Source organism: Hippopotamus amphibius, chromosome 10, assembly GCF_030028045.1.
Source record: "Hippopotamus amphibius kiboko isolate mHipAmp2 chromosome 10, mHipAmp2.hap2, whole genome shotgun sequence".
NCBI classification, from domain to species: Eukaryota; Metazoa; Chordata; class Mammalia; order Artiodactyla; family Hippopotamidae; genus Hippopotamus; species Hippopotamus amphibius.
In genome coordinates this window covers 16,926,319-17,163,013 of record NC_080195.1, presented here as the reverse complement: position 1 = coordinate 17,163,013, position 236,695 = coordinate 16,926,319, and the positions used below count along the sequence as shown (strand labels likewise).

The 236,695-nt window shown below is 39.8% G+C and overlaps 2 protein-coding genes, 1 long non-coding RNA gene and 1 pseudogene across 6 annotated transcripts; 2 read left to right on the top strand and 2 right to left on the bottom strand.

Moving 5' to 3' along the window:
- Window positions 1–1,942: 1,942 nt before the first annotated feature.
- On the bottom strand, window positions 1,943–159,049 carry MTUS1 (microtubule associated scaffold protein 1). The gene is given in 16 exon segments (XM_057696751.1): window positions 1,943–2,381; window positions 2,383–2,586; window positions 3,137–3,234; window positions 5,759–5,875; window positions 8,481–8,576; window positions 8,737–8,810; window positions 9,870–9,975; window positions 11,356–11,570; window positions 25,686–25,752; window positions 33,734–33,948; window positions 62,493–62,531; window positions 64,870–65,004; window positions 73,368–73,529; window positions 93,599–93,794; window positions 98,655–100,881; window positions 158,654–159,049. Coding segments are annotated over 15 exon segments (3,888 nt in total). The 5' UTR covers window positions 100,728–100,881; window positions 158,654–159,049; the 3' UTR covers window positions 1,943–2,290.
- Window positions 12,301–69,481, top strand: LOC130829985 (uncharacterized). Of its 4 annotated transcripts, XR_009047691.1 has the most exons (4): window positions 12,301–12,407; window positions 13,006–13,121; window positions 65,525–65,707; window positions 68,598–69,481. It is a non-coding gene; the product is annotated as an uncharacterized LOC130829985 (long non-coding RNA). The 4 variants fall into 4 exon arrangements; XR_009047689.1 differs by lacking the exon at window positions 68,598–69,481 and having other exon boundaries at window positions 65,525–65,860; XR_009047692.1 differs by lacking the exons at window positions 65,525–65,707; window positions 68,598–69,481 and adding an exon at window positions 49,532–50,563.
- Window positions 41,450–41,568, top strand: LOC130830668 (U6atac minor spliceosomal RNA; annotated as a pseudogene).
- A 39,052-nt stretch (window positions 159,050–198,101) lies between the features above and the next one.
- On the bottom strand, window positions 198,102–235,916 carry FGL1 (fibrinogen like 1). The gene is made up of 8 exons (XM_057697933.1): window positions 235,814–235,916; window positions 223,936–224,014; window positions 221,614–221,794; window positions 206,039–206,198; window positions 205,708–205,805; window positions 202,560–202,648; window positions 202,202–202,389; window positions 198,102–198,457 (listed from the first exon to the last, which is right to left on the bottom strand). Exons 2-8 carry the CDS (start codon window positions 223,996–223,998, stop codon window positions 198,298–198,300), a joined length of 939 nt encoding a protein of 312 aa, XP_057553916.1. The 5' UTR covers window positions 223,999–224,014; window positions 235,814–235,916; the 3' UTR covers window positions 198,102–198,297.
- Window positions 235,917–236,695: the final 779 nt, after the last annotated feature.

Genomic DNA, 236,695 nt, shown 5'->3' with positions numbered 1-236,695 from the left:
TTTTTAACCATCTTCAAAAATATTTAGACAGTAGCTATTCCAATTTTCTTACCTTATACAGCAGACATTATTAAAACCAGTAAGAATTTATTTTTCAAATACACATAGCTTTGAATTTAGGAAAGCTCTAAGTCTAGCTCTGTGAGCCAAATTTCCGCCCATGACCAATTTTGTGGTTACATTAGAAATTCCCGGGAAAGAGGTGAAGTGGAGACACACTGGCAGTTCCTGTGCTGTTATAAACCGGATGATACTTTGGAGAGTAAAGTATGTCAGAGGATGCAATTCTTACATTGAATATTCCAGCATTATTTATTTGATCAAACTAAAATACACTTTCCATCGCTATAAACTGAGCACAACTACAGTTGTTTACACATCTGTATGTTTATGACGTGCCAACATTTTGCATCCTAAGTGATGACAATTTGGTTTGAAGATAATTTTAAAGTTCTGTGTTTTGTTTCCTATCATATCTCCTGTTGTCTCCCATTCTCTGAAGACACTGTACATTAACTGTGTAAGGATGATTTCCCCAGACACCTAAATGGCATGGAGGACAGCGGGGACCAGCACAAGATTTACCATGCTCAGGGGATGGTTGGCAAACCCAGCTTTGGCTAAGGACATTGAGAACAACCTGGGAAGGTGAGCAGAGAGATTCCAGGAGGTGGCAGTGAACCTACATTCCCATTTATCAGAAACAAACAGGGAAGGTTACATACATAATCAACTGTTGGAGGTTAAAGACTTCAGACACAATCACTAGTAAAACAAACATACGTCGTGAGTATCCATCTGCTTTGTAGTGTACGTGTAAATGACAACTCAAAGATCCACCTCTAGTAGCCTGAACCTGTTCTTACTATAGGGCTTATCTGTACAGCCATCGAACATCAGCAACGCCGATTAGAAATACTGACAGCACAAGCTTGATACATGCAGGGAGAGAGAGAAAAAAGCCACAGTCCTTCCCTCTACCTCCCCCAAAGTATTAGAATTGGGGGAGGTAATAAGTGAAGCTTTGAAAAGAAGTTGAAGTGCAAATTGGAGAAGAGCTGTACAAGCCACATTTTCCTCTCATCGGCTGGCCATTCTGCTACCTTCCCAAGGACAGAAGGATTCCTCCAAGGTACATGGAAATTTAGCATTCTCTCCCCAGACTGCTTTGTTCTATTATCAAGGTGCTTCTATTCATCCATGAGCACTGAATCCTATCTGTCTTAGTTCTGCTAGCCAGTGACTCTTTTTCCTTCTTTAATCTCTCTAGGATTTCCCAAAATGTATACTATCAGATCCAGGCCTTGGTTTATTTGGAAAGTGGTTCAGCACCTTGAAGATGAGCTGGCTCTGGAAAAGCATGTTCCTTATCCCAGAGAAAAGTAGGAAGGAGGTAGAAGGTTTGCTTTTGTGGCTCTGGATGGGGGGGGGGGGGAAGGAGAGAGAGGACATGGGGATAGTGGGAGAGAAGCAGCCAGTTGAAATCACTGAGGATAGCTCAGATCAAGATAAAAATAAGGCAGAAAGCAATCCATTGGTACTGCCCTTTCTTTATACAGATTCTTTTTTTAAGCAAAATTAGGGTTTTACATTTGCTCATAGCCTGAGAAATGGATTGTAGTATTTTACGTCCACATGGGTAAGTTAAAAAAAGTCTAGCTAGTTTCAACTCACGTGGCTGAACACTGCAAGGCTGCCAACAAGTTACTCCAAAAGGATGCAGAGAATGTACAGACCTGGGCAAGGCTAGAGCTTCTTCTGTTGCCCCTCTCTTCCCCCAGGGCAAAGATGACTAATTCCAGCAACTACTGCTCTTTCTTCTATGGCTTTTGCAGAGATGCATACACTGACTATTATTTGATTAGCACATCCTCCAGAGATACTCAGCTCTTGACTTCCAATACACAGCAAAGGAGGCAGCATCAGATACGTGACACTCAGTTACATCCACTTCATTCACACATCCCCAGTCAGACCAAAATAAAAATCACAAGAAGGTGTCTGTGGTAAAGAACATTACAAAGGTTATATAAATCTTTATCTAACAGCCCCTGAGAGTTTTCCCCTTTACGCGTAGGTGAAAAAGGCAATGAACAAGATCTTCTCGTTCCGTAAGTGCTTTGTGCAACAGCGTCCGTGTAGATCCATTCTGATGAGCATCTTTTGGGGAGGCGTCTCCTGGACTGAGCCGGAAGCCTTCCTCCAGGGTGCCGGTCTCCTCTGGAAGGAGCCGGTTTCAGGCCGTGACTTTCCAGTTCTAGGGCGGGGGGCGGGGGAGGGGGGGTGCGTGTCAGTGAAGGTGGCTCTGGGCCCCTGCGGTGGGGGTCCGTCCTGCAGAAACGCAGTCAGTCTGTCTCTGGCTCCCAGGAAGGTCATCTGGGCGAGATGCTGGGGCTGGGGAAGGAGCCGGAGTTCCGTGGCGACTGGAAGGGGACGGCGGGCGACGTCGGGGACCTCTTGGGGCTGCACAGGTCCCCGTTATGCAGCTTCCACAGCAGCTCCTCATTCTCCATGGAGAGGCGCTTGTTGACTTTGGACTCCTTCTCCAGAGACTCCTGCAGGACGGCCTGCTCTGTGGAAAGTTGCCTGGAAGACAAAAAAAGAGTCAGAAATCATGTGAGTCTGAACAGGCTGAAAACATTCTTACTATTTTGAGAGCCCCCCAAACGATCTCTTTGGAATAAAAGGAGCTACTATGTACAGGTACTGGGCTGGCACAGAAACCTGGGAAGTGTGAGCTGGAGCCAAAGGAAAATCTACACTTTGGGGCAATTTCATAGTAGGCCAAGTAATGCTCCCTCAGACACGCTGCATGTCTTAGGACCCTCGTAGGGATGGGGCTGTTTCCTGTGTGGTCTCATGATGCTCTTTCTCTGAAAGCATTTTCCGCCATCCATCAGCCAAGGGCCCTGGGAAGGAAAGGCTTGCCAGCCGAGGACTCAGGTTTTGGTCCAGGACCCTGTAGTGAAGGCACCAAGTGCTAAAATCATATTTTCTGGATAGAAATCAGAGCCTCTTTAACCACCTGCTTCAGTCGCATGTCCAGGACGGACATGGATGGAGTGTGGTGAGAAGGTAACACTTGATGTTCGAGGAAGGGAGGAGCTCGGTGAAAACAGGACACTTTTATTTTTACCTTGAAATTGCCATGTGCTTATCCATCCGAGCTTTTAGTTCTTCATTCTCCTGCTGGAATCGCTTCAGCTTGTCCACCAGCACTGTGTTGTTGTCCACCTGGGTGTAAGTAAGAGTGCCGACATTTATACATTAAAAATTGCACAAAGCCCCTTATTTCCTAAGGCGCCTTTCTGACACCAGCGCACCCTGGAGAGACTCAGGGAAGCGTAGCAGTATGTTGACTGGCTCGCCCCTGACGCACTGCAGAATCTACTGCTGCAAAATAGAGCCCGTGGATATTATTTTTTAAATGTATGCCAGGCCACTTGAAAACAGACACACCCAGGGGGTTGCTGATTCATTCAAGGTCACGTTGTTTTAGAATTCCAAAGAATTGGTGCCCTGCCCTTGGCAACCCTGGGGACTGTGCCTCTTTCAGTTTCAAGGTGATAAAGAAAACGGCCGCTAGGCAGCCTCAGTTTATCTGAGGCTCTACAGCTTCTTATGGTAAATTTTGAAATAAAAAAAAAAAAATCCCACATTTGATGAAAATTCAGTTCATGGCCATGTTTAATATGACCTTCATCATGGTTTCCTGGTTACTCTTCAGCATTTACCTTCGAGTTGGCCACACAAAGCTCCACAGAGCCTCAAAATAAAGAAGTGATACTACAGAAAGCATCTCTCCTTAGCTGAACTAAAGATACGTCTGTTTGCCTGCTGGACTGCCCAGGCTAAGCTTTCAAGGAAAACAAACTGATCAGTTGAGAGATTGAAGGATAAAAGCCCAGAAGACACTGAATCAGCTAACGTGATGAAGAGCCGATTACATCTCTGCTCACTTTCTAAAGGTAAGATTTTATTACTTGCTCAGAGGCAGCATCACAGCTCTGTCAGAATTCATTTGAAGTCCCCGTCACTGCTGCCAGTGACTCAGCTACTGTCACTCCGGCTCTTAGTTTGCAGTCCTACTGTTCTTAACAGCTTATTGTCCACCAAAAGCTTAGGGCAAGCCAACCAAGTGAAATATCCAGAAAATGTGACTAGCATGTAAGAAAAAGGGGGCCTTGGAATTTCCGGGAAGTGTAAAGGAATTCAAGATAAAAAACATGACATGGGAAAATCTGCAATGAAAGACTGGGTAGGAATTGCCCTTAAAAGATTATCTCGTTCAATTCCTCGTTTTACTGGAGAGGAAATTCGCTCTTCGAGCATTTAATTATCAGCAGAGCTAGTTTTTATCCTGAGAATGTCTCCTTGCTTTCTAAATGTCTTAGTTTTGACAAAGGCCTGGAGCTTACAAATAAACAAGCTCATAGTGGGTTTACCTGTCGTCACATTCACCCCTTCTTCTGCATATACATCATGCCGTGCTGACTAGGTCGTGATACCTCTTGGGCTTGGCGAGGGACAGAAATACTTGTGGATCAACAAAAATTAAGATGCATGAGTGATTTTACAGCAGAGTCTGTTCTTATTGCGCATGATGGTTTGAAAAGTTTTTATGTGTGAATGACATATGGGGCAACCAATTACTAACAGGATTCTCTGAGTCACTGCTGATGGCCAGACTGGCAGTGATGAGACCTGATATAACAGGATGACCTTTGGCAGGAACTAGTATATATGTAGTAGGTTGGGTCCATTAACAGACCATGAGCTCTTTCCTTCCTTTACAAAAGCAAAACTTCCTGGTCATTCCAAGTGCCCATCTATCCACATGCGGGCTTAGCTCTTACCTCCCTCAGTAGATAACAGTCTGTAGAAGAAAACCAAACCAACACCCAAACAAAACAACTAATAGCGAGTGACTTCCATGCTCCCTACTGTCCAGGGCTGGTCTGGGTTGGAATGAGGTGCTTACTCAACACTGAGTCACCCATACTTAGGGGGGAGAAGGGACAAGCAGTGCAAGGGCCCTGGCACAGTCAAGAGTGGTGCCCGAAGTACAGCCCTGGCTGGGATCACCTACGCTGTGATCCTGGCAAACCCTGCAAGCTTGGCTAGACTCCTGGCTCTTAGCACCCGTGTTCCGGGGCTGGACGGAGGCGCACGCTAAACACAGGGCTTGCCCTCGCCAACCAGTCCCGGACGGACTCGTCACACGCTGACATCTATTCTCTCTCCTAGAGGCCACATATTTTGCATAGCGCTGGCTACTTGTCCAACTGGATCAATTTTATAAAAGTGCAATTCTTTTATCACAGTTTCATTCACATGAAGCAAGGTGAAGAAATTTAGATAGCAAGGCTGAATTGCTCCGATGGGATTAATTTGTGTACCCAACTCTTTTGAGCGTAAGGAACCCACCCAGAGGTGGTGGTATATTAAAGGAGCACTTTTACATTATTTAAAAATTCTGATGCAGGTGGATATTCCCAGACCACTGATGTGGCAGACATTTGGGGTCGTTTTTCCAAACACCAAATGCTATCTTACCTGTTTCTTGAAAAAAATGTTCTAGAAGGCAGCAATGAATAAGCCTTAAGCTAACAGAAAAGAAAATGTAACCTCTTTTACATTTCCTATGTTTCCAAACATCTTTAAATAGCAATTAAGGTAACTCCACAGGTCTAGTTCAGAGGCCTATTCCTGTGCCTCAGATTTTACCCCGTTTGGTAAGGCTCTGAGCCAAACGAACCAGTTTCTCCATTTTCATTAGCTTGATGTCCTGTTGGTGCAGTTTCTCATTCTTGATCTCTAACACGGCTTTCAGGCTTTCTAACTCTTGCTCCAGATACATGATCTGAGGGTTTTTCTGGAAAAGACACCGCAGGATATGGCTCTGACGAATCATTTAACATATGATTCACATCCTTAATATAAAGACATCTTTGATTAGATTTAGAAATTAGACAAATAGCAAGCGACATTGACCTTCTTACAGCAGTTTCAAAGAAAGAGATGCAAAGAAGAGCTAAGATATCTTTCATCTTTAAGTCTTTGGTCTTAAGAATGAAATAAAACATTTCACACTAACTTATCAGTAACTTAATATAGAAAAAACATTGGTAGCACCAAATATTTTATGGAAGTAAGAGAAGAACCATAGCTTACGAAATAGAACAGAACTCTGGCTACAGAGTATGCATTTCCAAGTCCTTGTTGGGTGTTTGGAGGGAGAAAAGGAAACAATAGTTTTCTCTAACCAAAGTCAGTAACTGATCAGGAGTGAACAGGCAGCGTGTTTATAGGGCTCTCTGGAAAACAACAGAAACGGCATTGGTGACCTGAGTCTTTTGGACTGTTGCTGTGATGTGCACCTGTTGGTCTGGCTGTACGTCTAGGGCAGCAATAACCCATCCTTTTATCAACTCGACACCTACATGGCATAGAGCACGTGCACTACAAAACTTCTACCAAGATAAACACTGAGTAAGGGGAGCTCATGCTCTGAGAGCACAACGCCAGGGTGGATTCCCCAACTCCTTGCTTTTATTACGGAAATTCAAGTGAAACCTTCCAACGTACATGATACATGTTAAAGGCACACAAATCTTTTGATCTGATGTTCAATGAGGGAATTTCTCAGACAAGAGTCAGTGGTGTTGGTCATCAAAACTACTCTCCTAGACAAGTGGTTAATGCTCTGGAGCAAATCTTAGGGGGGCATCGGGAAAGGTGCCCTTAGGGATCACTTAATCAAACCCCTCACTTTGCAGAAGGAGACAGAAATCCACAGCTCAAGCCACCTGCTCAGGGCTAGGAAGTGCTGGGGCAGAGATCAACCCCCGACCCTCAACTCCAGAGCTCTTCCAAACACTTCATACATTTCACATACTGTTACTCTTTTACATATGATTTTTTTTAACCATAAAGAGAGTGAATCCCACCTGGCTGGTTTTTAAGTTCAGAGCGAAGCAGCCTTGCTCTCACTGTGCCTTTTCCTACTTCTCTGCCCACCTGGCCCTTTCTCCCTCACTCTCATATGCGCTCTTTTCCCACAGCCTGGGCAAGCTTAGATAGTTCCACTCGCCTCGACCTGTTTCCCGTCTGAAGCTTTTCAGGAGCTGCTGCAGGATCAGGACGCTCTTTTAAAAGCTTTCCCTGAACCATTCATAAGATTTACACCCTGCATGTGACGTCTATAGATTTCTTTTGCAATCGTTGACTTGTAAGAATCTTCCAGAATAAACAGCTTTGAAATTTCATTGAATAGGGGCCTCATCTAATTGCATTCAAACACCTAGAGGGTCTCTCAGTGACAAACGAGCTCACTGAGGGACCCATGTACTTCGAGAGTTGCAACAGGTCTTAAATGACATAAAAACTTTGCTTCTGCAGCCCTGGCCACAAATACATGGAATGAAAGGACAGAAGCAGCCCCACCCCCCAAAAAAGTTGGGGGGACATGCAGAGGAATAAGGATACAAGTTGCAAGAGAAAGCTGAGTTTACTGGAGAAATTCATACTTTTCAAGCGAGGATTATCCACAGAAGGAAATATTGTTCAGCCATAAAAAGGGATGAAATGTCTGTACCCGCCATGATATGCACCTTGAGAACGTAAGCTGAGGGAAAGCTCTTTGTTGGAATATAATTGCTTTACACTCTTGTACCAGCTTTTGAGGTACACCAAAGTGAATCAGCTGTATTTATACATATATCCCCATATCCCCTCCCTCCCGCAACTCCCCCCCACCCTCCCTGTCCTGGCCCTCTAAGGCCTCACCCATCATCGAGTTGATCTCTCTTTGTTATACATCAACTTCCCACTGCCTATCTCTTTTACAGTTTGTAGTGTATATATGTCTATGCTACTCTCTCACTTCATCCCAGTTTCCCCTTCACCCCCCCTCCCAAGCCCTGTGTCCTCCAGTCCATTCTCTGCAATCTGCATCCTTATTCTTGCCCTGTCACTGGGTTCATCAGTACCATTTTTTTTTTTTTTAGATTCCATATATATGTGTTAGCATACAGTATTTTTCTCTTTCTGTCTTACTTCACTCTGTATGACAGATTCTAGGTCCATCCACCTCATTACCTATAGTTTAATTTCATTCTTTTTTTATGGCTGATTAATATTCCATTGTAGATATGTACCACATCTTCTTTATCCATTTAGCAAGTTAATTTTTTTAAAAAAGTCACATAAAACCCTGACCCTAATGGATAGTTTTCCTGGAGGTATTAGCTTAGGTCACTCACAATATATTGGATTTCATCTGTTATGTTAGTGTTTACAATTAAAAAATGTAACCAGTAAGCAAAGCAGCCACTTTATACAGTTTAAATATCATACTGCAAGACATAGAGGACTCCAAACCCATACTCTTTCTCTAGCTGCTGGACACTTAATTGACTCTAAAAGACACCTGAGCAGAAGAAAAATTCAGTCGTGACGGGGGAGCATACACAACTTACTAAGTTTGCTTTCTCTCTTGATATTCTTTTTTGTTCTTCTGATTTCAGCTTTTCATTTAAAGCATCATTTTCATTCTTCAGATCATTGATTTGCTTCTAAGCACAAACACAAAATGAAAGGTGGAACGTAGGTAAACAAGCAGGCACCAGAAACACTGCAGACGTGCCCGGAAACACACCAAAACCACACAAGCCTCAAGAGTGATGATGGGGGGTCGGGGGGCAGGAGCGGTGGTGGTGACTGAGATTTACCTACCTCTAGCGATTCCTGCTTCTCGCAGAGCAAATCCTCGAGTGATTTCTTTTCCGTGTCATGGCTTTTCTTGATTTCTGGAAGTGATTTTTTTGAGTCAATAACATCCTACAAGATCACTGTATTCTACAATCGTTAAGCACATGGATGCAAGAGTTGATTATGAGGCACTGTGCCTATGTTACTTTCTATTTGCATGGCACTTGTTTATGAGTTAAACTACTTGTTCTCAAATTAGCCCATGAGGTGAGTAGGGTAGATAATTCCCATTTTAAGAATGAGAACACAGAGGCCCAGAGAGGCCAGAAGACCTCAGGGAACACAGAGCATGCCTCCTAGTGGGAGAGGGGATGGCCCTCAAACACTGGCCTTCAGACTTCTGGTGTGGAGCCCCTGTGCTCTATTCCAGTTGCCCTTCACGAACCAAACAGAAGTCTCAAACTAAACCCATCTCCAGCAGGAAGGAAGAAAAAGTGTTTACCCAGCGTCTACCCTGGGCCAGTCACTCGTACCTGTTCTCATCTCTGACCTCACATAACAAGTCTGTTTTTTTGATGAGAAGGTCCTTGACAAAGCTCACAGGATCAGTTCTCACCCCGTGTCCATATGTTTCTCTGTAGATGCAGTGGTTCAGTGGAACAACTTCAGCTACATAGGTACTTACGTTCTGCAAAAAATGGCTTCTTACTCTTTTCCTTTCACTTCACCCTTCCAATCATGATGAAATAATAAAAAAGATCTCTCTACTCAACCAGTGCCATCTACATGTCACAGCAGTGCTGGTGTGCAGAAGCGCCTGGAGTGGATCCTTCACCGTGGGCAGGATGTAAACTGACACTTTCAACATCCCAGGATCTGAAGTGGTCAAGCACGACTACGACCCAAAAGGCCTTAAAGCTCCTTAAAAGTTCATTCTATTTCCTAAAAGGCTGGCATTTACAACACACTACTGTTTGCATCCTTAGGGGAAAGTGCCCCTGCTGACAACAATGCAGAAAGAAACCAGAAAACACTCCGAACTGAACAGCACAGGGTATTCTCTGGAGGGGACAGTTATGAATCATTTCCATTTTAAAACATATCACGCTGTTCCATTAGCTCTTATTCTATTTCAATAGAAGAAAAAGCATTCTTGCCTGAAAGGGAGGTTTCATAGGCCTTCTTTAGCAATTCTATTTTCTCTGAGTGGCTTGCTTCAATTTCCAACTTAGAGGTTTCATGGGCAGCATTTAAGTTGTCAAACTGTAAGGAAAAAAAAACCCAACAAAACAATAGTTTACCAATAAAATAAAAAATGTTAAGGTGAATAATTAGCAGCAGCATTAGATGTGACACATGACCTTGCTTTCAAGTCTAAGGCTACCAGACGCGTGTAAAGAACCACCAACTAGGGTTTGCCAGCCCCACGCTCCACTCCGCCCCCTCAGGAACACAACATGCAAGTTCTGCAGGGTTCACGATGGAAACGGCCGCGTCCACCACACGGAACGAGGGTACGTTCCACGGTGACGGGACCACGTAAGCGCCACACCTGTGGCGTTGGCCTCCATATTCTCAGTCCCTAACATGTGCCAGGCATAGTCGGTGCTGCGTAAATATCAGCTAAAGGCAAAGCTGAGTTTATAAGGGAGCAAGGAAATTAAAGAGAGGTTTAGGATACACTATTAAGTGAAAAATATGAGTTACTAAACACTTGCCATTTTAAAAAAGAAGAAAGGCAAACCAATGTTTTAGCAGCACCAGAATGCTTGCAAAGGGATTATTTCTATGTAGGAGGATAAAGGGATGTTTTATTTTGTTTTAAAATATATCTGAAAAACAAAACCAAAAAACACTAACTCAAAAAGATACATGCACCCCAATGTTCACAGCAGCATTATTTATAATTCCCAAGATCTGGGAGCAACCTAAATGTCCATCAGCAGATGAATGGAAAAAGATGATGTGGTACTATATATATAATGGAATACTACTCAGCCATAAAAAAGAATGACATTTTCCATTTGCAGCAACATGGATAGACTTGGAGAGCCATATGCTAAATAAACTAAGACAGAGAAAGACAAATACTGTATGATATTACTTATATGTGGAATCTAAAATGCAACAAACTAGTGAACATAACAAAAAAGAACACTCCCAGATATAGAGAACTAGTGGTTCCCAGTGGGGAGAGGGAAGGAGGGAGGGGTAACACAGAGGAAGAGGAGGAAGAGGTCCAAACTATTAGGTATAAAATAAGCTACAATGTTATTGTACAACATGGGGAATACAGCCAATATTTTATAATATCTATAAATGCAGTTATAATCTTTAAAAATTGTGCATCACTATATCATACACTCTAGCTGTACACAGCTATACTTCAGTTAAAAAAAATTTTAAGGGTTGTTTTAAATTTAGCTTTTCTTTTTTTCCTCTGGTCTTTTGTTCAATGTATGTACATTGCGTTGATCATAAAGTTAATTTAAAAAACTTTTCATTTATTTACATTTTAAAGAAGTTCAGCAAGGGATGTCCAACAAAGAGGAGGTCATCAAAAGAAGACCACCATCAGACAACAGTTAGAATTCAAATTAACAGCTGTGGCCAAGCACACGCTCAGGTTCTTAAAGCACAGACCTGCTCCTGCAACTGAGTTTTGTACTTCTCTGCCTCTTCGATGTAGATATTCTGAAGCTTTTCACACTCCCCGGTGTAAAATTCTTTAAGTCGATTCTCCAGCTCTGTCAGGTCAGTCTGGTGCTGCTGGTTTAGCTTCTGGACAAATCCTTCATAAGCTATCTGCAACTCATTCCTGGCTTTTTCTAACTTCTCACAGGTGGTTGAAGCAGTGACTGAAAAGAGATGGAAAAAGAAAAGGGAAAATGCACTGAACCTGCTAAATGTCCTAAATTCATAACATTCACACACAGCTGTGATGACTCTGGAAGCATAAACACAGGGCTCTCAGAGTACTCAATTCTGGACCAGATTTTCAAACATAATAGTACAGAAGTGAACAATAAAAGGGAAGGTGAGGAAAAGGTCTCTGGTAGCAAAAAGCCAGCTGTCTATCAAGCAGTAAGAGAAGTCCTTGGGCAGAGCCAGGTTCCCAAGTGAAGAGCATCGTTTCACATGGTCACCAATCAGTGCAGGGGCAGTAAGGAGAAGAGGCTCTGATTGGCCAAGGTGGCTCTAAAACGGGCCAGCCACTAGGGGAGGAAGCTGAGATACAGGAGAAACAGGTAAGACCAGAAAGAAGAAGTAAATAGACTTTAAGCTTGTACGTAATCAGAGCGAATTTAAACTCGTTACTTCAAAAATACAGTAATAAAAACAAAAAAAAAAAATAGAATATATTGAACACAAATCAACAGAACGTAAAAATTAGGAAAAACACATTGAGAAGCTTAACATTTTGAAGAGGCAAAGTAATTTGATAAACATAAAATCAGAGCACCCTAATTCTTCACTACCACTACCAGAAACAGAAGTACTAACACTAATTTGCTGAACTTGCACGTACATACATGCCCACACACGCTGTAAAAAATCTTGAAAGAGCTCTGTCATTTCTCAGGAAGCCTGACTTTGGGCTTTTCCAGCCTCCCTGGAGTGCTACTGTATCTGTGAGGATAATGCATGTTCTCAACATCCCAGAGAGCCCATGGACTCATACAAAATGGGTACTGGTAAGTCTGTTATAAAGTAATCCTTAACTCTCTTTTGGTAAGGAATATATATTACTGGAGTAGTAGAAGGAAAAAGATTGTATTAGGGCAGAGAAAAAGAGTTCAGATAAATGACTATTCTACCTAAGTAATGGGAAATTTGCTGGCGCCTAGGATGTATTTCAGGCAATGGTGTAGACTTGTTTTTCTTGGGAATATGCCACATGGTAGTAGAAATACCAGCCACTTGTCCCATATCAGTATCTCTTCAGAGGTAAAATAAGCCTTACTGAGATAGTGACAAGCATAGTATCTGCTAAAGAGAACCCTTAAAATTCAAATAAGCCCACAAATATTTACTGAAGGGGGAAGGAACTAATAGTAAAAGCAAAAACAAAGAACAAACTACTCCTCTGGTATCAAGGGTGAAAACTATACTTCACCATAAGCCATGGTGGGAGACTGCACAGTGCATCTTGGGAACTAGAACGTCCCTAAGGCAGAGAAGTTGGAGAGAAGACTCAAAAACGTAGATGGAGGCCAGATCATAGAGACTATCAGCATCACTGACAACTCAGGCCTTTGGGACTAAATTTGGGAAGTTATGTTTTTCTTTAAGAGAATGTAGCAGAAGATGACAGCCATGCTGATTGCTACTGAAGACCCTCCCCACATCACTCATCATTTATCGAAGGAGGAAAAAGTGATTCAAGAAGGCAGATGTCAGCCAAAAAAGTAAGTGTATTCACTTCTGCTGCCTTTCCAAAATAACACAAATAAAATGATGGGGCCATAAGCCTCCTTGTGTGAATTCCATGTTAGAGCTCTATACGAAAGTAGTAGACAGAGGGACTTCCTAGGTGGTACAGTGGTTAAGAATCTGCCTTCCAATGCAGGGGAGACGCATTCCATCCCTCCTCCAGGAAGATCCCACATGCCGTGTAGCAACTAAGCCCATGTGCCACAACTATTGAGCCCATGTGCTGCAACTACTGAAGCCCATGCGCCTAGAGCCTGTGCTCTGCAACCAGAGAAGCCACAGCAATGAGGAGCCTACGCACCACAATGAAGAGTAGCCCCCACTCGCAACAACTAGACAAAGCCCATGTGCAGCAATGAACACTCAATACAGCCAATAAATAAATAAGTAAATTTATATATAAAAAAGTAGTAGACAGAAAACTATATTGCAAATGGTCAATAAAGGCATCAAAATAACTGTTCTAGTCAGAGAAACCTTGACTTCACACAGCCTTTGACTTAATTCCCTCGGGATTTCAGATACCAGCAAAGTAGAAAACAAAACAAAAAATTCTAGCTCATCTAAATGCTCTTATCTGAGATAAAACGTCTAAGTGAACCAAAAACTAGAAGAGCTTCTGTGTGGAAGTTAACAGTATGCCACACCTGCTGGGTCTCAACACATCTGCTTGTAATCAAAGACTGTCAGTTTGAATGTGTAACTGTGTAACTTTAAACACTGTGCCACCAGGGAAGCCCCTGTGTAACTTTAAAATCAAAAAAGTGTGGAAATCCTCACACTGGCAGCTGGACAGTTTGTTTCCTTTTTTTTTTTTTTTTTTTAAGAAGCTTAAATAGTGTTTAATTTTGTTGGCCACTGGGCCAGAGGTGCAGGGAGGACAGAAGGGAAGGAAGGGGAAAGTGGAAAAATAAAACAAACCGGCCGGACAGGGAAGCGATGGTTACTGCGGTTAGGACAACAGTCCCAAGGCAGGACCGGCCCCAGGTGGTGACATCAGCCTGCAGCTGTGGGGGAACAGCTGGGCTGAAGTGATCCCTCACACAAATGGCTCTACTTTGACTTCATTGGCCTGGGCTCCTGGGGAAGCATTTATCTGGCATAAAGACTCATGAGATGCATTTCTAAAGGACACACATATCAACGCTTTATCAAGGGTTCTCAGTACCCGTCGCTGGACACATTCGTGGGGAGAGTTGGGGATGCCAGCCCTGGGGCTTCAGTCCTGGACTTTCTTTGTACTTATTTCAGTTTAGAAGCAATTTCTATGCCACCTGGGCTCTCTTACTTCTGTTCTCAGTCTTGTCTTTTCCTTGCTTATTCTCCATAATTCCACTCTCAATTGATCAGATGCCTGACACAGCCAAAATCAAACATAAATCTTTCAGAATTTGGACTAAGCAAGGAGTTTTCACACAGTGTTAGACGATATTGTTTTCATGAAGTTAGTGCATGGGTGCAAAATCCACACAGTACAAAGTAGTCCTTTTGTCCTTGCTGTTTTAATCCTTCTATTAGGCGTTTTTTAAAAGCACATCTATGATTAAAGGCACCAAAGAGACCACTGCCTGTAGAAAAATTGATGGATTATTTTTGTGCACATATTGGTAAAATGCAGAAGCCCTTTCCAGCAATCTATTAATTAAAACGAGAAACAGAGTTTTCAGAATTAAGAAACAGAGAAAGAAACCAACTCATTTACAAGATCAGCCCTAAAACATAAGGCCACATTTCAAGCTGGAAGTTGACATTTTCAACCTCAGGTGAACCAGGCCTGAGAAGCATTCAAGGCCAACGACAGAACAGGAAACACAGAGGGACACTCCCCTGACAGTTTAAAACATGGATAACTGAGCAAGGAAAAACATATTCCAGAAATTTTTCCTTTTTGATTATCTGGATGACGTCTAGAGAGGCCCAATGCCAGGATCAAATATAACCTTGAAATCAGAACTGGCTTCTAGCAGTTTTCCCCGAGGAGTGAAGTACAGCTATTTCCTAATTGGTCCTGGTGGCCTTTACTAAGAGGAAGAGGTCAGATTTTTATTATTTCCATCTCATAGAGACCAATTTCCCTTGGTGACTGATAAATGTACTGTTTACAGAGAAAAACATTACACAACCATGTCCCTAAATTGTTAGTAGTCTTTTGAAATGATACAGGGCTTTCTTAATTTTTATATCCGAGCAGCAGGCTTCATCATGGGACAAATGGAAATGCTTTAATTCTCAGGAATATAAATTAATGTCTTAGAAGAGAGCTAAATACTTAGGTTCAAATCTCAGCCACACCACTTACCTGCTCTGTGGTTTGAGCAAATTACTTAAGCTTTCTAAGCCTGAACTTCCTTATTTTTAAGATGGAGATCATATTAGTACCTTCCCTGCAGGATTAAATAAAATACATGTGAAGTGCTTGGCTGGGTGCCTGACCAGAGTAAGTATAACCAATGTTACTATTACTAGGTTTGCAAAAGTCCACCAATTCAAATGTGTCTGAAGACTCTTCAAAGACATGCTTGGGGGTGGGGGTCCTATGACAGAATGTGGCAGTTACAAAGATGCACTGCTTGTCTAGCATTCAAGGAAGATCAACACACACACACACGCACACACACACACACACACACACACACACACACACAGATAGGATACATACCCACCTCAAAACTTCACTAATACTATTGTTCTTGACATTATATGCAATAGAATTTCCCCAAGTTTTAAATAATTTTATCTAAACTGGACATAAAATATGAAAGAGAAAAAAGAAAAAACTAGGGTGGTAAGGTCACTGTGAAGATTGTGCAAAGTTTCATGATGCCGTATGAGACATCGTGACAGAAAGAAAAGACAAACAGGAAAGTAAGATGACTTCACTCTCCAGCTGTACACCCACACTCTTCCTAGATGCTTCCAGCAGGACTGCTATGGGTGCCAACCCTTCCTTGAGCAGAGTTCCCTTCCCCATCCCATCCAGGAGGGAAATGAGATGTCTGGTCCAGCCTTTCCTGACTCCTCTGGGTCTCTCTCAGTCTCTCTCAGGCCACGTCACCTGCTTTTATTTCTGGGCACCTTCCACTCCTTTCTTTGACAGCACACACTTCTCAGGACAGACATGCTTTTTAAATAACAACTTGTAACTGTGGAATAATTTTAGATTGATAGACAAGGTACAAAGAGATAGAACCAGGAGCTCCTGTATACCCTTCACCTAGCTTCCCCAGATGTTACCATCTTTCGTAACCACGGGACATTCATCAAAGCTAAGATTTTAACACTGAAGCAATACTAGAAACTCTACTACAGACTTTATTCCAATTTCACCAGTTCGTCCACTAATGCCCCCCCCCCCTTTTTAAATAAACTTCTTTAGAATAATTTTAGATTTTCAGAAAACTTGCAAGGATAGAATAGTTCCCGGATACCTCTCACCCAGTTTTTGCTGATGATTATATATTATGACAGGACATTTGTCAAAACTAAGAAACCAACATTGGCACGTTGTTAGTAACGAAACTCCGAACTCTGTCCTTTCTTTCTGTTCCAGGCTCCGACCCAAGTTAGCACCCTGCATTTAGTCATCACATCTCCTTCGTCTTCCCTAATCTGTGAATCTTTCCTTGCTTTTCATCATCTTGACAATTTTGAAGAGTCATCCGGCATTTTACAGAATGTCCCTCAATTTGGGCTTGTCTGACGTTTTCTCTACATATTCCTCTGACCCAGAAATTCCACTAATAAGAATTTATCTTACAGACATACTCCCACACATATAAAATGAGGGACATATGAGGCTGTTCTCTAGAGCTTTTTTTTTTTTTCTTTGGGGGCGGGGAGCTGCATGGCTTGCAGGATCTTAGTTCCCCAATCAGGGATCAAACCCACGCCCCTTGCAGTGGAAGTCTTAACTGCTGGACCACCAGGGAAGTCCCATGCTAGAGCATTTTTTGTAAGAGCAAAACATTACAAATAACTGAATGTCCACCATGAAGAAACTGGTTAAATTAATTATGGTATATCTATATAATGGAACACTTTCCGAAAAAATAATTTTACAGCTGTTTAAAAAAAATACTGAAGAAGTTCTTTGTGTATTCATCTGTAAGAAATGCTAAGCGGAAAACAAGGTGCAGAACAGCATGTATAATATGCTGCCACCTGTGTATAAAAGGAAGGGGAAACAAACATTTATCTTACCTTACTTCTCCTGTACCCCAGCCCCAGAACCAGGAATGGGGACACAACCTTCTATCATGGTAGCACGATTATTTCATAGTATTATTCTTTGAAGAGAAATCTACTCATGACACACTTCCAGGGCAAGTGACCATGTTGGTTACTCTCTTAAACAGGGGTCTAATCTGCTTAAAATTGGAGATAATAAGATACCTGAACAAAGTAACCAAGAAGCCCTTTTTAAAAAGTAAAATGCTACTTTGTGGCGAGGCGGGTGCCCACAGAACAACAGAAGAGTAGAGACCTAGACTATCAACAACAAGCATTTCCAGCTCCTGCAGATCAATACTACCTGCTCTGCTAACCTTACAGCTGGGTGAGGATAAAGTGAAAGTGTTCTATTTTGGACAGCAAATCTTCACAGACTGTTTGTGGAACGACTGTCTACTCATAAAAGCCCCAGGTTTTGCTCCCCAAAGGTACTGCAATTTCTTGCACAAGACAAGAAATTTGGCAGACATGTGAGAGAGACAAAGGTCTCTTTCTAAACTTCAAAATCAGCTACAAATAACTTTTAGATTGCTCTTGGGAATTATATGAATTGACAAGAACTGATTTCAAAAGCCTTCTACTAATTGCAACTTACTAGGAATTTACTTCCACAAATCGCCTGCACCATCAAGTCCATTCTCCCATTAATACCACCTTCCTTTTAAAACTCAATTCATACTTTACAAAATGCTTTCCCACTTATTTCATGTAGTGTAATATAATCTTGTCTAGAGTTAATAACACAGGCATCATCTTAAATCTCACTCTACTAGAGTGGGAATGGACGTGGCAGAACTGGGTCTAGAACTCAACCCACTCAGCCCTTTTCAATGCAGATTCTACAGCACGGAACACGGAACCTGATCTGAGTGGCTGTTTTCTCAACTTGAGATGCACTAAGAGAGAAGTTCATTCATTCACAAAATGGACACCTCAGAGTAACAGGGCTTAATTCTCTTGTGGAAGCTACAGAGATTGCAATGTAAGGCAGGTAAAAAAAAAGAACAAACAATCTTCTTTTCCCCCTACACCGACTAGTCCTGATGAAATCATGTTCACATGCAAGATGACGGTCTGGCCCAGGCACAGATCTTAGTACAGAGGTGCCAGCTGGGCCTTCACGGAGCCTTGGGTTCTCCCTGCCAATAACAGTCTGAAAAGGCTTTGCTGTTTTTCAGCTTACTCACTGGCCAACAACATGCTGCAAAACAGATGCTTTCATAATCACAATAGCAAGCGTCCCATGCACCAAGCAAAACATGCAGGCTTGAAAGTGGACCCAAGTCAAAAGTCTGGCTGAATAACTAGCATAAATGTTCTAAGCTTCAGGCCTGAGGACAGTGAGTTAAGACTTTAAGGAAATCGCATTTCAATCAAAAGAATACATTTCATGTTAATAAAAAGGTGAGTCCAATACTATTATGCGTTTCCTCCCTGAGGACTCATTTTTAGGGGGCAAGGTTCAAAAGGGCAGGTCAAAGTTACTGGCATGCATACGATTTGGAAGCCGACGTACAAGAATGGACTCAGTTCAGCTGGAGCTATTTGGTCTTATTCTCTACTGTGCTCACTTAAGTCTTACATATATACATTTTTTTACATTAAATAAACAACATTCTGGACAGCTAGTGTGCTGTCAAAGTGCGGTCCAGAGAGCACCTGGATGATCATTACAAGTGGACTCCTCCATCCCAAGCCACCTGAGTCGGAACCGGGAGTCTGCATTTTAACCTGGCCTACTGTATTACACAGTGAAGTCTGAGAACCACCATTCTAGACAAACAACATTAAATCAGGAAAAACCAAACATATCAAACTGGACGAGGACAAGTGAAGAAAAAGATCAGGACAAGGAAGAAGACTCAATAGGCTTTCAGAACAGACACCCTTGGTAACACTGTGCATCTGTACAGGTGAAAGAACACAACCCTTCACTTACAGAGACAGCCAGCCAAAGTCTACATTTAGGACAGACAGTCATGGATAGAAAAAGAAAAAGCCAAGTGTGAGACGCAATCAACTCCATCTTCAATTAGCTCAGTGAGATAAAAAATTCTGTTTTGGCATACAGTTGGTTTTCATTATATATTAATAGATTTTTCACGAAAGCTCACTTCAAAAATCACTTCTGGAATTCTGCAACTCAAAAGTGACTTAACTGTAAAGAGTTTTAAAATTACTCTAAATATACAACCTTGTTAAACCACAACTGTATACAAAACGAGTGAAAGAATTAACACATTCCACAAAGGTGCAGGGGGACTCAAGTTCACAGACAGTCCAAGTGTTGATTAGACAATGTGTACACTGCTTTAGGCAGAGCCAAGTCACTTTTTTCTAGTAGATAATGAGATATCTTAATCTAATAATACTTCTTGAATATCGATGCAAATGAGTTTATATCAAATGATTCCCCACTCTTTCAAATAGTTTCATTATGGTTTCTTTTTTGTGATTAACAGGAATTTGGTGGTCCAGCCATCCTAGGTTTTTATCCAGGCGTTTTGCTTTTCAAGCTTACTGACCTTAAGAAAGTTATATAACTTTTATGCCTCAATTCCTCCCTCCCTCCCCCCTCCCTCCCTATGCAATGCAAACCAGTAGACTCAGAGATGAACACCAAAGTCAGGAAAGAGCAGGCACTCAACAAATGCTGGTGCCACACCCAGCATCTTTACCCACAGGGCAAAATCAACTAGTCCTTTACATCATTATTATGGGAATTCCAGGAATATTTAGTGAATTAAGGGTGAAAATCTCATTTGTATTAGGACATAGAAACAATAGGGACAAATGTATAAAAAGATGTGAGCTGGCTATGCATTCTGACGGTTACAAACTACCTTTTTCTTCATTAATTTAGATGAAAAAAATGTGATTCCGATGACTAAGATTAATTTAAATACAGTAGGAACCCCAAAAGATCATCATCACGGCTCTCCATTACATCAACATGACCCTAAGAAAGAATCTCGATGACACATTTATTCCGTGTCTCAGAGGACAAATGTTTGCTGTGGACTGTGTAGACCATTAAACTCAACTGCAATTTATTTCAAGGGCTGACAGTTTCAAAATGACCTGATTAACTGGGATTGTCAGGCATAATGTAAAATGTTTCCAAGAGAATTACAGCTCATCTTACTTTATTGCTTTTTTTTTTAAACAGTTTTTAGGAAAATATCTGTGTACAGAAACCATCAAGTATTAGCATATATAAAGATAAAATCTACCTTCCCTAGCTACCGTCCTCAGCTGTGAAATCATTCACTCATTCTCTGAAGTACTAAGCATCAGGGGTACTAATTGCCAGGCAGAAGGTACTAGCTGGTAGAGCTACAAAGATGACGGTCATACTGGTCTTGCCCTTGAAGTGCTCACAGCTCTGCACTGGGAGAAGTGGTCTATAAGCAAATACCTATAAGAGCAAGGGTACAACAGAAGGTGCAGTTCACTTGCCTGAAAGATTGGGGTGAAATTCAGTTGAAGACAAGATATTTTAGCTAAGACTTTAAAAATGAGTAATGAGAAGAAGGCGTCTGGGGGCAAAAACCAGAAAGATGGTGGGAAGAAGAGAGCCTTTCAAACAGAATAACACATGCCAAAGAGGCACAAACAAGGCGTGAGTGAGCCTGGGGCTGGGACCTGGGGAGGGAAAAGGAGGTGTGTAGCGAGGGGGAACGAGGGTCCGACACCGTGAAGCCGCACTGGAAGGGTGCGGTCACATCACACACAGTGACCTTCGTATGTTTGGACTTCTTCCCAAAGCCAAATGGAGTCACTTCTGTTTGTTACAAATGTCCAGTAGAGGACACATATGAGATGTGCTCCAAGTATAGTCCTGGTAGCACTTAGGAGAGAAGCAGGCCTGGAGGCAAGGTGACCTGTTGGGTGACCACCGGGATATACTGCAGGTGAGAAATTAAAGGACTTAAGTTAGGACAGCAGCAACCAGAATGCTGAGGAGGGACGGGTCTGGGCGACGGTGGCAACACAGTCTGTATCATGTGGAGGCTGCAGGAAGGGGATCATGACCTTCCTTGCTAGCTTGGGTGGTAAGGGAATAATAATCCCCCGCAGAAGGTGAGGAACAGGCTTTGGGGGACAGGTCTGACTGAGGAGACCCTGCAGAGTGTGCAGGAAGCCAGGGGCTGGGGCGTCCGGGAGGTCTGATTACACTGGATTGGCTTGTCTAGAGGCAGCCCTTCCCTGGGAAAAATGTCTCTGCAGCTTGGGAAGGAGAGGACTAGAAAAATAAACCTGAGTCATCACCCTATAGGTTGTTTATGAAATCACGGGAGTGGGTAGGAGACCAGCTGACAATGAAAGCCTCACAATGACATTATTTAAGGAGTGAGTGGAACTATACATCCACTCAACAGACGCTCCCGTAGTCATTACACACGAGCATATGAAGACCATGGGAAAGTGCCTGACGTAAGTTTGAAAGTCAGAGTGTATACAATAACATGGAGCGATCTCAAAAACATTATGTGTGAAAGAAGCCAGACAAAAATAATTTGTTGTTGTGTTTCCATTTACATCGAATTCTAGAATGGACAAAACTAACCTACAGTGGTAAAAAAAAAAAAAAAAAAAAAAAAAAAGTAGGTCAGTGCTTGCTTCTAGGGGAAGAGGGTCTACTGGAAACGTCACCTAAAGGTGTAGGTTACATGAGTGTGTGTTTGTCAAAACTGATGGAACAATAAGCATCTCACTGCATGTAAATTATACCCTAGTGTTTAAAAAAAAAAAAAAAAGGACAAAATTATATATATTCATATAAACAAGGAATATGCCAAAGTAAAAGTTATGTCAGGGTAATGGAGCTATGGGCTAATTTCCCCTCACTAAAAAATTTTCATTAATTTTCACACAGTCTTAAATAAAAAGAAACTTTAGGGAATTTCCTGGTGGTCCAGTGGTTAGGACCCTGTGCTTTCACTGCGGGGGGGCCCTGGTTCCATCCCTGGTTGGGAAACTAAGGTCCCGCAAACCACGTGGTGCAGACTGGAAAAAGAAAAGAAACTTTAAAACCTAAAATGCCCATAAATATTTATCAATTACCCATGAAAGTGGAAAGCATGTATATTTTTTTCCATAGGAAGCAGGAATGGATCTCTGCAATTAAAGAGTTTACTGTCTGAAGACAATAGGAAAACAAAAGATATAGTATATACACAAATGCAAAATATTAAGGGCTCACTGGAGCAAAGGGGGCCTCATGGTTTTGTCCTGAGGAGACCGAGAGGGGGTTTTTAAAGAGTTTTTTGCAGAAGCAGATGGTAGGTCCTTCCACGAAGCAGGCATGGCTCAGACTCAGACACATACAGGAGGTGCTGGAGGTTATAAGCTGGGTTAACCTGGGAGCAGAGGGCACGTGTCAGGACACAAGTGAGACCACAGGGGGAAAGGCAGGCAGTGGAGGGCACCGCTGCAGGCAGTCAGGTGAAGACTGAAAGTGCAAGTGCAGACTTTACTTGGGTTTCAGTGCCTCTGAGTCTGAGTTGCCCTCTATTCTTTGCAATTCTTAGTAGTTTGGGAACCTTGCCTCAATTTTCATAGAGAAGGTAAAGAAAAATTAATGTGAAAGTGACAGCAATGATGATGACCTGTTGTGTCAGAGGGGAAAGGTGGGCACTTTGATGGCACTGATGCTGGCAGTGCTCTGCTCTTGCATTGCCTGTGAGGGACCAGGCACTATGCCTGTTGCTTCACATGTATTAGCATCTTATTCAAACACCACAACAATCCAGCACAACATATATGAACTTCCTCTCACTGGTGAGGAAACTGTGCTCAAAGAAGTCAGGTAACTTCCAACCAGGAGTGAATGGACAAAAACGCAGACTGGGGACTCTGCACCCCAAGCGCTTCTACCATATCAGGAAGGGGTCCAGCACATCTCACTTTTCCATTCGAACGTGAAGAGAAAAAACAGCCTGTCCTAAGGGATTTCTAATAATATTTAGTCGAGTTACTATTCCTCTCTGCAGGAGAGTCTCTGCCCTCACAAAATAGCAAATGCATTTACTGCACAGCTGTCAACAGCAGACAACTTAATACCTGCTATTTAATAGCAGTTGGTGGTAGATGCTTTGCAACAAGTTGCCTCATGTAATCCTCGTGGCCATCCTTGAGGCAGACACTGCCACCAAGCTGAGACAGAAGGCCTGTGCTCTGTCTTGCCCGCCCAAGATCACCCAGCTACCAAAGATCTGAATCTGGACAGAATGACCACACAGTCTAACCGCATCTAACCGCTCTGTACCACGGCCTGACATTTTAAACCTGAGCTGTAAACTTTGCTATGTAAACTTATTTCCAATGCAGCTCGTGCTACAATCAATCAAACGAGCAGCTTTGAGAACATTCTTCCCAGACTGTTTCATCAGGAGAACAATTTAAAGGCGTCTCTCCCCCTCCCTCAGGGAACCAAAACCCTTCCCCCAAATGCCCTGCGCTGTTGTCACCTGAGCAATTCGATCTGATTCACCAGCAGTAATGCCACACTTCCTGAAAGTCTAGCCTTGGGTGACCGGATGATACGGATGGACCACCCACCACACCCTGACACTCCGACAGCAGCAGTAAAGCCACACCGGGGCACTGGCCCCTTATCACAGAGGGGAAGGTGACAGTGGGTGCAAACAGCTACAGCTATTTCCTATTGGGCTAAGTGACTATAACTGGAGGTGCTGACTGCCTGGGTCCCACTGAGATCACTGAATCACACTATCCACTGAAAGGTGAAAAGAGGATTCCCCCATTCAAACCGACTGAATGAGAACAGTGTTCCTTGGCGTGTCTGCCTCGTCCTGGGTGGGGGGAGGCTGAAACGTGAATCCCCAGGGAAGCATGTCTCCACCTCTACTTGGTTAGAGTAAACCCTGAAACACACAAAAAAAAGTCCTCCTTCCTGATCTGCTAACCTTATATCCATTACATTATTTAAGGCACAGTCTAAAAGCAAGCTAAGCTGGTCATCTGGGTAATCAAAAGGGCACCAGTCACATTCAGTAACCTGGCAGAGAGCCTCAAACGTCTCTGGCAGCCGGGCTGTTTCTTATCTGTGGTTTCCTTGAATTGTTTTCCTAGAACTCTCAAGTCTTTGGGGTCCTGAAGTTCCATCTGTCTTACAATTACTTTTCCATAACGAGTTCTTTCTAAGGTCAGGAGAAAATGATGCCCCGGGGTAGGTGTTAGGGTGAGCCAAGCGTCTGGCGTTGCCCTGCATCAGGAGGTGAGAAGAGAAGAGGAACACAGAGGGAAGTCTCATCCCACGTTCAGGCTACTTGATCTCTGCCTGGGCGTGGGGGACGGCACGGGGTGGGAGTGGGCGGGTGGAATTTAAGAGTGTTCAAGTCCAGCAAATTATATTGACAGTGTTTAAACTCTGGTGTTGTCCAAAGTAAAAGGAGCAGTTTCTCCTGGAACTAGTCGGACATAATTTTCATCTCTGGCTGTTGCCTTTGCATTATTTATACAGTACCTACACACACTTTCAGCACACAAAGAAAACCGCAAAGGGCAAGGAAGGCAGCCTTTCAACGAACTGCTCCAGACCTGGCTGAAGCTACAGCGGGATTGTCTAGGGCTGTGGTGCCTACAGCCGATGGGGTTCCCAACGCAGTCAGCTCACTCCAACACGCAGGCTGAGGTAGGAAAGGCAGCATTGCCTCTGTTGCATGAACCCAGGACTCTTCCAGGATAGACAAGAACTAAAAGGGAGTTCGGCCTGGGAATAGCAGCGCTGAGGGGTTAGTGCCACAGACCTGAGAAGAACCTGGCTTCCTGTGGAGCTGGGTCCTTACTCACCACCAGACCAAGTGGAAGCTTAGCACAGAGCGTGCCTTCTAACGCTATACTCACTACTCACAGACCACCCCAAGGAAGTGTAATATAATTACTGCCATCGGAGAGGGAATTTTCTCACCACTCTTTAATATGAAAAATGGTTCCAGAAAAAACAAAACAAAACAAAAAACTCTGACGGAATTACTTAACAGGAATCCACACAATTACAGAAACCGTTCTGCCCCTCCCTTCAGGAAGAGAAATGGTTTGGTCATCAGAAGCTCTGCTAGGCTTAGATCAGTGCCCGGAATTCTGTGAACTTGAGGTCAAGCTGCCAAGATGCAACAGAAACGTCGATGGTTAAGTGTTTGCACAGATACTGGAGTGAGCGGCTAGCACTGCCAGCGTGCAGCTCCAGCCGCCACGCAGGGAGGAAAACCAACCTTGACAATTTTCCCCTCCACCCTGTAAAACTTGGAAGGGGAAAAAATAAAAAATAAAAAAGCTCTTACCTAGATCTCCCCGGAGGTTAACAAGTTCTTGAGATAGGGTTTTGTGTTGTTTCAGTGCTTCCTCCCGCTGTGGAAAACACACATCAAGTTACTAAATGTTTTCAAGAGGGTCCCTTTGAGTAAAGTACACATTCCTTATCACCAGGAAAACGAGACTCAGAATTGAGAAGCCGAGATATGAATCATTTAGGCTAACGTTTGTGTTGTTAAAAAACACAGATGTCCCTTAGTTGTTAAGGAAATTCACATTTCAAAAATCTGTATTTTCTCAGGTCCTCCTGAAACATTCATTTGAGGCACTGAATGGCCCATTTAAAAATATTTACTTTGAGCCATGCTTCATCGCTGATCTCAGAACCTTTCAGCTAATGCACGCCGTACTTAGGGCGTAATGCATTCTCCTCCTCCAAGGGCAATAAAGGCCTAACCAGTTTAAGATAAATATTTAATGTTCTAAACGTATGCACTTATATGCACTTTGTCCTATATTTGCAAATACAAAAGTTTCCTTAGGAGGTCAATCTTTTACTTCTAAAAGGAAGATGCAAAGTCTCTTACAAAGCTGTGGCGAAAAATATAACCCTTTAAAGACAAAATGAAATTAATTTTACTCAGCTACACGTTATTTTCTAAGGATGATAATATGCTGGATCAGGTATAATGCTAAGGAGATGTCAGAGAAACGAATCAAAGAAAACCAGGCAGCTGTTTCAGAATAAAAAAAAACCATGATCAATCTTTGCAAAAGAGAACATTTTCCAAGTTACCAGCAACTCATAAGCAAGCACACAGACACACACACTTGTACAAATACAGCAATTAGATACAGTTTCTTACGAGGCAGGTTCCCTCCCACCAGCGTGTAAGGAAGGAAAAGGCAAGAATCCAAAGCCCTCTGGACATGCGGCCACGGGGATCGCCCAGGACGCAGCTCCCACCGCAGAGCGTTGCGGACGGAGATCACGAGACCCACCGGCCTTTGCAGGCGAGAGTCCCTTGTCATTCAAAGCATTTCCTCCTCATGCCAGACAAGCTCTGCCTTCATCCCTGACGTCCTTCCAGAAAAGCGCTATAAACAAATACTAATTACCCTTGTTGCTGCACATGGAGAATAGAGGCACATTTTGCTGCCGGAGCAGCCCATTTTCCAGCTTCTGTCTCCAACTTCCCCCCACCCCCCTGCACCGTCCAAGAAGCGCACAGGTGGCCACGCCACCCACCAGTCCGGTCCGTCTGCATTCAAAGCTGCACCAGGAGGAGCGCCATTGGTCCTCGGTTGGCCTTACTTCACGTCCTGCAGGGTAGCGTGCGCCTTGGACGCCTCTGCTCCCAGGAGCTGATGCTGCAGCTTCTGCCTTTGGCACAGGCAGCCTGCGATTACTTAAAGCCACAGCCCTTCATTTATGAAAAACGAGAGCCAGACCTTAGATGGATCGATTGCCACTTACTTAAACATCAGCTGGTACAGTGGAAAGAAAAACCGATCTCCTCCGCGTGGATAATGGAGTTATTTTTAGATTTGTGAGCCTTTTTATTCCCCTCTCTGATTGAGGTCATTAGATTATCATACTTGCTAATTGAAAAGGGAAATTTGTTCTCCAAAACCCATATGCTATGTGAGTTATGAACGAGATGAGAGCGGTGAAAGTGTGTGTTGTACTTCGACTTTAATGTGACATTACAAAATGGATGATGTTTCCTGGAAAAATGAATTTGAATGCTCACAATGTGGTTCACTGGCATTTTAAGAAGTGTGACCTGATGATTTGAGAGTTGGAGACCAGATATATTTTATGATTTTTACTTTTTGTAGCAGTTTCTCACTGTCGCGGACGCTTAACGGCGACTGGAATTTAAGAAACTTTCTCCATGAGTACATTCTGGCCTTAGTGATATTCTAATGCTTGATTTTTAAAATGCAGTATTAGGTTGGTCTGAAATCACAAATCAGTAAGTCCAGGTTTTTTAAGTGAACAAGTAATGAGGTTTCTAATGTAGAAATTAAAGTTTGAGGAAAATCAACCTGGATAAAATTGGAAGAAAATCGAATAAAATATATATATATACACACACACACACTATATACTTCTCAATCTCAAATTTAATTCTAATTTTGTCTCCTTCATAATCTAGTTCAAGTATCAGCAAGTTTTGTCACTTGAGTGACAGGAAACCAGAAGACGGTTTTGCTAGATAGCCACAAGCAATCCTGTGACACATTCGGTGACCTTGCTTAAAATCCACTCTTTTCCAAAAGTAGCTAAATCATTAGTAGAAGGAAAAGCTGGCAAGAAGTTAAATCACTTTTCAAATTTATGGAAATTCTTAAATATGGAAAATTGAAAAACTAAGTTGGTATAAAATTTCCAGGAGTAATTTTGTAAACTTTTACATCCTATCATAAGTATCTACAAGGCAATCTTTTTGTATATTAAAGGGACTTTGGGGACAAGAAATTTCAGTACAGTTGAAATCCAAGGTTGGTTGAATCCCTGATACGGAACCTGTGGGTACAAGGACCAACTGTACTACCTTATTTTATATGAGGGACTGTAGCATCCCACAGATTCTGGTATCTGTTGCATGCAGGGGGTGGGGTCCTGGAATCAGTCCCCGCAGATACCAAGGGCCAGCTGTATCCATGTGGACTTTCCCCCAACTCTACTGCACTCAACCTTCCTCAATATCCAGAAGCCATGGATATCTTCTAGCCTCTGTCAATCCCAGTGATGGTAACAGGAAAACCATGGGGTCATTTTTCACTCTTCTTTGTCTAACAGTTATGCCAAAGTCAGTCAGCTCTTCCTTCCTAATGTGTCTTGAATCCACTGCACTTTTTCTATTAGTGCTGCCTCCAAACTTGTCCTGATCCTTGCCACCCCCATTCCTGAACTATGCAAAGCCTCCTTCCACACTATTTTGCAAAGGATTGCTAGATTTTATCCCATATTCTTGGTACATATAAATGCCCTTGCTCAACAAGAGTCTTCCATTGAGTGAATAAAAAATAAACTTTCATGAACCTCAATCACTCAGCCCCTATTTAGATACCCTACTCCTAAGTCACGCTCACCACGCATGTCCCACCTCCACAAGCTGGAATGCTTGGACTTCTGTACCTGATGCATTTTGTAAGCCTTTAGGGAATACTAACTGTCAATCACAGATACCCCACCCCCTTCCCCCACATGCCTAGACAGGACATTTATCCTTCTGAATTGGTTGGCAAGTGATTACTCAGTACAAATTAACCAAGTACCATTCCAGATACTGAGGGAAATATGGAAAAAATTTAAGACATGGTTTCTGCTTCATCAAGAAGCTTGGGACCTAGGTAGAACTAAAACATCCAGGCCCAATACTTTGAGGCAGATGACCTCATCTGAGGGGAAGCAGTACAGGATGATGGAAAAACCAAGGGCTTTAAATATAATCCTATGTGAAATGCCATCCACAGTGCCCACATCATAACAGGCACAGACTCAGTGTTAGTTTCCACCTGACTCACCTGGTAGCTTGCCCTTTAAAGACATTTACCCTTTGTCTGTAGATGACAAAATGCGTTTTGTCACTTAGATATTGATTGCCTGTTTCTTTTTATTTACCTGCTCCTATATCAGTGTTTCTGTCTTAGATGATAAACTCCTTATGGTCCAGATAACAAGTTTATTTAATTCTCTTTGTACTGTAACATTCAGAGTTCCACACAATGTGAAAAAGAAGAGGGAGGTGGGAATCTGGTTGGAAGAAATGTTTTTAAACTCTTGCATTAAATATATGAAGGGCTCCAAGAAAAAAATGGATTCACCATAATTTAATTAGGAGTCCCTGGGACACAGGCACTTAGTCTCTGGCTGTCGTCCCACTGGTGAGCCTCAATTTGCTAGCTTGAGAGCGTGTCAACAGCACAGGGGATCTTGCAGGAAAGAGCCTCGTTGGATGTATGCTCTCTCTGACCTGCTCCATCCCCACTATCACACAATGAATCATGGCCACTTTTTTTGGTCTCAGACATTTTTATGTATAGACTGCTAGTGTCATTCAAAATTCATCTTTGTTTAGGTGCTACTTTAGTTGTTAGAGTCCACTTTTAAAAATAGAATTGGAGGCACACTGAATACTTGCTCAGAGCTTTGGGGGGGGGGGGGTGTACCTAGAAACGTTTATGAAGAAATTGGGATTACTATCATCAATACTGCCCTTCACTCCGTCTGTCTGCACAGAACACTGTACAACTATGCAAGGATAAACCAATAATTAGAAAAAACTAAAACTAACAAGTGTGGCCTTTGAGAAATAGAAAATGTGGTAATGGTTTCCAGATTCATGAGACATGCATTAGAACTTCTGCTCTGTAATGAAAGATGTCTGCCACCAAAGTGGTCACGCTGTAGTTATTAAATAGACTTGCAACAAAAGGATAAGACAGTTCCAGGATTCCCTATATTCAACTATTTTTACCTACAATTTAATACTCTGAAACCATTTAGAAAAAGTTAGCAATAGCAAGATATCTATGTATATATAGATCAATAAATATCTACAATCTATCTACATATCTATATATCAATCACTTCATTGATGGGCATGAGAGAACCAAAGACTTAAGTAAAAATTTTGAAAAAATTGCTTAACTTTTCCCTTGGTTATATTTTTCCTTTCCGACTGTGTTTTAACAGTGCCTTGTACACATTAGGCAATCAGTAAATATTTGCTGATTGATCATAAAGAACTAGAAAAGAGCAAAGATCTTTTACATAAAGACTTTATATGTTCATCTTACAACTGGGATTCCATCCTCTTTTACTGATCTATTTGTTCATTCAGAGACACACAGCATGTCTATTGTGTCTAAGGCACTGTCATAGCAGCTGGGGTGGTTTCCTAAGAAAGCACCAGACACAGATCCTGCTCTCAGTGAGCTTCCTGTCTCAAAAACAGCTTCGAAATGGATACCTGTAAGGTAGAGAGTGACAGAGAAATGTAGGTGCTCTTAGAATCCACAGCGTAGATAAAACACAGAGCTAGGAGAGCCAGGAAAGTCTTGATAAAAGAGGGCATTTTTTAGCTGAGTTTTAAGAAGTTCAATGGAGTCACAATCACATGGGCATTAGGATCTAAGCTGGGTTTAAGATGAAATTCACATACAAGAAACTCATTCAGAGTCTGCCCTGCTGTGGACTGAAGCATCTCTCAGTGTGCCCAGCTCAGTGAAAGGTTTTCTCTAGTGCTGGACCTAGTCTTTCTCCAACTGAGCACCCGATAAAACGTTTGTGTGTTCAGGGGCCAAGTCGTATGGAAGGTAAGTATCTTTAAACACTAGGACCACATGGGAAGGACTGAGGATACAGCTGAAGGAAGACTCCTGTTGCCTGCCGCACGTCCGCTCCTGGGCCTTTGCTCACTGGTAGACACAGAGGGTAGGACAGCCTCATCTATTTAATTTGCATTTTTAACTTTGGTGGTTTGCATAATGAATCCATGTAAAGTAGATCCAGGTATAGTAAAGCTAATATAAGACAGATCTGAACAGGTAGATATTAGGGAGAAGGGTGGTAACCCAATAACGGAATTGAACAAAGGATAAAAAAGGTACAGGAAGTTTGTAGGGGATTTTGAGTTCATAGTGTCCTAGACCTGGGTTCAAGTCCTGGTCCTCCTCCTCTTATCAGCTGTCTGATGATAGTCAAGTTACTTAACAGCTCTATGTCTCAATTTTCTTATTTGTAAACTCCAACTTGTGTTTTTGGAGAGGATTTTATTAAGTAAGAATGCCTGGTACTTAGCAAATATTCAACAAATGTTAAACCCCTCTTGTTTCTCCTTTACCTCCCTGATTATACAGGTGAAGCATACAGGCAGTGAGGGGAAGGTTAAAAGGGTCTTATATTCCAAGTTACATACCAGAGTCACCCAAGAGAAATATAATGTGAGCCATGTATGTAATTTTAATTTCCTAGTGGCCACTTTCTTTAAAGATTAAATTAATTTGACAATATATTTTATTTAACCCAGTATATCCAAATTATCGTGTCAACATACAGTCAACAGAAAAGTTGCTAATGAGATATTTCACATTCTTTTATTTTCATACTGTCTTCGAAACCCATGTGTATTTTACACTTACTGCGTATCTCAATTCAGCCTGGCTGCACTTCAAGTGCTCAATAGCTTCATAAGGCTAGTGGCTACCATACAGGGCAGATCAGCTGTAGACAATGGAGCGCCACAGAAGGTAATCAGTGGAGTGGATGCAGTGCTGGGGATGGATACAGAGGAGAGAGTGCAAGCCTCCAGACTGGTTTAAGAAGTTATTATCAGAATCTAGGAGACAGTTATCCAGGGCGTGAACAAGGCTGGCATCAGTAGACATGGAAAAGAGGAGACGAAGGAAGGGGAGAAACACTGTGGGATAAGAACTCGTCAGACTTGCTTGCTTTCATGTGGGAAACAAAGCAAACTGAGTTGAACACAAGGTTATTGGGCTAGATATAGTAAAATAACTGGCTTGTCGCTAAGCAGACGAATGGTTCCCTGCATTTGACATTATGTAGTTTCCAATTTAGCTTACTTGATTACATTATAATAAAAACAAAAATACTGTATGCTACTGTCATTTAAAAGCTAGGTATATGTCTCCATCTCCCTCTCAAAAAAATATATTTGAACAAAGCTGTAAGATGTTCATGATATGCTGATTTAAACTGCCTACTAGCTTGGTTCCTCATCAAGGCACAGACCAAGTCTCATACACCTTTCTCCCCTGCCCCAGACAGGCAAGCACATCAGAGTAGCTTCTGTGAGAAATGAGTATCAGTTTGTTGGACTGAACTGAACTATGGAACAAGCAAATGGAACAGTTTTCTTTGTGAGATGTCATGTATCCTCATCTTTAAAACAGTGATTTAAAAATATCTAGAGAGCGCAAGCTGCCTTCTCATCTCAGTATTTCCCCTTAAATAATTATACTTTTTGTTGCTATGCCAGTAGCATATGTCATAGACACGTGGTTTTCTCAATGAATTTTAACTACTTCCTGAATTAACATCCTTGCAGAATATCAGGGAAGAGTAAGTAAGCAAAGAAAATCTGCTTCATGTTTGTTGTACCACAAACTATTTTAGGAATGGATGGAAATTCTGAAAGGATCCCCAGACCCATACCAGGAGTTATCTCAAAGGTGTTCTTTGACCCATAGATATAATCAACCTCATTTTTCAAAGAATTAAGCTCCGTGTGATCTGGAAAGCTACACATAGTTAGACAAAAAAAAAAAGTGAAAAAAGTTAATGCTGTGAAATAAAATTCACATTGTATGGCAAGACGAGAAAAATTTAAACATAAAAAATGTTCTCTGCCCTTTGGCCTCCTCCCTTCTACTGTGCATTGTGTGTCTGTATTTTGCATCGACCAGAGTGCCCCCCAACCCCACCTCCACCGCCAATACCTGCTCAACCATGAAAAGCCACATTCTCGTAGCACCAAGCCAACTCCTTAAAGATAACATTCCCTCTAGAGCTTGTAAGGGGTCACATGACTGACCGCTTTGTACTTGCAGACGTGGATGGCGTACACTGTCAATAATGTGTTGCCCTCTGCCTCAAACAACATATAAATAACGGTGCCTTGACTTCTAAGGGGTGGAACAGTTCTCAGAGCTTTCCGAGATGCTGTTCCCAGGTTAAAATCCTCAGTTTGGCTCAAACAAAATTTTCTATTTCTTTCTTAGTTCAACTGATTAATTTTTCTTATTGGCAATGCTAATATAGTCTAGAAGGGTATAGACGTTTAACAGGCAATTCAGTTTTCACTGTTGTCGGTCTGAGAGACTCCAGAGGAGAAAGGGAAGTCCTAAGAAATGTTTCAATCCCAGATTTCTAGAGTGACTCAGGGATCAAGTGAGTTGACAAAAGCATCACTGGGTGAATTACATGTGATCTTACCAATCGTTAACTTAGAGATATTCACCAGACGGGCAGGAGCACTGCCCATCCCCTGCCCCGCCCCCACCTCAGTGAGAGGGCTGCTTAGAGGATACACATCCTTACCTCAGACAGTAGGTGCTGAATCACAACTGTCAATGCTTCAAACTTGGTATTACCACGGGAGAGAAGCTGCTTGAGCTGCAGGATAAATCCACTTTGGTTTTCACATTTTGTTTTATACTGAGCCAACTCAAGTGTTTTTTCAGAGGACAGCACATCTGGAGACGTCTGGGTCTGGATGCATAAACTTCTGGGGTTCTTTTGTCTGCCCTTTTCAACTGCAAAAGGAATGAATATAGGCAGGAAAATATGTGACTTTAATTTTTATAACCATGACCATCTGGCTTCACAAACAACTAGAGAAGCCACAGAAATGCACTTAAGTTATGTTTATGTAAGGAAAGTATATGGATGAGGACAGGGATTAACCAAATATCCAGATGTCTGGAACTCAGATACACAGACGATGGCTTCAGTTCTGACTTAAAAAGATATATATGGGGCAGAGAGTTAGGGGCATGAAACAAACAGGCGTACCAACCCAGAAACATGAACATGGTGTGCAAAATAATGTGGATTTCATAGTTCCTAATTTTCCAGGTAAATTGGTACAGAAACCTGACTGCGATGGGTACCCCGACCACATTCTGATCACACAGGTTGAAAAAACACACACAAATGACTGTACTTTAAATGCCTTTCCCGCTTCCTATATGTTTCCTACCAACTTCCCGTCCTTGCCCTGCCGATGGCCTGGTCCTTACCAAGATTTATACTATAAACTAGTCATTTCCTAATCCCTGATGAACTGCCACATATACCTTGAAAATCTACTCACTTTTAACCCCTGATCTTTAAACTCACTGATAAGAGTATTATACTCTTTTTTTATTTATTTATTTATATTTTTTTGGGTATACTCTTTTTAAAAAATTTTTCATTTTATATTGAACTATAGTTGATTTACAGTGTTGTGTTAGTCTTGTAGTTGCTGTAGTTTGTATAGCAAAGGGATTCAGTAAAGAGTACTATCCTCTTCACTATTCTGTTTTCTATCAAATACAAGCTTTGTTGTTTCTTTTCCCCCTTCAAGCTTAAAAAACATTTTTTTAAAGCACATGCTACTACTCCAAATCCATCTAAGATGCCAGGCTAAGTGACTGCTCACTTTCTGTCATGGTGCCCTGGGAATTACTCTATTTTACAAGAAAAAACTGTTCCAGTTTGGAACCACTCCAAATGTCTCAGTCACTTTAAACATCAAGCAGAATAGGAAAAACAGGAAACAAGCTGCTTAGCTTCTTAAAATAAGTGGGCTAATAACCAAAACAAATCTAAATATGAAGAAAAAAAAAAAGACAACTAAAAACATAAATGTTTCTTTATTCTCACAGGCATTCCCTATGGCATCCACATTCTATGGTGACAGACAAACCTAAGACAATTTTATAAACAGTAACTATTTTCTCTAATTTTTTAGAGGGAAGGGAACAGTGATTTCTTGAAGGAAAATAAAGAAACCTTAGTATTCATGTTCCAAGAACCAATGGCAAAACACACTCAATATATTCTTTAAGTTAAAAAAGAAAAACAGGAAAAGGGCTCTCATTTTCTGTGGTAACGTTCCATGGTTAAACAACTCATGTTTGCATTAATACTTGATAATTCTCAGTTCTAAAATGACTAAAATATTTATTGTTTTAAAAATACGTAAAGAGAGGGGAAAGGATCCTTAGCCTTTGTTAGTCACCATTATTCACTGCTTAGCAATAATTGCCACTTCCAAAGCAGACAGAGACAGCAACCAATTTCACAGTCATAATATTAAAGTCCTGAAAGAACTTTATAGAGTCACACATTAATGAAAAATAATCTAAATATTTTACAATTCATTCAAATAGATGAGATTAGTATTCCTTTATGTCATTTTCTAAAATTTAAAATGTTCCCAAGGAATTCCCTGGTGGTCCAGTGGTCAAGACTCCATGCTGCCAGTGTAGAGGGTGTGGGTTAGATCCCTGGTCAGGGAATTGAGATTCCACACGCCGTGCAGTGTGGCCAAATAATAAAAATAAATAAATAATATGTTCCCAGGAATTATATGTCATATAACATATAATACTTATATAGTGTTCTTACTGTTTGTAGTGTTTTCTGACTTTGCCTTTCTGTGATCCTCCCAGGAACCCTCCCTAGGGAGGGTGCAGCTCAAGGATGTGGAGGGCCTACCTCCAGCAAAGAGAGCTTGTAAGGGACAGACTCCAAGTCAGAACCTAGGCTTCAGTTCCCACCCACCCTGGAAAGTAGAGATGGGGTGGGGATGTAATATATTACATAACTAAAAATAAATATTTACTCAATAATCTTAACAAAATGTTATTTTAATTCATCTAAGCCCATTATCTGCTAACTCTTCATTTCAATAAATCTACTTACAGATAAATACCTACCTTTTATATAGTGTTTCATAGAATTTTATACAAACAAACAGAAGAGCAAAAAACATCTTTTAACTCTTTGACCATCTAGAATTTACTGCAATATATGTGGATACAGGTTCACTTTCCTGACTGATATCATTGCTATATGTCCTACCAGTACTTATTGAAATAAGCATTTATTGTTCATTGCTTTGAAGTTACCATTTCTTGAATCCTCAACAACATTCCATTCTCCTCCTAGAATTTCTATGCTAATCAGTTTTACTATTTAACACAATACCAGTTTTTAAACGGTTAGGTTATAATTATTTACAAAATCTGAGAATGAATCTTTTATGTTAACATTTTTGGAGAAAACGTTCTTTAAGTTTCTTGCCTATTTAGACTCTCAGATGAATTTTAGTATTAACCAGTCGTGTTCTACCAAGTTATTTCCAAGGAAATAAATTAAGCGTAAATTAATTTATTAAGCCTTGTTTTTTTACACTCAGGTTCAGAAAATAGGTACTCTTTTCATAACACTAAAATTTTTTTCTTCAAATTCTCTCATGCTAAAGTTGGGTAGCAGCTAATTATTTATGTTTGGCTCCTTTATAAACTAAAATTTTTTCACTGGATTATCAAGACTTTTTGAATTTACAAGTCCACGGAAATTATTTGCTTAATAATATTGTTTGGCTAAACTCCTTGACTGTATGTATGTAATATACCTTCCTTTATATTTATCTGTTTTTCTTATTCAATGGTTAATTCCATTTCTAACTGTTCTTTTAAATATAGGGAGATAGACATCTTTTCTTGGTTTAAAGAGATTAACTCTAGTGTTTCTCAATGGACATAAAGTAGATTTTAAAATAATATATTTACAGAATGTTAAGAATCTGTCAATACTTTTTGAAAAAGTGTGTAAAAAATAAGAGTTGAATTATGCCTCTGAAACCATTATGATGGTTTTCATTTTAATTCATTAAGTTTTGTTAAAGGCTCTTATGCCTTTGTGGCTTCAAATTCCTGAGTAACTTTTTTTTTTACCATCTGAAACCTAAGTAGACTTTTTTTTAAATTGCAGTATAACTGACATATAACATTATATTAGTTTCAGGTGTGCAACACGATTCATTGTTTGTATACATTGCAAAATGAGCACCACAATAAGTCTAGTTAACATCTGTCACCATACATAGTTACAAAATTTTTTTCTTGTGATGAGAAATTTTAAGATATACTCTCTTAGCAACTTTCAAATATGCAATACAGAATTATCAACTTGAGTTGCCATGCTGTTACATGACATCCCCATGACTTATTTATTTTATAACTGGAAGTTTGTACCTTTTGACCCCCTCCCCTCATTTCATGCCTTGTCCCCCAGGCCCAACCCACAATTAGTTTTTTCAAATCTGTCAGTGCAACAGTATAAACTACTCCCTGGTTTACCGAGGGAGCTGGTATCTCTCTATGTCCTTTATTATATTTTGGTTGCTTTAGCTTTTGGTAGCAAAATGGCATTTGTGCTTATAAAAGTCCTATTCTCCACATTTTGGAACTGTTAACTGTCAAGGCCTATCTATTTTTTGAAAGTTTAGAAAATTCTCTAAGCACCTAATACTATACTAGGAACGCTGCTAAGATCACTCTAGAACGAACTTAGGTAGTTTTTTGCTCAGGTGCACCCTGGAAAGCATCCCCTGTCCAGGTCTGATTGCATTCCAGTCCTGCACGTCCCGTGGTTCTCAGCTGCTTTCTCCTTAGTGCTTTGCCTGGTTACTGTTTCAACGACATCGGCAGTTAAGCAGTAGGGTGCCAACTCCACCTAACTAAAGAGGTAGGAGAGAAGCAGCTACTGCTTCAGGAAAACTCAAGCTGTCTGGATCCTTCTTCTCTCAGGCTTTCTTAACAGCTGGAGAACTGGAATTTCAAGAGTGGGGAACCTCACTTATCGACATCAGTTCCTAAGTGTCCAGCCATAAAACCCCCAAACACCACACCTAGAACTCAAACACCGCTCTGCCTCAGGAAGTCATAGAAATCATCAGAAATCATCACGTGTGTCATGACGCAGCTCTCAGTGCTACCCACGGAGAAGCTCAAACATTTAAAACCATCCTGATGATGTCGGTCTGCACAGTGTCATATACCCAAATTGATGTTTAAGGACATAAAACTTGGTGATAAGCCTTCTCTAACACACCCTGGCACAAACTGAGTCAGCTGGTAAGCAAGAATTCATTTTATCATGAATCCTACATGGGAGTAAAATGACACCTACAGAAGGGGTTTCGTTGCAAACTTGTTTGCAAAGAAAAGACCAAAAAAACAACTCAAATGTTCATAAGTAGAGGTCTGGTTAAATAAATGTATGGTACATGTATATAGTGAAATGTCGCAGCTGTAACAGAACTAGGAAAGTCTCTTTAAATTTAAAACAACATAGTGAAGAACAATGTAGAACTACCCTATAACAAAACTATCATATAACACATATGAAAATACTAACAATGTTTACTTTTTCAGAGAAGGGAATAAGAACCAGATAGATATAAAGTGTTCTAATGCATTTTTAAATACTTTTTAACCACAGGGTAAATACATTACCTATTCAAAATTACAACGTAATATTTTTAAAGGTGGTTAAAATGAATTCTGAGCTTCAATCTTTTAACTCTTAACCATCAAGCAAGCAAAGTCAATCCATGTTTCTTGCATGGGGAATCTGGACAAATCTAAATAACGCAGCTTCTGTTGCATGCGAATTCTCAGACTAGATTTACATGTCTTCAAATTTTAACCTAAGAGCAAATATGCAAACAGACTGCACTCTACCTAGAGCTGAAAAAGCACACTGTGACCTCAATGTTCCGCTCCATATACTGTGCTCGCTGAGGACAGAGTTGTACTGCATGGTAGCTGATGACCCAACTTGAGCACCCTTTCCTTCCTCCTCACTCCTGGCCCAAGAGAAGATCAGAGATGACGTGCAAAGCCCTGACGCTCATATATAGAGTAACTCCTAATGCCGAAAAGCAATGGTTTCCCTTAAATTCCACACAATTCATTACTTACAGGAAATTAGCTTAAAATAAACCAAACTGTGCCCTTGTGTTCCATTTATTAAGATGTTACTGTTTTGATAATGCAGCTGTATTTAAAACCATAAAATATTTTATTATACCTATTAACAAGCTACCTGATTTCAAAGAATCAACTTACTCAGAAACCTTAAAATTAAATGTTAACTTCTGTTAGACTCAGATGCGTGTCGACAAGATAATTCCCACTGTCACATCTGATCTGACCTTCCTGGGATTCATTCAAATGAAACTGAAACCTCCATCAGGAAAACAAAAGTCCTGAATCCAAGACATTTGCTCACTTGAAAAATAGCTGCTGAATACTGTTTACTGTCTTTGTTCTTTCTACTCAGAAACCTCAATTTAATACAATTTAAAACTAGCCTAATGAAGTTATTTATCATCCTCTTAAAGAGGATAGTTGGGGAAAGAACAACAGGCCCATGTTTCAGACTCAAGTCACTCAGGCATACAGACAGACCCCCACCTCAAGGCTAAACATAATTCTTGAGAGAGAGAGACTTAACCATTCAGACAGGGACTAATTTATTAGCTGCTGAAGACACATCCATCCTAAGGCAAAACAAGCCACTTACAGAATCTGCTGGCTTTCCAAATATTAAACTCAAGTAAGAGACAAGACCTACTAGGAGAGCTTGCCTTGACTTGAGTGAAACACAAAACTATACATAGCATTTAGTCACTAATGTTTGCCTGGTGTTTCATATATCTATTGACATCATTCATTCACTCACCAAATATTTATCAAAATCGACCATTTGGCTTTGCTGTGGGACAGGTGAACCTGCCTGGTATCTTGAGGACAGTGGAGGCAGGTAGAAGAGGGTGGTGTTCTACAAAGGTGCAAGAAGACACCTTGTTTCTATGGTATTAATCTCTTCCTGACTCTCACATTCTCGCCGATCTGTGAAGGTGACAGTCATTGGCTGGTCTGTACTTTCTACTACACACTGCATTGAAAACTAATGCTTGTGGGTTAACAAAACATGAGTAATGCACTAAAGGGCTCTACCAGCAGCCTGGACAGACAGCTGATTCCCGTCTTTCTGCCTTAAGCTGAACCTACATATTTAAAACCCTTCCTGGGGGCAACCACCTCTACTGCAAGTTCTTTCCTTCAGTGTTTCCTTAGTATTGGACGGGTTTTGTGGGTGTTTACCCTGGGAGATTCCATGACAAGAAAGCCTTCAGTGTGAACTACCAGGAAACATGTGCTCTGATTAGAGGGAGTATCCAGTTATAAAACAGTCACCCGCATGACCACTGTGTATTCAGTAAACATCTGTTGGATGTGCTTCTAATAACATTGGTTCTTAATCTGAAGCAACTTTTTTTTTTTGATGCAGTAGAGACAGAAACAGGCCATCCCCAATGGCCATGTGATGTGATAATTATGTAAGAGAATTCTGTACACAGTGCGGTGAGCGTACAGGTGGAGAAACACCTAGATCTGGGGCCATCAAGACAGGGTTCTAGAGGGAGAGTTTGGATGGACATTTACATGTTTGGCAGACAGATAAACAGAAGAGGCCAGAAAACACCAAGGCACAGAGGTATGGGAGGCCCTGGAGGTCCTGGTATTCAGTGCTGACAGCAAAGCTCTCCTGCAATTAAAGATGACATGGCTGGAAGCATACATGGGGCAAGACATGTGCACCATACAAGGTTTTCTCTCGTAGGAGACCCAGCAGGGGTCTGGAGATGCAGTGAAAGATGATCTGAGGGTGAGCAGAGTGGTCCAGAGGGAGGCCTGGGGCGGGGGGGGGGGGGGGGGGGGGCACTCGCGATCGGGGCGTGAGAACAGGCAGGAAATGATGAATGCATTTATGAGGCGGGACAGGAAGCCTTTAGGACCAGTTGGCTCAAGAGGAATTCAGGGTAATGACAGTTTCCAGCTTGCAAACAGCACAGAGAGGAGCAGATCAGCCTGTGAGAAGCAGAGGGCAGAGGGAGGGGGCGTGTGGCGTGGGGCCCGGGAAGGAAGTGTCCTGACGTTCTCTCACACTCCTCTCCTTATGCTCCAAAAAGACTCGACTCTAGCCTCACCTGCTCCATAATGCTTTCCAAATTGAACTGTCTGCCGGGACATTTTCCCGGGAAGCAAACCAGTTCTTTATTTCCCATTGTCCTGAATACAGTGGGTAACACAAGCCTGTTAACACACACTTTTTCAGCTTGATCAACTGAATAGCACACCATGGAAATCCAGACAATCTTACCAAGATTTTTTTTAAAATTATTATTCAGTGTTGTACGAAAGGAGAAAGCATTCCCCCTGACAAGGATGGACGAGGCCCTCGGGCCTGACGACACGCATATAGTTAAGGCACTGACACTAATTCACGGTATCTAACCATCGCTTAAACAAACAAATTCATGTTATCATTAGCTTAAATTTCTATAAACCTTTTCAGCGTTCCTTTCATTACGTGTTTGCTCTAGAAGAGTTCACAGTTATCATAATTTAGGAGTCACATACAATATTTTTTTTTTCTAGGTAGGTTTGACATTTGCTAACTGTGGAACATTTCAAGCTCAGCAAAGCACAGTGTTTAGACTTAAAATTTCCCAAGCTAATTCTTTTGGAGGTGGCTGGGGAGGGGTACCTTAAGACACCTATTAAAATTTTACAGTATTGCATGTTTGGAATTGCTGCAATGGCTTGTATTATATGTAAAACGTTTTTTCTTTCTTAATTTCAGAAGCAGATTACAGAATAGAAGGCTATTCATATTAAATACACCTATTTCAGGATGATTATTGCTTAGACAATTTTCCCTGCAAAACAATCCAAACTTGACCTTGAACAGGGAATAAAACAGATCTCTTACGTTCTTAAAATGAACTACTAACTATAAGGAGAAGTTAATAGAAATTCATCACATTCAGAAATACTTTTAAGAAGGTATCACCCCCGTCAATTTGTTGGCTTTCTAAACAATCTAAAAGTCCACCTTAATATGTTAAAAGTTTATGGATTTGTTTCAGGACTAAAAGAACATACTATAAAAATTTGTACATAATGCAATTGCATACCCGTATCATAAAAATTCTGCAGATGCCAAATGGAAATATTTTTATTTTAATCATCTAACAAGCAAAACTTTCATTATTTTAGTAGAGAAAAAGAACCTGAATTTTTATTTCAACTTAAAATAGGGAAAAGTAGCTTTGTTATACTTGTTCACACTGTAGATAAATTGGACAGGTCTTTTCTCAGAGTATAAGGAAAGGGATAAAATACATATCCATCAAGTTCCCAATGATGTAACCAGGGTGCTGTTTCACAAGACAGCAGCCCTGGGACCGGCTTTTTCCCCTTTGTTGTTAAGCAAGTTACCTAAAATATTAAATGCTAGCCTTCCCATGGACTTCCATATTTTTGTTTTTGTCTTATCATTTCAAATTAACCAATTTATTAGGTGCCTAAAAAGATGCCTGGTATCACAAAGCCAAGCAATGTTTTTGATTTCAGTGATGACAACACGCACCAAGATGTCCCTTTTAATTTGCCACATGGAAGAACACAATACCAAGAATAACATTCTGTCACCACTAGGAACCGATTCCAAAACAAGAACAAAAAGTCCACAGGGCCCTCCTTGCAGTATCTACTTCAAGCACATGTACCATTTTAGAATTTTAAAAGCTGTCTCTTCTGGACTTTTCCACCATGAGCTAGCCAGCTCAAGTGAGGTCAGCACTGTGCCAGGGAGGCCAGGCCCTGAGGATCCGTGCTCCACAGCCACAGGTGGTGTCCCTAACCATCACAGTCACACGTTCTTCGTCAGGCAGGGCCCCCAGCAAAGCAGCATGGCTGAAACAAGGCGCATAAAGACAGAAGACCTGAGTGGGGGTGGGGGAATCCGTAAGATGCACCAAAGCGGGTCAAAAAGCTCCTCACTGCAAATTTAGGACAACAGGCTAACTTTAATAGACCGTAGAAACAAAAATTAGAATAGCCAATTAAAACACTCAACACTAGGAATTTCTATATCACAAACAATAAATAAAAAGAGAACGTCGTTCTCAAAATATTAACCCGTTGAGGAAAGGCAATGTGAGTGACAGATACCTAAAAGTCAGGCCACCAAGGAACAACAGGAAAAAGCCTAGTCTCTCACCCAAAAGAAAGCTCTATTAGTCTTAGTTTTCACCAGCGCTATATAATTGATGCCTTTTATAAAGGACCCCCATGTACTAAAACAATCCAAAGTATCACCTCAGCCAAATACAGAAAAATGATGTTTAATTTTATATACATTTAAAACCACACCTGTTGTCTTTTTGCCTAAGAAAACAGTAATAGGCATACGATATTAATAAAGTACTATTTTTAGCTCTAAAACACGCTTTAGAGCTAATAGAATATCATAATCTATATTATTTCATAGATAGGGTGATTCTCTACTATCCAAAACTCAACCTGAATATTTCAATGGTTCTAATTAAATAAGCATTCACTGTATATACTTTACTTGCCATATTCCTCCATTTCCTCCTGATGAAAAACACTGCTATACTTCCCATCCTGAATCCAACTCCGCACTATAATGTATGTTTTTACACAAACATGGAAAATAAACCAGATACCACATTAAAACACACATTAGCACATTAAGACTAGCTATCTGAAACTTGTGAGATTAAGATACACTTTCTCTTTCAACATCTAACTTTTAAAGGCTTATCAAAAATATTATCCATTATGAGTGAAAATCCATTGAACACATCACTGCTCTCTTAAACAGACTGCTATAACTATGAAAGGGCACATTGTAATGTCATAGCAAAGCTGAAGCTGTAAGACTGTGTTAGCTACACAAGCCCAGCAGTAACTACACAAGCTGAGTATCAACATTTTTAGCATATATGAATGCCATTCACAGCACCAGTTCTTAGCAAATGCTCACCAATGTGGCAAGAGGCCAGGGAAACCTTCAAGATTGCTTTCAAGGAAGCTGAAAAGAAGAATGTGTATTCACAGTGAGATAACACAGAGGTGACAGAAAGCCACATCTCTCATCTGTTGTTCTTGAATTTGGTCCTTTTGATGTCTTTTGCATTCTACAAATGACTGAATACTTTTAAACGGTTTACTAAAAAATTCTAACGTAGTTTTTTATGAAAGCTTTCTAAAACGCTTTCACTGGCTTCTACATTTTGCAATGTGAGAGACAAACATAAGAGAAATTAAGGTTTATTTAGCCTCACCGCAATGCATGACTAGGACGCCCACCGCAAACGCACCACTAATAAATATTTATCTTTTGTGAGCACACTGTAAATACACAAAAACCACCTTTAAGGTTGAGGACATTCTTTCTTGGTGTAAGTATTATTTTATAACTGAAAGTTAATTCACTTAAGAGATCAAAATCAAAGATTAACCTCTGTGTCCAAACAACAAAATGACTTGAAAGTGTTTCATTGACGTATTTACAAACTAGGTGATCATTCCCTAGAAAAAAACATTCATATCATAAAAGAGAAGAAACAACGAGGTCTGTTGCAAGGTTCAACTCGTTAAATGATATACTTTTCTTATTTATAAGCTGCCAGTACGAGCTTCTGAGAAATAACCGTTTTTGCCTTCTCTGCGGCAGCTGCTGTAACGGGGCTCTAAGCCCTTTCATTACCTGTATGTGCTACAGAGATGGCAGAAGTCACACACTCAATTTCCCAGCTTCCCTTGCAGGGAGAAACAGCCATGTGACTGAGATTTGGCCAATGAGGTGTAAGCATCAGTGATTTGGCACCACCCCTTCCCTGGGTCTTGTTTTTCCTGCCCGCAGCAGCCATTGTGAGATCATGAGGCAGCAGTCATGGGGAAAAGGCCAAGAACACAGCACAGGTGTTGATCCTGACATAGCTGAGCCCCTGAATGACCTCGGAGCTGCTGCTGCTTTCTAGGTGAGACACAGAAGCTCCCCCTTAGTGAAGCAGTCTTAACAAACTGCAGATAAAAGCAGTCCTGACTTCACAGTCTGAAAAATGGATACCAAACATAAGAACGTAACTTGATGGCTTTCATTCTATCTAAACAAACTTACTTGCATTCTGCTTCCCTCTTACCAAATATCTAGGCAAAATGGTGCTCTTTAGCACAACTCCAAGTAAATGAAAATATTTGGTTCTGTTAATACTTCTCCTGCCTTTCCTTGAAATACGTGTGCATACGCTCCTCTCCTTTGCTGGAGTAATTACTTTTAACCTTATTAGCTCAGCAAAAAGAATTCTCTCTTAGTGCAGTGAATTGCCTTCACTTGAATCAATGAGAATATTAACTCTGAGGTTCAAAAAGGCACTTTTCATAATAATTAATACAAGTATCTCACCTCCAGCTTTATAGAAGACTTGAATTCCAATAAACCTGGAGGCAAGAAATATTTCTTAGAAGGTTCTTTTCCCTCCACTGACTCATAAAATTGAAACTGATATGTTCAAAATATGAGGCAAAATTCTGAACTAGACGGAACTGAAAATTTTGGCAAGTCAGTGAGATTACTTCTGGACTTCTTAGAAGATGTTAGCACTCCTCTGATGCTGCAATCTTCATCCACACCTGACATCCTGCTACGTCACCCAAAACTCTGACAAATTCACTCTCTTTCCTTGCCCCTGTTTACAGAGGAAATTACATCCTGGACTGGACAACACACTTTGTCAATACACTACAGCACACACTGTCCTGTGGAAGGGCTGGTGAAAAGGCCCATTCTGGCCCTCCCTGGTGGTGCAGTGGTTAAGAATCCAGCTGCCAATGCTGGGGACACGGGTTCCATCCCTGGTCTGGGAAGATCCCACATGCCTCAGAGCAACTAAGCCCGTGCACCACAACTACTGAGCCTGCGCTCTAGAGCCCACCAGCCACAACTATTGAGCCTGCGAGCCACAACTACTGAAGCCCGCATGCCCAGAACCCATGCTCCGCAACAAGAGAAGCCACCGCAATGAGAAGCCTGCGCACCGCAATGAAGAGTGGCCCCCACTCTTCGCAACTAGAGAAAGCCTGCACGCAGCAACGAAGACCCCACGCAGCCAATAAATACATAAATTAAAAAAAAAAACAACTCCAAGATAAAAAAAAAAAGAAAAAAAAAAAGAGGGCCCGTTCTGTCTGGGTCCCCATAACCACCATCCTATTGCTGGAACCGCTCTCTCTACATCCTATGCTCGGACATGCTACAATTCGTTTCCTTGAAGAAGCCAACCTCTCCCCCAGCTCCAGGCTTTCACGTGCTATCTTCTCTGCCTGGAACACTTTCCGTTTCTTGGCTACCCTCCTGTCCCCGGGTCCCAGCTTGAGCGGCACGTCCTCTGGAGGACCTAGATAAAGTCAGCCTCCCCTGCTGGGAGCTGCTTGTGTGCCTAGTCCAGGCCCTACCGTGACTGCCAGCTGTTCTGTGCCTGTCTCCCTGGTCAACTGTGGGCTGTGTTGGGGAGCTCCCTGGTGGTCTAGTGGTTAGGATTCAGTGCTTTCACTGCTGTGGTCCAGGTTCAATTCCTGGTCAGGGAACTGAGACCCCATCCGCTGCGTGGTGCGGCCAAAATTTAAAACGTGTGGGCTGTATGAAGGCAGGGGGCCATGTGTGACAGGCCTGGCTACATTTTCAGCCTCTAGCACTGCACCTACCACATAGTACATGTCTAATAAGTATTTATTTATGAGACAAATGACTTAATCCTGCCATATGGAAGATAGTTCGGAAGCAGGGGAAAGACTGGTTGGTGGCAAAGACCAAAAATATAAAATCCTTCAAAAAGCCCCAAAGTATTAGATTGGGTGATATGAACCTGTCAATATTTGACCACTTTTTTTTTTTCCACATCTAAGAAGAGCAATTTCAAATGCTTCAACCTAATGATAAAGCCTGAACTAGAGTAGGCAGAGGGTAAAAACAATAGCAATTTCAAAGGAGAAAGTCTTAGGTTCTTGCAACCAATTAATTGTGGATAAATGAGAAAGAACAATGGTTCAAAGGTGACCAAGGTTTGAAGACAGAATAAGGGGCAAACAATGGTGTTGTGAAGTGAAAGAAATCAGTAGTATTCACTGAGTTTGGGAGATAAGGAGAGGATTAGGTAAGAATTTTCAGGTGTCAGTAACACATCAGGGGTTTTTTAATCTGTAGCCAGAAAATTCACAGAATTTGAGGTTGAAGAGACCCCAGAAATCATCTCATCTGATCCTTTATTTTGTAGCCTTGTTTGCTTAAGTGATTAAGGTCGTTGACTTGGTTACTAGCAGAGCCAAGGCTACAACCCTGGGCTCTTGGAATCCAAGCCAACTCTGCTGCCACTGCAGCAACCAACACCAACACCACTTCTTTTAATAAGAATCACACACACACACACACACACACAAAGAATCAGACACAAACTACTGCTCACAGCCCATGTGGATAAGAAGACATACGATGACTTCAGTATCTATTTTATTGGAAGATTTCTCAGACCCTCAAGTTATATAATATGGATAAGCTCACAAAAGATTCTTACTGGGGTAAGTAGAATTATATTCTTTATATAATTAAATTTAAAAAGCTTCCCACATACGAAACTTTTTTCTATCACTACTATTCACTAGATCCAACAGAATTACAACAAAATTCACAGCTGGAAAAATCTAAAAAGAAAACAAAAATTCTTAAGAGAGGTCCCAGGTTTTTGTCTCATCTCTGCCACTGACTGTGTGACCTTGGGCAAGTTAATTCACTTCTCTGGGCCTCCGACTTCCTAGTGTAAAAATCAGGTAAACTAGATCACCTTTAAGTACACTCCAGCTCTAAAAATTATAACTGCAATCAAATGAAAGTTTCAAAATATTTTTATGTAAATTCAAAAAATAAAGTGTACCCAAAATATCACTATTAGTCAAACTCTGGTAATAAAAGCCTTGTGCCTTTTGCTTTAAGTTGCCTTGGAAAGCTAACTGCTTCACAAAAATAGTACAAACAACCTAAATTGTTCACTAATGGAAGACTGGTTAAATAAATCATGGCTCACCCAACAACAGGATGTTACAAGACTACTAAGAAGAATGCGGTATATAAGTGTGTTAACATAAAAATTGAAGATATATTCATGTTTAAAAGTAAGCTATAGAAGAGTGTGTATACATATGGTACGCCTCCATTTCTGTGAAACAAAAAGGGATATTAAAAAACCTACACAGGCTTACATATGACTAGAAAATTACCAGAAAGATATACAAGCACCCATGAGAGTGGCTGCCTCTGTGGAAGGGAACACGGCCTGGGTAAGAAAGAGGCTCACTTGCAATTGTACAATCTTCTGTACTATTTGATTTCCTTTTTAACTTGGAGTGTGGGTTGATTTTTTTTTTTTAAGTTAAAATTAAAAGCCATTTGGAGCTACTGTTATTTTAGATTACACAAATTACTGCAAATATAAGGCACCCTTTTATTTTTACTTTTCACCTTTTTATTCTTTAAGGTTAAAAAAGTGACAGTGGCATTTAGGCTGGGAGAGACAGAACCACTGTTTCCCTCTTGACTTACTCCATTTACCTTCAGCTGTCAGCTCCGACCGAGAGGGAGAAGCTGGCAGACTCCCGGTGACAGGTCAAGGGGAGTTACGAAACACGAGGAAGAGGTGCTAGAAGAGATGTGAATTATCCCACAGAGCAGGGAGATGCCCCTGGGAAAACTAAAAGCAGTCAGCTGAAAAAAATCCCTGGGGACAGAGATGGAAAACAAGACCCAGGAGGGCCAGCATGCACGGGAACCAAAAAAATCACCTATTTACACCCTCAAACGATCCTAGCTCAGCTGCCACTAACCAGCCCAAATCCAATATAACAACACTCCAGTTTTTAGAGCATAAAATCAACTTAATTTACCACCGTTGCAATTATATCTAAACAAGAGGTAGCGACCGGAGGCAAATGAATCCTCTGAAAGTGGGCACGCAGGTTTATATGTGCCTAAAATATAGCCTGCGTTTATTTTCATCTCAGGCACAGAAAGTAAAAAGCAGATACAAGCATTAAGATCAGAGGCAGTCTTTTGTGACTGCAAACTTTTCCAGCATGAAGCTTGGAAAACTGATTTTGTGGTTCATTTCCAACCTCTCCACAACCATTACGATGTTTTATTTCAGAAATGTTTAGAACATGGAAATCTTTAGTATATCAAACCAACCTATCCCAATCTCAGCAAGAAACTACATAATGGAAAACCACAGAAACCCTCTCATTTCATCTCCTTCTTTAAGAAAAAGAGAACTATGTCTCAATTTACCTGTGTCCTATTTCCAAAATCATGGGAAGTAAAATGTAATTGAACAAGTGTTGATTTTTCCAGGTTCAGCTGGTGTCAGAGCAAAGAGCTGGGAGCACCCAGGCAACAGTTCTGCTTTCAACAAACAAGCCAAGCACACACCAGCTTGCAGACAGTAAAAGTACTATACACATGTTGAAACATAAGAACATACTACTTATTTTTACAAATTACACGCAGTTCTCTCGTTAGAGCTTGCTTTCGCCAATTATCTATTCCCTTAGAAAATTTCTGATAAACACCTGCAAGTTAATCAAGATGCCCCCCCGTGTAACAGTAAAGAGAGATCTGTGCGAGACAAACCTGTGTGGAAAATGACAGTGCTTTTCCTAAACCCTGAAGGGAGTCGGAGATTTCGAAGCAATCCTTTGGCAGTCAGTCGAACGTGAATGGTGGACAAGGAGAATTTGGGAGACAACAACATGTCTTCAGAGCAAGTGGAAAGATTTCACAGAAGAACCAGCTTCCGTGGACTCTCACATACTGCCTTTTCAAACTCAGCACTCTTTTTCGAGGCCAAGAAATGCAGCGAAAGAAAACATGCCTACATGCCAGACGTCACTCCACCGCACACACACACACAAGAAAACTCCCAGGGCTCTCCAAGTGCTTCTGGCTCCCGTTTCCACTCCCAGATGCTGCCAAAACAATGCTCTTCCTCTGAATACAACCTCCTCCTAGCAGACCCAGCAGTCAGCAGCCTCTGAATGACATCACAGCCAACATGCTTATGGCGTTGTTAGGGTTTTCATCAGAGATGGTGGTGGGGAGGAGAAAGTGGGTGGTCTTAGGCGCTTTATGTAACAACCAATAATGTCACAGGTTCTGCAATGACTTGGAGGATCCTTAAGGGGAAATAACTACTTTGAGGAGTGCCTAATATTTAACTAGTAATTATAAAACATTTAGACTTCGTTAGAGTAACAGGAACGTACTGCATAGCACAGGGAACTATATTCAATATTCTGTGACAAACCATAATGGAAAAGAAAATGAAGAAGAATACATATATGTATGTCATTTTACTATACGGAAGAAATTAATACAACATTGTAAATCAACTATACGTCAATAAAATTTTTTGAAAAGGAAAAAAAGACTTCATTAATCTGTTCTGACTTTTTAAAATTGTAATTATATTCACACTAATAACACTGGGCATTTTTTCAGCTATTTCACATGTAAACCTATGTATAAACCTGATACCTTGGACAAAAAAATTTTAATGGCTTCAAGCAATAAATGTTCCCAATTACAATTTTAAATAAAATTCCTACTATAACACCTGAACTAACACAGTGCTGCAGTTCAGCTATATTCCAAAAAATCTTTTTACTATATTAATGACGTATTGATAAAAGGTTAAAATTCAGCTTTAACACATATTCTGAGGACCTCACTAACAGCCAACAATAAAGGGTTAATGCAATTTCTTTACCAGATGTAATACAGTAGTTCCAGAGGAATAAAAATTAGTATTCTGACTCGAGGCGGGGGAGTCAAGGAAGGGAGGGAATACGGGGATATGTGTATAAAAACAGTTGATTGAACTTGGTGTACCCCCAAAAAATAATAAATAAATAAATAAAATTTAAAAAAAGATTAGTATTCTAAGGACTCCACTTACTGCTTGACTAATTGCATGTATAGAAAATCAGGTGCTTCTCAAGATAGCAATGTTTTGAGACTAGGAACCTCAGGAAGGTGGGATTGTTTATGAGTAAGAACTGAGATCTAGTAAATATCTGAGTAGAGTCCTTTATAAAAGCACATTAAAATATGATGGCAAAAACCAAAAGAGGCTGAAGGGTAAAGGCACGGACATAAGAAAATTGCACCTGCAAAATGCTCACTTCAGTAAACCTAATATTATTAAACCAGGAATAGCCCAACTCGACATTTAATTTTAAAAAGTACAGGAAAACAATATGTGAAAAACGATCTCTGTGTCCAAGATTTCCAAGACTCAGTAACAGAAATGAGTAACATAAATAACTATTAAATGCTATGAGAATGTACAGGAAGCAGTTACTCTTCCAGAAATTCTATGGAGCATTTAGGGTGTGAAGAGGGAAGGAGATGGGCGGGAAAGGAAAATTTGAGTAATCCCTTCTCCCTCTCCCTGCCCCCCGGCCCCCCCCCCCAGCCTGCCACTGTAGAGGTTGTGAGCGAGAGACCCAACCCAGTAACCTGTCAGGGATTAGCTGTGGGAAAACTACAGCCTGTTCACACACAGATGAGGGCTCTTGTAAACACTGCACCCACAGCAACGGAAGCACAAATAACCAAGGAATTAAAGTCTAGAAAAGCTACATTTAGGTGTCGCCTTTTCACTCCATCACAGTTTGTTATTATGAAAAAGCAGCCTTTATAAAAACTAAGATTAAAAATCAGCATTAAAATTATAAACAGAACACTAAATACTGATATTATTAAAGCTAGATACCACCCCCTATGCGATGTTTTTTGTTTTGTTTAGTCTTGTTAGTTAAGGAATAGTAAACTCTAAATTATCCTGGTTAAAAGGAAAATCCCTTAGCCTAGGCTACCCAACAGAAGAAATTAGCAACATGCCACCAATTCATCACACACATTAAAAAGTCTACTGGAACCACCCTAAGCTACACCACATATATTAAAAGTAATGGTGCTAATGACCTTTTTAAACAGCAGAGCAAGGCTCTCCGCCTCTCCCTGTGAGTTGCCCCGCCCCCCCGCCGTGGCCCTGTGTGGCCTGCAGTGCCTCCCCATCCTCTGGGGAACTCTTCCTTCAAAGGCTGAAGACAAAAACCAAAAGAGAGCGGAGCAAGGACCTACAAGAATAAAGAGACGCAGTGCCAGTCAGAAGGAAACGTCGAAAGTCAGAAGCAGTAGTTCTTGTCTGTGCAGCAAAGTGTCCACACGCGCGCTCACAGGCGGGGAGAAGGGGGTACGTGTGAGATGAAAGACGAGGAACAGCGCAAGCTGGGTTTCCACGCTTTCCCAAGCACAGGCTGCCCCCTGGTGGCACGTGCGCACAAGTGCACCGAAGCAAAAGCAGCCTTGACAACCCATGAACAGCCAACGCGCACAGCACGCTACGCGCCAGGCACACTTCTAAACACTTTACATGTATGTACGCCCTCTTTTAAATAATCGAGCAAGCAATTACTGTAGAGTCACAACTGCTTTTACAACCTATCTACTGCAGGGGGTTGGGAAAGCACAGAGTTTAAAACTGGCTCAAAAAGTTTCTTTGATGACTTATTTGATCAGCTGTTATCGCTTGTGCACTCTGTAGTTTCGCTACTTTTACTAAATATAAATGTACCTAAATATAAGAAAAGTGTTCATCTTTGTTATTATACAAAGTCTTAATCTGAACTAAGAAAACATAAGGGTCACCAAGGACAGTAAGGGAAAAGCTTAAGGAACTTTTGGTACCGAAGACAGAAAAATGTAACTACAGTCACGAAAATTAGGAATAAGATGAATTTTTATGAAGCACAGCAGAGTCTGTGTTAGGATGTCAAGTGGGAAAACAAAGCCATGATTTAAATTTGTATGTATAGTAGCATGTCAATGTTAAAAAAAAAAAAAAGAGTAACAAATGCTGGAACAAATATACCAAAATGCCAGCAATGCTCTGGGAGTCAGGGTAGGCTTATTTCTTTGCTTTATGTTTCCCTATTTTCCCATTTTTTTAAGCAGAGATCACAGAGTCAAAAAAATAAAGTTTTTTTTTTAAAGTTTAAGTGACAGAACAGCTTTCTGAAAAGCCCATGGTGTGGGCCACGTTTCTATTAATGACACAAAGAAAGAAAAACAATGAATAAATAATTGTACAAGGTCTTTAGTAAGGCTTAAAAAATAGAGAAGGTATGTCATGGATGACAGAAGTGTTTGGCAGGTCAATGTGTTACAATATCACAGTAGACTCAAATAAGAATCACAGATTCTACTGCAATCTGTGTAGAAGTGTGTGCGTTTCATTAGTGACTTGACTTTAGAAAACAACGTTGTATGCGGTGCAGGGTTGCTTAGATGCTAGGAAATACATCCAACTAGGACAGGTTTTATCTGTTCTCGTTAATGATCATCAGGAATCTGGAGATGGAGAAGACTGATATTTAAACCAGGGATTCAAGCATCTCTATCCAACCACTCTGCCCCTAGAACTCCGACACGAGCACCCGTCCTAATGTATCTCTCCTCCTCTGCAGAACACTAATGGCCACATTTTCTTCATTTTTATGCATCATAATTTTTACTTTCTTTTAAGTTCAAATCTCTATCCCAGCTGTAGAAAGTTCAACTCAGAGTCCAACTTTTCCATAATGCCCTCTTCCTTAGTAGGAGAAAGAATGTCTGTAAGATACATTGTGAATAACTGTCAAAAAAAATTCACATAAAACTAGAAAAAAATTCAATCTCCACCCATCCTTAAGGTTATAAATTCTTCAAGATCAGTGGCATTGCCTTTTATTTCTTTGGTCTCCCAAAACAAAAATAATAATGTTTTATCCATGTACAATGTTTGTTTTTAAAAACTAAGGAAAAAAAACATGTTCAATGTATAATTTTTTAAAAAATAAAAGTTAAATTACCTGTACATCATAGTGCTCTGTAACCAGTTTTCTTGAACTTAAAACATTTATCTTTACATGGCATTAAAAGCTCTCTATGTTGTTATTTTAATGGCTTCAAAAATTTCATTAAAATGTCAGTGAACATAACACCTGTTTAAATCATTCAGATTGTTTCCAATTTTCCCCTCTTCTAAACAATTCTGAAAAGCAATAAATAAGTCAATCAATGATTTTCCTAGAATCAATTCTGATAAATGGAATTCCAGGGTAGAAGGCTTTTGTTTTATGTCAAAGTGTCTCCATCCAGAAAGGCTGTAGTAATTTATACCCCCTCAGTGGCAGGGGTATAAACCTGGTCCTCACGCATTCACCAACATTGTGTATTACTCATAAAAATAGACAAGAACTGACAGCACATTATTTTAATTAACATTCATAAACTTTTTTTCATGTTTCTTAGCCCCTCATATTTCTTCTTTTATGTCTAATTTTCTCTTTTCCCATCTTTTAATGAAGTATAGTTGATTTGCAAAGTTATGTTAGTTTCAAGTGACAAAATAGTGATTTCACATTTTTATAAACTCCATTTTAAATTACTATAAAACATTGACTATATTCTCTGTGCTGTACATGACATCCTTGTATCTTATTTTATACCTGATAGTTTGTACATCTTCATCTCCTTCCCTGATGTTGTCCCTCTTACCTATCCTCTCCCCACTGGTACCCATTATTTGTTCTCTGTGAGTCTGTTTCTGTTTTGTTATATTCATTCAGTTTTTTAGATTCCACAGTATTTGTCTTTCTTTGTCTGACTTACTTCACTAAGCATAAAACCCTCCTGGGTCCATATATGACGTTGCAAGTGGCAAGATTTCATTTTTTATGGCTAAGTAATATTCCGTTGTGTGTATATACACATATATATATATATGCCACATCTTCTTTATCCATTCATCAGTTGATGGACACTTAGGTTGCTTCCATATCTTGGGAACTATAAATGCTACTCCTATGAACACTGGGGTGCATGTATCTTTTTGAACGACTGCTTTCATTATCTTCGGATAAATACCCAGGCGCGGAATTGGTGGATCATACAGTAGTTCTATTTTAAATTTTTTGAGGATCCTCCATACTGTTCTCTGTAGTGGCTGCACCAACGTACGTTCCCATCGACAGTGCCCCAGGGTTCCCTTTTCTTCCCGTCCTCGCCAACATTTGTTGTCTTTTTGACGACAGCCTTTCTAGCAGGTGTGGGTGATAGCTCTCCGAGGCTTCCATTTTCATCTCCCTTGAGGATCTGTTTACGTTTCTGTTGTGCAGTTGTTTTTATCCTGCTGATGTGAAACAGCCTTAAATGGAGTAAACAGGTTGCAGACGTTGTCCCAATTCGTTGCTTGATTAACACTGTTTACAATGTTTTTCAGCTGAGATGTAACTGAGATACGTCATTAGTTTCAGGTGTACAACGTAATGATTCAATACAAGCATAACATGGTTTTATTGCACTTCACAGATATTGTATTTTTACACATTGAAGGTCTGTGATTTTTGAGCAAGTCTATTGGCACCATGTTTCCAACAGCATTTGCTCACTTCCTGTGTCTATGTCACATATATTTGTTATGGTGATCTGTGATCTTTGATGTCACTATCATAACTGGGTTTTGTTTTGTATTTTTAAATTAAGATATGTAACTTTTTTTAGACATAATGCTATTATTGCACAGTTAACAGACTACAGAATAGTGTAAACATAAATTTTATATGTACTGAGAAACCAAAAAATTCATGTGACTCGCTTTACTGTGGTGGTCTGGAACTGAATCCAGCGTATCTCGGACATATGTCTGTGTTTGTCTATATCGTGAAATGATCACCACAAAGTCTAGTTATAGTTAACATCCATCACCATGCTTAGAATGTTTTTGACAAAAGGGAGATCTAAAATTTTTGTTGTCATCATTAGTAATCCTTTCTTTCACAGTGACATTCCTGGAAAGGCCTTTTCTATATCAGTCTATACTCTTAGCGCTCTCAATAGTTCTAATTTTTGTTTAAAACTTCAATCTGGAATATATTTGTATGTAGTGTGGGAAGTAGGAATCTAGCTCCTGATAAAAAAGATAGTCCTTGTCACGACAAGGTTTAATAAACAACCCATATTTTCCCTGATGTGAACACCAAATTTAACACATGCCGAAACAGCATCTGCTTTTTAAGTGTGAGAGGAAAGTTAGAATCATAAACCAACACAGAAAGACAGCCTCATGCCTACTCCCAGCAGAGGAAACGCTGGCCACACCGGTATTACCTCATCAGAGCAGGTGTGCAACTCTCAACCGTTTCCCAACGCTTGGAAGAGGGGGTACGGAAAGCAACCCTATCCTCCGGTGCTAGATTTAATGGTGGGGCTGGAAGGAGCATCTTCCACTTTCCCCGGCAGACACCACGGCACCTGTGACTGGTGATCTTGCGTAAAATAATCAGGGGGCAGGAATACAACTCTGGTGCTCTGGTATCCCTAACAGCTTTCATGTGCGGCGGAACCACAGTAATAATAGTACGTGGTATGTGTGGCATCCTCCTTATAAACAGTAAACCAAGTTTTATTTAGGGTTCATGTTGGCTAGAATCTTATAGCATCACAATCTTTAAATAAACGACACCAGCTAGACTCCAGGAGGGTGGTTCTTGACTTTCAGTGGTTTTTCCTGCTTGAAGGATTTAAAATAAGTCAACCTCCCAGAAAAGAGCTCTAAGAAGTAAGCCACTAGGATCATGAGACAATGAAAAGGATTATCCTCTTCACTGCCTCTAGCAGCAGAAGCAGCTACCATTTGAGAGCTTGTTATATGACAACCATATGACGTCAAAATTTACTTCTATACTGGGAATTTTTCCCAAAACATTCTCATGTTCCCAAATGAGAAATTTGAGACTTTGGAGAGGCTTAGCAACTAGCCCAAGATCAGGACACAAGTGGAATGGGGCAATCCCAAGATTTCAACGCATAGTCAATGCCTAAAAAAATTCATTCTTTCTGCTCCTCTTCATTGTCTCATAGAACTGTCATTGAGAGAGAGTAGCACAGACATATATATAGTACCAACTGTTAAATAGATAGCCAGTGGGAAGTTGTTGTATAACAAAGGGAGATCAACTCGAGGATGGAAGACGCCTTAGAGGACGGGGAAGGTGGGGTGGGGGGGGAGTTGAGGAAGGGAGGGAATACGGGGATATGTGTATAAAAACAGATGATTGAACTTGGTGTACCCCCAAAAAAATTAAAAAAAAAACCTGTCATTGAAATAACTGATTAAAGATTAAAACTAAAACAATGGTACAGAATTTTCAACTATTAAACTAGTCAAGTTAAAAAAATAATTATACCCAGTGCTGACCAGAGCATGGTGAAGCCAGCACTCTTTTATGTTGTCAATCATGGTATAAATGGATATGAAGTTTTTGGAAAGCAATGTGGCTGAGTGAAGTGACTATAAATACACATGTGTTTTGATTTGTTTATGCTACTTTTAGTAATCTACCACAAAAAAACTTCCCCAAACTTTGAACATGGTAACTGTAAAGATGTTCATCATAGAATGATTTGTGAATGTGATACAGAAGCGCCCCAAATATTCAAGAGGAGCAGTTAAATGCTGCAGCGTATGCTAAATGTAACAGTCGTTAAAAATGATTACTTATGGGACTTCCTAGGTGGTGCAGTGGTTAGGAATCTGCCTGCCAATTCAGGGGACATGTGTTCGATCCCTGCCCCAGGAAGATTCCACATGCCACGGAGCAACTAAGCCCGTGTGCCACAACTACTGAGTCTGCGCTCTAGAGCCCGTGAGCCACAACTATTGAGCCCATGTGCCACAACTACTGAAGCCCATGTGCCTAAAGCCCATGCTCTACAGCAAGAGAAGCCACCACAATGAGGAGCCCACACACCACAATGAAGAGTAGCCCCTGCTCACCGCAACCGCAGAAAGCCTGTGTGCAGCAATGAAGACCCAATGCAGCCAATAAAAATAAATTTTTTTTAAAAGTAATTACCTTATAGGGATATGTGTATAAAAACAGATGATTGAACTTGGTGTACCCCCAAAAAAATAATAAGAAAAAAAATGAAAATAAAAAAAAATAAAAACAAAGTAATTACTTATATTAAGAGACAACAGGATATCAAGTCATCTGAATTTTATTTAAAATCACAAATTAAAAAACCTAAAGTGTGATTTCTAAACCTTTACATGTTAAACTTTATAGAACTTAGCAAATTGCTATAATTAAAATTAAGTGATTACTGTACTAAAATGAAAAGATACGAAGTTGGTCAACTTTAATCTTCACCACAATCTGTTGCTTTAAAAAAAAAATATCTGAAAGCCAGTAAATTTAATACTCAGAGGAACATGTTTGTATGTAGGGGCAATGTCTTCTGTACCATCTAAAAGATGCCCATTGCAAGCAAAATATAAAGAAAGACAAGGTGCTTTGCAGTCACAGGCTATCAGAGCAGGAAGAAACCTTAGTGATCATTTCAATTACACAGAAAAGAAAATTAATATTAAGAGGTTACATGATCCACCCAAAGTCATTGGCTGTTTGGACACCACTTCTGAGCATCCAAGCTGTTCCTCCAAGAGCCAACACACTGTGACTTTTCCTCTGCAGACTCACCATAATACTAGGTTAGTTTTTAGTATGATAATAACTAGTCATTAGCTAAAAAAGCCTGGAAAAGTCAAGTTTATGATTTTTGGAAAATACACGTTCATACCCCATAATCTAGATTAAATCACAATGCTGACCCCTTAAAATACATCTTTTCCCACTGCAATTATTAAAGCATTGATTACTCAGGGTTAATTGAAAGCAGGCATTCTCAAGCTCCGTCATATGCCCCATTTCTACTCCATGGTTAGAGGCTTTACCAAGCAAAACCACAACGTGATTCGTACTGTCCATTTCTTTTCTCAATCAGTTGCTAATTTGTCATCCTGATAACCTTACCAATCAAGGCTCACTGATACGCTAAGGGTCAGTGACAGGCTTTGGAAACAAGACATCATGTCAGTCCCACAATGTGACAAGGGAAAATGCTTAATGCTAATAGTTTTTCAGTTTTTCTGTGTGTACAAAGGAGATATATATTGCAGATGATTTTTTACCATGCCTGTGAAAACAAATATCCTTTACAATACTTCATATAATCATAGATTTTGGACATGAATTAAGACTGCCTTTCCAAGTTGCGTAAAGCAGACACATCAGACTTATTTAACCAGCTCCTTTACTGTGACCAATATCAATGGCCGCTTCCAAAGCTCTACAGAAATGGCACACACACAAATACTTCCCCAAAGAATTGTGAAACTTAATTTTGAAAACTACACAAAATTGCTGAAAGAAATTAAAGGAGACCTAACTAAAAGGGAAGCCATCCCCTATTCATGAATCAATATACTGAATATTGTAAAGATGCCAATACTCTGGAAACTATCTATAGATTCAATGCAATCTCTATCAAAATCCTAGCTGAAAAAAAAAAAATCCTAGCTGAACTGTTTACAATAGCCAGGACATAGAAGCAACCTAAATGCCCATCAACAGATGAATGGCACATATATACAATGGAATATTACTCAGCCATAAAAAGGAATGAAATCAAGTTATCTGTAGTGAGGTGGATGGACCTAGAGTCTGTCACACAGGGAGAAGTAAGTCAGAAAAACAAATACCGTATGCTAACTCATATATGTGGAATCTAAAAAAATGGTACTAATGAACCCAGTGACAGGGCAAGAATAAAGATGCAAATGTAGAGAACAGACTAGAGGTTACGGGGTGGGGGGCTGAGGGGAAGCTGGGACGACGTGAAAGAGTAGCTCTGACATATATACACTACCAAATGTAAAACAGATAGCTAATGGGAAGCTGCTGCATAACACAGGGAGATCAGCTCAGACTGGTGATGACGTGGGAAGGATAAGGAGGGTGGGAAGGAGTCACAGAAGGGAGGGGATATGGGGACATATGAATAAATATAGCTGATTCACTTTGTTGTACAGCAGAAACTGGCACAACAGTGTAAAGCAATTATACTCCAATAAAAAGCATTAAAAAAAAAATCCTTCTCTATAGAAATTGACAAACTAACCCTAAAGTTCCTATGGAAATCCAAGGGACTCAGAATAGCCAAAATGATCTTGAAAAAGAACCAGTTAGAGGACTCACGCTTCCTGATAGCAGAACTTACTAAACCACAGCAATCAAGACAAAGTGGTATGAGCAAGGATAGACACATAGATCCATGGAAGAGATTACAGAGACCAGAAACGAATCCTCACATTTACAGCCAACTGTTTTTAACAAAGGTGCCAAGACATTCCAACGCAAGGAAGAACAGTGCTTTCAACAAATGGTGCTGGGATGGCTAGAAACCTGAATGCAAAAGAAATAAGTTGGATCCCCTACTTCACATCATGCATAAAAATTAACTCGAAAATGGATCAAAGACCCAAGTGTAAGAGCTAAAACTCTCAGAAGAAAACACAGGCATACGTCTTTATGACCTTGTTTCTAGCGATGGCTCCTTAGATATAATGCCAAATGGACGTGCAACATAAGAAACAGATAAACTGGATCTCATGAAAATTAAAAATGTGCCTCAGAGGGTCTTACCAAGAAAGTGAAAAGACTGCCTATGGAATGAGAAAAATTTTGCAATTCATCTCTCTGATAAAGGCCTAATATTCAGAATATACAAAGAACTCCTACAATTCAACAGATACAAATAATTTTAAAATAGGCTAAGAATTTGAATAAATGTTTCCCCCAAAGAAGATATACAAATGGCCAATAAGCTTCTGAAAGACGCTCAACATCTGATTAGCCATCAGGGAAATGCAAACTAAAACCACAATGAGACACCACTTCACACCCACTAGAGTGGCTATAATAAAAAAGGCAGACAAAAGCAAGCGTTGACAAGACTATGGAGAAACTAGACCCCTCATGTATTGCTGGTGGAAATGTAAAATGGTGCAGCCACTTTAAAACACGCTGGAAGTTTCTCAGTTAGACACAGAATTATCATATCATCTAGCTTTCAGATAAAGTTATTCAATTTTCTAACATATAGTCATTCTATAGCATATTAGCTATCTTTTTCTCCTAAATATTAGGATGTGCTGGAAATTAAAGAAGAAAATGAAAATCTCAAATGCAGAATAGTTTGATAAACATATATGTTCAGACTCAGGCTCTTGGAAAGCTTTAGAATTTAAATCACTCTGCATGGCTGGGTCCTCTCCAGCTTTAAGAGCCTGTAATAGGTCACATTTCCCTGCCTTATGAAGCTGAGGAAACCAAACATATCTTGGGAGCATCAGGGATATTAGTTATTCCATATGTAAGGTTACCTACCCTATTTTCTTTAACTACTGTCTATATACCAGGCAGGGGCAGGTATCACAAATGTACCTCCCCGTCCAGACTTCCCTCACTATATCATAGCCTTTAACCAGGCCTCTCATAGGAGCAAGTAACCCTCCTTCCTAAAACTTACTGAATTTGTGATTTTATGTTTGTGCGGTCCTTTGACTGTCCTGTAAGCTTCCTGAAGACAAGGCCCTTGCTCTTCACGTCCTCAGCACCCAGCACGGTCTCGATGCACGATAATCTATAGTCGGTGTGTTATAATAATACCCTTCTCCCCTTTGATTTGCTGTTCTAATCCTCAATGGACTTAGAAGCTATATAACGGTCTTATAGCCGCGTATTAAAGAAGAGAATTTAAGCAGTGTATGGGGACCTAATCGGCTATAGATAAAACTGCAGTGAATACAGTTTGTGAAATCTTCTATGGTTTCTCAAGAGACAAAGTTTTTTGATTTCCAGTTGACGTTCAAAGGTTCAGTGGGTGAGGCTGCAGGCTGCCTTAGAGATAGATGTGATTTTGTTTAAAATAAATGTTGAGAAAAGAAAAATGTTAAGTGACAGCTATTAAAGCTGTTAAAACCTGATCTTGAGATTATTTAGCAATTAAAGACTATCCAATTTTAAAATAGAATATTTCTTGTAATAAGTATATTCTCTACATCTCCACATCTTAAATATTAAATACGCTCCACATTTGAAAAAAATCATTACTTAAAAAACAAATTATCTGTGATTAATAAAATGTCCTTCTGCATCAGATGGCTTGGCAATCCTGCTCACCAAGTTTTAACCCTATTCTCGCCAAGGGTCTGTCATAAGCAGTTATGTTTATGCCACAAACCTGAAATTGTATTTATAAGCATACTAGTGAAAAATCACTGCAAATACACTTGAATACTTGTAATGATAACATAACTTTACAAAAAGATTTTTCTCCATCTATATTTAAAGTGGTCACTCACCTGCATTCAAAGCTGTATACAGACTTTTTCTTGAAGGACCTAAAATAGAAAGAGAACTATTTGTAAAATACACATATATTTTATAGAAAACATCACACAAAAATAAACCACTTTAAAAAATAAGGTTTTTTGTTTGTTTTTTCCCCAAATAATCCACTAACACCTATATTTTAGGTTCCAGATGGGAAATTCCACTGAGATTTAATCAACTTTACTGAGTTCATACTTAGAATATCCAAATATAAAATATTCCAAATAACATCAAAATAGTAGTTTAAGGGGGTTCCTATTCATTGTCACAAATTAAATATGCTAGGACAAACGACAGCATTTTTCAGTTCAAGAACTGCTGAAATTCAAATTTAACAATACTGAATTTACACGTGTGTTACACGCTTTATACTATTTCACTGCTGACAGAGGAAATATGAAAAACAGTTACTAGGGTGTGATTTCTAAAACTGCCAAGTATTAAATCCAGTACTTTTGCTATTCAGCTCTGAAGGAAAACATACTTAAGCTTTTCCCCCAAACAACATAAAAATACAACCAAGGGAATTCTTTCACAATGTACATGTGTATTAAATCATGAAATATAATTTTAATTGTCAATTATACCTCAATAAAGCTGAAAAATAAATTCAACCAGCAGTGGTAACAGGTATGGAACTACAAAGATAAGTCATGAGAAGACTACAAGCACGTCTCCTAGATGTGACAGAGTCACTTCTAGGGCAAACCACCTGCAGATTATTTAGTCAGAACAGCTGCCGCATTCTGTGGAATTTCTCAGAGACGATAATCTCTTAAAATATGTGGCTGTTATAAATGGAAGGCATTGATTCCCACGCAAGTAAAACCTCTGTGATACAAAAGCTTACAAATTCAATAGCAAAACGTTTTAGAATACTGGGGTTCTCTGTTCTGTAAATGTATCAGAGAAATCACACTGTTCTAACTCTCTGAAAGTTATCTTAGTATCAAAGTTCGACATTTCTTTCCAATTACTGCTGGTATGTGCAAATTACAGGCCTTTATCATCACCAATAAAAAGCAAAGATTCATATACTGACAGCATCCCAACAAGGGCTCATTGGATGCATCAGAAATCTACTTAAGACCCTGGAAGACGAAAACCTGCTGACACCCAGAAGACTCTTCTTGCCAATATCTATGCCTATTCTCTCTTGAATTCCGTAGAAAAGAAAAAGTGTTGATAAACATTCGGTAGGTAATTAACCTCAAGGTGCCACACGATCCTTTACATACATAACACACACGTTAGAAGGACACAGAGCAACTGACACACTGCTTTGAGAGACGAACACATTTCTGGAAAGTTATTTAGTAACATACGAAAAAGATTCATGCACTTTAACCCAGGGGTCCCTCTTTTAGGGATACCCCATGGAAGTAACTAGAGTCTGAAGCAGTGAACAATGTTCACATTCAAAGATGTCCATGTCAGTACCACGTGCCACCGTGAGAGTCAGAAACTGTCCAGGAACCAGGGAACTGGAAAACAGGAGACTATTGCGTAGCCATTTAAAATGAAGACGCCCTCATGATACACTGCTAAATTAATAAAAAAGCAAGACACAAGAGTGTACATACTATGCCCTGAATTTTCTTGAAACAAAAGTTCAACTATTGTACATGCAGAGAGAGGGAAAGAAAAGGAGGAAAGGCAACAGTTATTCATGGCTGACGGGATGAAGGAGGACTTTGTACCGTTTCTGCGCTTTTCAAACACTCTCATGTAAATATGTATCAAGCTCAAGCTTCTCATTCACAACTATTCTTTCAGTTAAGCAATCTTTCAATTCACTAAGCAGCAACTGCTAATGTGCTTCAGCTCCACTGTGATAAAGCTGCAGGAAAACATTCCGTATAAAGTAAATATCACCTATGTTGTAAACCTGAAAGTTAACCTTCATAGCTGCCGCAATCACAGAGTGAGTGGTACAGAGAAGAGATAAAGAACGGGGGGAGGGGTGGGGAGAGAACATGGTTGGATCAAAAGTGTGATGTAAACCATGCACTTCTATCTCATTATTCTAGATCACCACCTTTGCATAATTTACCTCTACAAGTTTGACTTCTTTTCACCTCAGACCTTTGCCCTATCTGATTTTTTTTTAAGCTCTTTACTGGAACCTATCTGATTTACATGTATGAAGTTTTAGCTATAGAACCTACAGACTCTCAGAACAAGAATAGTTCCCTCAATGTAAAAATGTATTATGTCTTTATTCACCAGACTTTCTGTAAATAAATATTCAATATACCATGAACCTAATTGCCAAAATTTAACTTCCTATAAGCCAAGGACTTGAAAAGTTTTGTCTTCGTCTTCTCTCTACAGTGAGCTCCGTACCTTTCGGAGGAGTTTTTAGCAAGTGTGCGTGAGCTCTGGGTACCAAAGGCTTCAAATATAAGGATCCCGAAGAACCATTTTGAAATGCTGGTTTTGGAGGTTTTTCCTCATATTTGATGACAGCGGCATTACCAGCTGGAATAAAACAGAAAAGTAAACATGTCATTTTACAGATAAACACAGTATGAGTCTTCCATGACCCATCTTTCCTCCTTGAAGCAACAAGTGCTCACCTACCACACACCAGTCGGTTACTGTATGCTGGGAATACAAAGACAGTTAATAGGTAGTTCCTGTTCTCAGGGATGCAGGGTAAACCGTAACCAGGGTGACCATACATCCTGGCACAGCCCAAGTTTATGTCTCTTTTCCAGGGCAGCTTTCATCCCAGATAAAAGTTGAGAGATATTTTGGTATCCGAGGGGGTCCTGGAACCAAACCCCCATGGGTACCAAGGGACGAATATTATGTACAAGCTCCTTGGTAGCTGCAAAGATGAGGTCCGGTTCTGATCCTTCTCTGCCACAGCAAGAAGCTGAGACTCCAACATCTGCCCTAGAACAAAGGTACCTAAGCCCCAAAGCTAAGGGGAATTCCACCTAAATAACAAAAACCATCTTTTATATCTCATGCAAACCTTTCCTCTCTCACACAGGAATCATCTCTGGGGGAAGAAAAAGTTTCCAGGCACTGAAAGAATTGAGAAAGCACTTTTGCAGAAAGTCTGAGGCTAGCCAACTGGTCCTTAGGCTGTGGTATAATTCTAACAGTTAACTAGGCAAGGGGGCTCCTGCAGAAGCAGACCTACACTATTTCCTCGGAAAAGGTCAGAGTGAAGGTGAGCAAATACTATACTTCAGCTATATTACGTCAATGGGTCCTGGAAAGATCATCTGCTATTTTGCTAGTTTCTGATTTTGCTTCTCTTTCACTGGGACTCTAAAGACGATATTAGCATATCAAAAGACAGTGACATTTTGAAATAAAGAACACAGCTTTAAAAAAAAGTGATAATTTGTAACTTGTTGATTTTCTACCAGAATGAAAATTTGAAACCACGGAGAAACATTTAGACAAAGTCTTAAATAGATGCCGTGCTTACTCGTATTTCTTCTTTGGCCCAATAATGACTGAAGCCCTTGGCCTAAGTATCTTTCAGTTGTATAAGACAACTGTGTAGACTGTATGTTTACATAGGTTCTCCCTCACCTGTGAATTTCCTCTTCACATTTACAGCTTCTCATTGGATTAAAAAAATAACCTAAATCTTCTATCCTATCCTTAAGATGTGTAAGGAGCAGGGGGAAAGGCAGAGTGAAAAGAAAGAGCAGGGCCTGTTTCCTGAGCTCTGAATTCAAAATGGAATGCATTTTCATGTTACATTTTTGCTCAAGGGGTCTGTAACAAGGTCCTGGGAAATGGTGTTCCCGGCTCTGTGGCAACTTTAGGAACACGACAAGCATCGCACTGTTTTTGGCTGGGGATATCTACATTTCAAAAACCTTAAAGGAAAGGCTTGGAAAAAAAATAGCACCAGCATGGAAAGATAATAAAATTCGAAGTAGCTTTTTATGTTAAGTGGTAACAAAAAAGGAGGGTTAGAAGAGCAGCAGAAGTGACCTAATTAAAGGGGGGAAAAATCAGTATTTCCTTATCATTCTAAACTTTTCCTTTTAGTTCTCCACAATTGAATTATCTTTGAAAAAGTACACTGTCCAGAAGCATAGCTCCTGCAAGGAATTTTAACAGCACTGCTTGGCTCTTCCTAAGAAATTATCATGTTTTACACAATACTCAAGAGTGTAAACACAGAACTTTGCCCTTTTCTCTCCATATCTCAGGGGGAAAAAATCCAAATAAAAATACTTTGACAGTTTTATGGTTCTCTATTGCCATAAAAGTTAACCTTTTCATCTATCTCCCCTTGCTAACCATACAAACTACCAGCATGTTTATGTCACCATACACTTACGGAGCCAGAGGGAAAGCTGGAGCTTCATTCATTCACTACCGGGTTTCCAGGCTTAATTTCCCCTCTGCCAACCCAGACTGGATTTTTTTTATCATTTGTTTCTAAATAATCTTCAACAGCCAATCCTAAACATCCAATCCCATTCTAATTGTTAGCACTTATGATCACCAATTTCTTTATTACCAACCTTGATCCCTTTCTTCACCTCACACTTCTAGAAAGGGGTGCAATGTCAACCTTATTTACAAATATTTATAAATTTGAAGACAGCTAGAAATTTTTCACTAGGCTAAACTGTCCCAACTTCTACGACAGTGCTTACAGATGTCACATTTAAACCTTGTAAAGACATGCGTTCATTCTGCCCTGATCTACATTAAGTCCCCTGGCAAGGGGCCATCTGTTTCTTCTTCCTGTGCCCAGGAAACACTTCCAATACCAGGCCAAGTCAACACAGAGCCTTCCCTGCTACTAACAAGTTTCTGTCAATTTCCTATCCTTCTTTCCAATTCCCTCTTTCCCCAGAACCTGGAGACTTGGTTTTTCCGAAGTTGACAGGGAGCTAGTGTAAATGATAAATACTAAAGATGCTACTACTATAAAATTCAACATAACTTTTTGAGGATGGATGGCGAATGACTTCATAATCTTAAAGAAACAGAACCAAAATGTCATAGAGCATGTTTTTTAGATTTTCGTATAAAATGGACAGTGGGTTTCAATCAACATTTCAACTTATGCTAAATCAAAATCCAAGAAAGGAAGTAAATGTTGTTATTAGTCTTACCCATGTATTATAACAATCTGGATTTGAGTCTTACTTTTCTTAACACATTAAAAAAAAAAGATATTCAGCAGCGAATAAGGCACCTATTTGGATTTTCAAAAACAGAACTGAGTTTAATTTACAGACCTGTTATAAATTCGTATGATCTTCAATCCATGCTTTTCATCTCTAAGCTTTTTTTTTTTTTTTTTTTTTTGGTGGGATCTTCCTGGAGCAGGGATCAAACCCATGTCCCCTGCATTGGCAGGTGGATTCTTAACCACTGCGCCACCTAGGAAGCCCCCATCTCTAAGCTTTAAACACAAAGACCTTCGGTTTCCAAAGGACCCAGTAAAAGGATTTCACACTAAAGCAGAAGACACTTCCCATGAGGCACGATATTCCTGCCTTGTTGGCTCTGTCACACACAGAACAGGAGGTGTTGTCCTGGAAACAAACCATCTCACTGCTGTCCTTCAGGCTCAGGTTGTAGCACCTGATCTCCCATCAATCTGTTACACTTGAGGGTCAAAATCCGTATTTCCAAGGATAAAATGAGTTTGACCCGGGATATAAACACACACACACACACTCACACACACGTGTGCATTTACATTTATGTGACATATTTATACACACACAAATACATACACACATATACACACACTCACATAAACCCACACACACACTCTCTCTCTCTGATCATCTACTACACACACTCCCCACTTCATCCTTCCCCACTTTATTGAAGGTGGAGACAAAATGTGCCGAGCAGCACATACTTTTACAACCAACACTTGCATATCCTTCAGTTCTCTAAAGGCTCTCCTCTAGGCTGGCCCGAGGCTTCCCGGTAAATCCCAACCTGGAGGATGTACTTTACTACGAGGCGTGATGCCCTTAACATATTTCTCCTGCCCTTTATTTCTGTTCCTAACAGGACAGCTGGTTGGGTATCCTGACAATATCTAAATTTTCTCTCGTCTATAGAGTTATTATATCCAAATGATCAACTCTTCAATGACACAAGTTCTAATATAATAAGAGAAGCACATTAGTTTCAAGGAATGGAATGGAATCTATAACATCTGAGTTCTGGTCCTGACTGGGTCACTGCCTCGCTGTGCTGAATCACTTCACCACCCTGTGTATCAGAGGGTTTGAACACCAAGTGTGGAAACAGACAGTGTATACGGTGTCACGGCGCCCCATGCACTGACTGTGGTGCTCGGTCCCACTGCAGCTGCACACACGCTCAGAATGCTCCTAACTGCAGCGCTCCAGGAGGCACAGCCTCCCCGACGGCTGGTTCGTAGAGTCAATATGTGAGATCCCACAGGTGGTCACCCATGTCTCAGCCAGTTCTCACACATGGTTTAAAAACTGCCCCCGTGCTGTCGTCATCCTTGGTCCTAGCTGCCTCTATTATGCCAGAATAACAGGTGCTCTGGAATCCTTCTGTTTCACCTCCCCATGCTCAGAACGTGGTTCAAGTGACATAAGAGAGAGATGACTGAGTCGACAGAGAAAATGAAGAGAGATTCTCAGAGCAGTCCCGGCAGAAGAGAAGATTTTCCTGTTAGAGAAAGGCTTCTCATCGTTCCAGACTTTTATTTGCAAACTAGCATTTCACACTACACTCTGGCACCCAGCTAACATTAGTTTTTGTTTTGTTTAATAAATGTGTATCCACCCACACACAGAGCCAACATTCTGCTCATTTCCTGAACTTGCTGTGAATCAGCTTAACGCTCCCCACTGTGCCAGCTCATCTGCCCACCTGGCTTGCAACCAAATCACTACTTAGTTCTAAGCTTGCAAATTCCAAAAGCAAAATTACTCAACCTTGTAATAACAAGAATGTTTCATATATACCCTGGAAAAACATTAAAGGAATGAAAACAAAATTAATACCAGTCTGGATAAGAGTATTTTCTTATTAAGGAGTCCCTTCAAACGTGCATAAGAATTGACCATGTTTTGTGTTACGGGGCCAGAGTATGTACCGCCTGCCTTTCACCCCTTCCTCGCCCCCGGCAGGCGTCACTAGTCAAGCAAACATTTTTGCTCTAAACCTGGAAGCAGCCAGAAAAACTTTCAACACTGTTCTCCAGGTGATTCTCACCAACTGACCAGTGTTGGCAGGCGACACAATGCCCACTTGCCCTCCTACAATGAGGCCGGGACTGAAGGTGAATAACCCTAATCCTTCTATCACCTTGATCCCTTCAACTCAAAACACCCTCCTTCCAAACGGTTAGGCACCATCTTACTGTCGTGGAGAAAAAAGACGTGGTCAGAAATCTTTGCTGCTGCAAGGATTCTGAAGATGATCTAGGCCTCCCGGCCCATTCATCAGGTGAGAACGCTGAAGCGAAGCGAGTGTAAGACTGTCCAACTTCAGTGACTTAGTAAGACTGACTGGGACTGAGTCCAAGTTGGATGCCCTTTTTCTTTTTCTTTTTTAATTGTATCACACCATGTGCGCCAGAGCTGTCCGTGAAGGTGAGGGAAGAGAAAGCTCTGTTTCTTTAGTTAACCTCCGCCTGTTCTACCTCCAAGACAGTGCAAAGAGCTTTGGTGTGCACCCACCCTTTCATTTCCCCTCACCATCTGTCTCTCAAAAATAAAGGTGCTTAACATGCTTTTGTGGCCAAACTGGTAGGAATAAGAAGCATTTGGACTTCATATTTGCCAATATGGCAAAATTACAAGCTCTTCTGAGACCTCCTTCTACACTCACACAAAGGCCCTCAAACCTTCAGCTCTTTTCAAGACCTACCCTGTATAACTTATTTTAATCCAATGATCTTAAAAACTGAGTCTGCAAGAGCTTAGAACATTTAACCTCTAAAAATAAGCATATCTGATACAGAAACTATTGTGCAATGTTTCGTGTTAATATTTAAAAAAAAATACTGTAACTTTCAAATTTTGTATGCTGAAAAGAACACACAGAGAGAACCTGCTGAAACCCCCAAAGAAGAAAGATTTATTGTCTTATATATCTTGATTCGGTCACTTGGTAATGTTATTTCTAAGCACGGAGAACCAGATGCTCGTTTTATAGCAGCACTCGGCAATCTCAGAAGTAACTGCACTGACAGTATCACATCACAAAGAAAGGAATGGACAAAGCAAGAAAACATTCTTTAAAAGCATTCAAAGGCTTAATCCGATATGAATTTAAAACACGGATCAAAAGATTGTTACTCCCAACATAAGCCATCATCAGAAATAGGAAAAATGCCACTCAAAATGATTTTTTCATGTTTTAAGATAATCTTTTAAAAGTGCACGTTTTACATATTTTTAGATATGAGTAAAATAATTAAAATGTGATGTTTTCATTTTAATCCTAGGAAAGTATTTTCCTATGCTCGTACAATGATTAGGTATGCACACAAAAACTACCAGTTATTTAATAAAGAATGAGACCATTAACTAGTGTTTTATAAAATAATTAAGTGCAAAGAATATAGACAAACGCTGCTCAATTATATTTAGTCCGAGTCTCAAAACACATAAAATACACAATGAAACTGGTATACAGAATCATTCACAACTTAAACATAAACATGCCTGAGAAATACTACAATTAACAAATTACAGGTTATAAAGATAGCAATCAAGAGATGCTAAATAAATTTACTGAATAAAATTCAAGCATGCTTACAAAGAAAGAATCAAACCAGAAATTGTCGACCTACTTCTTTTCCCAGTAAACGTGGCTAACAAAGGAACTATACAAAGGCTGTAGGATCCCAGAACCAGCAGTGTCAGTAAGGTAGCATCATAGTGCCTCTCTGAGCCAGCCGGTGGGGTGAGAGTAGAATTGATAAATATTTTCGAAGCAGCATCCGTTTCTGTACAACTGCGAAATCCTCCTGGTATAGTCATTTAAAAGGATCAAAGCAAGCTTAAGCAGGAAAAACTGCAGCCATGTTCAGTCTCCCATCCCTCATGCCTGCTCTTAGTGAATTAGAATGGAGGGGAAAAAAAAAAATCTGTAAGCTCCAAGGCACTACACAGAACAGATTAAACCGGCTAGCAAATCAAACTAAGAAAGAGACCCCTTGATGTGAATGCTTCATCTGCGACAGGGACACAGCCACTAGACAGGCTCTGTGGGTACACGGGAAGCCTCTTTGTTAAAAGACAAAAAGCAATGGACAAAAGCATTTGACACCCTCCTCAGGAGTGTCAGCCGCGGTCCTGAACGGGGCCACGGCAACATGGCCGTCGGCGGGGACACTGGGCAGTGGCTGCACGGCGTGTGCCTCCTGCCAGTGTCACACGTGCCAGCGCTGTACAGCCCTCCGGCCCGCCGAGAGCACCTCGGTGCGTCCGTCTTGCCAGGTTGTTTTTAAAATTTCCTATTACAGACAGGGAACGCTGCAAGGGAAACGACCTTACAAGAATACACGTGTGAATTACCTTTCCAAATCATCAAGAATCAACGGACACATGCAAATCTCTCTGACCTTTTGCCACAACCTCGAAATTCAAGTAGTAAGCAGATAATAGTCCCGTGTAATTTCAAGTAACGTATTTCAGTGTTCCTCAAGCTCCGGTAGACGGCTACTCACGCTGATGGGAGACCAGCTCCTGCTGCTAAGTGCCCTCTCGGAAATGTGCTCATTGATTCAGCCATTAATTCAATGCCTCACCCTCCACAGACACATTCTCAGTGCTGTCACATGCTGGCTGAGTGCCCTTGGACCAGAGACAACCTCTCTGAGTCGCAATTACCTCGCATAGAAAATCAGGGTAACAGAAGTTACTTGAGAGGAAAAGAAAGAATGTAGGGTAACCCTACACAGTGCTCCACACCCAGAAGGTTCAATAACCATGACTCCACGGTGTCCCTGTCCCCTCACCAGAAAGAAGAAACTAATCCCCCTTAAAGCAGAGAGAACTCCCCTCCTCTCCAACACTCCCTTATACCTTGTTTTATCTGATCTCCTAATTATCCACTTAAATATCCTTTCTCCTCAACTATAATGCCTTTTAGAATGAGGACCATTTCTTTGAGATCTCACATCCCTCACACCATCTACAGTGGTGCCTGTACAGTAGGCACTCCACAATTGTTCAATTTAGGTAATCCAAGAATTATTTTGTGAAAGAAATTAAAAAGGAAATGAGCAAATAAACACTAAGGCCAAACTCATCTTCTGAATGAAAGAGATAACTCAATTAACTTACTCATTTTATACACAGAAAACAGAAATCACACTAACTGAAAACCCCCAGAATGTTCCCAGTGTAAATTACTTAAAACTAGGCTTGAAGTTATAATATACTATTCCTAATACACTGAATCTAGTATCCAAAGTTTAAAATTAGAAAACACATCTAAAAAACATAGCCATTTACAAAATAAATGAAACTGAAGTTATCTTTTTGTTCTGATTTCCAGTTGGGTTCCAACAGCCCCTAGATTCTCTTTCCTTAAACAAACAGAAAAAAACCCACCATCTTCAAATGGTATGCTGTAGAATCCTGCATGCAAAAAAAATGCCAGATGCCTTCAACAGATAAATATTTCAGTGTTTCATAGCACATTCATCAAAAGAGAATATCATTGAAAGAATTTGTTTTTCCTGCCAAACTTTTATAGCAATTCCAAGGGAGAAGCAGGATGCATATTTTCCCCTAAAACACAGAATCAAAAATTCTGATAATTTGTAGCACATTAGCTTTCTCTTAGAACTACAGTTTTAACACCCTCCAAAGTCTGACATAAGACTGACTTACAGTTATTGCTGTAAGTGCTCAGATCACTGTGAGTGCTGGCAATAGAGGAGGTGCTTCCTGTCCTCCCCAGCGCAGAACTTTTCAGAGACGCTTTGGATTTAGGAAGTGGTCTAGGCAAATTCACCCAAGACGGCAGCACAGTTTTCAAGGATGCAGGTTTTCCTTGGGGGTTAAAAAAAAAAAAAAAAAGTTTCCACTGCTATTCACTCCAAAAGCTTTAAGCTTGTAAACCTGAACGCCTACATGAACAAGCGAGTCAAAATGTAAAATGAATATTCAGAATCCCACAGGAGGGGGTTCCTGTAATCCTGTAACCTGACACGAGACCAGAAAAGCCATTTGAGACATAAGCTTTTAGCAAATTTGAAATCAAGGAATAAACAAACTGATATGCCTTCCCCCCATATTATGGATTAAGAAGTAAACACATTCATGCGTTCACACACTAGGCTACCATACAAAAAAGAGGTGAAAATTAAAAAAAAAACCCAAACAGGAAGAAAAAATCAACTTGAGATAATTTAAAAATGCCTAGTGCCTAACAGCAGGTGGTGCTATATTATTAGCATTCTTTTTTCATCTTACCTTTTCATCTTTACTCTTTATTTGCCAAACTTAAATGGTCCTCAAACTCCTAACTCTTCCAGCAAAAGTGTTTCCACCTATCAGCCAAATATGTACGGATGCTTCCCGTTCTCTGGCGTCTTTGAACCCACAGCATCCTGATTGAAGTTCACGCCTGCACACGGGCATTTCCCAAGTCCCTGCCTTTGCTCCAACTTTCTTCATATCCATCTTTCCAGGAGAGTCTATTTTATCTACTTTACTCTAACCATTGCCCTATATGGATAAATCCCAAATTCTCATCTGCAGCTCTGTGCTCCTGAATCTCAATGCCACTCACGTTTTCAATTTCTTGTTGAACATTTCAACTTAGACAATTAGACAACCTCCTACCTACTTAGGCTAACCATAACTAATTTTTCCTTCTACCCAGCCCGAAAACACTGGAATCATCTCTTCCCCCGATCAGATTCTCATATAATCTAACACTAAATCTCTCAATTCGACTAGGATCATATAACTGAAGAATATCAAGAGATGAAAAAGACCTTAGCTGAAAATGATAGTATCACATTTACTAATGGCACCAGAAGGTAGTCAAGTAGCTTTTCCAATGCTCACTGGGTCCCAGTTATCTCACTTACAAAAATCTCACCTTAATACAGAAAAGAGCTGAAGCACCTTAGGCCTGGCATCTAAAGTTCTCCTGCCTGCAGCCTCACCCCTGTACTGCTCTTGTACATCGGCGAGTCTTGCTCCAATCACCCCGGTCACTCTCTCTGACATCAGGATGTGCTGTTCCAATTCACCAGGCACATCATTTCTTTTCCAAGAGGTCTTCCTCCCTCTCAATCCAGATGCTGTAAATCCTTATTCACTCCCTTAAATACTGCCTAAATTACTGTATTAAAGTTCTGTCCTTCCATCCTTTCCAGTTCCATCGCATTGACTCCTGAACATGAAAACTAAGGTCATCATCCAATCTAAAATCTGTGATTCCCCATTATCTGCAGGATGACAGTATTTTTAGTCTTCTTAATTAATATTTAAGGATATAAAGGGCAGTCCTAGGGTTGATTTCTACCCACTTCTTCCCCCTTATGCTTCGCCGTGCCCCTACCTCTCTCTACACACACACACACACACACACACACACACACCCCGACTTTTTATTTTTCCTGGACGTTTTACTCTATTCTTCTGCTCTGCCCATTCCTGTGACTGCAATGGCCTTCTTTCCCTCCAGTCCTCAAACTCCACCCAGTGAATACAAAGTGAGTTGATGATTCTCTTTTAAATCATTGCTGCCCCACCCCAGGTCTACTGACTCACAGTCTCCCTTTTTAACAAGGTCCCCAGGTAATTTAAATACACATTAAGTTTGAGAAGCACAGTTGAGAATCACAACCTCTCTGTAAAGCCCTTCCTTCCAGGACATGCCCTGCCGAGCACCATGGACCACACCTTCCTTTGCGCTCAGACCCATACTTCCTTCTGTCATAGCATCTGCTTCAATATGCATCTCAGACTAGTCTCTACGGACCCTGAGAATGGGAAGAAAACCTGATTCAGTTCCATCCCTGAGGACATGGCAAAGTGTCCAGTGTGGAGTAAGACTAAATAAATGTTGGCTGAATGACTTAATTTTTCTTTTGAGGCTCAGAGTAGGGTGCCGGAAATAAAGAGAGGTTGCAAAAGGGTACAGACTGTCAGCTCTCCCATATTTAAGGTCTGAGGATAATGTAAGACATGGGAACTAGAGCTGATACACAGCATTATCACTATATTGAAATTTGCTATGAGAGTAGAACTTAAATGTTCTCACACACGATAAATATGTGAGGTGATGATGTGTTAATCAACTAGATGGTGGAAATCCTTTCACAATGTATATGTAAATAAATCAAATATCTTACAATTGTCAATTACGCCTCTGTGAAGCCAAATACTCATACAATTATAATGATAACAGCAACAGCAATTTAAAAAATTTTAAAGGCCAAGAGCGATGGACAAATTTTGATGAATGTCTTCTTTCATCTCCATCGAAGCATTCAACACAACAAACTTCTACAAGTGTATTTGTCCTTTGTTAACAGACTCTTCAAACAGTCTGTCAATTAAAGGGAGACATTTTTCTCTACATTCCTTATAATAATGAACAAATAACCACTATTTCAAAAAAGCCATTTGATTTTTTAATTTACATTTGGCCACTGGTTTTACCTGCTCTGGGAGGGATAGACAGATTTTTTTAGAATGTAAATTTACCAAATTGTTGCTCCTTTGGCAAAAACATTCTGATCAGTCGTCAACGCTGGAAACAATGAGCAAGGCTGGGCAAGGGACAGAGGAACATTTCTGGGCCACAACGCAGTCGAGGCGTCGCACGTTTGGAGAACGAACTTTTTTTTCAGAAAGGGATGGCTCACGGCTTTGTTTCTGAAAGCATCGCAGGTTTACAGACATTTCTCGGTGTGCCTCATGTCAGTACCTTCTCTGATTCCAACACACAGCCTGGCACCAGAAGCAGGTTCAGCGCCCACCCTCCCCCCACCCCCGCCCAATTATCATTCCCCTGGCGGGCCCCTCCCACCTCCACAAGTCTCACTGTCACCCCCATCCAGCCCCACCCCTTCCATCTGACGGCAATTTGTGTCCCCAGGCGAAGTCTTCCCTCTACTACCACCACTCTTGACTAGCGGGCGCTGAGGACACAGCACGATGCCTACTTCACCAAAAGATTGCTCCTTTGACATGGAGAAGAATCCTAACAGTGCATCACTACCACCGTCCGCAGTCTAGAGGTGAGCAACCCACCTACACAGTTAAACGGCTTACTTGGGTCACACACCTATAACTGGCGACAGAAAGGCCTAGAATGCAGGCAACTGACCACCCGCCCGCTGTTCCCTCTACTGTGCTGTGGACAGAAATGCCAGGGTTGGGGGGCCAGCCCGAGCCCCTCCTCTTGCTAGGAAGGTGCTCCTGTAGTGAATGCTAGAAGCAGTGGGGCCACAACAAAGGTATTTAACTGCTTCACCAACAGTCCTAAGGTTGAACATAATAGCAAAATTGACCTAAAGTACCCGTAACTGGGCTTTTATAAAGAAGCAGTAAAAGATACACATCATAAGCAATATTAAAAGACGTGGCAGGGACTTCCTGGTGGTGCAGTGGTTAAGAATCCGCCTGCCAGTGCAGGGGACACAGCTCTGAGCCTTGGTTCTGGAAGACCCCATGTGCTGAGAAGCAACTAAGCCTGTGCAGCACAACTCCTGAGCCTGCGCTCTAGAACCCATGAGCCACAACTACTGAGCCCATGCACTGCAACTACTGAAGCCCGAGAACCTAAAGCCCGTGCTCTGCAACAAGAAAAGCCACTGCACTGAGAAGCCCATGCACTGCAACTAACAGTAGCCACCGCTTGCTGCAACTAGTGAAAGCCTGCGTGCAGCAACAAAGACCCAAAGCAGCCAACAATAAAATTAATTAATTAAAAAAAAACCAAAAACATGTCAGGGAATTCCCTGGCGGTCCAGTAGTTAGGGCTCAGAGCTTTCACTGCCAAGGGCACAGGTTCAGTCCCTGGTCAGGGAACTCAGATCCCACAAACCTCGCAGTGTGGCCAAAGAGAAAACAAAAAACAAAGACACGGCAACACTGGGCTGACCATCTCTGAGAAATCTAGACACCAAATTCTTCAACAGTGAAATCAATGCAGGACTGTTCTGACTTACAGTTCTGAAAAGGTGACATTTACCAGTTTACTTCACAGCATGAAACTTATCCCAGCTGTGAACCATAAAGGTTTAAGATCTAACTGTAGAGAGATTATTGACCTTAGTGGTTTATTTTAAGCTCATGCTGTTAGCATCAACCTACATATAGACAGCAGATCTGTCCTGATTCTATAATTATAACCATCTTTTGTCTAGGGAAAAATCTGGAAAGAATAACATCTTCACTTTGCCTTATATAGGAACACAGAGATTCTACTGGATTCGAAGCATACCTTCATCAAACAATTTACTTGGAAAACCACCTTGGAAAATCTGATTAAATGTACTGTAATTCAACAACAAAAAATCATTAAGGAATGCCTTACGAAACTGAAAATCCATAAGAAAGACTTAAGTGAAAAAAAAAAAAGAACAGTGTTAATATCACCCTATTTCTTTAAGTTTATACTTAACCTATATATTGAAAAATTCCAGAACGATAGAGCAAATTTTTATGAGCCTCTTATGGGATAGAGCACAGTGGAACATGGGGGAAAAGAGAACAGGCAGAAAGGGGGAATTTTCCCTTCACACTTTATATACTTACATACCACTCCATGTGAATTTTTTAAATAATAAGCCTATTTTTATAACAAAAACTAAAAAATATTAAAGTCAGTGGGGTCAAACATTTAATCAGATAAAAGATACTCAAGACAAAGATTAAAGAATTAAAAATATAAATTGGGTCATAAAGTAAGCAGGTTCTAATAATCTTTCTTATTCCTATGCATCTGTAAGCATTAGGTACTCTTTAATTCTTTTAATTTTACTAAGAAAAAGGGAAAAAATGTCAGTGCCTTAACTGATACTTTTACATGGCCATGATGAAAAGTCACTTTACTACTGGAAGTTTCTTCATGATACCATAATGGTATGTTTCCTTGGATTGGAAATTAAAGCCAAAGAATGATCTCCTGAATGGCACTCCTTTGTTCTGATTACCGATATTAAATGACACATTCTCCAGGAAAATGCTCCCACAGCCTTCACAGGAATGGAGTGTAATCTCAGCTCCAATTTGGCCCCCCCTATTCTTTAAAGAAAGGCCTGGGAAAGAAGGTGGGTCCCACACTGATCACAAAACACCTTCAAGGTAATGAGAGCAGTTTCCAAAGCCACAGAAACATCTACCAGCCCAAGCAAGTTCTCATCTCTGAACTCTCAACGAGACAGAATGAATTCAGCGTTAATATACTTTTCAGCATTGAGAAAATGACTTGCTGTACTTTACATCTGGTGAAATTTATGGGTTCTGAAGATGTTTCAATTAGTTGACCAAAAAAGAAAAAAAAAAATGACTCCTATATTCCCTATATTAGAAGACACAGATCATCTTAACAAAAATCTAGACAATGGAATCATATGAGGGGCTGCTGCGTTACACAAGTATTTAGTACTTGTTTACACAACGTAAGGTAATTGCAAATGTAGAGGGTGCTGGAAACAGCTGACGTTTTTCTAGAGCAATCACTACCAAATGTTCTCAGCAAAATTAACTACTAGAGAATACACTGCATCTCATCATATTAAAATATTTTCTTCTGTCATTTGCACTGCTTAGAGGAGCACAGGTGTCATGCGTAAGAAAAAGAAAATGAGGCTGGAGAGATGGGCAGTTTACCGTTGGCATTTAATAGCTTACAGTTAAAGATGGCCTTAAATCCAGGCTACTTTAGCCTTTGATTGTTGGGGGTGGGGCGTGGTGGGAGGATGGAGAGGGAGGGGCACTGCAGCTTTCTGAGCACTTGCATCAGAACTTGATCCTGTGGCAGCGGTGTGAAGAGCTGAACGAAGGGAAGGGTTTAAAATCAGGGGAACACTTCGGAGCCTAGTGCACCTGCCAGGGCTAGAGGTGATGGGGGTTTTCACCAGACGATGAAAAGATTACTGAGGTCAGTCTGAATATATAAGCTACACACTAATATATGCAATTTAAAATATAAATTAGACTATTATATAAAGTATAGTAAGTAGTATTAAGGGACGCAAGGGCCATTAACTACTAGAGTCAGGAAGAGAAAATGCCAAATAAACATAGATAGTTAAAATACAAAAAATGAGAAGATGTTTAAAGTTATGATTATAACTTGGGTTCTCTAAATACAACTATATAGAGGAAGTGACTTTTGGAGTAAGGACCTATGGTAACTAGGAATTATTATTATGAAACTAAAGTAAGGCTACCCAAAGGGATAAAAAAAGAATCAACAGAAATAAATCATACAAATGTGAGACTGTGGCCCCAGATTCACTCTCAACCTGGAAGCACCAAATTCTCTTGTTGACACGAATGCAGATGTTTAAAAATTTTGCTTCAAAGGTAGAGTATTGCTGTCTAAAAATTTTTTAAATAGACCTGATAAGCTGCATAAAAAATAAATACTGTACAACAAACAGCTTTCTGACACAACAGGAAAAAAAAAGGAAAAAGGCCCTTTGCTTAAGCAACAAAAATAGTTGCACACACAGACGTGGACATGCACGCACACTATTTCCATGAATGAATGTATCAAATAGTGCTAGTAAGATGAAAAATTACAAAAATGAGGAGCATAAGAGATTTGAATAAGTGGGACATACATGTTCATTCTTCCCTGAATTAACATATTAATTAATTACTATTCCTATCTAAGTCATATGTGATTATTTTTAAAGGGGAAATTGGGAAAGGTTTTTTAAACAATTTAAACTACTCTACAATCAGTAAGAATAGTTTAAAAATTTTAGACATAAAAATGAGGATTATAACTCAACACCAATGGCAACAACAAAGAAAACTGATTTAAAAATGGGCAAAGGACTTGACTAGACTTTTCTCCTAAGAAGATATACAATGGCCAAGAGGTACATGAAAAATTGCTCCACATCATTAGTCATTAGGGAAATGCACATCAAAATCACAATAAGATACCACTTCACACCTATTAGGATGCCTATTATAAAAACAAGACAGAAAATAACTGTCAGCAAGAACGTGAAGATATTAGAGTCCCGTGCATCGGTGCTAGAATACTAAAATGGTACAGCTGCTGTGGAACACGATATGTCGGGTTCCTCAAAAATTAAACACAGAACCACCTTATGATCCAGCAATTCAACTCGCGGGTATTCACCCAAAAGAACTGAAAGCAGGATCCTCAAGAGATATCTGTACACCAGGTTCATAGCAACATTATTCATAATAGCCAAAGGGTAGAAGCAATCCAAGTATCCATCAGTAAATGCCTGGATAAACAAAATGTGGCATATACAGACCATGAAATGTTTATTCGGCCTTAAAAAAGAAGGAAATTCTGACCTAGGCTACAACGTGGATGGACCTAGAGACATTATGCTAAGTAAAATAAGTCGGTCACAAAAGGACAAATAGTGTACAGTTCCTCTTATATAAGTTACCCAGAGTAGTCAGATTCATAGAGGCAGAAAAACAGAATGGTGGTTACCAGGAGTTGCGGGAAGGAGAGAATAATAAGGGGTCAGTGTTCAATGGATAGTTTCAGGTGGAGATGATGACAAGTTCTGGAGATGGGATGGTGTTGGGGGTTGTACAACAATGGGAATGGACTTAATACCACTGAATTGTACACTTAAGTTGTTAAAAGGGGAAATTTTATGTCATATATATTTTACTACAATGTTTTAAGGTTTAAAAAAATAGAGGGAATTTGTGCTACTAGTTATTATAGTCTATTATAAAACACAAAGTCTATTAGTGGCAAAAATTATATTGACAGGTTAATAAACGGCTGTATCAACCTCAGAAATATAAAAATTCAGAATAAGATAGTGGAGATATTTCAAATCAGTAAAGACATTTATTTGTGATATTAAGATATTTGAATTTTTTAAAAATTAAAATGTGAGAAGCAGCATGGTGTAGTGGTTAAAAGTCGATAATCTAGAGCCAGACCACCTAGGTTTAAACCCAGCTCCACCATACCCGGCCAAGGGCAACCTGCTTAATCTCTCTGAGCTGTGTCCTCATATGTAAGAGTGGGGGTGATTATAGTGGTACTTAGTTCATAGGTGTGTGTGACAGTTAAAAGCGTATATGTTTAAATGCTTACAACAGCACCTGGCACATAGTAAGTGACATATAAATATTAGCTACTAGTTCTCATCATACACAAAGAAGATATTAAAACTGGATTAAAAAGGAAACCAACACCGTACAAATTAACCATAATAATTATAGATCAATCTTCTCTTTCAGTAGAGAAGGTCTTGTGAAGCATAAAAACACAGGAAAAGCTAAAAGATGTATATGACTATAAAAATGGAATAATTTTAAAATCACTGTATACAAAATAAAAAGTCATACATTAAAACACAGGACAAAGGACAACAGATAATATCAAATCAATAACAAAGAATCATATACCCCAAACAGTATAAGTAAAAGCAAAAGCTCTAAACAAGAGTAAATTAAAATAGTCAACCCAACTTTTTTTTCTTTTCAATTTAACCTTATCATGTCGAACATCTTTCACGTCATGGCTCCCCAGCTGTCATTCCTGATCCCCACTTCCGTTGCTCACATCCTGTAGAAGGGTTTAAAAAGCCAAAGAATTGCGGTCCTAACCTTTCTTCACATTCGGGGTGACCATGTGATCCGGTGTGTGCCAACAAGACTTAAAGGTAAGGGTGCCGGGGGGGGAGGTGTTGAGTAAGACCGTCTCTCCCTGATAAAGGCAGGCAGGCACGTCAGGAGAAAGGGCTACTGTCCGTCCTTCTCTCCCAGCCTTTGTGCACTGCGGCAGGACTTCGCGCTTGGAACTCTTAGCGACCATACTTTAACTGAAAAGTCACAGACAGCGGCAACGTGCTGAGGCAGGGCGAGTGGAAGGACAGAAAGATGACAGTACTGAATCACCAACCCAGAAACTGCCTACCTCTGGCTTCCTGTTAAGTAAACGCACAGCCTTCGGTTTAAAACAATCTGTGTCTTTGACTACCACGTGCTCCTGTCAACAGCATTTGGTGCAGCTGACTCCTCCTCTCTCCTTGAAATCCTGTCTTTACTTGGCCCCCAGAATACCACCCTCCACTGACTTCCCTCCTACCTTCCTGGATGTTCCTTCTTGGTCTCCTTTGTGACTCCTTCTCCTCCTTCTAGCCCTTTAAAGCTTAAGAGGACCCCAGAGGTACTTCGGAGACACCACGGAATTCCCCAAAGGTGCCCCTGACCTGTTCTCTTTCTACGCTTCCTCTCGGGGTAATCTCATCCAGTCTAGTGGCTTTAAATACCATCTAACTGTTGATGAATCCCAAACTGATCTCCCTCAACCAGACTTCTCCTATGCACCCCAGACGTGTACACCCAACTTTCTACTCTACACCTTCACATATGCACCAATTACTCATCTCAACAGGATGCCTGTACAGCTGAGATCCTGATACCCACCTCCCAACATCTGTGTCTCCATCATCCTTCCCCACCTCAGCTCACGGCAGCAGCCCTGCCACCGCTCACACCAAAACGCCGACAGTCATCTCTGACTCCTCTCTTACTCTCAACTCTCATTCCAACAGCAAATCCTGTTGGCTTTATTTTCAACACATGTATCTAGAACCTGGCCCCCCTCTAACCCCTCAGCCAGCCCCTCCACAACCCTGTGGAAGCCACAATCTCCTGCCATGATTACAGTGATACTTTCTCATTGATCTTTCTGATGAGTCCCTCACTCCCATTCAGCGTATTCTCTACACGGCTGTCACAACGGTTCTGTTAAAAATAAAGTCATTTTGGTTAAAAGCCATATACCCAGAGAAAACCATAATTTGAAAGGAAACATGCACCCCAATGTTCACTGCAGCATTATTTACAATAGCCAGGACATGGAAGCAACCTAAATGTCCATCAACGGAGGAATGGATAAAGAAGATGCGGTACATATATACAATGGAATATTATTCAACCATAAAAAAAGAACAAAATAATGTCATTTGCAGCAACATGGATGGACCTAGAGATTGTCATACTGAGTGAAGTAAGCCAGACTGAGAAAGACAAATATCAAATGATATCCTTGTAGGTGGAATCTTAAAAAATGGTACAAATGAACCTATTTACAAAACAGAAATTGAGTCACGGATGTAGAAAACAAACTTATGGTTACCAAGGGGTAAAGGGCGGGGGGGAGGGATAAATTGGGAGATTGGGACTGACGTATACACACCACTATATATAACATAGAGAACTAATAAAGAACTACTGTGTAGCACAGGGAACTCCACTCAATACTCTGTAATGACCTATACGGGAACAGAATCTACAAAAGAGGAGGTAAATGTACATGTAACACTGACTCCCTTTGCTGTACAGCAGACACTAGCACAATATAGTAAATCAATTATATACCAATAAAAATTAATAATAATAATAATAATAATAATAAAGAAACAAAAGTCCTTATGATTCTCAAGATCTGTACGTGATCTGGCTCTCCACTACCTGCCAAACCTCATCTCCTATTTCACTTTTCCTTCCTTCATTCGTTGCTACTCCTAGAGCTGTTAGTTAAGCTTCACCTCGGTTTTTCCACTTGCTGTTTGTCCTGACTGGTGCGATCTTCTTCCGGATATTCACACGGCTGTCTCCCCCAAGCCTTTACTCAGAAGCCACCCCTTCTCTCTTTCCACCACTTTCTCTCTCCCTCACTCTCTCCCTCTCCCATGTCCATACAGCCCCACATTTCATACCCCCCTCTTCTGGGTTAGTATTTTTCCTCTCTTTAGTACTATACGCTGTCAAACATCCTCTATACTTTGTATACTTACGAACAACCTGTCTCTCCCACCAGAATGTAACTTCACAGAGGGCACGTCTTGATCTTGTATTCACTTCTGTACCTCAGGCACTTTGACCCTTATATCGACATTTATCCAACAAATATCTGAGTGCCAAGCATATGCCAATTAAAATAAGATACCATTATGCACTTTCCTAAACAGTGACTATTTGGCAAGAGCGTTAGACACGTCTATGCAGGGAACATAGCCAATATTTTATAAAAACTATAAATGGAGTATAAGCTCTGAAAATCGTGAATCATTATATTACACACCTGTAACTCGCATAATATTGTACAGCAACTACACTCCAATAAAGAAACTGAAAGATACGTATTGGCTAGGGTGTTGGGGAACACGCTTCCATGCTCGGAGTAGGAGCACAGACTTGCACGCTATTTCTGGAGGGCAACTTGGCAACGTGTATCCAAAGCCTTAAAAAGGCCCACACCCTCTGATTCCACCTCAAGGAATGTATCTCAGTAATTTCTCCGACCCGCTTAAGTACTAACAGGCAAAGTTCTTCAGTGCAGAGTGGTTTAACATACTGAAAAAAACACGGCAAACAGCCTCATGTACAAAGTCTGAAGAAATAAACCACAGCACGTTCAGATGGTAACGAAGTTATTTGAAACCATATTTTTAAAGAATATCTAAAAACTTAAGGATCTAAGAAAATAGGCACCACACCTTTTAAAATGAAAAAGAATATTCCATCAACTTAAGTAAGTGCCTACCGACTGTCAGGCATGGGGTGTTTAAAACAGTAGGAACTGTTTGTTCCCATTAGAAATATGTAAGCGTATGTGCATGGAAATATGCACAAAGACAAGGCACTGAAGAGCTAAAAATTATGAAGGTCAAGATTATCTGGCACTGATGAGGTTAAGGGTGTTCCCCCCCCACCCCGCTTCCCACTTCTCAAGGGCTATACTTTTTAAACAGCCTCCCGGGAAGGGGACATCGGAAACCTGATGTGACATTCAAATGAGCTGGTTAAATTCAAGATAGGAGAGGGGCAGATGCCTTGCTTGGGACAATGCCCCCCACGTACCTTTCCTGACGTGGACAGACCTGGGCGCTGTCCGCACCTCTTCTCTGTGCTGACTGCCTGAACACCAGTGCATCGCATCCTAATTGCCCACCCGCCCTCCTCCAAATGTCCATACACTCTGCACTGACTGTACTTCACATTCCATACTCTGAATCTCAACTGTGCCTTCATTTCTACTTCCTAGGGCACCAGCCAAGTCCTGAAAACACCCCCATCCGTATGTATCCTTCTTATTTTAAATTCTGGGGTCTCAGTGGCAAAAATTAAAACAGCAGAGAACATCAATACTAAACCAAGATTGGTCCTTCTGTAATATAAAGATGTACCTCTATTATATTAGAGAATTACCTATATTATTATTCCAAGGAAGTTGTTCAACAAACTTGATATGTATAATCTTACCCTCTTCTGAAATCCTACAGCTTTTTTTTTTTTAATAGTCCTATAAGGACAGATGTGATGAGGAATGAACGTGCCACTGTCCCATCTTGGCTGATACCTTGAGGCCACGAATCATGTCTTACTCATCCCATGAGTCCTCAGGCTCTGGAGTATGACTTGCACAGTTTTACATTTTCAAACTGTCCGCTACAAGAATAAATTACCTTCCAAAATGCAGAATTTCAGCAGTATTCTACATTTATATATTACAAAATGTGACTTCAGTATTCCACATTCTTGAGTTAGCTAAGGCAATATTATATTAGTAGGGAACAAGAAACCATCACCATTTGCTTAGATTCAAGACTAAACTCAAAAGACAAAGTCACAGCAGTACAGGTGAGTCACCAGAAAAACAAAGCAAGTTTTAGGAGGGCAGCCATTTGACAGAGAAAAAAGAACATCCCACAGAACAAGGTTCTCGTGATGACTCGAATTACACAGAAGCACACTGATACTGTTAGTACCTGTTTCTGCAAGTATGTTCACAAGATGTCTGCTGCTTCAGGTGGAGATTAAACAAAAGTAACTTCCTGAGTCACGGGCCTGGGAACATGTGCCTCGCAACTAAGGGTGTAGTCAGTCAAAGGCTTAGAGAGGTTGCATCCTTTCCCAGGTACCACAAAGATGAACAAAGCTCTTCACATGTTCATCAGCAAATGTACTGACTTGGTGGTGAGTGAGCTCACCTGGCAGTCACCCTGAGAACTCCTATTAAGAAGCGAGGCAGGCACACGGGGAGCCTCCTAGCTCATTAGAAGCCAAGGTTCACGAGCAGAGCTGCTTTGAACAATGAGATCATTGAGACTCAAAACTGAACACTGTCTTCCATTAATTTCCCTTTCTAAGACTACAAAAATAAATCAATAAAATCTGCACACACCCACCTGAAAGAAATCACCTAACCTCACAAAAATAAGCCAGAAAATCTAAAAGGGGAAGCTGTCCATTCTCCACAGCTGCTACTCTGAATTTTCACTCCTAACCCCCCACTATTTAATCCTCCGAGTGGACCTATATCTACACACTCTGCACCCCCGTCTCTATTTCAAAGACCAACTTGTCTGTGGCCTGGACACACTCGGATGCTTCCATCGCCTGGCTGTCACTCATCCTCGTCCTTCATCTCTCCACCAGCTCCTTTCCCACAGGATTCCTCACTCGCCACCCATTTCTACTGTCTTAAACCTCAAACATGCACACACCCCTTTGAGGTGCTTTCTCAGTCTTTAGTCTCTTCAAGTTCAACATGCCCCAAACTGACCCACCATTCTCTTCCTGACAGCCTCTTCCTGCTGCTCTAGTCCCTATTTCATCCCATGACCACCCAGACAAGAAAGTTTGAGTAGACACTTGGGACTATTCACCACCAATGGAGCTGACCAGACCCTCTTCCTGCAAAACACTTTTAATATTTTCACTCTGCTTTCTACTCCCAATTACTGGTGTGACTTTTACTTGTGCCTAAGTAAGTCTGTGCCTAAACTATTAGAACCGATCTGTCTCGACCTTTCTTGGGGCTCACCCATCACTTACGCCAACACACAGCCTGCTGCAGGCAAGCTGAACCAGCCCGCCATGTTCCCCAGACACCCCAGGCTGCGTTTGCACCCCCAGGAATGCCGGCAACCTTCCATGCCTGACAAACCCCTACGGGCACATTCCAAGGCCAGTTCAATGTCACCACCCTTCTCCAGTCTTGCCTCGGGCTGAGCTAGTAGTGTTTCCTTTACTGCGGACACACAGTACTTCATACAAGTTTCCACTCAAATCAAGCCAGACAACATTTGAACACCTGTTGTGTAATAGGTGCACTGTGCTGAGTGCTGGAAAATATAAAAATAAGACCTGGACTCTATCCTTATGGATGGCACAGACGTGGAAGAAAATAACTCCAACACAGCACAATAAACGCAAAGTGTCCCAGAGAACAGGACAGTTCAGGTGGGGGTTGAAGAATGAAGAGGCTGCACTCAAATGATTTTCCGAAACACCCCTTTTCACCTCACCCTCCAACTAGTGAGCTCATTAAGAGGGCATACAACTCATGTTCATATTCTCAGAATCTAGCAGACAGCCCAGGACACAGCAGGGACTCAGAACATTTCTTGAATGGACGAATAAGACAGACTGCACACTTTATGAGTCATTCCACAAAGCAATCTGTTCCAGGATGACTTGCCAGGTGAGCAGAAGTGTGTGGAATGCCTGCAAAATGACCAAGAACTCACAGTGACGAGGTTAGTAAGGCAGAAGAGAGAAGATGCTTGTCTCCCAGGTGCTCCAAGGCCCTCCTTGGTTGGCCTCATTCCGGGTGCCTGGCCCCGCCACACACACACACACACACACACACACACACACACACACACACACACACACTCACTCACTCACTCACTCACTCACTCACTCACACACACACCAGCAGCTCGCTGATCCTCAGGCTTCATCCCCACTGCCTCACCTTGATCTTCGCACTTGCTGTTTACTCTGCCTGGAAGGTTCTCCCCTCTGATGGCCAAATATTACCCCCCACCCCTTCTCCTATTTAAAGATCTATCTCCCGTCCCTGCTTTTTCTCCTTGGCACTTATCACCTTACACGCTAAACATTTTATCCATGTATTTGATTTTCCGACTATAATTTAAGCTCCACAGGGACAAGAATTACTCTTTTGTGCACCGCTACACGCCCAGCACTTAGAAGAGTTCCCAGCACAAGCTGGCACTCAACAGACCCTTGTTAAATGACTCAGTGAGTGTGTCAGAACTACTGCGTGTCCGCAGTGGACGGCAGGGGGAAGAGCACAGACCCCAGGACTAGACTTCAGAGCCTGTTCTCTGTCTCCACCAAATATTAACTTTGTAACTTTGGGCAAGTTGCTTAAACTTTCAAAACCTCAAAACCCTCATTTGTAAATGGAAATAATCATAGTATGTACACTTTATGAGTTATGAGAATTAAATGAAATTATACATTAGAACAGCTTTCATTAGCACTGAAAAACCTTACTTTTTTATGGCAAGAAACACTGAGATACATTCTTTAAAACGTGGTTTCATTACATATAAATACAGAAACATCTGTAAGCAACACATTAAAATTGGCTTTTAGAATAGTTATTAGATGATCATTTCTGGCTTTTAATAACTATCTTCTGCAAGCGTGAGTACACCTCTCGTGATTTTGCTTGCTCTCTCAAACTCTTGCCTAGAAAAGGCCCAAATGATACAAAAGGAAATTGAAACGATTTTTAAATCGCTCTAACACTAAACAAACAAGAAATCAGTTTACAAAAACAACTGAGCAGGAAGGAAGAGAAAGCTTTAAGGGTAGGCAACTCATTACAGGTTTGGGATTACTCCTGGTTTGAGAGGCATTTATTTTACTAACCCACAATAAAATGAATTAACACAAGGGTTTACCCTTTTGAATTGGTCTTACAGTTTTCTTCTAGAGAAACATGTCTTTCATGAGGCCTTTCTTCAGGCTCTGGTATGATCAGATGGGCCCCTGAACATTCTTCTTTCCCTCCAAATCCTAAAGCACTTAAGGACCTTTTCCACACGCCTTACAGACCCCTTTGTGCTGCTCTGTGTCGCTGCAGACACAGGGATGCGCCCTCTCCGGGTAGCGTGCAGGAGCCCCAGGGCAGGGGCACATTCTGCTCTGTTCTCGTAATCCTACCTGGCCCAGGCTGGTCACTGGCAGGGCAATTACATGTGTGTATGAAGGAACACACACATTTATCCTCTAAAACCTGGTAAGAACTGGTATTACCTCTGCTAGAGGGTGGCAGGCAGTCTCTGAAGGTGCCCGACTCGATCTCGAGATATTTCCTAAGCAGCATTAAGCTGCAATGACCACGTAAAGGCATTTCCATCATGGTAAACTGATACAGAATGTTCAGCCACAGTTTCTAAAGTATTCACAAGAGCATAAGAATTTTAATTTTTCCAAACCTCATGGTCAGACTGAAAGGGTTTGTTTAGACTAATAACGGGAAGGTTAAGAGCATGGACTCCACAGCCCTATTACCTGGTCTGAATCTGCGACCTCTGCCACTTTCTAGCTGCGTAACCTTGACCAATTATTTAACCTCACTGTGATGGTTTCCTCTTCTGTAAAATGCAGATAAGCCTCACAGAACTATTACGAGGATTAAATGAATTTATGGGTGAAATGATAAAGACAAAGTCCGGAACCTGGTAAGCATTTAATAACTGTAAGCTTCTATCACTGGCATTGCAATTATTATTAGAAATAGTTTTCCTTGGACTTCCTAGGTGGCGCAGTGGTTAAGAATCCGCCTGCCAATGCAGGGGACACGGGTTCGAGCCCTGCTCTGGGAAGATTCCACGTGCCACGGGGCAACTAAGCCTGTGCGCCACAACTATTGAGCCTGTGCTCTAGAGCCCGTAAGCCACAATTATTGAGCCCATGTGCCGCAACTATTGAAGCCCATGTGCCTAGGGACTGTGCTCCACAACAAGAGAAGCCACTACAATGAGGAGCCTGTGCATCACGATGAAGAGTAGCCCCCACTTGCAGCAACTAGAGAAAGCCCGTGTGCAGCAACGAAGACCCAATACAGCCAATAAATAAATGTATTTTAAAAAAAAAGAAATAGTTTTCCTTGCTTATCTCATCTTATTTAATTGGATAGTTACAACACATACAAAGAAACAAAGATACTTTGGATCGGGTTTGTTATAATCACTTCTAATCTGGTTGCAGATGAACTTCTAGATTTTTTAAGTTACTTTTTTATTTCCAGTTTTAATGAGATATGATTGACATACATCACTGTATAAGTTTAAGGTGTACAGCATAATAATTTGACTTACGTGTATTGTGAAGTGGATTGCCCCAATAAGTTTCGTTAAAATCCATCCTCACACAGATACGATTAAAAAACTTTTTTTTCCCTCGTAATGAGATATGCTCTCAGCATTTACTCTCTTAACTTTCCTATATCATACAGCAGTTAACTACAGTCATCAGGCTGTACATTATAAGTGCCAGATTTTCACAAGTGAAATGGAAAAGTTCCACTGAGTTTAATTACAATTCGTTCTCATACTCATTTCAAAGCTTCAAGAAAATAGCAATTTCAACTCCAAGTCTGGTTTTCCACTTAGTTCTCTGAAAGGATTTATTGAAAACCCCAAGTCGGCTGGAACATTCCTGCTGGTTACCTTTCAGGAGAGTAACTTTGTATGGGCACAGAGGATATCCATTTGGTTTCAATTTTCTGAAACACAAACACTTCATTGTACAGTGAATGGCAACATGCTCTCTACCATCCAAAGGCACATTGTTTTTGCTTCTTGATTTTCTGTTCTACTTTCAACTCTGTGATGATTAAGTTTCCTGTTCTCCACAATAAAAACCTCTCAATTTATCGTGAGCATCCAAACAAGTTAGTTGCTACTAATTTTTAAAAACATAACAGCATAATCAAGTTAGTCTTCCAACCATTAACGTAAGAAAACTCAAATGCAAATCCACAAAATTTTTGGTTACACTGATTTTTTTTTCCATTTATATATAGAAAATCACCAGGTAAGAGATAATTTAATTTTTAATCTTGGATTGAAAACTCTGAAAGCATAACTTAGTTATTAAGCTTATTTACACAGGTTAATAAAAGCTCAATAAATTTCTTGTTCTTTCAGATGAAGCAGACCCACTTTTCTCTCTTTAAGGCATGGCATTATGTAGCATACAGTAAAGGGACTTCAAAAATGTGTCACTCCTAGGTGGGATCACCTGCATACAAAAATCCCATCTTTTACAATATATTCTGGGTACTGGCCTAATTTCTTAAAAGTCTGTGTGTTTCAGGTTTTCTGGGATTTGAGTACCATGGTCCAGGGAATCACACGAGTAGCAGCCACTACTCAGAAAATTAGGTGAGCTCCAAATTGCCCCTAGAAAGATGAGGACTGCAGAAGCTGATAGGGCCTGACTTTTTCGAACCCTCCCACTTCACAGAAGCCTGGGGAAGGTATATAAATGACCAGCGCAGGCAGCTCCCTGGGGCCACGGTGGTGCTAGACCACAGTGCTCCCCACAACAGGCCAGGCTGCCAGCGGCCACGGCCGCCAAACCACAGGGGCCACTGACGCCGAAGTAGGAAGCGGGCTCCCCACCATCTGGAAAATCCATAAACCTTGTATGGCAGCAACAGCAAGCACCAAAGCTTTGATCTCACTTATGCCCCAACTCCCCCAAACCATGACAACATCCAAAATAAGGACTGCTGCTTCTCCCGATGTCTTTAGCACCCCTTCTGTTTCTCTCTCAAAGGATGAACACTTCAAGCTGAGCAATTCCTCCTTCCCACTCAGCTCCTCTGGGGATAGAAATGGAAACACGTGCCAATCCCACCTTCTCTAGTCATCCCTCTTCCTCGGTTTCTTCCCCAGGACCCTCAAGACCTTGATGCACAAGGCCTGATTTATTTAGGCCTGAACCTAAGCAAATCACCCTTAAAACACGTCTGCGCGTTATAAGCGTCTCACATGACAGCTTCATAATAGGATTGGAAAATAAATCCTAAAAATACTAAGGTGTAGACAGGTAAAGAGATCCTCTGGGGATTTAGTTGGGTTTGTTAGTTTCTGCAAAATGTTCTCACATGTGTGAACACATAAATCTTCACACACTTTTTTTCCCAGACCATTCAATAGCAGTCACTATTTTTAAAAGGGAGCTTACTTCTAAATCTATCTGACATGCCTTTCATTTGCTCAAGGTTGTACCTGCTACAATGACGGGTGTTCCCTGTAGAGTGTTCTAGGTCAACTGTTACGGCCAGCAGGCTTTTCATCTTAGTCCCATGAAAGGGGCTGCCTTTCCCATTTCCTGTTCTGATTTGTAACAGAGAGAAATGCAAACCACTGCCAAATTTAGGAAGACACTTAATAGCTACTTTGGAACCTCTCAAATTTTGTAAATCTAATATGACGTTACACATGTAATATACAAGCCAACATGAATAAAAGTTGGTATTAGAGAAGTTTAACTTTTTAGTCACCCTCACATTCCTGAAGATTTTATATCTTTCAGTAAAATTCCAGAAAAATCCTAGTCTCTTCATACATGATGAGGGTGCAGTATGAAACTAGTAGTGTATCACTCAAGTACGAGGGTGGGTCAAAAATCACCTGCTCTCTGGCTGCAGAATTTACAGAAATTTTAATATAACCAGAGTGCAGATAATTTTTGACTCACCCTCGTATTAGTATGCACGTAACCATTTTGTAAAACATCTGAAAGTGAAACGACTTGTATATAACCAGTGCCCAACTGTGGGTGTATATATAGATGCTTCTGAACAGCTTTTCCATTGCTTTAGGCACATCTGTCTCTCCCCAACCAGCCTTTGTGATGCTCAAGCATCAGGGCTGTGTCTTGGACTTCCTTCCGTCTTCCCTATGCAAGATGCTGGTCCACAAAAGGTCAAATGCTTTAGTGACACAATGCGTTAGAGTTCCATAACCAAAACCTGTCTTGCTGCTTCCCGATAGAACTAATTTTACATTCAAATAATTCATAAGCTGCTATAAACAACTGAATTATTTTATTCTTACCAGAACTGGACACACGCCTTATCCTCTGGGGAGATACGGCTCGATCAGAGCTGAGATTCCTACTGTCACTATTCCGCCTCAAGCAGGAAACAGAAGGCCCCGCGTTGGCTTTCGGACCAGGTGTTTTCCTCAAAACGGAGGAGTTGGGCTTGGCTAGACTCCTACCTGAGATGGTTGCAGTTTTTGAAGCACAACCCTGTGGAAAAAATAGTGAAGATTTCAGTCCAGGTCATACCTTCCCCACACCACTTCCTGTGGTGTTAGGTATGCAAAAAAACCATAATTTCTTTCTAAACAGATAGGCTAGGTGGAGATTTAATTTTCATTTTTACTATATAGACATTTATACTCCTCATAGTTCACTCTTTGATTCATCATGAGCTGCTTTTTGTCCCCATCAGGGAAACTGTTCTCAAGGTGACTGGTGCCACAAGTTAAATTCAAGCTACAGCTTTCAGTCCTTTTCCTGGAGGCCCTCTCTATAGCCTCCAATGCCCATGACGCTGTCATTTTCTTTGGTTTCTCCCACAGACCTCTTACCTGGTTTCCCTTCTATCTGTCTGCTCATCATTCCTTCTCTGGGTCCTGTCCTTCTACATCTTTAAATGCTGGTCATCACAAGGGTCCTGAACTTGGCCCTGGAACCCTTCTCACCATATACTCTCCCCAGATGATGTGTCCACTCTTTCAACCACCACCTAAACACCATCATATCCAACTCCTCATGTCCAAGCCAGCACTCTCTCCCAAGTTCCCCATATAATTAGTTTATTTTTTCATCTGCCTCTCTTAGCATCCTCCAGGCACCTCAACCTAACGATGTTGACGATAATGTTGTTCTTTTTACTGGTCATCATATAGCCCTTACAGAATGAAAAACAAGTTCGAAATACACGTATCGATTCATTTAATCCTAATAACCCTACGGGTTGATACTTTCATCATACTCTACTTCACAGTAGAAGAAAATGTAGCAGTTTCTAAAAATCAGATAAATTTTATCTGTCCCTCTCAAAACTTAGCTCTTCTCATATTCACCACCATGTGCCCAGTAATCCAACTTACACAGTGAAAGCTATTTCTAGGGGCTTCCCTTCTTACCTCCTAAGCCCCTCTTGATGGCATTCTCCCCCTTCTCCATCTGCCTTAGTACAGGCTGCATCTTAGTAAGGGATGCCTGGCACCATGTCCTGGTCTCCCCAGCCTCCAATTCACCTCCCAGTCCACTGCTAAGGTGATCTCTCTCAAGTCCAAACTGGGCTAGGAGGCTTCCCTCCATCTCCCAGATAAAGTTAACTCTTCTGAATAAGGCCTTTTGGATGTGACTGCCCTGCCACCCTCTTCAGCCTGCTTCTTACTGTTCACGGTTCTGCACTCCCAGCTTCTGTCATACTCACTGCCTGGAGTCCCGTAAATAAGAATGTTTCTTCATCTTTGCACATGTTATTCCTCCCACCCAGGATATCCTTCCAATTCATCCGTGATCTTTAAGCTTCAGCTATCGACTAACATGGTTTCTCCCCTAGAAGCCTTCCCTTGACAGCTCTCCCCATCGTCACCACCTCCTCTACCGCCAGCAGCACAGCAGTCTATACACACCCCCAACTGAGGGCGTAACGGTCCCTTTTTGTTTACCTTCTAATACTACCCACTGCACTAGACACTAGGTTTGGCCATGGGCTGTGTCTCCTTCTGTCCTCAAAATCACCATCATCTACAGCACAGAGCAGACACCCAATAAATGTTCTCATCCTACATATAGGAAATGAGAGCCTGAGATTTACTCAAAGAACAAATTTCAACACTGTAAGCTATAATTTGTATTCTCCCGTTAAAGAAAACTTGAGCCTCACAGAGACTTGCCTGAGGTCACTTTGCCAATGAATGGATGGAGCTACCATGTGAAACTCCAAAATCAATGCTGTTAACCTCTATGCTGCCTATCCCTCACCAGGATCCTTCTTTCTTTGCTCAGTAAGTCATAAGTGGATAATTTCCCACAGAGATATGTACAGCCCCATACTAACTTGGGGACTTCCCTGGTGACACAGTGGTTAAGAATCCACCTGCCAATGCAGGGGACACAGGTTCGAGCCTTGATCTGGGAAGATCCCACATGCCGCGGAGTAACTAAGCCCGTGAGCCACAACTACTGAGCCCAATCGCCACAACTACTGAAGCCTGCGCACCTAGAGCCTGTGCTCTGCAACAAAAGAGGCCACCACAATGAGAAGCCCGCACACCACAACGAATATTAGCCCCCACTAGCCACAACTAGGGAAAGCCCACACACAGTGACAAAGACCCAATGTAACAAAAATAAATAAATAAAAAACAAAAACTAACTTAAATAAGGCAATATCCTAAGAGAACACTGGAAAGCAACATAAAATCAGCCAAGAAAAGCAGGCAATGGACACAAAGGTCTTCTCCCTCTACTGTAAACATGGCTAAAAGAAAACCTTTCGAAAAGTAAACCAAACTTTCAGCCAACTTACAAAGGGAATCTTTAACAAATCAGATTTGCTCTGCCTTTCAAAGCCAACATTCCATGACATTTTGAAACCCTGCAGTATGCGGAGCAGAAAGGGCCAGGGTTCAAATCAGGGGACCCGAGTTTGAATCTGTTTTACAACTTACCAGCTGCGTGTGTGTTTTAAGTAACCTCTATGAAGCTTTAAACTGTAGCTAACAACATCCCTGTTGTTACTGCAAAGAGTAAATAACAATGTATGAAGCACCTGAACATTTCTGATACAATTAAATGAGATAATATACATAGGGCACCTGAGGAGAGTATTTGGCCCAGAGCAGTCATCAAAAAAATATCAATCTCTTTCTGTTTAGATAATTCACCATTTCCTTTATCTAATACACGATCACCAATACATAATCTCTGTAATGGGTAGATACCCTCAACCTGCATCAAATTAAAGTCAGATTCCTTCTCCCACAGAAGAACCTTTCTGAACCCTCACCCCCTGTGGTGGGAGGTTGTAGGCAGCCTAAGGATTCTGTAAACTCAAGGCCTAATTTAGCTCAAGTCCACCAGAGCACATAGAAAATGCATATTTCTCCAGCACTGTCTCAACACAGATTCAGGGCAGGTTCAGAACCTTTGGGTGCTGCTGAAGTGACTAAGAATTAACATAGGGGTTTGCATACAACATGACTCAAAAGCTCACTCATTCACCTCTCTACAATAAGCACAAAGCCTGTGGCCACTAACGGTTTGCTCTGCCCCTTCCCTGCTATACACAGAACTGTGTAAGAGGTGAATAGCGATATTAAAGGGAATTGCACAGAAAACATTATCATGGGCAAAAAATGAGTTTTTAATACCAGTCAGTAAGTAAAAGTGTCAGGGCTGAAAATACGGAAATCCTAACTGCAAGATTCCTAAGGTGAAAAGTGCTTCTTCTCCAAGATGAACTGGGATCCATTTTAACCTGATGCTTCTATCACCTTACTTCCATATCACACCATCAGCCTGAAAAACAGGCTTCCATTCCGCACATGGGAAATAGAAAGTGAAGACTTACTCAATATCAGAAGAGCTTTTAATTTCAAAATTACACAACCAATTTATATTCAAGGCAAATGTTACTTAAAGAAACGTTACGCTAGGTTTTCTGGCAGTTGGAGATCAATGCACAATAAAAGTCTCCATGAATCAAGGAGGAATAAATGTACTGTTTTCACGTATTTGTATCTAAAAAAACCAACTAAGAATGTTGCTTAGAATTATCAGAGGTTGTCATGTACTTTAGAAAAGTATCAAATTAAAAATTGTATAAAATGAGTTTCCTAAGTCTGACTTAAGAACTTGAAAATAAAAACCTGAGTTTTGAAATAAAGGACAATCTCAGTAGTTTAGAGGTCACTGTGGTGTACCATTCTTTCCAAAAAGATTTTATAATAAATCTTTTTGGCTTTTATAATAAAAGATTTATTATAAGATCTCTAAACTTACCTAGCTCAAGAATATCTCCTAAAAGGACCTAATAATTCCCTATGCACCCTCAAAACACTTAAAACTGCCCTTTAACCCTTCACCAAACTACACATAATTCATTCCTCTCAGACGTGAGCCCTCCACACAGATGACTCACATCTGCCTTCCTACCCTGGCACCGACCTCCACTCCTGGCCCAGAGGACAGACACCCAAGAAAAGCCCAAGTGGGGCTGAAAATGCATGTAAGTCCCCACCGCCAAAAAGAGGACTCAGGATGAACATGCGAAGTCCAAGAGTAGCCTCCCAAATGTTTCCAAAACTCAGAAAGCTAATGTCTTCATGCTAGAGTCCAAAATACATACACGTTTAAAGAAAAATAATCTTTGAACTGCATGTGAATTCTTGTTTAAATAGAAGCCTCAAATATCTGCCAGGTACTGTATAAAACATACTGCCTTTTCACTATACATGAATCAAATGGGTTTTATTTTAGTACCGGGAATCAGTACATTAGGACGACAACAGACCTCAGACGTCTACTAGCCCAATCCTTTCACCTCTGCGTCTCAAAAGACTACTTGCCCAAAGTCACATTAGCTGATGAGAGGCAGAACTCAGAATCCTATTCACAGGAGAGGGCTTCACGGCCCAGAACAGCTTCCTCAACAGGAGACCAGCAGTTATTTTTATGTTGATACTGTTTTCCATCACTCCCTAGCCATTTCTCCAATGTGGTCCAGCACATTTGAAAGTTCATAAACAAAACATTTATTTTTTCATAAATATAAAATGCAACCAGATATTTAACTTCAAACAACTAATTACACCAAAATATAAAACTATTTCAGCTTATTAAAAGGAATGCTGATACTCAACACAAAATACTGAACTTGAGATTTTTTTTTCCATATGCAGGTAATCAATTAACACTCTAAAATGTACTGACAAGACAAGGAAATACTGAATAACACAGCAATACCTGAAAGCAAATCTGCACACCGAGCTCAGCAATATTATTGACTATTAGTGGATAACCAATTGCTAACACAGCTCTCTGTTTCTACCACCATTTCCTGAAGCAGGCAAAAATTGCACTTACCAAAAACAGAGAACCATAGTCAAAGGTCTCATTCATAATTTCCTTTTTTAGCTCTTGTTTTGCCATCGGTGTCCCATTTTCTTTTTCACCCTTATTTTCAGGGCTAATCCTATCGATGTTGGAAGTACAGGGCATTTCCAAACATCCTGTGCTTTCCGTTTTAACAGGGAGTTCACCTTTGATCTTCTGAAAAACTGCAGCCACGGACCCAGTCTCACAAGCTGAATTGGAAGAACTTGCTTTGTCAACATCTTCCTGATTTGATTTCACAGCAGATGTTGTTCTTGGAACCTTGTGTGAAGTGTTTTTAGAATAAGTTGTAACATGCACAGCCTGGCTCGTAATGAGTTTATTAAATTGCTGCTTATGGGTCTTGTTAATTAGGATTTCTGCTTTTGTGTCTGCATTCAATTCAGATGTTGGTGTTTTGCTCAAAGCTGTCGACTGTCTTGAGGAAGACACTGACGAGGGAGATGAGGCCCCGGTTAACTGAGGTCTGGGTGTGGCCTTTGATAGAGCAGGGTCCTTAGACTGCAGCACTGATCTGGATACAACTTTTGCTTTGACATTCTTGAAGTTTGGCCTTGGGTAACTTATAATTTCAGTTTTTCTAACTTTGCTGCCTAGGGGGCTATTCGTTTTGGTGGCTGATTTTCCTAGATTGGGTTTAGGCATGTTCATCGGTGCCCCCTTCAAGTTTGGTAAACGTCTATGCTCTCGATTACTCTTCTGCACTTTATTACATTTCTCTGTCCCTTCAATAGGTGAGATAGAAAAGGTTGCATTTGTGGGTTCTAGGACTGGCGTGGACATGCAAACTACATTATTTGTACTAATGACCATATCATCTGCATCCCAAGTCAGTTCAAATGATGAAGCCACCTTCTGTCCTGGTGGGCTGTTTGGTATCAATTCTATGGTATGATTTCGGGTTCCCAGATTCTTTTCATGGGAGGCAGCTGGTGTGTCTTTAGCCACAGTGACTTGATGCTCTGGGTCCAGCACTTGGGTCTTGCTTTTATCAAAAGCTGGCACCAGTAAAGGGCATTCATCATCTATAAGACAATTGGACACTGTTTCTCTTACATTTTGGCCCATTTCCTTTTGCCCATATGAGCTCTGTGAATGTGTCTCACTATTTCGTTCATCTTTAGACGAACAAAAGAACTCTTGTAATACAGGCCCACTGGGAACATCCATGCCATCAGAAACTGGTGTTAGAGCTTGTGTCTCCTTTTCTCTGCCTCGTCTTTGCTGTGCCCCATCTGGGTACTCACTGGTGCCCTTTCCCGAAGAACAGTGACACGGATTTCCAATATCTGGAACAACAACATCAGTTTGCATCACCATGTCAGAAAATGCTGTGTAAGTTGTGTCTTGGGCCTGTGATGCTGTAGCTTGAGGGTTTTCATAGCTGTCTCTATCATGACTCGTTTCTCTCACACGTATCGTATCAGAATGGGAAGATGAAGGGATGGAACAGGATAAAGATGTATTTCTGCTTGCAATGGTAGGCAAAGACTGACTCTTTCCGGTGGTGTCATGTGTTATGAAGGTACAGTTAACGTTATCCACTTTGGTGTCAAACGTCTGATTTAGGGCCAAGGCAGTGGGGTTGTCTGTACAGTTCAAATCATCATCGTTAGGTTTCCACACAAAAGACAGAGATGTCTCAGCACTCTGGTCCTGAAGTGATTCTAGGGAATGACAACTGTTATGCAAATATTTGGGTTCCTCTGTATTTACAACATGTGTGAAAGACTGACACGTGGAATCCTTATGCATACCTAACACATCCTTACTAACAAAATCACTTGAAGTCTTCCGGTGATCAAGTACTTCAACACACTGAGGGTTTAAAGAAATACTTTCACCAACGTCCACAGCAGAGTTGGTTTCATAATCAACCACCATGTCATCCGGGTTGGCGGAATTCCAACTCACACCATTGGCTGAAGAGTTTTGGGGAGGTGGTGGTTTTTGGTTACATGCGTATGTGTTTCCATTTGTATCCCTGATAAATAAGGACCGCAGTTCATCTTCTGTCTTCTCATCTGAATTACCATCATTCATCCTGAATATTAACTTTAAACCTCTGCCATTTTAATTCTTCTTTAAATCCTTTCAAATGAGAGGGAAGGAAAATTTGTCTGTCCCCTCAGTTTTTCAGCACAGTTCAAAGTTTCTTAGTCTAAGATGCTTTGAGGTGGAAATGATTTGTTGTTGCCTGGAAGAAATAAAAGGTTTCACTTAAGTAAATACTAGAGAAATTAACAAGTCATCACTTGATTAATTTCAACGGCGTTATTTTTACATTTAGAATCCACAACTGAGGACATGGGTAATTAAGATATTAGCTAAAGACTCACCCTCTTTTCAAACGTAGTTTTTCCTTTGAGGGAAGGAGCAGAATAAAAGACACAGACGCTGCTAAACTGCCCCCTCCCATCTGAGATGGGACGCCTCCTCCCTTATTCACCATAATAGAGAAGGATGCTAAGAGACAATAGCCTTTCCTTCTTTTTCGGTTGACAGAGTGACCATTGGTCCTAATTTGCCTAGGATAGTTCCAATTTATGCCTGTTGTCCCAATATAATTAGAAATAATGCCCCTTTCATTTTCAAAATGGTCCCCTATTGTTTCCATGGACAGTGATTACCAGACAGACTAAGCAGACAAAGCAAATAAGCTAAAAAAAATCAATGAAGATTTAGGGCACTAGCATTTCTCTTTCCCCTGTTTTCATTGCCTATCTCAAACATACTCCATTTCAAAGTAGAAAAAAAGAAAAGCCGTTGATTCTTCATAGTTAAAAGTGGTATTCTATGGGAAGCAGCGAAAAATGTTAAACAGAGTTACTTAAGAGTAGAATTGCTGTGTCGTACAGTATCTACTAAAAAGAAAAACATATATCCAAAAACTTGTACACAAATGCACATGATTTGTAATAGAAGCATTATTCATAACAGTCCAAAAGTGGAAGCAAACCAAATGTCCACTAACTGGTAGACAAATAACAAAATGCTGTATTAGACATACAACAGAATACATTTTTCAGCAAGAGAAAGGAACTGGAGTACTGATACATGCTACAACATGGATATAATGTTACAACTTAAAGTATTATAAATAAAAGAATATCATAAGCAAAAGTAAAAAATATATATATAAGTAAAAGAAGCCAGTTACAAAAGACTACATATGTGATATTATTTATATAAAATGTCCAGAATATGCAAATCTATAGAAAGTAGATGGGTGGTTCTCTAGGGCTGAGAAGGGGCAGGAGGGCAGGGAACGAGGAGTGTCTGCTAACTGGAATGAGTTTGTTTTGAGGGTAATGAAGATGCTCTAGGAATTATGTTTATGGTGATGGTTGTAAAGGGCTGTAAATATATTAAAATGATTCAACGTACACTTTAAAAAATCATTAAGAAACAGCCCATGAAAGCTTTCAAATTCAAGGATTTTTACAAATAACTAAAATTTTATAATGCTTTTGGTTAAACTGAAGTACTTAAGAAAGGCCTAAATATTCAAGCTGAGACTGCAAATACGTCACATTCGCTTGAACTGCATTTCTAATCCTGGCATTTGATGTCAACCAGGTATCATAGTTCTGTTCTGAAGAAATAAAATATCCATGAGGAAAAAAATGACATGCTGTAAACTAGGAATTGGTGAATTAAGAGTAGATCTCATTTTTCTGTTGTGCAATCTTTTCTCTGTATTCACACGTACTTCAGTGACCTAAATACAACCACAAGAATAGGAAGGATGAAGGACTGAAAGGACCAGTATCTTCACCAACAGTGCTCTGTGTTTCCAGCCGTGCATCCTGAAACCAGCCTTCACTGGGGGCAAGAGGAAAGGCTGCAAGGTTTATCTCAACGGCACGCATGCACATGCATACAAGAGATTCTGATCTCAAAACAAGCACTATATGATTTACGTACTTGTAAAAATGTAAATTAGCATCTTTTCCCCCACCATAGCTCTTTAGTTAATAAAGAAACCACTGAAATAATAGATTTTGGCTAGCACCTAAAAGTTTTTATGAAACACAAATATTTAAATCAGAAAGTCTATTTATTCATTTTTTTGGAGTTATGTATGTGGGGTATAATTTCAAAAAGCACTAAATATGCTACACCTTTATGTTTCCAATGAAGGCCAATACTCATTTAAGAGATCCCAGTACAGGCAGATAGGAGCACTACAGAGGCATTTAACATAAATCATAGAAGTTATCTGTCTGTATAAAGAGAGTCATTAAATTCAATTGATGAAGCTTTTACTTCCTGAGCTCCCTCTTCCAAAGTACATAAAACATGATGTTTTAAACTGAAAAAAATTAAACGGTTCATATGTCAAAGCATTAAGCTATTTTTTAAACACATGAAGCTAATTTTTAAATCATAGGATAATTTATATCACCAGTTCCATGCCTTCTATGTTTAGGTTGTTTGTGGATTATTAAATATTATCTATTTAATAGCACTGCACTAAACATCTTTGTAATCTTTGGCTACCTCTCATTATTTCCTTTAGAAAAACTTCCTGGAAATAGAAGCATTACTGAGTCAAAGGATACAATTTTTTAAGGCTCTTGGTATAGTTTGTCAACTCATTAATAGGAAAAAAGGCAGGATTATTAATAATGTATATATTAATATATGCGTATAACCTGCGTTTGCTTTTAAAGCTTGTGCATTTTGTTCAGTGTTGTCCCCCAAGACTTCTTCCCCAGTGCTGTAATACAAAAACACTTCAAACAATTGTAAAATTCCACTAGAGTTAAGGTTAAATGTTTTAGATTCACATATCAGTAGATTACAAAGAGTAATAGGAAAATAAAGAACCCATCAACCTTCACATGACTGTTTAGCACACTTGGGTTTATGATTGTTTTTTGTTTGTTTGTTTGTTTGTTTTTTAATTGTGGCGCTCGGGCTTAGTTGCTCCACGGCATGTGGGATCTTCCTGGAGCAGGGATCGAACCCGTGTCCCCTGCATTGGCAGGTGGATTCTTAATCACTGCGCCACCTAGGAAGCCCTATGATTTTTTTTTTAATTCACACATACCAAAAAAAAAAAAAGAAAAATCCCAAACTCAGTGAGCAAAGCTATCAAAATAAATAAATAAATAAATAAAACCACACACACACACAAAAACAAAGAGTTTCCTGGTGGTCCTGTGGTTAGGACTTGGCACTTTCACTGCCATGGCCCCGGGTTCAATCCCTGGTCAGGGTACTAAGATCCTGCAAGCCAGGCAGCCAAAACACCACCACCACCACCCAAAATAACAACAAAAAGCAAAAACAAAACCACCAAAACAACAACAACAACCCCACAAAAAACGTGTTCCTAAGAAATACTTAAGGAGAATTTTGGTATGAAACAAATTTACTGAAGTCTTTTCTACTTTTGTAGATAACAGTAAAGAATTAGAGGTACAGAGATTTGGATACCAAACAAATTCCGAAGTTAAGCTTATCAGTATCAGGATTAGTTGGAAGATCAACCTCAACATTCACTAAAGAAAAAAATAGCTTCAAGTCTATCTCATCACTATGGAGATAGAGCCATGGGCAGAAAGGGTTGACCAGCCTTCTGTCAAGAATTCTGTCAAAAAAATTAAAAGTTAGCCTTGTTGTCTTATGGCCAATCTCATTCCTTTCCTGCTTCAAGAATAGTACCTAAATTTCTACCACGTGCTGGACTCATTCCTCATCTCACCTGACCCAAGAAGCAATGTCTTTATATTTCTATGATTGCGATGTAATTCATAAAGCCTTCAAAGTTACTACCTTGGGAATGTTTTTTACTAAATCAAAATCAAAGATGTTTAAAAAAGAAAAAAAAGAGAAAAGTTTGAACTAAATCCTTCTCACCCAAAGGGTTAATTTCTCAAGCTGTCTTTCAGTAGCATTATCTATCAGAACAAAGTAGAATGATTAAATTTCCTTTTTAAGTGAGCCAGTTGGGAAAATAAAGAGATCTTTTTCAGAGAACAATTTGGACAAGAGAAAACAATTTCCCTACTTATTAAGATTTGGGAGTATGATAGGATAGCTCCTCTTGAATAAAAAGATTAGCAAAATATGTATTTCTATAATGACTTGTAAATTTAAAAATTGATAGATATGTACTAAAAGAAAGGGTCAATGAAAAGCACTACTAGTACAAGATGTGAGCTATTTCAATACTTTTTGGGAAAAAATAAGGTTACTTTCTAAATCGTAGCTTAAAAAGAATGATTGATTGTTCCCCAAAGATAAAAATCCATTATCATATAACTGAATTCATTAACACTGTCATTAATACTGGAAGACATTTTAGAGATCCAATTCAAATTTCCTCATTTTGCAAATGAGGAAACAACTTCTAAGAAATAAATTCCATGGCTTGACCGATTAGTTGCTAATAGCAGCTTACGGTTAGATTATACAATAGTTTTGTGCCTTATTTGTCAACTGAACTATAAACCCAGTAGAAGCTTACACATCAGTAGGTATTTTCTACATCTTCCTATTACCTGCAATGTCTAACCCAATAATTTGAACTTAATACAGCTAAACTTGCTATCCATATGATAGTTATGAAATAATTTCTTTTCACAAGCTGCATTACTCTGTAGCCATAAAGAACTGTAATTTTACTTATTTATGTCAATACACGGCATACCAGCTATTTAATACAAATACAGTTATCACTTACAGCTTTAAATCATAAAATCATGTCAGTCATCTTAAGAACTCACCAATGAGAACCGTGGTTCAGCTCTCAAGGCTTTAACACCCAAAATATTACCTAATCTTCAATTTACTGTAAAACAAAAAGACACATGCACAATATCTAAACTACAGATTTTATTCTAAAGTCAAAAACAAAGCAATAGAACAAAAAAAAATCACCAGCATGTGTTATTGATATATTCATAAAGCTTTACCTCCTGTTAAAACCATTCAAAGTGGCTAATAATCTTACCCCTAGCTTCATCATATTACTCTTTCCACAATTCAGGGTTAAATTCTTCAGTTAGCTCCTGCAACCTACCTTTTGACAAACTCAACTTCCTCAAGCACTGAGCTTAGTAAAATCCACCTTCCACCTAGGAACCAAGTACAAGCATACCTAGTCATCGGTTTCTAAAAAGCATAACAATTTCCAGTGAAGCCATTTAAGTAGGGGGAAATCTAGAGTTGCTTTCATGAATTTAAGAATGAAAAGCTATGGAAGTTCCACAACAAAGTTGAACTTTAATTTAGAAAACAAGTACAAATCAACTGGGCCACTTGTGGAAAAACACAGATTGAGTCAGTAGGTCATGGATGAGGCCCGAGATTCTGCATTTCTATCCATTTCCCTGGTGATGCTGAAGCTTTTGGTCCATGGACCACCCTTAGAGTAGTGAGGATATAGCAGAAAGCTCTGAGAAAAGACTGCCCACCTAGCCAACCAGATCAACACAGTAAGTTGGACTATCAGAGACAATTACCCTCACATCCAACTTTATACTTTGTTCTCTAACTGGAAGCAGACGTCCCTTACTTCTGAACCCGCCATTTATGCTTTTGCACTTGCAGGTAGCTAATGCTCCCTCTATGGAAAAAAACTGGAACTTTTTTATAGTCATGGAGAATGTTGCTTCTAAATCCTACTTGAGTTTATTCCTTCCATGTGGAGGGAGTTCAGTTACATTCCTGCCTTTTTTTCTGTACTTTTACTCCTTCCAGAAACAAGAAAGTGACTTAAATGGATTTTGTAAATTTAGAAAAAACTAGCTGGTCAAGGACTAGGATGAGGTGACGGTGACATTGGCCTCAGGCACTAAATCTAAGGCGGGCTCAGTAACGGTCCCCACTGAGCCCCACTGGAGCCTAAGGCAAGGGAACAGTCAGTAACACAAACCCTGTCGTTCTTTAAAATTTGAGATTTTATTCACTGTGGATTTTTTTTACATTAACTCTGATTTTTAAAAAATTGTGCCGTAAATTTATCTTGCTCACTGAGGGTTTTTCTGGCCTCAGTCTCTTCACCCTAGTCCCAGCGTTGCTGCCCACAGAGAACTCAAGCTCTGCTCTGTTCACCCCAGGAACAGGCAGGGCAAACGGAGTGGAAAGGGGCCGGGGGAGGGTGGGAGGTGAGAAGTGGGGGGTGGCGAGGGGGAGGGCTGCCCTGCTTCTGCACCACAGCAACCCTGGGTAAGTGTGTCTCAAATGCAGTTCTGTCCCTCAAACTCACTTTCATCTATAACAGCTATAATTACAGATGAAATTCTACAATTCTAGAGTCTATAATTGTAATTCATCTGTAATCATCTATCCACCTTACTCTGTTTCTCTTTTCTCAAACGGTTCATAACCAGACGGAGCAAGAAGGCAAGAAGAACACCCAACAGTCAACAGCCAGCCCTGACCGTGTGTTGGCCATGCTCTGGAACAAGGTCCAGGAGGCCAGGCCCCTGAGAACCAGACATTTACCTTCAGCTGGTGCATGCGGGGATGGGGGGGACCACAGAATCCCCCAGGCTGGGCTGCAATGGCCGCGGCCACCCAAGGAAGCTCGTGCGGCTTCGGGCTGTGGCGGACGAACCACTGCAGGAGAACGTCTACATACAGCCCCCAGCTCTGCCACTCTGAGCAGCAGTCTTCTTGACTGGGGCTTCTCAAAACTGTAAATATGTTACACGAGGCAACAGATCATGAGAAATAAACCAGGGTAACGTGTGCAGGAACAAAGCACATGTGGGGTCACTGGGGCTGCTGCCACGGCCAAGGTCAACGGTGCTTAGGCTCAAGGCATCGCCCAGAGGTTGGATCACACTGTTGGTTTGCAGCCTGAATCCTGTAATCCAGCTCACTTTTTCAGCTGGGATGTTGGTTTCAAATAACACAGATTGGGCGAGAGGCTTTAAGCTTAAGACCATACGTTCTCTTGGCCTGAGTGAGAAACTCCAGCTCAGAGCAGCTGAGTCCTTGGGTGAGTGGCTGTGGCCATGCATGGAGGCTGCACACGTCTGCAGCTTGTGGAAAGGGGCCGGGGGAGAGTGGGAAGGGTGAGGAGTGGGGGGTGCCGTGAAGAAAACAAGGCCTGGGATGCACATCGGAAACAAAGCCATGTGGGTCTTGGCACGAGGGCAGACTTAGCGGGCCACCTCCCTGTGCAGGGCACACAGCTGGACCACGAACCACCCCTGGCAGGTGTGTGCAGAAAGCAGAGGCTTCAGCAGATGCTAGCAGGATGGCAGAGATCTGGTGGGCAGCTCAGGTGAGGCTCAACTGCAACTGTAGGGAAGAGGGTCGTGACGGGCCCTTGCAGACGCTGGTGGTCTGCAGAATACATTCATCGCCTTCGAATGGCAGAGCAGAAGGTTCCCGTGAGCCCCACAGAAAAGTGGAATGTTTCCAGCTTTCACCTGTTAAAAACAGATCTGGTAGGTAATGCTAGACAAGTTGCCCCAAATTCCACTCTGTAGTCAAAGACCAGGGGGGAAAGTGGGGAGGGTGAGCTGGAATCCATGTGGCTTTTCCAAAGTCTCAAGAGTCACAACACACCCCCGCCCCCAAACACACACCCACCCAAACAAAGTGTTTTCAATTAGCACTTGATTGGATAATTAAATACTAGGGGTAAAAAAAAAAAAAAAAAATCTTCCCTAGGACTCAGGCATCTTAGATTTAAGTGAAGCAGCAGTAGAACTAGCTCTGGCACAAAGGTGAAAATGCCTGCTTGTAAGAGAGGGAAATGTGTGTCCTAGGCGGGGTGTTCCTGGTGCAGCACAATGACCTTTGAAAACACTAAAAACTGTTCTAGAAACTATTGCTCAGACATAACTTTCCCTGCGTTACTATTTCAGGGTTAGGGGATTGGGTTGTTTTCAAAATGTGGTAGCTCGAGAAGAGCGGAAAAGAAAGGGAAGGAGACGGCTCTGTGATCACCCATGTGTTCCCCCAACACTGGCTGCAGAACTAACACAACTTCGCAGTGACGGCACCCCTTCCTGTGAAGCGGCCCAGACGTGGCTGCCCAAAGAACATGAACTCCACCTAGATCTCAAAGACTATTTTAGCCTGACAGGACCTGAGTAAGATACCGGTAAGGATGCTTATTGAAATTTAATTCTGGTCTTTTAACTCAAAGTCTCCAGAAAGTGAGCTCTGGAAGGGCAGGATTTCTTTTTCCTTTAGTCTAGTTTATTCACCAAAATATCCCCAACTCCTGGAAGAGTACACAGAGTGGGTTTTCAATAAACAATTGTTGAATGAACGAGTATGTAAAAGGGCCAAGAGAATTTGATTTTGGACTTTAACTTCTTTAACATATTTGGACTTTAACTTGCAAGGTTAGGCAATCCTACAATTTTCCCCTGGGAAGAGGACAGTGGTTTATATTCAAATTTGGGCAGCACTGTGTTATTGGCAACTTAACTTTGTCACTGGATCTCTGTACTTTGTGAGACAACATGGCTGTGTATTATCTGAGATTACAAAGAGAAAAGTAAAATTAAGCCCTGGGCACAGGATGGCCAGAGTCAGATGTAATGAATGCACCCATCAGAGCCTTCAAACTCTCAACTGCCCAGAGGTGCTAGAGAAGTACCCAAAGGGAAGTGGTTTCACTGGGGAGCAGCCCCATGAAGGCACGAGCAAGGCACTGGTTAATCGTGGGCTAAATTCTAAGTTCACTGTGCTAAGAGAGCCAGAAGCAGGGATGCTAGGGGGGAAGCTGAGGGCTTTGCCTGGTGTCTCCTTTCATGTGGGAGCTCAGTCAGTCTATCCTTCTTGGCCTCTGACCCTTCACTTTCAGCCTGCCCCAAGGACGTACAGCGCCATACCAGACAGGGCAGGTGTGGCTGAGCTCTGCCCACAGTCTTCCGGGAGTGAGTCAACCTGTGGGGAGCACAGCCCTGCGGTGCCTGGGAGAACTGAATTCTGGGGCGGGCTGTTAGGAGCCCTCTTTGTCTCTCATGCTGGAACTCGGCCTCCCGATGGCCATTAACAGGGATGATTTGACAGCTCAAAGGCCGGTTACTTTACTCTGTCATACTTCCCCATTGGTCCAGAACCCAGATCAAGAAAAGGGGTGTTACTAATTGGACACTTCAGTGATTGTTACATAGTGTTTTGTTTTTTTTTTTAATTCCTAGCTTAAATCTGTGAGTTCTACAAAGTCCACTTTTTAACACTGTGATAAAATACACATAAGATTTATCATTCTTAACTGTACAGTTATATAGTATTAAGTATACTCACAATACCGTGCAACTATCACCACCAGCCACTCCAGAATATTTTCAGCTTTCCCAACTGAAACTCTGTACCCGTTAAACACTAACTTCTTTATAGAGAAATGTCTATTCAAGTCCTCTCCCACCCTGCCCCACAACCTACCCCTGGCAACCACCATTCTACTTTCTGTCTCTATGAATCTGACTACTCTAGGTACCTCATATAAGAGGAATCATACAATATTTGTCCATTTGTGACTTGCCTATTTCACTTAGCACAGTGTCTTCAAGATGCATCCCTGTATAGCATGTGTCAAAATTCCCTTCCTTTTTAAGGCTGAATAATATTCCATTGCACTTACATGCCACTTTATCCAGGCATCCACTGATGGACGCTTGGGTTGCTTCCATTTGGCGACTGCGGACAATGTTGCTATGAACATGGTATACAGAGCTCTCTTCTTTAAGACCCTGCTTTGCAAGTCTGTTGGGTACACATGAAGTAGAACTGCTGGATCACACAGTTTAAATTAATTTAATTAATTAAACCCTGTTTAATTTCTCGAGGAATCATAAAACTGTTTTGCACATCTGTACCATTTTGCATTCTCACCGGCAATGCACAAACTTCCAATCTACATCTTCACCAACACTTGTTCCTTGTATTCTTTTTTTTTTTTTTTAAATATATTAGCCACTCTATTGGGTGTGAAATGATATCTCATCATGGCTTTGAATTGCACTGCATTTGCCTAATGACTCAATTCTGAGCACCTTTTCACAAGCATATTGGTCATTTGTATATCTTCTTTAGAGAAATGTCTATTCAAGTCCTTTGCCCATTTTTTAATTGGTCTTTTTGATATTGCTGTTGTTGAGCTAGTCCACTTTTTAAAATCACATGATTTAGGAGAATGTTTTCCTCTTCTCTGGGAAGCATAACTGGCTTAGTATGCTGAAGCGGGCACATTTTTAAACTCCTGTTACACATTGCACCGTGTGTCTCAAAAAGATATTCTGAAGTCCTATGAATGGACTTTATTTGGAAATAGGGTCTTCACAAATGTAATCAAGGTAAGATTAAAGTCATTAGGGTGGACAGAGAATCAATATGGCAGAGTAGGAGGACGTGTGCTCACTCCCTCTTGCAAGAGCACCAGAATTACAACTAACTGCTGAACAGCCATCAACAGAAAGACACTGGAATTCACCAAAAAAAAACCACCCCACATCCAAGAGAAGCCGCAATGAGACGGTAGGAGGGGTGCAATCGCGTTAAAATCAAATCCCACAAATGCTGGGTGGGTGACTCAGAAGCTGGAGAACAGTTATACCGCAGAAGTCCTGAGGGTTCTGAGCCCCACGTCAGGTTTCCTAACTTGGGGGTCCAGCAACGGGAGGAGGAATCCCCAGAGAATCAGACTCTGAAAGCCAGCGGGATTTGACTGCAGGACCTCCACAGGACTGGGGTAAACTGAGATTCCACTCTTGGAGGGCACACAAAAAAGTGTGCTCACCAGGACCCAGGGGGGAGGAGCAGTGACCCCATAGGAGACTGAACCAGACCTACCTGCTGGTGTTGGAGGGTTGCCTGCAGAGGTGGGGGGCAGCTGTGGCTCACAGAGGAGACAGGGGCACTGGCAGCAGGGGTTCTGAGAAGGGCTCATTGGAATGAGCCCTCCCAGAGTCGACCATTAGCTCCACCAAAGAGCCTGTAAGCTCCTCAGGCCAAACGACCACCAGGGTGGGAACACAGCCCCACCCACTGGCAGACAAGCAGATTAAAGTGTCACTGAGCTCCACCCACCAAATCGGATTAAAGTTTTACTGAGCTCCACCCACCCAGCCCAACCTACCATCAGTCCATCCCATCAGGAAGCACCCACAAGCCTCCTAGACAGCTTTCTCCACAAGAGGGCAGACAGCAGAATCAAGCAGTATCAGCAGTATTTCATCTTGTGGAACTGAAAACCACAGCCACAGAAAGACAGAGAAAATGAAAAGGCAAAAGGTACCAGATGAAGGGACAAGATAAAACACCAGAAAAACAACTAAATGAAGAGGAGGTAGGCCCTCTGCCGGAAAAAGAATTCAGAATAATGATGGTGAAGATGATCCAGGACTTTGAAAAAAGACTGGATGCAAAGATTAAAAAGTTGCAAGAAAAGTTTACCAAAGACCTAGAAGAATTAAAGAACAAACAGAGATATGCAACACAATAACTGAAATGAAAAATACACTGGAAGGAACCAATAGCAGATTAACTGAGGCAGAAGAGTGAATAAGTGACCTGGAAGACAGAATGGTAATAATCACTGATGCAGAAAAGAATAAAGAAAATAGAATGAAAAGAACTGCAGACAGCCTAAGAGACCTCTGGGACAACATTAAATGCACCAACATTTGCATTACAGGGGTCCCAGAAGGAGAAGAGAGAAAGGACCTGACAAAATATTGGAAGAGATTATAGTTGAAAACGTCCCTAACATGGGAAAGGAAATAGCTACCCAAGTGCAGGAAGCACAGAGAGTCCCAGGCAGGATAAACCCAAGGAGAAACACGCCAAGACATATACTGGTCAAACTGACAAAAGTGAAAGACAGAGAAAAGTTATTAAAAGCAACAAGGGAAAAATGACAAATAACATACAAGGGACCTCCCATAAGGCTAACAGCTGACTTCTCAGCAGAAACTCTGCAAGCCAGAAGGGAGTGGTATGATATATTTAAAGTGATGACAGGGAAGAACCTACAACCAAGAATACTCTACCCAGCAAGGATCTCATTCAGATTTGATGGAGAAATCCAAAGCTTTACAGACAAGCAACAGCTAAGAGAATTCAGCACCACCAAACCAGCCCTACAACAAATGCTAAAGGAACTTCTCTAAGTGGGAAACACAAAAGAAAAGGACCTACAGAAACAAAAACAAAACAATTAAGAAAATGGTAATAGGAACATACATATCAATAATTACCTTGAATGTAAATGGACTAAACACACCAACCAAGAGACACAGACTGGCTGAATGGATACAAAAACAAGACCCATATATATGCTGTCTACAAGAGACCCATTTCAGACCTAGGGACACATACAGATTGAAAGTGAGGGGATGGAAAAAGATATTCCATGCAAATGGAAATCAAAAGAAAGCTGGAGTAGTGATACTCATATCAGATAAAATAGACTTTAAAATAAAAAATGTTACAAGAGACAAGAAAGGACACTACATAAAGATCGAGGGATCCATCCAAGAAGAAGAGATAACAATTATAAATATATATGCACCCAATGTAGGAGCACCTCAATACATAAGGCAAATGCTAACAACTATGAAAGAGGAAATTGACAGGAACACAATCATAGCGGGGGACTTTAACACCCCACTTACACCAATGGACAGATCATCCACACAGAAAACTAATAAGGAAACACAAGCTTTAAATGACACAATAAATCAGCTTGGTTTAATAGATATCTATAAGACATTACATTCAAAAACAGCAGATTACATGTTCTTCTCAAGTGCACATGGAACATTCTCCACAATAGATCACATTTTGGGTCATAAATCAAGCCTTGGTAAATTCAAGAAAATTGAAATCATATCAAGCATCTTTTCTGACCACAACACTATGAGATTAGAAATCAATTACAGGAAAAAAACTGTAAAAAACACAAACACATGGAGGCTAAACAATACACTACTAAATAACCAACAGATCACTGAAGAAATCAAAGAGGAAATCAAAAAATACCTAGAGACAAATGACAATGAAAACACAACAATCCAAAACCTATGGGATGCAGCAAAGGCAGTTCTAAGAGGGAAGTTTATAGCAACACAATCCTACCTCAAGAAACAAGAAAAATCCCAAATAATCTAACCTTACACCTAAAGAAACTAGAAAAAGAAGAGCAAACAAAACCTGAAGTTAGTAGACGGAGAGAGATCATAAAGATCAGAGCAGAAATAAATGAAATAGAGACAAAGAAAACAATAGAAAAAATCAATAAATCTAAAAGCTGGTTCTTTGAGAAGATAAATAAAATTGATAAACCTCTAGCAAGGCTCATCAAGAAAAAGAGGGAGAGGACTCAAATCAATAAAATTAGAAAGGAAACAGGAGAAGTTACAACGGACACCGCAGAAATAAAAAGCACCATAAGAGATTACTACAAGCAACTATATGCCAATAAAATGGACAACCTGGATGAAATGGACAGATTCTTAGAAAGGTATAAGCTTCCAAGAATGAATCAGGAAGACACAGAAACTATGAACAGACCAATCACAAGGAATGAAATTGAAACTGTGATTAAAAATCTCCCAACAAACAAAAGTCCAGGACCAGATGGATTCACAGGTGAATTTTATCAAACATTTATAGAAGCGCTAACACCCATCCTTCTCAAGCTCTTCCAAAACACTGCAGAGGAAGGAACACTCCCAAACTCATTTTATGAGGCCACCATCACCCTGATACCAAAACCAGACAAAGATACTACAAAAAAAGAAAACTACAGACCAACATCACTGAAGAATTTAGGTGCAAAAATCCTCAACAAAATACTAGCCAACAGAATCCAACAACACATTAAAAGGATCATACACCATGATCAAGTGGGGTTTATCCCTGGAATGCAAGGATTCTTCAATATACGCAAATCAATCAATGTGATACACCATATCAACAAATTGAAGGAAAAAACCACATGATCATCTCAATAGATGCAGAAAAAGCTTTTGACAAAATTCAACACCCATTTTTGATAAAAACTCCCCAGAAGGTGGGCATAGAGGGAATCTACCTCAACATAATAAAGGCCATATATGACAAACCCACAGCAAACATCATTCTCAATGGGGAAAAACTGGAAGCATTCCCTCTAAGATCAGGAGCAAGACAAGGATGTCCACTCTCGCCACTACTATTCAACATAGTTTTGGAAGTCCTTGCCACAGCAATCAGAGAAGAAAAAGAAATCAAAGAAATCCAAATTGGAAAAGAAGAAGCAAAACTGTCACTGTTCACAGATGACATGATACTATACATAGAAAATCCTAAAGATGCCACCAGAAAACTACTTGAGCTAATCAATGAATCTGGTAAAGTTGCAGGATACAAAATTAACACAGAAATCTCTTGCATTTCTATACACCAACAATGAAAGATCAGAAAGAGAAATTAAGGAAACAATCCCATTCACCACTGCAACAAAAAGAATAAAATACCTAGGAATAAACCTAACCAAGGAGGTAAAAGACCTATACTCAGAAAATTATAAGACACTAATGAAAGAAATCAAAGAAGACACAAACAGATGAAGGGACATACCATGTTCTTGGACTGGAAGAATCAACATTGTGAAAATGACTATATTACCAAAAGCAATTTACAGATTCAATGCAATCCCCATGAAATTACCAATGGCATTTTTCACAGAACTAGAACAAGAAATTTTATGATTTGTATGGAAATGTAAAAGACCCTGAATAGCCAAAGCAATTTTGAGACGGAAAGACGGAGTTGGTGGAACCAGGCTTCCTGACTTCAGGCTATACTACAAGGCTACAGCGATCAAGACAGTATGGGACTGGCACAAAAACAGAAATATAGATCAATGGAACAGGATAGAAAGCCCAGAGATAAACTACGGTCAACTAATCTATGACAAAGGAGCCAAGGATATACAATGGAGAAAAGGCAGCCTCTTCAATAAGTGGTGCTGGGAAAACTGGACAGCTACATGTAAAAGAATGAAATTAGAACATTTCCTAACACCATACACAAAAATAAACTCAAAATGGATAAAAGACTTAAATGTAAGGCCAGACACTATAAAACTCCTAGAGGAAAACATAGCAAGAACACTCTTTGACGTAAATAACAGCAAGATCTTTTTTGATCCACCCCCTAGAATAATGGAAATAAAAACAAAAATAAATAAGTGGGACCTAATGAAACTTCAAAGCTTCTGCACAGCAAAGGAAACTATAAGCAAGACGAAAAGACAACCCTCAGAATGGGAGAAAATATTTGCAAACGAATCAACAAAGGATTAATCTCCAAAATTAATCTCCAAAATATATAAACAGCTCATGCAGCTTAATATCAAAAAAAACAAACAACCCAATCAAAAATGGGCAGAAGACCTAAATAGGCATTTCTCCAAAGAAGACATGCAGATGGCCAAGAGGCACATGAAAAGCTGCTCAACATCACTAATTATTAGAGAAATGCAAATCAAAACTACAATGAGGTGTCACCTCACACCAGTCAGAATGGGCATCATCAGAAAATCTACAAACAGTAAATGCTGGAGAGGGTGTGGAGAAAAGGGAACGCTCTTGCACTGTTGGTGGGAATGTAAACTGATACAGCCACTATGGAGAACAGTATGGAGGTTCCTTGCAAAACTAAAAAGTTACCATATGACCCAGCAATCCCACTAATGGGCATATACCCAGAGAACACCATAATTCAAAAAGACACATGCACCCCAATGTTCACTGCAGCACTATTTACAATAGCCAGGACATGGAAGCAACCTAAATGTCCATCAACAGATGAATGGATAAAGAAGATGTGGTACATATATACAATGGAATATTATTCAGCTGTGAAAAGCAATGAAACTGGGACATTTTTAGAGACATAGATGGACCTAGAGACTGTCATACAGAGTGAAGTGAGTCACAAAGAGAAAAACAAATATTGTATATTAACACATATATGTGGACTATAGAAAAATGGTAGAAATCAACCTGTTTGCAAGGCAGAAATAGAGACACAGATGTAGAGAACAAACATATGGACACCAAGTGGGGAAAGTGGGGAGGGCTGGGGGCGGAATGAATTGGGAGGTTGGGGTACCAAATTGTACACTCTAAATATATGCAGTTTACTCTAAAAAAAAAAAAAGCTAAGAAAAATGAAAATATAATTTTAAGACTAATAAACCTTTCACAAGGAGATGGAAAAAACAAAAAAATAAAAATAAAGTCATTAGGGTGGGCGTTAATTCAACATGACTGTGTCCTTATAAGAAGAGAAGGAACACGCAGAGAGAGAACAACGTTATGTAAAGACACCAAGACACAGGGAGAAGACGGCCATCTGAGTGGCTGTGTGAAGACAGAGGCCGAGACTGGAGTTATGTGCTAAAAGCCAGTGAGCGAGCAGGGCTACCCAGAGCTAGGACAAGGCAAGGAAACATCCTTCCCCAAGAGCTTCAGAGCCAGCACAGCCCTGCTGACACCTTGATTTCGGATTTCCAGCCTTCAGAACCATGAGAATGAACTTCTGTTGTTTTAAGCCAACCAGTTTGTGTGTCTTTGTTAAAACTAGTACAACTCCCTTCTAGAAAATCAGTGCATCGTTCAAGTCCTTTTACAGATTGTTTGTTTGGAATTCAGAACACAAGTTTCCATTATTAAAAAAACACACATAAACAGTGATTAGGTTCCCAGGCAGCCTACTGATGACATTTTAACGCATAATGGAGCATAAGCATCGCCCAGTAGGACTGCTGTTTCCCCCAGGATTATGGAAAAGCAGCGAGCATTGCACACGGGGCCCTAAAAGTCAGTAATACATACCTTTTGCCACAGCCACAGCCTCCAGATAAGCATGCCTTTTCTCTTCTCTCTAATGAGAAGAGAACCATTCTCTCACTAATGCCTCCTCACCCATCCAAAGAAAGTGGTCTCGTGCTCTCTCTTGCCCAGATGGTGTCAGGTCTCTATCCTGGCGGCCCTCCCCCACGCCTGCACCCCAGGTACACAGGCAGTGACAAGAAAGATTAGATTCCCTCCAGATGTTTCTCTCCCTATTTGTAAAGACAGCAAAAGCTTAAACTCACTTCAAGGATGAGTAGCAGTGGGGAAAAAAATATTACTTGAGGTAAAGCTCTTGATTTTCATCCAAAAGTATCTTTACCTTGGGGGAAGCCTACCCAGGTAAGTTTAGCACTATTAGAAACAGTGGAAAGAGGAAGTTCTCTGGTGGTCCAGTGGATAGGCCTCTGAGCTTCCACTGCAGGGGGCATGGGTTCAAACCCTGATCAGGGAACTAAGATCCTGCAAAAGCAAACAAACAAAAAACAACAGTGGAAAGAGATTTATCTTTTTATTATAAATATAATGGTAGCTTGAAACCTTAAAAGCTACAGGGGTAAAGACCTTGGAGCATAAGGACCTGCTCTGTACCCCTCAGGACAGCATCAGTTTTGCTACAAAAATAAACAACCCCAAATGCCAGTCAATGGTTTAACACAAATGTCCAGGGTGCCGGAAGGGAGCTCTGCGCACATCCACGGTCAGCCAGGGATCCAGGCTGACTGAGGCTTCACCTCAGGAAAACTTCCACAATCACCAGACACTGGGATAGGACCACAGCAAAGTGGCTACTCACGTAAAGCTCCGGCCTTCACTTCCACTCACGTTTCACCAAAGCAGACCACAGGAAAACCCTCGATCTCTGGGAAGCTGGCAAGTACAACCTTACCATTTGCCCAGGAGTAGGAGAACTGGAAACACTTGTGCAAAGCATTAAGGGAGGACCTGCAGTAAAGTCTGCCATGAGTTCCTCTACCCAATTATTCCATTTCAGCCAAGATCAGTGATTCACAGCTCTCAGGGAAGAAAAAGAAAAGATGAGAAATAAGTGAGGGCATCTGTCTGTTACTAATATCTGATGGTTCTCAAACATAAAGTGGTTTTAATGACCAGCAACTGGCAGAGACAGGCTGGTCATGAAACCCATTTCCTTTTTTCTGACACACAGACAGTATTTCCCTACCTCTCTTGCAGGGAAATGCCATGTGTTCTAGCCAACAAAATGTGAGCAGACACTATATGGACCACTTTGAAGCCTAGGCCATAAAACACCTATGTAACTCTTCATGCTCTCTTCCTTACACAGCCTGTGCAGATGAACAAAGGAAGCCACATGCTGAAATGTGTTAGGATGGTAGGACCATAGGATGAAAGAAGCCTGCATCCCTGAATCACTGCTGGGAGGATTACTGCCCACCAATCAAATACCCATTCTGGACTTGAAGTGAGCAAGAATTAACTTAGTATTATATTTGAACGTGAATATTTTTAAGGGTTTATTGGGGGTGGGTGGGTAGCAAATTACATTCTTAAATAATACTGTAACTACTTCGAAAGAAGGGAGTAATTGTGAAGAACTATATCATTTTAGTCATCTTTTGTTTCATCAAAACAAAAAATTTTATAATCAGCACTTGCTGAATATGAAAAGACCATATGATCTACAAATTGTTGGGGATACAAATACGGTAGCTGATTTCATTCGCCCTGTCTTCTCACCCACTAATAATGTTCAGACGTCTAAGCTAATAGCATCTAAAAATGGCCAGGAAAAGAAGGTAATTTCTGTGTACTTGCATTTGATGGAAGAAAATTATACCCATCAAACAATAGTTTATAATAATTCACGTCCCTGTTCTATTTTCTCCTTTAAATCCTACTACGTTTGCTTCTTCGAAGAAGTCTTCAGATGATAATCTAGTCCGAGGGTTTGCAAACTATTTTTGTCAAGGACCCATGGTGTTTTAGGGATTACAGTCCATACAATCTCTGGTGCATTTATTCAACTCAGCAGTTGTAGAACAAAAACAGCACAGACTATATATAAGTAAATACGTGTGGCCACGTCCCCATAAAAGCACTCACAAAAGCAGGCAGAGATCAGATCTGGCCCTCAAGCCTCACTGTGCTGACCCGGAACTGGTCCATTCTCAAATGCTCAGCACTAGCAGTCCTTTGCCATATTTTGTCCGTTTAAAACTCTATTTCTTTTTATTTCATTTTTATTTCTTCACTCAGTGAGGTTAACTACTACAAGGACAGTATAGTCTTAACTCTCTGGGTACAGTCAGTTAATATTTATCTTGATAAAAAATTCACAAAATCAGGTACCGCAGGGCTCCTAAATTACCTAATGACGAACGTAAGAAAATGTCACCAAAAACTGCCTCCTGGTTTCCACAAATCCTATCAATTTTCATGTAAATGATCATATAATAAAGTTATCCTATAGTATAAGAGATCTTCGTGCTAGCATTAGTTTACTTTTGTGAGAAAAATTAAAAACCTAATTAATTGTGACTTTAGAGACATTTTAAGCATAGTTGACACTGGGTGCCCATTTAGTGAATTTTTGTCAACAAGTTCAAGTTTGGCATAGCTGTGAAAGACAATAAATCTGAAAACACATTCTATTAGCCAAAACAAGTTATCACTACCAATGCAATTTTAAGAAAAAGATCAGAATTTGGTAATTAAATGTGCACAGAGTACCACATGCAAGTACACCTAGTACACAATCATCATCCCTGATTAGACCCTGAAGAAATGGGAAACTGTATCAATCCCACCCGTCCTAAAGGCCACATACTAGTCCCATCCCTTCACTGAGTCTCGTCCTGCTGCTCTAGCCTTTCCTGGCCTCCGGTGCCTGCAAATTGCAGTACCTTCTATAGTTATAGTAGGTGCTTACCCACTATTCATCCTGCCCTTCCTCCCCCCCAGCAGAACCCTCAGTTTGTACAGGTGTCCACCTTGTCCCATGTAACTTAGTAAAAGATGCCATCCCAGCTCAGGGGTAAATTCTCACTGGTCCAAGCCAGTCGTGGAGGTCCTGATTTTCCATGGAGTCTAAGAAAATCAATAGGTTACCTGGGTCCTTAAAATTTATTGTGTTTGCGTGGTAACTAGACTTACCATGGTGATCACTTTGAAATGTAGAGAAAAACTGAATCTCTATATTGTGTAACAGGAACTAACATAGTCATAGAAAAAAACAGAACAAAAAAATTCACTATGTGACACTTTAATCACAAACATCAGTATCTGAAGGCAGAAATGACTTACTAGTGCAGAGAGGCCAAACAAGGTTGTAGAGAACATACTGCAGGGTGCAGGGCAGTACAGCTGCAGAAGCCCAGAGTGACCCAGGAGACAGACACGCAAACAACAGAAAGTGGTGGGGGGTTCGTAATTCTCTATAAGGATCCACTCAACACCTCCTTCCCCCAGGTACCTACCTGTACCCTGTACATTTAGACAACTATCCCAACTCTGGAAACAGCCATATAATCTTAGAAGGAACTGGTGGGACACTCCAGATGGAGAGCTACCAGACCCAGAAGAGGCTGAGGGTAAGGCATGGGGGTGCACACAGGGAAATGTAGCGAAATCCTTCCTATTGAAGGGTGGGACTACCAGCCCACTACCTGTGCTCAGCTCCATAAGAAGCTTATAACCCCCAGGTTTATAGGCCCCAGGCAAATGATGAAAGGATCTTTCTTTGCAGAAACTAAGTCCAGAGGAAAGACCTACAGATATTGACATGAGTGCCCACTGGGTGGTAAACCCTGCCCCCAACACAGAGTTTTCTTAGCTTTTTAGATGCTCAACCTTAAAAAGGAAGCCAAGCATCAACCCATTACTTGAGGACATTCTCTGATATAAAAGAAAAACACGTAAGAAAAAAAAAATTCTCAGAGGAAATTGAGGCAATGCAGGCAAAAGAAGAAAAATTAGAAAATCAGTAATTAATAGCCTGAAATATATATCATATTCATGCAAAAGAAAGATATTTTTAAAAATATAAGCAGGATATAAGAATGCTCAGAAATTAGGCAAAAGACATACTCAAAAAAGTGAAGAGGATTTTTTTTTAATTAAGGATTCATCCAGGCGTTTCAGCATTCAATTCATAGTGTTATCAGAAAGAGGGAAAAGAAAAAATGTTGTAGTAAAATATAATCAAAGAAATAATACAAATTCTTCCTAGATCTGACGGACTAAAGCCTCTAGACTGAAGAGGTGCATTGTTTGTTCTACACAATAAATGAGTAAGATTTGACCACTGTATGTCACTGTGACGTTTCAGAAAAGCTAGATTATAGCAGCGAATAGCAGCCAACATACAAGTGCTACACACAGAGCTGATGTGTTTTACCGTGACTTCTCGTATAATCCACAAACAAGAGTTCAGAGGCGTGAAGTACTATTATCCCCATTACATACATGAGGAAACTGAGGCACGCAGAGTTAAATAACTTGTCACAGTCGCGTAGTTAGAAGGCAGCAATGCTAAGCAGTCTGGTGTCCTCATCTTTTCACGCCTACACTAAAAAAAGGACTTACAAAAGACCAGGTATCGGAATGACAGACTTTACTATACTAATACTTAGAGCTAGAAGACAAATGAAGCGATATCTTCAAATTTCTGAGAGAAATTTTCAAACTGGAATTCCAATCCTGCCAAACCATGAATCAAACATGAGTGTGGATAAAGGGGTTCTTAGGCACGGAGAGCCTCACACTTACCCCTCCTACATGCTTTCTGGGGAATCTACAAGAAGATGAACGCTGCCAATGTGAGGAGTTCAAGGAGGAGCATCATATAGGAAAACAGAGAATCCAAGAGGAAAAAGAGGAAGGAATCCCCAGAAACACCTGGGTGACAGCTGTGACCTACACCTGCATAGCAGCAGGAAGTCAGAGGTCCAACAAGGATGCCTCCAGGAAAAAATAGAGCTAATCCACATTGGGAAGTTTTAACCAAGTGAAAAACTGAACTGAGAGAAATTTGAGAGTGCTTTTGAAGGATGTGAGCTGTTTCTGCCAGATACTAAAAAAAAAAAAAAAGGAAACAGAAAAAAATAGTTATACAAGAAAGAAACATCATCATATACACCACTTGGATCACAGAGATATTATTCATAGTCCTATTTTGATTTAAAATATGGAAGTAAAAGAAATAGTGAAGAGAGAAAGAACATGATTGCCTCTGAGAACAGTCTGGGCTGTTCTTTTATGGAATCCTTTTAGCACTACTTATCTTCTTCAACTCTGAACATATGATAAAAATTAAGGAATTATGTAAAAGGATTATTTTGAACCTTTTTCTATTTATCTTGTTTTCTCCTTCCATTAAGAAGCCTCTTACCAAATGAGGTTGCTGTTCCTTTTAAAACCCTCAGCAGGGACTTCCTAGGTGGCGCAGTGGTTAAGAATCCACCTGCCAATGCAGGGGACACGGGTTCCATCCCTGCTCCAGGAAGATCCCACAAAAAAGAAAAATAAAATAAAATAAAACCCTCAGCAGCATAGCTCTTCTGGGGCTGAGCCCCGGGAGAAGCCAGTGAGACTACAGACAAGCTTCTCTGAAGAAACATAAACTTGAGCTGCAAGGGGCCTTTTCCTGAACCTAAAACTGGTGACTTACTCAGCTGCTGGTAGTGACCTGCTCACTTTAAGCCAGTATTCATGCTTCAACATTTTCCTGCTAACTCTAGCCACTGCGAAGGATACCTATGGACCATCAAGGTCAAACATCAAATTCTGCTCTAATTACTTGTCAAAGCTAAGAGGCTGTCTTGTAAAACATATGCTTGTATCAGAAACATTAAAATGGGAAAACGAAAAATGATGAAATACCATAATTTATTAAAGGAAAGCTCAACACTTCAAACTCACTAACGCTCAGGATTAGAAGAGACCTTAAAAGTGATCTGTGGAATCTTAAACACTAATCTGGCATTTAAATCCTCTTAGACTGTAATCAACCAAATCCCTGCCCCTCCAGAGAAACGCAGTGGTTCTTGGCAGTGCCTACCTCCCCCATCTAAACACTCCCTGTCCAGGGTCAAAGTATACGATAACATTTGGGATTCAAAGTCTGGCCACAGAAGACAGAAAATTTCAAATAAGTGGCAAAAGACAAGTTTATTTCTGTCTCATGCAGAAGTCTGCAAAAGTTGTGCAGGATTAAGACATCCAGCTGTCAGAGACCCAGGATGCAGCTTTCTCATTCCTTTGCTGCGCACTACCTCAACCTACGGCCTCAAATGGCTTTATGTGTGTTTCCTTGACCAGAGTAGAAGGGTCAAGAGGCAACAAAGATGGAAGCTACCTCCATATAACGCACCACACTGATGCCTGATCACACGGCCACACCTGACTACAAGGAGGCTGGGACATGGCCACCAAGACAGGCTACCTACACCTGGCTAAAAATCCTATAAACATACAATAGGGGAGAAGTGGAGAGTCACGGACAAATAGCCATCTCTGCCACACTTAACCACAACCCAACGCTCTACTCCACAGAGTACTGTTCCTCACTAACAAGACAACAGGTTTGTACTTAGGCCTCCATGTTTTCTAGAAGCCAGGAGGCCTTAAACTCAGATCCTTTCTGAAAGTACCTTGCTTGACTCCCGGGAGAAGATCTTGGAGAAAGTGTCCCTTCTTCATTATAACACAGATGTGACAGTTCTCACAGCTATGGAGATGGGCTTATAAACCTGAAGGAAAGTCTGTGGATCACTCTGAAGTATTCTGATGTAACTGAAAATTTTAGTTTCTTTTCATAAAGATAACTCTATCAAGCTTACTTTCAGTCTGGTTTTGGTTTTCAGTGACTCAAACTCTTTGCATGATCCTCTTTTTAAGTGTGATTCATGGCAGTTGTACTTCTGGATCTTGGATTACAATTTTGTATTCAATCAAAAGCTGTAGACTACCAAAGTCACAAAATGAATACACCTAGGGACACTATTTGAAATACGCATTTCCTGTCTACCATGTGCTGAGCACAGTTAGGTTCCAGGGTGCTGTAGACTGGATCAGGGGCGCTTGAGTGGGACGTGAGACATAACAATGAGATAAGTGCCTTCCTAGAGAAAAGATCAACACACAACAGGAGTAATGAACAGACCCCAGCTTAGAGATTTGTTTGCCTAGTGAAGTCGGGGGGAAATATCAAGTAGAAATGGAAAGCCAGGCAATGCAGCCAGAAGGAATCCCACTGGCTCTGAAGCGTGAAGGGACTGGAATGACTGGGAACAGAAAGAAGCTCACAGCACCAAGGCCGGGGTCAAGGGCAGCTGCCAGGGGCGCCCCAGCGTTTGGATTCTATTCCGGGAACGGTGAAAGTATGCCAAAGCTGTTCAGAGGACACTAACACTCTGGTTTGGCTGGCGTGTGGAAGATGTCCCAGAGTAAGGAAAGACCGACAGCAGGAAATTATCCAGACGGATCTGAACTAACACAGAGGTGTTGAGATGGAAAGGAGACGAAAAGCCAGATGAAGCTTAAAAAGGTTCATCTCTGCGTTGTTTTGCAACGGGTAGCAGAGAGCTTGGCACACAGTAAGTGCCCGATACATGACTCTAGAAATAAATGTTATTTTAAAAGACTACTTCATTTATATTAATATTTTAAGATGGAAGCTACAGCAAATAGTATAGAAAAACTGCACAAATAATCGCATACTGTGTAGCTACAAAAAAGATCTAAGCTTCTAGTATAAATTATAAGTGTTTTATAATATTCTTTCTCTTTGTTCTTTAAATAAACTAATATATGAGTTTAGGATGCAAATTTTGGGTGCACTACATACTAAAAGGCTTAACCATTCCAAGTAACAAATAAAGGAGAGATTCAAAGAATGAATAAAAGATCTAAGTTAAAATTAATAATGTATTAAGCACAGAGACATACTGCTTAATCACCTAAGGAAAGGAAAAGTAATTCACTTCTTTCTAAAACGCCCCAACTTTAGAGTTTTTAAATGAAAATACTACTCAACAATAAACGCTATCAGAGAAACTTTGTTTATATCATGATAAAACAAAACAATCTCAACAAAAATATATCACCTCCATTCCCCACCCATGCCCAAAACCACATGACGTTTGTACTTAACATATCTTTAAGACCCTATATTTCACTGCTTAGATATGTTTATAGGAATAATCTAGTATTCCCAAGCATCCTAAAAGTAGACCCCCTCAAATAACCTCAATTACAAAGGCTATCAGCAGATAATAGAACAGTGGTGGACATACGGCATCCCAAAACTGACATAAAACACACCTGAAAACTAAAAGAAGCATCCCAAGGAAAAAACCATATTTTTACAGTATTAAACATTAAACAATTGATATTCTGTTTGAGTTTCGTGGTTAAGTAATTTTAAACCTATGGTCACATCTTAATGAGAACTGACATTTGAAAACTGACTTATTCTATACTTATTACTATACAGTACAATCGGCCCTCCATATCTGGGTTCTAAATCAATGGATTCAATCAACAGCAGATAAAAAAACTGGAAAAAATTCCAGAAAGTTTCAAAAAAAGGCAAAATTCAAATGTGCCACACACCAGCAATTTTTTCCATGGCAGTAATATTCTATTTACAACTCTTTACATAGCATTTACATTGTATTAGGTATTATAAGTAACCTAGAGATGATCTGAAGTATATGGGAGGATGTGCATAGGATATATGCAAATACTATACCATTTTATACGAGAGACTTAAGCATTCACAGATTTTTATATCCACAGGAGTCCTGAAACCAATCTCCCGCGAATATGGAGGGACCGTGGCATAGTCAGTCTTTCTTAGATAAATTCACACTTGCAATTAAAAGCCTTTAAGGGGGGCAGAGAGAGTGAATTCCTGGCTGATTAAGGTAAGGACACCACCAGTGAAGAAGAATCTGCTAAAAGATTTGACACAAAGCCCATTAACAACCTTCTGAGCTTTAAGAATTTGGACCCCTGGACTTTATTCCAAAAAATATACTTTTATTCCAAGACTTTCTAGCTTAAGAAATTCCTAAAAACCTCAAAACCAGCACGTAGAAGACCCCACACACACTCACAAACTCTTAAAACCGCATTCCTGAAAGCTTAGTCAGACATTCTACTAAGTAAAATGTTTTACCATTTTCCTTTTACAAATAACTGTTTCAGGACATCTTATATTCTTTAAATGTATCGTAAAACAGCATAAACAACAAAGTTGTGTTCCCACGATTCTTGTCGCTAAGGTAGTGTGAAAGTCAAATTGCCAGGTTAAACATGCTCTGAGCGTTTTAAATCATAAATATTCCAGTACTTCTTGCTTTCTTCCAACCCTCTCTCCCTCCCTCCCACTCCTCTTTGTTTAAAGACACACACAGGGGCTCAGAGCTATAACCAGAATCACCATGCAAAGTTGACAAAATAACCAAGGATCTAGGCACTTCAGATGACAGAGTAACTACAGTATATATGGAATCATTTCCTACCATACTCTATGCTATTGTAGGTATAGAAAAACCATAAAATGACCATGTTGTGACAACACAGAAAATTTACAATATATAAAATTCTATATATTATATTAAAAAGAAACTGACTAGACAACACGTGAAATTTTTATTAACAACTTAAATGCAAAACACACCACACTGAACTCTTTCCCTTTCTGAAAAGTGGTCAGAGTATATTCACATTTGTTCATAATCTTTCCATTTTCACATATTCTAGACTTTATCCTGACACAGGGATATTGTAATACGATAAATATCACAAATATAAGGAGATGAAAAGTGTATACGACTTAAAAAGCAACCTTTTTTTAAAGTACCATTTCTAAAACATAATTAACTCTAGCATTTTTACTTAAATGTCCCAACTCAATTCTGTCAAGGTAACTTACCTACATTTCTCAGAAATCAAAATCGACAGCTATCAATATAAGCAAGTGATGTCTTATTCAAATCATTTGTCAAAAACAAACAAAAAAACATACTTAGTTGCACCTTAGAGACTGTAGTCTTCATATAGCAATGCATAAACTACAACCAGACTAAAAGAAATCCAAACACCAGACCGTACAACGAATCCTCTCAAGAGACCACGGCTATTCAAAGACCAGCTTAGCCTTGCAGCAGTAATACGCCGAGTGTAATGACTTTGTTTTTCTAAAGTAAAGAATTTCCCTTGGACTCTGTTAACAAAACATCATGGATTTTTCTAAGTCTTGCAGACAGAAAACTTGTATGTGTCTTGACTATACTGTACATCACTAACAGTAAAACTCAAAACAAAAACCAAATGTTCCATAAAGTAAGCAACTTCCTGGTCTATCCAGACCATCTCTGAAATCAGGAGTTACTTTCAGTTGTCAGATTAAATCAGCATTCACTGTTGCTGGGTGACTGCTTCTGGATTAAAGAAACCAGAATATTCCAGTGACTTGGATAACAAAAAAAAAATTTTGAAGGAAAGATGGTAAGCAAGCATCTATATCACAATAGGAAAAGTCAGGTTTAAGATATAATCTTTATTACTCTATCTACAATTTTACTTTTCATTTCCTAGACTAATAAATTCTTAGGTATTTCATATCCTATAAACTTAAAGTGAATCCTCATAAATTCTCAACTTACTAATATTTGTGTAGGAGGAAGTTCTAGAAGGATAAGTACCATGGACTTCTCTGGTGGTGCAGTGGTCAAGAATCCACCTGTCAATGCAGGCGACACGGATTTGATCCCTGGGCCGGGAAGATCCCACATGCCTTGGAGCAACTAAGCCCATGCACCACAACTCCTGAGCCCATGTGCTGCAACTACTGAAGCTTGCACACCTAGAGCCTGTGCTCCACAACTAGAGAAAGCCCTCGTGCAGCAACAAAGACCCAATGCAGCCAAAAATAAATAAAAATTAAAAAAAATAAAAAAGATCAGTACCATACTATTACTAAAGTTTATCACCATTCCCTTAGGTCGGGGGCAGGGGGTGTAGAAGAGATCTCGACATGATACACTGGCGTTATACATTTCTTTTATTATTTAAATATTTATAATTACTTTTGAAATCTTATTTAAACACCAAAATATTGAAGATACATTTATGCTCCAGTGGAATAAAACACATTCTCTATAGACTGTACTTTTTTGATCAACATTTTTTTCAGAGAAACTGAAATGAAAAGATTTGGAGGTCATTTATTCAGAATCTTGGGCCAGCATATCTGCTCTTTGCAATATGCATAACTAGTGTCATCAAAGCGGTTATAGATCTTCCTTGTGATGGAGTTACATCTGAATAGACCCACTGTAAGTTAAAAACAGCGTAAGTTGAAAATACATTTAATGCACCCAACCTACCACACATCAGAGTTTACCTAGCCAACCTTAAACTGCTCAGAACATTTTCATTAGCCTACAGTTGGGCAAAATCATCTAACACAAAACCTATCTTATAATAAAGTCATATCTCATGTAAATGACTGAATACTGTACTGAAGGTGAAAAACAGAACGGCTGTCTGGGTACAGAATGGTTGTGAGCATGAGCGTATCGGTTGTTTACCGTCATGATCGAGTGGCTGATGGGAGCTGTGGCTGTCAGTGCCCAGCATCACAAGAGAGGACTGTACCTCAAGAAAAGCTCAAAATTCAAAACATGGTTCCTACTGAAAGCATAACACTTTTTTGTGCCATCAAGGCGAACCACTGTAAGTCAAGGAACATCCGTAAAACAGTCAATGCAGCCCCTAAATAAATGTCTTTCAAATTCCAACAACAGACTATCCACTTCAGACACCTGAAACACGTTCCAAGAAGCCTTGCAGCAGGCAGTCTACACATGAAGTCCAACACTACAATAGATGAGCTTCTCTTCAAACAAAACTCTACTCATTAGCAAAGAAAATTTTACTATTCTCCTGTAAATAGGGCCCATTCACATAAGAGGGGTTGACCAACACTAATGATTGGCTCAAGTATCTGAGTTCACGGAATCCAATCTACTTATTCTATATGTAAGAAAACTGTGGTCTAGAGAGAATAAGTTACGGCTTCTAGTGGTGGCTCTACTGGATAACTTAAGGAGTCACCATTCACACCATATTCTGTGGAAAAGAAACCCTAGGGGTAGAGTTACACTAAAGATGGTGGTAATGGCACCACGAGAATCGAATCGTGCAAGGTAGCAGCCCTGATGACTTCCAAGTTCATACTACTATCTAGAGACAAAACCAAGATTGGATACTCTTATCTCCAGCCCCTTTGGCTCCCCACCATCCTGCCTCATAAAAGTAAGGGTTGGGGGTGGGGGGGGGTGGAATTTAATGGCACATTTAGGATAAAACCTTATCATAAATTTTTATCCTGCTTAACACTAGGCATTTAAATGCATTTAACCACCTTAGGTGAAATGGCAGGAGTACCACAAACTCATCCTGAACTGAGAACAAACAGACTTCAAAGAAGGAAAAAAAAAAGCCTGCAGAAACTAGACACCAACCTAAAGAATAAAAAAATTTTTAAAAAATACTAAAGATGGTCCAGACCAATGTAACGTATAAAACAGTCTGCATCCCAAGGCTACAGGTGAAAGCAAGAGTAAATATTTCACTTGTATTATCCAAACCTGAGCCCCTATTGTTCTCAATCGCCCACTGACTACACCAAAGAGGAGATAAATAAAGAGACTCTTAATTACGATGTCATGAACATCTGCTAAAACAAAATGATCTGGTCCTGCTTCCAAGTACAAAAGGCCAGCTTCATCTGTATTGATGTCATACCAAGGAAGTACTTTTGGCTACAATTGCTGATGCCAATTAAGATAAGAAAACCAGTACATTCAGTACTGGTCTCAAAACAGATTAAATTTTTCTACAAAGAGAAATCAGGCCAAAAACTAAACACCATATGTTCAACCTTTTTTGTAATCCAGTATCACTCAATGATGCAGAAGATCTAGGCACTAAGTAAAAACATTTCGGATCATGATTTACTGAATAACCAGAGTAGTTTCTGAAATAACCAGGTTCTGAAGCTGCACAACTACCTGTGATCCATCACAAAGAAACAGAGGGGTAAGAGGTAAGGAGAAATGAAATGGACACAAGTCTATGAATAAGTAGTGGCTTAGGAACTTCATGAAGATTATATAACAAGACTATTTAATCCATATAAGGCAATCAATCAAAGAGATTACACTTCCAAAGATATGTTCCTAAGAAAGAGAAATTACCTACTAGAAACTAAATCATCCTGTCAGTTTCCAAGCATGTGCAACAAACATGCACACATGATTTTCCCTCCTTTCCTCTATTTGATTTGAAAAGTTAACTTAGGCTGAGAACTATTTCTCTTTATTCCCTGAGACACCAGTAAGGCTCCAAGAGGAATAAGGTACACAGTTGTAGGGGAACAAAATTTGCCACACCAAAATCTCTCTTTGGCATGCAGATTATTTCAAGCTGAAAACAACCAAAGCCCAAAAATCTCAGGAAGAAACTTTGACCTTCCCCCCAACTGTCTAAAGAATGTAGACAGAGGACCTGTTCCAGGAAGGGAGCATCACCATAGATAACCTAGGATGAACCAGGTGAGCAGACAGGGAGGAACCCAGCAAAGTTGCTTGTTAAAATTCCTCGGTGTCCCCTTGTCTCTGCAGGGCCCAGCAAACATTTATTTACCGAACATTCGCTTTTCCATCTTCATGTCAACTGCCTTCCTCCCTTTTAAGGTCCCAAACCACCACTCCCAACACCCTCTTTGTCTTTAGCTAAAGATGGTGTTTAAGGCGAGAATTTCGGCTATTTTGGTGAATTACTCAGGTTCCCTGGGTCCCTCCCATGTACACATATTATTAAATGTCTGTGTGATTTTCTCCTGTTAATGTCTCACCTCAACTTAATTCTTAGAGCAGCCAGAACTTAGAAGGGTAGAAGAAAATTTATTCCTCCTTGTAAATTACACAGAAAGACTAAAAATCAGATCTCAAGGAAAAAATAATGAATTAAACATCACTGGAAATTAATGTTTCTGAGTCAAACTTTTAAAACATTTTGTGATGCCGCATACCACTAACCTCAAGTGCAGCGGTGAGGGAAGGAAGAGTCTACAAGAGCCATGCTAGCACACGGTCGGAGGAGACGGCAATGCTCTGGGGTTGCGGAAGCCACTCACAAAGTCCAGGGTGGCCTCTGTGCACAAAGGAGACTTAGGGTAAGATGCCGCACTCTGATGCAGCATCAAACCCCAGCAGGTTCAGCAACGGTGAGGCTGGGGGGAGATGCCAGCCAGGAGAAAGACGTCCGATCTCACTGTTCTCCCAGTACTTTGACCCTCACCCAAAGCCTCTCAATAAAGTAGCTTGACTCTCCACCTCCCCCCCCCCCAGAAAATACTCATGTCTCTCATTTCTTTATTTGTCAACTGGCATACAGACGTTACACCTATGCACACGTGTATCAACAGCAGGCATTTCCGAGGTAGAAACACACAGTAAGTAAGTGGGACGCAGAGGCACACGTGCTCATTCCAAAGCCGGTGCTGTTCCTCTCTCTGCAGCCCCTGTACACACACTTCCTCCTTCAGCGCCACTCACCTCATCACACAACCTTTAGCTGTTCTGCTGCTACAGGAAGTCCCCAATTTACAAGCAGGTTATCTTCCACAGTTCATCTGAAAATTTATTTTAACTCAAAACTAATTTTCCTAGAGTGATGCTATTCATGATAATTAGGATCCCAGGCTGGCCCCCCCCCAAACTGAAACCCTTTTAATTTATAATTTAAGTACTATTAGGTCAGAAAGACCTAGCCCTTAACACAGGTGTGAAGACCAAGATGCTGAACACAAGTTAGGGTGTTGTTTCAGTGGGGAAAAAAATGCATTCCAGGTCAAAAAAGAGACTCAAAGAAGTTACTTCTCCTACTTAACCCTGGCTACAACCATCTCCAGGCTCAGGAGTCTGAAGATGGTAGGGGCAGGGAAACAAAAATGGGAGAAAGTGTTCTAAAACAGCAAGAAACAAAAGGGGAGGGAATCTCACTTTCCATCCCGCCTCCTCTTCCTCCACTTTGGGACTTAAGGCCTCAGGCCTTCCCCACTCCAATCAGCCAGGTGGGTGGCCTACCTGCGCTGTGTGTGTGGGAGCACCCAGCCTACCTGAAGAGCCCAAGAGCAAATTTCTACTCCAAAAGGTAAACCTGTAACATTTCAACATCTTCCACTAAAACACAGAAAACCCTCCTCCCCACTTTCAACCAACCTTCTTAAGAATACATACACAGGACTTCCTAGATGGCGCAGTGGTAAAGAATCCGCCTGCCAATGCAGGGGACACAGGTTCGAGCCCTGCCCTGGGAAGATGCCACATGCCACGGAGCAACTAAGCCAGTGCGCCACAACTATTGAGCCTGTGCTCTAGAGCCCGTGAGCCACAACTACTGAGCCCATGTGCCACAACTATTGAAGCCCACGCACCACAACAACAGAAGCCACTACAATGAGGAGCCTGCGCACCACGATGAAGAGCAGCCCCCACTTGCAGCAACTAGAGAAAGCCCGTGTGCAGCAACAAAGACCCAGCACAGCCAATAAATAAATAAAATAAATAAATTTATAAAAAAAATACATACACACACACATGCAAGAGAGCTAGAATACAGGACTATGAAATGAAGCTAAGGAGCAGAAGATTTAATTTAAAGGGTAATGCCATGTGAGCAAAGGACTTGGAAAAGGCATTTCTCCAAAGACATGCAAATGACCAATGAAAAGATGCTAAACATTATTAGTCTTTTGGAAAATGAAAATCAAAACCACGAGATATCACATCATACCCACTGGCATGGCCATTATCAAAATGTTGGCAAGGATGTGAAGAAACTGGAACCCTCTTACACTGCTGGGGGGTATGTAAAATGCTGCAGCAGCTGCGGAAAACAGTTTGGTGGTTCTTCAAAAAGTTAAACACAGGACTACCACATAATCTTGCGTTCCACTCCTAGGCATCTACCCAAAAGGACCAAAAGCAGGGACTTGAGCAGACATTTGTACACCCACGTTCACATCAGCATCATTCATAGTAACCAAAAGGTGGAAGCAATCCAAGGACCCATCGATGGACGGGTGGATGGATGGATAGATACATAAACTAAATGTGGTGATAAATACATACAATGGAATAGTATTTGGCCATAAAAAGAAATTTTAATAATGCTTCAAATAGATGGACCTTGAAAATATGCTAAATGAAAAAAGCAGACACAAAAGGACAAATATGGTATGATTCCTCTTACATGAGGTACCTGAATAGGCAAATTCATAGAGAGAGAAGGTAGAATAGAGGTTACCAGGGGCTGGTGAGAAAACTGAACTGGAAATTATTCCTTAATGATTACAAAGTTTCTGTTTGGGATGATGAAAAATTTTGGAACTAGACAGTGGTGGTGGTTACAAAATATTGTGAATGTACTTAATGCCACTGAATCGTAAACTTAAGAATGGTTAAATGGTGAATTGTTATGTATATTTTACCACAATTAAAAAAAAAAAAAAGACAACACCACAAACTAGAAGAACCAGAGCTAACAGCTTAATTTCACTGCTATCTCAACTTCCCCAATCTGCAAATGAGGAGAATACTACACCGTGTATCTTAGAACTCTGGGCTGCCTCATGAATATTTGAGATTTTAAATGTTGAATCCACAATGGAAAGGGTCTACACTACAGCACCGTACTGAACACTGCGGCACCACACAGCTGCCAGGTAGATGCTCTTCTGAGGTAGACAGTCACATAGCAAAGAGTCTGTTTGTACACATGAACAGAATACTCAGAAGTGTGCAAGTTTCGCTGTTAAGATCTTCATTTAAATTCTCATTCTATCAACATAAGAGTCATAAAAGAGATACATGATTTCAGAGAACAGTAAAATTATGATAGTAGCGAGGGCACATTTGCTGGCAAAGATTTTTAGACGAGGTGGTTTGAAATTAAGGAGAAGGCTCTAGGATGAGCACCTAGACCCATGACCAGAAGACAGGGCAGGTCCCTGCAGAGCTCTGTAGGGACCCCAGGAGAAGCAGCCCAGCCAGCCTAGGAGACTCCAGCCAGGGCCTAAGTTCAAAGTGAGCACAAGACACACAACCCAACACTGGTCACACAGCTTGGAGACAGACGTCTAGGCAGGCATTTCAGAGGTGCTGAGCTTAGTTTTTTGGTTTTGGGGCCACATGGTGGCTTGTGGGATCTTAGCTCCCCGACCAGGGTTCAAACCCAGGCCCACAGCAGAGAAAGCACGGATTCTTAACCACTAGACTACCAGGGAATTCCGAGCACCACTGTTGAGATTATTTCCAGACCAAGGCTGACACAGCTACCTCTATGTGGAACACTTCCATTCTAGGCCCACTCAGTAAAAACAACTCCTTCTCCAGGGTTAAACAAACCTCAACTTGATTGCATGATTTGGAGAATAAGCACTTCCGATAAATTACTCGTATTTTACAGAAGTGACAGACACAACACTTACGTAAAGTAAGCATTCAATAAATGTCGACTGTAAATCAGGTTGTCTTAACTACCCATTACACATCACTCACAGGTCAAAACTAAGGCGGTAAACAACTGTTTTTAATATATAAACACAAATACAAAAAATAGATACATATAACCCCCTACCAACCTCCTCCTCTTTTAAGACCTAATGTCTTTTGAAAGCAACTTCAACAGTCATAAAAATGGCTTTTATGTAACCTTATTTGAAATGGAAAACTTTGAGGGTGGGCTCAGGTCACAGCCACCCCCTTTCTCTGACAATAGTCCACTTTACTTCCTGAGGGGCTCCAGTATATGAACTAGCCCTGGTGTAGACACCTACATCAAATAGGGTCAGATCGTATTTGCAAACAGCACTTGCATTTGACAGAGACAGTCAGGCGGAGTGTATCCATGGAATTCCCTAGAACAGAAAAGTGCATCAATCCAAGCCCTGTAGAGGCAGCCCCCCTCCTCCATGCACCCAAAAGTGGAGGAAGCAAGCATCTCCAGAGAGAAGCAGGTACCACTGTCCCAAGAGAAGCAGAAGGGAAAACAATGAGGGGAATTGACTGACCTGACGTGCTTCCTAACAACGTCCTTGACACCTGAGTTCTGAGCAATTTTCCAAACCTTTGCCATGCCCATCTGGTTTTTCCCCAGTTCATTTGGATTGATTTCTATTACTACTAATTAAGAGTCTTCAGTAAACAGCTGCCAAGAATTTGTCATAGGAGAGAATCGAGGATTTTTGGCATATTTTCTACAACCGACTTAGAAACAATCTAAATGTGAACCAGGGACTGATGAGCAAATTACAGTAGAGTAACTCAATGAAATACCACCGTTTAAAACTCTGCAGTGTTCAAAACAACCAGGAAAAATGTGTGTTTTACCATTACTATCATGAGCAGTGTATAGTAAAAGAGCCCAAGGAAACGAATACAGTAGTTGTGAATGGCGGTACAGGGCTGTGGGCTATTGATGCTGTTTTAATACCCTGTATGTGTTATTAATTAAAACCAGGAAGGAAAATCTAATAATTTCCCAAAACTAGAAGTAAATGCAAATATCCATCACTAGTGAATGAATAAAAAAAAAATCTACAGTACATCTATATAATGAAATACACTCAGCAATAAAAAGGTAAACCACTGATTCAAACAACAGAGAGTGTATCTCAAACGCATATGCTAAGTGAAAAGATGCCAGACTCAAAAGGTATACAAATCCATGTATATATTATCTGGAAGGCAAAACCATGAAGACAGGACTGAGGTTGGTGTTTGCCTGAGAGGAAGGGGAAAGCACTGAAAAAGGGTATAAGGAAACCTTGGGGGATGATGGAAATTTCTCTTTTTTTGATTGTGGTTGGTGGTTATACAACTTTACGTTTATCCCAATTCAATGAACTATCCACTAAAAAAGGTAAAGTATGCTGTATATAAATTATACCTCAGTAAGTTTAACTTTAAAATAAAGAAGACACTGAGCTTGGAAACCAAAGCTAAGGAGGCACCTGTAAGAGATGTGTTTTCTAGACGACACCCACTCGTCCAATCTGTCAGGTGCCTGTCGTACACCAAACATGCCTCTAGGTGTTACTATAGGGCGAACAAAATAGCCAAAAAAAAAAAAAAGAATAAATAACACAACTGTTCAAACAGAAATGGTAGTCAATGAAGAAAAGCATGGGCACTCCGGTTGCTCTTACAGGAGTGGGGGGTCTCTGATCAAGTCACATGGGCAGCTGAGACTTGAAACGTATTTTAAGTAGCAGGTAAGGAGGCAAAGAATGGAAAGGTTTTAAATGTCGTGTTTTATCAGCAGTCAACAGGAAGGCAACTGTTCAAATACATCAAGCGTGGTTATATTTTAATGTGATGTGGAATGGGGCCTCTGAAGTAAGAGCCCAGGCAAACCAAGGGCAGTGGCCAGATATAAAAACGTGTTTTGGGACTTTAGGGGCCCTCCAGGAACATTACGTTCCTTCACCCATTGTCAATATTTCAAAAATGATTAACACAATGTATACATTTCTCTGAAATGAGGTTGCCTAAGGGTAACTAAATCTCACATTCTGCTATTTTAAAAAAAATTTGTTGCACTTGTTTTTTACTTTTGGCTGAGTTTTATCATGGTTTCCTCAAGCTTATCAAAGATTCCAAATGACAATTACACACACACACACACACACACACACTTACCAAAAAGTGAACAAGTGTTCTGTCTGGTAAACAAAACGCTTCACACCCCTACAGGGTGCACATCCAAGACACCTCCTTCACGTGGCTCCAGAGGCGCTTCTCTGTCTTTACCCTCTGAAACTCACAGGCTGCTTCTTGGCAAATACCTCTGCTGGATTCTTCTCTGACCAACCTCCCAGTGTTAGGAGTAAGGCGGGGCTCGGTCCCTTAACCCCATCTCTTCCTAACCGTGGTCTTATTACAAAGACATTCTGTTGGATAACAACTCCCATAAGGTTATCTCTAGCCCTGATCTTTCCCTAAATCTCCAAATGTTAATACCCAACTATCAATTCAACCACCTACATTTGCTTATCTGCTAGGTATCTCACACTTCCTCCATCTAGAAGAGAAATCTGGGCTTGCAGACCGCCATCAGCTTCCCTCCTGCCCCGGTGTGCCTTCTTCTCCACGAAAGACACCACCAGGCACCCAAGCTGATGACGCCGAAAACCCAGCTGTCAGCCTGCAATCCTCTCTCTACCTCTCACCCCAGTAGCCTCTCCTAAATAGGGGCTACTTTCAAAATACATCCCACATGCAGCCGTTTCTCATCTCCACTGTTACCGCAGGTCCAAGCCACTACTCTGTCTCTCCTGAAGAACTAACAGAGCAAATCATTAGCCTCCTGCCTCCTCACAATACGTTCTCCACACAGCGACCAGAATGATCCTTCTGAATGTGTCAGCTCACACAAATCCCCTCCCAAAGCCCTCTCTGTTCTCTCAACACTTTTATGAGAAAAAACACACCCACCGATCTAGAACAATTAGCAACAGATTAGCCTTTGTGCTAAAGGTGACAAGAAATATCTTCAAAGGCAAGAAGTCCTCGCTGTGGCCCCCATATCAGATGATATTACTTAAACTTGACAGTCAACTCTGGGATGCAGTGGAAGAATCCTTGAAAATAAACAACCATCCATTCCTAAATCAACAGGGGGAATTCCCTGGTGGTCCAGTTGTTAGGACTTGGGCCCGGGTTCAATCCCTGGTCGGGGAACTAGGATCCCACAAGCCGTGCGGCATGGCCAAAAGATAAATAAATGGGTATGTGTTCAAACAAAATACTCTTCACCTCTTCACCACTCAGACCTCCACATTTACCTGAAGGCTGGGAGGGAAAAAGGTGCTCTTGGCCTTTTGACCACTGACTGTTTGTTTCTAAAGTGATCTGGTTTCACCTTAAATAAAAAGTCTCTAAAATAAATATGAAGTTTTGAATATGTTATACCCAAAGGAAAAAAGATACCTTTCTGAAAAGACTCTTTTGTGTCTCACTTTGAGACTGAAGTTTCTTCTAGTCCACATGACTTCAACATAAAATGTGCACCGTATGTATCCAAGGATTTATGAGTACGCGTGTTAAATAATCCTCCCAGAAACTTCAATTTAAAATGTGCAGGTCTTTGTTAAATGACCTGCTGTCTGCAAGTTTTCCAACAGTGCTTCGCCTTGTGTTCCCAGGCAGTATAGGAAACAAGGCACATTACTGTCTCCATGCCTCAAACATACTGTGACTAACATTAAATACAAAATATTTTCTTGCAAATTCGAAACATCTAGAAATGTATCTCACCAAGCCCAGCCTCATAAAAAGAATAACCTCCAATATTTACTTTTACTTTCTCTAGGGTTTTTAAAAAGTCAATCACTAAAACTGGTACCTCCCCCGACACAAGCCAGGAAGAAAACATCTCCCCTATGCTTTCCACACCTGTCTTCAGACACACGCCCTCCCCATCTGGCTGCCTCCTTTCGGATCATCTTCTGGCAGCAGGAAGGCAGCAGTGGCTCTGTGCCACTGAGGCCCTCCTCCTAAACTCTATTTTTAGGCCAGTGGCCCCTCTCCGTTTCTGAACTTGGCCCCAGATCATCATGAGACAGTCCTTAGACAGAAACGCTTCAGAAGCAAGGCAAGTCTCAGTAGGATTAGCGACACTCCTCTGCTAACACAGCAAGAATCTCTTAAGGGCTGCAAAGGCGAACGTCCTCCAAGGATAGTGGGGTCATGAACTTTATCACCCACCCTACCCCCCACTGCCCTCCGTTGGCCTAACCAAGGCTGCGCTCCCATTTCAAACATGCAACCCGTAGTGCCCGTGATTTCATCAGGTTTAAAAAAAATAAAAATAAAAAATGGTTGAAAGAGTTCCTACTCTTACGAGAATTTTAACCCATGTGCCAGGAAATTGGAAACAACTCAGTGGTGAGATTTTTTTTTTCCTGAAATATCACGTCCAGCAGCAACTTTGAGATTTCAGATTTGTGTAACAGCCTTGGGAAGAGGTCGGTACTGATAAAAAGATTCAAAGAAAACTTTACTCACCTTTCAAAAAAAGAATAACACACCAAGACGGTAAAGTTAAATATCCCCTTGCGTTATTTATCAAAATAACCATATACTTTAATTTCCGTAATTGGAACAGGCCTACCAGAAACACTAAATATAGCTGATGTTAAAAGTCTGCACCATCTACTGCTACACCTCTATAAAAGACAGCTATCGTAACATGAAAGGCAGGTTAAATGTTCGATTGGTTTTTCCATCTCACGGTTAAAATGAAGCACAAGAATCTCAAATGGTTTGAATGATTTAATGATTGAAATTTCAAGGGAGAACATACAAAAAATATAAGGAAAAATACATTTCTGTATTTCATCTTGTACTGCTCCTTTCAGGACATGGTGCCATATCAAAATGGATCTCCTTTCATTCATCCCCAACTTGGATGTCGTAAAGAACATGTTGTCTGAACCCACAAATTTACCGGGTCAAATATTTGCTCTCCAGGTTTATCCCAACAACATTAAATGAAGACCTCATGAAAACGTTAAGAACATGCAGGCTCCAGTGTTTGAGAAGAAGACAGGCACGCTTGACCCAGAGCTGCAGATTCAAGGAATAAAGAAGATTCACTCACTGGTCCTGGCTGTGGCACCTAGCATCTTATTGGGGGTCTCCAGCCCTAAAGCAGAAGGTTACCTCTGTCAGGTATCCTCCCTTCCATCCACACTGGAGTTTCAGGGCAGCTAGACATGGGGATGTGTCAAGAGAACAAAGGAATAAATGTAACGTGGACCTCGGGAAGTCAGAACCCCAGCCAAGGCCCCTCCTTTACCCTCATAAGCAGAACAAAATCTCACTGCTCCAAAATTGGCTACTTTTTGCATTTCTCAGATAGGAGTGTAGGAAGAATGAGCCTATGGGATCTTAGACTCTGTCCTCCAGAGACTTGGAGGAATGGACAGTGTAATTAAAAGAAGAAAAAAGGGGGACTTCCCTAGTGGTGCAGCCGTTAAGAATCTGCCTGCCAATGCAGGGGACATGGGTTCGAGCCATGGTCCAGGAAGATCCCACCTGCTGCAGAGCAGCTAAGCGCATGTGCCACAACTACAGAGCCTGCGCTCTAGAGCCTGCGAGCCACAACTATTGAGCTCCCGTGCCTACAGCCCATGCTCTGCAACAAGAGAAGCCACCACAATGAGAAACCTGAGCACCACAACGAAGAGTAGCCCCACTCTCCGCAACTAGAGAAAGCCTGTGCAGCAACAAAGCCCCAACACAGCCAATAAATAAATAAATAAATAAATAAATTTTTTAAAAAAGACATTGAATACGCACATTGTTGTGCTATAGAAGAACTTGGAAATTAACAACTGGACTCTGTTTACCTTTTATTTCGAAAGTGAACGTGTTTAATGTCAAGTTTTTAGCTCCATGAAAATGGTCCAAATCTGGCTCCCAATTGAAGGGTGTGAAAGCCTTTAAAATCATTGGTACATCAAAGTCAATCGAGACAGAAATCTCTAAATAATTACCCTCAGCAATAAATTTTCAGCAGAAATAATTCAATAATATGACTCCAGCCTCAATGGCAACCTCAGCTCAGTTGGGTCAACAAATTCCAAACTGACTTGAGGCCAGGACGACTGCTTCCCTTTGCACAGACCTGTGGCCTGATGGCAAGACAGGATGACTTGGAGTTTACAGGCAGAGATGGATGCAATAAAGACTGGCACTTAAAAATGGAAGAGGACTGCTCCACAAAATAATACTTGTGAAATTCTTTAGCCCAATTTTTTTAAAGTGAAGAATTCCAGTATCCATGCATGGCTTTCTCCAAGTGACTGTAACCCCTGTATAAAATATTTTAATCAGAATTATATAAAATAACACCACTCTTTTGGGACACTAACTTCCTAACTTAGATGTTATAAGCAAGAGGGCAGTGTGGTTTAACTTAATCCACATGCACAGTTGAAAATAATTCTGTTCCCCACCATCACATAAATGTAAGATGTTTTAGTTAGCAATCTAAACCTTACCAATTTCCTTACAAACTATTCTCTAATTCTGGAGACTTTCAAGCATGAAACAATCATTATGCAATTTCTATTATATTCAAAGCCTTCAATTAGCTACAAAACAAAAACAAAAACATACAAGAGCACTAGAACAGTCCCAAGAAGCTAAGTGAGGAAGCGCACCACCCTGCCCATTTCCTTATCCCCCCGATAAAGTGACCTTTTACTAAAAGAGCTGTCATTCATTCAACAAAATTCATTACTCGCCTACCACATGCCAGCTGCTCTGCTAGGGACATAATGGTGAAGACAGTCCCTGTTTTCAAAGGGCCTATAGTTCAGTTAAGACAAGAAAGTACAAGCAAATAATTACAAAAACTGCATAAGTAGAAGTGACACAGCCCAAGGGAACCCAGAGGATGGACTCCACCGCTGCAGATCTGGAGGGCACGATTAAGCATAGCTCCGTGGAGAAGATGAAGCTCGGGCTGAAGATGAGGAACAGGAGGATGAATGCGTCTCAGAGTCTCAGATTTTATGAACGAGTAAAATTTCCCCTCCAAAAATCCTGAGACAACCTGGGGAAGCCAGCTTTTAATTTTGCCACTAAAGATACTTCAGACAAAATAACTTTTTACTACTACCAATACATTATTAAAGGACATTTTAACACAAAAATGAAGGGAGTACATAACTGCAGACTAAAGAACATTCTTTTAGTTTAGATTATGTAAATTAGCTTGATGAAAATCTTAGTACACTGCATTTTTTTTCCCACTTCACTATATCACAGTAGACATTTTGTCATTAAGCATGCCTGGTTCATAAATCCTCACTTAGAACCTCTGAGTTAGGTGAAAAGGGCAGCGAGGGGGACTTCCTAGGTGGTGCAGTGCATAAGAATCCACCTGCCAATGCAGGGCACACGGGTTCGATCCCTGCCCCAGGAAGATCCCACATGCCGCGGAGCAACTAAACCCGTGCACCACAACCATTGAGCCTGTGCTCTAGAGCCCGTGAGCCACAACTACTGAGCCCATGTGCTGCAACTACTGAAGCCTATACGCCTAGAGCCCGTGCTCTGCAACGAGAGGCCACTGCAATGAGAAGCCTGTGCACTGCAACGAAGAGTAGCCCCCACTCGCCACAAACAGAGAAAGCCCATGTGCAGCAACGAAGACCCAACACAGCCAATAAAATAAGTAAATAAATAAATAAATTTAAAAAAATTAAAAATAAATAAATTAATTAATTAAAAGGGGGCAGTGAGGAAGAGGAGGGCGGGCAGAGTAAGGAGGATGCCAGCTGGGCTATGGGGACCTGTTTCCCACTCTCCAGGAAGATTGAAGAGGAGGACCAGAGAGAAAGACCCATGCAAAAGGAAGTGCTGAGATGGCTAATGGATCAGAACGGTCTGGAACACCTCATGGAAGAGTCAGTGTATGCTCTACCCCTCCACTAGAAGCCAAAACAGAGACCAAGAAGCCAGCACACAAAAGCCCCATGGGATACACATGGACAGAGGCTTCTAAAGACCATCCATGATGAGCTGCCTCAGTGGAGGCCAAGAGCTTGGAAGGCAGCACATGGACCAGACAACCCTCACCTGTTGCTGTGATGCTACGATGCTATAATGCTCCTCCAGGACTAGGAACCACCCCAGAAGTGGGCGCACTGGGGAGGGAGGAAAACAATCCTTGAGAGAACAGCCTTGGAGAGGACATCTCAACTGACCAGATTTAAATCCTGAAGTTAAGGACTGTTTAATCACCGGTGCTTGCACTCACGACGGGAACGGCTCTTCCTCAGGAGTACAGGAAGCACGCACGCGAGAATTCCGTTCAGGCCAGAACGCATCCCGCCGTTCTTCAGACTACTTAGGGACTCACCCACCTCAACCAAGGCATACTGCTTTGTATCAAGGGCATACTTTTCAGAAAGAAAATCAAAATAGAATTCTGTTTAAAGACTCCTTCCAAATAAAATGACAAGTATTGTGGAGTGAGCTGAAAAACTGAGGCTTTTGAATGTCAGAAAGACGTGAGATAGAAAACGCTGTATAAACACAGTATTCATCGCCTTGAGAAACTGACAAGTGGGGACTGCCTCTCCCTCACACACTGTCAAGTCCTGCGTGTCCGCCCACAGTCAGCCAGTGTGTGAGGCCAGGATGGGGGAGGGGGCAGCTACCTCTCCCGTGGTTAAAGATAATGACACCACGCACAGCACCTGAAAGTTCTCAATGGGTTCTCACAGTTATCCTCCCAGGTGACAGCCCGTGGGACAGACAGGTCCCATGACAGTCACCTCCTTCCCATCCCTCCACCCCTTCTGGATGTTAAACCTGATGTTTCCAGATGTTTAGTACCTTGCCCAAGAAACAGAGTTAATAAAGAGCAATGGACATTAAACCCAGTCCAAATGGGTACTCTTGATCTCTTTCCAAACTCTCCTTTTCACAGTAACAAAATCAACTAACATTTGGTAGCTCTGCACAGCTACAGACTCAAAGCTGCCTAGACACGGAGGGCAGGGCAGGGCAGGCATTACTCGTGGAGAGCTCCCACATTTACTCGGTAACTGGGTTACCTACCTCAAGCAAGCCAAAAATAATCATGGCCTCATTTTCTTCATCTGCAAAAACTGATATAACAATAACATTCCATCCCAGAGGATTGTTTTAAAAGTTACATGAAATTTTTAGAAACATTCTAACTCACACACAAGTGTTAGTTGCTACTGTTACAATGTCAACAACTTTGTAAAACAAGCATTATTATAATCCTCACTTTACTGGTGACCAGAGCTTAGCAACTTCCTGGCATGGTTGAAAGAACTTTCTGGGAGTGACTGACATGTTCTATACCTTGATTACTGTATTGGCTGCACAGGTGCATATTTGTCAAAGCTCATAACTGTGCACTTAAGCTACGTGCACTTCATGGTACTAAATTTTAATTAAAAAAATTTTTTTTCACAGATCACATGGCCAATAAACAGCAGTATATGTTCCAGAACACATCCATTAATTTAGGTTGGAACATAAAGATGTTTTTCCTGGTTCTTGTTCTATAATCCACTTTCCAACTAATTGTTCCTACCCAACTGAATGCTAACTACAACCACTGCCATTTTTGTCTGATCTCATGGACATCAAACCTGCTCTGCTTATGCAGCTACATGTTAAAAAAAAAAAATGAAATCAGAACATTCTTTAACACTGTATACAAAAATAAACTCAAAATGGATTAAAGACCTAAATGTAAGACCAGATCCTATAAAACTCTTAGAGGAAAACAAAGGGAGGACAGTGACATAAATCGCAGAGAGATCTGTTTTTGATCCACCTCCTAGTGTAATGGAAATGAAAACAAAAACAAACAAACAGGACCTAATTAAACTTAAAAGCTTTGCACAGCAAAGGAAACCATAAACAAAATGAAAAGGCAATCCACAGAATGGGAGAAAAATATTTGTAAACAATGTGACCAACAAGGGATTAGTCTCCAAAATTTACAAACAGTTCATGCAGCTCAATATCAAAAGCAAACAACCCAATAAAAAAAATGGGCAAAAGACCTAAAGAGACATTTCTCCAAAGAAGACATACAGATAGCCAAGAGGCACATGAAAAAACACTCAACATCACTAATTATTAGAGAAATTCAAATCAAAACTACAATGAGGTATCACCTCACACCAGTCAGAATGGTCATCATCAGAAAATCTACAAATAGTAAATGCTGTAGAGGGTGTGGAGAAAAGGGAACCCTCCTACACTGTTGGTGGGAATGTAAATTAGTATGGCCACTATGGAGAACAGTATGGAGGTTCCTTAAAAAACTAAAAATAGAGCTAGCAAATGGTCTAGCAATCCCACTCCTGGGTGTATATCCAGAGAAAAACATGGTTCAAAAGGACGCATGCACCCCAAAGTTTATCACAACACTGTTTGCAATTGCCAAAACATTGAAGCAATCTAAATGTCCACTGACAGATGAATGGATAAAGATGTGGTACATATATACAATGGAATATTACTCTGCCATTAAAAAGAATGAATGTCATTTGCAGCAACATGGATGGACCTGGAGATTATCATACTAAGTGAAGTAAATCAGACAGAAAAAGACAAATACCACATGATATCACTTATATAGAATATCTAACAGCAACAACAAAAAGATACAAATGAACTTATTTCCAAAACAGAAACAGACTCACAGACTTAGAGAAGGACTTATGGTTACCAGTGGGGAAGGGTTGGGGGAATAGATTGGGAGTTTGGGATTGACATGTACACACTACTATATTTAAAATAAAATGCCTTTCCATGGGATGGGGGTTGGGGGGGGATGGTTTTCCTGGTTCTTGTTCTATAATCCACTTTCCAACTAATCCTTCCTAATCAGCTGAAAACTTGAATGCTGACTACACCCACTACCAATTTTGTCTGATCTCATGGACATCAAGCCTGCTTTACTTATGCAGATGTTTACGTGTTACTGTTACCTTCCAAACATATTCACTTAGACCCTCCTAGAGGAGTAAGTCTCTGGCCACGACCCTATAGGGCACTATAGCTCCAGATCTAAACAGTCAACCTTGAAAAGCAAGTCGGGACCATGTACCAGGTTCCTACAACCCAAACCAACAGACTCCCAAGAATCTAAAATATTCTCAGTCTAAGTCAGCATTTCTTCTATATTTTGGGGGTCAACTAAATAGAAAGCACTCTTCTAAGTATTCCTGATAAGGGAGGTGAACAAAATTAAATTCTTGCTTTTGTGGATATTACATCAGAGTGTAGATAATTTTCAGAATCCCATCAAAAAGTAAGCCTTTTTATGAAAATCATTAAAAAAGAATGAGTCAAAGCAATAAGCGAAGTTTCAGGATAAATAACTAAAGTTTCAGGTAAATAAAACCAAACCACCATTTACACGCAGTGCCTATCAAGGGTCACTGCCAAGGTTTGTACAATTGGGCTAAAGGAATGATTTGATGTAAAAACTCTGCATCCTTTTTGTTTCTGAATTACGCGTAGCTACTCAAAGAAATTAACCCAAAAAATAGCCCAGGTTGTTTGAAGGAAAAAAGGATAGACCAGGTGCGCAGGGCAGAGTTCAAAGCTAAAATAAAATCTCCTCCTGAAAGTGTTAAATGATCATGAAACGGGGACTTGTCTAGAATCTTTCACACACTTGTCATCGCTCTTCAAAAGTCCACTTGGCGAAAAGGAAGTAATTTTCCATTTGAATCATGCCAAGACCCATTGAAAAATGTCATTGTGTGTGTGTGGTTACACAAGCCGGCACTTACATTGTATCTCCCAACTTTCATTAAACATCGACTTCCTGTAGCCTTGAGAACGGTTATCTGTGTGGGGCTGTCCACTAGCAAATAAGAGTGCCTAAACAAAAGGTCAATGTGTGTACACATCTAACACAGGGGCAGCCCAAGGAAGAGGCAACCTCCCTGAAGGGGCCTCCTTTCCAAGTTCTAACAGCAGACATTCCTTAGAAGTCACTTTGGTAATAAGAACTGTTGACCTTTAGGGCTAGAAACCATGGCTGATACCCAGGGTGTAACTGTGGTTTTATGGGACATTCTCTTCCCAGTTCTGATTGACAACAGGCCTCACCTCTCAGTTAAATTTCTACCTGAGATTAACTCTGTCTGCCCAGGAACTACCTGTTTCTATGTAGCTTAAAATAAGGAAACAGGATTCAAAATTTCCATAGGGGAAAAAAAACTATTTCAGAAAAACAAGTTTTAGTCCCTAATCAACATGCATGACCTTGCATTACTCTCTGTAAAATGGGTATACTTTACAGTGTATTGTTGTACAATCAAATAACTCATTCAAAGGAATCTCATCAGGTTCTTTTTGAAAAAGCAGCCTGAAAATCAGAAACTCTTATAGAAATGTAATATATTGTAATGATCTGTAACTGTCAACTTTCCATTTCTGCTACTAATCATAATGGCTTACAAGATTTAACATTCTGTTTTATGTTCTGTGGCTAGAAAATGGAAAAACAAAAAACCATAATTCTAAGCTATGTCATCTGAAATTTTACATTTCCAAATTACCACGTGCCTTGGATCCCATTTCAGCAGCACTGTGAAGAAAATCCTAGCAACAGTAATTTATTACTTCTTACGGCATTAGTAGTCAAGTAGCAGTATCATATTTGCAGCAGGGAATGGACAGGAGGGGAGACCTGGGTCCTAGTCCTGGTTCCATAACTTACCATAATACAAAACATTTATCCAGAGAGTCTGGTCCTCAATTTCCTCATGTATAAAACAGAGCTCTCACAACTTGCCCTGTCCACCTCACAGGGTTGATGCGATAACTGAATGAAAATATCCTTAATGTCGTACTTACAAGTTATTTTCCAGAAACATACGGTGTTGGGACTTCCCTGGTGGCGCAATGGTTGAGAATCTGCCTGCCAATGCAGAGCACACAGGTTTGATCCCTGGTCCCAGAAGAGCCCACATGCCGTGGAACAACTAAGTCCATGTGCCACAAGTCAGCCTGCACTCTAGAGCCCGAGTGCCACAACTACTGAGCCCATGTGCTGCAACTACTGAAACCCATGTGCCTAGAGCCCGTGCTCCACAACAAGAGAAGCCACCACAATGAGAAGCCCAGGCACCGCAACTAGAAAAAGCCCGTGCATAGCAATGAAGACACAACACAGCCAAAAAATAATAAAATAAAATTTTTTAAAAAATATGTTGTTTTATTTAACTTTGTCCAAAAGATGAAAATCCAGCATTGCCTCAATAATTATATATGTTAATGGTAACATTTTAAAACCCAAACTCTTAAATATGAATATTGTTGGAAAAGTTACAGGTTAAAAATTAGAACAGGATGGCAGTACTTTAAAATCCACAAGTGCTTTACTGGTTCAAAGTGATGACTCAATTCTGAGTGCTTTTAGAATGTGCTGACAGCAAACTGGCAACATAATTTACAGACTTTAGCAAAAATGAAAGTATCTAATTTTTTTTAAAAAGCTCAAATATAAAAAAATCAGCAACTCAACTAAATGCAAACTTTTAAGAAAACCAAGAAGTGACAAAGGTGGAGTTGAAGAATGAATAATAAATAATCTCAACTGGTACTGGTACAAACCAATTCTTTTCAAGGAAGAGGGCAAGTTATCAGGCTCCTGTTCTTAGAATTTAATTCCCTACAGAGAGCACCAGAGGATCTAAGCAACACCCCCAAAGTTGAGTGGAGAAAATTAATGAATCTCCCTATCCATGAATCAGAAGAGGCTTAAAACAAGAAACAAAGCAAGATTATTAGCATTTATTTATACCTTTCATATATTGGGCACTGTGGTAGAATAACTTCAGGAGACAGGTATTATCCCCACTGTCCTGATGAGGCAACTGCGATGCAAAGGCAATGGAAGTAACTTATCCAAAGCTTCAAAGCTAACATTGAAGAGCTCAGACATGAACGCTCTTTGGTCTAACTTCAAAGTCTGTGCACTCTCTATTACATTCCTGTGCCAAATGTTCTGGATACCAGTAACATTTTTTCCAGTTCTATAACAAAGTATGCCCCCAAGGTTTCATAATGGACGTCAGGGGGAACAAAATCTAGCTCAAGGTTGAAATACCTCTGTTTTATTATTCCAATTTTAATAAAAACAAGAGGAAGGAGAGAAAAGCAATACCCTACCCTGGAGGCTTCCACTTACACCATATAAGTAGAAAATAATTTTCATTTGGTTACGTACCTATACAGTTATAAATTTTAACTGTTCAATGTAACAAGATATAACCAACAGCGTCTAACGTAATAGTCACATCTGCAATATAAAATCATTTAAACTGTTTCATAAAAAGAGAAATGCAGGGCTTTTCCTATCTCGATTCCCCTTTCATTGACTAGACTCACTCTTCTTATATTGGAATGAAAATGAATCAGTAAATCCCTCTGCACAGTTGCCATTTAATATCTCCAAAAAGCAACATCGGGAAATTTTAAGCATTAAACAAAAAATTCAATACTTGAGAGTATTAAATCAAATTCAATACCCAGCAATTCTAGCGAATCATTGAAAAGTTCTACAGAAATGCAAAACTACTCTGAAACAAATCTTATTAAATGTGTTAAGAGACACAATCCCAGACTGAAAATTCACCTAAATCCCTCTTTAAAATGTAAATACGTATTTACCCAGACAAGAAACAGCCCAAGTCTCTATTCATGAGAAATTTTCAACTTGTGACTGTCTGCCCAAGTGGAGAATGGAAAAAAAATGATCACAAGTGGAACTAATTCTGTGCAAGTATTTGCACATGAGTGTGCCAGATGTTCTGAGAAGGGCACTTCATAATAAAACAGAACTGTAACTCTGAAGGAATAGGAGCCGCACACCTTCCAGCTCTACGTTACCTTAACTTCTAAGGGTACAGTCTTCCAGAAGGACACAGAAGTCACAGGCTGAGCTGCTTACTGAGTACATCACAGTGGATGGAGGACAAGGGAGCACCAGGAGGGGACAAGGAGGAAAGTTGAGAAAAGCAGTGAGGAAATTAGTATCTCAGGCTTAAAAGATCTCTAGTAGCTGTGACTAACTGAAGAAAGAATTTCAAACTTCCATGCCATCAGAGTTCAGAGCTCTAGGTGATTTACTCCAGGCTACATCTCGTACAAATAATTATTAAAAGTACAATCATACCCAGCATCATAAGGTTTAGACCCTATCCTCAAGAAGCTCACAAGATGTAATAAAAAGATATGGGAAAAGGTCACTGAAAAGATTATCCAGAGAAAGTAAGTGAAGCCACAGGCTGTAGTGCTAAGTATCTTTTGGGGAGAAGGAAAAGAATGCGAGTGATTAAGGATCGGGAGTCTTTATATAGCCAAAAAGGTCAAAAAAAGCTTTATGTCTACCAAAATGTGGTCAAAGCAGGAAGCAGAATTTCCCATGTATGGCACAACGGTAATGACCTGAAAGAACGTGTCTAGTAACCCAAACGCTCATATTTCCAAAACTGCCCTTTTCACAATGGTGGATGGAGGCTTTTCTGGCTGACACCTTTGAGAAGTGGGGCCAGTTTTTTGTGTTTTTTTTCTGTTTGTTTTTGTTTTTCTCCATATCTACCCTGCACAGTATTTGGCCCATAGAGAGTGCTCAATAGGGCCCTCCCCAGTGGCACAGTGGTTGAGAGTCTGCCTGCCCACAGATGTAGAGAACAAACATATGGACACCAAGTGGGGAAAGCTGGGGGGGGGTTGGGGTGGGATGAATTGGGAGATTGAAATTGCCATTTTTACATTACTAATAAGGAAAAAAATATCAAATTGTACACTTTAAAGATATGCAGTTTACTGTATGTCAACTGTATCTCAAAAGTTCTTTAAAAAAAAAAAAAAGTCCACCTGCCAATGCCAGGGACACGGGTTCAGTCCCTGGTCCATGAAGATCTCACATTCCACAGAGCAACTAAGCCCGTGTGCCACAACTACTGAGCCCATGTGCCACAACTACTGAAGCCTGCACACCTAGAGCCGGTGCTCCGCAACAAGAGAAGCCACCACACTGAGAAGCCCCAGCACCACAACAAAGAGTAGCCCCTGCTCACCACAACTAGAGAAAGCCCGTGTGCAGCAACGAAGACCCAACACAGCCAAAAAAAAAAAATTTTTTTTTTTAAATTAAGTGCTCAATACATGGTTTGAGGCAGATGAAAATCAAACTTAAGATTCCAACAGCAAGGACTGTTACTGATGCCTTTTAGTCACCACTTAACATAAAAACATAATCCTAACTATACACTGTGTATAATTGGCCTGGTTCTACATATAGGGTCTAGACTGAGGACCCAATAAAACAAGTGCATTTTTCTTGATAAAAAAAATTTACCCTTTGTAACCCATTTCTCCCATCTTTCTTACTCTCCCACCACCAAGTAAGGCATCTGAAATCCTAATCTGAATTACAGACTATTAAATTAGGTTAGTAGAAATGTGCGAATATGGTTCAATTCTCTGATCTGCTTAGGAATGAGATGACTACTGTGTAGCAGTTTACTGCACAAGAGAAAAACAGACTTTTCATAGCACAGGAAGACTTGACTGGTAGGTATTCTGGTGAATACAACTCAATTAACTTGACACAGAGGTTGGGAAAAGGGGGTGAGTTCATGTGTGAATGTCACCTCTTAGACTGCTTATATCTATACTGGCTTCTATTTTTGTTCCATGAAGCTAGCCAAGGGAACTACGTTTTTAAAAGATGCAGTTTCAACTTGATATCATTAATTGTTACGAACCATCAAGACAATCTACGAGATAAATATAAAGGGGAATTTCTCATTTGTCACTGAACACTGCTGAACACATCATACGACCTGCTTACCTGAAATAAGATGAAGAAATAATGGCTTTTTCTTCAGAACTGCGATGTATGTCAAAAATGCCCGAGTTAAATATTACCAAGTTTCCAACACAGAAAAAGCATAGAAGAGGACTTTGCTGGTGGCGTGGTGGTTAAGAATCTACCTGCCAATGCAGGGGATAAGGGCTCGAGCCTTGGCAGGGGAAGATCCCACATGCAACCAAGGCTGTGCGCTGCAACTACTGAAGCCCACATGTTGCAACTACTGAAGCCCGCGCACCTAGAGCCCATGCTCTGCAATGAGAGAAGCCACTGCAATGAGAAACCTGTTCACCGCAATGAAGAATAGCCCCTGCTCACCACAACTAGAGAAAGCCTGTGCACAACAATGAAGATCCAACATAGCTAAAAATAAATAAATTAAAAACAACAACAAACAATTAGTGTTTCACGGTGTAGGAGATGCACTGAAAAAAAGAGAAAAAGCAAAAGCACAGAAGCTAAGCTAACAACCAACAGTCAAACATGAAGACTGCCATAAACATTAGTTAAGCTATATGTTTATTCACACAAGAATATGTTTTTTCACCTCTCCTTCCTACTCTTTTGATAAGTATTACTCTCTCCCAGAGGGGTCTCTTCCTCAATGCCAAACTGAGGACACAAAATTCCTGAAATGTTTTGGTTAATGCAGACGATCAGGGTAATTATGAACCACAGGCCCTTGAACTAAACACTAAGTTTCTTTTCTTTGCATTGAACTTAAATATAAATTGACAAGGCACAAATTAAAACAATGATAAGGTAATTTAATGGCTTTAAAACCCTCTCTTCATAGCACCTTACCTAAAAGACTGATCCTTTCCCAGCTGTTTTCTTCCTAGTCTCCACTCTTCAGTTTGCTGTGTGCACAGAGTGGGGGGCTGGCCAGGCCTGCCCTTCGGCTCAACCGGCTCTTACTGAAACATGAAATCAGTACAGCCACTATGGAGAACAGTATGGAGGTTCCTTAAGAAACTAAAAATAGAATTACCATATGACCCAGCAATCCCACTCCTGGGTATATGCCAAGAGAAAACCATAATTAAAAAGACACATGCACCCTAACGTTCATTGCAGCACTATTTACAAAAGCCAGGTCATGGAAGCAACCTAAATGCCCACTGACAGACAAATGGATTAAGCAGATGTGGTACACATATACAATGGAATATTACTCAGCCAGAAAAAGGAACGAAATTGGGTCATTTGTAGCGATGTGCATGGACCTAGAGACTGTCATACAGAATGAAGTCAGAAAGAGAAAAACAAACACCGTATATTAACGCATATGTGGAATCCAGAAAAACGGTACGATGAACCTGTTTGCAAGGCAGAAATAAAGACACAGAGAATAAACGTATGGACACCAAGGGGGAAAGGGGGTGGTGGGATGAATTGGCAGGTTGGGACTGACATATATACATGAATATGTATAAAATAGATAACTAATGAGAACCTGCTGTATAGCACAGAGAACTTTGCTGTACAGTAGAAACTAACACAACATTGTAAAACTATACCCCAATTTAAAAAGAAAAAAGAAATCAGTATAATTTCAGTACAAAAATGACACTACCTGGAAGTAATTTCCTTACAACCACTCTGCCCTTTCCAGCTAACTTGAGAAACATATGGCCCACTCTTCATCTTCCTTCACTGCTCAAAAAGAAAGTATTCAATCCTACTAAAGAAGTAAACGTTTCCTTAAAAGAAAGTGTAACTGCCTTTAAAACTATCTGTACATAGTTTTACAACTTCAAAATGAAATGAAAATTTTAGGTTAGACTCAAGGTAGGATATGTAGTTTTTCTTTTACCCAGGTAAGTAATGTGTACACAAGAACATTTATTAATTTAGATCTGGGCCTATTCGCAAGACAAATACAGTTTATTTTTAAGTAAATGCATTTTTACTTCTCTCTAATATGGGGCTTAAACTGAAGGCATAAGGAAAACCTACCATCTTTAATGAACAAATAAGGTTGTTTTGGAACCAAAGATTTATATGCACATATATACTTCTAAAATGCTTGAAAGTTATTTACTTAAGTAAAATACCACCAGGTTCAACTTTGTTTACACTCTAAATTTGTGAAGCAAGCCCTTTTTTTCTCTTGATTGTGTAGAAGTTAAACATCAGGGCAATCACAAATTGCAAATTTACCTATGGCACATGAAAATGAAGTTTCATTTTATCTATCTACATAGTAAAGATTAGCCCCCAAATCTGTCATCCTCAAAATGGAAACATTTTTTTCATCTTTAGCCAAGAGAACAAGAAAGTCAACCATTAATATCATGAATAACTACCCATATAAAAGAGTAATAACTGCCAATTTCAAAGAATATTGAAGTCATTTAAAAAGGGAAACTACCATTAGGGCAATCTTTTATAAAACTTGTTTAGAAATAAATTTTTAGAAGTTGCCAGTCAAACTCAATTCCTGGTTATACTGCACTGGCCTAAGCCAAGTTTGGAGAACCCTGATCAAAGCAGACTTTTCTGAACCACATTTCAGGCTGGCTAACGTCATACCACACCATTTAATCCTTCTTTTCCTGCAGGGCAGGATTCCTCATCCTTGGTCACTCTTTATCTCCTGCAGAGGTCACAAGTCACTGCTGCCTAAGTACCTGCCAGCTGTGGTGGTGGTCACTTCTTCCTTGGCTCACCTACCTTCAGAGAGTCTGGGCCCATTTCTAAGTGCCACCAAACACACTGCATACCAACCTCATCCTCATAGCTTACATATGGTCCCGTGGCTTATTGTTAGGCTCAAAAAGATGGGGAGTGAAAGGCAGGAACTCAGGCTCTTAAGGAGAGCACTCAGTGAGGTCTTTAAACATCCTCAGGGTATATTTAAGCTTCCATAGTATGGAAAGATAACTCCAGTTTGAGAAATCAGGATGGCAAGGCCTTTTTTTCCCCCCTCTTCAAATAGTTTAACCTATGAGTAGTGGTAAAAGTTAATTTGGAAAAAAAAATTAAAATTACATACACATCTTGTCAAACATCAAGAAAAGACTCATATCAACAATTCAGGGGACTTCCTAAGTGGCACACTGGTTAAGAATTCGCCTGCCAATGCAGGGGACACGGCTTCGATCCCTGCCCCAGGAAGATACCACATGCCATGGAGCAGCTAAGCCCGTGCACCACAACTAGTGAGCCAGTGTGCTGCAGCTACTGAAGCCTGTGTGCCTAGAGCCCATGCTCCACAACAAGAGAAGCCACCACAATGAGGAGCCCCCGCACCACAATGAAGAGTAGCCCTCGCTCACCGCTACTAGAAAAAGCCCATGTGCAGCAACAAAGACCCAACACAGCCACTAAATAAATAAATAATTTATTTTTTTTAATTCGGTATGAAACTACAATGAATATAAAAAGAATTGTGACAAAATAATACCACTATAAATGAGCTACTGAAGATAAATGGTTGTGAGCCTTGTTTACATAATCACAGAACAGCTCTGAAAGGCTCACTGCCTGGGATTTAAAACTTTCTTCTGTAATTCCAAAGAATGTTGTTCCTAATGTTATGTACCATGCACAACTATCTCTCATCAACAGGGCAATCTGTTTTGCAACAGTCTCTACTCCCAGGCATGGAGATTCTCCTAATGGATCTGAAAAGAATCAAATTCAGAATTCTGGAGGGGAATTCTTTTAAAAGTTATCTTGTGCCACCATCATACATAATTCTTGGGCTATGATTCAGAAGTGCTAAAATGTTTGTTTTTGAGAAAGCCAACAGATTTGGCTACATTCAAGTATAGAACATCTATAAGTCAAAACTGCTATAAACATGTGCTATGTTTGTCTTTCTTAGACAACGACAAAATGCGGGGCGTGGGGGGAGGCGCCAATACCTGTACTATGAAAGGCAAAAGTTTACTATCGAAGGCTCTTATGAATTAATACAAAAATACTAGTATTCCCGGGGGGAAAACTGGCACTACATTAAATTAAAAGGGAATAAAAATGGGAAATAACTAGAGATTTTCTATAGTCAACATTATCTGGACTCAAAGAAATGAAATTTAAATATTGAGAGAGCACTGTTCACCTATAAGGCTGGCAAGAATTATTTTTCCTTTGAAGGATGAGTCCCCCTATTAACAAAATACAGTAACACAAGTACTCTAGTATAGTGGGAACTGGCGCAAACAAACTTTGGTAAAACATTTGTTATGGAAAGCAACGGTCATTCTGTATCAATAGGACTCCATCCTAAGGAAATATAGGAGATATATAAAGTTTTATAAAGGCTATCTGTTGCATCAGTATATATTTAATAACAGTAACTGAAAATAAATGAAAAGTTCAGCTATAAGGAAATGGTTAAATAGTTACATCTATACATTGAAGTATTATGTAGCCACGAATATAATGCAGAACTGTAATGACCTGGGAACTTTTTCATATGTTAAGCAGAAAAAAAAAATCATGCAACAGCATTAACTACAGTTATACAGTTTTGCATAAACTAATAAATGTTATATGTTAACAAGTATAAAGAAAACACTGATTATCTTCGGATGTTGGGATTATTTAACTTATACTTTTTTTGAATCGACCAATTTTTATACAGCAAGCATGCATTACATTGAAATAATAACAAACAAGGCCAACAGAACAGGGCTATTAAGTGACATGCTTTTTAAATGCTCAAGTCTAATAACTGCAGCTTCACTTCCAAGAAATACTGAAAGAAATCTAGCATCTTATAACCCTATGAATTACTGATACATAATTAAAAGATGCAGATCTTCTACAGCACTATCTGCTCTACATAATGCTGATTTTAAAAATAGGTGGAAAAGTTGGTGCAAGTTAAATAAAAATATATTATTTTAAATAAAATTCCATTCCTAAGTATTTTTTTAAAGGATAAGAGAGTACTTCTAATCATTGCTTAACTTTCCTTATGGAACATTCTACTTGAGGGGGGAAAAAATCAACAAAAGCACCTTATACATTATAAAGTACTACACAAACAAGGCATCAGTGTTTCAATTTAAATTGCCCATCATTTCCTGCCCTAATTACCTCTGAAAATTAAGTTTGTCTACAGAATTGCAATTCCAACTATGCAATTCTTTTCAGGGTTAACCACACACTGTTATCTCAGTGTATCTTAACTCCTTAAGGAGGTCATAGGTTCCCAGGAAGGAGCCACATTTATTTTTAAAAATTCCCCTGCCTCCTAGATGGTCTCCCTCCTTTCCTCCATGCCTAATATGCTCACACTCCAGCCCAAGGGCTCAGGGTTTAATGCGAAGATGACTGAATTTCTATCACCTGGCAAAAGACCAATGCTTTCATCTCCCCTGTTTTGCCTAAGACTTTAAACAAAGAAAGCAAAACACACTGGATTTCTTTTCTTAGTACACTGACTACTTAAAACAAATAGTAGTTAATAGGGCATGTGAAACTTTATGCAGGATAAATGAAGAATTCATCTCTATTTCTACTCCAAAATAAATTAGTCCAAGTCAAAAATCAATAAATAACTTAGAAAAGACTATGTCTGAAAAAGAGAACAAGGAGATTTATCTAAAGTAGGTAAACACCTGAGTCCACTAATTGCTGTAGTCAATCAGGTGACCTTAGTTAAGAGTGGATTTTTCTAAAGAGCTAGAAAAGCACATGTGAACCGCAGGAAGTAATAAGACACAGGCGAGAGGACCTTGGGAATAGTAGCAACCCTACTAATGCCGTATTTTCAGCCCTGATTGCTTATGCTGAGAATGGGCCCAAGCGAATCGCCCAGCGGTAAGGCTGAGACTGCCGGGCCCAGGAGGGTCAAGCGTCCGGTGGGCGGCTTCCGGCTGAGGGCTTGTCAGTCTGCGTAATTGACTCTAATGTAAACCCCTTCGGTCACTTTCAAGGTGACAGCTACGAGATCCGCAGCCGTCCCTTCCGTACGAGCTGCGCTGCCCCCACGTGAGACCGGCCCTCCGCAGCCTCCCCACGTCTCCCCCAACTTGGGCACCCAGGCAGCCAAGGACCCAGAATACCCGCCCTCTCCCTCAAAGCTAGTCCGGCCACCCTATGACGGTCGCGTCCAGGGTATCCTCTCCCCACCCTCGCCCGAGGCCCCCACTGCGCGCGGGCTGGGCAGCGGCAACCGATTCAACTCCGCACTTACCCGCAGCGCCTGCGAGCCAAGCCGGAGCACCCCCGGGAGCCAAGACGCAGAGCCGGGAGACAGCGCTCCGAGCCCGGGCGCCCTTTGGACCCTCGGCGGAGGCGCGCCAGGCCCACCCAGGAGGCCCGGGTGCAATCAGTGCCCCGCGGGCAGCGCCTGCACCTGGGGACCCACGGCTCGGCCCCCGCCCGCACGTCGGCCGCTGCAGCCGCCAGGCGGGAACCCGGAGTCCGGGGCGCCCCAGCCCCCCCGCCTCTCGGGCCGCCGGGGGTGGAGCCAGGGCGGGGAGTTCGGGAAACTCGTAAATAGCGAAGCTCGGCCGCCTCTGCGCGGCTCGCCCGCCGCCGCCCCTTCCAGGCGGCCCCAGCCTGCGCCCCGCCGCTGGAGACAAAGGCCAAGCCGCAGCCGAGTGGGCTGCGCCCCAAGAAACTTGAACCACGCGCAGGGCTCTGTACCTTGGGACGCCGGCCCTGGAGGCTCCCGGCGCGCTCCGCTCCGCTCCGCAGGTTGGCTGGCGGGGCCGGCCCGGCCGCTCCGTCCTCTCGCGCTCCCGGGTTCCGATCCCGGAGCCGCGCGCGCTCCAGGGCTAAGTGCCGACCCGCCCCCACGCGCGCAGCCTCTGCTCCGGGCCGCGATGCACCTGTTGCCACGTGCGACGCGGCGCCCGGGGCCGCTGCCTGCGCACCTGGCGGAACCGCAGGTCCGAGACCACGCAGGTCCCCGCGGGCGACCGGAGCTCAGCCGTGCCCACAGCTGGGGCCCCAAACCTGGCCGGCTACCGAGGGGATCTTGCCTCCTACTCCCCCTCTTGCCAGCTGTGTTTTCAGCGCGAGCTCTCTGGCTTCCCGCTAGCCGTGGGGCAGGGCCGCGAGGGCGGGACGGGGTGGGAGGGAGTGGGAAGGTGGCAGAATTATCTGGGCGGAGGTTTGCGAGGAACCAGCAGTGATTGTTTCTTCAGCGTGTCCGACTCCCGCTCTGTATTTATCTTCGTGCTTCTAAGAGGTTTACCAACAAACACCTAGTAAAGGTTAAAACAATGAGCTCCAGCTGTTACATCTTCGAATAAAAAGTGGGAGACTAGAACACCAGGGGGAGAAACGAGGCCCGACTCACTTTTCTCTAAACACAAACTCAGTCCTTTGTGCTAAACTGAACAAATTTCATCCATAACTGTCTATGAGGCCCAGAAAATATTTTCATCTACCTGAATATTTTTAATTCATAGCTTTTCCAAAGAGGCTGGTCCACCTACGAGAGATGTAACATTATTGAACCATTAAATGTCTGGCAATTTGAGTCCAAATTTTTTTTTTAATATTTAATTACCTGGTTTGGATTTGCCAAAAGCTTTTTAAGAGAAGTAAGTTTTTTTCTGAGAATTAAGCTGAGGATACTGTAATTGACTAAGTTTTCTATGCTGTCAATATCAGATCAACTAACAGATATGTTGCCATTTACTGTTGTAAAGTCTTTTCATGTGTACAGCGTTCCATTAGTTCTTCGACAAGATCCAGTGGTATATACCTCACATTATTACCTCCATTTTTCAAGTGAGGAAATGGAAGCTCAGAAAGGTCAAGTGATTTGCTCAAGGTCACACAGCTAGCGAGGGGCAAGCACAAACCCAGCTGACCCAACTCCTAATCTTTTCATTCCATTACATGATGGCAGTTCTTTGTGATTATTTTTAAAGCCATACAGCATTAAACACCATTGAATGGTTCTCCCTTATACAAAAGCACCAAAAAACAAACCAAAATAAAACAAAGCACTAACATTGTTTCTGCAAGTCAAGAGGCAACATGCCTCCTCCCTAAGCAGAATATTCCTAGTGTTAAATATATCATTTAATCTTTATAACCCTCACGTGACCCAGATGACTTAGTCCAACCCCCCCACCCCGCAGTTCTATTGTGTGGCTTAGTTATATCTATAAATATAGAACCTGTTTTACTTCATTTTTCCATGGTTTGGATTGAAGGGAAAGAAACAAAACAAAACCTAAGTATTTAGAATCAACTTTTGCAGCCATTGGGGAATCTGAAACTTAGCTTCTAATCGCATCCACATAAAAACAGAAGTTACCTTCTAGGGACATCATCTGGGCTCTCTCAAGGCAAATATGCTTGAAATGGGGCCTGCTGACTTTTTTTTCCATCTTGGTTCTGGGCATGTTGCCATGTTCTTGATCTCTGAACTCTAATGTTGACCTGCTACAGATTCCAGGAACAATACTAAGGGTGATAATAACCCCACGTAACTTTGGGGTCCTTTGTCCTAAAAAATTTGCAATTTTTTTTTACACCGAGAAACCACACTGATCAGATTGATAAGGATTAGAAAGTTTGATAACCACTGTGTGTTGGCAGAAGTGTGGAGAAACAGGAAGTCACAATGCAGATTATGAGTGTAAATCAGGATGATCTCCATTAAGGGCAATTTACATACCTAAGATAATTATAAAGGCACATATCCTTTGAGCTGGAAACTCTACCTGTAAGAACTGATCTTACAACACACATGAGAAATGGCAGGTGTATATAAACTTGTCCATTTCAGCATTTTTTATAATAAAAGATTGAGAAAAAAGGACATTCATGAATAAAAGACTGGTAAATTATGATACAGCCATAAAATGACATCCTATGAAGTCTTAAAAAAAATGAGAAAGCTCTTTGAACTTTTATGAAGTAATCTCTAAGATACATCATGTGCACAAATTTTTAAATGCAAAACAATTATGTAATAGTATGTTATTTTCTGTTAGAAAGGGGAAATTGTATACAGTTGTTTGTTTGTAGAAGCATAATATGTCTCTGAAAAGATATACCAGAAACTGGTAAGATTGGTTGCTTCTTGGGAAGGGAGCTGGACAGCTGGAAGGCAGGGTTTAAAGATAAACCGCGCTAGACATAATTTTGTGTTTTTTGAATTTTGAATCACGTAAATAATAGTACCCACACCAAACCTTAAAATTTTTCACCACTTCAAGTTTTACCATCAGGAATGGCTCGGATTCCTTCCCTACTAATTTAACTTATAGATAAAATAAATGATCCAATTTCTCATGCATTAATGGGGGAGAGCAATATGCTCAACAGATGTTTTCAAACTATTTGTTGTCTAGTTTTTCTAATAAAAGACTTTAGTGTGTAAAACTCTAACACGCTGTAATTATGGTGAAAATGATGAGTTAGCAAATTCCTTAGAATTTTATTAACATTGACATCTCCCTGGGGTAGAGCTTCCAGGTAATTTTCCCAAAATCATATTCAATCAGAAATGAAAAAAGGATTCCAGGCTTAATTCCCAAGAGGGAAACTCTAGTACCATTGATTTGAGTGGGGAGGAAGTAATTCCGTGGGAATTCCATGGAGTCACTTATTTTATTCCCAAATTTGATCTCTTTTTGAAAATTTGGTATTAGTTTATAGTTACTTATACCACCACTTCAATGAGCAACGGATCTGAACAACTCACAAATATAGGCACAGTAAATTTTTAAATAAACATTTATAAGTATAAAATAGAATCCAAGGAAAAGCACATAGGTAAGAGTAAACATACCACTGAGTAACAAATTAAACCAGTGAGTTTCTTGGTAGCCAAGTGCCCCAACCGGTTACATAATTGCCATTTTTCAAAAGGGGCTGATAGTTTCTCAGTGGAAGCAAAGCTTTTCCTAGCTCTGAATTCAAAGAAAAATTTTTTTCACTCATGTTTCCAATCAAGACTACTGAATGGGAAACAACAATGTATCATTAATAATACTTGAAGGAACTATATATGGTTATTTTTTATAGTGACATTGAATAAAACCCAAAGTATTATAATAAAACTCAACTTAAAGGTATTCACCTGATCAGGGACAAATGTCAATCAAACCTTGTAACAGCCTAGTGAGATCAAGGATTGACTGTAAATAGATGTGAATGGATAGCAGTTCCTTCATATATGCTTCAGAAAGTCAAATATGCTCAGGGTCAAATTCTAACATCTCTACAAATCCCTCACCTCAGAGATAGATGCAGTTGCTTTAGACAACATTCCAGAAATTTTCCAGTCAGCCAGTCATTTGACATATGCTAAAGAATACTCAGCAGTGATAGAGACCCAGAATGCTGGAATTCTGTGATACTGTTGATCACTTTTTTCCTATTTTTGTTAAGAGAAAAATGTACATTACGAATAGCCACATGACTCTTGTTACTTGTATCCCAAGATGGTAAGACATGCACGGTCAAATACATACACTGACCAGCTGTAGCAACGATTGCATAGCAAGAAAACAGCATCAGAGCAGTGAATGGTCCTGATTTAGTTACAAGTAATTCTTGGGTTCCTAATTATCTATTATTCTTCTTAGTGGACTTGGAGACTCAAGTGGACTCTCCTCTCAATATTCCAGAAGGATGACCATTAAAACAGGGATGTTCTTGTGTAGAAGTCTGCATATTAATAAGAATCTTAAGAAAGAAGAGTTTCTTGTTAAGTCCAGAGCAGTAGTAATAGTAAGGAAACATAGCTTTCTCTTATCAAAATGACCAAAGAACATCCGAGAAACTTCCATCCTCCCTAACATGGACGACATCTTCAATAGTCCTTTTATTCCATTTATAGACTCTGTGGAAGGATTCATTCTTACAGCATGAGGCCAAAATTACTTTAGCTCACACGCAAAGAAGTTGTTCTATAATTCTGCTTTTGACCACTTCATATTAGGAAGAAATTAAAAAATATGTAACACTACCAGTTTGTTATGAAACCACTTTGAAAACATTTACTTTGAATGCTTAAAATGTCGTGACTAAAGAAAATGTTCTGTGTAATCCACTCTTGACAATGAATCATAACTGTCACACTTGGACTTGGCCTTTGCTCTAATCTGACACTCTTCCCTTAAAAAGTGGATGTATTTTCAATTTCAAAGTATTTATTGCTTTGAATAAATACTATTTATTCAAAATAGTATTGACAAATATATAAACAAATATAATAACAAGTTTGTGGCTCTGACGTCTCGTATCTTTGAGATTATCACAGTCTACTTTTTGAATTTGCTTTTAATTTACGCCTCTGGCTGTATTCTCTTGGCCAAATGCAAACCCTTAGAGAGCTGGGGGCAGCCTTCCAACTCGCCTCCATTTCCCTTGGGCCTTGCTAATTGATCAAATGATCACCTAAAAAGGTGCAAAGAGTGCAAACCAGGGAGCTTAATGCGTTCAGTGATGCTGCATTGTGACCGATACCCTGTGTGCAGGCCTTGTTTACTGATTGATTTTTTTGTTCAATCCTTTTACACCTTTTGGTCTTGATTCAGAGTTCTTGATCCATACTTGACCCTGAGATCCTCCCTCCTCGCAAATAATATGCAGTCAAGTGGGCCTAGTGCTCTAACAAATATTTGAAAATCATAATGATGTAGGAAGAGCCCTATGCTAAATGAAGAGCAGTCATTAGCCCTCATGCTGTTACATAATCGTTCCTCAAAATATAATCACTCTTCTAAACATAGGCTGGCAATTCAGGAAAGAACCACTGGAAATATTGTCATCGTTATTTTCTCCGTACAGTGAGTAGGACTAGCATTATGTGGGCCTAAGTCACATTGCCATGTGCCAACATTGTCAAGTCAGTGCCTGGTTAGTTACCAGAAAGTAAGACAATCTTAACTCTGGGTTTCTAGAACACTGAGAAGTCAGGCTGCTAATCCAGGATGGTAATGTAACACCATCAAAGATTTATCTACTTTGGATAAGTATACTTCTGATCTCTTTTTGAGTACCTACAAAATTGTAATTTCCCCTAATTTACAATTCAATTATCATTTGTTTATTTAACCCAGAAAAAATTTTTTTATTGTCTGCAAATCTTAAATAGGAGAATAAATCTACTACAAAGAACAAAAAAATACCATTATCACTTCAAAATCAAGGACAGAAACTAGACTTAGTTTTGACACCTAGATATGTTTTAATTGATTTGACCTGTTTAGATCTCAGTGTCTCTTCTATAAAATTAGCTCCTTAGATCTCACGGGGTTGTTGTGAGGACAAAATATAGGATATTATTATTCGTGTACTTATGATTTGTGTGTGAGCTCATGTTTGGAATTGCTCATATTGCTCATTTTCCTTCCCATGGCCTGTGAACTTGAGGCTAAGGAAAGATTTACCTTCCCCACCACCATTTCCTCTAGTCTACCGAGGCCTGCCATTCTTCCCCACTTCACCTTTCAGTTCACACCTGAACTGTTCAAGTGAGCAGACCAGTGATCTCCAAACCATTCCATTTATACACCCTTATTTATTAAAAGAATTGAGTATGCATGCCTAACATTTATTTATTTATGTTATATATAGCATTTAGAGTACTGATATACTATGTACACAATAAACTATACACAAAAATAGATAAGGTTAAAGACTTAAAAACAGACAAGACAGATCCCAGTATGAAAAGATGTCCTTATATATACAGTAAAGAAATCAAAATGTTTTCTTTCAAAAAAAAAAATAGACAAAGAACTAGATAAAAATTCTCGTATTTTCTTCCCATACCCCATCAAGTACCCTCTGGTGCCAAGAAACAATCCCATTCCTCGTAATGGTCTTTAGTGTGGAGGAATTTTCCATTGCTAATGAGTTAAAAGGCAAAAATAAGTGCCACCTTTAGTGTAAATACCCAGAGTTGCCTCTTTTAACAGTTTGGCATTCTAGGTAAACTCCAACAGGTTTCCATTAAAATGAATGTACTTGGATGAAACCCTTTAAATGTTTCTTTTTAAGTTTGTTTATATTTATTTATTTTATTTTATTTTATTTTACTGGGGGGGGGCACTGTGTTGAGTCTTCATTGCTGCGCCCAGGCTTTTTCTCTAGTTGTGGCGAGCGGGGGCTACTCTTCCTTGTGGTGCTTGGGATTCTCAGTGCAGTGGCTTCTCTTGTTGTGGAGCACAGGCCCTAGGCGCACAGGCTTCAGTAGTTGCAGTACTCAGGCTCAGCAGTTGTGGTGCACAGGCCTAGTTGCTCCGCGGCATGTGGGATCTTTCCAGACCAGGGATTGAACCCACATCCCCTGCATTGGCACACAACCACTGCGCCACCAGGGAAGTCCCAACCTTTTAAATATTAATTTAACTAGTTCAAACCTTGTATCCAGAAACATATGGGTGAATTTTTTTAACCTTCTCCAATGTGGTTTTTTTTTTTTTCCAACAAAAGCAATTTAATTCTCAGTGAATACTGACTGGGTGTCTTGCAAATTTAACTCAATTCTTTGATCGCATCAGATCCCACAGGTTAAGGGTTCAGTCTCACAAGACTTCCCCACTTCAGATGACAAACTCAAGTCCAAATTCTTACCTGTGCTTGTGACCAACTGCTTATAAATTGGAGGTTCCCATGACTCCCTCCTTGGGTTTGATTAATTTGCTAGAGAGGTTCACAGAACTCAGAAAAGCACTTACATTTATCGGCTTATCATAAAGGATATTGTAAAGGACAAGAAGAACAGCCAGATGAGGAGGTACATAGAATGAGGTCCAGAAGGATTCAGAGCACAGGAGCTTCTGCCCGCATGGGAGTCGGGGGGCATCACCCTCCCAGCACCTGATGCATTCACCAACCTGGAAGCTCATCAACGCGTGTTCAAGAGTCTTTATAGAGTTTACTCTGAAGGCCCCTCCCCCCACCCGTCCCCTTCTCAGAGGCTGGTGGGTGGGGCTGAAAGTTTCAACCCTCTAATCCCTAGGTCTTTCTGGTGACGAGCCCCAGCCTGAGGCCATATGGGGATCCCATCCCAAGTCACCTCATTAGCATAGACCCAAATGTGCTCAAAAGGAGCTTCTTATGAATGACAAAAAAGATCCTATCTGAGAAATTCCAAGGGGTTTAGGAGCCAGATCAAAGACCTAATACAATTCTTATTACACCACAGTCCAATTGTAAAATACAACAGACACAGAAAACCGCATGAATCAAATGCATAACAATAAATTTTATAAAATAAGCATCATTTAAATCATTACCTCAGTCAAGAAATAAATGGAGGGGGAGGGGAAGGAGGGATTGGAGGGAGGCAATTAAAAGGTTATAAGAGGGATGTATAAATAAATACTAGGGATGTAATGGCCAACATGACAAATAAAATTAACACTGCTGTATGTTACAGTTCTCATCACAAGGAAAAATAATTTTTTTCTTTTTCTTTTATATCTAAATGAGATGGTGGATATTCACTAACTTATTGTTTTTTGGTTTTTTAAATACTTATTTACTTTATTTAGTTGCGGCAGGCAGGCTCCTTAAGTTGTGGCATCCGAACTCTTAGTTCATGTGGGATCTAGTTCCGTGACCAGGGGTTGAACCTAGGCCCCCTGCATTGGAAGCATGGAGTTTTAACCACTGCTCCACCAGGGAAGTCCCTCACTAACTTACTGTGATCATCACTTCATAATATATGTAAGTCAAACGATTATGTGTAAATACATCTTACACTTACACAGTGCTATATGTCAATTATATCTCAATAAAATGAGAAAGAAAAAAATACTAGATTTTAGATAGTTGTCAAAAAAAAAAAAAGGAAAGAAATAGAATTTTGCCAGGCACTCATCCTAATCATGACCCCTCCTTCAGCTCTAATGGTAAACACATTCTGAGTTTTAACAGTAATCACTTCCTTGCTTTTCTTTGTAATTTTATAATCTATTTGTCTGTTCCTAAACAATAAACTTTAGTTTTGCCTGTTCTTTTAAATATGTATTTTAATCTGCATGTTCTCTTTCTCTCTCTCTCCCTCCCACTCCCCCATTCTCTTTGCAATATATTTATTGAACAAATGGGATCATTTGACTTGTAGAATTCTCCACTGTCTGGATTTTGCCAATTGCACCCGTGTTCTTTTGTTCTATCTCCAGTTAGTTGGGCCTACAGGCTTGATCAGATTCAGGTTTGTTCATGGTTGAGGGAAGAATACCTCGTTGATGGTACTGTGTTCTTTCACCAGGATACATAAAATGACTGGTGGACTCACTTTTTGTGATGTTAGCAGCCGTGGATGCTCAATGCCTACATCCATTAATTCATTAGAGGCTGCAAAAAACAAATGATATTCTAATCCAACTGTTTCATCCTCATGTATTGGCTGGAATATTTTAGAAAAAGAAACATAACTCTCCCCTACTGTTTTGTCACCCAGTGAAATAGTTCATAGAGGAAAATTAGGGGAAAATACTCAGTTCTTTCTCAACTTTTTTTTAATAATTTTATTTGATTTTATTTATTGTATTTTTTTATTGGAATATAATTGCTTTACACTCTTGTACCAGTTTTTGAGGTACACCAAAGTCAATCAGCTGTATTTATACACATATCCCCATATTCCCTCCCTCCTGCGACTCCCCCCCACCCTCCCCATCCCGGCCCTCTAAGGCATCATCCATCATCGAGTTGATCTCCCTTTGTTATACAGCAACTTCCCACTGGCTATCTATTTTACAGTTGGTAGTATATATATGTCTATGCTACTCTCTCACTTCATCCCCGCTTCCCCTTCTCTCTCAACTTTAATAAAATAATTTTATTTCCCTGGAATCCTACAAAGGTAACCAAATAGGTCTCTGTTTTTGTTTTAATTATAAACTCTTATATTTCAGTCCATTACAGTTATTATCAAATTTTCTCATCTTTGGCCTTTGGGAGCATCTTAAAGTTAGCTGAGGCCTTGTCACATGACATTAGAAAACTTTGAGAACTTCCTTGCTATTGATATGACAATAATTTCTAGGATTATCTTGTATATTTCCTATCCCAGACTTGGAATTAGTCATTTCTCTAAGAAGCTGGTATCTTTTAGTGGTAAGGGGTATTCCTAGATCACAATCTGGGTGATGAGGAAGTTCATTGATGCTGGGTTAGTCACTATTTCTAGAAAGAGCTAGGCAATATTCTATATCTATAGTTGTTATCTATTATCTCTATCTATACCTTGACCAAATATAAATTTTCCACATTGAGAATCTTGGCTTACAAAGGAGATGATAGAACTAGAATGTTACAAAATTACTTATTTACTTAATCACATAGTATACATATACAATGGCCCCAGAATACAATACCATTAATACCAACTCCAATGAGATTACTGCAACAACTAAAGTATTTTGTATTTGATATCCCAACCATATTTTCATGTTTTATAGTTGTATTTTATCTACGTTGTCAAGTGTATTGTCATTACAGATGGTACCCTCACACATCCTTATTTAGTCTTATTTGTGTTAGCATAAATACACACACACGTACATACATACCTAGATATGCACATGTGTATGTGTGTGTTTAATGCTCACCCCAGCCCATATGCCAGTGTCTCTTGTCATCACGGTTGTCTGAAGCTCGTTCTCAAATGGATTCCTTAAGAAGTGCTCCTGGGAACAACATTCCCTGAGTTTTGCACCACAGTGATAATATTTTGTATGCAGCCTTTATGCTTAAGAGCCCTTGATTCACGTTTGATTACTTTATCTTAAATATGTTATTCCATTTTGTTTTCTCTAAATCACTGCCATCAAAAAGTTTTATAACAAAACTGATTTTTTTCCTTTATAAGTGGACTTTTTGCCTGGATGCCCCAAAGAATATTGTTTTGCTTCCTTTGCCATTCCTTGCAACATGTGGGATCCTAGTTCCCCCGACCAGGGATCAAACCATGCCCCTTGCGTTGGAAGCACAGAGTCTTAACCACTGGACCACCAGGGAACTCCATAGAATGTTGTTCTTTAAAATCTAGTAATTTTACTATAATATGTATTGATTTTGCTAGTTCTGGGTCAATTTTTACCGGTATGTAGTATAACTTTTCAATATGTAGTTTCAAATATATATATGTTCAAATTCAAGAAAGTATCCTTGATCATGTTTTCTTGTAGTTATTCTGTCCCTTGCTTTGGTTTTCTTCTTTAGAGGCTCCCATTAAATGTTTATTATAGCTTCTTTGCCTATTTCTAAATTTGTCTCTTTTAAATTCTTTCAATATATTTAATTCCATTCTTTTTTTTTCTTGCAATTTTTTCTTTTTCATCTTCAATTTTTCTTAAGGCACATCTCTTGTGTTTACTAATTCTTCTGTTACTTTTAGTCCTCATTTCTGAATTGATTTTGTTCCTATTTCTAACTTTTTCTTGAATTTTATCACCTCATTTCTGAGGTTTTCTAGTTCTTATTTTTGTTATTGTCCCATAATTTGTACAGTCTTTTTATTATTCTTTAATTTAAAAACTATTTACAATTGTTTATTGTTTATATTCTTCCAGTTCTATTGGGATATAATTGACATACAGCACTGTATAGTTTAGGGTGGACAGCATAAAGATTTAACTTACACACATCATGAAATGATTACCACAAGTTTAGTGAACACCCATAATCTCACATAGATACAAAGTTAAAGAAATTGAAAAGAATATCTATTTTTTCCTTGTGATGAGAACTCCTAGAGGTTCCTCTCTTAACAACTGTCATAGATAATATACAGCAGTGTTAATTACATTTATCATATTGTACATATGTTAATGTACTTATTAAATAAGATAAACATATTTTTCTTGTAAGCAGAAGTTTAGAACTTTTGACCCCCTTTATCTAATGTCCCTTCCCACCAACCCCCACCTCTGGTAACCACAAATCTAACCTTTTTTTTCTATGAGTTTGTTTTTGAAGTATCTTGTATGATTTCTTTAATGTTTTTAGCTCATATTGAAATAGTAGGTAATGGTTTTATCTTTTTGGTAGGTAGGCATTTTTGTTATTGTCTGTAGGGTTGTTATTTTGTTTCATATTTACATTTTTCTTATGGTGATTTTATATGGGATTTCAACCTGATAATTTTTTTGGCTCATTTTATGTTTTCCTGAACTTTTAGAAGGAGGCCAGGAGTTGAGATAGCTTTTCCAATTTCACAGCTCTATTGCTCTCTTTTTTTGTTGTTTTGTTCTGTGTAGCGTTTAAAAATACAGCCGCTTACTTTCTGAGATCTTTTAGCTGTTCTCCTTCCTCACTTATGTGGACTCTCTCTTTCCTTTGTCTCTATTGTGCCTGTTGTACTCAGCATTATTTTTCCAGAAGCTTCTCTTTTGTGCTGTGCTTATCCTGGAGTGGAAATTTGTCTGATTAGTTTTGAACATTCATTGTTCCCCTCCAGACACTTTGCACAGCCCTGCCATCAGGGTGTGCAAAATTTCTTCCAGTTTTAGCTACGATTCTCAAATTGAACCTCCAAGCTTTCTAGTAGGCACTTTTTGGCTATTTTGAGACTCTCAGATCTGTGAACGCCGCATTGTTTCCCTCTGCTTTTACTATACAGCTACAGATAGCACCCAGTTCCTGTAGCTGTACTTTCCCTCAATTACTCGTATCTTGGGATTCACACAAATACCTTATCACCTATAACAAAACTGTTATAGATGCTATCCATGGGTTTTGATTTCACTATCCATGGTCCTCTGTTTTTATGGGGAGGTTGGTGACCCTCCATCTTGCAGACACAATGACTATCAAATGGAAGATCTTTGTTGCCACAAACCCTGTATGGTGGGCATTTCTTGACAGCTCAGGGAATGAAATGTTCAGACAGGTTGGCAGAAGCCCCCTGTGGAAGCTAAAGGGGTCCATAGAGAAATAAAAGGAAAGGAGTAGGAGGCAACCGGCTTTTACTTGAAGTCTGCTGTGTGCCAGACATTTTGCTAGTAGTTTACACATCTGTTATTTCCATTTGATTTAATCAAATCATCACCACGATCTTCTGAAATAGAATTTAAACCCAGGTCTTCATAAGCCCCATGTTCATTTCACTTGTAATTATGAGAAATTTAACCTCTATGAAGGAATAGGAATTGATTAAAACACGACTGAGATAGGTGCTTCAGCATTAGAGAAGCTTGAGAGGTCCCTTTGTTTTAGTCAAAACTGTATTGTTTGGTTGGAATCTTGAGTTAAGGTTATGAAAATTTTTTAAATGCAAAGGATGACATAGCTAAAAATAAAAAGCACGGGAAAAATATATTTACTAAGATGTAAAAGGAGTGGATTTAATAACAGATGCTACTATCAAAGCAGACAATTCAGAAAATATAGACACATTGGCACAATATTGTAAATCAACTATACTTCAATTAAAAAATTAAAAAAGAAAATGTAGAAAGAGACACTTGAGAAGTTACTGATGAAACAGCAGTAAAATGGTAGCTTGGTGGGTAGCATGGACTCAAGAGTTTCTTGGTTAAAATTCCAGGTCATTAAAATTATGATGATTATAAAAACGGTAATACCCAACTTTGATTGTGTGCCATGCACTATTATAAGCATCTTATATTTTACATATATTGTTTAATTGCTCATAGCAACCCTATTAAGTCGGTATTATTTTACCCATTTTATAAATGAAAAATTGAAACCCAGTCTGGTTAGAAATACGCGCAGTGTCACACAGCCAATAAATAACAAGATTAGGATGGAAACCTAGGTCAATCTGACCTCCAAACACCAAATAACTGTACTTTATAACTCCTCATAATTCTTCATGAGATTTACTTTTGTGCTCCAACCCCAGGTGTACAGCTCAAAAATAATATACAATTTTAAAACTAAAGGTAAATTTTAAATGAAAGGATCAGGAATAACTGTACAATCTGTTGTTAAAGATCTCTTAACGAGGAAACACTAGAGTCAGGTCACACATTAGTCAATTTACTTAAAAAATAGAAACCTAACAAGGTAATTCGGTTACCACATCACTAAATAGAGTGTAAACAAATCTACATTTGCATTTTACATGGTCATATGTTTAAATTTCAATGGAGTCAAGGGCTTCCTAGGTGGTGTAGTGGTTGAGAATCTGCCTGCCAATGCAGGGGACATGGGTTCGATCCCTGCTCCAGGATGATCCCACATGCCACGGAGCAACTAAGCCTGTGTGCCACAACTACTGAGCCTGTGCTTTAGAACCCGTGAGCCACAACTATTAAGCCCATGTGCAGCAACTACTGAAGCCCACGTGCCTAGAGCCTGTGCTCCGCAACAAGAGAAGCCATCACAATGAGGAGCCCACGCACCACAAGGAAGAGTAGCCGCCGCTCACCACAACTAAAAAGAAAGCCCACTCACAGCAAAAAAAAGACCCAACACAGCCAATTAAATAAATAAATATCAAATAAAAATTAGTTATGATACACAACTAGAAAACAGAATTCATCATGTCAACAAATGCATTAAGTACCTGGAAGTAAATTTAATTGAAACATGCTTTTTTATGATTAAATCCTAATGAGAAAAAAATTTAAAACAAAAGAATTGGGCTGTACGTTTTTTCAGAGAGACTAAATAAGGACACTGACACTTTTTATTTTAATATATAGATTTACTGCAATACAAGTAAAGTTCCTGTGAGAACTAGTAGTGAAAAATAAATGAACGACAACATCAAAACATTTTCGTAGGTAATAAGGGTGGATTCAGCCTAGCAGATTTAGAAAACTGAACTCACGGCAACAGTGATCAAAATCATATGGTATTGAGTTACTGTAGTTTGAAATATGAACCTGACCTATAACAGAGACAAAACAAATATCAGGCAAGGGATAACCACTGAATACATTGTCTTTCCAATAGTTGGCTAACAAATTGGAAAGAATCAACTTAGATAAACACGAGACCCAAACACTACAATAAATTCCAGCTGTATCAAAGAGTAAAAGAATTTTTTAAAAAACTGTAGCTTATTTATTCCAGATGTAGAGAGAACATGTACCTCTAATCACCAGAGAAATGAAGGTTGCTGTCAGGAATAAAACAGATTAATTGAATATGCTTTAAAAACTTTTAGTTTTCATGCAACAAAATGTAAAATAAAAGTATTATAAAAGAAAATTTCTAATATAGGCTAACCTGATTATAGATTTCTCCCAAAAATATATGAGGAAATAAATGATTATGTAAGTCAATAACTACGTTCTACTTGATAAACGGTCAAAAAGCAGAGTCAAGAAAATATAGACTAAATCATCATGTTTTTTTAAAAAATCACAGTTGTATTAAGAGTGGGGGAAAAAAGGCAAATCCAGCCAACTTGATGTCTCTTTTACAGACATTAAACTGAAAGAAATGTAAAAATTGTAAAACCCTATCTTGACAAGTCTCTGGGCAGAGGCAGGAGGTACACTTTATACATTAATGGTAGAAATATGTGGTAAAATGGTTAGATCATTCTAGAAGGTAATCTATAACATGCTCTTTGACCCATTACACATGCCTTCTCTTTGAGAGAGGCAAACTAACTTACATTGAAATTTTCAGAGCAGCATTACCTACAATAGGAAAAATTAGCATCAGATCAAATGCCTCCAAATATTTAAATGATAAGGAAGTAAACCATGGTATATTGTCATATACAAATTAAAATGACAAGTGGAGGGTGTAATAGTGAATATGTTTATATGAAATAAAGTAAAATAAAACAACTTGAACCCATGATCATATTACAAAATATAGAAACGTATTAATGTAATTGATCTAGATCAGAAAAGGACTTTGATTGATATAAATGGCATAACACTGTTCATTAGATTTCTTTTTTTAAAGAAAATGCTATTATAATAATGATGTGTAACATCTGTAGAACACTTCCTATGTGCTAGGCATTGTCCTAAGTATTTTTCCATGTGATAATTTGATTTGACCTTTGCAACAAGCCTATGTGCTTGGTACTATTTTTAAGCTCCATTTTATAGATGAAGAATTTGAGGCACAGAGTAGTCAAATAGGTTACTCTAGGTTATACAGCTTTGCTTAGTTGTTCCAAAATGATAGAGTCTTTAGAAGAGCTTAGAGACTTCTATTAGCTGATTGCTTTCACTTGGCCCCAAATTTTGGGCCTTCCATCTCTTGCTAATAACCTCATTTGTTAAGAAATGAAGATCGCAAGACATACAATAAGTCAAAACAATAATTTTTGAATATAGAACTGGAAAGGAGAAAATAAAACCATGTCCCAAAAATGTTTATTTAGGGAGATAAAAATAAAAATGATACAGTAAACATATTCTGGGATTCAAAAGAGAGCCTTTTCTATAGCCACCTCCCCTACCACCCACCCACCCACCCACACACACACACACACACACACACACACACGGCCATCTCCCTCTTCATTCTCTGACTCAATAACTTGCACAGACACACCCACTGGATCCCGATAATTCTAAGGCTTTGAGAAGATCAAGTGGCTTCCTCTGAGAAAAAGGTTAGTACCTCCAGGAAAAAAAATTCTCCTGGAACAAAAGGACTGGCCATTTCATCTCTCAGGAAATGGACTATCAAATCCACCACTTTAAAAGGGGGAAATTTTCCCAATTATTTTGATTTCAAACCTTCTTGTAGGTTAACTACTCCCAGGGAAGCCTGTCCTATCAGACTTTGTTTCTGCTTGATGGAATTATTCCCTATCTTCCAGAGACCAAGGTGAACTGGAAACTGGGAGATCTTTGAAATGGCTCTTTAAAAACATTGCAGACTGTTGATATGTCTTCTGTTTTATCAGGTAAAAACGCTAAGCCAAGGAAAAGAAATAGGTAAATTCAGTCTTAGGCTCATGGACCCATTGTGGACAATTATAAGGACGAATTAGCTGTGTGCCTGTGGTAAAGCTCTGTGGACCACGAAAGCAGGATTTATAACAGACCCGTGACTAGTATTTTAGGACAACAGCCATAAAGTAAAGACTTAAAAGTTTCATCATTAGACTAATTGTAATTCACTTGATCCTCCAGTGTAACCATACCCTTCTATCCAAGCCATTATTCCTTCCATTCAGCATATTGGTTTGTCTATCATTAAAAATTCATTCTCTACAGTGCTTTTTTGGAAGGCAAACAAAGCAGTCACTTTACTCTTTTCTATTGATTCCTGCCCGAGTTGTCCTTAGGAAAAGCTTTCAGTAGGTTCAATAGTTTTGAAAGATATTAGGTTTACTCCGTGATTGGCAAATATATTTCTTTCTTCTTACTTCAAAAATGGAATCTGAGAACTTAGATCTTTATTTTTTCATCTGGTCTATACTCTCATTATTAATGAAGACCTTAAATGATACTGAACTGTAAATGAACTCTATCTACTTACGATAATGTTGAAATAGGAAACAGGACCACTTTGCATGCTTCCAGACATGATTTCAACTGTTTTAAAAGGAAGTTATACAAACAGTGAAGAATGGAGCCGTCAGGGAGGCCTGAAGTTAAGGCCTTCAGGTATATTCTTGACTTCTTTGGGGAAGAACTAAATAGTGTTATTTAATTGAGAAGGCCCTTTATCAAGATTTACTTACAACTGGTTTAAACCTGAGCTTGTGATTTATAGACTCCTTCTAAGAAGCCTCAATGCCTTTTTACAGGACACTTATCACCATTTATCCAGGTTCTTATGAGACCCCTCTTTGGTTTGAGTGTACGAGGTCTTATCTTCCATAAAGTAGATTTAAATAAAATAGTTTTATTTTATGTTCATTACATATTTGATGTAGTAAATATTTAAGAGACGCCAATTATAATGGAAGAAATACATGGATGCATGAATAGTCATATATTTCTTTTTCTTTTCCCCAGCTTTATTGATATATAATGATATATACCATTGTATAAGTTTAAGGTGTGTCATTTGCTTTTTATTATAACTAATCCAAAGATATTTACTAAATGGATGTTATGTCCTCTATGTGCTTTACCATGTGCAGATACTCTAAAAGATCCACTGTACAAAGTATAAAACAAAGTATAAAAGGTAGTTACTGACCTAACATATGAAATTATAGTAATCAAGATAAATAATATTGGGAACAGACTAGACCCATAGATCAATGGGAGAGAATAAAGAGCAGAAATAGGCCAACACCTATGTGTGTATTTCATTTTGGGCAAAGATGCCAACTCACAGAAACAGAAGAAACAATCTCAAAATTTCCGTGGAACCACAAAAGACCTGGAAAAACAAAAGCAATCCTAAGATATAACAACAAAGCTGGGGTTATCATGCTTCTGGATTTCAAACAACGGTAACAAAGGGACCAAAGCAATTCAATGAGGAAAGAAAAGTCTTTAATAAATTATGCTGGAAAACTGGATATTCACAAGGAAACAAAAGAACTGTGACATCTTCCCCATTAATTCAAGATATATCATAGACCTAAATGTAAAGGATAAAACCACAGAGTCTAAAGGAAAAACATCAATATATTGTCAAAACCTGGGAAAAGGCAAAGATTTCTTAGAACAGAGAAACAACCACAGAAGAAAAAAAAAAAGTGATAAACTTCCTCATAATTAAAAACTTCTCATCAAAAGTCTCTTAAGAGAGTGAATAGGAAGCCACAGACTGGAAGATGGACTTGTATCCAGAATAAAAAAAAACTGCTCTAACTCAATAATAAAAGATACCAATCCAAGGAGAAAAGGAGACAAAAAACTTTGAGACACATGGCAAAAGAAGCTGTATGAGGTCCAATAAGCATACAATAAAGAGCTCAGTATTATTAGTCATCAGGAAAACGCAAATTAAAACTACGATGAGGGAATTCCCTGGCAGTTCAGTGGTTAGAACTCCGCACAAAACAAACAAACAAAACTATGACAAGATACTATTGCATACCCAACTAGAATGGCTAAAATTAAACATACTGAAAATTTCAAATATTGGCCAAGAGGTAGAAAGAGTGAGACTCCCATACATTGCTAATGGGATGCAAAATGGTACAACCACTTTCAGGAAGCATTTGGCAATTTCTTATAAAGTTAAACATACACCTACCTTATGACTCAGAAATTCCACTCTTAAATATTTACCAGAGAGGAAAGAAAACATACACCCACAAAAAAGGCATGAACAAGAACATTCTCAGGCATCAAAAGCTGAAAACAACCCAAATGCTCATTAACAGGTGAATGGAAAAGCAAATTGTGGTAGACTCACACAGCAGAAAACTATCCAGAAGGAAAGAACTACTGATACTCCCCATACCAGGGACCAACCTTGGAAATTACGCTTAGGGAAAGAAAGAAGGTGGACGCAAAGTATGAGTCCACAGTGATATAAATGAAAGAAAAAAAGGAAGAAAGAGAAAAAGGAAATGCTTCCTACTGTGCCAACTAACAAACATGGAGGGGAGGGTGAGATTAGATCAGCATGAAAGTGTGGTGAGAAAAGGATATTTACAGAGTCTCCAAGCTTCTCCCCACAACTTTCTTATTCATCTAAGGGGGGAAAAAATAATAACTTGACTGTGGAGAAGCTTCTTGTACATAAGCCTAAGTGGGTGATCGAAATGATCGCCACCAACACTGAGACAAACTGGCATCAAGGTGCTCCTGATCTGATGCCCTGAAATGCACTTTGTGATGTACTTTGCACCATGTGTCTCCCAAATATGCAAAACTGAACTAGAAAGAAACCTCAGACAAACCCAGTCTGAGGGATAGTCTACGCAGTAATTAACCTGCACTCTTCAGAAGTGCCAAAGTCTGGGAAGACAAAGGAACGCTGAGGAACCTCACAGAAAAGAAGGCTAAAAAGATATGACACCTAAATACAATGTGTGTTACTGACCTGGATCCTTGACCGGGAGAGAAAAAAGTAGCTGTAATAAGATATTTTGGGGACAATTGTCAATATTTGAATATGGATTTTGGGGTTAGATAATTTTATTAAAGTTTAATTTTTTTATTTTGAAATTATTACCGTGGTTATGAAAGAGAATGTCTGTCTTCTTAGGAAATACACATGAGTAACTGAGGTAAAAGGGAAAAATGTCCCCAACTCTCTCAAATTTTTCAGAAATGTGTTTGGTGGGGGAGGGAGAGCATGTGTGTAAATGGTGCAAAGTGTAACTGATGAACATGGGTAAAGGGTTACAGAACTTTTCTGTATTATTCTTGCAACAATTCTATAAGTTCAAAATTAGGTCAAAACAAAACATTATGCAAAAAGTGGTCATCTAAATGTATATAACCCTTGGGCACATGTATGTTGGTCTTAGAGCTGGAACATAGGCAAGACTTCACAAAAGCTATAATTAAGATTTAAAAGGCAGGGATTTGGGACTTCCTAGGTGGTGCAGTGGTTAAGAATCTGCCTGCCAATGTAGGGGACAGGGGTTTGATCCCTGCTCCAGGAAGATTTCCACATGCCGCGGAGCAACTAAGTCCATGTGCCACAACTATTGAGCCTGCATTCTAGAGCCTATGAGCCACAACTGCTGAGCCCATGTGCTGCAACTACTGAAGCCCATGTGCCTAGAGCCCATGCTCTGCAACAAGAGAAGCCACCACAATGAGGAGCCCACACACCACAACAAGAGTAGCCCCTACTCGCTGCAATTAGACAAAACCCATGTGCAGCAATGAAGACCTAACACAGCAGTAAATAAATAAATAAATAAAATTAAAAAAATAAAGTTAAAAAAATAGGCAAAAAATTGTTTTCATTAAAAAAATAAAAGGCAGGGACGTGTAACATGAAAGAGTTGAAGATTAATTACTGCACTGCCAGCCTCAAAAGGGAACTTTGTAACATAGATTACATAAGGTTTTATAACCATATATACTCCTTTTAATACCTATAATCTTTATTCAGCATTTTTATTCACTATATCAGTATCCTCTTTATGTCAGCAGAAGAACATACATTTTGAATTATTTGAAATGCAAACTTTTTTCTTTGATTTCATCATTCTATTCATTGTATTAGTTTTGTGTTGCTGCTCGAACAAATTATCACAAACTGAAGGGCTTAAAACGACACAACTTTATTCTCTAACAGTCTGAAGGTCAGAAATGCAAAGTAAAGCTTAAGGACCTAAAGTCAATGTGTCAGTGGGGCTGGTTCCACCTGGAGGCTCCAGGAGAGATTCTTTTCCATGCCTGCATTCCTTGCGTCCTGGCCCCATCACTCCAATCTCAGTGGCATCAGCTTCACCTCTACTGAGTCCAATATTCCTCTGCCTCCCTCTTATAAGGACTCTTGCAGTTGCATTTATGGTCTATTGGGGTAATTCAAGGTAATCTCCTCATCCCCAAATCCTTACCCCAATGGCATCTGCAAAGTTTCTTCCTATGTAAGGTAAATTCATAGGTTCTGAGGATTACAATATGGACATCTGGGGAGGGCATTGTTAAACCTAACACATGGATTGTTTTAACTATTCCATCGCTGGCCACCAGAAAACTACATGAAATACTTGGAATTTTAATAATTTAGGAATTTAATTTGGGAATATTTATATAATTTTGAAATCATTTGGAATTATAATAATTTAGGCTTACACTTTTACTCTTAGAATTAATAATATTCAATTTCTTATAAATTAGAATCTTTAAGAAAAGTGTCAAAACTAAATTTATAATGATTGCTTTTATAATATTAATTTTAATTTTTTTCCATTAATTCAGTTCTCTCTATACTTAAGATTCTAAAGAGTAGTTTATCATGAAAAACAATAAACATGAACGCATTTTAGAAGAGAGCATATCTTCTTCTAATTACTTATTGATTTGTTGAACAAATACTTATTGAGTGCCATATACAGAATTGTTGTAGATATTGGCCAGAGGAGAAGAGTCTTTTTCCATCTGTGTTTATCTTTTGTCGCAGATTGTGTTTCCCAAGATGGCTACAACAAAATCTCCAACCCTACATACTCATCTTACAGTGCAAAGTTGTCACTCCTCCCATTATATTCCCTTGTTCTGAATCCAGACAGGCCTGTGAGTGCAGAAGCTTTGCTATGTGACCTCTGAGGTTAGGTCATAAAAGTCAGTACTGATTCTGCCCCATCCTCTTGGGAGGATCACTCTTGGAACCCAACTCCCACAATATGAGGAAGCTCAGGCACATGGAGAGGATCATGTGTTCCATTGTGCAGGTATTCCAGGCAAAAGCCCAACAATACCAGCATACATAAGACTAGGGAAGCTGTAAAGAATAACTCCATTTTTCCATTCAACCTCCAGAATCACGAGGAATAGAAACAAAATGATAGTTGTTTTAAGCCACTGAGTTTTAGAGTGACTTGTTATAGGTGATAGATAACCTGAACATCTTTTATCTACTCATTTTGTGAGCATAGATAAGATTTATACTTACATTTCACAATACAATATATGAAATTTAGAGTGAATTTAGAATTTTACCAAGCTAAATGATACTATGTGTATGTCATTCTTTGAAATCCATGAAAAAATAGCTGAGTAAACTCAAAGCACTTTGTATGTGCTTTTCATTGATGAGAAAAAAGAATAAAAGGAAATATTTAGAGCAAGAATAGATTAAAAATTCTGAAGCACCATGACCCGCTGGACGAAAATCACTATTCCTTTTTTTTTCGGTCTGTCTCATTTTTAAAGCCATTTCAACCTTGAAAATTCCTCCGTAAAATCTGGTCTTCTTCTAGAATTTCCTGTCTCAGTGTCTGTCGTTTTCGTCCACTCAGTTGCTTAAGCCAGAAGGTTGGGCGTTACCCTTGACCTCTCCTTCAGCACCCATATCCAATCCAGCACTAAGTTCTACCATTTCTTACCAAATAACTTCTGAATTTTTACTCTTCTTCCCATCTCCTTTGACCCTATCTCAATTCAACAGAACTTCTGCTTAGAAGTTCTCCCCAAATTTCTCAAATCTCTAGCCCCTACCAAATCTTTGCACAGTGTGCCCTGAGGGGAATTCAGGATGAAGAAAAATAGGATATTGCCTCCAGATAGTTAAGACACATATCAAAGGAATAATTTCAATGAGCCCAGACTCTTACATTTTCCTATGAAATAATGCCATTTGCAGCAACATGGATGGACCTACAGATTGTCATACTGAGTGATACGGTGAGTCAGAGAAAGAGAAGTATCGTATGATACTGCTTATATGCGGAATCTAAAAAAAATTATACAAATGAACTTACGAAACAGAAACAGACTCACAGACTTAGAGAATGAACTTATAGTTACTGCAGGGATAGTTGGGGAGTCTGCGATTGCCATGTACACACTGCTATATTTAAAATGGATAATCAATAAGGACCTACTGTACAGCACAGGGAACTCTGCTCAATATTAGTAACAACCTAATTGGGAAAAGAATTTGAAAAAGAACAGATACATATATATGTATAACTGAATCACTTTGTTGTACAACTGAAATTAACACAACGTTGTTAACTATATTCTAATATAAAATAAAAAGTTACCAAAAAAAAGAAAAGCACTAAAATCATTGACTTGAGATGTCTGTTTTTTGTGATTAGCATGAATCTTTTGATGTTCAACTACATGTTGTGGGGTTTTGGAGTTTTGTTTTTGTTTTTGTTTGTTTTTAGCAAAACCTCCTATACATCCTGGCTCTTCCCTTACTCCTTTGGAATAGTCCCTCAGAACTATATGAGAGTGCCTTCCCAGGCTATAGTCCTCAGCAATGTCATTGAATAAAATATAATTCTCAATTTTTAGGTTGTGTGCTGCCCTTTTCTTTCCTTTTTCAGTCAACACCTCCTTTTCTTGTTTAATACTTATTTAACAGTCTGATCTCAGCTTAATAGGTCCCTTTCTCAGAGAAGTCTGCTTTAATCCCCCAGCCTAGGTCAAGTACTCTGCACTTTTACATTTATATTACAGTGGGGAAAAAAAAGGTACAAAAATCTTTTCATGAGATTTCACTTTTTTTTTCTACCATTATCACTGAAATCTCTTGCCAGAAGCTAACTTCATTTGTATTGAGGATAGACTAGATGGAAAAAGAGAGAGGGTGGGAGGCCAAGCAGCTAGGAGCTCTTTCGGTTGAGGGTGAGGAAGAACTTTGGGAAAATCAATTTTCTGCAGCTACTAGTGGCTGGGTGTCATGTTGAGAATTTAAGATAAAGGAAATAAAAGATATTTTATTGTGCAATAAGAATAGACTCACCCTTGGGTATTTTCTGCAGAGTCTGCAATAAAGCTTTGAGGTGCTTTTATTTAATATGTTCTGCTGGACTAACCAAGAGTGTGGCTGGTTTATATGGGTTACACACATTGACTATTATGACCCTCTCCTCCCCTCACTCTCACCTGCATACAAACTTTATAAGGTCACTGGCTTTGTGTGTTTTACTCATTGTTTTAGCCCTGGTGTTTGCACAATTAGCAGCAGATGCTGAATCAATATTGGTTGAACCAATGTCTGATTTGAGGCAATTTGCTTGGCCTCTCCAGGCTTTAACTAGCATTGCAACTTTACGCTTCTCAGATTTTTCAATAGATAGCACCAACTGCAGAAGAGAAGAAACAAAAACAAAAAAACCAAACATTACCCCTAGAAGTTTGGGGTAGCCTGAAGCATTCAATTACAGTTCTGATATTTTTCTGGAGATTCTTTGAAGTTTCGAAACCAAGAAGGACCCTGAGGGCTGAGGGGCCCTCCCAGGTACAAAAGCCCTTCCATGTCCCCCATTTCTTGTTTGTAGAAAAAGGCTTTAGTTTCCTAGGTCTTCCCTGAGTTCCAAAGGGCAGACTCAAGCAGTTACTAATCAAGGAAGTGAGGAAATGCAGAAACAAAGGAAAAGTAGTTAAGCAAGAAAAGTAACATTTGCTTAAACATTAGTCAGCAGCTAAAACAGAGTTCTAGTTTCTCCTCAAGAGATTACAATACATTACAATCTGACACATATCTCTGAGCTGCTCTGCAGAAACTAAGACCCCCACCCAGGTGGAGGATGGTGACTACGTGCTGACAACAAGCACGTAGACCCCGGACTGGTTAGAACCCAAAGTTGATGATTAAGATTCTTGAAACACTGCCTTGTTACCTCACTAGCAACCAATCAGAAGGAAGTCCATGAGCTGCAACCCTCACCGCAAATGTTGCCTTTTAAAAACCCTCCCCTAAAAGCCATTGAGGGGACTTCCCTGGCGGTCCAGTGGTTGAGATTCTGTGCTTCCACTGCAGGGGGCACGGGTTTGATCCCTGGTTGGGAAACTAACCCCAACCCCGCATGCCACGCCATGTGGCCGAAAAATATATATGTAAAAGCCATTGAGGTCTTTTGGGCTTTGGGTCTTTTGAGCATGAGCTGCCCATTCTCCTTGCTTGGTGGCCTGCAAATAAGTGCTGTAGTTTCCCTCACCACAATCTGGTGTCGGTAGATTGGTTTTGCTGTGCAGCAGCCAAGTGAACCCAAGTCTGGTTTGATAATTGTTTCATGTCTCATCTTGGTCCCCTACCAGGGGAGCCCCCTGCATTGGAAGCACAGAGTCTTAACCACTGGACCACCAGGGAAGTCCCTCATGTTTCATCTTAAAAACTTGTTTCACCTTTCATCTTAAATGTGTTTAAATTTTACATTCTACACCATTATATATCAGCACTTACTTAAAACTAAAATAATTTTTATCTCAACTCTTCTAATGAAAATGAATGGCATTGTACCTGTTACCTGCTGGGCCATACAAAGCTCAAACATCTGAGAAACACAAGTATTCATTAAGTGATCTATAAGGCTCCTTTTTTGCTCAAAGTTTTATGATTCTCTAATTATAACTAGTCAAACAACTAATATTTATTGAGTTTCTTTCCTGTTAAAGTCTCGGGGAGAATACAAAAAATAATCAGATAAACCAGCTGCTTTTACGGAGGTTGAGCTGTCATGACGAGTCTTACACACATAAAAAGATAATATTATGAGGTAGTATCGAGTGAGAGCCAAGTGAGTGGAGAACCTTGGTAGTGCAGAAGAGTTCAGAAGAAGGATTAAGCCCTCTAAGCCTCGATTTCCTTATTTGTAACACAGGGTAACAATGCTCACACCTTTTATCTCAGACAGCAGTTGTAAAGTTCAAAATGATAAAATATGCCCACTTACAAATAAGAATTAGCATCATTAAGCGATCAGAGCATCTAAGTGGCATAGTGGAATCTTGATAAATGGGTTGCAAACAAGTCAAAAGGCTAGCATGGGTGATGGCCTTCATGAGGTCGTGCAAGGAGAAATACACCACAAAGATACAGGAAACTAAAAATAACATAATCTTTATTGAGCCAAAATCTCAATTAAGGGAGCTATCTCTGAAAAAAGCAGAATATTGCAGGCTGTGAATTCTGTTAGGGAACTTAGAATCATGCCTATAAAACTTTATTTTAAAAAGATAAGCCTGTTGGTATAATTTGGTTCATATTTTGAGACAGCTGGGAACGTTTTGGCACAGAGCAAAGGGCTATTTTAAATGTTTCAACTCCTTTAAAGAATATTAAAAGGAGAATTGAAAAAAACAGATAATTGTTTGCAGAGATCAAGTGTCAGGATTGCAATATTGCTAAAAGAATAAAAAAGGAGAATGTGGTTGTGTTTTTTTTAAGCTAAAAGTGAGTTGGCATCATGCCAAGTGTGGGAGACCAGAATAGCAGTAAATTCAAAAAGGAGTTTCAATATAACTCTTGATAGGAGGCTAAAAGCAAGTGGCCTCCAGGATGATTTGGAATACATTTCAGCATTATTCAATGAATAACACATGGTTCAAATCTTAATCTGAAAACCCAATCAGTTACATGTGATGAAACCTTGACATTTGTAGAAGACTGAGCTTTGGGGGGCATAATGTAAGGGAAACGGTACTTGGTGGTGATGAGAACTGTATTTGAAAACTTAAATGGGATATTTGAAAATTAAGTAAAAAGAAAAGACATTATTAATACACAGCATTAGAATTTTTTAAAATGGAAGCATGTAAATGCAAAACAAATCCCTATTTTAAGAAGTTTTTCTAAAGCCTAACTTCTTTTGCAAAACTTGGAAAAGGCCACAAAACTTAATGTTGGAGTCATACACATTGAGTACATTTGAACAGTGAGTAGGGTGTGCCACGCTTTGTAAAAAAAAAAAAAAAGGTGGAAAAGAATACACCTGTTTTCTGATATGTGTATAAAATAATCCTGGGAGGATACAAAACAAACAATCTCGCTTTGCCTCCAGGACACAGGAGTAAAGGGGAGAAATTTCTTTGTATGCCCTTTTGTGTTTTTAAGATTGATTCACGTTCATTATGTAGTCCAATGAGCAGGCAGACAAACAAATGACTGCAAATAAAATGGTTATCTTTGACATGGTTTCTGGAGATTTAATGTTCAATGTATTAATAAATAAATCAATTTACATCATAAAGTCAGACGGGTAAGACAATAACCCTTCTGCAGTATATTTTCCCCAAACTTTGGCGTGCATCGGAGTACCTTTGCTAAATATGGAATTGACATGGTAATATTAAGCTTTACCCATGGCATAGTGCGCAGTTCCTCAGTGGAACATTTAGGGGAGAGCACTGAATAATTAGCATGCAATGAATATGCCTTCTGTTGAGCAATGCTTGCCTCCGATTGCTTTGAATTTGTGAGTCAGAATCCGGAGGAGCAGGGAGTGAAATCATTTTCTCCCCTTTCTCCCACACGGCGCCCCTTACTGACCACAGATTCTTGGCTTTGACTCTTATTAGGGGTTTTCTGTCAGATTTTATGGTTTTCCACATTCTAAAATACAAGTTGTATAAATAAATGACACATGCTTCAGGCCTGCAGATGCCTTTAGATGTTTTTGAGATTCCCTGTGGGCAAGTTCTCCACCTTCCTTCATAATGTAACACAGATTGGGCGTTTGGACTTGAATTAGCAGGCAATAATTGAATTTTTACTCTGGACTTTGATTCGCCCTTTGCTGCAAAGGCTCTGGGTGGGGTTTAGGGTACAGCCCACAGGATTTCAATGAACAAACTCTTTAAAATTGTTTGAAAGTTCCCATCTACCAAAGTAAAATTTTTTGTGATGTCTCTATGAATACTGACAATAGGTTGCTATACCACGTGCTTCATTCTGTAAAACTAACCTGGAACATATCAAAGGCAACTGGTAAAGGTAGGACTCAGCTCCTACCCTTTCAAGGATATATCCTGCCAGGTAGGCAGAAGGGAGAAGCTGAAGTTTCTGCATGGCAGCATGGATTAAAGTATAATAAAGAATATTTGTAAGTTCTTCCCCCAGTCAACTCTGACTGTACTGGGACTTCCTTGGCGGTCCAGTGGTTAAGACTTCGCCTTCCAGGGTGTGGGTTTGATCCCTGGTCAGGGAGCTTAGATCCCACATACCTCGTGGCCAAAAAACCAAAACATAAAACAGAAGCAATAGTGTAACAAATTCAATAAAGACTTTAAAAAAATGGTCCACATAAAAAAAAAAACTTAAAAAACCCAAAACTCTGTACTAAATTAGGGGGAGAGAAATTTCTAATATCCAGAGAAAGAATTGAGCATTAGGTGGTCTTGGCCTACAACATCAGGGGCAGGTTAATGCTTCATTATTATGGGGCATCATTTTGAGATTGTATATAAGTATTCTTCCTCTACTCGCCTCCATCAACCAGGAGAAAGACATAGTATTTTCTAATTACTCTGAGTCTGAGGGTACCCGAATCCTCTTCCATCCTGCCTGAGTTTGGGCTTTTGTACAGAAAGGTTAAAAAGATGTGCTTTTTTCCCTTTGTCCCTGTAGATGGTTGTAAAGGGGATCCTTTCTAGCTTTTATCATTGCGGGGTTAGGTCAGATCCATGGGCACAAATGCCACTTAGCTAAAAGACATTCAAAAGTCAGTTTGTTAAAATGGTTTTTAACAAGGAGAATTAGAAACATATTAAGAAAATATTTCCATTTTTCCTGATTTTAAATAATGGTTATTTATCCTTTTTTAAAAAAAGTAGAACTTAGAAAATTGAAATTGTTAGTTCATTTTTCCTTAGTTGTTTCCTTTACACCCTTACTTCTTTCCTCTATGACTCATTTCTTTCTCCTGAGCTTGGAGACACAGGTGTTACACAGGTGTTAAGAGTGTGAATTCTAAGAGCTAGGGTGCTTGGGTTCAAATCCCAGCTCATTGCCTACTAGTTATGTGATCTTAGGCATTATTATTTAATCTCTCTGTCTCTCTGGGTCTATGTTTCTTCATTCATCAAAACGGAATAATTTTTATAAAACCTAGCTCATAGGATTGTTGGGAGGATTGATAAGCAGAGATGAAGCACCAAGAACAGCATCTGGCACTTGGTTAAACACCACGTTAAGTGTCAGCTTTACTCCTGTTTGTGCTGAGGGATTTTCTTGTACCTTTTGCCCCATGATTTGCTTCTTTCTGATGCTGCTTCTCTCCTAGTCTTAACTCTCACCTTCACTCTACATTAGCATGCTGACTTCACTTGCTTGTTTGTTTCTTGGTGTAGATTTCCCCAATGGTTTTGAATCATAAGATTCCCCGGGTGGTAGAGAATGACCTTTATTATTAACTACCAAGAGCTTGGTACAAATATAAAGACTGTCACTTGCTAAGTGATTCATTTATTACCCACTACTGTCATGCACTGGTCATAAGACAATGGAAAGGCACACATTAAAAGAACACTCCTCTACTTTGTTATATTTTGGAAATAATGTGTAACACTAAAACCACAACTCCAAATCATAAAACCTAAGATTTGGGAAAGAGCAAAAAGATCACTCAGTTTACTACCCAGCTGATGCTTGTGTGCATTTGCAATATTCTCTATAAAAATTCCAGCTTCAATTAAATCCTGTGATGATCATCCTATCAACTGAAGAGGCAGCTTTTATTAACTTTTAGGTAGCTTCAATTCTTGGGAGATTCTTCCTAACTTCAGTCAAAATTAGCATACTTGCAGTCTGCATCCATCATGCATTTAATTTATTTATTCTACTCGAGTTCTTGGGGAATAAATATAATACATGTTTCCATAAAAACACTTCAGATATTTGCTGACTTATCACACGTTTCTCCTGGAGTTCTCTCTGGGTATTCCCTGTGGAGCTAAACATTACTAATTTTGTCCATTGTAGACAGTCTTTTCTGAATGAACTTATAGTTTCTTAATATCCTTTTAATTTTGGCCCTAAATTAAACCCAATATTCCATATATAGCTGGATAAGTCCAAAGTAGTTTTTACCTATATTTACTATTCTACATTCTAGATGTTATATTTCTACAATGGACCCCAAGATCATATTAGCTTATTTTTGGTAGCTACATCATCCATGTGAATAATATTGTATTAATTGTGTCCAACTGACTGTCTCAATACAGATCTAATTAGCAGCTCATTCTTTGGAGGTTCCATAGCATTTTGTTTGTTTGTTTGTTTTTTGGGCACACGGGCTTAGTTGCTCCGTGGCATGTGGGATCTTCCTGGAGCAGGGATCGAACCTGTGTCCCCTGCACTGGCAGGCGGATTCTTAACTGCTGCACCACCTAGGAAGCCCTTCCATAGCATTTTGTATAGACTGCTATGATAAGACAAGGTGCAAAGGTATTCTAATTATTTTATTGTGTTGTGATTCTAATTTCTTCTAATTATTTTATTGCATTCTTGCATTTGACTATGAACTCCACATAGGTGAATTTTTCATCTTATTGTAGTGACTAATAACTTATCTGTTACTTACAACATGTTTGTTGAATAAATGTTGCATAATCCCTTTATAGTGCTTTTTAAAAGTAACTGCAGTTAGCAAAGATCATTGTACCATAAAGTCACATGGAAATTTTGATAGAAGAGGCCCACAGAGATCAATAAACACATCTCCTTTCATAGAGACCTGCAGACAAAAGCATCTAGATGAAGGGTTGTATAACCTGAATCTAATGAACATCAGGAAAAGGGATTATTAAACCTAATAGCTTAGCCAAGTGTATGCCCTATGTATGCCTCCAATTGTACAACCATTGGAAACATCATGTAAGATACAAACAGGTTACCGTGCAGAGTCAGCACCCACCATAGCAAAGTAATCAGCTTTAGAAGACTAAAGCCCTGAGCAAACCTGTTCCAAGGAAACCTGATGCTGGCAACTTGCAGTGAATTCTGCTGCCTTGGCAGTTCATGACATCCAACGGCCTGAACCAAGAGAACTTATTTAGAGAACAGCATGCCTTTCAGGAGACTGCAATGACTCTGACCTTAAACTAAACATAGGCGCCTGGAAGATTAGGGTTCTATTTCTGCTGTTTGGGTTTTTAATATGTCTTTCATATGCTTTCTTATTTGGTCTTTGGTTAATACATATTCTTTGGTAAGAGCTGCTATACTGAACACAGAGGAACGGCTATCTCAAGACCATAAATTCCATCGGATTTTGCAAACTTGATATACAATTTCCACATTGCCATTGATAGCAATGCTTCCAAATGATAATTAATGACGAAACAAGTTCTCCTGTGTGCACCGAGGCGATGTGGAATGCTGAAAAAGTAGGCATCTGTGTCTTTGATGTGATTCAGGGTGCATCCAGTCACAGCTCCCTTCCTTTCTGTCCAGAAATTCCCATCAGGAAAGTTACACCCAAAATAAATAAAGCTGCTGCTTGATTACTAGAGGGCACTTCCATTACACGAGAAGGGAGGAAATTCTAGCCCTTCCTTATGAGCATCTTCGGAGGCTCTGGTGGATCAACACCTGGGAAGATACCTGAGGGATAATCAGTTCCCAGTAACTGAGTTTGCCCCCAGGCCCACGCACAGAGATCCTGAGCAGCCCTGAGGCAGAGAATGCTGAGCAAGTGGCGAGGTGTGAGGGCCTCACCAGCGTCCAGGGAGGTCACTGGGCCGGTTTCTTAGGGAGGAAGGGCTAAAGACGGCAGAAGAAAAAACCTGGCATCACCTAGGATTTGATGTGCATAGGAAGTTGTCTATGGGTGGCATCCTTTGCCACTATCACTTTGCGGGGTAAGCAAGCCACATTCTGAATTCACAACACAAGTCCACCTGGGAAGCAGCAGGAGCAGACCCCCAGAGCTGCCTGCGAGCACTTAGGCAGGCAGTCACTCTGTAAGAGCCCGCATTGTGCAGGCAGGGAGGTGACGCCAACAACTGCAGCTGATTCTGCAAACAGTGGCCTCGGTGTCTTACTGAGATGACAGACCCCGGGTCACAGCCACCCTGTGAAGGCCCTCAGGTCTGGTACACCCTTCCCGCCACATTCATAAGCCCCAGAGCTAGAAAAAGCGAACAAGAGTCTTTGTATCCCACCAGTGCTGGAACTTTTTTTGATTAACCACTTCACAAAATTCCCTCCTATGTTTTCTTCCTATTACTTTAGGAAATTTGAACAAAATATTTTTCAGGTAAAATATGCAAGTATTTATTGTAAAATATTTAAGTGTTTATATTTTAAAGTACTGTTTGGCCCAGAAAGCATTCTGCCCTGAGGATGCTTTCGCATCTTAGAATGGAAGGCTGTGTTTTGGTGGGTTTTATTTATGGATATAGGGAAGAAAAAAAAAAAAAGAGTAACTGAAACTGGTCAAACAGACTGCCCCACACTTTACTAAAAAAAAAAAAATTTTTTTTTTCTTTCTTTGCTCTGGGCTTGTGTCCAGCATGGAAAAGTTTTAATCTCTAAATAGACTCTTTCAGGAGGTTTTGGATGATGGTGAAGGATGGTATAAAGAGAAGACGTGTGACGCCCTAACCTTGGCCTTGATGAATATTTTCTTATGCAAAAACTACAGTGACCAACAGGCTCCAGCGGTCAGTCTTTCATTAAATTATGAAACAAGGAGAGAGACAGCTGGCACTCATGCCCCCTTGGCAGGTAATCCAGGCTGACTGCAGGAATGAGTGTGGAGCGCTCACCAGCTGTCTAAGCATCCTGGCTTGGAATACCTGATCCTCCAGGGGTAGCTGAAGGATTTGGGGAGCACACCTGATAGCCATCTGCATGCTGTAATCATCAGTGAGGTGCTGCTTTCTTGCAGTGTTTCAGAAAACTGTATGAGACTATAGACCTGAACTTTTTACATAAACTTTTATCACATTGAGGTTCATCCTGGAAGATTGTCCTTGAACTAAAACTAAGATATTAAACTTCTCAGCTTCTCTGAATGAGAAGAGGGTTGAGGAGTGACACCAAGGATCTTTAAACTTCGGGGTGAGTAAGATTCGTTTATGCAACTTGTTAAGAAGTGGCCCAGGCTGACAGCTTGATATTAAAAATAGCCTTGACAGTAAAACACATGGTCCTTCCAAACTCCTAGTTCCTCTGAGTTACACATCCTACTACATTCTGACTCACACAAACAATATGCAGATGTTCTCTGAACCTAGATTTCAAAGATCCCTATTAAGAAAAAATGCTTAATCATAGTCACTAAATTCCTTACATAATATGAAAATTTTCAGAATCATTCTTTTTCTGGTCCTACTGGTCTCTGAGTCAACATGGAACTCCATTTAGGATTTCATTTTAATTTGACATTATTGTGCATAATCACTGATTTTTTTTTTTTTTAAGTATATGAGTTTCTGCCTCTTCAACATGAGTGAATACATGAGGATATAGTACTCTTTCAAACCACAACTATTAGAATAGGACAAAAGTTGCAAGCGAATGATGATTTTTCCACCAGTGAGCTACTTAGTGTTGTTTCAGATTTAACGTTCTCATAACTAGGGAAAAAAGTTATTTTTAATCTTTAAAAAAAATAGTAATATGGGGATATGTGTATAAAAACAGATGATTGAACCTGGTGTACCCCCCCCCCCAAATAAAAATAAATAAAAGAAAAAAATAGTAATTAAAGCGCTGGTATCTCTAGAAGACCCTCTCTGAAGAGTATGGGATTCCTAAGAATCTCAATTAGTTGGTCACCAGAAAAGGACAGAGAAGCCTTTATAACTAGCTGACTTTTCTGAGGTTTCATTTTATATTTCAAGAGCTCCCTGTTCCAATATCACTCAACTGAAAAAGAGATACAGTAGGTGTAATTAAAGGAGAAGAGTAAAAGAGATGAAACCGCTGGCCTGATAGCCACCTTTAAGAGCTCCCAAACTACCTGATATTCCAAAGAATTATGATGTGCATGATAATTCCTAAGGGCTTCATCATTCCTTCTGGGAGAGAAGCCACAGCAGAAACCACAGGGTATCCAACAGCTAGTATCCAACAAAGGGGTATCTTTCGCACCCTGCAGAAAAAAAAATCAAATTACCCTTAAATCTAAACCGTGTAAGGTCATCTTCCAATGAATTAAAAAACCTAGTACTTCTAGGATATACTTCTGGCCTCATTCCAATTACTATATGACCTTGGAGAAGCCTCTTTTGAAGTTTTCTGTGTCTATAAAACCTGCATAATAGTACTATCTGTCCCAGATGGTTGGAATTGTATGAATTAATTAGTTCAAGCTGGAAAGGCCTTTGATAATGTTAAGTGCTGAATATTGTTATTGTTAGAGGTGCAGGTGGAGGCAATGTTACACAGCACATCTATAATTAGAAAGGCCTAGAAACTGCAAATGGTGCCAACACCTCAGGAGCTGAGACAATACCCTGTGTCATTTTCTCCCTGAGATGAAGTTGGCTTGTTAGGACTGAATGCCTAATTTGCTCTTTTATCCTCTCACAAAGGTTGCAGGTGGCATGACCTTGCCCACCCTAGAGTACAGTTTTTACTGGGTACATAGGCTTTTTAAGGCACTGTTCTAAATGAAGTGCTGATGTTCATTAGAACACAGGGTACAGTCTTGGGATTACAGTGCTTGTTAATTCATCTGAGTCGAGGGAGTAACGAAGTCCTTCCCCAGAAATACCTGCCCTCTGCAAAATGCAGAAAATTTCTTCATCTGAAAAAATGAAGGAAAAGGTGTGTAAACCTTCTTTTAGAAATGATAAGTTTTCTTTTTTATCCAAACGAAACCCCATAACATATAGCAAAGTGTTATATGGAACTCAAACACATCAGATACATAAAAACAGCTGTTGAATGAAAAAAGAAAGAGGAAAACTTCCTGTTTTGTGCAGAGACCCTGAGGCACGTTGTCAAAATTAAAGGCTCCCCTGAGCCCATTTTAGAGTGCATTGAACTAGACAGTCTGTAAACCAGGTTTCATTTTTTAGATTTTGGGGGGTTTTGGGGTTTTTTTTTTAGCCGCACAGCGTGCCATGCAGGATCTTAGTTCCCCCATCAGGGATCAAACCCGCGCCCCCTGCAGTGGAATCGCAGAGTGTTAACCACTGCACTGCCAAGGAAGTCCCTAATTTGTTAGTATTTTAAATTCCACTAATATTAAGAACCTGGATTGCAGAGCTTGTAAAGAAGATACAGCTTATTCGGAATCCTAATTCATTTTATCTGCTACCCTGTCTGGAAAACCTTCCCTGACCATCTCTCTCCTCACACCTTCAACTCTTGGTGAAGGTCACACAGCACTCCAATTCACCATTACCACATTCCTTTTTTATCTTCCTCTTCTTCAATAGCACCACCACTGTCACAGTAAATATTTATGGAGCACTTAGTACGTGCCAAGCACAGTATATCTCATTTAACCCTCAAACACTACTATAGGGTAGATATATTATTATTTATATTTTAGAGATGAGAACACTCAGCACAGAGATGTGAAGTATTTTAAATTTGTTGTAGAAAAAAGGGCAACGATAAAATTTAAACCCCAGTCAGACTGCAATCTTCTTGGGCAATAGATAAACATTATACCATCTTGTTTATTCCTTGGAGTAGAGTAACTGCCTATATGTTGACTTGTCTTTCTCCCCAACTAATTTTGTGCTGGCCAAACAATAGATTATGAGCTGTATGGAAGGATCTTGATTTTATGACTTGCATCCTTTGTGAAACTGTAGATCTTGGGCAAATTTGTGAAGTTGCTACTTTCAGAAATATCTCCCCACCCACCTTTTCTTAAAAATACCATTTGTCTTTTGGTGGAAACCTCTTCTGCAATGATGTCAGGTATTTAGCATTCTTGTGTTTTCTTTATACTTTGTTTTATTTTAAAAAAAAGGGACTCGATTTTCCTGGCCATAATGTAATCACCTGATTAAAATTAAAGGCATATTTGCATTTTTTAAAATTTATTTATTTAATGTATTTATTGGCTGCATTGGGTCTTTGTTGCTGCACACGGGCTTTCTCTAGTTGCTGAGAGTGGGGGGCTACTCTTCATTGTGGTGCACAGGCTCCTCATTGCAGTGGCTTCTCTTGTTGTGGAGCACGGGCCCTTGGCACGTGGGCTTCAGTAGCTGTGGCACATGGGCTCAGTAGTTGTGGCTCATGGGTTCCAGAGCACAGGCTCAATAGTTGTGGCGCACTGGCTTAGTTGCTCCGTGGCATGTGGAATCTTCCCAGGGCAGGGCTCGAACCCGTGTCCCCTGCATTGACAGGCGGATTCTTTACCACTGCGCCACCTAGGAAGTCCATTTTAAAAAGTGGTAAAACCTAATAAATTACTCTACTGGTAAAGTTTCAGAGGACTTTGTTTTAGACTGGGGTCTTCCTCATGTTTGACTTCAGGTAAACCAGTCCAATTTCCCTTTGTCACATCTAAACTCAAATGACCTACCTAATTCTTTCTGACTGCTTTAATTTCCTGCCCTCTGGCTATTTTCCCCACTAGGTCCACTGAAATGGGCTTAAGGACACAAATAGCATTATCACTAAATCCAAAGGTTTTTCATTAGAACTTTCTCTTCTGTCTTTTTATGGTATTAAAATTATTTTTCATTCCTTCTGCATTGAAGAACTATTACACTGAGATTTATGTAACACTATACTTGTTTAGTTCCCCTCCCACTTCCCTGTAAAATCATTTTTTTCTTCTTTAAAAGCTTTTCTTCTTTTGATCTCCTAATTGCATGAGGTCTTCATGCTACTACTTGAGCAAATAATACCCATATTTAAAATTGCCACTGGTGCCCCATTATTTATACCTTCCCAGAATACAATCTATGGAACACTGTTCCCACAAGACTGCATTAAAAAAAAAAGTTCAGTTATCTATGAACCAGACTCGCAGACATAGAGAACAGACTTGTGGTTGCCAGGGAGGAGGGTGAGATGAGGGAGGGAAGGATTGGGAGTTTGGGTTTAACAGATGCAAATTATTATACACAGAATGGATAAACACGGTCCTACTGTATAGTGCAGAGAACTATATTCAATATTCTGTGATAAACCATAATGGAACAGGACATGAAAAGGAATGTGTGTATATATATATGCATAACTGAATCACTTTGCTGTGCAGCAATTAACACAACATTGTAAATCAACTATACTTCAATAAATTTTTTACACAAGTTCAGGAATAACGGCAAACACTTCTCTTGCCTGTACACTCTAGCAACTATAAAATTAAATATTCTCCTCCATGATCTTACTTCCAGATAGAATAACTACATGACATAATTCTGGCCAATAAGGTGTAAATTGAAGTCTATTCTTCCTTCTTTCAACATGGACTCAAAGTAGAAACTGCAGTAGAAAAATTGTGATTTTGAAGTGGGGGCAAAGTAAGTTGCAGAGATACCAGCTTCCATACTGCAGAGCACTGAACCTAGGCCAGCAACCTCCTACCTCCTGAGTTCTTGTTGCATAAGATGAACAAATCCCCATTTGTCTGGACTTCCATAATCGAGTGATTTACATCTTGCAGCTGAACACACTCCTGACTAGATTTAAAAATGCAAAAGTGGTTTCCCCTGCTTATCTGCGGGGAACACGTTCAAAGACCCTCAGTGGATGCCTAAAACTGTGGACAGTAGCGAACCCTATATATATGTTTCTTCCTATACACACATACCAGTGATAAAGTTTAATTTATAAATCAGGCATAATAAGAAATTAATAACTAACAATAAAATAGTAATACACTGTAATAAAAATTATGTGAGCGTGGTCTCTTCCTCTCTCTCTCCCCCCCCAAATATTTTATTGTATAAATTTAGTGCCTTTTCCATCTTTAAGCACTTACCACGTTCTGTGGCTGTAACTTTTGCAGTTTGAGGTGCAACAGCAAAACTAGCACAAATTCCTTTCCTCTTTCACAATTTCACAGAAAGAAGATTCAGTCATAGGAGCGATCTTAGCAACCTCAGCATATGATTTCTTTCCTTTCCTCATTAAGCTGAGAATTTTCACCTTTTTTAGTGAAAGGAAGCACTTCACAGCTCCTCTCTGGCATATCCGAACTGCAATCACTACTCTTGTGCTTGGGGGGCATTATGAAGCAAACTAAGGGTCTCTTGAACATAAGCATCGCGATACCCAGGCAGTTGATCCCATAGTGAGGCGGCTACTTAGTAACAGGTGGGATATTCCACACAAAGGGAAGATTTACGTCCTGTGCTGGACGGAGCAGACGCACGCGAGATTTCATCACGCTACTCAGAAGTTGCCTAATTTAAAAGATAAATTGGTTTATTTCTGAAATTTTCAATTTAAAAATTTCAGACCATGGTTGACAGTGGGTAACTGAAACCTTGGAAAGGGAAACTGCAGGTAAAGGGGGGACTACTGTATGTTCCTCTTGGAACTTTAGAATGCACCCGAGAATATTAAAGGACCCGAGAAATACTCAAGAGAAGAAATCTGTTGAATTTTGTCTACTATATCATCTCCTAAACTCATTTGATCAAGGAGCCCTTTTCTTCCTGTATGAGCTATTACTATCCCACAGAACTACAGTTCCCTACACCCTTATTTTTCCAAGTGTGATCCCTAGACCAGAGCCCTAAATCTGCATCACCTGGAACTTGTTAACCAACCAGAATCTTAAGGCCCCATCCCAGAATCACTTTAACAAGATGCCCAGGTGACTGATATGAAAAAGTCTGAGAAGCATTGCTTTGGGAAACACTGTTTAGAGGATAAATTACAACCAACCTTAACATCTTTATGTGACCCATTATTTCCAGACATCTGTTAACATTGTCCTTCACTAATAATCACAGCTAGTTCTTATTGACTGCTTGCATTGTACAAGGCATTATTCTAAGTACCTGACTCGTGTAATCCTCAACCTAACCCTATGAGGCAGGCACTATTATAATCCTCATCTTACAGATGAGATTACTGAGACTCAAGAGAAGTTAAGTAGCCTGTCAAAGGTCACACAGCTATTAGGTGGCAGAATCCTTAGTTTAAGGATTTAAGGATCACTAAACCATATTGCCTCTCTAGGCTTTTTTGTTTCCATGCACTTTCTTGCTTTGGGTACTTTACACAGGATTTCCCTCTACCTGCAATGATCCCCCACATACATCTAGTTAAAAGATCTCAGTTCAAGAAGTTAATTATTCCGGGAAACTTCTCTGACTCCCCCACTGCCCAAAGCCAGGTCAGGTTCCCTGTTATACATCCCCCAGAAACATATTATTCCTTCATACTTATCAGCTTTTAGAATTATTTGTGTGTGTGTGTGTGTGTGATTGTATGGTTAGTGTATGTCTTTATCCAAAAAACTGAGCTTCGTGTGGGCTGCCAGGAGAAGTTGTAGCATGGGTGCAAAACATTTGATTCAGCATGAGAAGACTTGGATTTGAGTCCTTGTTCCCCTACTTATTAGCTTTGTCACTTTGAGCAATGACAACATATCAGATGCACAAATTCTCACCTCTGTTAAATGGGGATAATACTACCTCACAGGATTGGAATAAGAATTAAAATGAGGCTTCTGAAAGAAGTGTATAATCTACATAACCATTCTAAAAAAATGAGATAGTGTTTTATAGTGATTAAGATCCTGGGTTGTATTTAAAAGTTCTAGCTTTGCAGTCAGAGACCTGCGTTCATTCCCAATTCATAATAGTTAGTATCCATGCAGTTGATCTGGCGATCCATTATTTGCTGAATTTTTTTCATGTATTTTTTAACCTGTATTCATATGTAATTTATTATATATTTATGCTGTGTTATCTCCCAAGTCATGTATATACTCTCTGCTTTCTATATTTTGTTCAGTATAATTTCTTATTGTAGCCATTTGCGCATAGGAATTCAATAAATATTAACATAATCTGCATTTATTTGGTGAATATCACATATTTGCTGTACTGAAAGTATATTAAGTAATAAAGGCAAGTAAGAATGAAACGTAGTGCACATAACAATTATCATCATGTGGATGTGCAGATTTGCTATTTTTCAAATCACTCAAACCAAGATGAACCGCAGAAATGAAAGCCCAGCAGGGACAATTAAACAATATTTGGAATGAAATCATTTGGCCTAATTTTCATAACCACAGACTTCAAGGAATACCACCATCCATGCCAGGTGTGCCAGACTATCCCATTGTCTGTTTTGGCCGTGTAGGGGCCCATGTGGTATAAACCATTCAGGTTTGCAGAGTGACACCTAGTGGGAGGAAAAATAAACACAAAACAATCAGACTAGAAAAATATCCTTTGAAACCATTTTATTTTGCTAGCAAATGATTAAAAACATTTTGACTGTGAATTCTGTCTTTTTTTTTTTGGTCATGCCACACGGCTTGTGGGATTTTCGTTCCCCTACCAGGGATAGAACCCACGCCCTGGCAGTGAGAGTGCAGAGCCCTAACCACTGAACCACTAGGGAATTCCCTTCGCCATTTTTAGATAAGAAAATATTTATCAGTTTCCAAAAGCCAAGTGATTTCTGCAACACGAGAGTTTTAAACTGGCGGGTTTTAGTACCATAACAACTCTCAGGATAAAACCCAGGCCACTTATAGAGTATCAATAAAGAATGAGTTCTGTTCTTAACAGACTTTAAACAAAAGGAAGGAAAGAGAGAGAGAGAGAGAAAGAAAGGAAGGAAGAAAGGAAGGAAGGAGGGAAGGAAGGAAGGAAGGAAGGAAGGAAGGAAGAAAGAAAGAAAGAAAGAAAGAAAGAAAGAAAGAAAGAAAGAAAGAGAAAAAGGGAGGAAGGAAGGAAGGGAGAGAGGAAGAAAGGGAGAAAGAAAGAAACGGAGAAAGAAAGGGAGAAAAACAAGCAAACAAAAACATGACCTTGCGAGCCTGAGCCTGAGCCAGAGTGCAACGGGTTAACAGGGCCAGGTGTGGCACGCTGCTCTATTTGCTAGCTTCCCTGTATAATTTACACTTACAGTGTTCAACCATCTGCTGCCAAGACTTCGTTTTCGTAACTCAAATTGCCTTCCTCCCTCTTAAAAATCACTAGCATATCAATTATTTAACCTCAAGGAGAAGAAAACAAAACCTAAACCACGATTTAAAGTTTTCCCAGCCATCAAGTTGCTGAGTTAATTTTTTACATTTATTGGTCCCACCTAGATAATTTGGTTAGGTTATCATAAATTTTTTAATGTCCCCCTTCCTCCTTTGGAATCTGCAAATTTTGTTCCTGATGTGGATAAACTAAGAGTAGTTGATAATTTTCTGGATACTGTTATGAAATTAGTTACTATGTATTTCTTTATTGATATAACCAATGAAAAGATATCAGACATTAGAACATAAGGAGAACATTCACAGGGAATAGTTCCAAAAATCTATGGAAAGCACCTAAATTACTGAATCAAAGAAAGCATATAATTTACCCATAAATACTGAGTGGTTGGCTTGAATCACTCAACCAGACTAGTAATTATCTCCTGCTGTCCGTCCTGACAGTCCTCCTAACTTAAACTGATGTAACTAATCAAAACCAGGTATGCTAAATCTGCAAGTGTTAAGAGCCTACTGTGTTTTAAAAACTGCATGGAAAGTAACGTCAAAAGAGAAAATATTCTAAATTGAGTCTCCGGAACATATATTTTGACATATTTCTGTCTTCCTAGAGACACCTAGGAAGACATCTTCATGTACTTTTTCATTTGGTCTGTGATTTGAATCCTATTAGGAAACTGACTCTGGTCATCATAGGAAAACTTAGCAATTCTAAGACCAATCTTCCAGCACCTTCCAGGTTCTAAACAGCCTGGACTTGAAGCCAGATTGAAAGACAATTGGGGCTCCCTTGGTGATTGGGGCTTCCAGATTGGAAGAAGTAGCTATGAGCACATGCATGAAACACTACACCAGCAAAGCAGAGGAGACGTCAACACTCAGTAATTGGTTTGCTGTGCAGAGAAGGAATGCCTTGTAGGTGGATAATACATATGAAGTGCCAAGATTACATGTAAATTGGAAGAACTATGGGACAGAAAAAAAAAAGAGCGAGGAGGTAGAGGATGATGGAGTTAAACCACAACAGTAGCAGGTTTGGCAGAAGTAGCACTGAGCTTCTGGAACAATTGACTTTTTCTCCAGTTTTTCTGACTTTCCACCTGCACAGCCTTATCAATTCCTTTGACTCCAAGGATAATGCAGGCTCCTTGGGTGGCTCCAGCAACTGAATTGCCTTTCTTTGTCCTCCATGAACCCCTATCTTTAAAGTCAAGTAAATCATTTATTAGCCCACGTTAATCTGTGTGCCAGTTGTCATTCAACTGGATAGGTATGTAGTTTTGATCTCCTGCTAATATTAACCAATGTTGTTGTTATTTCTGTGTATGGAATTCTGTTCCAAACCAAACATTAAGGAATGCTTGCGACTTTGAGAATTATAGACAAGTTTTACATAATGCTGATAATTCTTACATAATGCTAACTTAGAAGGACAGGGAAAGAAAAAGGAGGGTGAAGAGAAGGTGATAAAGATGGTTTTAAAGAGAACAGGAAAACCACTAGAGAAAAAGATTATCACCACCTTCAATTTGTTAAATAGGAAAGATAACTTTGTTTCTCTGTCCCCTCTCACTGCTGTGTGTGTTCCAGTTTCCTTACAAATGACCAAAAATTAAATGGACTTAAACTTTGAAAAAAGCAAAATCCAGATAAAATAGGGTTTTTTACAACTATTTAGCTTCAATTTGATACTCCACACTGTATACAACCAGCTGTACACACATAGAATCTACAAGTCTAAAATCAGCACATCACAATAACTCACGATGTTCCTAATGAGGATTCTTGTGTTTTTAGGGAAAATAGACATATGTCTGGTATACCTCCATGTAATAAGATAGAGGATTCTTAATGTTTTAGAAGTATTTACATAATGAAAAACTGTTAAAATTTGGATTGCGAAATTTAAATGATTAGTCCCCAATTACATGGAAAACTCAGCACTCCAGAAATACTCACTAAAGATTCTGTAATGGAAAGTTTAAGTGTCCAGATATTTTGAGGTTGTCCGTCTTCTAAAGAGAAGATGTTCAAAGCCCATGTACTGCCTAACAGTTTGAGCATATCTGCTTTGCAGACATAGAAGGCTTATCAGGTTATTTTTAAGGAAGACTGAATTTTTCCATTCCTGCCTTAACTTTGTGATTACACCAAAGGGTGCTGTTTGGAAATCATCTTGGGTGGAGAACAGTTAAAGGAATGAGGAATATCTAGCCTAGAGAAAGCATCGAGGAACACAATAAATACCTTCTTATCTAGCGCCCAAAGAGTTATGTTGAAAAAGAGTACAATACTCTGTAGCTACTGAGGAAAAAGAAGAGGCAAAGTAATAAGAAGGAATATTTCAGATAAATAAAAGGAAAATGAAGAAAAATTGATTTAGTACCATCAAAAATGGAGTGAATTGGCTGATAAAGTAACGCTGAAGTGTTCAATCAGAAGGTGGAATGAGGTTTCGGGAATGTTGTAGAGGAAATGTATACACTGGAAGGAGCTTGGATTCAATGATTTAACAAAAGTCACAGTAAATGAAAAGCAGCATTACACTGAAAAATGTACAATAACATGGGCATATTGTATGATAGAAGGTGAAGAGCTACTTGGTTGTTAGAAGGTCAAAAATGCTCTCTATTTCCTTGTGTCAATTTATGACCCACTGTTTATGATAACTCACCCGTATTTCAGTTTGCAAAGGATCTTTGTAAAAGCAGGAATTGATTTATTTCTATGACATATCTTTCAAGCTTTACTAATGTACGCCATGAACAGATCCATAAAGTTACTTCATCACTGAAGTATTCTGATAAGGATGATTACTTAATAATACCAGTATCACGAAGAAGGCCAACGTTACCTCATGTTTTATAATTAAGCGCCCACCAGTGGGATATCATCAACACCACTACAACTGTGTTTATAAAACGTCAAACCTGTTAAACCACCAGCCAGACTGATCTTCTTTCGCACAGTTCCCCTCATAGTTGTCATGATCTCTGTCCCATGTGCTGAATTTCATTCTTTGGTGACTGGCCCACCATTGCACCTCAGGATGAAAATTCCCTGTAAGGGAGTCTCCAGCTGTTCCAGAATAGTCCCCAATATGCAAATCATAGGCAGCCTAAAGAGAAAGAGGCAACTTCCATTAGCAGTTGTTACTATTTTAACAGGCTTATTTAATAAATAAAAGGTTAGGCTCTATTGTGTGTTTTCGTTTCCCCTGACTTCGGATTTTATATTGTATATTTTACGTGTTAATTCATGCTGTTACTTATTTGAAAATGTTAGTACCTTTTCATCTCCAACTTTGAAATTTTTATATTGTGCATAACGGCTATTTTTTTCAAAATCTGCAAGGTCGATTTTTAACGTGTAGTCTCCTGAAACAAACAAACAAGAAATTGTAGTGTTTTTTTGTTTTGCTTTGTTTTGTTTTTTATGTGTGAGATGACATTGACTTACTGAGGCTTAAAAACAATTTGTGGCTCTATTTTATTTAGACCATTTCCTTCTGTTCTGAGTCAGTCTTCAAAGAATAAACAGTGACTCCATTGCATTTACAACATCAATGTTTTATTGTGTATTTTACTTGAAAAAAATTAGGGAAGCAATTTTAAAGGTAGAACATTTCTACTAGATCTATCATAGATAAAAGGCAATGTAATTCACTTGGCAAAGAACAGCAGAAAGCAAGTCATTTTTTTGGTAAGTCGATTAAGAAATCTAACAATGAAAGAATTGAAGTTTTAAGAAGTTTAAATGTTTATCTTCTTTTTCTTACTTTTGGTAAGAATGTTCATCTTAAATATAAATAATGACTAAAATAGCTGATACAATCAAGCTATCATCTTTTCTTCATTGTCCCATCATTTGCAAACAAAGACTATTCTTTTTTCAGAAACAGAACCATTGTCAGGAACATAAAAAGTTATAAATCACACCAACTGTTAGATAATGTATTTATATTCAATCCTCCTACTTTGATAAATAAAACTTCACAGTGACCTGTAAGATCAGGTTTGAGTTTAAAGTCTTGGCTTCCTCCCAGTTCCAAGCTGGAACATGGAGGCCCGTCATGCAGACCTGGTCTGTGATCTGCCTCCCTCCTCTTCCACCTCTGTCTCCATCACACACAGCAAGGAGACTTGCCCACACTTATGGACATTCCAGGCTGCATGCCCAAGCATGTTTACACCTAAATAAAAGCTGTTCCTTCACCTCCCTTTAGACTTAGGGCTGCACACACCAGCTGTACAATTTTTCCACAGTGGGGACAGATGAAGAAGAGGCATGAGCAGGTTCTGGAGACAAGTTCAAGTCTTCTTGGGCAGGGAATGCTGGATTTCCCACCACTGGAGCAAGTCTAGGAGACTCTCTGGCCCCACAGATTCCTTGTCTCATGGAAGAGACCACTTTAATCTGATCAAAATGTAGTAAATGTTATGTGAGCTAAGACTGTGAAGTGGAGAAGAACAGTAACACAGGCTAAGTCAACACCCCTAAAAAAGTACTTTGTATAATAGAAGAGATTCAAACTTTTAGGTAACCATCTAAATATCTCTTTGGTCAATGAGTAAATAAAAGTTCAGTTACAGACCATTTCTAAATTAACTTTATTGCAAACACATCTAGCCAAACTTTGTATAATGGGAACAAACCTATTTTCAGAGGCAACTCCTTAGCCTTAGATGCTCTCATAATTAATAAATGCAGGGGCAAAGGCACTATTTTTCCTTGGGATGATGTGATATGCAGTTGTGATGCCTGGAACTGATAAATACATTTTTGCTGCCATGAGAGTTGCCAGACTGAAACACCAGTCAAAACCTGAAGGGGAAGCAAATGTGTTGGCAAAGCGCATCTGGGCAAATAAACAATAATAATTTGAAAACTAATGTTTGAACTTTGTATGTTTAGAAGGAGCCAAAGGTTACTTCTTGGGGTTTTCATAGTTTCAATAAGAAATCAGGTGCATATTAAATGTGTGAAAGAAACAGAAGCTGGTTTGATAAATGTTATATACCTATCATAAAACACTTAAAAGAAGGATAATTAAATACATTGAAATTTAGAGAGATTGATCCCAAGAATATATAAAGAAAGCATTAGACTTCTAGGATTATCCATCCTCTCTGAGTTACTATTGTGGTGTCTCAAAGATCTCTATAATTATAATCATATTATTATGAATATAGAAACACCAATCACTTTCCTCAACTTGTTTGGAACAAATAAACCCTTGCTCTTACATTTAGTGCATAGTCAGTGTGACTTAGCATGCTTTCTTGAGCAATACAATTGCCTTTTATGAAACATTAAGAATCAGATCTGAGTGGAACTGACTACAATCTCAGATAGCAACTGAGGTAAAGAAGCTAAAGCACTGGAGCAAAAGAACAAGGAAAAGAGAAGCTTAGAAAATGTATTATTAAACTAGTGATATTTTAGACAAACATTGAACTCTAAAGATACCCGTGCAAAAGCATATAGGGGGAATTTTACAGATGTCTGCAATTTACTTCGAAATGTGTCCAAAAAATGGATTGATGGATGGATAGATATGGGATTAAAATGTTAATGTAAAATCTAGGTGATAGGCTGAAACTTCTTCCAGTTTTGCTGTATCTTGGAAATTTTTCAAAATAAAATTTGGAAGGGGGATGGGAACAAAAATCATTTAGTATATTACGGTACTTGATTCCAAAAACAGCTATAATTCCTCAATTCTTCACCTTTCCCTTTGCAATGCAACTTCATAACTCCTCCTATTAAGGCTATTTCCTTTCCTCTTACATCTGAGCTGGTCCTGTGACTTTCTTTCACCAACAGAAGGCAATGAAAGTGACTGCGTTGGTCTGGGTCTCAAGAAAATTATGTACTTCCACTGTCTTTCTTGGAACTCTGCCTCTGCTTCAAGAGCAAGTCCAGGCTAGCCAGCTGGAAGATGGCAGACCATATAGAGTGAGCTGAAGCATTCTATCCGAGGCAAGCCAGCCTCCAGTTGACCAGGAAGTTGATCACCAATCCATGAGAAAGCCCACCCAAGATCAGCAGTGCCACCCAGCCAACCTGTAGATTTGTGAGAAATAATAAACGGCTGTTATTTTAAGCCACTAAATCTACATGGTTTGTTACACAGTATTATTGTACCAGTATATAACTGATATATATGTTTTGAGGCACTCGCATTTGAAAGGAATGATTATGACATTAAATTTCCTCCCCAGAAAACAAAAAATATATATATGAGAAATCTCCCTCCCACAGCCCAGGTCTAAGCAGCCACATTTTACAAAGGGAATTATTGCCAAAAAGGGATCATTCCCACGTTCAAATCATAGTAGTTACTGAATTACTTCTATTGCCTATGATTTAATGAAAAACATTTGTGTTCTTTTTTATTGTATTTCAGATGAAGTTGATATCAGGCAAACCTTACCTTGTGTGGTCAATAAGTGAAGGTTTCTATTGCCCAGCCAATATTCACCATTTTTTTGGACAAAATTTCCAAAGCCATTCTCATAATCATTCCAGTCTCTAAAAAATTAAAGTGAACGCTGAACTTTAACAAAATCCAAATGGACCTTTGCAGTACCCAAGGTGTGTATCTTCACCCCTACCCTCAATTTTGATTACCTAGTATACTTTATTATTATTTAGAGAGAATGAAATTCTAATTAATACACTTCAGGATATAATAAAAAGGCTTAACTTATTGTAAACCTCACATTTCCTACCCCAAATAAATCTTTACATCATAATCAGCACACCTGTTAAAGTTTTCACTGCCATCAGATCGTCTCTGAATCACAGTCCATCCTCCTCCATCAGACATGTCACAATAAACAGAGAATTCTGCTGGGCTCTGGAGAGGTTTGATTTTGTAAAATCCACTCTGCTTATACCCGTCATTGAAAATCTCTGAACAATCTGTTTGGAAAACAAGGTAATGTAATGTTTGTTATGTGTCTTTTTTTTTTTTTTTTTTTAAGGAAGCTTCTGAATGAGATTACTCAATACTAATGGAGACAGATAAATACATGATGCAGATAATCAGCTGTTTAAGACTGCAACTTGTACATCTTCCAGTGGCTATTAGGAAATTCTTATTTATTTTCCTAGTATTTAATTATCATCTGCCTTCTTGATGTGATCATGGAAAAAATAAAACAGTGGAATGGGTATCTGGTTTCTCATTTCTGATTTTTGTAGAAAACAATTAAAAGTATATGTTTCAGTCAAGCACAGTATATTTAAGTGAAACTTATAGCTTTATCAGACAGAATAGAGAAAATTTTCTCTCCTGTGACACTAAAATGAAAGTAGAAATATGACACCAAACAAATAATTTAATATGCATTATCTTGACTTAGAGTGTTATAAATCATTCTGAACATCTGGAAATGAACTCAAAATAGTAATCATGTTAGATTCTTATAACCATATTTTTTACTAACCCACTGAAATTTCTAACAGTCCATGCATTCTTAGATGTTTTTACTAAAAATTGCAAGCTTCTACTATTTTGTCCCTGCAGTCTTCTTTGCTATGGTATTTCTTTGACCACTGAAATAAACATAGCTACCAGTTTGTCATCAAAAAGTAATATCTGTTTCTTAAACCACTTGAAGGTGGGATAAATTAATACCTATTGGGTCTTATCTAGGCTGATCGGTACCGACTAAGAGAATATGCCAAGTATGGATTCACTGTTGTTTAGACACCCAGGAAGCTATGTTTTAGGAAAGCTGAATTCGTGGCCACTGTAAAGAGATAGTTTCAAGGATACCCAGTCACAGATTTTTGAATAAAAATACTATAATTTAACATTACTAACTTTCAAATTTTACCCTTATTTTGTTTATTTCCTTCCTTAAAAAAAACAACAACATTTTCTACAATCCTGTAACTATGCATGGTGATGGATGTTAACTAGACTTACCATGGTGACATTTCACAATATATACAAATATGAAATCATTATGTTGTACACCAGAAACTAATGTAATGTTTTATGTTCAATTGTACCCAATAAAAATTTTCTCTTCCTGATTGGATAATCCCGTTCTTTCAGCATATTTTAAGTTCTTTCTTCAGTTTCATTGTTTTGATGCCAAGTTGTCTACAACAATCTTGTTACAAATAAAATACACTCCACATTAAATAGGTTGAATAGGCAATAGGAATCAGAAGAGAAATGAAACTAAAGAACCTTCATCACTTTCTAAAACACTTATCAGTTTGAGACCAATCATATACTACTGCTTTGGTGAGATGTTCATCTTTCTAATGATTTAGGCTTTATTCATATACTTATTTTTGAGATTCAGAAGCTCAAGTGTTCTTTATACATGCTGGATTATTTTTTTTAAAACCCTGTTTTGGTAATTAAACAAGCAGAAAAGCAATAAGAAAATGATTACCTAAAATTAGTTCAGGGACTTTCCTCGTGGTGCAGTGGTTAAGAATCCGCCTGCCAATGCAGGGGACATGAGTTCGAACCCTGGTCCAGGAAGACCCCACATGCCGCGGAGCAACTAAGCCCGTGTGCCATGACTACTGAGCCTGCGCTCTAGAGCCTGTGAGCCACTACTGAGCCTGCCTGCCGCAACTATTGAAGCCGGTATGCCTAGAGCCCGCGCTCCACAACAAGAGAAGCCATCGCAATGAGAAGCCCCTGTACCGCAACAAAAAGTAGCCCCCACTCGCCGCAACTAGAGAAAGCCCACACACAGTAACAAAGACCCAACGCAGCCAATAAATAATAAATAAATAAATAAATAAATAAATAAATAAAATTAGTTCGATTTTGTTCAAAAGCTTACATCTTGTGATCAAGCATACCGCACAACCTTTTTCATTAAAGTAGGCAGATTTTAACCTTGTTAGGAAAGGAGCTCTTTGCTTACATTTAATCACCTACCAAAGAGCTGAATAGTAAAGACTCACAAGGTTTAGACTATTTTCTAAGCAAATATGGAAATGGTTAGCTATAACATTTGCCTCTGGAGAACTCTGTGAATATGGAGTTTTCAGCCAATATTTTCCATTTGTTTTTATTTTATGCCAACTCCGAGTTTGTTTTTAAAAATGTTTTCTTATTCCAAGAGGAAAGACCTCAACTGAAGAAAAAAAAACAAAACCCCACCAAATAAATAAACCTCAAAAAAGTGCCAGTAGCTCAATTGCTTATAGCAAATAAGGAGCCTGCCTTGGGGAAATGTGACTTACACTGTGATAGAAAGTCGAAGCAATGCACCCTTTAAAATACTACCTAGATATTTAAAACTATGATTTTCAAAATGTTTCAACCCACTCAACCCCTCTGAGAACAGGGTTAAAGAGCTCTGTGTTCATGGGTGTGAAATAAAAAAAATTTTTTTTTGAATACTTACATAATGCTAGAGTGAGGCCAAAGCTTCCTGCCCTCTGTTTGACAAACACTGTGTTAAACTGGGTGAGGTGAATACTTTCTGAGATCATGCAGAAAGTAAGCCGTTTTGGAAGCTGAATGTTGAAGCTTCAAAAAGATATGCAAAGGAGGCAAGAATATACAATGGAAAAAAGACAGCCCCTTCAATAAGTGGCGCTGGGAAAAGTGGACAGCAACATGTAAAAGAATGAAATTAGAACACTTCCTAACACCATACACAAAAAGAAACTCCAAATGGATTAAAGACCTACATGTAAGGCCAGACACTATAAAACTCCTAGAGGAAAACACAGGCAGAACACTCTATGACATCCATCAAAGCAAGATCCTTTTGGACCCACCTCCTAGAATCATGGAAATAAAATCAAGAATAAACAAATGGGACCTAATGAACCTTAAAAGCTTTTGCACAGTGAAAGAAACCATAAACAAGACAAGAAGACAACCCTCAGAATGGGAGAAAATATTTGCCAATGAAGCAATGGACAAAGGACTAACCTCCAAAATATACAAGCAGCTCATGCAGCTTAATACCAAAAAAGCAAATAACCCAATCCACAAATGGGCGGAAGACCTAAATAGACATTTCTCCAAAGAAGACATACAGATGGCCAACAAACACATGAAAAGATGCTCAACATCACTAATCATTAGAGAAATGCAAGTCAAAGCCACAATGAGATACCACCTCACACTGGTCAGAATGGCCATCATCAAAAAAATCTAGAAACAATAAATGCTGGAGAAAAAGGAACCCTCCTGCACTGTTGGTGGGAATGTAAGTTGGTACAGGCACTATGGAAAACAGTTTGGAGGTTCCTTGAAAAACTAAAAATGGAACTACCATATGACCCAGCAATCCCACTATTGGGCATATACCCAGAGAAAACCATAATCCAAAAAGAAACATGTACCATAATGTTCATTGCAGCACTTTTTACAATAGCCAGGACATGGAACCAACCTAAATGTCCATCAACAGATGAATAGGTAAAGAAGATGTGGCACATATATACAATGGAATATTACTCAGCCATAAAAAGGAATGAAATTGAGCTATTTGTAATGAGGTAGATAGACCTAGAGACTGTCATACAGAGTGAAGTAATCCAGAAAGAGAAAAACAAATACCGTATGTTAACGCATATATATGGAATCTAAAAAAATGGTACTGATGAACCAAGTGACAGGGCAAGAATAAAGATGCAGATGTAGAGAACGGACTTGAGGACACGGGGTTGGGAGGGGGTGAAGGGGAAGCTGGGATATAGTGAGAGAGTAGCATTGACATATATATACCACCAAACGTAAAATAGATAGCTAGTAGGAAGTTGCTGCATAACATAGGGAGATAAACTCAATGATGGGTGATGACTTAGAGGGCCAGGATAGGGAGGGGGGGAAGGAGTCACGGGAGGGAGGGGATATGGGAATATATGTATAAATACAGCTGATTCACTCTGGTGTACCTCAAAAACTGGCACAAGAGTATAAAGCAATTATATTCCAATAGAGAGCTTAAAAAAAAAAAAAGTGACATGACAGCCTGCCAAATGAGTTTTTCCCTCTCGACCCAGAATGGTGGCTGAGCCCAAAGCTGAGAACCAAATGCACTAAATACCCCACACTGTTTTTTTTTTAATAAATGTATTTATTTATTTATTGGCTACGTTGGGTCTTTGTTGCCATGCATGGTCTTTCTCTAGTCACGGTGAGCGGGGGCTACTCTTCCTTGCAGTGACCGGCTTCTCATTCCAGTGGCTTCTCTTGTTGTGGGGCATGGGCTCTATGCACCCAGGCTTCAGTAGTTGTGGCACGTGGGCTCAGCAGTTGTGGCTCTCAGGCTCTAGAGTGCACGCTCAGTAGCTGTGGCGCACGGCCTTAGTTGCTCCACAGCATATGGGATCTTCCCAGACCAGGCCTCAAACCTGAGTCCCCTACATTGGCAGGCAGGTTCTTAACCACTATGCCACCAGGGAAGTCCCTACCCCACATTCTAAATTCAAAGAAAGGCCAGCATGAACTCAGCCACCACGCCAGAGAGCATGCTGGGAAATGCCAGAACTGGCCCTACCACTACCATCCTTACCCCCAGGCAACATAAGATGAAACTTAAGAGGAGAGAGAAGAGGTTGCAGTATTCTTGTAGGGGAGGGTTGGTGGGCTCTCTCCTCTGAAAACAAGGGAGAGATAATAATGTAGATAGATAGCTGACATTCCTTGAGCTAAATGCTTTTGTAATCATGTTACGTATATTAACTCATTTGATCTTTACAACAAAGAAACAGGTATTCTTACCACTCTCATTTTACCAATGAGGAATATGAGGGACATAGAGGTCAAGTAACTTGCTCAAAGGCCGTGGCTAGTAAGATGGGCAACCGGACTTTGAAACCAGGCTTTGCACTCTCTACCTTAACCATCACACATACTGCCTTGAGAGACTGTCTCATAAAGACTGGGGGCTCCTGCAGAAGAGGACATGGTTAACCAGTGGTCTTGGTTGAACAGATGTGATGCCAAAGGCTGTTGTGATTGTCACCAATTAGTGTGAATTTGGTACTGTAATCTTTTAATGTAGGTACATAATTTAATTACACCCAAAAGCTTAAAACAACACATTTAATTATATGTTGTATAAAAATCATGTGATTTGTGCATTGTTTTCAAAAATTGCTAGGTTGTATGTAATTAGGTATTTTCTACTATGAGATGAATTAGAATTTAGAAAATGATGTAGTAATAATACAGTAACTTGTAAATAAGAACTATGAAATTTATTTCTACATATCATATACATGAATATTTAATTTTCTAATTTAAGGAGACCAAAAACATACACTTTGGTGTGAGCAAATTTGTGTGTGTGTGTGTGTTTGATTTTAGGATAAAATAGATATTTAAATGCAGATCAATTTCTAAATTTTTTTTTTCTCTGAACTCTGTCTTTTATTTATTTTTTTGAGGTACACCAAGTTCAGTCATCTGTATTTATACACATATTCCCGTATTCCCTCCCTCCCTCGACTCCCCCCACCCTCCCCGTCCCACTCCTCTAAGGTATCATCCATCCTCGAGTTGAACTCCCTTTGTTATACAGCAACTTCCCACTGGCTATCTATTTTAAAGTTGGTAGTATATATATGTCTGTGCTACTCTCTCACTTCATCTCAGCTTCCCCTTCACCCCCGCCCCCCCAAATCTCGAGTTCTCCAGTCCATTCTCTGCATCTGCATCCTTGTTCTTGTCTTGTCACTGAGTTTATCAGTACCATTTTTAGATTCCGTATATGTGAGTTAGCATACAATATTTGTCTTTCTCTTTCTGACTTACTTCACTCTGTATGACAGACTCTAGGTCTATCCACCTCATTACATATAGCTCCATCTCATTCCTTTTTATAGCTGAGTAATATTCCATTGTATATATATGCCACATCTTCTTTATCCATCCATTTGTTGATGGGCATTTAGGTTGCTTCCATGTCCTGGCTATTGTAAATAGTGCTGCATGGTGTGAGCAGATTTTTATACATTTTATATAATATTATATATTATGTTAAATATATCATATATTTTATTAGAACTTATGTGTTATTATATGTTTTGTTCATCGAGTGTTTGCCCTTGGTGGGCTCTCTAGTACTATTTTCCTATATGTTAAAAAGTAAAGTACAATTGAACTGGATTTAGAATTCATAGTTTATTACTCTTTCTCTTCCTTCATGCTTGCATCATCTATGAAGAATATTAAACACAGATCTACTGACTGTGGAATTTTTAGCTGTTACACCCAGAAACAGTATTCTAGAATGTCTATTATCTCTCTTATCATTATATGTATTATAATTTATAACACAGACACACACACACACACACACACACACACACACTATAACAGTTTGTCTAGATCCTGTCCATATGACTCTTCTACATAACTCCTACTTATACAGTCAGTCTTGCTCTGTCCTTGATATTTTGATTTCCTAGTAACTGATTTCTTGCCTTACTCCTTGGTGATCTCTTGTTTCCTAAGTTCTGCTCCCAGCACTCTCAATGCAAGGATCAGAGTTTTAGTGCTTAAACTTCAGCCTTCCCAGGACTGGTTGCACAGTCCCTGTAACAAACCCGCAAATGCTTGCTTCCTGCCATTATCTGACACTTGAATCTGTGTTGAGAGCCCACTTAGATTGTTTAAATAGATAGCGTGGGTCTTGAGCTTGGTTTGGTTTTTGGAGTAATGGTCCTTTTTTTTTTTATTCTTTTTTTTTAGCTGTACTGTGCAGCTTGCGGCATCTTAGTTCCCCAAGCAGGGGTCAGACTTAGCTCCCCAAGCAGTGAAAGCACCAAGTCCTAACCACTGGACGGCCAGAGAATTCCCTGGTACTTCTTCTCCTTCATTGATCAGTTCCTTGCCCTTGAGATCCTACTTTTGGAATCACATATCTATACGCTCATCATTTATTCTGTATGGGACTCTCTGCGCTTCTTGGACTTGGTTAATTATTTCCTTTCCCATGTTGGGGAAGTTTTCCACTAGAACCTCTTCAAATATTTTCTCAGACCCTTTCTTGTTTTCTTCTTCTTCTGGGATGCCTATAATTCGAATGTTGGTACGCTTCATGTTATCACTGAGGTCTCTGAGGCTGTCTTCTATTCTTTTTATTCTTTTTTCTTTTTCCTGCTCTGTGGCAGTTATTTCCCCCATTCTATCTTCCAACTCACTTATTCGTTCTTCTGCCTCAGTCATTCTGCTGGTTATAGCATCTAGAGTATTTTTAATTTCAGTTATTTTGTTATCCATTGCTGTTTGTTTTTCTGAGTTCTTATGAACTGTTTCTTGTACTTTATTTTGTTATCGAGATTTTGTATCATTTTTACTATCATTACTCTGAATTCTTTTTCAGGCATTTTTCCTATTTCCTCCTCATTTATTTGGTCTTGTGGGTTTTTTTCCTGCTCCTTTGCCTGCATGGTGTTTCTTTGTTTCCTCATGGTTGTCCAAACTTTTGGGGTTGCTTGTCCTGGTGATAGAGGTGTTTATAGAAGACTGTCCAAGCCTCAGACTAATGTCCAAGTATTGGATTAAACGAATATTAAGTCTAGGAAACACATACATGTATAAGACACACAATTACTGAATCCGTTAGGACATAAGGCTCTAGAAAGACCTGACAGAACCCCAGTGTGCTATCAGATATTCAAAGAGAAACCCAACAAAAATTGACAACTGAAACAGAACAAATCAGAGACAAAAGCAAAAGCAAACAAACAAACAAATAACACCCTACACATACAAACATTAATCCAGGGAGATTTTGTAAGCTAGGATCAAATATAGAAAAAAGCCAGAGTACCACCAGAGAGAATGGAGATTTTCAGAATGTAATTAGACAACTGTACTAAGAACTAAGATAAAGACAAAGGCCTAATATTAAATACCAAGGCAGTGCGTCATCTGGAGAATAGAGCAAGGAGTCTGAGCAGACCGACAGTGTTGCTTATAAGTATGTTAAGATAAAATAAAATGGCTGGAAGAAAGGGGAACAGAAGAGCGTAATGTGGTTGGAAATATGCAAATAAAAAGAAAGGAATAGAAATGTATAAAAGATAGGGATAAAAGGAAAGTATGAGAGATATATTGTCCGTATTACCAAAAACTTAGCTAGATATAGAAGTATATAAAAAGGCAAAAAAAAAAAAAAAGAATAAAAAATATCATTAAAAAATTATGTTATAAAACTTGTAGATCCCTTAGGGCTAAGATCATATTTAATAAAGAAAAAAAAAAGAGAGAGAGAGAAAAAGAGAAAAAAAAAAAATCCAAAACTGATCCCAGAATGGATCAGTTCAATAGGTATTGATACTACTATTTCTGTTTCCTTAGCGTCTCAGCTGTAAGTGTCCTTCTCCTTGCCTTGGGTTTTTTTTGCGTTATTCTGTGACCAGCAGAGGTTCCTTTATTGTTCGTCTGTAAGCGTCGGTGTGTGGGGAGGGAGAGGGTACAATAGTGGCTCCTTCTCCTGGGAGTGAGTGAGCAGTGGTGCACTGTTGTTTCAGTCGGGCTTGGAGGTGCCTGTTGCAGAGGGCGCTGGTGGCTCAGGCGTACACAGAAAGTCTTAGAGTTGGGCCTCTCTCGGGGTTTTTTTTGTTGTTGCTGTTGTTGTTGTTGTTGTTTTTTCCTCTCAGCAGCCTCCCTGCTGCTGGCGTTGCAAGGGGTTTTAATCTAGCCCCGCCCGAGTGCCTGAGAGTGCTTGTTATCCCTGAGCGCCTTAGGTGGCCCACGGGGCGTCTCTCCACTGCCTGTTGCAGAGGCGCCGAAAGAGAGGGAGAGGCTACGCGCGCGGCTCCTCCCCCCCGCCCGGGAGCCTGCAGCCTCCAGCTGCCATCATGGCCGGGCAGCTCTCAGGGACGGGCACTCCTCTCCGCGGACCTCCTCCCTCCTGTCCTCTCGGTCCGTCACCCTACCGGCAACAATGTTTCTCCCCCTGAACCAGCTCTCCGGTTCCCACGCTCCCGCTCCTGGACCCTCCGTTCAGCCGCGGATCGATGTCTCGGTCCGGGAACGCTGAGCTGCACTGCGGACCCTCCGTATGTTTCTCACGCCCTCCCGTCTGCCACAGCTCCGCCGCTTCACCCTCTTTGAGCCTTCGTAGATGCCTCCCTACCGGCTATGTCGGGCTCCTCGCAGTCCTTTCTGGTGTCCGAGGCCATCTGCTGCTGTTCAGCTGGTTCTCTGTGGGAATGACTGCGTCCTTCCGTGCATTCCCAATGCATCTGTGGAGAGGGATGCACTCCACGTCTCTCTACTTCGCCGCCATCTTTTCTCTCCTACGCTCATCATTTAAAGAACCAACCTATTACCTTCTTCTCAAGTTGTTATTCAAATAGCTATCTTGTTTCACTCCCTGAGTACATTTGAAGTGTCTGCCCTTACTTTTTTTCCATCTGATTTGTTCCACAAATTAAATTTTTTAAATATATATAGAACATTTACAATATGCCAATCATCATGTTAGGTGCTAAGGATCCCAGCACCTAGACAGTTTAGCAGGAGAGAGATGATTAAGCATGCAGTGACAATATTCCATGATAACTGCTAAGACAGAAAAGTAAAGGGTGCTTTTGGAGTACATGGAAGTGGTGCCTAATTTAGTCTTGAGGGTCAGGAAGTTTCCAGAAGGGCTAAACTGGGATCTGAAGGATGAATAGTAGGAGTCAGCCCAGGGGACATGATTTGAGCAGAGAAGATAGAGAAAAGGGCTAATGTAAAGTTCCAAAGCCTCAGGAGAGCAGAGTGCTGTTGAGAAATTGCAATAAGTTACCGTACCTAGATTGTAACAAGCAAAAGAGAAGCATGAAAACAGATTATGTCAAAATTCTAGCTCCGCCATACACTTCTGATCCCACACCTGTGCAGCCTCCACAAAGACAGCACACTCCTAATACAAGCGATCTCTCTGCTGGGCAATCCCCTCCAACACCAAACACACTTTTAGCTCTATCATTCCACTTTGAGCCCCTGTGGTTTAGAGGCAGTCATCCTGGGAATCAAAGACTCTCCTTCACACTTACAATCTCTTCTCTCTCCTCTTCTTGTACCACCCCACTTTTCTCTTTTCCCTAGCTTCAATTATGCACCAGGGGGTTTTGATAGCTGCTTTCTCTGACTTCTCTGCCCCAGCCTTGACCCCTCTTCTGACGTGGGGTACTACAGGAGAGAAAACAACTGGGACTGAGGGTGACAGCAGCAAATTCAAGGTCATGCTGGAAGTTATGTCAAATTTAAATGGCAAAGACTTTATATCCATTCTCCCCAAGGATATCAGGGTGGGCAAGAAATAGATACAATAGATATAGATATAAACTGTTCATTTTTGTCAGGATCTCTACTAGTTTCGTACCTAGTTTACTATGTAACAATTTATCTTTGAAACATAATGTAATGATAGCTATATTTATGAGTACTTACTGTGTGCCAGGCACAGTTCTCATTGCTTTACATGTATTTACTCATTTAATTCTCACCATTCTTTAAATTAGATACTGTGATTATCCCCATTTTACAACTGAGAAAATTGAGGCATAGAGAAGTTAAGTAAATTGCCTGAAGACCGCTGCTAGTAGTGCTGCAATCCATTCTCCAAACAATAGGCAAGACTTAACCTTGCTTTAAAAGACTGTTATATGTATTTGGGTGACTAAGGGCAGGGACATCCACAGAGGGCAGATCCAGGCCATCGTGATGGAGCCCAGAGTTGGTGTGTAAACTACTTTGTTTCTGTAAGAGCATCTGCTGTTCCTCTAGGAAAATTCACTGGCAACAGAAATCCTTCCAGACTTTCTTCTTTAGAGTCGGTTATGTCGGAACATGCCTGTTTTCACACTTAGCAGGGGAAGCACAGATGTTATTGCTACTTTGCCTCTGGCTAGACAGCCCGAGGCTCCAGATTGAACTGGGCTCCCTAGAAGAATTACGCCAATGCTTGATAGCCCGGTCTGTTATAATATGGCCACTAGCTGACCACAGACTTGGGCAGTGGATGGGGCAGACTTGGGCAGTTGGCTGCTACTTCTGGTGGATGCAGCTTTTGATCAGGCACTAGAATGGAATGATTTTAGATCACAGGCAGATCTTTTGTGATAGATTTGGAAGAGGTCCAATATCCATCTCTTTTTAATGTTTAGAATTAGTAAATGTAATGTCTCTTTAAATCTAGCAGCATATCTCAGAATGGCTACCTCATTTCTCCCCATCCTGTGCTTCGTAGAAGGAGATGAGAAACCTTGTGGATGGCAGGTCTGATTTACTACTTTGTGGCAAGGAGCCTAAGACATGCACACCCCAGGCCCTGCCCAGGAAGACACCCTCCCCTGCCCTGTTGGCTGTGGTGTTCTTCCAGCCTCCTCTGTTGATCCCCAAGTGCTCCTATGGGAGGAACATACTAGATTACATCTTTCATTGAGCAACATCTCCTGGAAAGTACATTATCTTGATGATGGTAGACACTTTTTCGAAGACAGCACATTTTATTCCTTGAAAGGGCTTCCTCGTGTACCAGTCACTGACCATATGTTCATCGACAAGATAATCCCCCACTGGGCATTTAAAGACACATGACACGTAACATGTCTCCTAGATTTAGGAAGCAATGTTAAAATCTGCCTGTCCACTCCCTCCTTATCCAGAAGGATGATCAAATGGAGTGGATAGCCTCGGAAGCTACCTCACGATATCACCTGCTAACTCACCTACCCGTCTCACCACTGATGAGTTTACTCCAAATTTGCTTCACTCCTCCACCAGGAACAAGCCATTCCAGAGCAGTCGTGGCTCTCAGCCCCTTACATCTCTGACCTCGCCGACACCCCACAGGTCAGTCATGTTCTGAGCGAACTACAGATCTCCCGGAAGGACTTTTAAAATACCCTCCATGACACAGCGGTCACCAGTTGCCCCTGAGCCCTGATGAGCCCTGACTAAAGGACACTTCTAGTAACTTTTCTTTATAAAAGTACTACCTTCCCAAGCCAGAAGTTAATATCTAATGTAATATAAGGTATATTAGCTTGCTAGGGCTGCCATAACAAATTGGGTCACTTAAATAATAGAAACTTGTTTTCTCGCAGATCTGGGGCAAGTCCAAGACTAAGGTGTCAGTGGGTTTGGTTTTCTCTGAACCCTCTATCCTTGGCTGACAGATGGCTGCCTTCTTGCTGTGTTCTCACATGGTCTTCCCTCTGTGCACCCACAGCCCTGGTGTCTCTCTGTGTGTCCAAATTTCCTCGTCTTATAAGGATACCAGTCAGATTGAATTAGGGCCCATCCTAATGGCCTCATTTTAACTGAATCACTTCTTTAAAGGCCCTATTTCCAAATATAGTCACATTCATAGGTACTGGGGGTTAAGGCTTCAACATATGTATTTTGGGGGCACACAATTCAGCCCATAAGACAGATCAATCAAATGTCCTTTTGACCATTCTGGTTACATACTTCTCTGTGAATCAATCCTGTCATCCACAAGGACTGACCAGATTAAGCCAGTGAGATCTTACCCTTTAATCTGTATCTTACTGACGTTTTCTGTAATCTCAGGATAGATACCTGAAGCCTCCCGGGCAGATACCTGAACACATTACAACTAGGTCCCAAACACCCAATTAAAAAGAGTACCAAAGTGGCACAGGACCCTACCTCCTACCTGAAAAGAAATAAAGCCTCTACTATGTGACCTCAGGGAACCTCGGACTTTTTCAGCCTGTGGGAAGCAATCTGGTGAGAAACCTGATCTGGTTCTGGTCCTGAACGATCTCATCCACACCCAACAGGGAAAGCACACAAATTCTTTTCAACCCTGTAGGGATGATCATTTAATTGGCCTGGATTGGAGCCTAGACATTGTTTGCAGAGTTTCCCATGGGTCACTTGCATTTCTGCACATTTTTCAGAAGAGCTTATGTTCTGGACTCTTTTTTTCAAGGATGTTTGTATAGCGAGCAGCTTTGGGCAGATAGAGATAGTGACTACCCCAGAGCAAATGGCAGGTTTGTTAGCTGTCCACTGTAATAATGATAACATCTTCCTCTGGGGTGTAAAGGCTGGGCAGATTTGCTTGTAACCTGTTACAAAAGACTGAGGTTTTCTAAGTTCAGATTTCCTCAGCTGTGACCTAGCCCACTGCCTGCACATTTTCCACCTGCATTATCCCATATTGCTCCCTTAGTATTAGCAGGCTGCACACATTGGTGCCAACATGAAGCTCATGTCTCTGACCCTGGAGCCTCTTGTCTTTTGCCAGTGTCCCTGAAACTGTGACAGGCCATCAGCATTTTAAAAGGTCACCAGATGATTCTCATGAGTACCCATGGGTGAGAATCACTGTCTTCAAGGGATCTCTACTGTTTCTGCTCAAGGGATCGCTACTGTTTCTGCTTCCTGTTGGATCACTTTCCTAATCCTTCTTTCACTGTCTTGCCTAATCTTCCCAGTAACTCTCCACTTAGGTTCCAGGTCCTGGTTGCTGCCCCCATGATGGCTTCAGACCGTCCCTTGTTTCTCAAGCCCATTTTTACCCAAGCAGTCCTTGGTTCCTCTTTGTTCCATGCTCCAGAGCATGGACCATTCTAGCTCTGTATCCAGTCCCACTACTGCAGGACAGTGGCTCTGGCCTCCTGTTCCCTAAAGGGGGGAAAGCAGTTGGACTCCAAGGATCAAGGGCAAAGCATCAAGTTGCTGGACAACAGAGTCAGGAACCCAGGGCAAAGAGTCTGAGCAAAGAGAGATTAGGATCTCAGTAAAGAGAGAAAAAGGGAGCATTTTATTGAAGCCTAGGTTCTAAGAGTCTCACAACTCACATCTAACACTGATGAGTATATTCAGAAACACAAAATAAAGATATTTTTATTCTCATCAGCTTAGCATATCATTAGCCTCTACAGTTTCTCAATTACAGTCAGATATATTTCCCAATTTATAGTTGCTCATCTTGCTATTCCTACCTCTACATACTACTGTGCTTTCATTCATATATATGAGGCTCTACCATGTTCCAAGGACTCTGATAGGAAATAAGGAGGAAAGAGTACATTGAACATTGTCCCAGACCTTATAAAGTATCCAGTTAATTGACTAAGCAGACTCATGAACAGAGAAATTGTAATACATCATGGCAGTCCAGTAGACATATATGAACAAAGCATTCCAGACGTCATTCTCCTTATGTGTGACAACTATTATTTGTTTATTTTAAGTTGCCTGGAGGAAATCAGGTGAGTAGTCTTCTCTCGGGAATAAGCATATGTACAGTGATAAGGGCAATATGTTAAGTTTAAGACTGATGAGGAAATTGAAACTTCCTCTCCTCTATCTTGCAAAGGCCTGCTCGCCACTCTCAGTTAAACAGTAAAATGAATTACTAAGAGTGATCAGATAAGGGAAGACTGTCTTGTTCTCAGGCACCCACCCCAAGCCTTTGTTTGAGACCTTTTGCACATAGACTTGTTAAGTGACCATTAACTTCAACCTGCAACCAATGTGAGAATGCAAATTGTGACCTTAGTCCTGATAGGAATGGAATGTCCGGCTCCTACAAGTTCCTGTTAGGACCCCCTACTATGTGTGTAACCCCTGGCAACTCCCGCGCTCTGTAACTGCCCCTGACCTATAGTAATTTGTAGCCAATCAGTTTGTACCAATTATAGCTGTATGTTTTAACCTATATAAGGAGAAGACTCCCCTGAAACGGGGCCCCAGAATTTTGGAGCATTAGCTCGTCTGGGTCTGCCGGCTCAATAAACCTGAGTTCTCCAACTCTCTGAGTGTTGTGCTTGGTTTCTCGTGGGATCAGTTTTTTTTCTGCAACAAGATCATTTAGTTTCTGAGGGGAAAACTGGCCTAATCAAAGGGAAAATGACCAAACTGTAAAATATACACAAAAAACATAAATAATAGGAAAATTATTTATTTTTCTAAATAATTCTAATTCTTTGTCCTGATCTGCCCTTTTATTCTATCACCTTATTTACTATCCTAAGGCACATCAGGATTTCAGAAGGGAAAATTGTATAAATGAAACAAGATACAGTACACAAATAAAACACTGTAAAATTTCACAAGTATAATCTGCCATTTACCCACTGATATGTAAAGAATCTATTGTCATGATCTCTTATTAAACTATTGAAACGTTCAGATATTTGGCATTGCTATTAAATGTCCCTTGCAGAGATAATAGAAAAGGGTAAAATTCGGTAGAAGACGTTTCAACATGGTATAATGCTTCATGTTACTTGTTACTGCAGTAGGGAAAGCTCTTTAGCAAAACCTGAAGTGATCAAGTTACTAGCACCACCACTGCACACAGGTGTATGATGTAAGTTATTGAAACATGTAAGAAAAACAGATTCTGACCTGCATATTGCCTCTTGCCTCCAAGGTCAATGACACTATTTTCCTCTCCTTTATCAAGGAACTGGACTTCATTTTCATGCAGAAGCTGTGTGATCTTGACCTGCTGCTGTTTGACCCGGGTTTCAAGCAGGTATACCTGGGCTCTGAGCCGCGCCTGCTCTTGGAGGCAGTTCTCAAGAGCCTGCAAAGTAATGCACATCTCATTCTTATGGAAAATAAATGCTCCGAATAAATTGGATAAATGAATGATTCAAATTTGTCCCCAACTCCCATTTCAGAATAGTATTCTAACCAGAAAAGTGGTTTGGAAGTTTTAATAGTTTGTTATTTGGAGAATAAGAAATTATAGCTTACGGCAAATTGCTTGAACTAAAAAAATGATAGAAAATACGCTGAATGACTGTGCTAAGAGCTGTGGAGTGGTTGTCTCATCTGATGCTCATAACCATTCCATGAGGTAGGATTGGGCTCATCCTTGAGGAAACTTGCCCCCAAATTCTCAGCGGTTAAGAGCAGTCCGGATTCCTATCCAATTAAAGGTCCCTGGTCTCAAACTCTGCATGTCACCGCCTGAGTGCTTTCTTAACAGGAAAGTGCTTTACGGCATCATTACGCATGACTAGTGTGTCCGTCTCTAAAATAAACGTCTTTTGAATGACCTTTTCGTATTAATATGTTTTAAAAATATATTGAATGCTCATGAACTGATGACACATGGTCACCTTTATAAGGGATGCTATTTTAGACCCTCATATCCCTGAGTATCTTACACATTTACCTGTTTCTGGAAATTCTACTGGAGTCACTTTAATCTTTTGCTTGCTTATTGTTTTTACTTCAGTTACTTCAAAATGGGATGGAGAAGCCAGAGTCTTTGTTAAATCATTTACTTTTTTAAAAAAGGCAAATAGCCCAAGAATATTGCACGTCAAAGAGTTTATCAGTTTCCTTCTAAAGTGGCATCTGACTGAGCAGATTTCTCCAGAGATAAAGCAAATGTGGTGAGCTGGGAAGGGGAGTTGCAGAGGTGGGTCTCCTGGGAAGAGCTTCTGAGACCAAGAAGCTGCAATAAAGACCCTTAAGTACTCAACACTGGGAGGGTTACTAGGGGATAGTGAAGAAAAAGGACAAAAGACAAATTTTTGCTATTTTCCCATTTTTACTTTGACAACCCTATTTGCAGTTCATGTCACGATCTCCTGTGATAAGCGTAAATGTCTGGTGAGAAATTACAGATTTTAATGAGTAAGTGCCTTATACCACTTTTACGTACATTATTTCCTAAAACAGGCATTTGAATACAGTCAGATATATTTCCCAATTTAAATTTGCATAACCTCCTCTTTCTATGTTTATGTGCTACCTTGTATTTATTCCATAAATATGAGGACCTACTGTGTTCTGGGCACTTTGCTAGGCAGTCTGGACAGCATGATTAGATATTCTATTAGGGGCAAAGGAAAGAGGTACACTGTCTTCCTATGAAGGACTATAATATAAATATAGAAATTCGGCCTCAAAATTGAAAGTCATATAGCAAGAGAATGGAGAAATGATAGTAGAGGACTCCTCCCTCCCATCTCCAGGCCCAAGTCACTGAATCTCTCCCTGCTGTTTCTCTAAGACTATTTCTTATTTTTGTACTCTCTCTTCACCACTCTTTGATTTATCTCTCTGATTGAGTTATTTGCTTAGCCCCCTGAGTTGTACCTGTCTAAAAAATGAACAGCAAAGACATTTTATGGCATCTGGAATCCTGTGTTGCTTTCTAATAGTGGGAAATTGGTTGTGATATTGTTAAATATAGTGGACTATAAAATTTAAAAATAACTAAAGGATTACGTGGCAAAGAGGTTTAATTTTTATGTGACTACATATACAGTGTTAGTAAGCTTATTTAAAACTTAGGCATTTTCTTTCGCCCAGAACTTTGAGTAAATGAGTGTTTTCTCCTTTTTACTGGTGAATGGAGAGAAGCACAAGTTCATTCCAATTACTTTCAAATAATCTGTTTAGTTTACACTGGCAGTGTCCAATATTGGAAACCTCAAGGTCAATTTGAAAGGATAGTTTAAAATTTTTAATATTTTGTAACCACCCAAATAACCCCAGTAAATAAAAAAGATTTTACTTAGTGTGAATACTGATTTTTACTTGAAAAAAAATTTTTAAGCACTTAATAAGTACCTACATGTGGCACATGCTTTTTCATTTTTCCCCCTTAGTTAAGTTTTTTCAGTGACAAGTTACTGTAAACTTTCTGCAAATTAAAATTCAGATCAAAGTAGGCATTTAAAACAATAGTTTTTGTAATGAGCTTACCCAGCTTTCCCTGCCCATTACCAGAGTAGCGGTGACAAGGATGAAACTGATCACCAGCACCATTTTCCCACTGAAAGAACTGCAAGAACAAAAAGAATTTCATAAACTTAATTTATTGTGAATTTTTCATGAGTCCAATGCTGGCTTGACTCAACATGATCCAGGAGGTCAGACACAGTTCCCAGCCGTGTCTAATCTAAGAATTGCCAAGGAAATTCTCCTGGACTTTCCCAGGCTTCCCCCCGCAGAAGGATACCCACTGTTACCTTGTGTAGAACTGAACCAATTCCACAGCAAAAATAGAGGGACTCTGGCTCTCAGAAGTGTGGAAAAGGCACAGGAGCTCTAAGCACAAAGACGTAGTTCCATATTTTGGCTCAGTCAATTCCTAGTTGTGTGACCTTAGGCAACTTACTATAAAATGCCCCTGATCTGTAAGATGGACATCATAATTCTTACCTCATAGGACTGTGGACATTTTGATGTAATATTTTCAGACGCCCTGGCATATGATACGTGCTAAATGAATAGTCCCTCATTTTGTATGTGGAAGGCTTTTTATTTTGACAAAAAAGAAGAAAGAAAAGGTTACAACAAATAGGAGGTGATGTGCATTGTTTTTAATGTCTTAATGCATAGGTAGCTGCCAAGATAATATAAAACTTTAAGCTCTCTTTAAAATTGTAGAGGAAATTTAACTTTACCACTTCTTGAGATTTTTTTAAAAGTCAATCTTGAAGTCATGAGTCTTGGTGAAAAATTTTGCTCATCCTCAAAATAACTTCTGTGCGCTGCCAGTGGTGGCTTTTAATAAATTCTAGAAGCTAAGGAGCCTAGAAGGACAGAAATATCTGCATAATCTTCAAATAAATATATACCTATGGTTTTTGCTAGAAACAAAAGAGCTGGTCAACTGAATTATTTGTCAGCCTATTTTTATTCTTATAAAACCTAGGACCACTACATCCTTTTCATGTATCTCTTTCTCAATTTTATGTAATTTAAAAAGTGGTCCCTAAACTTTGCTACCCATGGGGATCACTTGGGGAGCTTTAAAAATATTTCCATGTCCAGGAATTGAATCAAATGTCTACGGGTGGCAGTCAGGTCTTGGAATTTTTAAAAGACTCCCAGCTGATTCCAATGTTCGGCAAAGTTTGAGAGGCAAGGATTTAGGGACTTAATAGACAATTGTTTTCAGTCTATGCTAACAAAGTAGGTAGTTCTCAGTCCTTATGGGACCAAAAAAAAAAAAAAAAAGTTACAGAATGACAGGGGCACTACTTAAATTCAGGGACAAATAGCATGTATAGCCATCTTGGGAAGCATTGCAGAATATAATGTGAATTTTTTAAACCTGAAATTTGTGCATCACAGAGAGTAATAAAGAGTCTTGTAAATAAAACCATATAATTTTACTTCACACAGTTTTCCTTCTGGCTATTTTTTGTTTTTATTACATACCTAGCACTATGTTAGGCTATGCATTTTATAAGCATCTTATTTAACCCTCAAGTAACTCCATAAGGCAACTGTTGTCCTCAACATACAAATAGATAGATTAGAGAGGTTAAGTCACTGAAGACCCAGCAATTGAGCAGAGCGTTTTCCACCTTGAAGGCAGGTGACCCCCAACCTGTATTCTGCATGCCCTTCCTTTCTATATACATATATGCCTGTTATATATAGGACACAGGCAGCACAGAGGTATAGAGGCCCCGCTACTTGGCCTTCTCCAGTGAACACCACTCTCACTCCTAAACATGGCTGTGACTTATTTATTCCTAAGTCATGTGCTTCTGCAGAGGAACATTAGGTCAACCTAGCAGCAGAGGAGACAGCTGCACTAAACAGAAGCAGTCCTAGAGAATCGTGGCATCAGCAAGCATTTATTGATTATCAGCTATTTGCTCAGCACTGTGCCACAAGCTGTGGGAAAATAAAATACAGCTGCCTCACCAAGGCAATGTTTGGGAGAAGAAATGAAAATAAATATTAAAATGGAAATTAAAGACAACATAAATGTAATTACATATGTTTTCATGTATTATATTTCAATTTAATATACCTGAAATATGTAATTAAATATAAAAACAATTTTTCCAGATGACCTCTCAAGACAAAATTAATTACTTCCTCCACTGTGATCTCCTACTATGTTTACAGACCATTATAGCATTCGTTCACTCAGTAAACATTGTTTGCCTGCCTGCTATGTTCTAGGCACTGTGCCAGGTGATGGAATTATCATTTGGTTGGTTTTTACATGTCTCTCTCAAACTGCTTCCCTTTGTCCTTGCTATCTTGTTTAGAATAGGACTTTCAAAGGCAAAGGCCACACGTTGCTAATTGTTGTATCCCTAGCATCTAACTTATTATGGCGACCCTAATAAAAGTTTAGTTATTGCCTCTGCAGAAAAAGCTCCCCAAGAGGGAAAATCTTTCTCAGAGGGAAAAATGTGATTTCCTTACCATAAACCTAGTCTGTTTGCAGTGACATACTTCTTCTCCTATGCTTATCCTTGTCAAGAGGAAAACAATGGGCTAAGTATATATATATTTTTTTTAATTTATTTATTATTTTTTTGAGGGTACACCAAGTTCAATCATCTTTTTTTTTTTTTTTTTGTGGAGTGATTGTTTATTTCATACTGATCTTTTTCTTATATATCTTAGATTACAACCCAACTTTTTTTTTCTTTTTTTTTTTAACATTCTTTTTTTTTTTTTTAAATAAGTGCATTTTTTTTTTAATTTTTTTTATTTTTTTGGGGGTACACCAGGTTCAATCATCTGTTTTTTTACACATATCCCCGTATTCCCTCCCTTCCTTGACTCCCCCCCCACGAGCCCCCCCCACCCTCCCCGCCCCAGTCCTCTGAGGCATCTTCCATCCTCGAGTTGGGCTCCCTTTGTTATACAACAACTTCCCACTGACTATTTTACAGTTGGTAGTTTATATATGTCTGTGCTACTCTCTCGCTTTGTCTCAGCTTCCCCTTCACCCCCCGCCACCCCCAAACCTCGAGTTCTCCAGTCCATTCTCTGCATCTGCATCCTTGTTCTTGTCACTGAGTTCATCAGTACCATTTTTAGATTCCGTATATGTGAGTCAGCATACAATATTTGTCTTTCTGTTTCTGACTTACTTCACTCTGTATGACAGACTAAGTATATTTTTGGAAATAAGTGTTAAGAAGGAGTTAGGGACTTTGGAACACATACATTTTTTTTTTTCTTTCTCACAAAACCCCACTAGAAAAGGAGTAAAGAAAAATGGAAAAGACATGGATTGACAAGGTGGAAGAGAAAAGGAGAGGAGAAAACACTTGGAATGCAATGTCAGCAAGATGATAAAAAGCACATGGGGGGGCTTCCTAGGTGGCGCAGTAGTTGAGAATCCACCTGCCAATGCAGGGGACATGGGTTCGATCCCTGCTCCAGGAAGATCCCACATGCTGCGGAACAACTAAGCCCACGTGCCACAACTATTGAGCCTGCGCTTTAGAGCCCGTGAGCCACAACTATTGAGCCCATGTGCTGCAACTACTGAAGCCCACGCGCCTAGAGCCTGAGCTCCGCAACAAGAGAAGCCACGGCAATGAGGAGCCCGTGCACCACAATGAAGAGCCCCCACTCACCACAACTAAAAAGAAAGCCCGGGCACAGCAAAAAAGACCAAACACAGACAATAAAATAATAAATAAACAAATAAATTTATATAAAAGAAAAGCACATGGGGGAGTTGGCAGAGTTGCTAAAACTGAATAGCAAGCAGCAGCAGCGGTGAGTACCACAAGAAGCAAGCTGGGTTGCATTGCAGTATCCCAGACAGGTGTGGGGTTGGAAGTGCCAGCTAGCTTGGAAGGCAGGGTGGAGGTAATGGGCTGACATCACCAGGGCTAAACCCTTAGATCCCGATGAATATGGCTTCTCCCACCTCATCAGAAAATGAAAGGCTTACTTTCCATTAAGGTTGAACCAGAGAGACTCCAGGTAGCATGACCGTAGGCACAATGGAAGCCAGAGGAGAGACATTGCTCTACAGGTATGAGCCCTCCCCAGGTTACTTCCATCCCGGCAGCTAGACAGCCAGGCAGCCAGCTCTATACTCATCCCATCACTTTTTGGGCCAGGGATCAGATCATGGGATTCCTCTCTGGAGGAATAAATAGAAAAGATCTTCAGAAATTGACATTGGGGGATTCTCCAACAAAAGAGCTATGTTCTAGCCTGATCATTCTCCAAAGAAGCCCACCGGTTGGCAAGTTTCTTTTATGCCCACCGGTTGGCAAGTTTCTTTTATGCATACAGGAAAGGTATAGGTACAATACTTTGCTTATTTCTTTTCTGTATGAAGGGAGATTTATTTTAAATTACATTCTGTGTCCATATTTACTTACCGGTCTAAGGAGAAACACTTAAAGACCAAATGTTCTATAGGACAACACCTGGCAGAAATCCATATGATAGCAATTAATTTACTATGAAAGTATATAATTTACTTGTTATGATTTAACCCTTTTATCCAACATTGGAAACAAAATAAACAAAATATACAGAAGGAGGTGAAGTGCCAAGGAAATTACACAGCTAAATGGGCAAAGAAATTAGATAAAACACAAGAAGACATACAATTGTTCATTACAGAAAAGTTCCGGTGAGCATTTATAGACCCATTTTTTTTTTCAGTAAGTCTTCCTTTTAAACATGCATATGATAAAGTTTGTAGCAACAGTTTAGGAAAACTGATATTTTATTCTATTACCCTAGTAATGATTTTACTTTAAATTCAAGCATGTATTGTGTACCTGCTTTATGCCAGGTGCTATGTATACTAGATACTTATATATATATAACTTATTTTAAATATATTTAATTATACTAAAATATTAGCTTATATTAAAATATAGAGAAAATTAAGTTAATTATGGCATTTTAAATGTTTTCCAGTGTAAAATAGTGACCCCCCTCTGTGGGCTTTTAGGGGGGATAAAAGTGAAGTGACAAGAAATGCAAGCAAACAGAAGTATGAACAAATTGAAAAGGAAGATGAATAGCTTTGCTATCAATTAATATTTTCTAATTGATAAAATAACCTTAGAATTCTATTAAAAACTTATCTAGGTAGCTTTTTTCTTAATGAAAGATAAAGTCAGAATCCATTTATGGTGCAATAGTCTCCTAAACTTTGCATTTGTTCATGTTGAGGTCATACCTACAAACTTTGCAAAATTTCAGGTTGAAATGAACACCCTAATCCAAGACATCTGATGTTATAAACAAACACATTTTCATCCCGATCCTGGGGGTAGTTTCATGTTGCTTTTGTCTGGGAGTTCTTGAAAGGATCTGTCATTACCATCAGTCCATCTGTCAAGACTCCATTTGTAAAGAAAGAGTCTGCAGAAGAATAAATTCTCACTACAATTATGACAGTTTAGGTATATATGGAATGAAGACATTTCTACCTTTCCTATTAGGCATAGCAATCAACCACTGCTATAGTAAGATTTATTTTCTTTAGATTTAGCTATACCAGTGGTATAATCTTGTTCATTCAAACATAATTATATGCAATTAAGGCCTAATAAAATACAACAGATCTCTGAAACATGTGCCTGCTTTCCTCTATCAGAATGAAAGATAGAAAAAAAAATGAGGAAAAACAAAAAAGAAATAATCCAGTTACTTTCAATGTCCGTACTCCATAAATCACATTGGAAAAAATATGTATAGGTTGTCAATGTATCTACTGTTGTCTGTATTAAACGTAAATAATTTTGAGTAGTATTTCATTGGAAACTTAAAACTGATCTTTCCTAAGAAGAGCTGAGATGGTGAGTAGTGCTCTCCGAAGATTATATAGAAAGAAGAGCTCTCTATTTGTCCTGTTTATGAATTATATGTAGAATTTTTCTACTTGAATCATAAGTATCTTCAAGGTTAATGTTTTCTGCTACATTGACCAACTTCTGAGTTATCTATCCTTTTTCAAAATAGAAAAGGCAAGTATCCTTCGACTTTAATACTATCACATTATCTCAGTTAACGTTTTGCAATACTATGTAAAATTCTGATTTTAAAATGCTAATTTTAAAAAGAAAAAGAAAAAATAAATCTTCATACTGTGAAAAAGCAGATATAACAGAAAGCAGGGACTTGAACAGATAGTTGTACACCAGTGTTTATGGCAACATTAGTCACAATAGGCAAAAGGTAGAAACAACCCAAATGTCTATCGACAGATGAATAGATGAACAGAAGAACATATAAACACACAATGAAATATTAACCTGAAACTAACACAATATTGTAAATCAACTACACTTCAAAAAGACACAAAAACAACAACAACAACAAAAATTATTTCCGGAGAAGGGGGATGGAGTAGAAGGAATGACCCCAGAGACGTTGCTTTTCATCATAAGCCTCTCTATATTATTTGATTTTCTTTAACTATGTACATTTTGATAAACATTTTTAAATGTCAAATTTAAAAACTACATGATTTAATTTACATTATGTGGAGGATTTTCAGGGAGTGATTCCCTAACATGATTTTAAGTGTTTTTAACTATCATTATATAAAATTATTTAAAAATAGCAACATATTACCATAAACTGGGTGGCTTTAAATAAAAAAGAAGTTTATTGTCTCACATTCTGGAGGATAGAAATATGAAATCAAGGTGTCAGCATGGCCATGCACCCTTCAGGAAGCTCTGAGGAAGAATCAATCCTTCCATGCCTCTTCTAGCTTCTGGTGCTTGCCAGCAACCTTTTGGATTCCTTGGCCTGTGTCAACATAACTCTACTCTCTGCCTCCATCTTTACATGGCTATCTTCCCTTTGTGTATCTCTGTGTACAAATTTCTCTCTTAATACAAGGACACCAGTCATTGGATTAAGGCTCCAATATGGCATACTGTAATTTGATTACATCTCCAAAGACCCTATTTCCAAATAAGGTTACACTCACAAGTAACAAGATTTAGAATTGAACATATCGCTTTGGGAGACACAATTTAACCCAGTACAGGTTCTCAACAAAATATCTGTTGGATGGATGAGAAGAAAACTTGTGAACCTAAGCTAGAATTTTAGAACTTTCCAGCATCTGTTATTGCAATTTTACAGTTGTTTACTAGAGACAAAATTAAGTCTGTCTGCTGAATTTATTAGATGTCCCTATCAGATTCCCTCCATCATCTCCCCGCTCCCAGTAACAACTAGGAACACTTAATAAACTATGTCTTTCATAAAGTTTTTATTGATTTGCAAATATGACACTGTAGTGTGTGATAGCTTAAAAAGAGTTATTTTTAAAAGAGATATTTGGATTTGTAAAACCCCCAAAGGAAAAAAAAACCTGGAAACTTAATACCTAAAATATTTAAAATTTAGCTCTTAATGGGCTAAATACATTATTATAGCTATCTCATAATAAATTATTAGTTTGGCTCATGTTTTCAGTTGGTAATAAATATATTTCTTGAGGAAAATTACAACAGCTATGCTGCTATTTAAAAGAAAATCTTATTTGTATCCTTACGATCATTTATTATTTAATTAAAAAATTTACCATGAAGTTCAAGTAGCAAAAAGTAAAACAAAACAAAACAAAAAAAACCCTCCACATAACAGAGGTTTCTTAACATGTAATCAAGTACATAGTCATAAATATATAATCATAGTTTTTTAATGTTACAGAAAATAAGAAGCAAGAATAATTGTTTTATTATAAGCAAGCAGAAAATAAAGACGGAAAAAAGAAAATCTTTTTTAAAAACACATAAGAGATTTTAGAAGTAGAAAGTATTTTCCCATGAGGCTAGAACACACGATCAAAATATAATTAAAGGAAGTGAGATCATCCAGCCAAACATTGCCAACATTTGAGGAAATAAGGCTCAGAGAGGGAAAATCATTTGCCTAAAGAAATAAAATAGACCCACCTCCTAGACAAATGAAAATAAAAACAAAAATAATCAAATTTAGCCTAACTACTTAAAAGTTTTTGCACAGCTAAGGAAACCATAAACAAAACGAAAAGACAAGCCTCAGAATGGGAGAAAATGTTTGCTAATGAAGCAACTGACAAGGGATTAATCTCCAAAATACACAAACAGCTCATGCAGCTCAATATAAGAAAGAAAAAAAAAAGAACAACCAAATCAAAAAATGGGTGGAAGACCTAAATAGACATTTCTCCAAAGAAGATGTACAGATGGCCATCAAGCTCATGAAAAGATGCTTAATGTCACTAATTATTAGAGAAAGGCAAATCAGAACTACAATCAGGTATCACCTCACCCTGGTGAGAATGGCCATCATCAAAAAATCTACAAACAATAAATTCTGGAGAGGCTGTAAGGAAAAGGGAAACCTCTTGTACTGCTGGTGCGAATGTAAATAATACAGCCACTGTGGAGCACAGTATGAAGTTTCCTTAAAAACTAAAACTAGAACTACCATATGACCCAGCAATCCAACTACTGGGCATATACCCTAAGAAAACCATAATTTGAAAAGACACATGCACCCCACTGTTCATTGTGGCACTATTTACAATAGCCAGGATATGGAAGCAACCTAAATGTCCATTGACAGATGAATAGATAAAGAAGATGTGGTACATATATACAATGGAATATCACTCAACCATAAAAAGAAATGAAATTGGGTCATTGGTAGAGATGTGGATGGACACAGAGACTGTCATACAGAGTGAAGTAAGACAGAAAGAGAAAAACAAATATTGTATATTAATGCTATAATAAGGTGGAATCTAGAAAAATGGTACAGATGAACCTGTTTGCAAAGTAGAAACAGAGACACAGACGTAGAGAACAAACCTATGGACACCAAGGCAGGGAAGGGGGTGGTGGGATGAATTGGGAGATTGGCATTGACATATATACACTACTATGTATAAAATAGAAAAATATTGATAATCTGCTGTATAGCACAGGGAACTCTACTCAGTGCTCTCTGGTGACCTAAATGGGAAGGAAATCCAAAAAAGACCTAAATGGGAAGGAAATTCAAAAAATATGTATACATACAGCAGATTCACTTCACTGTACAGCAGAAACTAACACATTGTAAATCAACTATACCCCAATAAAATTTTTAAAAAATATAGACTTTTACTAAGTAAATTCACATTAACCTCGGAGCTTAGTATCAAAACATAATATAATACCATTTATTTGTGAATGTGATTCACATTGTTTTTCTGACTGAAAAGAATCAACATAATAATGGATGACTGATTGGGCTTTTTCCTTTTTTTTTCCAGTAGTAAAAATAATCTCATTTTTCTTATGTGATAGCAACTAGATCATAATCATTGTAATCCACTTCCAGCAGCTATCATATAAAATATTCAGGAGTCAAGAATTAACAGTCATGGGACTTCCTAGGTGGTTCAGTGGTTGAGAATCTGCCTGCCAATGCAGGGGACACGGGTTCGATCCCTGCTCCAGGAAGATCCCACATGCTGCGGAGCAACTAAGGCCATGTGCCACAACTATTGAGCCTGTGCTCTAGAGCCCGTGAGCCACAACTATTGGGCCCATGTGCGCCAACTACTGAAGCCCATGTGCCTGGAGCCCGTGCTCTGCAACAAGAGAGGCCACCGCAATGAGAAACCGGTGCACCACAAGGAAGAGTAGCCCCTGCTCGCCGCAACTAGAGAAAGCCCGTGTGCAGCAACGAAGACCCAACACAGCCAATAAAATTAAAAAAAAAAAAGAATTAACTGTCATGAAAATTTTTGCCTTCCACCCTTTGCTTTAATGTTATCTGTTGAAATTATTATATTTTTGTTTGGTTCATCAAATTCTCTCATATATTTGTGGAGTCAAGTATTTTATTTCAGAAATAAATAAATCAGGTCAAAAACAGAGCCTTAGAATACTATGTTCTTTTTTTGTTTTTGTTTCTGTTTTTTTAAATGGAAGTATAGTTAGAAATCAACCTAAATGTCCATTGATGAATGGATAAAGAAGATGTGGCATACATATACAATGGAATATTACTCAGCCATAAAAAGAATGAAATAATGCCATTTGCAGCAACATGGATAAACTTGAGATTATCATATTAAGTGAAGTAAATTAGAAGAGAAAGACAAATATCATATGATATCACTTATTTGTGGAATCTAAAAAAAATGATAAAATGAACTTATTTACAAAACAGAAACTGACTCACAGACATAGAAAACAAACTTATGGTTACCAAAGGGGAAAGGGTCAGGGACAAATTAGGAGCTTGGGATTAATATATACACACTACTACATATAAAATAAACAACAAGGACCTAGGTAGGTCCTTGTCTTATATATACCTATAAATATAACTGAATCACTTTGCTATACACTTGCAACTAACACACCATTGTAAATTAACTATACTTCAATGAAAAAATGATGTTCTTATATCTATATCTGAATCTGGCTCTTGTTTAAGTGAAAGTATGTGTTAAAAGTTCTCTGGGAGATGCTGGGAAATTATATATAGATTGCAGTGCATTAGATTTGGTAGAAAATAAAGGGGCAGTGAAAAGCTTTGCAGGTTTCTTTTGGTCTGCTGAAATTTCCAATTCATTGCCATTAAAATAATCAAATTTGATCTTTCCCAGAGGAAGGAGGCAGCCCCTAGTCTGGCAGATCGTTAAACAATAAGGCATTTCAAAATGTAATTATAAATATTTTAAAAGTCATTACATTAACTTGATCATCTTTAGAATAATTCCTGAGAATATCTTAAGTCCTCTAAAATTCCCCAGTGTCCCCATTGATAATTCCAGCCATCTTTCATAATATTGAAGAAATGTTTAGGTATAAGAAACTTGCTTTGAAATTCTGATCTCCATCATTCATCATAGTAAACCATTACTATTATACAAATCTGGCTTGTGGTGAAGTTAGATTACTTCACTCCTCACTATACAATTAGTTGTATTTATTTTACAATGTTTTTGCTTTGGGCTATCTCAAAAGTTTTAATTATTATAAAATTAAAATAGTTTTCAAATGGCTATTCTTTGATGTACTGTATCACTTGATATAAATTGTTCTAAGTGAAGTCCAATTTCTTTCCAATAAAATTTTTGAGTTAATTGATTATAGTAAATTAATTTAAATGCAAAAATATTAAGTTTTGGACTAAAAAGTTCTATAGCTGATGTAACTTTTAAAAACACAATTATCAAACAAAAGTACATTACTAGCATGTAAAATTTCAAAAGTGGTATGTTTTAAGTGAGCTATTATGAAAGGATACAAGGTAAAAGAAATTAAAAAGTTATTGAGGAAGCATATTTAATAAGTCAGCATTCACAAATGGTAATGTGTAAGACATATTAATGTAAGACAATTAAAAAATTACCCATAAACACAGACTTAGTGACTCCTTTTGGGTTATCTTCCCCTAATTTTTTCCCTTTTACTGGTAACGGAATATAACGGTATCTTTGTTATTCATCTCAAGAATTTATACTCAATGAAAGCTTTAAAAAGCCAAGCAAGTTTGATTCCCAAAAGACAAAAATAAAGAACATTTCTGAAGTTTTTACTTCTGAAGTGGAAATTATAACATGGTCCATTTTATTTTCAATTTTGTGTATTAAAACTGCAAATCTTTTTATTTACATCAAATTCTCATCCAATTTTTTCAAAATGTACCAGGAAAGGAAAGGAGATGTAATTCTAAATCTCTTTTCCAAGCGGCAGAAGCAGCTGTCTCTCTAATCAACCTGACCTTTCTCAATAGCCAACAGCTGTTTCTTGAGTTATGCTTAATATCATACCTATGAAATCAACTAACATTATCACAATTATGTCAAAAGTGCAGAGATGTTAAATACCTTGCCTAAAGTCAGAAATGAGACAGAGACACAGCTTAGGCGAGGTCCAGCCACTCTGCCTCCCAGGCTCCTCTAACTGCATTCACAATTTTAGTTGCTTCTCTGTTATTTGATTAGAAATAGGGACAATGTTGATTCTGGCTTTAGTTCAGAAACAAATAGATGAGGAAATCAGTTTAACTGGAAGGAAAACTAAAAGGGGAGATTCAAGGACAAATCCCAATACTCTGATATTTTTCTTTTTTTCTCCTATTTGTGTGCATTTTTACCAAAGATCCAATAATATATCCTTATAAAAATATATCTCTAATTTTTTTAACCTCTTACTATTGTGCTCATCCAGAGAATTTTTGTATTTTGACTAACTTCAGTAATGCTCACTTGAGGATTAAGTAAAATCAAAGTTTGGTTGAAGCTTTGCTTTATAGTACTAACAATAATAAAATTTTACCTGTAAAGATAAAGGATTAAAATGTCATTTCAACTACAATATGGGGAGAAGCCAAAATTTTCTTAGTTATAAAAAACGTGGCAAGTTAATAATTGCCAAGATGAAACAGTCAGTTTATTTGATCTTTAGGAATAGCAAAAATATTCCCTGAGGTGCAAAATTGTGAAATTTATCTGTAAGCATCAATTATCCTCTGAACCAGCTGTTCCTTTTGTTTTAAACTGTAGAGGATTTTCTAATGTGTAAGATGTTAACTCCATTAATCATATTGCACAACAGTTTCAGACTGGAAACTCAGGTTCATCATTTCTATTTTCATTCTGATGTAACTCACACTGTTGTTTGCTGTTGATCTTGACCCCTATTTATTAACTCAGATTCCAGTAAAAAGTTGGTTTCTCTCTGTTCTCTGTTCTTTGTTGTTTTCTGGA

What these genes read in the sequence shown, in the direction of transcription:
- FGL1 (XM_057697933.1), bottom strand. Translation starts at nt 223,998, where the DNA reads ATGGTGCTGGTGATCAGTTTCATCCTTGTCACCGCTACTCTGGTAATG. An exon ending in TCAAAGTTGGAGATGAAAAG is followed by an intron (nt 202,390 to 202,559) that starts GTACTAACATTT and finishes CTTTCTCTTTAG; the next exon opens with GCTGCCTATGATTTGCATAT. An exon ending in TCTGGCTGGTGGTTTAACAG is followed by an intron (nt 198,458 to 202,201) that starts GTTTGACGTTTT and finishes TCCTCCCACTAG; the next exon opens with GTGTCACTCTGCAAACCTGA.